We start from the raw sequence: 288,358 nt of genomic DNA, 5'->3' as shown, positions 1-288,358 counted from the left end.
CACACATGACTGTTGGGAGTTTATAATTTATTCAACAGATGAGACATTGAAGGATTGCATGCCTAAATATAAGTAGCAGTCAACAATGCCGCAAGACTGCATGGTGGTGATAGTGGTGATATAGGCTACTGTTGTATCCCTTAACTGTGGTAGGCATTGCAATCAAACTGTCCTTCTTGTAATAACATTTCTTGACGACACTGCAATCACATATTTGCAATGAGATGTCAATCGTTAGCATCGCAGAGAGACAGTAAGCAGTGTGGATAGGGCATGTTAGTCAAATCTGAAAATATACCAGATTAGAAACTATTTAAGGACACTGGCGCTGAATTACAATATAGGCTACTGTAAGGTTAGTGTTTTTTCCAGATTCACTAAAACTACATTGTACGCTTCATGCCACCAATTTTGAAGTTGCAAACATTGTGAAACGCTGCGGTATCATTTATGATCAAGGGTTTCCCTTCAAATCACCACATATACCCTGGCTTCCGTTATTTGATTTCCTTTATTTCTGAAATTTACTAACTAGCTTCTTCGAGAACAAGTTTCTTGAGACTCTCGCGGGCCGCACAAAACGGTGTTGCGGGCCGCAACCGTAGTTTGCCCACCCCTGGTCTAACTGGTCATTGAATTTTCGAATCGCCTTTCTCAAAAGTAAAATCAGCCATATATTCTAAAATATCACTCTCCCTTTCAGAAATAATGGCAGACACTAATGACTCTGGCTGAGGCGGCTTTATTCCAGTATAGGCCTTATAAATTATCCTTTCCACGAGCTCAAGTAAAAATTTGGCAGAGAGAAGCCTGTCGTTTGATTTTGTGAATAATATCGTATCATTCTTAAACATCGCCACTAACGTGCGAGGCCATAATTTCAATAGACATAGGCTCACTGTGTAAATGAGTAAGCCGTGTACCTCATGAAATTAAAATAATAATGATGAAAACACAGATCCCAATTACTATTTTCCCAACAGTATTATAACCAGGGACGGCACAACTGTTTGCAGGCATTTCCAATATTCGATAGCTGTAAATAAGCACCAATATAGATCTCCGAAACATACAGATATAAAGTCAAATGCTACAACCGATCGGCAAAGACAACAGAAACTTTCTCAATGCCGACTTTGCCAAGGTCTTGTAACTAGCGCGACCTTGCATCATGCTCACTATCATCCGACCGTAAATGATTGACAGGCCATGCAGTTACCGTTCTATCCCATTCAGTTTTCCATGGCGAGAGTGTGAATGCTAAATCGGTTGCGCAACAATGGCCAATACGCTTGCGGTTTACGCTGCTTCTCACCTGCTCCAAGACGGCATGGTTGCATCACGATACCAAACTCCGTTACAATTAGGCTTACCATATTTCGGAAATGAAAAAAGAGGACACTTTTTCAGAAATTTCAGAGATGCAAAACTGGAAATCACGTTTTTCACTCCACATTGCCAGGTGGATGACTAAAAAAAAAAAAAAAAAAAAAGGTCTTCTTCTCGCTCAGAGCTGAAATCACCACTTTTCCCTCCGAAATACCCGCCGGAGCTTCACTTCTGCGCTAATTTGCGGCATATCACTCGCAATTTCCTCTAAATCTGACCTAAATTTTCAAAAAAGAGGACAAAATCTCAAAAAAGAGGACAAAAGGGCGTCCTCCGAGGACACTTTCAAAAAAGTCAAAAAAGAGGACAAATCCTCTTAAAAGAGGACGTATGGTAAGCCTAGTTACAATGCAACATTTGAAGCTGGTTTTGGGGGGATCCAGGACTACGAGCAGAATATAATCGATATTTTCGCAATCAGTAGCCTACCACGGTATAGCTTTCGATTGATACCAATTTTATCAAATTTAATACTCGGCAAGTCGGTCAATAATTACCGTCAAATTGCATTTGACCAAATGGAAAGTGTGACGTAGACAATTTCACAGAGCTGTGAGATTTGCTTGTATCCACACCATATAGGACGCTATGATTGCACCGTGTGTTGATTGATCAGAGAGAAGTAGACATGGCGGCGCCTGTGCGACATTGCTGTTCTCAAATCCACATTGGCGAGAAATGGATTTGAGGTGACATTGCTGTCGTTGAAATACATTCACTAAATACGAATTATTCATTGTACAGTATATGAGGATAAATGGGCGAATAATGTATCGATTCGTCAATACGGCCCGCCAATTACTTAATTTTCCTATATATCCGGCCCGCCGGCTGGAGAAGTTGCCCGCCCCTGGCTTACACCATGTTCGGATGAAAATCGTTCGAAAATCGTGAGCTAAAAAGTTGTGCACTGGATTTGTTTTTCCTGAGTACTTTTCCCAGGGACATCCCTGACTTTTCAATGTAATCGTTATCGCAATTGACTACTTCGAGTTTCGATTTGATCGTAATCGTAATCGCGTGATTCAAAAGCGATCATGCTCGCAAGTCGCAATTGATCACATGGGTCCTGTAATCACACCATCTCGGCCGGTGATCACCTTCTTCTTAGTCATGAGCTTCCCAAATGCTACGCAGAATTTGGATGTCCTAAATTTTTGCTATATGTCGACAGCAAACCTCTTCACCTCATTTTCTCGCGGCACTCCTGTTCAGTGAAAGAGGTATCCCGGTTGAGAACCACTTTCGCAAGAAATAAAATCAGGCTTCATACCGTTTTAGTGATGTTTATTCAAATATGTACATAAAATATCAAATTTTTCATAAAGGAAATCTTCCCCCATCATCGGGTCATCTCGTCTCAGCCGTTGCCGATGTCAGATTTGTATACGCGGTCGTAGTAGACGTCGTCGTCCCACCATCGTTACTGGCATATTGCGCAACGATAGTACAAAACGTGCTGTGACCAGGATTCGAACCTAGGTTATCACGGCCACAACGTGAAGTACTAACCACTATACGATCACAGCGCAACTCGATGGGCTATCCCACCGACGACCAGACACCCGATTCAAATTACGATTCAAACTATGAAGTTCCGAAATTTACATTTCGGTCGAGAATGTAGCAATGGTCAATATATGATGCGAAATCAATTCTAACTATTTGTGAGGGCGAGAGATTCGAATTAGCCGTTTTGAACCGGATCAGGTCTGTCGAACGACGAAGAAGCATGAATTATGACCACGGTGCTGTTAGGAACAACGAGTTATTCAACCCCTGGATGTGTATGATATTCCGAAGTTCGAGATTGAATTGTTATATATAGGCTACACCAGCGTTCGATAACACACTCGAATTTTACTGTATACTCATTAGTGCATAAGTACAAGTACACTTGATTCCTCATCGTCCAATTATGATCAGTAGGAATTACCAGTGAACGCCACGCTCTTTCGAGTATGATCGACCACAACTATAAATCCCTATTTCACGGGCAATGCGACAGCCGTACAGCATTTTCAACTATTCATTGTTCACATTCAAGACAAAATATAAGCAGATTCTACTGAATGAATACTGCTATGCGGCTGATATCACCGGACAGAAATCTGACATATCGACTTCACCTATACCGACACATTCCCACTCCCTTATTATACTGCGTGTACTTTTTGTGATATCTTATGGCACTTTTCATTGAGTGTGCACTGTGCGATGTACATGCCTCTAATTAGCATGTTCTTTTGCAAATATATGTAGGTTTGTTTGAAAGACTATTCAAGTATATTCAACTCCTCGCTGTCTTTTCAGTTTACCCTGTGTCGCTATCTTGTGGTATCTCTGGCTACTAAATTGTGATTAAATATGTTATTGATCTTATGTCGGTGAACCTCATAACGGCATACATAGAAGCAACACTGACACATTTTTCTCCTTGACACATTTCTCTCTATTGTTGGTAGTCATAAACAAATAAACTATACGGCAAGGATCAACAACCTTTTTAAAACCAAGCGCTACTTCTTGGTTACTGATTAATGCGAAGGTCCCGTTTCTCCTGCCGTATACCCGCGCTTGAAATAATTCATTCATTTCGAAATTCAGAGTACTGAAGAGGGATTCCGCTCCTTACCAAGAAAAAGATAACGCCACATCTCCGAGTTCAGTTGTGTTGCTGCACTGGCCGTCGAAGCACAAATCTCGGCATCGAGGCTCGCGAAAATTAACCACATTTATTTTCGGACTCCGCTGGAGCGAAGACGAGCAACACACCGATCGAAAACTGCGTTCTCATATTCCGCAGGTTCGACTGACCCATGTTCAACTGCGTTCACATGTAACCCTTCTCCACTTCGACCTTCAAAGCTCCCATTTGAATATTTTCTGCTGCTACCAAGGTTGATTCATCTGGTCCTTACAGGCGACCAAATAGTATATACAGCGAGGCGGTATTGGGCAGGGCATTTATGGGCCATGATTAGGGAACGCCTTTCATTTTTCTGATCATTGCTAAATTTAGCTTATTGCGCCGAACGCTTGAAGTCGAGATATCAGACATATTTTTCGTTCCTAATTGTCTTATTGTAACTGCACGGGCAAAATCGGGCACTGCAGTAACGCTATATCGATTCGAAGTCTACCATTCGTGATATCATGTGCGAAAAATTATCAGCGAAGTGTCGAACCTGGGTTATCACGGCCACAACGTGAGGTATACTAACCACTATACGATCACAGCGCAACGCGAAGTGCTATGCCATCGACGGAACCCACTGCGGAATTAATTTCTCTTCACCACAATCGAACAACCCATTCGATAACAATTACGGCTGCATTTAAATCAAATGGTGTTGTTTTAAACTGTGTTTTAAACAAAGGCCCTTTTTAAAAAATTCTGTTTTTTCTACGTTGCATAATTATGCCATAATTTTGTAAACACTTTCAAAAACATGCTTTATGAGCCTACGGGAGACGATTACCACCTATATAACCGACGTACACGATATGGGAAGGTTGGAACCCTCGAAATAGTCAGTTCAACAGCTAAATTACGTAGATAGATCATTGGTACGGAATGAATGTTCTGATGATGATGACCGCCGAAAGTAAAAATACTGCATGAAGATGCAGTCCTGGTGAAAGATATTTTTGGTCCGTATATGAGCGGGATTGGGAGCCTATTTTCTCAAAGGAGCTATATTTACCCTACATTATCATTGTGAATATCAATCCACTATGACGTCACAATTTAATATGCGTGACGATATGGCTTAGGAGAAAGACAATAAAAAACAATAAAAAACATGTTTTAAACAAGGGCCTTGTTCTAAACATGTTTGTTTTAAATTGCTTCTTGTTTTAAACACAACCCTACATGTTACCCTTCTCCACTTCGACCTTCAAATCGGCTTACCATATTTTGGGAATCTGAAAAGAGAACACTTTTTAAAAATTCCAAAACTTACAATACTGGAGTAAAATTCGGAAAATTGGTAAATTTATTTTGAGTTTGTAGTTGGTTGCCAAAAAAAGGTCATATTTCCTACTCGACCACAGAAAACAGACTTTCATTGAATTTTCCGTTGGTAGACTAAAAAAGGTTAACTGTCCCAAAGACCCGGCGGACCGTTACGCGATTACTGATTCCATATATCTTCAGTTCAATTTTAACGTACATTTAACCAAAATTTTCACAAAAGAGGACAAACTCTCAAAAAAGAGGACATTCGGGGCGTCCTCCGAGGACGATAAGAGGACAAATCCTCTGAAAGAGGACGTATGGTAATCCTTACTTCAAAGCTCTAATTTGATTTTATGAAGCTACCAAGGGCGACCAAACAGTGTACAAAGCGATATCATGTGCGGAAAATTATTAGCAAAGCGTAGATGAATTCATATCAAAACCACAAGAAAAAAAGTTGTCAATGCCAATATTTTATAGGAAATGTTATGATTAGTTTGCTTGTAAGTATTCGTGAGTTGTGCAAAAGGTGCTGTGACCAGGATTCGAACCTGGGTTATCACGGCCACAACGTGAGGTACTAACCACTATACGATCACAGCGCAGCGCGATTGGCTATATGCCATCGGCGGTATCCATAGGGAAATTGATTACTCTTTAGTACAATCAAACAACCCAATCAATAACAATCATTCTAACGTAGGGTCACTTCAGGGAGTGCTGATCTAAGTCGATCATACGCTCGTTCAGAAGTGTGTCATACACTGAATCCTATAGATTCCAATCACGAGGGAGATTGTGATTGAAATGCCAGTCAGTTGGTCACAATTAGGCTGGGAAACTCATCAGTCGAAGGTTTTGTTCCAGGTAGTCATTTACATCTTTTCACTTTGTTATTGATATTTGTTATTATAATTCGAGGGCATTTGAACATGGTAAACTTCCAGGTTTCTGACCATTACTTACTACGGCCGCACTGCCGTATAAAAGCAGGAGCTCGTTGGATATAGAGTTCGGTGATGTCGCTCAGTCTACATTGGCATATAGCTAATGTGTTACGACAGAAACTGTAATAACGATTCCAATTATGTTTAACTCTGGCCTGTTACGCAACAAGTTGCGCAGACTATGGTATTCTCATCGTGATTACTGACATCTTATTCGATCATATAGTAAAAACTGTTCTGTGACCGGGATTCGAACCTGGGTTATGACGGCCACAACGTGAGGTACTAGCCACTATTGCCACGATCTCATCGCGACTCGAGAGCGCCACATGAGAGAACTACTCATCAAACTATCAAGTTTCCAAATTATATGTCACTGTCAGTAAGAATATATCAGCGGTTAATTGGTATCATTGATTCGAAGTATTTTAATACGAGCGACTCGACTGAACCCTTTCGAATCGGATGATATTACACGGGCGCATATGCATGTGCAGTTCGGGCATACATAGAGCACTGTAATAAAATGACTTTCATTTTTCAGGTCGTTGCAAAGCAAAATGTTTGGCCGAACAGATGCGGATATTTCTCGTTTGTAGTTGTCAGTTTGCAATCTGTAGCAGGGGTGTTAAACTCAAATTGCGTAGCGGGCCTGATAAAGGCATTCAGATCGCTCGCGGGCCAGACCAGTCAAATGATTCCAGAATGTTAGCTCATGCTCTTGCTTTTCACTTGAATACCTTAAAAGCATATATCGACAATACATGGATCATAGTGTTTTTAAAGTAGCAAGTTTCAACACTTTTATTCACGATCAATGGCAATGGCGTTTGAAAGTTGCGTTAACGATGATATAAGTTGGCATCTTTTATCCGCCCTTGGGTTTGGTCGTAATCTGACGTTAGCCCTGCATATGCATTGTGAGGAATACAAGATATTTAATTGGAAACGCAGGCGTTGGATTTTGGTTTATTATAACCGTGAGACTGGTTTATCTATCATGTCTGGGGATCTATTGGATCGAAAGTGACACACAGCAGTGCGACCATAGATATTTCAATTATATATTTGTGCAACTAATATATTTCCATGTTAATTGCATATTACTGTTCCGCATTGGCGATATCGGTTCTGTGAATAACTACTTTTGGTCCATATTTTTATAAAACTCTTAGCTAAGTGTGCACTTTTTGCTTTCTTGAAATTGGATGGCAATTTCACCGACTTGTTACTAGTGGTAGAGTGAAACCACAGCGCCGTAGTCGAGTGGTTATAATGGGGACTATGAACATGGAAGCATTTCCTACTAAAAAAATCTTGAAATTTGTTACATATGGGCTGGGAAATACAAGAATTATTCGATCTACTCAGAATTGCCTCGAATTGCCTCCTGTTTGACGCCCCTGATCTGTAACTTTATAATTCCGTGTCGAGTCAAGTGCGTCCGTTCATGATGTCATGCGCAAAACACAAACATAAAAGTATGACTATATGTTCATATTGTGACCAGAAAAACCGTTGTCAAAGTAAACAGTTACAAAAACAGATATTTTAGGACTCTAGCACGATTTTCGTTTAAAAGGCAAGGCAATAATATAGTGCGTCGTAGTGGTAGCAAAAATGTGCTGTGACACACTCACTGTGACACACTCACAAGGCCGATAACCGATATCATAGGCCGATAATAATACGGAAGGAGCAGAGAATTCTCCAAAAATATTATATATTAGGCAAAATGGCACTCGTACATGCCCCAGAAAGCTGAACAACAAACGAGAAAACTGAAATTAAAAAGAATTATTGCCTAATTGTTTACATTCATGGAAATTTGAGATATCCTAAAAAGCAAAACGTGCTACAGAATTGTAGATCATTCCAGTAGATGTATATTGTATTGCAGGAAGCATAGTTTTTCTGTATGCTCACCCAGTTAAACTCGTCCTGTAAGGGTAAATCTGTCACGTATCGCCCTTTGTGTCGTCGATTTATTGAGATTGAGAACACGGAGCATTGAATTTCGAATATTTTTGAATTTTGTTTATATATAAAATATCACTATCCCACTATCAGCCTCGATAATAGAAGCCAGTCACTCCAAGTTACCGATCCAGTTTTACAGTATTTGCTATATCTGATAGAAAATTGGCCCAAGACTACCACAACGCATGACTGTGTTCTTCTAACTGTTGAAGAAGTTGCAAAAGTATGAAATATGACAAGAATTTCTATAAGGCAAGCGCAGAATATTGTGGTAATGCATTGTTTCAGATATTCTTCTTCAACTAAACTGCAGCCTACCATAAAACAACATATTAACTCTTGCACGACGAAACTGATCTTTCACTGAGCCTTCGAAATCAATGGACTATTGCTCCCAGGGTTTCGAAGCCTTTACCAATGGAACTCGATATCTTTTGAAAACCTTGACTCCAGTTTTACACAGACCCACCAGTTTTTACATATAGCCTTGAAGTCCTCAGTATTGCTAAGGAAGGTTTCTATTCCGAACAAAATGACTTTATCGAGCTATGCCATGATGACCTAGAGCAGTTTCACTATCATAAAGGGGGGCGTGTCTAAAAAAGGTTGAGAACCACTGATCTGGAGCAATGGTTCCCCATCTGGGCTTCAGCGTATCCCTGGGTGCGTTCGCGAGCGTGAAGGGGCCGGCGGCCATAAAATGGGTGTTTTGGGTGCGTTACCTATAAAATTTAGCGTTAGGTGGGCGCTGAGAGCAAATTAGGGCGGTGTAGGTTTAGAAGACAACTGCTGCGTAGTGTTGAAACGATTGATAAATGAAGCAGTAAAAATGTAGAATCGATTCAGTCAGGCAATTTCGGGCCATCTGTCTATTTATTCAGCTGTACCGGAAAAGTTCATTGTTGCTTGACAGTGTTGATCCTGCCCATCAGTGACTAATTTAGCAGTCGGCAGTATCACTGAAAACCGTGGTTAATCGTGTGCTGTGAGAACCACGAAGCATGATATTGTTCTTATCAAAACTCAAACCCAATATGAGGAAGCTGGGGATTATAATATTGATACGCCAGATTCATCCAGTCTCAATATTAGCTGCAATAAATGCAGAACAGCTTTCGTTTTATGATTTAGGGATGATGAGGGGGTTTGGCGTGCTGGCAATCTATTCGTTGTCTAGGGGGTGGCAGCTCAAAAAAGTTTGGAAAACACTGACCTAAAGCAATCTCAAATATCGAAATCTGTTGCCAAGCCCCGCACGCGATATATACCGAGGATGTCTCCGTCATGTTTTCGTGGAAGCAGTGATTCATTCTTATTGATGTAAAATGAATTGCACGTACCGTAGAATTCATCAGTCTCTATTTCTCTATATATTTGAAGGGATATAATACTTCCACTTGGCAACTGAACATAGCGAAAAGAAAGAAAATAAATCAAAAAGTATGGCAACATTAAATTAGTTAAAAATTGGATTTACTTGAGTAAGTACTGCAAGTAGTGGGAAATGTTGAAGTTCTTCGTTACTGACTGCCTCTGGTTCTAACACCATATGTCCAATTTTTCTAATGCTTGACTATTTCCCACAAACCTCGATTCCAAAGAAGACCAATAGCAGTATAACTCATATGTATGATTGCTAGACTGCAATTTGTTATTTAAAAATCGTACTCTGTATTTAATATGTAGCTTTGTACACTGTGTGTCTGCAGTGAAGGAAATTAATAGTACAGCTGATTTATACGATCATATCATTTGGACATCTCAAAAAATATATTGGGTAATATAAAGCTTATTATACTAAATATCTAAAGAATAGCACCATAATTGATACCCCTTTGTCCTGATATAATATTCATGATATCAAACAACGGGCATGGGCTAGAAGAAGGTACACTGGCCCAATTACAGTCCACCACTCCAAGTAGTGTTTATATGCTGAGAATTGGTTGAACATAAAATCTCGAATTACACGGTCTGAGTTTGTTTAAATTTCCAAATATCACACTTCTATGTTTGTTTTCAAAAGCTGCCCAAAACTACTTTCAGAAAAGGTGGAAAATATATATCAGAAGGTGCCCATCAAACTTGATCCGACATGTAAAAATCCTTATAAATATGTACCAAAATCCTAAATAAGAGATTATGTGCAAGGTTTTGCTACCATGTATAATATTGATATTTACATATATTAGTAAGGTTCGGCCAATTAGTCAGTAATAGATCGTTACCCAGAATTAGTTTTAAGAGGATGTAAACTTCCTTTCCGCATTTTCATTTGTCCTGCGAGAGACATACACTAATCCAGTAGTGGTCATGTTGCACCCGTCATTATGCAGTCGTCTGAACATAATTAAATTAACGTGTGTTGACCGCCGTCAATATGCAATTTGAATTAAAGAATGTGCAAATGTTCAGTTGGTCGTATTGAAAAGTCGGGAAGGCACCATTCAACGCAGAATGAATGTTTATGTGATGTTATTGAAGTGTAACAGGGCTCCAAAAGGTTGCTTGCAAATTTCCCTACGTATAAGTCATTTTATTCGACGAACCTGACTCACTCAAATAAATTGCTATGACCTAATACGCGACAGCCTGTCTTGTAGACACACAGAGACTACAACCAGTGGTGGTCAAAGTAGTCAATAAACCTACTCAAGTAGAAGTAGAAGTAGCTACCAAAAATCTACTCAAGTACGAGTAGAAGTACTTTTTTCCTGAGCAACCCAAAACTACTTGAAGTAGAAGTAGAATTGACTGACTTTAAATCTACTCAAGTAAGTAAGTAGTTTTGAAAACAGTTTTAATTTGTTCGCATGGACTGCCAAAAGCTGCAAATGGAGCTATGCGGAAAGTGCAGATAACTTAATTCCTGTTGATGCATCCCAGGAGGTATCAATTCTCGACAGAATAAGCATTCTTTCGCATCATGGGATGCAAATTATAATATTGATATGAAAATATGAATCTAACCGTTCGTTCACTAGAAGACTCCATTTTAGAGAATATCATGGGATGGCGCCCTACCCACTATTATGAGGCCCCAAGTTTAGGCGAAAAGAAATACGGAGAAGTTGTATCGGATACCGTTTCAACGCTTTGCGCGATTAGTATATATTAATAACAAATATTGTGGATCGTAAAAGTTATATTTAATGTAGCTTTATTTTCAGAAAATAGAGCCAATACTACGCTTGTTTTTATGCTTCAACACGTATGTTCTGCAGACAAAAGAACTGCTAGCAATCAAAACTCAATTTATGATACTCGGAATTGAAAGTGAAATACAAATACCACTTATAAAAAGCGGAAAATATATCTCCTGTCCTTTGTCCATAAAGCTTCGAAGGTGATCTGCTAAAACAGGTGTAATGTTGACAAAAACCAGATTTTCCAGATTCGCAGGACACGCCAAGGGCTGCTAGATTACAAAATGATAGGAAATTGCTAGATTGTGAAACGGTAGTTTCAAACGCCATATTTACTGTGATAAAGTATTTGATATGGGCAACAAAGCGGTGTGAGCGGAACCTAGCAATCCAGTACCTAAATTATATTCACTGATACTTTCGTGAAAACAAATTTGTCATCCCATAACTACTGTGCGCGAAGCGCAACAAAATTTCTGGGCTTTACTCGACTTTTATGAATATTGAATGTTGGTACTCCGTGAAAACAGCCCAGAATTTCCTCAGGCTATCTTTGGTATTGGGGGATTAGACTACTTCTACTTGACAAGCTGAAAATAGCGAAAAGTAAGTAAGTAGATCACACAATATTACGAAGTAGAAGTAGAGAAAATCAGATCTACTTGAGTAAGTACCAGAAGTAGAGAAAAATTACTTGAGTACTTCCAAAAAGTAGAAGTACTTCGTTACAGACCATCTCTGACTACAACACAACGAGGATTCTGTGTAACCGCTGAAACAGGGAGTCTCTATTGAACCAGATATAATTTCGAATGTCAATCAAATTTCACATCACGCACAAATGTATTCATATCAATTCTAGATTATTTGATGGTTTGCATTTCTTATCAAGATTTCATATGAAGCACGAAGTCTTATCGGGTTTTTCTTGGGAAGGTTGATATCTTGAAATAATATATGACGATTTCTCTGCAATCATTGTATCCGACTTACAAGATGATGTATGGATCCCAAATTGTTGAGAGATTTTAATTCAACTTAAAAAAAACTTTTTCCGATCTACTCGCGACTCAGAAAGACTTCATTTTTCGTCGTGAATATAGTAGTGTTCTTGCCAGCTGGACCTCACTGTACAAATGCGGCCTTGGAGGAAAATTATGCACCCCATTTGAAAATACCAATTTGGAATCGTGTGGGTTCCACGAATGAAGGTTTTTCTGGTACATTTGGGCAATTCGAATATGTATTTTGGTTATTCCGATAATCCTGATAGGAGGTCAACATATAATGATATACGACAAAGTGATTAATTACCACACTAAGATGCACCATCATCAGTGTAGTGTGCATCTCTTCCAGTAAATCTGATCACTTGGGCTGAGAATAGGTAAATATTTGATAGTGATATTTGTGCAACTACCATCATTATCGAAGGAATTCATTAATGCTGTTGAAAATGAAGGGTTGTTCTCGATACGAAGATCCCAGTAGCCAGTTTAACATGGATATCTGCAGTCTAGCCGGGCCATATTGAATTTCCGCAGGAATGCAACACTCCACTATGAGGGTTAATCGAATTGCGTCCGAGAATTGCAAAAAGGTTGAACATCCCTGAACTCGTCCAACGATACACATCGAAGATAGTGTTTTTCCACAGTCCATATGAAACGATGGTAGCACGTCAATGGCTACCTCGCATATAAGGTAGACATTTAACTAATATCCGTTCTTGTGTTGTTGTTAGTCTGGTTACATGTTGCTTGATCTTGATTAACAATGTCCGCTGTGATGCGTCTGCCGTTGTCGATATTGAATGTCATACCTCCGCCAGTTTGGCCGACTGTGCGGCGTCCGTCTCGGTTGTCCTTGAATGCTTAAAAGTAATGAAAGAAGCGAGACAATTACGTCATACAAATATGTCTGGCGGTTTTTTGAGTAGTTGTAGCTCTAGTTGTAATTGCGGATTTTGAAAATTGACTAGTTCTAATTCTAGTTCTAGTTGCGGATTTTGAAAATTAGGTAGTTCTAATTTTAGTTGCGGATTTTGAAAATCCAGTAGTTTGTACAAGTATGCTGCCAACAGCACGCCATCGTGGTAGAATCACCCGATATCAACGGGCATATTGCCTTGAAGACACTTGAGAAGACGGCTTAGGGCTTTCCTATAAGATCGAGCTTTATAAGGAGTCAGTCTTCCAGCTACAGTAACATGTCTCGTCAGCCCCAATATTGATTCCTTGGTGGTTATTATTCGACGAAAAGCGATGCAGGGTATCGTGCCCATCTCATAGTTCAAAATAAAACGAAAGTGATTATCATTATATTTATTGTTGTATTTGTACTACTTTTGTAAAGTGTTGCTTCTTTAAAAAAATGTATGTACTTTCAGACTCTTACTGACTTTAATACTTTCCAGATCTTCCATTTTCGTGTGCGACTTGAAGTAGTTTTGAAAAGCATTAGTTTAATGGCAACTTATACTTTCATACACCTCAAAGTTCGTTTGGAGCGATCAATAAACAGTTTTCATAGATATTTTGGATATAAAAGATGACCTTCAATGCTATGGCAATAAATCAAATATCTTTCAGCAGAATATTAGTTCAGAAACAAATTCGCCAGTTCCGATGAAATATGATATTATACATCCCGACTGGAGCAGAATGAGCATGATAAGCACACGCGTTCAAGTTTGCATGATACGCATTTTCAATATTTGGATCAGCAGACACCCCGTGTTTTATTGTCTCAAAGCAAACATATTGGCCTCATATTTGTGCCATGTGCCAGAGTGCACAATTGCCTTCTACCTCACATATGAAGAATGAGATGTCTATCGTCTACAAACTTCAAACTTAACGAAATAACAATATGCAATCACTAATCACATTGGCCGATGAAGTCGACATAGAAGATATATAAAGAAAAACGGTACCTAAGTACGGAGCTACTGATATCAATGATTGACTGTTGGTCTTATTCAATCTTATTCGTGATTTCTCTAATTTGAAACAAACTAAAAATCAGGTTATGAAACATTTTGCAAATTTGGAGGTTTCGCAGAGCCCTTGAAAATGCTTTGCTTACCCCCGGTTGAGAACCACTGCTCTAAATAGTTTTGCCGTATGGTATGAATATAGTTCAAGTGTGCCCCCTTAATGATCGATGAGACCACTTCTACCAGCCGTACCGGTAAATATGATGATTAAATATACACGCACGAAGGCACTGTATTTCTGAAATATACGTAGAACTGCTAAACTAGGTAAGTAATTGCATAGCCTCAGTCTATAGGTACCAGCTGAAATACAGAAAAGCGAAATGAATTGATTAGATCCAATACATAACCCATTTACAAATTGTACCGATGGTTGCGGACTATATAAACTATTCTAGAATTCAATTTCAATAAAGCAAGAGGTTTGGGGTAAGTACAGAGAAAGATATTTTCCTATTGAATTACTTCATCATACTAGTTTACGACAGCGTAAGGTGTAAGCTTCGAACAATTCGTTGGCAGTCAATTTGTTTGTGAGAGAACACTGTAGGCTCAGTAAAGCGCACGATCGTTGAATGATTGGTCGCTCCCACGGGCTACACATGGGTTTCGCGCATAATCAAAGCAACTGAAAGATACAGTGATTTTTTGCGGCATCGATTGCTTGATGACTTGCAATTGACTCATGAATTTTGTCACGAGACGATCCCCATTTCCGATACGCCGAATCAAGTCAAGTCAAGTCATTTTAGCAAAGTGACTCGAGTCAAGTCGAGTCATACTAAAAATGTGACTAGAGTCATCCCAACAATGCACTGCATCAGGGTCAATGTATGTGTGATTCGAATGTGTGGGTGCTTGTAGTTGGTTTTTTGTTTATTTGAGGTATTCATGGTGTTTGTTGACTACCATGATCATTTACATCAGTCACGGCCCACGCCTTGGCTTTTATATGACACCGCTTACATGGATGATATGGCGAGGAGGAGCCTAGACAAACCTTCCACAATTAAACAATTCTAGAGTCGACATCGGTCGGACTCGATGCCACAGCCCATTGGTGTTCTAGCTGGGAATTGTACCACTATGCTATCTCGCTTGCAGTTGGTGTTGACGTGCATAAATCAGGACATTCCCTCGAAAACTTACCTTGATTCGGACATTTAAATGACCCGTTGAGTAGATTTTCCATTATTTCCACTGTATATGTTATTGTAATCTTTTCCTTCGGTATGGATTCAGTAACTTGTAGGGTCAATGTTTTATATATTGGCCTCGACCGCCTCGTTATTTCCTCGACCGTGTCACATAATTTTATATCCCGGGGCTCGAAGCTGAGACCAGTTTCGTTGCTTTTTATATCCATTTGGATAAAGCTATGTTTAGCAACTTTCATGGCTTCAGGTTTGAAGCATCCCACTTCCCCCCCCCAAGGTCTTTCTTCATAATCTTTTTGAGTAGTCTGTCCATGAGCTCGTTGTCACGAATTACCGCCAGCGCAAAGCGGTTGCCTTTGTAGTAAAAGACTGGTTGCAACCGATAGCGCAGTGGAGAATGAATCGAACTTCGCAATTTATCACGTACACGTTGAAATGCTCCAAATTTGGAAAATTTCGAAGTGCGGAATTCAATATATCCTGAATATTCCAAATATTTGCTTTCAATTTTTTTCCATCGGTCGGATGATTGGTCACATTGCATGATGTAAATTTTGTGCTTGCCACTTCCGGGGACACACCAAGTAGGAAGTTTGACTGTTGCAGGTGATCTTGATTTTGGTGCGTCGATTGTCAATGTTGGTGTAATTGCTTCAATATCAGAAGGGTATATCTCGTGAATCTCAGGATTGACTTCTGCCCGAATGGTGATTTTTTCCCTTTTATTGAAACTATAATCGGAAAAGGACACACTACATTGGCCAATTTCCACTTCTATTTTGGTATTCTCGACATAAACAGTTTTTTCTTCGAATGGGTATTCGCTTTCTGCAACATATTAGATTTCCATTTAAAAGTTATTCTATAAGAATATATCAGTCACTGATATTATAAGACTATCACTGCTACAAATAAAATTTTATATAATTTGAGTGGCAGACGATTTCTCACGCAACATACGTATCACAAACACTGTTGCGTATAATATGGGTACAAGGAAGTCGAAACGAAACACCGAGTAGCGTTGATTGACGTCCACGTCCACAACCACACCTCTTTTGTAAAAACGCTGTTCAATGTACAGCGTGCCTACTCTGCATGACAAATATTGTTATCTCGGTTACATTGCACCAAATCTTCCGTGCATGCATATATATAACTATATATATTTGCTTCGACCAATCATGACGACGTGAAGCAATCACAGGTCATGAATAAACGCTGGTCGCGCAAACTCGTCCTTGCGCATGCCGCATATACGCATGATTAGAAGCAATACTGGGGAAATACCGAAGCAATTCTCACTTTCGCGGGGGATATAGGGGATGGACGGAGATATCTGTTAAAAGACTGATAATTATATGAAATATTTCATCACATTACCAAAGAAAGGCATATATAGGTTTTATGGTATTTTTTCTTTGATATTGCAGTTTCGATGCGATCTGTCTGGCGTGAGCAAATTCGATGCATCAATGATTCAAATGAGCAAATAGCAGGGTTGTTATGATTGGACTCGAGTCGCTATTTTATGGTTATTTGACTTGATTCGAGTCATTTTTTCAAATGAGTAAAATGACTCGAACAAAGTCATATGACTCGAGAAGGCGGCCAGGACAGACATTACATTGTAACGGCGAAGAATGGTAAAGTTACCACATTGTTACAATTTCGTCTATCAGTCCTAATACTTGGAAAATAAAGCCGTAAGCCGAAAGACGGAGAAAATTACTATATGAGAACTGCGAGCCTTTCCATATCACTCGTGTAAAGTGGAATTAAGTGGATTCAACAGGATTGAACGGTGAACACAATGACTTGATTTCAGTTTCGAGTCTGTAAACCCTGACTTGGCTTAGACTCGGACTTAAATTTGTGGTGCAGTGAAAATAGCTTGACTCGAGTGTGAACTATAAAAGTAGAATTCATTTGTGAGTCGGAGCCTTGACTTGGTTAGAATCCTGGTAATTTTCTTTGTCCATGCACAATTGTAATTTATTCTATAATGCGTCTTCACGGGCAGGCGGGTCGCAGGTTCTAAACCACCTGTATAGATAACATCGTCCATTTCCACAACACAATACTATTTTTATTGGCCGAGAACGGGGTTATTCAAGACGAAATTCATAGTGATTTAGACGCTGACAAGCTTACAACTGTTGCTTAAGTGACGAGATAGCGAAGTGGTATAATCAACAGCTACAACACCAATGGGTTGGGGGTTCGAGTCCGACACAGGTCGACTCCAGAATTCCAACCTAAGTGTTGGAGGTTTGTCTATGTTCCTTCTCGACAACTAATCCGTGTATGTGGTGTCTTACGAAAAGCCTAGCTAGAGGTGGGTCATGCTAGAAGTCGGCAGATACGGAATTGAATATAAGAAACTCTTGGTTCTGGTGTAAATGACCATAGTAGTCGACACATCCATGAGAGACTGGTGCTTAAAGAAATCACGTCAAATTTGAATTTTCTGTTGTATCGATTCGACACATACCCGATTAAAATGCGAGGACATGATATATGAATAAATCCGTCATCCTCTTTGCTCATCCCTAAATATTACACAACCCAATGAGACTCACCTCGTGCATTCTGAATGGAGTCGTTTGGAGTGTCTGTTCCATGTACTTCTGCTTCTGAACGTTCCGCAGGTACATTTTCGGTCTCTGGTATCGGCCTACCAGTGTCAGTAGCTGAAATGCCGTAATTATCAACACCATAACAAATTCCAGACATTCAACAATGTCTGAGAGGCCATACATTTTACAGTAAATGCACTGAGGAAAATGGGCTTTCAACGCCAACAATCAATCATTGATTTTCGTTCCGAAACCTACGATATCTACAAGTTCAATATGTACATATATCAGTCCCTATCAGTCCAATCTGTCGGCTACTCAGCCGTGTATAAAGATATGGATAGACCTTGCGTGCCCGAATAGCATCGCAGTGCGCAGACAGAAAATTATTTTGCAAACGATGAATATTTGAAAGTTTTGAAAATACGTCATAAGGAAATTGGACATTACAGGTATATCAAAAACAATTCTAGTATGAAAAATTCGATCAATGGAGTATTTACTCGCAGCACAGGCAACATACCTCTGCGTATAGACTTTCGTTATATCCAGGGTTGCCATACCGTCCTTATTCCTAAGATTTGTCCTTATTTTGAAGGGCCACGTCTTAGAAAACTAAACTGTCCTTATTTCTAAGAAATGTCCTTATTTTCGACTTGCGTCCTTATTTTGTCTTATTTTCCACCACATACAGAACTTCGATCGTTTTCCTCGGGTATCTGTGTTGCATAACATTCTAAAATTATGCTTTTACGTCCAGGTTTTATGACATCATAAATGAAAGGAACTCTCGTGACGTATACACCATAAGATTTGACTTCTAAGTGGCGAATCTAGGGCAGTGAGTGGTGGTTTAGCAGTTTCGTCTGTACCAAGCTACAGCAGCGGACGTCATTTTAGCAGTAAACAGTAGTACCAGGTTTCTGCTGTTTGGTCTACAGCAGAATAAGCTCAAGTGTGGGGAAGCCAGCATTTATTGCGCAGTAAAGAAAAAGCAGTGCAGTCGACACATTGGTTAAGTAGTAAAGCTATCAATCATTGTTAAATTTTTCTAAATTATATTGCACTTGCGCAAATAGTTTTAGCTACTAATAAGGCTAAATCTGATTAGTTAAAGTGAGCAGAGACGTAAAAACGTTTTTCGTGACGATTATGAGAGAGAATTCAAAGGTATCTAACTATAGATAACTAACCTACGGATAGATACGCAGCACCCGTCGTCGTGCTTGCTTGCCCGGAGGAAATTAGTGCTCAGCAATCTGAACGCAACATAATTGCTAACCCCATAGCTGACGACCCGCGTGCTTAAATTCAATAATGTTCATTTCATTTGAAAGCTACTAACTCACTAATTCGAAAAAATATACACCAAAATCTAATCAGGGCAATGGAACCTCCTTGAAATACACATGAAAGTCTGAGAATCGGCAATATTCCCCGATTTCAACATCGTAAATAAGTTACTGGAGTTCTTGCTACGTACGCTCAAAAATTATTTTGTATGAACTTTTTTCATCTTAGTTGACGCCTCCGATCTCAACGAGGTGAAGAAGTTTGGTTTACTGACGAAGTGCTGTTTCGGCCTTGAGTAAAGGTGAACCTAGACCTGAGATGTCGTAAGGTCCATGAAGCACTTTCTAATAACAAGGAGTTGCTGACGTAGATTATTTCTGGCGAAAAGTATGGCATGTGATATGCCACGCCTCATATAGATACAAAGTATGTACAAAAACGCTTTTTCATGCTAATCTAATTTTTTAACTGTCCTTATTTTTTGGTCCCAGGCGATGGCAACCCTGGATATCACTGGTCAACGAAATGAGAAAATTGTCAGAACATCTAATTGTGTTTTCTGGTGTTTGTAACGACGAATACGACATTAGTTCGGCCCGATTGATTCTAGTTTAAAAGTTACTTATACCCTTCAATGGGCCTAGATTACCACAATTACTAGGAATGGTGCGAACTGCGAGCCCTTGAATGGCTCTATATGGACGCGATCCTGAACACGAACCTGTGACGTCACAGAATGCCATAATGCTAATTCCAACCCTACTTTTACGTAATAAAATATAATATTATGCGCGATACCTAGCGACGACTAATGCCACATTTAGCATCAATACTGAGCTAAAAGCTGACTTTTTAAGCATTACCAACATAATCAGATGGAAAAACCCAGTGCTTTATCAATTCCATAAAATCAATATTCTACGTCGCTTTGTAAATAATTGACACGAGCCCCTGCTATGCCTATGAAACATAAGCTTACACCCTAAAGGTCTAGGGCAGGCTAGACCGGACAATGTATTCTCAAGACCAGTGGTTCCCAACCTTTTTCGATGTCGGGGCCAAATTTAGAATTCCAGAGTACGGTCGGGGCCGCACGAATACCAGGGCAATGAAACGGACCCAAAATAGTCATCAAAATATGGAAATTGGCATTGTTCCGATCAATCGCTCGAAGCCCTTGGCCATTGTTATGGTCTTTGTGTTGCTTCGCTCCCATAGTTCAGAACAATCGACCTTTGGTGGCTATTTGGAGCAGTTTTATTGCCCTGGCGAGATTTCAATTCGTATTTTTAGAATCAGTACGACTGTAGCTTTCAAATTATTCGGACACTCCGATCGTGAGCTATAGGACTACCAATTATGCTGCTTTCGGGGCCGTTTAGTGAGTCAGCTTTTATTGCCTAAACGCGCGAAGCGCGAAAATTTTCTGTGATTCATAATTGAATCGGTCAACATGATCGGGAATCGCATGTATATTGCAATCAAGTTTTATCCTCTCTCTGCTCACGTAATCAGTTTTACAGGTAGAGCCGAGGGAGGTGTGTTTGAAAAGGTAGGACCCCTCAATAATAATTAAACATCTCCGGGCGTATATCCGTTGGCAGGAACAAAAAGGCACTTCGTGAGCCTCCCTCCCCCCAAAAAACTTTGGTCTCGGGCTCCCATAGGGTAAAAAACCTACCCCTACCACCTTGTTCGCTTTTACCACAAAATTAGCGGTACCGTTAAGTGAGCAAGCGCGAGGCGCGAAATTTTCGATAATTTATGATAAAATCGATCAATATTATTGGGAATTGCATATTGCTATAAATTCCTTGTCCTCGCTGCTCACTTAATCATATTTACCGGTAGAGCTAAGTGAGGTGTCTTGGACACTGCAGAACCCGTTGGTATGACCCCGTAACATGATGTTAATTCGTAACCTGCTGTCTGCTATATCAAAAAATATAGAATAGCCCAAACGTATGCTACTAAACTAAGAGGCGCACACTATTTCAAATTGGTATTTCTTCACTGGAATATAATTTTTCCCTGCGGCATGATATGTGTCTTGTGTGGCTCAGATTTCCAAGACAGTATTTTGTATATATAACGAAGCTTCGGTCAGCATAAGGGCACTCCTTTTTGGCCAAGGTTTACTCGCTGCCAATCGTTCTGACACACTTCTTGGAGTCGCATGTTACATGGCGTAAAACTTAATATGTCTTGGTGCGTCGTGGCGCGGTAATGACAAACGCCGATACGACCATTTCGATAATGATATTTTTTGGGGGGATGAGTACCCAAAAGTCAAGATATTTGGCAGCATGAAATCACGCCTAGAGTAAAAAGATGCACAAATTTTCAAAAAATACTCTATAATTTATACTTATTCACGAAATAATTTTGAGCCCCCTTCGAGCTCGCCCCCCCCCCAATTGGAGGGTGTGTCGTGCCGCAGTTATGGTCCTGTCTATACCTATATCTATAGCGACTGCTCGTTCAACTGGAAAGTTAGGGCACATTGCAGTGAAACAGCAGCGACGTAACGTTAGTAGTCTACTTACGACTATCCTGCAATCCTAATTAAAAACTTCGGACTCCAAGCCAAGTACGTGCATTTCATAAATGTAAAATTTTATTTTTGGTCAATACTCGATTTCTTAATATTTTGTGCGGGGGCCGCAAGAAGGCTATCTGCGGGCCGCGGTTGGGAATCACTGAGCATGAGGGTCTCAGTTATTCTATCAATTCAAACTGCATGCTCTGCTGCGACATCTGGGTTTGGCAAAGAGGCATTCTGTCAGACTTAAAGATTACACTCTTGTAAATTGTCTTCATTGTTTGCGCATTGAGAATAAATTAAATTTCTGAGACTTCTTGCAATGGTGGCCTGTTTTTTCCAGATCATAAGGCTGAGATATGAAGGGCACAGCTCAAAAACTAGAGGCAAATTGAAAAAAGGCGTTATTTGGAATCGTGCCTGCCATAATCCCAGAAAGCATCACTTTCACACGGTTTGCCTAAAACTGGCTGACTAGCGTATTTAGCCAGAAAAAAATCCACTTAGAAATAGTTTGATAAATCATAAAATCAAATGAAAGTAAAAAAAAATGTTCACCATTTTTCGACAAATTTATGTCACCAAATTTAGGATGTCCAGCGAATCACCTGGTGTCAAAACTTCGAAAAAGATTGCTTCATTGGTCTCAGGTCATGGGTGTGTGATTGTTTTCTAATTAGTGGCATAGCCTAGCTCTTTAACGACGGCAAGATCTAGGCAATCTATGACTCGAACGGGAACTACCACACACGGCTTCGACTGCGGTGACGAGTGGAATATTTATATGGCCCGTAGTTGAAATGCAATCAATTTCAACCAAAGATGTGATAATGAATTGAAAATATATGAAAATATATGAAAAAGGTTCACAGTGCAAAATCTACCACGGTTTGTTTGTGAACGTTAACTTCCGAATCTCTGAGGTTCACACAAGGAAGGCGAACATGAACCTCACGTTTAAACCATCTCGAATTATAAGACTATCACTATTATAAATAATATTTTTTATAATTTGAGAGGCAGACGATCTCTCACGCCGCATACGTATCAAAAACACTGCTGCGAGTAATACGGCACAAGGCAGTCGAAACACCGAGCAGCGTGGAGTGACGTCTACATCCACATTCACACCTCTTTTGTAAATACGTTATTCAATGTACAGCGTGCCTACTTAGTTACGCAAACATTGGTTTTATATCTCGGTTATATCGCTCCAAATCTCCCGCCCATGCATATAATCATGGAACTATTTATTAGGGATGGTGTGAACCTCTGAAAGGTTCAGGTTCGTGTGAACGCGAACCTTTTTGAAAGGTTCTGTGTGAACGCGAACGTGAACCTCATGACGTCACGTGACGTCATATTGCTAATTACCACCCTACATCTCAGTGACGTGATATATATTAATGTACACGATACCTAGCGACGACTCGGGCCACATAATGCCACAATGCTGAAGTATATTGACTTTTTAAACGTCGCCAAATGTATAAACTGGTGCAATCAAATGATAGAATAATCCCATAAAATCAATATCTTCCGTCGCTTTGCCAACAATTTGGACGAGGACTTGCACGTGAACATAAGCTTACGCCTCCGCGGTCAATGCAAGACCGGACGATGTATTCGGCGTCTGAGTGTTTCTATGTTAATATTGAGCATAGTGTGAAACGGATTTTACCCCATTAACAAGTTTTACACACGTAGCCAACGCCCCGATCGCACGGATTTGGTTTTTATGATTCGGCAAACATATGACATCGAGCTGGACCTCGTACGCCTGTTAGATTTTTTTACATCAGACAGCGCGATATCAATTTCATTGGTTGTTTGAATAAGCATCATTCGCTGACTACCTACATGTAGTGTATTTCGCTCATTTGCCGGTCACACAGCAGAGAGTCTCTAAAGTCTAAATATTCACAAACAGAAAGTTGGATATTTCGAGCAAACTTTCAAACAAAGCAGGGATAAATTTTGTGATTGTCAAGGTGCATGCTCGTTTTAGTGTTGATTTTTTAAGCTGCCATCGTCATGCATGGAGTGATCCGCAGTTGAAATGCAGTAAATTTCAACCAAAGACGATATAATGACGAATAAAGTGTCGTTTATGAAAAAGGTTCACAGTGCAGAACCTACCAAGGCTCGTTTGTGAACGTGAACCTCTAAATTACCGAGGTTCCACGCCATCCCTACTATTTATTCCTGCTTCTGCTAATCATGACGGCGTGAAGCAAACACGGGCCATGTATAAACGCTGGTCGCGCAACCTCGTCCCTGTGCAGACCGCATGCAGATAGTTACAAGCAATACTTGGGCAATACCCTAGCAATTCTCACTTTTGCGGGGATTTTGGGGATTATTATATGCCCTGACCAGATTCTAACTCATATTGTATGTTTTTGCAATCTGAGAGAAAGCGGCTCTGTTCTGAGACCAGTTTCTCAATTTCATTCGGTCGCAAGCTAGTGTATTTCCAGGGCATACAGATACACATATGAAAGATACAGTGATTTTTATCAGCACGATTTACTTGAGGAATTGAAATTGACTCGTGAATTTTGCACCGAGTCACGAGTCAATTCACATTTCTGATACGCCGAATCAAATCGAGTCAAGTCATTATAGCAAAATGAATCGAGTCAAGTTAAGTCAGACGAGAAAGAAAACTCGCGTCATCCCAACACTGCACTGCATCAGGTTCAATGTATGTGGTGTTCTTATGTGTGTGTGCGCTTGCAGTTTTTTTTGTTTGTTTCAGGTATTCATGGTGTTTGTCGGCTATCACTGTCATTTGCAGCAGGCCTATTTACTAGTTTTTATTCCGTGACTGCCGACTTGTAGCACGGCCCACGTGTCGACTTCTCTAATACACCGCTTACACGGGTGATATGGCAAGGAGGAACCTAGACCAGTGAATCCCAAGCGCGGCCCCAAAAATATATTAAGAAATCGATTTATGACAAAAAATAAAATTTATATTTATAAAATACTCTTGTCGGGCTTGGCCTCTGTAGTTTTTTTTTATTATAGAATTGCAGGAGAGTTATGAGTATAGACTGCTAACGTTACGTCACTGCTGTTTCAATGCAATGTGCCCTAACTTTCCAATTGAACGAGCAGTTGCTATAGATATGAATAGGTATTGATAACTTTCAAAACCAGGGGGAAATCATGAAAAATGGTAAATTTTTCCCGCTTCGTGGTCGCTTGACTAAAAAAGAAAAAGAGGCTCAACTCCCGGAAAACACAGTTTTTCTTTCACATTAACAGGTGGTTGACTGAAAAAAAGGTCAACTTCCGGTCCAGCTCCCGAAATAGTCGCCGTAGCGTTCCTACAGTGCTGACTTGATGTATATCAGTCGAAGTTGGCCCTATATTTAACCAAAATCTCCCAAAAATAAGACAAAATCTCAAGAAAGAAGACATTTGGGCGTCCTTCGAGAACACTTTAAAAAAATTTTAAAAAAATAGGACAAATCATCTTAAAAGAGGATGTATGGTAACCCTATGCTAACTAGATGTGCAACACGTGACTCACGGTTGAATACGCCGAGAGGCATACTGCTTATCCAAGCAGCATAATTGGTAGTCCCCGCTAGGCCTGTAGTCAGGGCCGCAACTGCCGCACCCCAAACCTCCCAATTAAGGGTGGCCGAGCTCTAAGGGGACAAAAAATTATTTCGTGAATTAGCATAAATTAGGGAGTATTTTTTGAAAGTTTATGCAACTTTTTCAAAAAAATTTGTCGTTTGCCGCGATTTCGATTCGCCACATATATTGATTATTGGGTACTCTTCCCCATGAAAAAATACGCAAGATTTATAGGAATGGGCATATCAGCGTTGGCCATGACCGCACCACAACGCACCAAGACATATAAAGTTAAAGGCCATGTAACTTGTGACTCCAAGAAGTGTGTCAGAACAATTGGCAGCGATAAAGGCCTGGCCGTAAAGGACGGCTTTTATGCTGACCAAAAACTTCGAAATACCAAAAACTTCGTTATACATACAAAATACATATAGGTTTAATTGTCCATATAGGCGCCTAAATGACAGGCCCCGGTTGTTCTTGTCTTGACAATCTAAACCTCACAAGACAAATACCAAACCGCAGGAAACAAAATTATATGCCAGTGAAGAAATTCCAATCTGAAATCGTGTGATCTTTCAGTTTAGTAGGTTTAGGCAACTCAACATTTTTTGATATAGCAGAAAGGAGGTCACGAAATAACATCATGCAAAGAAGTCATACCTAGGGGTCCGCCCGCCCGAAGATGTTTAATTTACGGGGTTTGCAGTTCCACTCAGTTCTACCTGTAAATCTGATTACTTGGGCAAAGAGGACAACCATGCAATTCCCGATCTAATTCACCGATTTTGTCATGAATTATCGAAATATTCGCGCATCGCGCTGTCTCACTAAACAGTACAACTTTAATTTCGTAGCAAAAGCGAACAACGTGATGCGGGGTCAGCTTATCACCCTATGGGAGCCCGGAGTCCTTACGAAGTGCTGTTACGTTCCTGATAATGGGTATACCCCCGGATATGTTTAATTACTATTGAGGGGGCCCACACCTATTCAAACACACTTTACTCAGCTCTACCGGTAAATCAGAATACGTGAACAGAGACAGGATGAAAATTGATAGCAATACATGCAATTCCAGATCATATTGATCGATTCAGTCATGAAACTAAAGAGATTTCTCGTGATTCGCGCGTTTAGGCGAGAAAAGCTGATTCACTCAACGGACAACCAATGCAGCAGATAAGTAGCGGTAAATTGTGTACAGTTTTGAAATCTCGCCAGGGCAATAAAACTACTCCGAAATAGCCATGATGACTGTTTGGGTCCGTTTCATACCCGTATTATTCGTGCGGCCCCGACCGTACTATGAAATTCTAAATTTGGCCCTCACACCGAAAAAGATTTGGAACCACTGACCTAAACAAACCTTCAACAATTAAACAATTCCGGACTCGAGATCGGTCGGACTAGGAACCACAGCCCATTGGTTTTGTAACTGTGAATTATTTCACTATGCTATCTCGCTTGTAGTTGGTGTTCACGTGTATAGATGAGGACATTCTCCAAAAAACTTACCTGGATTCGGACAAGGAAATGACCCGTTGATTAGCTTTGCATTTATTACCACTCTAAATGTCATGGGTATCCATTCGCTCGATATCGATTCAGTACCTTGTATGATCAATAATTCATATATTGGTGTCGGGCTTCGCGTTATGTCCTTGACCTTTTTACTTAATGTCTTATCCTGGGGCTTAACGTTGATACCAGTTTCGTAGCTTTTTATATCCATTTTGATAGTGCTATGTTTATCAGCTTCAATGACCCTAGGTCTCTTAAGCTCAACGTCCGGCCCATAGTTCTTCTCCATGATTTTTTGAAGGTTTGTTTCCATTAGCTTGTTGTCAGGAATTACCGCCAGCGCGAAGGAGTCGCCTTTGTAGTAAAAGAATGGTTGCAAGCAATAGCGTGGTGGTAGAGGATGAATCAAACTTAGCAATTTCTCTTTTAAACTTCGGAATACTGCATATCCGGAAAATTGGGGAATGCGGAATTCGATATATCTTGAATATTCCAAATATTTGCATTCAATTTTTCTCCATCGATTGGATGATTCGTCACATCGCATGATGTAAATTTCCTGCTTGTCGCTTCCGGAGACACACCAAGTATGTAATTTGACTGTTGCGGGCAATCTTAATTTTGGTGCGTTGATCGTCAATGTTGGTGTAATTGCTTCATACTCAGAAGGGTATATCGAAGGATTGATTTCTGCCCGGATGGTGATTTTTTCCATTTTATTGAAACATCCATCGGGAAAGAAAACACTACATTCGCCTATTTCCACTTCTTTGCTGGTATGATCGACGTTAACACTTTTTTCTTCGAATGGGTATTCGATTTCTGCAACATATTAGATTTCCATTTAAAAGTTACTCTACAAAGTATAAAACGGAAATTTTTCTAGCCAATTGAATTGGCGTCGCAGCGTCCCAGTCAACAAAAAGGGATGCGATCACACGCCGTATCATGCGCATTAGATGTCAAATGATGTTTATATTTCCATTTAAAAGTTACTCTACAAGGTATATAACGTGTTCCAGGTATGCCCCAGTCAACAAAATGGGATGCGATCACCCGCATTTCATGTCGAAATGATGCTTCACAAGATACAATTCTCGCGCTTCTGCCGCAGACTCATTAACCGGTTGTTGCCGTCGATTAACCCGCTCGCTACTGCAGCTTACAACCGCTATTAGCCATATCGCTAACTGAATCATTGTTGCTTTCTGGCATACATACTGACCCTTATGTTGTAAGACAGGGCCGGCCAACCCGTGGCCCGCGGGCCACATGTGGCCCGCGAGAAGGTTTTGAGTGGCCCGCGAGGTAATTTCCGAAATTTCTAATATCATCAAAAATGGATTGCACAGGTTTTGAGCTTGCAAGGCCAACCAAAAATTTGAATAGTCCGGCCGCAATACTTGAGATGTGATGACTAAAATATCAGTTCCGACGCATTGACAGGTCCATCAGCCATTCACATATTGGTACATCTTCGTACACTACAACAAAGCAGAATAATTTACGATAGATTTATCAAAGGTAAAAAGTTTCTACAAGCTTAGCGCAATATGTTGTCACTCGATGTCTTGTTTTTAATATTGTTGCCCTTTTGTGAAAATGGAAGAACACCTAATGTATCAAAGTCTATAACTATGTTCGCGATTACGAGACAAAGTGTCGTTCAACATATGCGACCTTGCGTTTGCTCTCGCAGTAAGACCGTCCATGCACCGTGAAACCTAGGCAAGAAATGATTGACGCGTGTCGGTCACAGCTTTCCATATCGATATGTCCATGCGCCGAATAGCCCAGTCCTCGCAAACATAGCCTAGTGATATACAGCAGGCCCGCAATATAGTCAAGTGACAATATTATTGACCTATGAACTTCAAAAAATTTTCGCGCTTCGCGCGGATAGTGGCCCGCGCAAAAGTTCATCGATCGAATGTGGCCCTTTGGCCGAAAAGGTTGGCCAGCCCTGTTGTAAGACATCACAACGATATGTTTTCATTATAGTCTTAGTTGTAATAAAATCCACCACGAGCAATCGAGCATACATACAAAATACCGGCCATATACAAGCAGACAGTTATGTGAAATGCACAAAACGACACATTGATTTCAGTTGAGATACAGAGAGATCTACTTTCCGGGACAAGTTTGATACAACGATTCCTGCTCTTGAATTGAAATACAGACAAATCTGTTTTATCAAACAAGTCCGTGCCTGGGCCTGGGAAGATGATGGGGCTAAGATACCAGGGTAGCTTGGAGCTACAAGTGTTAGATGACTATTGCTCGAGTATCAAACTAGACAAGAAATAGAATTATAGGTTATTAGCGTTAGTTTGGACCCTGAAACTCGCACTATATTTGTCATGTAAAAGCAATATCAGTTTAAATCAGCCAAATAAAGCACTGCAAATGTTTATTTGAAGACTATTGATTTTCTCTTGACTGATTGTGGTTTTTGAAACGCTTTATACAAGAAACACAAAATATTAAAAATAGTGCTATTATGTCGGTTATGAGAAAATGTGGTGGGTGCAAACCCCAAAAATTGACGTGATGGAGAAAAACGGGAGTCGTTTTTTATTTCATCGCCCAAAAGTTAGTCTCAATCAATTGTCTGATCAAAGTCAACAAAACAGTGCTGGCTAGTGTTATCGGTTCGTCGATGATAACACTTTGAAAGAATTATCGGTATCGGGCATTGGAGCGGAAAAATTATCAGCAATTTGCGCGCGACGTCACAAAATGACGGTAGGAAGTCAGGAAATTTTAATCTTTGACCGCTAGACTGAGAATATTGATATATTTCATATGCCTTACACTTTACAGGTGTCCAGATGCAGCCTTTCTAGTCTATTTCGTGTTCAAGTATAACAATGGCTGTAAAGACGTTCAAATAAATGCCCTGAAGCTTCGAAAATGTGCTTATGGATACATCCAACTTTTTTTGAATATCGGCAGAATGTATTGGGGTTTTCGGTCAAGCTGTGAGATACCGATTTCATCGGTATCGACCCAAAAATCCAATATAGGTCGGGCTCTCACACCGAAGATTATTTGCTGCCACCTTTGCGGTCAAATTTTAATAATTTATACCAATAATGTTCATCAATTCCTGCCACAGAGAGAGAGAGAGTCTTTATTTTCATCGAACCAAAATACATAACAAACGGCAGTGATGGTGGTACAGAAAATATGCGTGCACAGTATTCGGTATTAGATAGGAATGATCGATAAGACCGTGAAGGTCATCTAGTCTGATCACACCAGCATCAAACAGGTACACTTGACTCAGAACAGTCTGGCTGTAAAAAAATGTTTAGTTACGAAAGGAAAATAGAAAAAAAATTAAACAATGGTAGCAAATGATCAATGAAGCAATGTCTGGACGAGGTAGGGCAACAGTGTTAGTGTAACGACAAGAGGTGATCAAGTAGGGCTTTTTTGAATCTATTATAAGGCAATTCACGGATATGTGATGGTAATGCATTCCAGATGATAGGTCCCGAGTAGTCGATAGATCTCTTAGTTAGGTTGCTATTGGGTTGGGGTAAGTAGACGTTTCCTTTAGACGAAGATCTCGTGTAATGGGAATGGACATGTTTAGCAGGTATGAAAAAGTCATCAAACACAGGAGGGAGACTATTGGAAAAATATTTGTGAACAACTTTTGATACTTCGAAGCGATACAGTTCATCAACTCGCAAAATTCGATGCTTACGGTAGTAAGGCGATAAATTGGTACGTAAAGGTACAGATGAGATCAGCCGTATCGCACGGTTTTGCAGGGTTCGAATTCTGCACAAAAATGTTGTACATGCATTTCCCCATACTACGATTCCATATTGCAGATGCGAGTGGAAAAGGGAGAAGTAGATGGTTCGTAGTACTGATCTGGAAACCAAAGATTGGAGACGGGTCATTATTCCCACACACCGAGCTAGTTTTGATATTGTGCATTCAATATGCTGCTTCCAAGACAATTTATAATCAATGGTGACGCCGAGATATTTTGCTGAGTCACATATTGAGATTTGTTTATGATTGATGTTCACAGTGAAATTATGACTGGCATTATTTAAAACGAGCATCTCGGTCTTATCTGCATTCAAACTTAATTTGTTTGCTTGCAGCCATCTCGACACTTTTGGGAGTTCCCTATTCACAGATGCATGCAAATCATCGACAGTGTTGGAGGTTATGAAGAGGTGAGTATCATCAGCAAATAGCGTTGTGCGGAATAAAGATGCATTAACAATGTCGTTAATATAAATGAGGAAAAAAGTCGGTCCAAGGACTGAGCCTTGTGGCACTCCACAAGTTATATCTCTGGTAGTCGTTCTTAATGTCCCCAGTTTAACAAATTGTTTGCGGTTTGCCAGGTAGCTTCCAAGTAGAGTTGCTGCAATACCCCTGATTCCATAGTGTTCTAGCTTGTATCTTAAGATTCTGTGGTTAACTGTGTCGAAAGCTTTGCGGAGATCGATAAAAATGCTGCAGCCACTTTCTTTTTGCTTGATGGTTTTGTAATAGTCCGTTACAATTGATAGTATTGCATGGTTGGTGTTGTGGTTGGATCTGAATCCATGCTGGGTCGGAGACAGTACTGCATTCAATTCAAAAAAGTTCTTAAGTCGGCAGTCAATCAGTTTCTCAAAAACCGTGGCAAGATTTGGCAAAACAGATATTGGTCGGTAGTTAGAAATTAGCTTTTTACAGCCTTTCTTAAACACTGGCATTACTCTGGCAGTTTTCAGTGCATCTGGGAAAATGCCTAGACGTATCGACTCATTGAAGAAAATGCATATAACATCACCAATAATATTAAAGACTAGCTTCAGAAAGTGAGTTGGGATGAGATCGGGTCCTACTGCTTTGTTACTTTTCATTTCAGATAATACGATCGCAACTTCTCCTTCACTTGTCGGCTCAAGAAAAATGGATTTCTGAGGGCCAGGACTCAAATACGTGAGAAAGTCATCGGAGGAGTTTGGTATTGAAGCTGCAAGATCCGGACCAATGTTGCAAAAATACTGATTGAACTTTTCTGCTACTGCAAGCTGGTCTTTGATGATGCTGCCATTCTCGAGTAGCTCGATGTCATCAGTACTCTTGGGAGCATTACCTTTAGTTAGGTTGATAATTTCTCCAATGGTTTTCCATGTGTTCTTGGGATCTTTGGAGCACTCTTCGAATCTTTTTTGGAAGTATGCTTTTTTGGCATTTTCTTTCATATGCGTCACTTGGTTTGCATATTTTTTGTACACTTTTTTGCCTTCGATGGTGCCTTGCAGATAGTAGTGCTTATGCATCCAATCCCTTGTTTTCATCGCAACTAGTATGTCATGACCAATCCAGGGTTTCGATTTCAAGCGCCTTGCATTGCGGTTGACTTTCCTAATTGGGAAAGATGTGTCGAGGGCTGCCCGCAGTTCCTCAATAAATTTTTCAAAATGGCAGTTGTAGTTGTCAGTTGTGAGTGGAGGAATTTTGTAGTTGTTGAAGGTATTGCTGACAATTTCAATATACTCCTCTATACCGCGTGGGTTTAAGGGCGTTCGAGATTCAAATTCTTTAGCACAATGTGGCAGGGCCAATTTCATGTGGCAGATGATGGGATAGTGATCAGTCATACTGTGTTGGAGCACAAAAGGGGACAGGTGATATTGATGAGTGTTGCAGTAGAAGTGATCTAGTAGAGTTTTGGATTGATCAGTTATTCTTGTGGGTTCAGTAATTATCTGAGCTATTCCATAAGAATCAAGCATTTCACGGTACCTTGTGTTAAAGTTGGTGGTCTTCAGCAAATCAATATTTATGTCTCCCATAATAAATATTTGTTCGTTAGCTGCCGTTAGCGTTTCCAGAATATTTGAGAATTCGTCAAGAAAAGTCTCTTGCTTTGTTCCTGGGTGTTTGTAGATGACTGCCACTGTGAGAGCTTTTTGTACATGTACTCTGACAAATATATATTCTACGCCTTCGGTTTCAAATTTTACGTCGGGCATCATGTCAAATCTCAGACCTTCGTTGATGTATAGTCCAACACCTCCAGCGTTCGTTTTAGATGGCGAGTGTAAAAAGTTGAAACCTGTCAGGTTAACATTAGTCGTTGGATGTTCTTTCAACTTGGTCTCAGAAATTCCGATGATGGTTGGTGAGCAATTGAACATTTCAAACAGGGGGGGAATTTCATCTAGATGAGCTTGGAGGGATCTTGTGTTTAAGTGTGCAAGTAAAATTCCTTGAGATGATGGGATATCACTACTATTCGTTGAATTGATAGATCTGCAGTTGCTCACGTTGAAAAAGTTTTGAGCCATTTTTTAGTGTGGGTTGCGTTTGCAGTGAGAGAGCAGTATAGCAGTTTCTATTTGAGTTTATCGAGGTCATCCTTTGACTCAATGTGGATTCTGGGTGCACCATCATTCTTTTTCATGTAGATATTTCCATTTGCAGTCCAGAGGTATTTGAAGCTTTTTTTTTGTTTCGCAGCTCGCGCTTCAAAGAAAACATCTCTTCTGTAATTTGTTAAATTTTCGTTTAGGAAGAGTTGTTTCATTCCTTCTACACCAAAGTCCTTGATATCCCTTTTGGCCTTTTTCACTTTGAGGAATTCTTTTTTTGGTTGCTCTGAAGAGAATTTGGCTATAACAGGTCCTGTTTTGTCCTTATTTCTGAAGCGCACTCTATAACACTGCACAATCTGTGGCGCAGTAATCTCAGCTTTCAAGGCGTTAGCTATTTTCATGATAGTTTCAGGCAGATTTTCTTTTTCGGAGTGGGGAACACCATGAAATTCCAGGTTGTTGTTTCGAGATTGCTGCTCCAGGCAAATTTCTATTTTTTAGTCATAACCCTGAAGCCCCATGATAATCAAGCGCATTTAATTTGGTTAATAACGCTGACACCAATCTCTCTGTCCGACCGATGGAAAGAAGGACAATCGATCTTCTGAATTCGAGAGAGATCAGTTTTTGTTCATCAGAGGTGCCGCCTCGCTGTAGTGTCAAAACGGCTGAGTTCCCTTCTTTCCTGCAATTTCTTCGCCTGGTTCGGCATCGAATGTACTTGTATACACTTTTTTTGACTGAGGTTGGACGCGACTATACGTAATCGCGTCGAGTTGTTACGGGTACCTTCAGTACAGAGGTGACCAACCTGCGTCCGTAAAGGAAATATGTGCGGCCGTAAACACGTAATGCAATTGGTATATGTGTTGGCGGCCGTCTACATGCAAATGGTATTTTCGCATCGACTCTCGAATTATTTTTTTGCGTGCTATGGGCGAGTCAATTCGATTTCATTTTCGTTGTGATAGTAGCGCCTACTGCAATCTGATCCCCACAGTACAGATGCGAACATCGGATGAAAGTGATGCGCCCCATGTAGACAAAGGCCTACTGTCATCGCATCTTGTGTGCCCCACAAAGGAGATTTGTTTCGGGTACATTTGAACCATTCCAATATATTTCAACTATACCGACAATCCTTATGGAGGGTCAATAAATAACGGCATGCGACAAAGTGACTAATGACAATTGACCTTTACCCAAAGATGTATCTTCTTTTATAACTTTTATAACCGGCCCGCGGGTCGTATGTTGCCCACCCCTGGTCTACTCCAACACAGTGATTTTGGATATGTGGAAACCATCGTAGGATTTTTGCAATAAATTCATCAAATATTACGTATATATTAACAGATAGCTCTGGCACCGTGTCGACCGAAAATGATACTCTTTGCGGTCCATACTTTAATAAACCTTAAAGGGGTAAAAATTTGCGTTACAGTAACTTGCAAATGTGTGTCTGTGATGATGGTATTTACTACTATCCTCATGCCTCGCGCTAATCAAACAGTTATTACGAAAACATGTTGATTGTTTAGTGAAAGAAGGCAGAAAGTCAATTTCACGTTGTTTTTCTAGTTTGTCGCAGACTCAGTCGGGCTGATATACTGTGTGTCTGCCACTACATAATCTTCCAAACCAGGCTTTTGGTTACGTATTAATCATAGTGCGAAAATAATAATTCACTGCGGCTTGTGAGAGCTACGATTAGTGGTGCGTCGTAAGTTAAGCAAGTTTCTACTACTGCGTCTTAATTACAACTGCCCTTGAATTTCCTAATAGGTTTATTGGAATTATTCCACTTCAGACAAATTACCAATTATTCACTATTTTCATTCGTACTCATCCGTTTTTTCATTTTCATTGCTCAAGTGAAAGCACATATTGAAGAGCACTGGGCTATACATGATTGATCGAAACGCGGCCGTGAATAGCAAAAAGGTTGGCCAGCCCTGCTCTAGTGCTATCGTTATAGATATAGGAGAGCTCTGGCATATATATATATATGTATATAAACTTAGTGCAGTAATTTCGATTTCAAAGATGCCGACAGCTATAATGAACCGTTGGGAGCTATGATTAAAATGTATGAAATTGTCAACGATTGGCATGTTTTCTGCAAACTGTGCAAACTTACACAGGGTTTTGCGCAAGTGCGAAAACCGTGGAATAATAGACTTTTGTGCCTTCCATTGCGGTTTGACATTCACACATATCGTGGAATAAAACTTATGTACGCATTACACTGGATACAATGCCTTGTTTAAATTTTTTCAGAGAATCACCTTTGTTTGAAAAAAAAAGTTTCATCCGGAATTTTGTGGTAATTAGAATCTATATAGCACCCAGAAAAAAAAATACACTCGAAAATTTGCCAGGAATAAATTCAGTTAACAAATAGTCCGATAAATCATAAAATCTAATGAAAGTAAAAAAACCTTCATCATTTCCCAACGAGTTTTCACCAAATTTATGATGTCCAGCGAATCAACTGATGTCAAAACTTCAGAATGATTGCTTCATTAGTCTCAAAGTTATGGGTGTATAATTGTTTCCTAATTAATGGGATTGCCTAGTGCCTTAACGACGGCAAGATCTAGGCAATCTATGACTCGGACTGGAGTTTCCACACATGGCTTCGTCTACGGCAACATTTGTAATGTTTATTTACCAAGAATTGGACTTGGCTCGTCTCGATGACGAACGGAAAATATTTCAACTTCCGTCGATTCCAAAGTCAAAATTCAGAAGTTACTCCTCACTCGAAACACAGTGAATTGGGTACAATCCTGGTCAAGATCCCTCAAAACGTCGGACAAAGACGTCCAGACAAATGGACGAGAAAAGATTTGTGGGTCTCAAAATACTTTACTGCTAACAAATGAGTTTAATATCAAAATACATCAGAGAAAGAGGACTTTACTTGCCATGACCAAGTACGTAACCAATCAAGTTTTTTATGATAATGACAAAGTAAAGTACCTTGTTTCGTTCAATATAGACGACATTTTCATTTAATATGATTTGATGACTGTACATAGAGATCAAGTAATTCATAACCGGTTACGGGAAGGGTGTTTAGATATCGTTATTGTAATAGTGAGGATCGTTATAATCAAGCCTCTAAATTGCATCGTAAATGGCTCACTATTAATAAATAATTTCAGGCAAAAACCTGTGAATCGTAATACCGGGCAAGATGTGCTTTGATAGCATTTTGCAACTGTCAATTGACACATTGACGTCACTTTTCATAACATATAATTCCGAACGCATTTCCCTGAAACACCATACGCAGATGTTTTACATTTTGATTACCAAAACGTTTAGTAGCATCTATAGGAAGATATCAGCCACTGATATTATGAGACTATCTTATGAATAACATTTTATATAATTTGAGTGGCAGACGGAAACAATGACGTCGAAAAACGGAATAGCGTTGAGTGACTTTCACGTCCACATCCACACCTCTTTTGTAAATACCCTGTTCAGTGTTCAGTGTACAGCGTGCCTACTTAGCTATGCAAACATCAGTTTTATATCTCGGTTATTATTTATTCCTGCTTCTGCCAATCACGACGACGTGAAGCAATGAACGCTGGTCGCGCAACCTCGTCACTGCGATAGAAGCAATACTGAGCCAATACCGTAGCAATACTAACTTTGGTGGGGGATTCAGGAGATTGACGAAAATATTTTTCAAACGATCGATAGCTATATCAAATATTTCATCATATTATCAAAAATGCATATAAAGGTTCTATTTTTTTTCTTGGATATTGCAGTTTCTATGCGATAGGACTGGCATGAGCAAAATCTAATCCTAAATGACTCAAATCAGCAAATAGCAGGGTTGTAATGATTGGACTCGAGTCGCTATTTTATGGTTACTTGACTCCAGTCATTTTTTCAAATGAGTAATATCACTCGAACCAAGTAAGGCCAAGCCAGAACAGACATTACATTGTAATGTCGAAAATAGTAAAGTTACCACACTTTTACTATTTCGTATATCAGTCCTAATACTTGGAAAATAGGGCTTTAAACTGATAGACGGAAAAATTACTATATGATTATTGCGAGCCTTTCCATATCACTCGTGCAGGGTGGTTTTAACGGGATTCGGGATTCAACGGGATGGAACGTTTAACACAATGACTTGAACTCAGACACGAGTCTAGAAACCTTGACCTGGCTTAGACTTGGACTTGAATTGATGGTGAAGTGAAAATAGCTTGACTCGAGTCGAAAATATATGAAAGTAGAATTCATTCGTGAGTCGGAACCTTGACTTGGTTACAATCCTGGTAATTTCCTTTGTCCATGCACAATTGCAAATAATGCTATGATGCGCCTTAGCAGGCAGGCGGGTCGCGGGTTCTAAACCACCCGTATAGATTAGGTCGTCCATTTTTAAGACAAAATACCATTTTTCTTGACCGAAAACGGGGCTATTCAAACGAAATTCATAGTGATTCAACGTTTACAAGCTTACAACTGTTGCTTACGTGCCGAGATAGCGAAGTGGTATAATCAACAGCTGCATCACCAATGGGTTGCGGGTTCGGGTCCGATAGAGGACGACTCCAGAATTCCAACCTAAGTGTTGGATGTTTATCTAGGCTCCTTCTCGACAACTGATCCGCGTGAGCGGTGTCTTACGAAAAGCTTATGACTGGGCCGTGCTACAAGTCGGCAGATACGAAAGCGAACAGAAGAAACTCTCGATCTGGTGTAAATCACCATGGTATTCGACGCACAGCACGTCAAACAAACAGACAGAGCCGAGACTCGAACCAGTAACCATTGGTGTCGTGACGCTTAGGACACTGCGCCACTCGCTTGCCCACCGTTTTCACTAGGTAAGGTGCGAACTGTGAACCCCTGAATGTTTTTATATGAAGGCGATCCTGAACACGAACCTGTTGCATCACAGAATTTCATATCGCTAATTCCAACCCTACATTTACTTAATGAAATATAATAATATGCATGATACCTATAGCGACGACTCATGCCACATGTAGCCGCAATGCTGAGCTAAAAACTGACATTTTAAGCATTGCCAACTTCATCAGCAGGAAAAATCAAATGTTTTATTAATTCTATGAAATCAATATTTTACGTCGCTTTGTAAATAATTGCCACGAGCCCCTGCTATGCCTATGAAATACAAGCTTACGCCCTAAGCAGGGCAGGCTAGAGCAGACAATGTATTCTCAAGACTATTGCTACATTGGTATTGATCAGAGCGAAATACTGGTTTCTATACTAGCTGCAGATACTACCTCCAAATCAAATTTCACAGTAGCCAACACCCCAATCGCGTGTATTTGGTTTATATGATCCAATAAACATATCAGATCAAGATCGATCCCTGCTATGCATTTTATATTAGCACACAATGCATTCTATGTATCACTTTAGTTGATATTATCCATTGACGATTCTCGGTATCGCGACCAAGTTCAGAGCAGAGAGTTAATAAATATTCACAAATGAAAATCTAAATATTTTGAGTAAACGTTTCTACAAGGCCAATAGCATTTTGGAAAATGGCAGTGTGTGTGCTCGTTTAGTGCTGAATATCTTTTCTTGCTTCCAGCACCATCCAGAGAGTAGCATAAAGTTTAAATCAAAAGAAATGCAGCCAAAGAGGTTGTAATGACGGCAAGCATTGGGGTATGCATAAGAGTTTTAAAGCTCGTTTGCTAACGCGAACAGCAAAATCACTGCAGTTCACACCACCCCCAGAATTCATACCAAAAACAAATTCCCGGAATAGGAGTAAATCCTATTTTTTTAAATTATATACTGCACATACACAGATATATAATAATTGATTTTGAAGAGCCCGCATGTGGTCCTCAGTAATTTAATCAATTTAATCTGCATGGCCTGGTGCGAGATCTTGGTTTGGAAAAGAAGCTTTCTGTCGTACTTGAAAATTATACTCTTGTAAATAGTCTTCATTGTTTACGCATTGTGAATGAATTGAATTCGTGAGGCTTATTGCAAGGATGGCCTATTTTTTGACCCAGATCGTAAGACCGATTTCTAAGGTTTTAGTCAAAAAGGCACAGCTCAAAAACTAGGGTCAGTTTGAAAAAATAAGGCTTTATTTGGAATCAGTGCTTATCATAATCACAGGAAACATCACTTTTACACGGTTTGCCCAACATTTGTTGACTAGCGTATTTTGCCAGAAAAAAATTCACAAAGAATTAGTTTTATAAATCATAAAATCGAATGAAAGTTAAAAATGGGACATTGTGGCGCTTATCACCTTATCTGTCTAGTGTGCCACGTCAGAATTTTGGTCTTACAAGTCGCAAATCGAGTACCTGAAAATAATATTCCCTAAAGAAGCACATTGCTGGCCAAGACGTACTGAACGAGAGGGGAGGGGTTCTGGCCGCCCGAGAAAGTTATCTGTAGTGAACTCAACTTTCAAGCCCAAGAATAAATCAATCATATATGATCGGTGCCAATCGTATTTTGGGCATGTGAGGACGAAGGGATCTACATTCTCGGGTACGAGGCATAAGTCACACAAAAGCGTGTCGATGTAGCCTATTTTAAATAAATGACCTGTTGCGAGTGATATGGCAACAAGGAAGACGAAACTCCAAGTGAGGCGTTGACTGAGGTCAGCGTCCACATGCACACCTCTTTCGTAAATACGCAGTATAATGTACATGTACAGCGTGCCTAATTAGCTATGCAAACATTGGTTTTATACCTCGTTCATATTGGTGCAAATCTTCCGTCCATGCATACATAGAACTATATATTCCTGTTTCTGCCAATCACGACGTCGTAAAGCACTCACGGGCCTTGTATAAACGCTGGTCGCGCAACCTCGTCCATACCCATGCCGCATACGCGTAGTTAGAGCAATACCATGGCAATTCTAACTTTTGCTGAGATTAATGGCGATTACAATGCCTGGACCACATTTTAAGTCATCTTATATATATTCGTAATCAAGGAGAAAGCAGCTTTAGCCTAAGACCAGTGTTTATGATATCATTCGGTTGCCAGCTAGTATCTTTCAGGGGATTCACTCTTAGCGCGAAGAATGTATGTGCATGTTTACATCCAAAGGCCGAAAATAGTGGTAAACCGTAGAGCAGTGGTTCTCGACTTTTTATTCTTCGAGAACCCGTTCAAGACCGTCACGACTGCCCGCGGACTTTCCTGACCGTAAATTGATAGACGGAGAAAATTACTATATGAGTATTGCGAACCTTTTCATATTACTCGTGCAGGGGGGATTTAGGTGGATTCAACGGGATGTAACGGTGAACACAATGACTTGAACTCAAACTCGAGTCTATAAACCCTGACGTGGCTTAGACTAGGACTTGAATTGATGGTGAAGTGGAAATAGCTTGACTCGAGTCAAAACTATATGAAAGTAGAATTCATTCGGGAATCGGAACCTTGACTTGGTTTCGACCCTGTTAATTTCCTTTGTCCATGCACAATTGCCATTTATGCTATGATCCGCCTTAGCAGGCAGGCGGGTCACAGGTTCTAAACCACCCGTATAGATTAGGTCGTCCATTTTCAGGACAAAATACTTTTTTTCGTGACGGAGAACGGGGTTATTCAAACGAAATTCATAGTGATTAAACGTTGGCAATCATACAACTGCTGCTTAAGTGGCGATATAGCGAAGTGGTATAATCCACAGCTGCAACACCGATGGGTTGCGGGTTCGAGTCCGACAGAGGTCGACTCCAGAATTCCAACCTAAGTGTGGGAGGTTTATCTAGGCTCCTTCGCGACAACTGATCCGCATGAGCGGTGTCTTACGAAAAGCCTAGAAGTGGGCCATGCTTCAAGTCAGCAGATACGGAAGCGAATAGAAGAAACTCTCGGCCGGGTGTAAATCACCATGGTAGTCGATGCACATCAAACAAACAGACTGCGATGCTCAAGGAAATCACGTTAAATTTCAATTTTCTGTTGTAGCGATTCGACACATACCCGATTAAAATGTGAGGACATGATATGTGAATAAAATCCGTCATTCTCTTTGCTCATCAGTAAATATTACACAACACAATGAGACGCACCTCGTGCATTCTGAATGGAGTCGTTTTGAGTGTCTGTTTCATGTTCTTCTGGTAATGAACTTTTTGCATGTATATTGTCGATATCTGGTATCAGCTTCATATTGTCAGTAGCTGAAACACCGTATTTATCAACATCACAAGAAAATTTAAGTCATTCGACTATGTATGAAGAGGCCACGCATTTCACAGTAGATGCACTGAGATAAATTGGCTCTCAAGGCCAACAATCAATCATTGATTTTTTTCCAACACCTACGATATCTACAAGGTCAATATCTACATACATCGGTCTTTCTATCAGTTCAATCTGTCGGCTCCTCAACCGTGTTTAAATATATGGATAGACGATTCTCGGTATCGGAACCAAGTTCAAAGCAGAGAGTTGATAAATATTCACAAACGAAAATCGGAATATTTTGAGTAAACGTTTCTACAAAGTTAATAGCATTTTGGAAAATGGCAGTGTGTGTGCTCGTTTAGTGCTGAATTTCTTTTCCCGCTTCCAGTACCATCCAGAGAGTAGTACAAAGTTTAAATCAAAGGACATGCAGCCAAAGAGGTTGCAATGACGGCAAACATTGGGGTGTGCGTAAGAGTTTTAAAGCTCGTTTGCGAATGTGAACAGCATAATTTCTGCAGCTCACATGACCCCCAGGTAATCTCGAGTTCCCACCACCCCCCGTATTCATCCCAAAAACAATTTCGCATAATAGGTGTAAATCCTATTTTTTTTTGAATTCTGTACTGCACATACATAGATATATAATAATTGATTATGAAGAACCCGCATGTGGTTATCAGTTATTCAATCAATTTATTCTGCATGGCCTGGTGCGAGATCTTTGTTTGGAAAAGAATCATTCTGTCGGACTTGAAAATTATACTCTTGTAATTTGTCTTCATTGTTTACACAGTGAGAATGAATTGAATTCGTGAGGCTTCTTGCAAAGATGGCCTCCCTTTTACCCAGATCGTAAGACCGATATATAAGGTTTTAGTCAAAAAAGCACAGCTCGAAAACTAGGGTCAATATGAAAAAATAAGGCTTTATTTGGGTTCAGTGCTTGTCATAATATCGGAAAAAATCACTTTTACACGGTTTGCTCAACATTTGTTGACTAGCGTATTTTGCCAGAAAAAAATTCACAAAGAAATAGTTTGATATATAATAAAATCTAATGAAAGGTAAAATATGGGACATTGTGGCGCCTATCACCTTATCGGTCTGGTGCGCCACGACAAAAATTTGGTCTTCCAAGTCGCAAATCGTGTACCTAAAAGTAACATTCCCTAAACATACGCATTGCTGGCCAAGACGTACTGAAGGAAAGACGATATGAGTTCTGGCCGCCCGAGAACGTTATCTGCAGTGAACTCAACTTTCAAGCCTAAGAAGAAATCAATCAAATATGATCGGTGCCAATCGTATTTTGGGCATGTGAGGACGAAGTGATCCACATTCTCGGGTATGAGGCATAAGTCACACAAAAGCGTGTCGATGCAACCTACTTTAAATAAATGCCCTGCTGGGAGTGATATGGAAACGAGGACGTCGAAACACCAAGTGAGGCGTTGACTGAGGTCAACGTCCACATGCACACCTCTTTCGTAAATACGCTGTATAATGTACATGTACAGCGTGCCTACTTAGCTATGCAAACATTGGTTTTATATCTCGTTAATATTGGTGCAAATCTTCCGCCAATGCATACATAGAACTATATATTCCTGTTTCTGCCAATCATGACGACGTGAAGCAATCACGGGCCTTGTATAAACGCTGGTCGTGCATACCCATGCTGCATACCCGTAGTTAGAGCAATACCGTGGCAATTCTAACTTTGGCTGCGGGTAATGGCGATTACAATGCCTGGACCACATTTTAATTCATCTTATATATATCCAAAATCAAGAAGAAAGCAGCTTTAAATTAAGACCAGTGTTTACAATCTCATTCGGTCGCCAGCTAGTATATTTCAGGGCATTCACTCTTAGCGCGAAGAATGTATATCTTCTCATATAAAGGCCGAAAAGAGTGGTAAGCCCTGGAGCAGTGGTTCTCGACTTTTTATTCTTCGCGAACCCCTTCAAGACCGTCACGACTGCCCGCGGACCTCCCTGACCGTAAACTGATGGACTGAGAAAATTACTATATGAGTATTGCGAAATTTTTCATATTACTCGTGCAGGGGGGATTTAAGTGGATTCCACGGGATGGAACGGTGAACACAATGACTTGAACTCAGACTCGAGTCTATAAACCGTGACTTGGCTTAGACTCGGACTTGAATTTGATGGTGGAGTGAAAATAACTTGACTCGAGTCAAAACTATATGAAAGTAGAATTCATTCGTGAGTCGGAACCTTGACTTGGTTACAATCCTGGTAATTTCCTTTGTCCACGCACAATTGCAATTTATGCTATGATGCGCCTTAGCAGGCAGGCGGGTCGCAGGTTCTAAACCACCCGTATAGATTAGATCGTCCATTTCCACGACAAAATACTATTTTTCTTGACCGAGAACGGGGTTATTCAAATGATATTCATCGTGATTTAGACGTTGGCAAGCTTACTGTTGCTTAAGTGGCATGATAGTGAAGTGGTATAATCAACAGCTGCAATACCAATAGGTTGCGGGTTCGAGTCCGACCGATGTCAACTCCAGAATTCCAACCTAAGTATTGGAGGTTTATCTCGGCTCCTTCTCGACAACTAATCCGCGTGAGCGGTGTCTTACGAAAAGCCTAGAAGTGGCCAATGCTACAAGCCGGCAGATACGGAAGTGAATAGAAGAAACTCTCGGTCTGGTGTAAATCATCATAGTTATAGTCGACGCACTCTATGAATACATCAAACGAACAGACTGCGATGCTCAAGGAAATCACGTAAAATTTGAATTTTCTGTTGTAGCAATTCGACACATACCTGATTAAAACGTGACGACATGATATATGAATAAAATCCGTCATTCTCTTTGCTCATCGCTAAATATTACACAACGAAATGAGACTCACCTCGTGCATTCTGAATGGAGTCGGTCGGAGTGTCTGTTCCATGTTCTTCTGCTAACGAACTTTTCGCATGTATATTGTCGATATCTTGTATCAGCTTAATAGTGTCAGTAGCTGAAACACCGTAATTATCAATATCACAAGAAAATTTTAGTCATTCGACTGTGTATGAAGAGGCCACACATTTCACAGTAGATGAACTGAGAAAAATGGGCTCTCAAGGCCAACAATCAATCATTGATTTTCGTTCCAACACCTACGATATTTACAAGCTCCTTATCTACATACATCGGTCCTTCCATCATTCCAATCTGACGGCTCCTCACCCGTGTTAAAATATATGGATAGACCTTGCGTACCCGAATAGCACCGCAATGCGCAGATTGAAAATAATTTTGCAAATGATGATGATTTTTAAGATTTTAAAATACTTAATAAGGACTGTAATATCATAGTTATAAAAATATATTGTAATCAGTAACATAGAAAGTGAACAATACAGCTATATGAAAAACAATTCTAGTATGAAAAAATCGATTAAGATCGTAGGAGTTATTTGGTCGTCGCGCAGCCAACATAACGCTGCATATTGACTTTTGTTGTATCACTGGTCAACGAAATGAGAAAAAATTGCTAAAATAATTATCAATGAACTGACTCCCGAAAAAAAGAAAAATAAATTTTAAACGAATGTTTACGAAAACCTCTACAAGCGAATTCACGCCGCACATGATATATCGCAACAACTGGGACTATGAAGAAGGGGAACAGCAATATTGTTACGGCTTCAGACTGGGCAATGGGAATTGCAAATTGAACGGGCACTTACATAGAATTGGATGTCACGACGATGGCCTTTGTGCAACATGTGGCGTTATAGAGACGGCTGAGCATTTCTTCTTACAATATTTTTAATATAGCTCACATCGAAACTATTTTAAGGACATAGCAATACGAACCATGTGCTTACAGAGAGAGAGAGAGAGAGAGAGAGAATCTTTATTCGTATACATTACATATCAACATAACACTACAAAAATGTAACAGTGAAATGCGGCATGCAAGGTAGACGGGAGGCTCGATATGACATAGTCTTCAGAGCCGAGCCACCCGAGACAGGAGCAATTTTCACAGTCGATAATTAATATATAGACATTGTGTCACTTCTCGGCAACCCTCACACAATTTTGCTTGTGATTGATTATGTTTTCCTCACCGAGAGGCAGCTACAATGTAGTAGGAGAATCGAGTACACATGCCTACAACACTTTGGTCTGGTGCACAAGGCCGTAGTTCGTAAGCACCATTACCCCAATATACATACATACATACATACATTACATTGTAACGTCGAAGAATAGTAAAGTTACCACATCACTATTTCGTCTATCATTCCTAATACTTGAAAATGGGGCCGTAAACTGATAAACGGAGAGAAATTACTATATTAGCACTGCGAGCCTTTCTATATCACTCGTGCAAAGTGGAATTAGGAGGATTCAACAGGATTGAAATCGAAAATGAAACGTGAACACGATGACTTGAACGGAGACCCGAGTCTATAAACACTGACTTGGCTTAGACTCGGATATTAAGTCGTTGGTGAAGTGAAAATAGCTTGACTCGAATGTAAAACATCGATATAGAATTCATTTGTGATTCGGAACCTTGACTTGGTTACAATCCTGGAAATTTCCGTTGCCCATGCACAATTACGATTTATGCTATGCTATATATACGCCTTCACAGGCAGGCGGGTCGCAAGTTCTAAACTACCCGTTTAAATTAGGTCGTCCATTTTATTGGCCGAGAGCGGGGTTATTCAAAACGAAATTCATAGTGATTTAGACGCTGGCAAGCTTACTACTCTTGCTTAAGTGGTGAGTTAGCATAGTGGTATAATATAGTGCTTCAACACAGATGGGCTACGGGTTCGAGTCCGACCAAGGTCGACTCCGCAGGATTCCAACCCAAGTGTTGTAGGTTTATCCCGGTCCCTTCCCAAAAAGTAATCCGCGTGAGCTTCGTCTTACGAGAAGTCTAGACGTGGGTCATGCTACGAGTCGGAAGATACAGAATCAAAAACGAGAAACTCCCGGAACGCGTAAATGACCACAGTAGTAGACAAACACCATGAATACATCAAACAGACAGACTGATGCTCAAGGAAATCACGTCAAATTTGAATTTTCTGTTGTAGCAATTCGTTACATACCCAATTCGAATGTGAAGATATGATATATGCATAAAATCTGTCATTCTCTTTGATCCTCCCTAAATCATCCCAGAACACAATGGGACTCACCTCGTACATCCTTTTTAAGAGTGGATGCGTTTGAAGGAACTGTCCCATGTTCTTCTACTTTTGAACTTTCCGCATGTATATTGACCATGTCTGGTGTCAGCCTAACAGTTTCAGCAGCTGAAACACCGTAATTATCAACATCAGAAAATATATCAGTCAATAAACTATGTCTGAAGAGGCTGCGCATTTTGCAGAAAAATAGGCTCGCAAGGAAAACAATCAATCATTGAATTTCGTTCCGACACCTACGATATCTACCAGTTTATTATCAACATATATCGGTCCTTCTATCCGTCCAATCTAGCGGCTGGTCAACCGCCTACAAAGATATGGACAGACTTGGCGTACCCGAATAGCACCGCAATGCGTTGATAGAAAATAATTTGGCAAATGATGATGAATTGTAAGTTTTGAAAATACTTCATCAGGACTGTAATATCATTGTGATATAAATATATCGGTGCCGGTAGAATATAAAGTGACCAATATAGGTATATTAAATATAAATTCTAGAATGAAAAATTCGATTAAGGTCATAGTACTTTTTTGCTCGCAACGCAGCAAACATAACATTGCCTATTCTCTTTAGTTATATCACTGGTCAACGAATTGAGGATAAATTTTCGGAACATTTAACGGTGTTTTGTGGTGTTTTTGACGATGAATACGACGTTAGTTTTGCCCGATTGGTCCTAGTTTAGAAATTACCTATGCCCGTCAATGAGCTGAAATCACCGTATTTACTATTATTATTATTATTACACATCACAACAATGGTATTTATCGCCTGTGTAGGCCTTGTGCGCTACGACAATGCACTTAGTACAGTTCAGTCTCTTTGCTTTCGGTCTTTGGACATTTTCATCCTCGCGCACTCATACATTTTCATACATTCATTCTTGCTTTCCTTGCGTTCACATTGGGTCTCAGCTGCCGACTTCGGAGCTCGGCTCACTCTTTCTCTGGGCTTTTATCAATATGCTGAGTTAACAGCGGGATCGGCGATCGCGATCCTGAACACCAACCTGTGGCGTCACAGAATTTCATATCGCTAATTCCAAGCCTACATTTACGCAATGAAATATAATAATATGCATGATACCTATAGCGACGACTCATGCCACATTTAGCCGCAATGCTGAAGTAAAAGCTGACATTTTAAGCATTGCCAACTTCATCAGCAGGAAAAATCAAATGTGCTATTAATTCCATGAAATCAATATTTTACGTCGCTTTGTAAATAATTGCCACGAGCCCCTGCTATGCTTAGGGAATATAAGCTTACGCCCTAAAGGTCCAGGGCAGGCTAGAGCAGACAACGTATTTTCAAGACTATTGCTACCTTGGTATTGATCAGAGCGAAATACTGGTTCCTATACTATAGCTGCAGATATTACCTCCAAATCAAGTTTCACAGTAGCCAACACCTCAATCGCGCGTATTTAGTTTATATGATCCAATAAACACTTCAAATCAAGATCGATCCCTGCTATGCATTTTTTATTAGCACACAATGCATTCAATATATCACTTTATAGTTGATATTATCTATTGACGATTCTCGGTATCGGGACCAAGTTCAAAGCAGAGAATCAATAAATATTCACGGACAAAAATCTGAATATTGGGAGTAAATGTTTCTACAAAGCCAGTGTGTGTGCTCGTTTAGTGCTGAATTTCTTTTCTCGCTTCCAGTACCATCCAGAGAGTAGTACAAAGTTTAAATGAAAGGAAATGCAGCCAAAGAGGTTGTAATGACGGCAAACATTGGGGCATGCGTAAGAGTTTTAAAGCTCGTTTGCGAACGCGAACAGCAACATTTCTGCAGTTCACACCACCCCGAGTATTCATACCAAAAAAAAAATTCGCTTAATATGTGTAAATCCTAATTTTTTTTAAATTCTATACTGCACATACATTGATATATAATAGTTGATTATGAAAAACCCGCATGTGGTCCTCAGTTATTCAATCAGTTTATTCTGCATGGCCTGGTGCGAGATCTTACTTTGGAAAAGAAGCATTCTGTCGGACTTGAAAAGTATACTCTTGTAAATTGTCTTCATTGTTTACACATTAAGAATGAATTGAATTCGTGAGGCTTCTTGCAAGGATGGCCTCTTTTTTACCTAGATCAAAGGACCGATATATAAGGTTTTAGCCAAAAAGGTACCGCTCAAAAACTAGGGTCGATATTCCAAATAATGCTTTATTTGGAATCAGTGCTTGTCAAAATCCCAGAAAACATCAGTTTTACACGGTTTGCCTAATATTTGTTGACTAGCGTATTTTGCCAGAAAAAAAATTCACAAAGAAATAGTTTGATAAATCAAAAAATCTAATGAAAGTTTAAAAAAATGGGATATTGTGGCGCTTATCAACTTATCGGTTTGGTGCGCCACAACAAAAATTTGGTCTTACATGTCGCAAATCGTGAACCTAAAAATATAATTCCCTAAATCAACACATTGCTGGCCAAGATGTACTGAACGAGAGGCGATAGGAGTTCTGTCCGCACGAGAACGTTATCTGCAGTGAACTCAACTTTCAAGCCTAAAAAGAAACCAGTCAAATATGATCGGTGCCAATCGTATTTTAGGCATGTGAGGACGAAGTGATCCACGTTCTCGGGTACGAGGCATAAGTCACACAAAGCGTGTCGATACAACCTATTTTATAAAAATGCCTTGCTGCGAGTAATATGGCAACAAGGAAGTCGAAACACCAAGTGAGGCGTTGACTGAGGTCAACGTCCACATCCACACCTCTTTCGTAAATACGCTGTATAATGTACATGTACAGCGTGCCTATTTAGCTAAGCAAACATTGGTTTTATACCTCGGTTATATTGCTGCAAATCTTCCGCCCATGCATACATAGAACTATACAATCCTGTTTCTGCCAATCACGACGACTTGAAGCACTCACGGGCCTTGTATAAACGCTGGTCGCGCAACCTCGTGCATACCCATGCCGCAAACGCGTAGTTAAAATATTGGAGCAATACCGTTGCAATTCTAACTTTGGCTGGGGATATTGGCGATTACAATGCCCGGACCACATTTTAATTCGTCTTATATATTTTCGTATTCAAGGAGAAAGCAGCTTTGGCCTAAGTTCAGTTTTTACCATTTCATTCGGTCGCAAGCTAGTATATTTTCAGGGCATACACTCTTAGCGGAAAGAATGTATGTTCACATCCAAAGGTCGAAAAGCGTGGTAAACCCTAGAGCAGTGGTTCTTAACCTTTTATTCTTCGCTGCTGCAGCAGACTCGATGATCAACAGATCACTTCGCTGCAGCTTCATCTTGCAATCGTAAAACATATTGGCCAATCCTATGAACTGTAAATCGTATTCGTACACATCTCATTTACTTTGAAATTGACACTGTAACCATTTTTTTGTATGTGTCCAGTTTATGCTATTTTGTTGCCTGTTTTGTTATTTTGCGATGATGAATAAAAAATTCTCTCTCTCTCTCTCTCTCTCGCGGACCACTTTTAGACCGTCACGGCCGCCCGCGTACCCCCTCAGCTTTTAGTTCAAATTTAGCTCAACCATCGTGAAGTCGTCGTCTGTCTTGTGCAAATATTAACTGTAGGCTAGTGATGAGAAGCAACAAAATGACATTTCTTGAAAATAGCAGCACACTATTTATGTACAAATTGCGTGGACTATTAATAGTTCAAAATGAATCCCGAAACTGCATACATGGTTGTGTCTTGAAAATTCGCGCTTTCGACTTGATATGAATGGGTGCATCAAATCGATTTACACGACGATAGGTGCTGGTGAATGTGATATTAGCGCGTAACGCTTCCGACGACACATTTGGGTATGATAGCAACAAATATGGCACCAATATTGAAAAAAGAAGTTTTAATTAACACATGATGTCCAGCCTGGTCATTTTATCTAACAGCTCATTTCGAATTTATTATGAAATAGTGGTTATATGAAGCCTATATTACAGAAGAAAATGGATTTCCGCAAGTGTTTCGAAGTTGTCGACCTTACTACTCCACAACTTTCTATTCTTCCATAACCCTCAACAAAACACATCTAAACAGCACTTTGTTTGTATTAGTATATAGGCTGGCACTTTAGCTATTAAAATGAGTTTGCATAGACAGTAGGATATTTCACCCCAGACGGCCATTCTGTTAATGTGAGTCCTGGAGTTTTACTACTAATTAAGCAAAACTGTCTCTTGATTTCTCAAATTAACAACAATTCGAATTAGAGGTTATCAAACATTTTGTAAATTTAGAGGCTTCGCGGACCCCGCAAATGCTTCGCACACCCCGTCCGCGGACCCCCTGTTGAGAACCATTGACTTGGAGTCAATAGTTAAAGTGATACTATCATGGAAATATACCACATATTAAGTTTAAGTTGGCATAATTACTTCAGATACGGGTTGAGTTAGAACTTTGAGTATTCAATTTCCTTTTTGCATTGTTTCAACCAATATTCAATACCATCCTGTGAGTAAATAATTATTATCGAAGTTTTTGGGACCAGAGTACAGTGATCATTTCCAGGATCCGGCCTAGTAGTCAGACCGGAGTCGGACCGGAGCTTTAGAAAATAGGATCGGAGTAGGATCAGAGAATTTGTTGACGCGCTACGCATTAACACATCCGTATATCAGGGGTTGCACAAGGGTGGAAACACACATTCTTTTTGCTAAGAGTGAATGATTTGGCTGCGACTGCAAAATAATAAATTATGCTTGTCTTATTACCATAAAGCAATATCATTGAAGCTCAGCAAAAGTTCATCATCGCATACAACATTGTTATCATCCTCGCTCTCCTCATATGAAGGCAAAATGGAAACGTACATTATTGTACCCCTTTTCATTTCAATCATTTCGATGAAATGAACTAATAAGCTAATATTTTATCGAATAGGCGCAGCATTTAAGGAGATAAACATTATCGATCAACACATTTCTGTGATAAGCTCTCTAATGGACGAAAATATTTGTCAAACGATCGATAACTATAATAAATATTGCATCATATTACCAAAAAAATGCATATATAAGTTTATTTTATTTTCATCCTGGATATTGCAGTTTCTATGCAATATGACTGGCATGAGCAAAATCGAACCACAGATGATTCAAATAAACAAATAGCAGGATTGTAATGATTCAGTTTTTCAAATGAGTAAAATGACTCGAACCAAGTCATATGACGGACAGGACACATTGTAACTTCGAATAGTAAAATTACACATTATTGCTGTTTCTATCAGTCCTAATACTTGGAAAATAGGGCCGTGAACTGATAAACGGAGAAAAATAACTTTGGCAGTATTGCGAGCCTTTCTATTCAGTGGCTTCAACAGGATTGAACTCGGTAATGAACCGTGAACACAAGTGAATACAGTGAACCTTGACTTGGGTTAGACTAGGACTTAAATCAGTGGTAATGTGAAAATGATTTGACTCGAGTGAAAACTATGAAAGTAGAATTCATTTGTGAGTCGGAACCTTGACTTGGTTACAATCCTGATAATCCGCTTTGTCATTGCAGTTGTCCATACACAATTGCAATTTAAGCTATGTTGTGCGCCTTCACACGCAGGAGGGTCGCAGGTTCTAAAACACCCGTAAAAATTAGGTCGTCAATTTCCACAACAAAATAATATTTTTATTGACCGAGAACGGGGTTATTCAAGACGAAATTCATAGCGATTTAGACGTCGACAAGCTTACAACTGTTGCTTAAGTGGCGAAATATCGTAGTGGTATAATCCACAGCTGCAACACCAATGGGTTGCAGGTTCGAGTCCGACCAAGGTCGATGCTGGAATTCCAACCTAAGTGTTGGAGGTTTATCTAGGTTCTTTCTCGACAACTAATCCGCGTGAGCGGTGTCTTACGAAAAGCCTAGAAGTGGGCCGTGCTACAAATCGGCAGTTACGGAATCATACATAAAATAAACTCTGGGCCTGGTGTAAATGACCATAGTATAGTCGACACACACCATAAATACATCAAACAAACAAACTGGTGCTCAAGAAAATCACATCAAATTTGAATTTTCTGTTGTAGCGATTCGACGCATACCCGATTCAAATGTGAGGACATGATATATGAATAAAATCTGTCATTCTCTAAGCTCATCCCTAAATATCACACAACAAAACGGGACTCACCTGGTGCATCCTTTTCGAGAGTGGATGCGTTTGGAGTATCTGTTCCATGTTCTTCTGCTCTTGAACTTTTCGCATGTATATTGCCCAACTCTGGGCTCAGCTTAAAAGTGTCAGTAGCTGAAACACGGTAATTATTAACATCACATAAAACATTCAGTCATTCAGCTTTGCCGCACAATTTACAGTAAATGCACAGAAAAAAAATATACTCCCTAATTCAACAATTAACCATTGATATTCGTTCTGAAACCTACGATATCTATAAGTTCAATTTCTTCATATATCGGTCCTTCTATCAGTCCAATATGTCGGCTCCTCAGCCGTGTATAAAGATATGGATGGACCTTGCGTACCCGAATAGCACAGCAATGCGCAGACAGAAAATAACTTGGCAAATGATGATGATTTGTAACTTTTGAAAATACTTCATCAGGACTGTAATATCATTGTTTTATTAATAGATTGTTATCGTTAACATAGAAAGTGAACAATACAGGTATATCAAAAACAATTTTAGTGTGAGAAATTCGATTGTGGTCGTGGGACTTATTTGCGCGCAGCGCAGCCAACATAACACTGCATATCGAATTTCGTCATATCACTGGTCAACAAAATGAGAAAAAAATTGTCCGTACATCTGACTGTGTTTTCTGTTGTTTCTAACGACGAATGCGACATTAGTTTTGCCCGATTGATTCTAGTTTAGAAGTTACCAATATCCTTCAATGAACCGAATTTACCGTATTTACTAGGAATGGTGCGAACATCGAACCCGTGAATGGTTCTATATGAACGCAATCTTGGACACAAACCTGTGACGTCACAGGATGTCATATTGCTAATTCCAACCCTACATTTACGTAATGAAATATAATATTATCCACAATACCTAGCGACGACTATTGCCACATTTAGCCACAATGCTGAACTAAAAGCTCACATTTTATGCATTACTAACTTCATCACCTGGAAAAATCAATTTTTTTATAAATTCCATGGCATCCATATTTTACGTCGCTTTGTAAATAATTGTCACAAGCCCCTGCTATGCCTATGAAATATAAGCTTACGCCCTAAAGGTCTAGGGCAGGCTAGACCGTACAATGTATTCTCAAGACTATTGCTACATTGATATTGATCAGGGTTAAGTACCGGTGTCTATACTTGCTGCAGATATGACCTCGAAATCAAGTTTCATAGTAGCCAACACCTTAATCGGACGTATTTGGTTTATATGAGCCAATAAACATATCATATCAAGATCGATATCTGCTATGCATTTTATATTAGCACACAATGCATTCTTTATATCACTTTAGTTGATATGATCCATTTATCGGTATCGGGACCAAGATCAGAACATAGAGTTAATAAATATTCACGAACGGAAAGTTGAATATTTTGAGCAAACGTTTCTAACAAAGCTAATAGCATTTTGGAAAAGGGCAGGGTGTCAGCTCGTTTAGTGCTGAATTTATTTTCTCGCTTCCATCACCATCAAAAGAGTAGTACAAAGTTTTAATGGAAGGAATAGCAACCAAAGAGGTTGTAATAGCGGCAAACGTTGTAATATGCGTAAAAGTTTTGAAGCTCATTTGCGAACGATATCCTACAAATTTCTGCAGTTCACACACAGTACGCGAACGAGAATTTCAAGCTCACACCATCCCCAGCATTTATCCCTAAACAATTACGCTTAGTGGGTAAATCCTATTTTTCTTTTACTTTTAACGGCCCATACATAGACATATAATAATTGATTATGAAGAATCCGCATGTGGTCCAGTTATTCAATCAATTTAGACTTCTCATGACCTGGTGCGAGATCTTTGTTTGGCAATAAATTGTATTCCTGAGATTTATTGTACGGATGGGATTTTTTATCCAGAGCATAAGGCTGATATATGAGATTTTAGTCAAAAAGCCGCATCTCTAAAACTTGAACCAATTTGAAAAAATATAATGCTTTATTTGGTATCAGTGTCTGTCATAACCCAGGAAAACATCACTTTTACTTTGTTTGCTTAACATATGTTGACCAACGTATTTTATCATTTGCAGACTTACTGATGAATCTACATCGTCGATATACAAATATTGCTTCATATTAGATCAATCTATTTGAAATATGAAATTGACATTCCCCTGTTTTACCACCATATGTATAGCGGTGAAATGTTTACATACGTACGTGTTTTACCATGGATACTTTGTGCGTCGAACCAGGAGGCGTCGGGATTTTTGAAGATAGAAGCCATATTATAAATATCACTATTTTCGATCGTCCGATGATCCTTGTTGCCTTGAGCCAATACCACTGATTCTGTTGAAATGCCGTAATAGATGAATACGATGTATGATAGACACTCTAATAACGTTTTCGTGTACAAATATCAGAACAGTGCCATGGTTTCTCAGTATCCAATTTGAAACTTCGAGAAAGCATACACGAGATCGGGGTGTAAGGTGGGTGGTACTGATTGCCGAAATGTCATTGTTCGTACGTCAGAGATTTCGAATTGTAAATTATATTCATTCTGTGACATGTGACTCACGCAATTGACCGAGTTAGGAATGTATAGATTAGAGTTTTTGATGCATTAACGAGCAATTACACAATAATTTGTTTCAGAAAAACTAAAGATAATTGCATTATTATTAGGGGCACGTCAAGCACACATATTGCAAATTCCTGCATAACTGCGTACACTATAATATTGCATATCAAACAGCTTACAATGCGCAATAGGGGTGTTAAATTTTTTTTTTCAATTTCATCGGCTTGGTTGTCAAATCGTCAGGTTACCTAAAAAAAAGATGTACTGAATTTGACTCAATTCCAACCAGTGAAAGCCGAGGTCAGTCGAATTGAAATTTCCGTCATTTCTCAAATAGTAGTATTTACGGTGACCAATTTCGTCACACCGACGTGGCCAAAAATTGTGTTCCAGGTATGCCTGAAGAGGCAGGGATGTCTTTTCCACTTGTTTTGATCTTGACAAGGGCCTATGGCGGAGTTTGGATGAAGACATTGCCAGTAAAAGAAAAAGAAAATATATGAAACGGATTAGCTGGAAATTAGTGCACTTCGTTGAAATAGCAACGTTAAAAGGATGGTGAAATAATTTTCAAATAGAGTACTTTGCGCACTGAAATTAACGACCACGAAAAGGAAATGAGCTGAAAAGATGGTAAAATACGAGTAAATATATTTCTTAAGTGATAGTAATATATAGAAGTTTGTTTGTCGGACCAATTTAGATTTCACAAAATCTATCCCAGTTACGCAGGTCGTACCGATGTCTCTCTGCCTTGATTCGAAGGTTGTACTGATTGAAAAGTTGCCATCCCCGCAATCTCATCCACAGAGACATCAGTTGCAGTCCTCAGCAGCTCAGGGTTAGTTTTAATGACTCTCTACTACTTGACATTGACTGATCCAGGGCGTGAAAAATGGTGGTGATTGCTATTTAGAATGGGCTATGTCAGATGGTTCCCAAACTTTCTTGAGCTACCGCCCCTGGACAACGAAAAAACTACCAGCGCCACCGACCCCCCCCCCCCTTCCACCTCACCTCGCCTAAATCATGAAACCAAAGTAGTTCTGCATTCATTGCAGCTAATAATGAGACGGACGAAGCTGGTGTATTATCCTCGTCACCCTCGTCTTATTGAGTTTGAGTTTTCATAAGAACAATCTCATTCTGAAATCCCCAGTCTCCCCGTCCGTACTGTCAAGTCAGTTTCTGCTGTGAGTCAGAAACTCTGTCATGACACTGAAAACACGTTCTATCAAATATGACCGAGGAAGGGTAACGAGGAAGATGTCCCCAGGAAGGGTAAGGACGAAGAGGTCCTTAAAAAGCCATCACACCTTGCAGTGAGCAATAACTGCTCAAATACTTCGTAGTTATCACAGCACACAATGAACCATGCGTTCCAGGGATTCTGTCAACTAATAAATTAGTCCATCTATGGGCAGGATTAGCATTGTCAAGTAACTGTGGACATTTCCGGTTCAACTGATTAAGTAAACGGACGACCCCGACTGAATCGATTTTGCATTTTTACTGCGTATTCAGCTGTCTTATTTATCAATCATTTCAACGCTACGAAGCAGTTGCCTGCTAAACCTACACCGCACCCATTGGCTCTCAGCGCCCTCCTACCGCCCGAAGTTATAGACAGCGTCCCCTAATCGCCCAATTCACGGCTAGCGCCCTCCTCAAGCTCACGAACGCCCCCAGGGGGCGCTGGCGCCCACTTTGAGAACCACTGGGCTATGTCACTGAATAGTATTCATGAGTTGAAAAAGCATTTCTGGTACTTCATATAAGCGTTGATGCTAGAGCTTTTGGTCTGCTCGAAACTTTGCGATCTTCAGAGAAACCAAACGGTAACCATCTGAGCTTATAAAGCACGTTTGCCATTATCTGGTCTCTTAATATCACCTGAACCATCTTGTCATAGAGTAATAAACATCATTGGTGTTTTACCACGATATATGGACACAATTAGACGGTAATAACCGAATATGGAGGATGACACAGGACGATAACTTTTGATAGGATGAAGATCTGTCGCGATGCCCATTAGTCTTATAAATCGCCCGTGAGAGGTCAATAGGAATGCTGCAGAGCAAATGATATAATATCATATAATATGAAATTGTATCATGAAGACATAGGCTACCGACAAAGAATATATAGATATTGATTATCACTAGAGAAATATATTTACCCGTATCTTACTAGCTTGTCAGTTCATTTCCTTTTCGTGGACGTTAATTTCAGTGCGTAAAGTACTCTATTTGAAAATTTTCTCACCATTGTTTTAACGTAGCTATACCAATGAAGCGGACAAATTTCCAGCTAATCCGTGTCATATCTTTTATTTCTTTTACTGACGATGTATTTCTCTAAACTCCCCCATAGGCGTTTGTCAAGATCAAAAGACGTGAGAAAGACATCCCCGCATCTTCAAGCGTACCCGGAACACGATTTTTGGTCATGACGGTGTGACTAAATTGGTCACAGTAAATTCTAGTATTTGAGAAATGACCCACATTTCAATTTGACTGATCTGCGCTTCTACCGTCTACTGTACTTGAGTCAAATTTGGTGTGCGCCAATGAAATTTGAAAAAACAAATTTTTTAACACCCACAATGCGCAATCATCATAGCTGATAGCGGTGATCGGTAGGTATATCGCGTGATTTCACTCGTATAGGAGAATTCTCATTTGTTCATATAATGATGATGACTTTGCAATAATATTTTAGGGATAACTAGACAATAGACTATTTGCGGAACTTCTCCGACATGATTCGTTGCGTTTGGACTTTGGACAGATGGACACCAATGACTGTTCAGCAATCCATGCGCTTCGGCGCCAGCTGTTATGACTAGTGCCGGGTATAATCAGCTTAATATTCGATGATCGATTAAGAACACCTCAATCCGTACTTCAGCCATCGCAAACTTCAATGCGTAAGCAATCGGTATGATTTCCGGTTTCCTCATTTATATCACGCGAAGTAACCCGAAAATTTGACTTAACTTGATTTGACTTGACATGACTTGAGCTAATTCTAAAAGAGAGTAACTTGACTTGACTCTATTCCGCGAATACCGGATAGCAGTTGTGACCCGACAATAGTGACATTTTCCAAGCACCAAGTCCTATTACAGGGAATAACGAGCAGGTCAATTTTATAACGCGAATTTGGTGCCAATTCAGTGTTAGGTACTACGATAACATGAAGAAAAAAAACAAGTATTTCCTAGTCTTTAAAGAAATTATGGAACGGGCACATTTGACATAGCCTATATACCCTATAACAGGGGTCTCAAACACGAGGCCTGTGGGCCTTTTTGTTAACACAGCCTTGGCTGGTGTATTTTGATAAAGTCGACTCCAAGGCACACAAATGAAAGTGTGAGCGACCCTTTTCGAGTATGCGCTCACACTTTCATTTGTGTGCCTTGGAATCGACTTTTATCAAAATACACCATCCAAGGCTGTGTCAACAAAAAGAGTTCGTGTATCATCTAAATCAGTGGTTCCCAACGTGGGCGATATCGCCCCCCAGGGGGCGATTTGTTGGTCTAGGGGGGCGAAAATAACGAAGGGGGCGATAGGGGGGCGAAAACGGTCGAAGGGGGCGATAGGGGCGAAAACAACGAAGGGGGCGATAGGGGGGCGATGGTGCGTTAAAACACCTACATTGGAGTCGGGACCGTAACTACCGCACCCCAAACCCCCCAATTGGGGGTGGGGGCCCAAAATCGAAGGAAGCTCAAAATTATTTCGTGAATTAACATGAATGATAGAGTAATTATATAGAAATTCACGCGACTTTTTCAAAAAATTTTCGCGCTCTGCGCGATTTAATATTTTCATGTATCTTGCTGTTGGGGTCCCCGTCACCCAACAAAAATACGCATGATTTATGGAAATGTGAGACTTGGGCGCCGGCCATTAATGCGCCACGACGCATTAAGACATATGAAGTTAGAGGCCATGTAACATGCGACTCCGAGAAGTGTGCCAGAACGATCAGCAGCGAGAAGACCTTGGCCGAAAAGGAATGTCCTTGTGTTGACCGAAAACTTCGATATATATGCATATATTTTTAATTGTCCATAGGCGCCTCAATTGCTGGCGTCAAATGTTCCTGTCCTGGCGACCTAAACCCTACAGGACAAATGACATCCCGCAAGGAAAAAATTATTTTCCAGTAAAGAAATACCAATATGAAATCATGTGCGTCTTTTAGTTTGGTACATTTGACCATTTCCATATCTTCTGACATAACAGATATAGGAGGTCACGAAATAGCATCATGTAAAGAAGTCAATATAACAACGATTCCGCCCGAATATGTTTAATTATTATTTAGGGGTCCTACCTTTTCCAACATGCCACATCGACCATATTGACCGATTCAAACATGAATTATATAAATTTGTCGCGCTTCGCGCGTATAGGCGAAATACGGTCACCCACCAAACAGTACATGAAATAGGGTATAGCTGATATGTACCGACAAAAAGCCCACTGGCTGAGGGGGGTCTGGGGTTTGGTTTATCACTCCATGGGGCCAAATACCAACGTTTTTTCGGGGGGGGAGGGGTGACGAAGTGCTGTTTTTCGGTTCCCAATATTTGGGGGGCGATGATCGGTGTGGAGCTTCAAAAGGGGGCGATGAGTCGAAAAAGGTTGGGAACCACTGATCTAAATATTGTACATTGAACGATTGTTGATATACGATGTTCTTTTGAATTCTCTACTAGTTGCTGACGATACATCTGACGAGTGGCAGCCGAAAATATTCGGGTTTATTTCAATATGAATATACTATTCAATTGTATATTGAAGTTATGTACCTCCAAGAAGCTCTTCAAAAGTATAGAACGGAAGCCAAGACAAATCAGGAATCATAATAATAAATATCGGCCTGACGAAAATAATTATGGTAGTTAAAATACCACGAACACCAAAAACAACAACAACAAACAACAGGAAACGCTTATAAGTAGGACGTTTTTTTTTTTTGACATGTCAAAATTTGTCAAAATGTTGTCAAAATTGTATATAAAGTCCAAAAAAAATTGGCGTCTTTATTTCGTTAGTATCGTAGATATTGCACTGCCGATGAGCGTATCATTTCAAATTTTACGGCTTGCAGCCTACTTAATAAGCCTACTATTGTAAACAGCTAATTTTCTGCTCATTTTAAATCATAAATGGTCAAATAAAACAAATCGGCAGACATGGTATTATCATTAACGTACCGCAATATCCTAACTGAAGAAAAACTTCTTGGGTATTGCATCATTCTTATATTGAGAAGCGCATGATGAAAAATTGTGATGTAGACAACATTGTCAGAATGAAGCAACATGGTGTGTCACCAGCAGTGTACGCACAACTTGACTGTTGTGAGCAAAGAACTGCTGCTGTTGAACGTCCTTGGCGAGTTTCTTAGTAAGGACAACCACTTTCTACCCAAGAATGTAGGAAGGTATCTCTCGTACTACAAAACGTTTTAATTATTTCCACCATAATACGTCTTGCAACTACTGGAATTCTTCATAGGGCCAGATTTCGTTAAAAATGTTGTGTTGTTTTTATGTACAAAGTTTCCTGTTTATATGCCAAAAACGTTTTTTCAGGCCAAACTACTTCGTTAGGACAGCCAGTTCCAACCACAAATGTAGATAAGTGGTACAATTTTGACACAATGTGGGAAAACACCTAATTTGCATACGTTAAGTCAAAATTTGGTCAACATTCAGTTTGTTTAGGTCACAAAAAGTCAAAATTTTGATTTTTTAGGTCAAAATTTTCCCTTTTTCAGGTAAAAAAACGCCGTACCTATAAGATTAATTCGAGTGTTAATTTGCGGCGACTTTAGAAATAAATCTGAAAAATGAGCTATTTTGTTATTTTTCGTACATGCCAAAAATGCTCAAGTGTGATTATAACCATATAGTTTATCACAAAGGACATCATAACAATTTATACTACATGCACAGTTTTAGAATGTAAAATTAGAGGCTTCAACCCAGAAATATCCCCAATCTTCTGCAATTAATATATATCGATCATCGTATACTCACTTTGATCACCGCGGTTTGATGTATTCGAGAGGTAGCCATTGCTTGGAGATCGATCTTCTTCGTACATAACTATGTTTATTTACAATTCCACATTGATCCTAACATTCAAAATACTGTCCAGTTGTTGTTAAACCGTGTTCCATTGAACACTAGAACTTTCGTGAGCCAGTTTCAGGGGTTGACTGGACTAAAGATGTACGGAATCATAGTTTTTCGAAATCCGGTTCCAATCATTTGCCTTTTACATACAATGCGTGAAAATGATCAAAACGCAATAGCGCATGAAATGGATTCGATAATATCCGGGGGTGAAGGGGATTCTGTTTAGTTGAAATACTTTTTGAGGTTGTAGTACAGTTTTTTTTCTCAAACACAGTGGCCCGCCGGCCAAATGTAGCCGCGAGAAGGTTTTGAGTGACCCGTGAAGTAATTCTAGAAATCAGTTATAATATCAAAAAATACGTTATCCAGGAAATTTATTGTGAACTTGAGAGACTAACCTAAAATTTAATTAGCCTGACCACGAACTTTAGGTTGTTGATGACTAACATATCAGTTCCGACGCACTGGCGTAGCAATGGGCCATCAATAATTTTCGTAGATCTTCGTACATAACCATAAAGTAGTATATTTCATGGTAGATATATTTAACATGATATTTTTTCATAGCATTTCGCGCGATTTATTGCTACTTTTTTTCTCGCTTTTAGTATTGGTGCCTCCTCCACTGGAAATTTTAATCAATAATGCGTCTATGGGAGAACTATGGGAGAACGTGCGTCGTGCATGTGCAGTGCACTTAAATCCTCGATATTGATATGTCAAAGCGCCGATTAATTATGTCCTGGCCAAATGAGCCCCGTGGTATACAGAGGCGTCCCACCAGATATGTAACTAAATTATTTTTGACAGCATTTATACCTTAACTTTCAAAAAACTTCGCGCTTCGCACGACTTGCGCGTGTACACACAGTTTTCGTGACATAGTCCTTCTCGATTTTGGTGTGTAGTAATATAAGTGCTATTTTACTGTTACTTAATCCGGTTCGCTCCTATCGGACGACTAAAATAGGACATCAACATTCAAGTGTCCCGCGCAATGGTTCGTAAATCTCATGCGGCCCATTGGCCGAAAAAGTTGGCCACCCCCGGAGTAGAATATTCGAAAATTACCCATGTGGGGTAATCAGCCCACAGGTTGATAACCGCTGGATTCTAGTCAAAGTTTCTGTCACCGGATGAGAGATTATGCTATGTTCTGTATCATGGATAGCATATTTGAGACAGAAACCAGGCCAGCTTGTTTTAGGCTTACCGCCAAGTGCTAATTTTTGTATTTCAATCTGATGGGGCAACGAACCAACTAATCGCTTAAGCAATTCTGTTGATGACTATAGTTAAAATCATTCGTTCAAGGTATCCGATCTTGCGTCGGAACTGAATAAACTTTATATCCTTCTTACCCTCTTCCTTCCACCTTCTTACAACTGCTCAATCATATATTTCCGATCTTCAACTGAATTTTCACATCGAGGTGCAATGGACATTACGTCTGCTTAACATTCAAAACACTGCCACTGATTAGAGTAGGTATCTGTCAAATAATGGGACATGGAACGCTGCTCACTAGACGCCAACAAGACGCCAGCTATAGGTGTGGCTAGCAACAGATACAGATGTAAATATTTGTATTCGCTTGATGACGCGAGTGGATTTACATGTATGCGTACTTATAATTAGCGTTTTGTTGACTGTGACTCAAAAACTAATACGATTTCTCAACGCGATCCTGTCTGGTAGGCAACTTCAGTGTCCTGCGTAAGGTATTTTATGAATTGCTCATTTCACACGTACAGCAGTGATCCTTATCGACTATTAAGGTCACGTGCACCACGACAATGATTTTGTAATGTTCAGGTAGAAAATAAAATTACGATGTTAAAATTAACATCAAGTGACGCACGATAAATCAAGCAGACTGCCCCGTGTCTTTGAGGAAACAGTGCACTTCCTCTCTTGTTATTTGTTACTTGTTGCTGGCTCGGCTCACCATCATTCTGGACTAGCAGTTAGATTAACGATGAGAAAACAAATACACATATCTAGGATGTAAGTGGGAAATATATCATTAATATTACCCTGTGCTGCGTTAATTTTAAGGTTCCTAAAGTATTGACGGTTCCTAGTGTACATTTTGATCCTGAATCTAAAAATGTTATCCTTCTTCTTCGATCACGTCCAGTTTAGTTCGCAAATAGCACTTGAATTTTCTAAAAATTCAGATTTCAGCGTTATGCGATTGGGATTTGTGACCTCATAATAAGGATTTAGCAATGACGTTTTGATGAAAAGTTTAGAACAGTGGCTCCCAACGTGAGAGATATCGCCCCCGAGGGGCGGCTTGGCGGTTTAGGGGAGAAAATAACGACGGTTCGGTAGGGGCGACAGCGGACAAAGGGGGCGACGGGGGCTAAAATTGCCAACGAGGCGATGGGGGGGGGGCGATGGCGCAATGGCAGTATTGGAGTCAAGTCGGACAAATCACCTTTTTTTCGCCAAATTATAGCTGCAAAACTGTTTAAGTTCGAATTCGAGCCGAAAAGTTGACCTTTTTTCAGTCAACCCGCCGGTGATTAGAGAGTGTATGCCCATTTTTCGGTTCACAAAATTTGGGGCACGATGATCGGTGTAGAGCGTGAAAAGGGGGCGATGAGTCGAAAAAGGTTGGGAACCACTGGTTTAGAAAATATTTCAATTATTACGAAGACCATTCCCTATAGTATACTGTGAAGATGTTTAAGGAATAATATCAGCTTTGGGCATATTCTACAATTCGGTTTTAAAACTGTCCTATCTGATTACTTAGTTGATCCGCAAGATATTCTTTTGTCACCTCTCCACATTAAACTTGGTCTCATAAAACACTATACCTGAGCACTTGATAAAGATGGCCCAACCTTCAAGTTCCAGCTAATTTAATTCCCCTGTAGATTACCGTTGGTGCTTAAAGGGAGATCCACATAACTTCACACATGGCGGAAAATCTTTGAAGCGACATTTTTGTCAGCATAAATAATTTCCTTCTTATAATGCTGTTGTATTTATGGTCTTAATATCATCATATTCAACGCGACGCTATCTTTTTTAAGCTTTTTTGAACACTTCGTTTTCATTTCACACTTCACACATTCATGCTGACAAGAAAAAATAACTGGTTTCATTTCTGAGTTCAGCGGAAAAAATGATTCAGAAACAGTTAAAACATCTTAGACCTTTGAAAAGTAATTTTCAAACACAGCGCAGTTTTATCAAAGAGTGAGGGACTTGATTTGGCGATACGAAGATAATAATGCACCATCAGTTGATTTTATGATACCCCCGGCCTAGGTCAAGAAGTTCTCGAACTTTTTTGTGCGATGACCCTGAATATTTGTTTGGTTTGCGTACACCCTTTGTTTTGTCATCCCTCGTAACTTTCAGTTGAATTCAGATAGAATCTGTTTATGTAGTGGGGGAGAACTCAGCAACCTTATTGCATCTATCCCCGCAGAATACAGCAACGCTCGCATGGGGGAGGTTCGATTTTGATGCGAAGGCGGAAGCTACTGCATTCGAGTGAAAAATTCGCCACTTCTATAGCTAACAACATCGCATACCAAAATTAACCGCGCCGATAACGCATTCAGCGTCTTCAGATCGAGAACCTGCATGTACTGGCGTGTAGATGAGGGTGGGTATAACGATGAACATATCAGGGTTGGGTTCCCTGCTGCTAACTAGTGCGGTACGACAAAACCTGTGGTTACGATTTACATTATGCTGATTCAAATCAGTGCGAGTCAAGTCTCGCTTTCACCCCCTAAATTTTGACTTTCATTCCATCTTGCAGATTTTATTGATTTTTTGTTGTCATGTTGTATTCTGGAGAGATGCGTGAATGTGAAGTATTATGGGAAAACCATGTATCCCGGCATAGTTTTTAGCTTCCATTCGTCACTCCAGAAATCACCATGAATACTCACGATACACCAATGAAGAAGCTAGTGTTATGGTTGATTGCGATTTAACTGGACATCAGGGTTGGTGGAAATCTAGTACCTGAATGATTCGATTCTGAACCTAGCATCATGTGTCGAGTCGAGTATTCGAGTATCGCAAGTGATGACATCACAATTACAGTATAGCTGGGGTGAAAAGTTCAACTGTGCACAGTACACTTTATGCGACCATAAATATACATGCATAAATACGCTACTATACATACATAAATATAAAGTCAATGCTACTTAAAAATAGATACGTGGGTATTTTTTTCGACCGTGCATATTCCGGTATCGTATTTTCTGGCAATGCTGTGAGTTAATTATTGGCGATTCTAGCGGCTCCTTATTGCTAGAGATGTTGAGCATTTTCACCTATATTGCAAGCATAGCGATTCCGAGCCGCGCATTATTGAGTTGATGCAACATGCTGCAGAACCTTGATAACATGGTCGTTATTTATAACATATTCTTTGGTTGTTGCTGTTATTGTTGTTATTGTGAGGTAAAACAATCCCATCATCGGTGTAATATGTGGGAATAATTACTCTTGTGTTATGGTATCGTCATTGCGTAAGTAATTACAAGGGCAACTTTGCCCTAGAATCGCGAGAAAGTTGCACGTAATTACATTTTTTTTCTGGCACATAGCAAGGAAATTATGCAATTCGAGAAAAATTTTCCCCGAATTTTATGTTCACTTTGTCTTATTTTCCTACAGTCGCACTTGACACCGGCAACAATCTTAATTTCGCTATTCTTTACTCAATATTTAAATTTTAAATGTATATACTAACCGCTCACACCATGTTTGGATGAAAATCGTTAAAAGTCGGCAGCTTAAAAGCTGTGCACTGGAAGTTTTAGTTCTAATTTAGCTGAAGTATCGTGCAATCGTCATATGTCTTGTGCTAATGATAACTATAGCCTTAGTGATAAACAGCAACAAAATGACTTTTCTTGAAAATAAGATCATACTAATCATGTAGAAACTGGGTTGACTTCTATCATTTCAAAGCGAATTCTCCAACTGTATTTCTTGAAAAAAAGTGGCTGTGTCTTGAAATCTGCGGCTTCGATTTGACATGAATGAGTGCCGAAAATCCATTTCCACAAATATAGATGGTGGCGAATGTAATAAAAACGCGGGGCGCGTCCGACAACACATTTGGGTATGAATGCAACAAATATGGTACCAAAATTGACAAAGAATATTTTATTGAATATATAACGTCAAGCATGGTGAATTTTATCTAGCAGCTTATCTTGAAGTTATAATGAAAAGAATGGTTATGTATCACAGGACAAAATTGATTTTTGTTAACATTTCTAAGTCACCGCAATTGACCTTACTCATGCAACTTTTCTTTCCCACAATCCCCAACAAAAAATCTCTAACCAGCAAAATGTATGTACCAATAGGCTATTGGCAATTTAGCTAATAAAATGAGTCTGCGCATTAAGATATTTCATCTCAGACGGCCATCCTGCTGATGTGAGCATGGGAGATTTACAACTAATGAAGCGAAGCTGCCTCGCGATTTTGCGAATAAATAAAAATACAAATTAGGTTATCAAATAATTTGAATCTTCGCGGACCTCCTTAAAATCCTTCGCGGACCCCCGGTTGAGAACCGGTGGTTAAGAGTATATTCAATAGTGCGGAGCATAGACTGAAGCCGAATTGAATATCCGGACGGATTTTTAAAATTTTGGCCCGATCGGATTGGAGCCGGATCGGTATTTTTAGTTAAGGCCTGAGCCGGATAGCAGCCGGATCACAACCCTTTTGATGTGGCCAGAATCTTTATGGATAAGCATGACTTTTATAACTAAATAACTACCAACCAACCACACACAAGTAACCGCCAAGCCAGTGCGAAAATAAACGAGGCATATTTACAAATTCACGGAACCCCCGTACCGTGTAGTACCGGATTTCTGGCCGGACTTTAACATTTTTGGCCGGAGCCGGAACACTACTTTTTCCTGGTACAGCCGGAGCCGAATCGAAGCCGGACCAGATAATTGAACAACCGGGTCGGAGCCGGACCTGAAAATTTGTCGATCCGCTCCGCACTAATATTCAAGTCCTTGCCGTCTTTTCAGTTTACCCTGCATTGCTATCTTGTGGTATCTCTGGCTAAAAAAATGTAATCAAATATGTTATTAATCTAATGATGTCGGTAAAACTCATAACGGCATACATAGAAGCAACAAGAGACATTTCTCTCTACTGATATTCTTATACATATTAACTATACAGCAGGGATCACCAACCTTTTTTAAAGCAAGAGTTGGGTCTAATTGTTACTGATTGATGCGAAGAACTATCCGTTACTTCTGCCGCATACCCGCGTTTAAAATGATTCATTCATGTCGATATTCAGAGTACTGAATGGGATCTCCGTTTCTTAACAAAAAAGATAACGCTTCCCATACCTAACGCCAGCATCTCCTAGTTCAGTTGTGTTGCTGCACTGTGGCCGAAGCACCAATCTAGGCTCGGGAATATTAACTAGATTATTTGTCGGACTCCGCTGGAGCGATGACGAGCAACGCCCAGGACGGAAACCACGTTCTCATATTCCACAGGTTCGACTGAGCCACGTTCAAGTGCGTTCACATGGAACCCTTCTCCACTTCGACCTTCTAAGCTCTCATTTCAATATTTTCTGCTACTGCCAAAGGGCGGCGCATCTGGTCCTAATGGGCGACCAAACAGCAGTATACACAGCTAGGCGGTATGGGGCATGGCATACGTGTGGCGTCATCATGGAACGCCCTTTTTCTGATCATTACGAAATTTACCTGGGTTATCACGGCCACAACGTGAGGTACTAACCACTATACGATCAGAGCGCAGCGCGATGGGCCATGTGCCATCGACGGAACTCACTGCTGAGTTAAGTTCTCTTCAACACAATCAAACAAACTAAAAACTATAAGCACAGAAAAATGTTTCAAGCGACTGTTAAGAGCCAAAGGTCTGAGCGAATAACAGCGAATAGGCTGCAGGACAGTCAATGAAATGTAACCAAACGATTAGGCTATACTCAGAGCTGAGTCTGGATCATGAAATGTAATTGGTAAGGCGTCAGCGATAAGGATGATACCGATAAGGTGCGTAAAATTAAAATAAATGCAAAAGGAAAGAACCTCCTGATAACTAAGAATTACAATATTTTGGTTCGCATTTACATTTTCACTTGCTCGGAAACTGTTGGATTGCATTTGATGAACATTAGGGTGCGAAAAGTTTCTGGCCCCAGTAAATTTGGCCAAGATTGGAGGTAAGATTGGGATAACATTTCTACAAATGCGTGATCAAGTTTGATGAAGCCCTGGTTGGAAAATTGAATTTTTTATGCTATTGTCTCGGTACTGGTCAGAGATTTAAAAATATCTTTGACCGTGGTGTAGGAAATGGTTCAGCACAGGTTTTAGAAGAGTTTATTCGCAAAATTCACGAGTCAATTTCAAGTCATCAAGCAATCGGTGTCGATAAAAATCAATGTATCTTACATATGTTCGGATTGTTCGCGCAATGCTGGTGTAACTCGTGAGAGCGACCAATCATTCAATGATCGTGCGTTTTACTGAGCCTCCATTGTTCTCGCACAAATATATTGATCGCAAACGAAGTGATCGAAGCTGACAGCATACGTTGTCGTAAACTAACGTAAACTATAGTGTAGTTAAGTAATTTAATAGCAAAATGTCTATTTTTGTTCTGTGTTCTTAACTTAACCAAGCCTCTTGTTTTATTGAAATTGAATTCGCAAATAGTTTATATCAGTGATTCCCAACCGCGGCCCCGAGGGCCGCATGCGGCCCGCAGATAGCCTTCTTGCGGCCCCCACAAAATATTAAGAAATCGCATATTGACGAAAAATAAAAAAATTTATTTATAAAATGCACGTACTTGGCCTGGAGTCTGAAGTTTTTAATTAGGATTGCAGGAAAGTCGTGAGTAGACGTCACGTCGCTGCTATTTCAATGCAACGTGCCCTAACTTTCAAGTGTAACGGGCAGTAGCTACAGATATAGGTATAGACAGGACCATAACTGCGGCACGCCACACCCTACAATTGGGGTGGGGGGTAGTTTGAAGGGGGCTCAAAATTATTTCGTGAATAAGCATAAATTATAGAGTATTTTTTGAAAATTTGTGAATCTTTTCACTCTAGGCGTGATTTCATGCGGCCAAATATCTTGACTTTTGAGTACTCATCCCCCCCAAAAAATATATTTATCGAAATGGGCATATCGGCGTTTGCCATTACCGCGCCACGACGCACCAAGACATATTAAGTTTTACGCCATGTAGCATGCAACTCCAAGAAGTGTTTCAGAACGATTGGCAACGAGGAACCTTGGGTGTAAAGGACTGCCCTTATGCTGACCGAAGCTTCGTTATATATACAAAATACTTTCTCGGCAATCTGAGCCTCACAAGACACATATCATCCCGCAGGAACAAATTATATTCCGGTGAAGAAATACCAATTTGAAATAGTGTGCGTCTCTTAGTTTAGTAGCCTATACGGTTTCGCTATTCTATATTTTTTGATATGGCAGACAGGAGGTTACGAACTAACATCATGTTACGGGGTCATATCAACGGGTTCTACAGTGTCCAAGACACCTCACTTAGCTCTACCGGTAAATATGATTACGTGAGCAGCTAGGACAAGAAATTGATAGCAATATATATGCAATTTCCAATAATATTGACCGATTTTATCATAAATTATCGAAAATTTCGCGCTTGGCGCTGGCTCACTTAACGGTATAGCTAATTCCGTGGTAAAAGCGAACAAGGTGTTAGGGGTAGGCTTTTCACTCTAGTTTTTTAAATGGGAGGGGGCTCACGAAGTGCTCTTTCGTTCCTGCCAATGGATATACGCCCGGATATGTTTAATTATTATTTAGGGGTCCTACCTTTTCAAACACACCTCCCTCGACTCTGCCTGTAAAACTGATTACGTAAGCGGAGAGAGGATAAAAATTTATAGCATTATATATGCGATTTCCGATCATATTGACCAATTCAATTATGAATTACAGAAAATTTTCGCGCTTAGCGCGTTTAGGCGATAAAATCTGACTCACTAAATGTCCCCGAAAGCAACATAATTGGTAGTCCTACAGCTCACGACTCAAGCACCCGAATAATATGAAAGCTACTGTCGTACTGATTCCAAAAATAAGAATTGAAATCTCGCCAGAGCAATAAAACTGCTTCGAAATAGCCACCAAAGGTCGATTGCTCTGACCAATGGAGCGCAGCAACACAATGACCATAACAATGGCCAATGACTTCGAGCGATTGATCGGAACAATGCCAATTTTTATATTTTGATGACTATTATGGGTCCGTTTCATTGCCCTGGTATTCGTGCGGCCCCGACCGTACTCTGAAATTCTAAATTTGGCCCCGACACCGAAAAAGGTTGGGAACCACTGGTTTATGTAGTCCTAAACCATTGGCGGAGGCTCGAATTGCATCATATCAATTTGCAAAAGGGTAATGTATTGCAGGTTATCAATTCGTTTCTCCATTCTCTATTTTTGCTGGTAACTATAAACTGAGGCTGTGCAATTCCTTATACGTAGTTTATTAGTTCTACTTATACGTGAGCGATACATCGCCATACTTGCGTGCATATTTACCTCTAGATTCGTTCATTGGTTCAAAATCAATGACCACTCAATCTATATTTCAGACAGCTAGCAAAATACAATGACGTAATCACGCCTCATACCTCGAAAAGGCAATTTGACTCGACTCGACTCGAGACGAGTCACCTCCGAAAATCGACTGACTTGACTTGACTTGAGTCAAAATGTGGAACGACTCGCATTGACTCGTGACTCGAAGATAGTGACTTGATCCCCACACCGGTTTACTAAGGCCTTAAGGCCCCTCGTCGTCATCCTGATTCGTAACGGATTTTCACTGGTGCGACGAATAAATGATTAATTAATAGATTATTTTATGTTGTGATTGTCAGGTTTCCATGAAAATTTAATTGAGAATGTAATTGAGCAAAATTTTGATCAAATCACAATTACAATTACACAAAATAGAAATGCTTCAATTACAATTACGATTACAATTCATTACATTCAGCTCAATTACAAATTACAATTGATCCAACTCTGGTGCGTAGTACCGGCGATGAAATGCAGGCGTGTAGCGCAACGTTATGTTACCGCCGAATGCTTTTAGAAGTCGATAAGTATTTAGATTTTCGTAATCAGTTTGACAGTCACATTCGATTACTATCAGTTATAATAAATTCCAAGCTTGTTTTTCTGGACACGCAAACTCCACAGAAGAACTGAAGTACCAAGTCTCCCACGAGCTGAAAAAAATTCACTCGTGGATGACGAGAAACCGCCTCACAACAAACCCTGATAAAACTCAAATCATCCTTTTCCTTCCTCCGCGAATCCGCACCCAGCCAACCTTTTCCATTCCTTTCGGGAACTGCACTATCCTTCCTACTGAATCAGTCCGTTATCTTGGCATTCAAATAGACAACAAGTTGTCATGGAAACATCACATCTATCTCGTCACCTCTAAATTATCTCGGGCCACCGGTATTTTGCATAGGCTAAAAAATTTGTTATCGCGTAATGGTCTGCGGTCGATATATTTTTCAATCTTTCATTCACAATTACAATACTGTGTCAGTGTGTGGGGTCACACCCATTCTACATATCTTAAGCCCATTATCACTCTCCAAAATAGTGCTATACGGGCACTAAGTGGTGTAGGTCTTCGTCGTAGATTGCTGCCAGAATACAAAAAACTTGGTATTCTGAGAATGACAGACGTCATAAAATACGAAACGGCAAAAATGATGCACAATATCTTCCATCATAATAGATCCTTCTTCGACAAACATTTCACTACTTTTGCCTCAGTACACTCGCACTTCACTCGTTCTGCCTCATCTAATGGTTTGTTACTTCCGCGTGTAGATAAATCGTCCTCCCAGAAAAGTTTCTATTATATTGGTGCCGCTACCTGGAACTCTCTACCAGAAGACCTCAGAGATTTGCCCGATCATCTATTTAAAAAACGTTATCGGAAATATATATTAGATAGGTATAATTGATAATATGCCGATTTTGCAATCTACTGTCTTATTGTTGAAAAGTACCGTATAATCTACTCTATTGACCCTTTTCTGCACTGCTGTCTTGAAACTGTATTATTTATAGCTCATGTATCCTTGTTGAATTTTTTTTCTCTGCTTTTCTTGTAGTTTTGTATATTTATTGTCATTTGTTTTGTACCATTGAATATAATGTGTATACTCCTTCAGGTGGCGACTGTGTACTAAGGCCTTGCGGCCCCTCGTCGTCATCCTGGTCCGTACCGGATTTTCACTGGTGTGACAAATAAATGATTGATTGATTGATTGATTGATTGATTGAATTGCGTTATCAAGGGTGAGGCTTGGCCCGTCTGTTCTTTACCTTTCGTTTCGATCTTTATTTCCGAACAATAAATGCCAGATTTTAAAGAGAAATTATGGCGCATACGGGGAATCCCATGTAGTGAGTTCGAATTAGTGCTACGATGACGTCATGAATTCTCAATTGTGACGTAGCAGTTGATTGACATGTATGGCTCTTTGGGAGTTGAGATGGAAAAAATAGGGCTCTTCGGACAAAAAAGGTTCCCGACCACTGCACTATACGATCACAGCGCGACTCAATGTGATACCTCACCGACGTCTTCGAGAGATGAGAGGATTACTAATCAAACTATCAAGCAACAAAATTATATATCACTGTCCGTAATCATGTCGCAGTGGGTAATTCATACCATTGATTAGAAATATTTTGGATGGCAAAGGATTCGGCTATGCACAAGTTGCACACTGCTCAGCGAGTCGAGTTTTGGCTTACATGGAGAACTGTAATAGAATGAGTTTTATTTTAGATCGTTGCAAAACGGTTGGAAGTCGGGTCGAAGAGATAGGAATATTCTAGTTGTCAGTTTGTAATCAGCTCCGTGATTCCGTGTCGACTCAAGGGTAGGGTTACCATATTTTGGAATTGGGAAAGGAGGACACTTTTACCAAATCATAAAAGTTAGTTGATCGAAACTGAAATCATTCGACTTCGCTATTCCTGCTGGAGAATTTGATCGGTTGACTCTCGATTCACACACTTTATCCTTAAAATTAGGAGTGTTAACTGAAAAAAGGTCGTCGCTTTCGATAGAACCACGAATTTCCTATTTAGCGTCATTTATGCCCATTTTCACTAGGATCTATACATCATCTTAGCTGTAAAAGCTGTAGATAAGGACGAATTGCCAAAAGGAGGGCATTTTCAAAATCCTGAAAGTGGAGGAGGAATATGGTAACCGTAGTCAGGTGGTACAGTTCATGATATCTCGCGCTAAAAACTACCACCAAAGTATGGATATACATTCATATTGCGACCAGAAAAACTGTTCAAAGTAAACAGTTACAAAAACTAGTATTTTGGACACTGGTAAGATCTTCGTAGAAAATGCAATAACACAGTACGTCGCAGTAGTAGCACAAAAGGCGCTGTGACCAGGATTCGAACCTGGTTTATCACGGCCGCAACGTGAGGTACTGACCACTATACGTCCACAGCGCAGCGCGATGGGCTAATCCATCGACGGGGCATAACTCGGAATTAATTATAGTTAAACGCAATCAAATGACGCCATCGGCAACATTCATTTTAAAGTAAGATGGCAGAAGTGAGCACCAATTTTATCCTCGTGAATTGTAAATTCTGTGAATCTTATATCTTCCCATAGCAAAGCAGCACAGGCTAATCAGCCGATTACAATAAAACTGTGTCTGCTTAAATTAATTTTTTATCTCCCATTATTGTTTGTATTTATTTTCAGTACAGTTGGAACCTGTTAAATTGACTAGTTGTGGTCACCACAAAACCACTAATTGTCTGCGCTGTGATAATAAAGGAACCTTCTTGGATATACGAGTGCGGTCAAGATACAGTCTTGGACAACTGGGAAATTTTCAGCGTTTCCGAATTGGATTAGAGTTAGAATAAAAGCTACACAGTTTTTTCCACTCACGCCAGCATTTCCGAGTTCAGTTGAGTTGCTGCACTTTGCACCGAAGCACCAATCTCTGCATTGAGGCTCGGGAATATTAACCATATTCTTTTTCGGATGTCGTTGAGGCGAAGATGAGCTACTCTCCGATAGAAAGCTGCGTTCTCTTCTAATATTCCGCAGGTTCGACTGTCCCATGTTCAACCACAAGAAAAAGCTGTGTCGAAGCAAATAGTTGATAAGAAATGTTATAGTCAGTTTGTGGTAAGTAATTCGTGCGGAACGGTGTCGTACAAAAAGTGCTGAGACCAGGATTCGAACCTGGGTTATCACGGCCACACGTGAGGTACTAACCACTGTACGATCGAAGCGCAGTGCGATGGGCTATATGCCATCGGCGATACCCGCATCGGAATTATTGAGTCTTGAGCACAATCAAAGAACTCGATCATTAACAATCATTGTAAAGTTGACTGATAGCATGGAGCATGTCTGATGCTTATCTAAGTCAATCATATAGGCGCGTTGTGTTACGACGGAAACTGTAACAACGACTCCAATCGAGTTGAAAACATGGGCGTCTCCCAACAAATTGCGCAGACCATGGTATTCTCATCGTCATTACTGACTTCTTGTGCTTGTGCGCTCGAAACGAGATTGTCAGCGATGAAACATTTGCACAAAATGACTGAGGCGTGTTCACCGAAACCGTCGATATTGCTATGTCTAAAACGCCAAATAATCCCGTCCTTGCCAAATGAGCCCATTGCTAAACAGAGGCGACCCGCAAGGCCCCAATATATGCGAATTCATTCATTACCTTTGAAAAAATTTAATGCTTCGGGGGACATGGACACATCTACACACTGCACTGTTGCACACGGAGCTTTCATGACATATTTGTTATCAATTTTAAAGCGTAGTAGTCCTATGAGTCTTGTTTTCAATGTTACCTAATTCAGTTCGTTCCTATAGGGCGACTAAAAAAAGGTTATCAACATTCAAGTTGCCCACGCAAGTGGTTCGTAAATATCATGTGGCCCTTTGGCCGAAACGATTGGCCACCCCTGACATAGATAGAACTGCTTCGCAAATTGCATTCCAGTTGTATAGAGAAAGAAAAAAGCAATATGCATCGTCGCGATGCAGTCACCAATTGATGCAATTTTTGTAATTGTGACGGAGCAAATATATCTTCTGGTTATAAAATTGATGTAAATATAACCAAACGCTCCTTACCACTTGACAAAACTGAAAATATTTGCAGTGTAGCATAGCTGCTTGGGTCGAACAAATGATTAAGAAAGACTGCAAGTCCTGGTCCTTGAATACTTGACTAAGTACATGTAGACTAGACATGCTATTTGACTACTTCCTAAATTTCGTTTATGACCAATGTCTATTAGTAGTGATAGTGTGTGTGCTTGTAATCAGTACAGTGGGTAATGAGAAAATTAGTAGGATGCATCTCTGTTTCAGTTGCGGACTCATACAAAAGAGCAACACTTCGATTGTTTTATTCACAGTTTAAATATACAGGATGGGATATATGTCATGTTTGAATGATTCATAGATATAAGGTTATTATGGAGAGTACATGTTGTCAAAACTGATAAGATATAAAAAAAAAGGATGGAAATTTAGAAAGGCTATCTTTGATGCATAGTGACTAATTCGAGCTGTGCCACAATGAAACAATTTTTCATGCCATCGTTAATCATATGTTTGCATATGTTTAATGGTTATATGATAGTCATTTAACCGTCACTGTGGCATATATAGTTTTCGAAGTGAATTGGAAATACTATTGGAGTCGTGGTGAGACATGCGGTATTCGTGATTAGTAATCGTAATCGATTGCGACGATTACAGCATTTTCAAGTAATCGTAATCGCAATCGATTACATTCGAAAAAATTACGAAGTAATCGTAATCGTAATCGACTACTTCCCATATCTAATCGATTTCTTTGTGAAAGAACGATTACTTTTTATTTGTACAAGCAGTATGACATAAACTGAACATTCGTGAACAATGAAGAGATATTATACCAGGCTGGTGATAGCACACACGTCTGATTTTCAAATGCCATTGCTCATTATTACGTCAGAAGTAGCCTATTAGATTTGCTAGTCATTGAGTAGGAAGTATCCACAGTAAATAGATATATTCGATGTACGTACATTAGACTGATTGTAAGAACACCCGCCGTGCTGTATATCAGGTTATCAAAACGTTCCACACGCCAGTACCTCGCAGCAGGATAATTAATCACCACTCTGCCTAGTTTAAAATAGTAACTTGTGTATTGATGTTTGGTTATGCTTATTGTTAAACGTAGTTTGACCGATGCTGCTTGGCGAGCAGTAGGCCAGTAGTACGTACGTAAACCGGACAAAGATTTGAAATATTGTACTCGTCAAATAAAACATTCCAGTTTCCACAACGAAGTATTGAAAATCAACAGCTGCATCATAACCGAGCCGTTTTGCCGTTTCTCGCAACGGCAGCTTGCAGTACATTAAATGTATTAAGATGAATGCAGAATTTCATGTTCTCTGCATCTTATTCTCATATGACTCTACTTGAAACGGGTGCCTATCCTCATTTCACAATTCTTTACTCAACATTTGGGACCTGCCGTCATAGCCATGGGCTTATACATCATGTTGGCGTGGGTTGCAGCTACAATCAGGACCAAAACAGCAACACTTCCCCCAGTCCAAACGTTGGTCTCTGGCCCTCATAGGGTGATATTTTCAAGATGAAGACTGAATTTCGTCAATAATATTGATAATCGCATTTTATTATTATTAATTTTTAATCCTCTCTCCCCCCCCCCCCCCCCCCCCCCGATGTTCAGATTTACCTATAGAGCTGGGGGCACGTAATTCATAATTATAACGTCTAGTATCCTGTTTTACTTTGGTGTATGTTGTTAATTCGTGACCTCCGGTTTGTGATATAATCAAAAGATATTGTTACATCCCAAACGTAGCAGACTAAAGGCGGAGCGGGGCCTACGTAGGCCCCGGGCGGAGATAATAAAGTTATTAGCAATGAAGTCGATTATCGCGTTCGTCAGGATTTATCAACCCAGGATTAAAGAAACTGGTTGATCGCGTCGCATAAAGTTAGTGTTAATCTGACACAAACCATAACTAGTCATCTATAAAAACTGCGTACACTACGTATCATTCCTACGTGCAAATATTTCCGATAATGGCCGTGCCGATTGTCTGTCTCCTGGGCAGACTTGGACAACTAGAAAATTTTCAGCTTTTCTGAATTAGATTAGAATTAGAATTGGAGCTCCACAGATTTTTTCAAACTAGATTAGAATTAGAATTAGAGCTGCACAGTTTTTTCCAAATTAGATTAGAATTACAATTAGAACTACACCGCTTTTTCAAATTAGATTAGAATTAGAATTAGAGCTACTAAGCCTTTTCCAGATTAGATTAGAATTAGAATTAGAGCTATACTTAGTTCGCAAAAACTTGGAAATGGAATGAAATTGTATATGGGAAATGAATACAGCAAAATGCAGTTCACATCAAATCACAGTGCGTGGTGCAAAAGGCCGTGAGGCGATAGGCGCCACATATTTTTGTTTAATAAACAACAACAATAGTGCATTCCTATAAACATGAGAATGGTGAACTTCTGTACACCAAGCTTGGCTCGATTTTTACTATACTTTAATAAAATATTACTTCTTTTATGGTAACCATGGGCATCGGCCATGTTAGTCAGAATGGCAATGTACTAACGTAAAGTTTTAGAAACTAGAATGCTGATCGCAGACTACAAGCTACTCTAGCAGGCTATATTCGTCATAATATCTACCATGACTACACGGTGTAAGTAATGCGATGGCGGCTTGGCACTGGATTTCCCTGCGCAAGCGGGATATTCTTTTTAACTCACTGCAATAGTGCAATATGCCTCGGACAAAGAGGCATTTTCAGGAAAACAATAATTAGATTAGAACTAGAATTAGAGAATACGAACATTTCACAAATTAGATTAGAATCAGAATTAGAGCATACGAACATTTCACAAATTAGATTAGAATTAGAATTAGAGCATGGAAGCATTTCACAAATTAGATTAGAATTAGAATACTGGCATTTCGCTCTAATTTAGTGAAATTAGACAACTAGAATTATCTAGTTGTCCAAGTCTGTTCCTGGGTAATGGTTTGACGAAACAATCAACGAATTATGTGCCCTCCATAGCAGGGCGCTATATCAATATTCTCTAATCCGTTTCCTAGCTGTACCGTACGAATTGTACACGATTTTCATTTCGCGGTGATGATAATTCTATATATTGCAGTGGCAGATCGTTATCAGCAGGCTGCTGCTGTTTCATTCAACAAATCGACAACTAGCAGCAACCAATAGCACGTTTTCGCATTATGATTCAACAGATAACGCCACTTGATTGAGAACTCGGGACACCTCTACTGCGCTCTACTCGCGCGTAACCTTTTCCAGCTTTACGCGTCGCGATTAGCAGTATTTAGTCACACGATCAGCATTCTTCCGGATCAGCTAAATTTATCATCTCCAACTAAAATGCGTTCCATTTAGCAGTTTTTTATCACATGATTAGCATTCTCCCGGATCAGCTAACTTTATCATCTCCGCCCTAAAATAAAAACATTCGTGAGACGCAGACACAAATTGTTATTTCTTTAATGCTCTGTGGATGCCCGGGTGGCATTTTCATTGTGGGCCCAGATTGGAAGGACCTTGGACTATTAGTCACGCCCACCCAGCGCGGCTATTGCCAATGGACACATACCCTAAGTTTCGGCCAAGGTCTTTCTATAGTAGCACACTTCGTGAAGTCGCGTACTGGTCGATACTGCATATGTCATTTTGACGTGTCGTGGAACGGTATTAACTGGAACCTAAATTGCTATTACTAAAAACTAGGGTTGCATTTTTTGTAAATCAATTTAAAGTAAACATGTTTGAATCATGTGTTTTTTTTGAGCCATGACGTCACGAATGTGTATTGACAGTGACAATAAAAAATATAGGGTAAATATAGCTCCTTTGACGAAATATCTGTCGTAAAACTGTTGAACCGACTATTTTGCGGGTTCCAACCATGCCAGATCGATTTACGTCAGCTAAATCAGGTGGTTACTGTCCGTATAGGCTCATTCAACATGTTTTTTGAGAAGTATTTATACAAATATGGAAAAATTTTACAACATAAAAAAACATATTTTTTTAAAGTCTTTATTCAAAACATGTTTTAAACAAAGTGTTTTAAACAAACATTTGTTTTAAATGCAGCTCCACTATAAATAATGTGGGTTATGCTTTTTTTGTTGAGGGGAAGACGTATGCATTTCAAAATCAACCTTATCTAGAGAGAATTTTCAAGCCAATTTAATCTCTCGAAAATACTCAATAATTTATGTTGGTCTACGGAATACTTTGAGTCATCTTCGATCTCGCTCCTCACCCTATTGGTAAATTTGGGGTGCGGCAGTCATGGACCTGGCAAGAATGCAAATCATTTGGTGCGATAAATCGTCCTCTCTAAAAATGGGCAATAGGTAGGCTCCATTATGAAGCAACAAGCAAATGACGCATCTTTTTTAAATGAAGTTTGATACCTCATTAGGCCTTTTCAGCGCAATCCATATATTGTCTTCCAATATAACTTCTTGGATGCAAAATAAATGTAATCGTGAGTAATCGTGATTACTTTTCCAATGTAATCGTAATCGTAATCGACTACTTCCTGATTTTGCTGTAATCATAATCATAGACGTAATCGCGTCATTCGGAAGTAATCGCAATCGCAATCGATTGCATTCATGAAGTAATCACCCCATGTCTACTCGTGGTTGCAGTCGGAGTCGGAGTCGGAGTCGGTGGGTTGAAAGACTCATGAGTCGGAGTCGGAGTCGGTCCATTGAAAATGAGTGGAGTCGGACTCGGAGTTGGATTCGGTACTAAAATTCACCAACTCCACAGCCCAGGTGGCAACAAATGCATAGTAATGAACCATATAGGTCATAACAATAAATGTACGAACAAAATCTGCTACAAACAACTTCAGTGATGGTGACGAATCGAAAAAAGAGAGTATGCAGTAGTTCAATGCTATTAGGCTACGAAATGTCGCTGAAGTTCTTACAGGTAGGTTTACCATACGCCCTCTTTTAAGAGGATTTGGCCTCTTTTTTCAGTAAATTTAAAGTGTCCTCGGAGGACGCCTAAATGTCTTCTCGTTTTTGTAATTTGTCCTCTTTTTCTACAAAAAAGATTAGATCGCAACCAAAAAGCGACCTCGATGCAGCGAACATCAGAGTGTCATAAAATATCGGATAGATCGGGAGTCGAGTCAAAGTGATGACCTTTTTTAATTTTCAAAATCACCAGTTTTCTTTTCCGGTGCTGGAGCTTTCAGAATTTTTGAAAAGTGTCCGCTTTTAGGATCTCAAAATATGGTATGAACCCGAATATTTTCGGCTGACACTCGTCAGGGGTATCGTCAGCAACTAGTAGAGAATAAGAAAGAACATTGTATATCAACAATCGTAGAAATATGCAAATTTATCGCCGCCAGCGCTACTGTTTTAGAGGTTTGTAACAATACTCAACCGGTCAATCATCCTATACTTTCGTAAAGTACATTGTCCGCGAATAAAGCTGTTGCTAAAATGAGTCCAGTGACAGTAGTATAAAGCAATGTAATATCACGTGGATAGGGTTAGTATTAAGTATTCAATTGAAAACAAGGACATGGTTTTGAGATAACATTTTAGAATCATTGGACTATAGTCCATCCCGCGACCGATCTCAAGATTTGAATACGGCCCGCGACAACGTGGCGAGATAGCACAGTGGTATAATCCGCGGCTGCAACACCAATGGGTGGGGGTTCGGGTCCGACCGAGGTCGACTTCCGAAATTTCGATATCTAAGTGTTGGAGGCTCCTCCCCGCCACCTCATCCGCGTCAGCGGTGTCTTACAAAGCCTAGAGGTGGACCGTGCTATAAGTCGGTAGTTACGGAAAATACGAATAATATCGGCCTGGTGTAAATGACCATAGTAGTCGACAAACACCATGAATACCCCAAAACAAACAAACGGCCCACAACGCTATTTCAGTTTGACACCCCTGATGTATGCTGTATGTACAATGTACAATACATTGTACATGATAAGCCCTGTACCGACTGATGACACGATGTCAGAATATTCAATCCAGTTATACAATCAATCCATGGGACTCTTACAGATAGGCCTATTAATGTACTGCGCTAAATCCTCAATCCATTATACTATTCATTGCGATGGTGCCGTGTAATTCCACGGGCAGTTGATAATATAATTTATAATGAATTGCAACAGTGGCTATTTTTATGTTGCAATAATACGACCAGCCGAAGTACCGTAAATCTACATGAATTACACTTAAGTCAGAGTTTAATGCACATTTCACACCCCTTTCAACGGCATACGACATATGACCTTGCCGGAATACCTATGGTTACTTCAGAATTAGCTTCCAGTTATAAAACAATCGAAATTAGTTGCTTTTAGCCGTAGGTTGTCATCATAGGCGGAGCCGAGGGGACAAAAGCAGCCGTTTTCTTCTCGCCTTTCCGACTTTGTACATTGTGACTCCATACGTGTCAGTACGTCTCATCAGAGTCGGAATATAAGCTTGATGTACCCTACGTAAAAACATATTCATGTTATCATAACAAATATAGCTGGACTTTCAAAATTGTTACAATTTTCCAAATATCTCTGTGGGAAGCGTGGGGCGCGGTGTGCCAAGCGACACCGTCGCGACATCAATGAATATTGGTGCCTGTTTCTATGTCTTGGTGGTTTGTCTGGGCGTCTCATCGCTGATCCCGTTGTAAATACATTGTTTTCAAAAGACCAGAAGGAGGAGAGAGCCGAACTTCGTAGAAAGATGGCAGCAGAGACCAGGAAAAATACGAAAGAACACGGAAACGACCTCAAAAGACACTAAATTACGAAGTTACTGTGCGGGCGCAAATGACATAAGTGCTGATAAGAGCCAATTGTGTTGATAAAACAAACAAACAGCTCGGTGGCCCACCTTAAAATTCTCCAGTGCATGCAAAGTAGCATTCCTCAGGATACCGAACAATCACAGTCAAATTACAGAACTTTGCGGGCTCCACGTTGTATAAACGTCAATATACCCACTATATTCATCTAATATAAAAAGGCAGCATTAAATGAAGTTTTTGTTTCCAATATTAGATTTATGTTGCATACATTTGTCGTAAATAAATTTTTATGTTTGAAGGTTCACCTGTTGGCAACACTTGTTTCGGAATTTTACAGATCCGCGAGGCCAAACCCGTCGAGAAACACTTATGCATATCACCAGTCAGAATTAAAGCCCTGTCCAAAACCCCAAAAAATTACAATGTAATGTCATTTCTCAAACACATAACCGGTATCAATAGCAAAATAATTAAAAAAAAACTATTTTCTGTTTATAGCTTATGCGGTGAGACTTAATTAAATTCGTGACTAATCAAAAATCTTTATATTCAATTTCTGATTTTTATATTCGTCAATTTCAACGGTATCACTCGAAACCTGCTACTGCAATGATTTTAGCATCCAAACTCTATTCGCAATTAGGCACCTTAATTGAACTAATGTACATTCGTATTCCCATTCTTACTTCATCTTATAAATATTAATATTCCCCTTAACCACGTTCATCTTTGCCAGGCACATGCCCCAATATAGTGAACATACATTTGATTGAGTCATCATCTAGTATATTACTACGGTATAAATCAGTTGGAATATTTACATTTGTTCATGACACACGTTGTATGATGCGATATAGAAATCAGATGGGTGATTGTTGAAATGATTAATTGTAGTTTAGCAATTAAATATCGACCTTAGCTTACTGATGTTGCGCTGAAATAATGACGAGGTTTGCGACATGTAATGTTGCAACGGAATACATACGAATATGAAAGCAACAGAGTATCAAACTAGATGCGACATATAGCAGTGCATAAAATTATAATTATATCCCAGATAATAACTGATCAGTATCGTTGCCTTATTTAATATAAGAATGATAACTGGTTAGATTAGTAACACTGGGCCAATTAGTAAGTAGAAGGATACGCAAATTTAGTCGAATGAACAAGAATATTTTCCACTCCACATAGTAATATGTCTTGCGAGAGTTATATCTAGTACAATAGTTCATATACGCGACAGTTATCATCTGAAAAATTGTCCACGGCGTAAATGAGTAGCCGACGAATGCTTAACTACTGACACAAGCATATTTAGTTGCGGTGTTTAGGAAATGTGTCTTTTCATGCCAGTTGAACTTTCATGATACTGTCCTCCGATTTCAACTTGAGTTCCCATCGTATTTCGTTGGTTCATTACAGTAAGAACTGATATCCTCGATCTGCTTGTTTCCCCTTGCTGTGCATTGAATGCTGAGAATATATAAAGGAAACGACGGAATAACTACATGCGATTTCGGAAAAGTTGAACTTGCGAGTTTATGTCGCAAATTCAGCAATTCGCTCGGCATGGCAAACAGGAATGTGTGTATTGCGAGTATTATGTGTAAATAGGACATGTCGTAGATTGGTTTCCAGGGAACTCAATGGCATATCAAAACATTACGCAGAAATGAACATATTTTGTGTGATTTTGATGACGATAACGCGCATGATTCGAAGGCATTTGTCTTGACATCATTCTATACCACCTACACATTCTACTGCGACATGCAAGTTAAAATGATGCTTCGACTTGCTAATAAAACCTGTGCACGTATAGACGAAATACGCCTGGATATCAAGATATCGATGAAAATGTATAAATATCTACATGCGATGTGATATTCAATTATAAATTCGTTCTCTCTCAATTCACCTTTCATTGGATCATCGTCATAATTTAACATGATAGGGATTTCCCGAATGGCTTAGTTTTATTTGGAAATATGGCGACAGGTGAAGGTTCCGGGTGTATAAAGTGCGAATCCCTGGGGTTCAATGTAAGCCCTATACTTGAAGGAAATAAAACATAGCCGAATTGTACGGCCATAGTGATTATCCGTGTGCAGATTATTTGAAAGGGGAAAATTATGGTTTTAGAGAGTCATGATTCGTATGTGTGCTTGCAGTTGGTGTTGGCGTGTATTAATAGGGACATTCCCACAAGAACTTACATGGATTCGGATAAGTAAATGACCCGTAGATTATCCTTTCTGCATTCACTTTCACTTCATATGTTATGGTGATCTCTTTTGTCGGTATGGATTCAGTACCTTTTAGGGTTGATGTTACAAATATTGGTCTCGGTGTTCTCCTTATTGCCCTGAGTGTCTGACTTAATTTCATTAGCGGGGGCTCAAAGTGGAGCGGCTCTTTGACTTTTATCTCCATTTCGATAATGCTATTCTTATCAGCTTGAATGGCTCTAGGTTTGAAGAGTCTCACTTCCGTCCCATAAATGCCCTCAATAACCTTTTCGAGCAGTTTCTCCATGAGCCGGTTGTCAACAATTACGGCCAACGCATAGTTGGCGCCATTGTAGTAAACCATTGGTTGCAACCAATAGCGTGATGGAGGATGAACCAATCTTTGCAATCCACCACATACACGTCGGAATGCTGAATGAATATAATAGTATTTACGGTGAGCACAACTACAATAAATAAACAAAGAATAGGTCAGCGTAAATACTATTTTAATAAAATCCAAATTTTTCGACGGCAAAAACCCCCCTTCCACAGGTTGGAATTGAACCAAATTTGGTGAGGACAGCCTAACACTTTCATAGGGTGAACAGAAAATTTTCAAATTTTTCAATATTCATTTTTATATAATAAATAGAAACTTTCTTCTCCTGTAGCAAAGCGGTTACTGGCTGGAATTGAACCAAACTTTGTGTGTAGGCTTAAAATAGGTAACCTAACAATTTTATCAAGTAGCCAGTACGATTTGAGAAAAAAAAATCATTTTTGAAGAGCCCTAGTGAAAATGGGACATTGTAGCGCATATCGCCTTATCGGTCTGGTGCGCCACGACAAAAATTTGTTATATGTCGCAAATCGTGAACCTAAAAATATAATTGCCTAAATCAACACATTGCTGGACATTCTCAACGAGAGGTGATAGAAGTTCTGGCCGTGCGAGAAGGTTATCTGTGGTGAACTCAACTTTCAAGCTCAAGCAGAAATCAATCAAATATGCTCGGTGCCAATCGTATTTTGGGCATGTGAGGAGATGGGCATTGTCGGGTACGAGGCATAAGTCACTCAAAGGCGTGTCCATGCAACCCATTTTAAATAGATGTCCTGCTGCGAGTAATATGGCAACAAGGAAGTCGAAACACCAAGTGAAGCGTTGGGTGACGTCAACGTCCATATCCACACCTCTTTCGTGAATACGCTGTATAATGTACAGCGTGTCTACTAAGCTAAGCAAACATTGGTTTTATACCTCGGTTATTGCTGCAAATTTTCCGTCCATGCATACATAGAACTATATATTCCTGTTTCTGCCAATCACGACGACGTGAAGCACTCACGGGCTTTGTATAAACGCTGGTTGCGAAACCTCGTACATGCGCATGCCGCATACACGTAGACAGAATATCGGAGCAATACCGCAGTAACTCTAAATTTAGCTGGGGATATTGGCGATTACAATGCCCGGACCATATTTTAATTCGCCTTACATATTTTCGTAATCAAGGAGAAAGCAGCTTTGGCCTAAGACCAGCTTTTACAATTTCATTCTGTCGCAAGCTAGTACATTTTCAGGGCATACACTTTTAGCGCAAAGAATGTATGTTCACATCCAAAAGCCCAAAAAAGTGATAAACCCTAGAGCAGTGGCTCTCAACCTTTTATTCTTCGCGGACCCCTTTTAGACCATCACGGGCGCCCGTGGACCCCCCTCACCTTTTAGGTCCAATTTAGCTCAACCATCGTGAAATCGTCGTCTGTGTTGCGCAAGTGACGCTAGTGACGAACAGCAACAAAATGACATTTTTTGGAAATAGCAGCACACTATTTATGTACAAATTGCATCGATTTTTATTATTTCAAAATGATTCCTGTGACTGCATACATGGTTGTGTATTGAAAATTCGGTGTCCGGTCAATACCGAGAAAACATTACCGAGAATGCCATTACCGAGAATTGACACCACCGAGAATGGGCATTACCGAGAATTGACACCACAGAGAATGGACATTAGCGAGAATGGACACCACAGAGAATGAACACTATGGAGAATTGTCACCACAGAGAATGGACATTACCGAGAATTGACACCACCGAGAATGGACATTACCGAGAATTGACACCACAGAGAATGGACATTAGCGAGAATGGACACTATCGAGAATTGACATCACAGAGGATGGACATTAGCGAGAATGGACCCCACAGATAATGGACACTATGGAGAATTGACACCACAGAGAATGGACATTAGCGAGAATGGACCCCACAGAGAATGGACACTATGGAGAATTGACACCACAGAGAATGGACATTACCGAGAATTGACACCACCGAGAATGGGCATTACCGAGAATTGACACCACAGAGAATGGACATTAGCGAGAATGGACACCACAGAGAATGAACACTATGGAGAATTGTCACCACAGAGAATGGACATTACCGAGAATTGACACCACCGAGAATAGACATTACCGAGAATTGACACCACAGAGAATGGACATTAGCGAGAATGGACACTATCGAGAATTGACACCACAGAGGATGGACATTAGCGAGAATGGACCCCACAGAGAATGGACACTATGGAGAATTGACACCACAGAGAATGGACATTAGCGAGAATGGACCCCACAGAGAATGGACACTATGGAGAATTGACACCACAGAGAATGGACATTACCGAGAATTGACACCACCGAGAATGGACATTACCGAGAATTGACACCACAGAGAATGGACATTAGCGAGAATGGACACCACCGAGAATGGACACTATCGAGAATTGACACCACAGAGAATGGACATTAGCGAGAATGGACCCCACAGAGAATGGACACTATGGAGAATTGACACCACAGAGAATGGACATTAGGGCTGTTCAAAAATAACATTTTTCTTCGGATTCCAGCCATTCACTGATTAAATTGTCAGGTTACCCTAAAAAACGCTGCACACCAAATTTGGTTCGATTCTAACAAGTATAGGACTCCGCAGATCCAATTAAAATTTTTAATTTATTATGGAAAATTTAAAAAAAAAAAATTCGTATTTTCCTGCCAACCCCATGAAATTGTTGAGCTGTCTTCAAAGACGTTGCAACACAAATTTGAGTCAATTCCGGCCAGTAGAAGCGGAGTTATGCGAGTTTTTCGTTGACAAATCGCGGATTATCCACCAATCAAGGATAATCCGAGAAATTTCAACGAAAAACTCCAATAACTCCGCTTCTACTGGTCGGAATTGACTCAAATTTGTTTTGCAACGTCTTTGAAGACAGCTCAACAATTTCATGGGGTTGGCAGAAAAATTTGGAATTTTTTTTTTTAATTTTCCATTATAAATTAAAAATTTTAATTCGATCTGCGGAGGTCTTTACTGGTTGGAATCGAGTGAAATTTGGTGAGCAAGATTTTCTACTGCAACCTGACGATTTAAGAGGTGACCGGCTTGAATCGGGAAAAAAAAGTTATTTTTGAACAGCCCTAATGGACATTACCGAGAATTGACACCACAGAGAATGGACACCACCGAGAATGGACATTACCGAGAATGGACACCACAGAGAATGGACACCACCGAGAATGGACATTACCGAGAATGGACACCACAGAGAATGGACATTACCGAGAATTGACACCACAGAGAATGGACACCACCGAGAATTGACATTACCGAGAATGGCCACCACCGAGAATTGACATTACCGAGAATTGACACCACAGAGAATGGACATTACCGAGAATGGACACTACCGGGAATGGTCATTACCGAGAATTGACACCACAGAGAATGGACATTACCGAGAATTGACACCACAGAGAATGGACACCACCGAGAATGGACATTACCGAGAATGGACACCACAGAGAATGGACACCACCGAGAATGGACATTACCGAGAATGGACACCACAGAGAATGGACATTACCGAGAATTGACACCACAGAGAATGGACACCACCGAGAATTGACATTACCGAGAATGGCCACCACCGAGAATTGACATTACCGAGAATTGACACCACAGAGAATGGACATTACCGAGAATGGACACTACCGGGAATGGTCATTACCGAGAATTGACACCACAGAGAATGGACATTACCGAGAATTGACACCATCAAGAATGGACATTACCGAGAATGTATATCATCGAGACACCATTCGCGCTTTGGACTTGATTTGAAGAGGTGCATCAAATAAATTTACACGACGATAGGTGTTGATGAATGTGATATTAGCGCGTAGCGTAGTGCGACGACACATTTGGGTATGACAACAACTAATATGGCACCAATATTGAGAAAAAAAGTTTTAAATAGGACATGATGTCCAGCCTGCAGGTCATGGTCATTTTTATCTAACAGCTCATTTCGAATTTATTATAGAATAGTGGTTATATATAGCCTATATTACAGAATAAAATTTATTTCAGTGGGATATTTCATCCCAGACGGCCATTCTATTAATGTGAGTCATGGAGTTTTACTACTAATTAAGCAAAACTGTCTCTTGCTATCTCAAATTAACAACAATACGAATTAGAGGTTATCACACACTTTGTAAATTTAGAGGCTTCGCGGACACCCCGAAAATGCTACGCACACCCCGTCCGCGGATTCCCAGTTGAGAACCACTGGCCTAGAGTCAATGTAGTTAAAGGGATACTGTCATGGAAATAAACGACATATTTAGTTTAAGTTGGCATAATTACTTCAGATACGGATTGAGTTTGAACTTTGAGTATTCAATTTCCTTTTGGCATTGTTTCAATCAATATTCGATACCATCCTGTAAGTAAATAATTTTAATCGGAGTTTTTGGGACCGGATCACAGTGGTCATTTCCAGGATCCGGCCTCGTAGTCAGACCGGAGCCGAACCGGAGCTTAAGGAAATAGGATCGGAGTAGTACCAGAGAATTTTTCGATCCGCTACGCACTAACAAACCCGTTTATCAGGGGGTGCACAAGGGCGGAAATACACATTCTTTTCCCTAAGGGTGAATGGTTTGGCTGCGACTGCAAAATAATAAATTATGCTTGTCTTAGTATCATAAAGCAGCATCATTGAAGCTCAACAAAAATTCATCATCGCATACAACATTTTTTTTCATCCTTGCTCTCCTCACGTGAAGGCCAGAAGGAAACGTATATTATTGTACCCCTTTTCATTTCAATCATTTCGATGGAATGAACTAATAAGCTAATATTTTATCGAATAGGCGAAGCATTTTAAGAGATAAACATTATAGATCAGTGGTTCTCAACCTTGCCCCAAGCTCCCCGCATGGGGCGCTGGCGATTTTGAAGGGGGCGGAAACTCTCAGGGGGCGATATAGGGGCGCTGGGCTCAGGGGGGCGGTATGGGGGGCACTGGAGAAAAATCGCTTCGCAGTAGATGATGTGGTGATAGAACATATCCTTAATGAGTATTCAGAGCAAATTAACACCGAAAACTTCGTTACATATAGCCTTCAAAATACATATAGGTTTAATTGTCCATGGGCGCCAAAATGACTGACACCGAATGTTCCTGTCTTGGCAATCTGAACCCCAGAAGACGAATTCCATCTGGCAGGGAAAAATTATATGTCAGTGAAGAAATACCAATCTGAAATCGTGTGCGTCTTTTAGTTTAGTACGATTGGGAGACAGGGATATTCCTGTTGGGCGATATCCCCGTTGAGCGATTCTATATTTTTTGATTTTGCAGACAGGGGGTCACGAAATAACATCATGGAACGAAGTCATACCAACGGGTTTGCCCGCCCGTATATGTTTAATTATTAGTGACGGGCCCTACAGTTTCCAAGAAACCTCACAATGTTCGCTTTAAGTTTTGATGAGTCTGCGCACACTCAACAACTCACTGCGCTGACCCCTGGACAACAATGCGTATCGACAAAAAAAAAGGTAATAACTTCGAATTTGTTGTGCGCAACGTAGATTTTCTGTGCACAGAGACCGTGTCAGCACTGCGCCCGTGCGCAGCTTAGAGGGAACATTGCACCTCACTCAGCTCTACCGGTAAATGTGTTTACGTGAGCAGAGAGAGGATAAAAATTAATCTCAATTTACATGCAATTCTCGATGATATTGACCGAATCAATCATTAATAACTGAATTTTTCGCGCTTCGCGCGACTAGGCGAAAATAGCTGCCTCAGTATATGGACACCCAATGTAGATACCTAACAGGCTTTCTGCAAATAGAGGACAGCCTAATGGGGGTCTGGGAGTGAAGTCCCACGGAAGCTTGGTTTATCACCCGATGGGACCAACGTTTTTTGTTTTTTTTTGGGGGGGGACTGATGAAGTGCTGTTACGGCCCTGGTAACGAATAATTGCACCTGCGGGGACCCCCGAATATGTTTAATTAATAATTACGTGCCCTTTATCTTCCTATACAACAGCTCACTCAGTTTATCGCGACTTATATATGTAATTCCAACCTATTCATTCATGCATTATAGAAAATTTTGTTACCTAGGGCGACCAGGCCACACAAACTTTGCTGACCATGGAAATCACGATAGGGAGTTCGTGGGGGCGAAGCCCTCAGAAGTTCGGTTTATCACGCTATGGGTGCGCAAAGCAATCGTTTTTAGGGGGTTGACGAAGTGCTGTTACGCCCCTCCCTCTTACTCATTGTCTTTATTACATTCCTTACATTATGAAGTTGTGGGGGGGGGCGCTGGAGCACGATAATTTTTGAAAGGGAGCACTGGGGGAAAAAGGTTAAGAACCACTGTTATAGATCAATACATTTCTGTGATAAGCTCTCTGATGGACGAAAATATTTGTCAAACGATCGATAACTATAATAAATATTGCATCATATTACCAAAAAATGCATATATAAGTTTTATTTTATTTTTTATTCTTGATATTGCAGTTTCGATGCGATATGACTGGCATGAGGAAATTCGAATCATAGATAATTCGAATCAGCAAATAGCGGGGTTGTAATGATTCAGTTTTTCAAATGCGTAAAATGACTCGAACCAAGTCATATGACGGCCAGGACAGACATTACATTGTAACTTCGAATAGTAAAGTTACACATTATTACTATTTCGTCTATCAGTCCTAATACTTGGATAATAGGGCCGTAAACTGATAAACGGAGAAAAATTAATTTTGCAGTACTGCTAGCCTTTCTATTAAGTGGATTCAATAGGATTGAACACGGTACTGAACTAATGAACAGTGAACACAAGTGGACAAAGTGAACCCTGACTTGGATTAGACTCGGACTTAAATCGATGGTGATGGGAAAATGACTTGACTCGAGTCAAAACTATGAAAATAGAATTCATTTGTGAGTCGGAACCTTGACTTGGTTACAATCCTGATAATCTGCTTTGTCATTGCAGTTGTCCATGCACAATTGCAATTTAAGCTATGCTGTGCGCCTTCACACGCAGGAGGGTCGCAGGTTCTAAAACATCTGGGTAAATTAGGTCGTCAATTTCCTCGACAAAATAATATTTTTATTGACCGAGAACAGGGTTATTCAAGACGAAATTCAAGCGATTTAGACGTTGACAAGCTGACAACTGTTGCTTAAGTGGCGAGATATCGTAGTGGTATAATCTGCAGCTATAACAGCAATGGGTTGAAGGTTCGAGTCCGACCGAGGTCGATGCTGGAATTACAACCTAAGTGTTGGAGGTTTATCTAGGCTCCTTTCAACAACTAATATGCGTGAGCGGTGTCTTACGAAAAGCCTAGAAGTGAGCCGTGCTACAAGTCGGCAGTTACGGAATCATATATAAAAAAAACTCTCGGCCTGGTGTAAATGACCATAGTAGTCGACACACACCATAAATACATCAAACAAACAAACTGGTGCTTAAGGAAATCACGTCACAATTGAATTTTCTGTTGTAGTGATTCGAAGCATACCCGATTTAAATGTGAGGACATGATATATGAATAAAATCCGTCATTCTCTTAGCTCATCCCAAAATATTACACAACAAAACGGTATTCACCCCGTGCATCCTTTTTAAGAGTGGATTCGTCTGTTCCATTTTCTTCTGCTCTTGAACTTTTCGCATGTATATTGTCCAACTCTGGGATCATCTCAAAAGTGTCAGTAGCTGAAACACCTTAATTATCAACATCACAAAAAACATTCAGTCATTCAGCTATGCCGCACAATGTACAGTAAATACACTGAAAAAATAGACTCCCAAATTCAACAATTAACCATTGATTTTCGGTCTGAAACCTACGATATCTATTAGTTCAATTTCTTCATATATCGGTCCTTCTATTAGCCCAATATGTCGGCTCCTCAGCCGTGCATAAAGATATGGATGGACTTTGCGTACCCGAATAGCACCCCAATGCGCAGAGAGAAAATAATTTGGCAAATGATGATGATTTGTAACTTTTGAAAATACTTCATCAGGACTGTAATATCATTGTTCCATAAATAGATTGTTATCGTTAACATAGAAAGTGAACAATAAAGGTATATCAAAAACAATTTTAGTGTGAGAAATTCGATTGTGGTCGTGGGACTTATTTGATCGCAGTGCAGCCAACATAACACTGCATATTGACTTTCGTTATATCACTGGTCAACAAAATGAGGAAAAATTGTCCGTACATCTGACTGTGTTTTGTACCTCCAAGAACCTGCATGTTCAAAAGTGTAGAACGAAAGCCAAGGCAGATCAGGAAACATAATAATAAATATCGGCCTGACGAAACTAATGATGGTAGTTAAAATACCACGAACAGCAAAAACAACAACAACAAACAACAGGAAACGCTTATAAGTAGGGCGTTTTTTTTTTGACACGTCAAAATTTGTCCAAATTTTGTCAAAATTGTAGCGTTAGGTCAAAATTTGTCAAAATTGTATATAAAGTAAAAAAAAATGACGTCTTTATTTCGTTAGAATCGTAGATTTTGCACTGCCGGTGAACGTATCATTTGATATTTTGCGGCTTACAGCCCTACTTAATGGGTCTACTATTGTAAACAGCTAATTTTCTGCTTGTTATAAATCATAAATGGTCAAATAAAACAAATTTTCACACATGGTATTATGATCAACGTACCGCAATATCCTAACTGAAGAAAGACTTTTTGGGCATTGCATCATTCTTATATTGAGAAGCGCATGATGAAAAATTGTGATGATGACAACATTGTCAGAATGAAGCAACATGGTGTACCACCAGCGGTGTACGCATAACTTGAGTGTTGTGAGCCAAGAAACGCTGCTGTTGAACGTACTTGGCAAGTTTCTTAATAAGGACATGCACTTTCTACCCAAGAATGTAGGAAAATATCCGCGCTGTACTAAAAAATGTTTTAATTATTCCACCGTAATACGTATTGTAACTACTGGAATTCTTCATAGGGCCAGATTTCGTTATAATATTGTTTTTTTTTTATATACATAGTTTCCCGTTTATATGCCAAAAACGGTTTTTCAGGCCAAACTCCTTCGTTAGGACAGCCAGTTCCAACCACAAATGTAGATAAGTGGAACGATTTTGACATTATGTGGCAAAACCCCTAATTTGCATACGTTAGGTCAAAATTTGGTCACAATTCAGTTTGTTTAGATCACAAAAAGTCAAAATTTTGATTTTTGAGGTCAAAATTTTACTTTTTTCAGGTAAAGAAACGTCGTACTTATAAGATTAATTCGAGTGTTAATTTGCGGCGACCTTAGAAATAAAATCTGAAAAATGTCGAAAATGAGCTATTTTGTCATTTTTCGTACTTGCCAAAAATGCTCAAGTCTGATTATAACCATAGTTTGTTACAAAGGACATCATTACAATTTATACCACATGCACAGTTTTAGAATGTAAAACTTAGAGGCTTCAACCCAGAAATATCCCCAATCTTCTGCAATTAATATACATCGATCATCGTATACTCACTTTGATCACCGCGGTGTGATGCATTCGAGAGGTAGTCATTGCTTGGAGATCTGTCTTCTTCGTACATAACTATGTTTATTTACAATTCCACATTGATCCTAACATTCAAAATACTGTCCAGTTGTTGTTAAATTGTGTTCCATTGAACACTAGAACTTTCGTGAGGGGTTGCCTGGACTAAAGATTCACGGAATCATAGTTTTTTCTAATTACGGTTCCAATCATTTGCCTTTCACATACAATAGGTGAAAATGATCAAAACGCAATAGCACATGAAATGGATTCGATAATATCCGGGGGTGAAGTGTATTCTGTTTAGGTGAAATACTTTTTGAGGTTGTAGTACACATTTTTTCTCTCAAACATAGTAGAACAGGGGCGGCAAACCCGTGGCCCGCTGGCCGAATGTACCCGCCAGAAGGTTTTGAGTGACCCGTGAAGTAATTCTCAAAATCAGTTATAATATCAAAAAATACGTTATCCAGGGAATTTATTGTAAACTTGAGAGACTAACCTAAAATTTGATTAGCCTGACCTCGAACTTTAGGGTGTTGATGACTAACATATCAGTGCCGACGCACTTTCGTAGCCAGGGGCCATCCATAATTTTCGTAGATTTTCGTACATAACCATAAGTAGTCAATTTCATAGTAGATTTATTTGACATTATATTTTTTCTTAGCATTTCGCGTGATTTATTGCGACTCTATTTCTTGCTTTTGGTATTGGTGCCTCCTCCACTGGAAATTTTAATCAATAAGGCGCCCAATTTACCGAATTGAGTCTAACTATATGTTCGCAACTATGAGAGAACGTGCATGTGCAGTTAAATCCTCGATATTGATATGTGAAAGCGCCGATTAATTATGTCCTGGCCAAATGAGCCCATTGGTATACAGAGGCGCTCCACCATATATGTAACTAAATTATTTTTTACAGCATTTATACCATAACTTTAAAAAAAATCGTTATGATTTGCAGTGTTCACACAGTTTACATGATATAGTCCTTCTCGATTTTGGTGCGTAGTAATATAATTGCTATTTTTACCATGAACTAGTCAATTTCGCTCCTATCGCACGACTAATAAAGGACATCATCATTCAAGTGTCCCATTGGCCGAAAAAGTTGGCCACCCCCGGAGTAGAATATTCAAAAATTACCCAGGTGGGGTAATCAGTACACAGGTTGATCCCCGCTGGATTCTAGTCAAAGATTATAACACCGGATGAGAGATCATGCTGCTGTTCTGTATCATGGATAGCTTTAGACAGAAACCAGGCGAGCTTGTTTTAGGCTTACCACCAAGTCCTCCTTTTTGTATTTCAATCTGATGGGGCAACGAGCCAACTAATCACTCGGGCAGTTCCGTTGATGACTATAGTTATAATCATTCGTTCAAGTCATCCGATCTTGCGTCGGAACTGAATAAACTTTATATCCTTCTTACCCTTTTCCTTCTACCTTCTTACACCTGCTCAATCATATATTTCCGATCTTCAACTGAATTTTCACATCGAGGTGCATTGGGCATTACGTATGTTTACCATTCGAACATATTGCCACTGATTAGAGTAGGTATTTGTCAAATAACTGGACATGGAACGCTGCTCACTAGACGCCAGCTAGACGCCAGCTATAGGTGGGGCTAGCAACAGATACAGATGTAAATATTTGTATTCGTTCGATGACGCGAGTGGATTTACATGTGTGCGTACTTATAATAAACGTTTTGTTGACGGTGACTCAAAAACAAATACGATTTCTCAACGCGATCCTGTCTGATAGGTAACTTCAGTGGGCTGTGTAAGGCGATATTTTATGAATTGCTCATTTCACACATACAACAGTGATCCTTATCGACTTTTAAGGTCACGTGCACCACGACAATTGTTTTGTATTGTTCAGGTAGAAAATAAAAGTAATGTAGTAACTAGGGATGGTGTGAACCTTTGAAAATTCAGGTTGGTGTGAACGCGAACCTTTTTGAAAGGTTCTGTGTGAACGCGAACATGAACTTCATGACGTCACGTGACGTCATATTGTTAATTACAACCCCATCTTCAATGAAGTGATCCCCTATATTAATGTACACGATACCTAGCGACGACTCGGACCACATAATGCCACAATGCATAAGTACAAATTGGCGTTTTAAACGTCGCTAACTGTATCAACTGAGGCAATTAAAGGATAAAATACTCCCACAAAATCAATATCTTACGCCGCTTTGGTAACCATTTCGACGAGGACCTAACAGTGAATATAAGCTTCCGCCTTAACGATCTAGGCCAGACGGAACAATTTAATCGGCGTATGATTATTGCTATTGATACTGAGCAAAGTGTAAAACGGGTTTCTAGACTTGCTACCGATATTACCCCATTAACAAGTTATACAGCAGTAGCCAACACCTCAATCACACGGATGTGGTTTTAATGATACAGTAAAGATATGAAGCCAAGATTCACCCCGTGCGCCTGCTAGATTTTTTACATCAGAAAACGATATCAATCTCATTATTTGGTTGAATAAGCATCATTCCTTGACCACGTATTTCGCTCGTGATGTTGTGTGATTGCGAGTCAAGCTCACAGCAGAGACTCACTAAATACTCACAAACATAAAGCTGGATATTTCGAGCAAACTTTTGTAACAAAGCAAGTAAAACATTTGATATTGTCAAGGTCCATGCTCGTTTAGTGTAGATTTTTAATGCTGCCAACCAATGTTCCCTCTAATATTTGAGGAGTCTGCGCACACTCACCAACTCAATGCGCAGACCCTTGGACAACAGTGCGTAACGACTAAAAAAAAGGTCATCACTTCGGATTTTTTGTGCGCAGCTTAGATTTTCTGTGCGCAGAGACCGTGTCAGCACTGCGCATTTGCGCAGGTGCGCAGCTTAGAGGAAACATTGCTGCCAACGCCATGCATAGAGTGGCCCGCAGTTGAAATACAATATATTTGAACCAAAGGTATTTTATAATGAAGTGAAAATTGTAATATATATATGAAAAAGGTTCACAGTGCAGAACCTACCAAGGTTCTGTTGTGAACGCGAACCTCTAAATTTCCGAGGCTCACACACAGAACGCGAACGTGAACCTCACGTTCACACACTATCCCTAGTAGTAACATCAAGTAACGAACAACGATGAATCAAACAAACTGTCCCGTGTCTTTGAGGAAACAGCGTACTTCCTCTCTTGTTACTTGTTACGTGTTGCTGGCTCGGCTCATCTTCATTCTGGACTAGCAGTTAGATTAACGATGAGAAAACAATTGCACATGCGTAGGATGTAAGTGTGGAATATATCATTAATATTACCCTGTGCTGCGTTAATTTTTAGGTTCCTAAAGTATTGACGGTTCCTAGTGTACATTTTGATCCTGAATCCAAAACTGTTATCCGTCTTCTTCAATCACGTCCAGTTTTGTTGGCAAATAGCTTTTGAATTTTCTAAAAATTCAGTTTTCAGTGTTATACGAATGAGATTTGTGACCTCATAATAAGGATTTAGCAATGACGTTTTGATGCAAAGGTTAGAACAGTGGCTTCCAACGTGAGGGATATCGCCCCGAGGGGCGACTTGGCGGTTTAGGTGGAGAAAATAACGACGGGTCGATAGTGGCGAAAGCGGACAAAGGGGGCGACTGGGGCTAAAATTGCCAACGAGACGATGGGGGGCGATGGCGCAATGGCAATATTGGAGTCAAGTCGGACAAATCACCTTTTTTTCCCATGAAATTTTAGCTGCTGTTGTATGTTTGTTGTTAAATTGGTTCCGACTTCAGTTTTGCTGTGATTACCTTTTTGTGTTAATGATCATTCGTCGTAATGTACTGGCGTGCACTATAATGATTGCAGACTGTTTACTTGTTTCGCGCACTGGGAACTGTTCTTTATTTATATTGCTGTTGTCTTAACTGTTGGTATTGCGAACATCGTAGTCAAGGAATTAGTTCATTTAAGCCGAAGTAATAAACTGCTTACGAATATTGTTTGTGCTCACAACAATTAAATGAACTAATACCTTGACTACGATGCCTGCATCTCCGAGTTCAGTTCATGCGTGTTGCTGCAATGGGCGCCGAAGCATCAATCTCCGCATCGAGGCTCGGTAATATTAGCCAGATTCTTTCTTTGTCGGACTCCACTGGAGCGAAGACGAGCGACGTCGCGATCAAAAACTGCGCTCTCATATTCCGCAGGTTCGAACCTCCCATGTTCAACTGCGTTCACAGGTAACCCTTCTCCACTTCCAACTTCGAAGCTCTCATTTGGATATTTTCTGCTGCTGCCATGGGCGACTCATCTGGTCCTTACGGGCGACCAAACAAATGGTATACACAACGAGGCTCTATGGGGCATGGCATACGTGCGGCATCATCATGGAACGCCTTTTGTCTGATCATTACGAAATTTATCTCATTGCGAGGAATGCTTAAAGTCAAGATATCACGTATATTTTTCGTTCTAATTGTCTTATTTCAACTGTGCGGACAAAATCGGCCACCGCAGTAATTCTATGCACTGGTGTAGCAGCATGTGCTGCCGCCCCTGGCTCTCTTGAAAATGCCGCCCCCTGGGTAGACCGCATCAAATTTCGACATAGATTGATGTTCAAGTAATCTTGTCAATAGGAATAATTACAAATAATATGCCGCTTCTCAGATTCACCGTCTCGACGTTAATGACGCCAAAAATAATAAAAAACAATAAATAGCGAACGAATGTATTTTAAAAATAGAAAATCAATAGCCGCCTCAAAGCAAAAGCAGCGATAATATCCTCAAATTCAAGTTTTTGAACGTAGTCTTTTTCTATAGACAGAATGGATGGAGCTGATAGCCGATCATTATTCATGAATCATGATAGAAATAAATATATAAGACTTGATCAGTTTGAGCTTTGAGAAGTTCCTCACACAGCTCGCAGTTGAAACACCAATGTTCAGATATAGTTTCAGACACGAGCATAAATACGGTGTCGAATCAAGTAGCTTTGCATTAAACAACCACTGTAAAACATCAAATGTTGTTGCACTACGATCAAACGTGGTTTCACTGCTCCGCACCAGCCTCTTAACCCTTTTAAAATCTCAAGTTGAACAACTTCATATGATTATAACTTAATTTGTGTTCGTCCTAGAGCAGTGGTTCGCCCCCCAGGTTGAGAACCCCTGTCCTAGAGGCCTCATATTGGTTTGTACGAAAAGCTAGCAATCTTCTGCTTTATATGATCCCTAATTCGAGGTATAAGGCATGACAATTTTCGCAGCTAACTCCAAAAAGTCCACCTCGTCGTCATTAGTGCCTCTAAAAGCGCTGGTGAATAGATTGTGACTTTCGCTTTGCAGCAGCACGTGGGTATTCAAAAATCGAAATATATCATTTAAGTGGTGAATGCCGGTAAACCTAGTTTCAGCTTCAAGTTTAAATCTGTCCTACGCTTGAAACATGCATCGTCTAAATTCTTCAACAACACTGAGGCCAGCATCTTCTGTTTGTTCGCCAGGCATTCTCCTTTTTCTGCGAACTCTTCGAACAATCGGCCGTGACGGCTATTTCGGAGTGATTCCATCGCCATGTTAACATATTAATTCGTGTTTTCGGAATCAGCGCGACACTAGCTTTCGATTGAGACCTGTTTGATTAAATTTTAGCTGACGGGACGCCAGCTATAGGACTACCAAGCACTCTTCTTTTAGCCGCCTGTCTACACGCCGTGCGAGATAGTGTAATGGTGATGCGTCCGGTTTCTTGATCGGTAGGTTGTGGGCCCGATCCCCGGCCGGGCCAGACCGAAGACTCGAAAACTGGTATCCGCGGTTATCCCGCTAGACGCCCAGCAATCACGGAGGAGAAAAAAAACGGGGTGCAGACTAGATGACCTTACTATAAAGTCCTTATCGCATCTCCGTCTTCAAACCATTACGATGATGCAGGCATCTCTCTCACTGTGCAGCCTCATTTTGCCGCCCCCTTGGAGCCTGCCGCCCCTGGCGCAGAGCCAGAACCGCCAGGTGGCTGCTACGCCACTGATTCTATGCCGATTCGAAGGGTACCGTTCGTGATATAATGTGCGAAACACTATCAGCAAAGTGTGGATAAAGTCATATCAAGTCTACAAGAAAAAAGTTGTCGATGCAAATAGTTGATAAGAAATGTTATGGCTAGATCGTGGTAAATTATTCGTGCGAAAAGAAGTTGTACAAAAAGTGCTGTGACCAGGATTCGAACCTGGGTTATCACGGCCACAACGTGAGGTACTAACCACTATACGATCACAGCGCAGCGCGATGGGCTATGCCATCGACGGGAATCACTGCTGAATTAATTTCTCTTTATCACAATCAAACAACACATTCGATAACAATTATGGTTGCATTTAAATCAAATGGTGTTGTCTTAAACAGTGTCTCAAACAAAGGCCTTCTTTAAAAAATTTGTTTTTCCAAGTTGCATAATTATGCCATAATGGTGTGAATACTTTCAAAAACATGTTGTATGAGCTTACGGACGACGATTACCACCGATACAACCGAAATATATACGATATGGAAAGGTTGGAACCCTCGAAATAGTCGATTCAACGGCTAAATTACGTAGATATAGGCGATATAGTCTGATGATGAAAATCGCCGACCGTAAAAATGCTGCAAGTCGATGTAGTCCAGGTTGAAGATATTTTTGGTCCGTATATGACAGGGGTTGAAAGCCGATTTCGTCAAAGGAGTTATATTTACCCTATATTTTCAATTGTGAATATCAATTCACTATGACGTCACAATTCAATATGTGTGACGTCATGTCTTAAGAAAAAACGATGGAAACAATAAAAAATACATGTTTTAAACATAGGCCTTGTTTTAAATATGTTTGTTTCTTTTTGTTTTAAACACAGCCCTACATGTTACCCTTCTCCACTTCGACCTTCAAATCGACTTACCATATTTTGGGAATCTGAAAAGAGGACACTCTTTTTAAATTCCCAGACTTACAATACTGGAGTAAAATTCGAAAAATTGTTAAATTTATTGCGAGTTTGTGGTTGGTTGACTAGAAAAAGATCATATACCTCCGACTAGACAACTGAAATACAGACTTTCATTGAATTTTCCGTTGGTTGACTAAAAAAGGTCAACCTTCCCAATGACCCGCCGAACCGTTACGTGAGTACTGATTTCCTATATATCTTAGTTCAATTTTAACGTACATTTAATCAACATTTTTAAAAGAGGACAAACCCTAAAAAGAGAGGACATTTGGGCGTCCTCCGAAGACACTTAAAAAAAAAGAGGACTAATCCTCTTAAAAGAGGGCGTATGGTAACCCTTACTTCAAAGCTCTAATTTGAATATTTCCTGATGCTACCATGGGCGACCAAACAGTATACAGAGCGTGGCGGTAATGGGCATGGCACACGTACGGCATCATTATGGAACGCATTTGATTTTCCTGATCATTATGAAATTTAGGTTATTGCGTCGAGCGCTTGAAGTCGAAATATCAGGCATATTTTTCGTTCTATTTTGTGTTATGGTAACTGTCCGGTCTGCCGTTCGTGATATCATGTGCGAAAAACTATCTGCAACGCGCCAATGAAGTCATATCAAGACCACAAAAAAAAGTTGTCGATGCAAATAGTTGATAGGAAATGCTATATGGCTAGTTTGCTTGGAAGTTATTCGTGCGAAACGAAGTTGTACAAAATGTGCTGTGACGAGGATTCGAACCTGGGTTATCACGGCCACAACGTGAGGTACTAACCACTATACGATCACAGCGCAGCGCGATAGGCTACATGCTATCGGCGTTTGCAGTAGGGAAATTAATTGCTCTTCAGCACAATCAAACAACTCAATCAATAACAATCATTGTGAATTAGGGTGATTTCAGGGAGTGCTAATCTAAGTCGATCATACACTCGTTGTGGAGTGTGTCATGCACTGAATCCTAGATTGCAATCACGAAGGAGACTGTGATTGAATTGCCAGTCAGTTGGTTACAATCAGGCTGTGAAACTCATTGGTCGAAGGTTCTTCTCATAATAGTCCTTCGCATCGTTTCAGTCTGTTATTGATATTTGTTATTATAATAGGGTAGCATGTGAACATGGTAAATTTACAGCTTTCTGACCATTACTTACTACGGCCACACTGTTATATAATAAAATGAGCTACTTGGATATGAGAGTTCGGTGCAGTCGTGTAAGTCTACAAAGGCATATGCCTGATGTGTTGCGACAGAAACTGAAATAACGACTCAAATCATGTTTAACAATGGCGTGTCTCGCAACAAGCTGCACAGACCATGGTATTCTCATCCTGATTACTGGCTTCGTATTCGCCCATTATACTAAAAATCGTGCTGTTACCAGGACTCGAATCTGCATGGGTTATCACGGCAACAACGTGAGGTACTATAACCACTATGCTATTACAGCGTGACTCGATGTGATATCTCACCGACGACCTCGAGACATGAGAGAGACAAAACTAGATATCACTGTCGGTAAGAATGTAACAGTGGTTAATTCATATCATTGATCAGAAATATTTTTGATGACAAACGATTCGGCTATGCACAAGTTGCACATTGCACAGCGAGTCGAGGTTTCGCATACATGGAGCACTGTAATAAAATAACTTTAATTTTTGCTGTACGGTTGGGTATCGGGTCAAAGAGATGGGGATATTTTTCGTAATTCCGTGTCGAGTAAAGTGTTGCGTTACCATATTTTGAAATAAAGATAGGAGTGCACTTTTGCCAAATCATAAAAGTTAGTTTTATCAAAAATGAAATCAGCCTGTTTCTCCATTTCTGCTGAAACATTTGGTGGGGTGACTCTCGAATTACACACTTTATACTTAAAATCAGTAGTGTTGACTCAAGAAAAAGGTCGTCGCTTCCTATAGAACCATTAATTTCCTATTTAACGTCATTTATGCCCATTGTCACTCGAATCTATGCACTATCTTAGCTGTAAAAGCATTAAAGAGGACGAATTGCCAAAAAATAGGACAATTTCAAAAACCTGAAAAGCGAGGAGGTATGGTAACCGTAGTCAGGTGGAACAGTTCATGATATCACGCGCAAAAAAACTACCACCAAGGTATGGATATACATTCATATTGCGACCAGAAAAACTGTTCAAAGTAAACAGTTACAAAAACTAGTATTTGTACACTGGTAAGATTTTCGTTAAAAAAAATCAAGTGCGCCGTAGTGGCAGCACAAAAGGTGCCGTGACCAGGATTCGAACCTGGGTTATCACGGCCACAACGTGAGGTACTAACCACTATACGATCACAGCGCAGCGCGATGGGCTAACCCACCGACGGTACGCCTTTGGAATTAATTACATTTGAACGCAATCAAATAACGCGATAGATAACATTGATTGTAAAGTAGAATGGCAGATTAGGGCAATGGTTTACGCCTATTTTACCCAGGCTGTGAATTGTCAATACTCTGAACCCTATGTATTTCCATAGAGATGCATGGCAGTTCGTGATTCACTTACTAATCAGCGGATCACAATAAGGCTTTGAAACGCGGTAGTCGCTGCGTCTGCTAAATGTCACATTCTCTATTTCTCATTATTGTTTGTATTTATTATTATATTCCAGTATGGTTTGAACCTGTTAAATTGACAAGTTGTGGTCACCATCAAACCACTAATTGTCTGTGCTGTGATAATAAAGTAACCTTCTTGGATATACGAATGCGGTCAAGATACAGTCTTGGACAACTATAAAATTTTCAGCGTTTCCGAATTAGATTTATATTAGAATTAAAGCTACACAGTTTTTTTTCGCTCACGCCAGCATCTCCGAGTTCAGTTTTGTTGTTGCACTTCGCACCGAAGCACTAATCTCTGCATTGAGGCTCGGGAATATCAACCATAAATTTTTGTTTTCGGATGTCGCTGAGGCGAAGACGAGCTACGCTCCGATCGAAAACTGCGTTCTTTTCTCATATTCCGCAGGTTCGACTGTCGCATGCTCAACCACAAGAACAAGTTGTGTCCAAGCAAATAGTTGTTAAGAAATTTTATAGCCAGTTTGTGGTAAGTTATTCGTGCGGAACGGTTTCGTACAAAAGGTGCTGTGACCAGGATTCGATAAAGTCATATCAAGACCACGAGAAAAAAGTTGTCGATGCAAATAGTTAATAGGAAATGCTTGTAAGTTATTCGTGAGAAACGGAGCTGTACAAAACGTGCTGTGACCAGGATTCGAACCTGGGTTATCACGGCCACAACGCGAGGTACTAACCACTATACGATCACAGCGCAGCGCGATAGGCCGTATGCCATCGGCGACACCCTCATCGGAACTAATTACTCTTCAACACCATCAATCGATAGCAATCATTGTAAAGTTGACTGATAGCATGGAGTGCTGATGCTGATATAAGTCACTCAATAGGCGCATTGTGTTACGACGGAAACTGTAATAACGACTCCAATCAGGTGTAAAACTGAGGAGTCTCCCAACAACTTGCGCAGACCATGGTATTATCATCCATCGTGACCACTGACTTCTTATTATTGCTGTGACCATGATTCGAACCTGGGTTATGCTTGCCGCCACAACGTGAGGTACCAACGAAGCACTATTGATACGATCTCAGCGCGACTTGAGAGACTTACGAATCAAACTATCAAGTTCCGAAATTATATATCACTGTCGGTAAGAATATATCAGCGGTCAAGTGATATCATTGATTCGACTGAGCCAGTTCGAATCGAATGAGGTTACACCGTCGTATATGCGGATATTTTTCGTTCGTAGTTGTCAGTTTGCAATCGCGTAACTATGTAAATCCGCGTCGAGTCAAGTGCTAACGCTCATGATATCATGCGCAAAAACTACTAACAACGTATGGCTATTCATATTGCTAACAGAAAAACCGTTGTCAAAGTCAACAGTTACAAAAACTATTATTTTGAACACTGGTAAGATTGTCATTTAAAAATGAATAATGCAGTGAGTCCTCGTGGTAGAAAAAAATGTGCCGAGACCGGGATGTGCATCCTGGGTTATCACGACCACAGCGTGAGGTGCGAACCACTACATGATTACAGAGCAGCACGATGGGTTAAACCACCGACGGGCAATCGTCGTAATAAATTAATCTTCAACGCAGTCAAATAACGCGATCGATATCAATGAATGTAAAGCAGGATGACAGAAGAGAGCATCTGGTATACACCAATTCTACCTTCGCTGTGAATTGTTAATGCTATGAATCATATTCCTATCCTATTCCCACAGAGTAGAAGCAGTACGTGATTCACGCGCTAATCAGCGGATCACTATCAGGCTGGGAAACCCGGTAGTCGCTGAGTATGAGTATTGAGTATACTAAAAGTTACATTCTCTATTACCCATTATTGGTTGTATTTATTATTATATTCCAGCACAGTTTGAACCTGTTAAATTGACTGGTTGTGGTAAACATCAAACCACTAATGGTCTGCGCTGTGATAATAAAGGAACCATCTTGCATATATACAAGTGCGATCAAGATCCACACGATCGTTCGGGGCTGTGAGTCAGTACAGCTAGTGTATCGTTCGCAGCGGCAACCGCTACATTCATGATCCATTATAGCGAGGTTAACATCGCTTTAAGTTACCACCGAAACATCGGTCTGGTATTGTATTTTTATAGAGTGGAACGGAACGACATGGTTGGTTATGGTTATACAATAGCCATATTCCGGATTCTAACAAATATAAGCTATAAAATCGATTTTGAAACCGAGTTTCTAACTTGGAAATCGACGGGAAATAAGCGGGATCACCAGGGATATCTAGAAGTTTTTATAACTTTCATTGAGGTTTATAGTTATTCCGACACTATATTTTGGTGGAAATGTGTTGCCAAATCGCGCTAGCCTATGTTATTCGTCTCGACTGTCTCTTCGCTAGGATACTTTATCAAAGAGTCTGCTGTGACCAGGATTCTAAACTGGTTTATCATGGCCACAACGTAAGGTACTAACCATTATACCAGTGGTCAGGAACCTATGGCACGCGAGCCATATATGGCTCTTTATGGTATAAGATATGGCTATTTGAGAAATTTTTAATTTTGTACCTAATTTATCAATACTGCAGCAACTTGATAATAAATTGCCATGGTGGCGAGAATAATTATTCTCGTGGCAGCACAAACATGTCTTTGAGATGTCAAGACCGTCAGGTATGCAGAGTTAGGGGCCCGCACGGCCCTCTCTTCCAAACCCCCAAATTTAAGTTGCTGTCGCACCGGCGACTAACACCACTCGCGAATTCGATCTACCAACCATCGCGCACCTAGCAATCTTGGATTGCACGATACCTTGATTGACAAAGGAGAATAGCAGACATGGCGACACTTGTAGGACAATGCAGTTTTCAAATACACAATGTCACCCTGATCTACACCGAGAAACAAAATGTCTTTGAAGTGACATTCACAATTACAAATTCAAAATAAAAACAACGCATCCTTTTTCTTGACTCGCTTGTTATTAGCTTATTAGCATCGCGGTAAAAATATGAGTGTGTAACGTAACGTTAGGTAAGGTCGAATATTTCAGTAGTCGATAAATACTGAGATTTTCAGAATCAGCGCGACAATTACGGTTGAATAATATCAATGATTATAAATTCTAAGGTATTTACGATGAGTTGCGCTGTCACAGGTGAGGCTTGGCCCGCCGGTGCCTCATCTGAGTCTTACCACTCCTTTCGCGCTTTATTTTCGAACAATAAATATGAAAATTCCGTGATTTCGGGAATAAAATTGTTCAGAATCTAGTCATTCATAAACATCGATAGAACGTACCATTGAATGGTTCACAATTTTCCTTCACTCATCCCTGAAGACATCTGAGGCACTGCCTCACTTATAGCCCCACGACCCTGACGTATCACATGGTGGGTATGTATACTGCTGTAGTGACCATGTTTGGCTCCACCTACGCATGCGGGCAGAAAAATATGGCAAACACTACGAATCCTATATATTTGTGCTACAAATACGTGACGGCTGTTCAATTGTGACGTAACAGTTGATTGACATGTATGGCTCTTTGGGAGTTACAAGTAAAAATATTGGGCAAATATTAGGCTTACCATATTTTGGAAGTCTAAAAAGATGACACTTTTTCAAAAATTTGCAACTTGCAAAACCGGAGTAGAATTTTCAAAAAACGGTGAATTTTTCCCACTTTGGGATCGGTTGACTAAAAAAAAGGTCATCTTTTCTGCTCAGAACTCAAAATACCGTTTTTCTCTCCACATTACCAGGTGGATGACTAAAAAAAGGTCAGCTTTTCGCTCAGAGCTAAAATCACCGTTTTTCACTCCGAAATACCCGCCGGAGCGTCACTTCTGTGCTAATTTGCGGCATATCGCTCGCAATTTGCTCTGAATCTGACCTAAATTTTCAAAAAAGAGGATAAAATCTCAAAAAAGAGGACAAAAGGGCGTCCTCCGAGGACACTTTCAAAAATGTCAAAAAAGAGGACAAATCCTCTGAAAAGAGGACGTATGGTAAGCCTAGCAAATATGGGTCTTCAGTCGTAAAGGCTCCCGACCACTGCACTATACGATCACAGCACATCGCGGTGAGGTAACCCATCGACGCTAAATAAAATCGAGGTATAATAGGTTACAAATTCCTTACCGGATAATCAATCCATTATGTGAATTTTCCGATCATGAAATGATTGAAGAGCCGATTACTGATTATATTGTAGTGTAGAACAATTTCGAGTTTTGCCATAAGTTCAATATCTCCAATCAATCGTTCTGGATAGGCAATTAAATCAAATAGAAATACTCTCACTAAAGTCGGGTGGACTTTTTCGTAGTTGCCCTTCCCCGCTCATATTTGACGTGTTCTCAGTGCCGTGATCAAGTTTCTGACCCACAGCAAACACCGACTTGAGATTTTAGAATGGTTCTTATATCAAAACTCACACCCAATATGACGATGATGATGATAATAATACACCAGCTTCATCTGTCTCGTTATTAGCTGTAATAAATGCAGAACAACTTTAGTTAGGTTTTGATTTAGAGGGAGGGGGACGCTGGAACTTTATTCGTTGTCCAGGGGGGCGGTAGCTCAAAAAAGTTTGGGAACCACTGACCTAAAGCTACACTGTCTTCTACGCCGAAATTTTCCTTCAACTGACCCAGGCTTCAAAATCGTACTTTAGAACCGCAAAACAAATCCAAACCTCGAAAATACTGACCCGTTGCTGTCTTCGCCACCCCTGCACCGAACACAGACCCCACACTTTTCGGGCCACGTTTATTTACAGGAACGCTTGACATAAAATCGTAAATATCTCACGTATTCTCGCATAAAACAAAAGTAACGGTATTAGTATCTCGAACAGACTGAACGATAGAGCAAATAAAGCGCCTTCCGCAGTTTTCGAACGGTAAAAGGAGGCTAATACTTACAGTCTTTACAGAAAGCACCGGGGGGAAATCTCAGTCTGATCTGGAAACGCGTACCGTGTCACGTTACAGAGTTGATACACGCGGAGTTGTATTAGCACATAATTCGCGAAACGCCAAAGTATATGAAATCAATGGAGCTAGGCATCGCAAGCACGGAATGACCCGGACTTGGGAATAGTCAGCAATGGCGACGCCTTGAATCTACTCGACTCACAACAAAGCCCTTGAACTATTAAGTGTAGGAAATACAGTCAAAGATTGAAAGCCATAGTATCTAACAGATTTCAAATAGATATCCCAGCGTAACACACCTCGTCCCTTTGGATTTCTCTTAGCTATCCCAGAACCAATACGAATTATCCATTGGGTGTTCAATAGATATTTCGTCACTGATACTAAGTATCAAGTGGATTTACAATAGCTTTCCCAGTGCAAAATACAATTTAAGCAATGGACATTTAATAGATATAGGCCTGCCAGCACCAATACAAAGTACCAAACGGTTTTGCAATAGCTCTCCTAGAACCAATACGAATTATCCAGTTAATGTTCAATAGATATACCAGTATAACACACACTATCCAGTAGATTTCAAAGAGATGTCTCAGCCCATATACCATTTATCCAGTGTATATAATAGATACACCAGCACCAATGCGATTTCTAATAGTGGATTTCCAATAGCTGTGCCAGAATTCATACGAATTATCCAATATATGCTCAATAGGTATATCAGCATAACACAAAGTGTCCCGTTGATATGTAACAGATGTCTCAGCACCAATACGATTTATCAAGTGTAAGTTCAATATATATGCCAGCACCAATAAATAGTATTTAACGGATTTCCAATAGCATTCTCAGGGCCTATACGAAGAATCCTTTTGATGTTTATTGAACATCCCATCATAATAGAAAGCATCCCGTGTACATCCAATAGATATCCCGGCTCGACACGAAACACAGCGCGCAACACATCAGATTAAACATCAAAACAACGCTAAACGCGATAAAAATCATCGATATCTTTGAACATGATTATTATAATCGGAAAGAAACGTTAACAGAATAAGTTACGCGAGACGACGCCTCACTCCGACCCGAGTCGGACGGGCAACGTTGGCAGTAGACAAGAGCTGGTTAGTCGCGGGATACACGGGCGAGGCGTCGGCGGTGCGGACCTCGGCGGGCCTCCAGTCCGGTCGCCTCCCCGGGGTGCGCGTTTCGACCAGCGAACGCCGTGATTAGATGACGTCATCGAGTAGTAACGTCATGTAAAAGGCTGCGAGCAGAATCAGGTACTGCTGTTCTGGCGGGAGAACCCGATCAGCACCTTCATGACGAAGTTAACCACGGCCCTGGCGGGCTGAGCAGGGTCTAGTTCGGCGAAGACTAGGCATGTGTTTCCGGTGGCACCGGCCTGTTTACGTGCAACGAAGCCAAACAGCCTAGAAAATGAGATGATGTAATTAGGCACGCGAATATTGAAGCTCAAAAAGTGATTGTAAGTCCAATATAACTAATTCCAAGTTCACGAATACTAACTGAGTAATAATTCAAATGATTCGTGTCGAGCAGCGAGATATGATATTTTTTGTGTACTGAAAACTAGTTCGACAGTTTCGATACTATTTTCCATGGCGGAAGGTAGTGAACCTCGTTCGGTCGTATCAACATGTAGTACAAAGCTTTGTACGTTAGAGGCAATGTCATGTTTATTGGTATATAGAAAAGGCAATATTTGCTTCGTGGTCGCGCGGAAGGTAGCTATTGTGAGCTTTACGCATCATTCGTGCTACAAAAATGTCCCATGAGTGACACCCATTATAATCAATTGAGATCAGATCGCTTAGGTATTAGTGATTTAGCCGCCAAAAAGCAAAATTCACACGTACCAAGCGTCCGCGGAGCCTTTCACGCCCGTCGCGTCCCACCGCCTGAACTTTTGCGACTTGTTAGCGCCGCCGAGCGGGTCCAGACCGCAGTACGTGACTGTCTCGGTCGGGTAGTGCTTTCGGAAGAATAGCCTGCGGAAAGAGTTGAAATTAAAGTTAACGTGAATGTTTCAACTTCCCATTTGAAGCGTCCGCGACGGCAAAGTCGATTGCAAGGGGAATTTTCGGAACAATCGAGCATTGTATCCTTTCATTTTCTACTTGTACTATAGGTTTCCTCTTTTTTTACGGGAAATTTGCGACACCGATTACTTACTTTCGCGCGTTGTCTGTCAGCGTGATTCCCTGCGGCGTGACTTTGAAATGCACGATCGAAGTGGAGTTGGGGTTGGACCTGGCCACCTGGTACGTCTCGCGTATCGCTCTTTCGATAGCCTGCGAAACAAAGGCGCTGATTTAAAACCTCAGATAGAGAGATAGCGTAGCGTTATAATCCACAGCGGCAACATCAATGGCTTGCGGGTTCGAGTCCGACCGAGGTCGACTCCAGAATTCCAACCTAAGGGTTGGAGGTTTACCTAGGCTCCTCCTCGTTATCTCATACGTGTAAGAGGTGTCTTATAAATACCTAGAAGTGGGCCGTGCTACAAGTCGGCAGAGCTACGGAATAAAAACGAAGCATTTTGGCCTGGTAGCCGACAAACACCATGAATACCACCAACAACAACCGCAGAAAACAGACTTGTACGCCGCGAAAGACCATCGCGCGCTATGCGGATGTCAACCACAGCCTCGACTTTCATTGTAGCATAGGGTGCAAACCAAATAAACGTTTCCAGCATACCTTTCGCTTTCGCACCTATTCAATAGGTGAAAATGAGTCAAATACACTAATTCACACGGAAACAAAACCCATTACACTCCTGGGATACATATCTCGATGTTTAGGTGTATTTGACTCATTTACACCCGTTGAAATGAGTGTGAAACCAGGATTTCGTACCCGAAAGGGCGGTGTACCGGATATACAGACCGCGCTATGGTGAAAATACGATTCCTTCAAGTTTTTGCGGATTTAGCAATTTTAAATCTAATTCAACAAAAGCTGTCTAGCTATAATTTGAATTCATTCTAATTCGGAAAAACACAAAATTTGTTTTATAACAGGGCGTAATAGCCCTACCCGGAAAAAAACATACCTCACACTAGTAGAAATCGATAACGAAAAAAGTAACGTAAATGCAATAAGAAGTGACGTAACTACGAATCTGCCCTAAACTTGACCAGACGCATGCAGAGAAAATTCTGCCTCACCAGCGGTCCGGTCAGAGACTCCGTGTCCACTGATCCAAGGTAGATCACGTTGCAGGCGGCGCCCTGTTTCAGCAGTTCGGCCGCTGTCGCTTGTGGCGAGGGCGTCGGTTCGGGTTGCCTTGCCTGCGGGCTGGGGGGTTTCGGGATCTCTTGATCTGAACAAGGCGAAAGTGTTAATTGTTGAATGTTACCTGTTACCCAGAGACGGGCATAAACTGACGGAAGGCTTCGAATTTACGTGATTTCTATGTTTCAGGATTCCATTTGGATGCAGGATGTAGCTATGGCGGTAAAATCTATTATTGTATAGCTTCGGATTTAGTAGCGAGTGACTTCACTACATAGACACTATCATGAATAAAAAAAAAGGAAGCCTCTAATATCAGAAGCATTCATGTCCGGCTAGATCCGGAGATCCGGTCAATAGCGCCAAGGAGAATGAATGCTAGACGCCTCCGACGAATGCAATTATGACAAGGGGACTTGCGAGTCGACAGCGCTATCTTGCGGACGGCTGTACCCATCACCACGTAATTTTCACAGCTGCTAGGTGTCGCTATGCTCTACACGAAATATTGAAAACTGTAGTTCTGCTTCGCATAGTTTGGATTTGACCGTCAAAAAATGGACCGATACGCTTAATATCAAATCTCATAATTGTGGCGCGCCTTTTCCGATCTTACACCTTTATTAGGACGTACTAAGACAGCCTTGTGCTATGCTTAAGTTTGAAAGAACATGAGCAACCCATGTTGGAGAAATTTCACTTTGAAATTTCAGAATTTCAGGTGATTTTTTTTAAAAAGTTTGCTGTAAAGTTCTGTAATTCAGAGCAGGGTAGACCTAGGCCGAACTACTATTAGCATAGCATAGGTAAGGATATTAGATTTTCGAAAAAACATGAGTGAATACTAGGGATGGTGTAAACCTCTGAAAGGTTCAGGTTCGTGTGAACGCGAACCATTTTGAAAGGTTCTGTGTGAACGCGAACGTGAACCTCGTGACGTCATATTGCTAATCCCAACCCTACATTTCAGTGACGTGATAGCCTATAATAATGTACGTACACGATACCTAGTGACGAATCCGGCCAGATAATGCCACAATGCAGGAGTACTTATTGACGTTTTAAACGTCGCCAAATGTATCAACTGGGACAACCAAACGACATGATAGTCCCACAAAACTAATATCTCCCGTCGCTTGCAACGGAATATAAGCCTTAACGGTCTAGGCCAGACAGACAATGTATTTGGCGTCTGTGTATTGCTACGTTGATATTGAGCAGAGTGTATAACGGATGTCTATACATGCTACCGATATTACCCCATCAATACCCCAATTGCACGGATTTGGTTTTTATGACACAATAAACATACGAAATTAAGATTGACTCCGTACGCCTGCTAGATTTTGTTACATCAGACAACGATATCAATTTCATTGATAGGTTGAATAAGCATCAGCATTCTCTGACCACCTACATGTAGGGTATTTCACTCTTGATATTGTGTGGTTGCCGGTCAAGCTCGTAGCAGAGACTCACTAAATATTCACAAACGGAAAACTGGATATTTCGAGCGTACTTTTGTAATAAACCTAGTAAAATTTTTGAGATTGTCAAGGTGCATGCTCGCTTGTTGCGCCATTGATAGAGTAGCCCGCAGTTGAAATGCAATAAATTTCAACCAATGATGTTATAATAAAGTGAAAAAGGTAATATATGAAAAAGGTTCACAATGCAGAACCTACATAGGTTCGTTTGTGAACGTGAACCTTTACATTTCTGAGGTTCACACACAGAACGCGAACGCGAATGTTCACACCATCCCTAGTGAATACCTCACAGCATATACGTCATACAAATATTGGATTTATGATCTAACTTTATCTTACCCGCCGTCGGTATGATAAGCTTGCACGGCAGGGCCAACGGGGTAATCGAGTGCTGGTACACGAGAGCCGAGAGACTGCCGAACACAGGCTCGTTGGGGCAACCCTTTAACTTCACACCTCTCGAACTGGGTTCGATCAGAAAATGGCGGACGTATTCGTTGGCGATATCGGCTGAAATAAAAAGGAATGTTTCCGCATGTGCCGCAATGTGTAAATAGGAAACGAAGCGGAGGCGAGTTTGTCAATGATAACGCAAGTTCTCGTTCAAGCCCGTAAAGTATGCCGCTTACCTCCCGGCTTCAGCTGCACGTTGGTGGGCAACTTGTCGACTTTGAGGGCCAGTCCGAAAGCTCCCGGGAAGCATCTGCTGTCGCGCACGATGAAGCTGCCGGCAGGTTTAGGACGCAGAATAGCCAAAGCCTGTACGCATAAAACACTGGCGTTAGTACAAGACTCTTGGGGTATACTATGACTAGACAAAACAGTAGATGGCACTGTGTTCTCGCCTATACTAACAAACTAACGAATTAAATCTACTCGCAACGCAAGCATTACCTCATCTCTTACGATGTTGGGCTTGTACCAGTAGGCCGTCGTGTCTCTGATGAATTTCGGCGCCGTCGACACCGTAGCGTTCGACGTGTCGTACTGGTTCATTTTTTCGGCATCTACGCAAAGAGAGAACGTCGATAAGAATCAATGACACCCGTTCAAACGGGCCTAATACATTGCTAGATAGCATTACACACCGAAAATAAAGGAACCAGGCTTATGTAAACTACTAATCTAGTTGATAGTTGACATTCCGCATCTACTGTTTTGAGGTAGTTCTAGTTATAGTTGTGTATTGTGAAAGAGACCGCAGATGGGAGACCACATACATCTATAAACGTTCCTACGCAACGAAACATACTATAATCGAAGATAACATTGAGCAAACGCTGCAGAAGCGTTGGCTTTCACCGCAAAATCGGAGCATTAAAACCATATGGTAAAAACGTTGTCTCACGCCGGAACATACCGAAAGGCTATCGGGCAAAACGTAACCTCGCTACATAATATTTACACCAAACAAATTCCAAACTGTTCATTTACTGCAATATTATACGCGTAGCGAAAGCCACACTATCCCAAGCGAACGTAGCCTTAGGTCTACCGCGGCGTGTCAGCTTACAATGCAACGTAAACAAAACAGCTCAATCATGATAATGTCCTGGTACGCGGCGGTACTACAGAGAAAGCGAATTCTACATTTGCCCCAGATGTGAAATTTTCAAGTTGAAACCACAAGCACAGATATATATCGCAGTAGAAACTACCCTGACAACTCACACAATGTGAGCACGGGCTTATAATGTTCAGGCCCGCATTCTAAGTCGATTCGGAATTGATACAACGGCCATGAACGAGCAAGAGCGAAGTACCGGTATTGCAAATGTATGTTAATCTGTGAAATGTTTCCACGCTAATGTAATTCTAATCTATTTTCATGAAAACCGTATATTGCGAAACGAGTCATGCGTTGTGCACGAATATTTACCATTCTCGTGCTGACGGGAATGAACTCGTATTGGATATCAGCTGAACTTGGTTTTCGTTGAATTTATTCATTATTTAACCGGCTAACCGCTAGCATACAAATCAAAGCCTTAAACAACAAATCAAAGAACGTTGAAAGGCATAAGCTAATTTTATAGTCTACTCTCAGATGTAAGGACTCTGACGAAGTCGGCGTTCAAGCGTTTTACAGCAAAACCTCCAATTTCAACCCGAAAAACTGCTCGCTACGCATAGCCCCTCGCCGATAACAGCTAATTTCCCAAGTCTCTGCTCACAGTTTTCAAGTTCCAGCGAATCGGCGATGATACATTCTTAACCCATCCGTTACTGTCACATAACAGCATAAAACCACCCGGAACAGCGCTCCGCTAAGGTGTAAGGCACTCGCCTGATATCGAAGATGAGCTTGTCCTTCCCGAGCGCGGGCTTTCGAGGCTTTCGTCGCCGGATCTGGTGCCCGAGGCTGTAACGTGGAGATAGCTTTGTTTACACGTGGTCGCACAGCCAAAACCGCAGCGTAAAAACTATTGACTATCCCTGGATTTGGGTGGATTTTCACTGTCGCGTACACAGCTACGCGAACGGATCACAGACAAGTTGTGAAATCTCTGTGAAGCGCTTACGATGGCTATCCAGAGCTAGTGGATGAGTTAATTAGCGCAGAAAAACGATTTAAAATGATTATTACATATTCGTTACGAAACCTAAAGCTAAACAAACTGATTGAATTATGGAAATTGTGAAACGTATATCTGCCTAAAAACAGCCGTTCACGGACGATGCAGTCAGAAAATTACAACTTGCTTGGCACTCACGAATGAATTGAATTCATCCTATGTTATCAAAATTTGATTTTGGCAGAGTTGTACATTTCGTTTCAAGTACATCGCTACTGATACTTTGCAGATATCATACACCGTTGCCAGACATTTTAGCATGCGGCAGAATGAAAAACGACATTTCAGCGTGTAACCCTTCAAGATGCGACACTTAAGCAATGAGCATGTGACTTTATAATCCAAACTCCAGTCCCAACCCCAACCCTGGAATTAAGCCATGCTATAACATGAGCCTAACCCGACCCTAAAACACTAACTTTGCCCCACATTCTCAAGTAAATCGTACTCATGGGCCATTATACATGCGATCGGACGGCGTGACCTATTACGAGCAACAGATGAAGTTGCGAATTCGCGCCACAAATAACTTAAACCCGCACCGCGATCGCCAGCGCGATAGTTCCCGATCAGCGGCGTAATTTTGCTAACACGACAGCGTAACGAGCCCAGCAACGTTTCGCGGACAACTACATGATGCGGCACGATGTTAAGAAAATATAACACCGGCATCGTTACACTGAAATTGGGAGATGTGAACAAAATAATGGCTTTGTCTCGAGTAATACTGAAAGCGTTGACTGATCGATGTCCCGTAAGCGTTATTAGTATTACAGTATTTCCAATACTAATGCAGTAGTTCACAACCGCGGGTCCGCGAAGCATTTTCAGGATGTCCACGAAACCTTCGAATTTGCAAAATGGTTGATAGCCAAATTTGTATTCCTTTTAGATCAAGAAGCGGTCTCATTTCACAACTGCTAAAACTTCAGGAATCGCACAAACAGTATGGCCGTCTGAGATGAAATATTCAACTGCGCTAACTCACTCTAATCGACAAATTGTCAATAGCCTACTGACACAAACGTATTGCTGTTTAGAGGTGTTTTGTTGGGGTTTTGGAATTAGTTTGTTTGCAAAAATCCATTTTCTCCTCTGATATACATAACAACTACTCCAGAATAACTTCAACATGACCTGCTAGATAGAAATGACTAGCCTGTACGTTGTGTTGGTGACATATATGTTGCGATCATACCCGAATGCGTCGTCGGAATTCGGAATCGTTACGCGTTATCATTACATTCGCCACCATTTATCCTTGTTGAAATTAATGGATTTTTAAGATACGGCCGCGTATATCAAGAAATGCAGCCACAGAATTCGCCCTGAAATAATAAAATCCTTCCCAGTTTCCACATAAATAGCATGTCTTTTTTTCAAGAAAGGTCAATTTGTTGCTGTTTATCACTAGCCTACACTTGATATTTCACAAGACAGATGGCGATTGCACGATAAGAGACCTAAATTTGAACTAAAACTTTGGAGTTCCTCGGTGGTCCGCGAAGCCAAAAAGGTTGAGAACCGCTGTTCTAGTGCGTGTAGTTTTGACCCGTCTCTGAAATCGCCACCTGTTCTCGCAATTGAGCTGGAATTCGCAGCAATACGTTCTCTTCCACTCGAATATAAATGACCACTACCACACTCACCCATCAAATGATGTCTGTCGTAGTTCGACAGCTGACTACCAGGTCGAAGAGCGCGAGCCCCGTGAAGACCGTGCGTTGCATTGTGGGTAGCCGAACTCGAGCTCGCTGTAGCGAAAAGAGGTCGTCAGAAAATGGCTGCGCGGAAACTTAACGCGAGCCGCTACTCACAGGATGACAAGACGCTGCTGTTCGAATGTCTCGTGCTGGGCCCGTCTAAGGAGTCTGAGCTTTCTCTCCGGGAGTTCGACGACGTGGCGGCCGGCGAGTGCGAGCTGTGCGATCCGCTGCTGCAGATGAATTAGAGCGTTACACGGGAAATATCATGTTAAACCCGAGTTTTCACGACCAAAGTTTCTTCGTCGGAAATTGCCGACAAGAGTGGACGTTTAGTTGGGCTTTGCGGACAAAACAAATAAAGTTGGAGTAGTAAGATCAATCAGGGTGACATCGAGATGTTTGCCAACACCAATTTTATCCTGCGATATACAGAACATACGTAACCACTATTGCGAAGTAACTTCAAGACGAGCTGATTGATATAAATTACTAGGCCGGACGTCATGTGTTGTTTATTAAAAAGTCTGTTGCTCAATTTCGGAGCGATATATGTTGCGATCACACCCGAATGTCTCGTCGGAAGCGTTACGAGTAACGCACTAGCACAGACATAGAAAGCATGGATAAATTTCACAAATAACTGGAATTAGAACTAGTTATTTTTTCAAATTAGATTAGAATTAGAATTGGTGAATCCACGAAAACTTGAAAATTGAACCGAATTCAGTTCCTGTCAAATCTTTGAATTCATTCTTACGGGCACGAGGATGGCAAATGTCTATACACCAACTTGTCTCGTTTCGCACTATACGTACACGGCTCTCTTGCAGTATTTTTCAGGAAAAGCCGAATTAGATTCGACAGCATACGCAGTGCATGCCTTTCACAAATTAGGTTATAATTAGAGTTACAACTAGTTAGATTAGAATTAGAATCACCAAATTTGCGAATACTTGGAAATCGAATCCAATTCAGATAATATCGTATCATAGTTCGTTCCCGTAAGTATGGGAATGGCAAATTTCTGCGCACCAAGCTGGACTCGTTTCGCAGCATACAGTTTTTCTGTAGCATTATCATGGGGACTAGAAATTTCGACATGCATATTTAACCGCGAAGATATTTAACGCAAACAGCATGACATTGCAAAGGCGGACATACAAACGCATTCTCTATATTATTCAACGGTCTGTATAGTCTGTATAAATTATTGAAATGTATTATGAGCAGGGTGATTTTTTTTACATGTCAAAATAAGTCAAAATTGTTTACAAAGTCAAAATTGTTCCGACCTCTGTATTTCGTTCGTATCGTAGATTTTGCACATTCGGTGAACTTATCATTTGACATTTTACAGCATGATTAAAAATTGTGATGTAGACAAAGACAACGTTGTCAGAATGAGGCAGTACGGCGTGCAGCAGTGTACGCATAACTTCAGTGTTGTCAGCAAACAACTGCTACTGCTGTTAAACGGTCTTTCTTCGTTCTTGACAAGCTACTTAGTAAGGACAGGCACTGCCTACCCTAGAATGTAGGAAAGTATCTTTCGTTGTACTACAACAGATTTTAATTATTTTTACCATAATGCGTGATGTAACTATTGGAATTCTTCATAGGGCCAGAGTTCGTTAAAATATTGATTTTTCCATGAAAAAATTTGTCAGTTTTTAAGTCAAAAACGTTTTTTCAGGCCAAACTACTTCGCAAGACCAGGCAGTTCCAACCAGAAGTGGGGACAAGTAGTACAATTTCAACATTATGTGCAAAAAACATCTAATTTGCATACGCGAGGTCAAGATTTGGTCAAAATTTTGATTTTTTAGGTCAAAATCATCCGTTTTTAGGTCAAAAATTAATCGCACTAATTATGAGGTTCTGTACTCAAAAGCATCTCTTTGTGTGCCTCCAGAAAATGTACAGCGACCAGCAATCAAACGCAGTCCGGTAGCGCGCGATGACGTCACAAAATCGACAATTTGCTTCCGTACCTGTTGTGAAGCAAGTATTGCTGCAGCGGCGACGGCGATCCCTGGTCCGGGGTTCGGTTGATTTGAGCCTTGACTATGGTGCCGTTGGGGTGGTTGGCGTGGGCCAAGTCCAGACTGGTGGGAGGCGTCGGTTGCGCTTCCGGCGTGTTCAGCACCGGGACTTGAACTTCCGGTATGATTACTTGTCGCTCGACTCCGTTGGGAACCTGCGGAATGAGAATATGGTGTAATTGAATGAGTGAGAAAATAGGTGCATTTGTCAAAGTTGATCCATAGGATGGACAATAGGCCTCTTGATCAAATTTCTGCCATATACCGTGGAAAACACCATATTTGCCATATTTTCACAATAGTATAAGGTGCTAATCCGGCCATTGGAAATTTCTGGTGCCAAATTAAGCTCTTAAACCCATTACAAAGGGTGAAAACGAGATAAATACACAAATTCTTATGGAGATATATCCCAGGGGCGTAGTAATTTCAGTCTATGCGTACTAGGGTCACCATTTATTTGGAATCCGAAGAATAGGACGCTTTTGATAAATCATAAAAGGCAATTTATAGGACCAGGAGACTGCTGAATCTAAACTCTGCAATGGAAATCTTGTTTAAAATTAGGGTCATTTTTCCTGACCCAAATCCCGAACTACCTACTTTTTGAACAATACTGCTGTGGCGTTGACTAAAAATTAACAGGCTTTTCGAAGTACAGAACTTCAATATTGCAGCAAACAATACGTTCATGTTGCCAAATTTATTCCACTGGACGCTTTTCGACTGGCTCTCTTCAGCAGTGAACGCCGGTAAATGAGGTTAACCAAGTTCGACATATAGAAAGAATTTTGTCGTTGTGACGTAATAATGACAAGTACACAGAGTCGCGAACGGCAGTAAAAAAAAGCTAACAGTGGAATAAATTTGGCGATATGAACGTATTGTTTGCTGCAATAAAAATTAATAAAAAAAGGTCATTTTCCGGTCCTACTCCCAAATGACGCACTCGCACGTACGCATTACAGATTTCGACAAAACAATGGCGGAGAAAGAATCTCCTGAAATTAGGACATTCAGGCGTCCTAGGAGTACATTTTAGATCGCATGATAAGGAAGGACATATCCTCCTGAAGGAGTACACGTGGTAACCCTAATGTGTTCCCTCTTTTTGCGCCTTCGTGGATGGAAAAGGAAAGTAGAACCCAATCCACCCTTGGATATATCCCGTAGGCTGTCAGTAACGAAGTACTATAACTTATTCGAAGTACGGGAATGGTCACCGTATATTTGCACCCTTCTTTCAGTTATTATGACTTTAGTTAGACTGTTTTTATTTCTAAGCAACGACAGCAACTCTGGATATATATATAGGAGTTTTCACCCATTGGAATGCTTTCGTTTTACTGATATGCCCCCTGCGCTATGTTGGAGATCTGCGAAATGGACGATTCGCCATTACAGCGAAAACGATTTTAAATTGCTCTGCGTAATTGATCTTAAATCTGGCTTCGGCTGCTTCAAGGGTTATGATTTCAAAACATCAAGTTACCTGTCCGTTGCCGACAAAGCTTTCGGGCTTCGACTCAATTTTCGGCTCCGCGTCGTCCGTGATAAGGTCGGTCTCCTTGGCCAGGCCGTTTTGCAGCGCCACCGCCGGCGAGAATTGAGGCTCTGAAATTCATCACGCGATTAGCAGACGACGACGGATCACGGTATAGTGACGTCATAGACAAATCAATCCGTTGCGTCGACGACATATGTTTTTTGACTGTCCAGTGTCCACTCATGCCCGACAGTTTTCCAGGCAAAACTACTACAGTGTACATCGTACAGTCTACCGGAGTACAAACAACGGGTGCCTAGAACTATACAACAGACATCATAAACATACCTGGTGTCACCTCCTGAACTTCCTTCATTATGCCATCGACAGTGTCCTCCCGGGCAGGGCTGTCTCGGGGCGAGGTCTGGCTTATTGGTGCCGCGGCCGGCTCGTGCGGGCTCAGACTGTCTTGCGGCGTATCGGTGGGCCTCAGATGCAGCATGGAGAGCGGGGTTTTCACCAGGCCTGGCGGTGATTTGGAACGCACTGAAATAGCGATGGCGCACGCGGGTGACTTTAGAAACTCGTGGATAGTTCAAAAATGTTCCTTGCACGCTACCACAGAGATTAAAATCCCGGTTCCACACAACATTAAGAGTAATTCGGTATTTTTTCCGACCGGGTATATTTCGTATCCCTCGGTTACAATGCTGCGGGTTTGATCACGACTCCACTAACGTGCGTAGGTTTGCACTACACATCTCGTATGCTGCGACAAGCCAACATAAGTTTCAAGGCTTCCATAGGTGGAAATAGTTCAACGTTCAACTCCTAGTGCGCAGGCCTAGTAAACACTATGTATTTTCGTTGATAACATCACTCTGCGTGGAGAAGGGGTACTCTACAAATCGCCGCGTACTACTCGACAGGAGTCATGACAGTAAACAGTCGATCCGGACTAGAGTACTCGAATCATATTACTTATCCCTACTCTCGAAACTGGTAAAAGTGGCGCTTACCTGGAGAATCGCTGTTCACGTAGGGAGTCGACGGCGTCGTCGGGAACGTCGGTGTCGCCGGCACGGCTTCTGGAGCCAGGTCCTCTCTGTAGCTGTGAATGTCCTGCGATACAATAAGCCTAATATAAAATTTAGGTCACCGAATAGAATGCAGTTTAAGGTGTAACATCACTTCAAGATGCTACACTTGCTGTCGATCGCGTCTCCCCCGTCTTAAATTCATTCGCCAACACCAAATATCCCTAAGAGCGCTAAAACAGTGGTGCCCAACCTTTTTGGATGTCGGAGCCGCTAATTTTATTGAAAATTTAAAGGTAGCTAGTCTACCTCTGGATCTCACCATCCAGCTAATTCAACAGCATGCACACAGACTTCTGTAGATTCAATATCGGTAATTTTAGCATTGATAGACGCAGATCGGCGAGCACTATACATTGAATAAACTGAAAATTCATATCATTACTGCAACATACTACTGTGTCGTTTTGTGATAGCTCTCTATACATTTCACCTAATGCGGAAGTCTGCGGGGAATTATACGCCGAGTAATATTGGACTTATTGCAATTTATACTTGGCTGTGAGCCGTCATTTTGACGTTACTGAAATTGTGTCGAAATGTACTATTCACAGAGTCGATATATAAAGGTTTATGTCCGACAGAACTCATGATACATCCTCGTCTGACGGGTATTCCTATTCCTGCATGCGTTTGACGCTCGGCTGCAAGATTTCTCTCCCGGTTTTCGCGGCCTCGGACGGCTTTAGACATACCTGATATCCCTCATTTTAGCATCCATATACAGACATTGGCTGTAACTATTCATAGAAACGAACGACAACTGTCGTCTATTATATTTTTGTGGCATATTTAGAGAACCATGGTTGGGAATCACTGCACTAAAAGCTACCATTTACATCACTAGTCCATAATCTTATACGAGGATATTATTAGAATACAAAAACGATGCATCAGTCAATATTAGCGGTCAACGCCGCATTAAAAGCTTTCGTTGGTAACTCAGCCCTAAACAAAAATGCTTACATGTGAACATTTTAAGTGAAATACTACAGCGTGACGTCGATTTAGCCGAAGTAACAAAGGCATGTCGAAAGAGACATGATCATGGATTTGAGTCTGGTTTGAATTTCAAAAAGGTGGGTTTGAATGTATCGAGCAGATTCGTACACACACACACACACACACACAATTGGTTAAGGTGGCGAAAAAGCGTAGTGGTATAATCTACAGCTGCAACACCAATGGGTTGCGCGTTCGGGTCCGCCCGAGGTCCAGAATTCCTTAAGTGTTGGAGGTTAATCTAAACTCCTAGCCATCTCATCCGTGTAAGCGGTGTCTTATAAAAGCCTAGACCTGCGCCGTGCTACAAGTGGGCCGCTACGGAATAAATATGAAGAAAATTGGCCTGGTGTAAATGACCATAGTAGTCGACAAACACCATCAATTCCACAAACAACAACAACACAACTGGCTAATTCAAAGCGGGCTGGATACAGCCGGAAATTCACCTCTTTCGGCTTGGCGCCGGGGTTTGAAGCTAGTGCCTGCACTAGAATCGGCGACAGCCTTTCTTCCAGGGACATCCGGCGCTTCGGAGGGGGAGGAGGCGCCGTTTGCTGCCTTCTGGTAACGTTCGTCTGAGGAGGAAACGGGTTTTGCTTCTTCGACGACCTGAACCAAAAATTACATATTAAATCATCGTTTTCGGGTGTAAAAAAGCATAATTTGATGCAAAAGAGAAATGCATATTGAAATAAATAGTATGTCAAGCTTGTGATGTTGCAAGCATGAGCAACATCGAAATTACGGTAGTCAACGGGTGTCTGTAAACAAGCGAGTATATGCAGGGAATGATTCCACATGGAAAATGATGTCAGTTATACAAGTGATTCAAAAGAATTTCTTATTTTGTAACCAAAACCGTATTGTAGTGCTGTGTGACCAACGCGAAGGGTCAATCAAGGCTCCACCAGTTGAGACACAGAATCAGAAACCATATAATTAGTGCTATATTGCCGTATACATCCCTTGGTGTGATCGAATCGCTGCGCTACGAATGGGCAGAGCATTTGCACTTTGGATGGATATGGATATATGTGAGTATATAGTTTGCTACTCTGTGCTTCGCGAGTTGCAATATTCTCAGCCAACGAGATCGATTACACAACAAAACGTAGAAATTTTACCTTGGCGTCTGTGGTGCCGGGCTGAACACATCGTCTGGACTGCCTGAAAATAAGAAAAATAAAACATTACCACACAATTTACATACGCAGATTACAAATATCTGCAACCAGCACATATCACACTCGTACACTACCAAGTCATATTCATAAATCAATTATTCTCAGAAGGCTAGTGTCGGCGATTTTATAAACATCCTTAGTAATCAATGAAGACTATTTACATCTTGACAAATTTTCATATCCTAGCCCCGAGGAACGTATTGTACATCCTATGTATGTAGGAGCTGATACCCAGGTACCAGACCTTTCTTTTCAATCCTTTTCGTGAGGGCAATCTTGACTCGCTGCAAGATCCCGTACTGGTCCAGGAAAAAGCGCGGGCTAATGTAATTCGCTAGAACGAGTTCGTTGGGGCCTACGTCATCGTCAACGTTTTTCTTGGTCGCGGTCGAAATGTTATCGTATTCGCCCGCGGACTCTTCGGAAGAGTCGCGGATCGTTCTGATTGAGAGGTAGGGCGGAGACGAGTCTACCCTCCAGCCCGCGTCGATATTTTTCATGGCCACTAGTCTATCGCTTATCTGTAGTCGAAATACAGCTTATGAGATCGCAAAATAAATGAAGTGGAACGGTACAGATACGTCCGGACATGATGCGTCGATTGGCATCAATAAATTTTTCTGGCTGTAAATATTAACTTGAATAGCCGAGTGGGAACACCAAATTTTTCCGGTTGGAATTCTACACTCTAAATACACCACGATTCACGAATCGTCGCAAACATATTATAAAAACAGGTCAAGGACCGGTGGGGTTAAGAATATGCTCTAGCGATGACGAACTATTTTAATCGGTAAAAATCCTATTTGGCGTAATGGTTATAAATACACATTCGAAGCGGCTGTCAATAACCACTCCGGTTATAACTTAACGCTCCAGTTACATAACAAATGTTTGCAAACCGAGGAGAGCCTGTGAGGTTCAGAATATGTTTGAGCGGTAACGAAATATTCTAATCGGTAAAAATCAAAATCGTTTCTGCCACTTCTGCGGTTATATATATAATATATTCACTCGAAAGCGCCGATTTAGCTAAATGAATGTTTCCGGTTGAAACGCTACACTCCAAAGGTTTGTAAAGCAATTAAAACCGGCAAGTTGGGGGCCGGATTGTGCTGAATCGATAACGAAATAGTATATAATCATCTGCGCTTGCCATGGACATGCTGCCTGATCTCGCCACTTGACTCACGTTCATTTTACTTTGGATTTTCTTATACCTGACAACGTCACAATATCAAACGCAAGTCATCAATTTAAATTCCTATACATCTCAAACTATGGATATCGGCTTCATGTCCCTGGAAAGACTGTTGGTTGCGAACTTGTGCGTATAAAGTAACCTTACTGAAACATCTTCTGAAAACAAACTGGAAGCACTAAATCAGGGGCAATCACTAGCCTTGTTATCGAAGCCTAAACGAATTAATCCCAGCATGCCTCGGGAATTCCCACATCTTCAAAGGCAACACAAACCTCTACAAACGGCGCCGAATTTCGCAAATTACCAACTATTTGACGAACCTTATACAAACTCGACCGCTATTATAATCTCAATGATCACAATTACGAATTCGCTAATTACTCTGCTAAGCAAAACGCGGAATGCCTTTGGCAAGAGAGATGGATTTCTGGCACTCGGTAAAAAAACGGCATGCCTGCATAGCGCACGCAGTAATTAGGTCACAAAACCAACATACCCGGCATACTGGGTTAGCACCAAGGTGTCAACAAACGGCGAAATAACCCGAACCGAGAATGATTGATTGCAGTTGCGTGAAACGGCAGGATCGTTCGCGTGTGCAGAAAATGCTTGCGAATTACTGTAAAGTGCTTTTGAATATAACGACTTTTCTATTGAATCACTCTTGCAATTTGCAATATCGATCAATACTAAATAGCACGCTATTAACTGAGGGCCGGGTGAAGTTCAATTTTATGGGACCACAAAATAAAGCAATGCCAATGCCAGTTGTTAGCTACGTTAAATATACCATAATGTAGTTTTCGGTCACGCCTACTTAGGCAGTCGTTGTAACAATGCAGGGACTTTACATATATGACATTACCACAAATGTACGTAGCTTCTACAATCTACAGATTCGTTTTCCGTATTACGGCCAATGGAGGTTACAAGGATTTCACTTGGAAAACAGTATCGCAACTATATAATTCTTGTTGATGAATAATTCTGTGTACACAGCACTGATAAGAGTATCATTATAGTGCTCGAAAACGTAATATCTCACTACGATTTACATCCTCCGTATTCGGACATAAATCAAGGAGAAAGCTACAAAAATGGGCGAATTTCACGAAAAATTATAGTTATTCGTAACGCACACCTGCTTTGACCAACAAACCTAGCGCCCGGCCTAGTCGGTGACGTAAACCCAGCTCATAGAAAAGGCCTAAAAACGAATCAGCTACACTACTACACTACTATTTTGATCTAAGCACTGTCTATCTGTATCTGTATCTATACATACTATAGTGTATTGTACACTAGCTATCTATAGTGCACCGTCTATCTGTATATCTATACTTACTACAGTGTACTGTACACTAGCTATCTATAGCGTACTGTCTATCTGTGTAGATATACCTACTATAGTGTACTGTACACTAGCAATTTGTAGTGAACACGCCTGTGCTATCCTCACACATCAAACCGCACACTGTCGCCTTGGTATTGCTAGGCAGAACGCACAGCACGCACACCTAGCTAAGTAGCTAATCCCAAACCGTGACGTCACCGATTAAGTAATCAAAGCGAGATTACATCCAATTCAGAGCGCCCGCAAGTCCTATGCACCGCACAGGACAGAAATCATACAGAACCGTATCTTTATTCTCAGATTCTAAACTTGGATACATGTTGATATATCAAACACAGGCCGCATTCTTAGCGCCGCATCAGTACGCACGTTAGATACTGCGGCCGAGATCTGGGGTGTACTGCCGTACAAGCGCTGGTTTTCCCATGGACCGCGCGGCGTGATTCACTGTTTTAACGTAAATATGGCACTGTTATCACGTTATGCGTTTTCTTTGCTAATCCCGGTTTTGAAAATATACAATGTTTCCGCGTCGGTAAGCCCGTGATCGATTAAAACTCGACAAGGTGAATTGTCTTTGAAAAGATAAAAACCCAGGTTTGCAAAATATCAGCAGAAACAAGACGCTATCTAAAACAAGGCAGGGTCAAGGCCGATAGCTTCAACGTGTCACCTTTAACACACCGTGGAATGCAGCGAATACATGAGCCGTGTATTTGAAATTCAAAGATTCAGTCGGTCCTGTTGAATCGCGACTGGCGGTGCCAATTGGTTGCCTATCGCGACATCTTACTCAATAAGCAATACACACATTTGTTCTGTAGTATCGGACCACCCAGCTACTGTTTACGCGGTTAATAATAGGATTTGTATGGAAACGCTAATCTTTGCTGACAACAGATTTGAATTTCGTGACAAATATTTGGTAGAGTAATAATTTCATTCGCATGAATTGACCTCTTTATATTACATAGGTGCTCATACTCGATGACCAAATACTTCTACTTCTCACGTATACAAAGAGGTTTCGTCCAGGGTTGCAACCGAGTCACAAGTCAATCTCACTTCTAAGAGTTATGACTCGAGTCAAGTCGAGTCATGTTCAATTCACCACCGAGTCAAGTCCTAGTCCGAGTCATTATGTTAACTATTACGTTTCGAGTTCGATTCTGTTCAACCCATTTTCAACTCTTCTCGAGGGATATAGAATGGCTCGCATTCATAATATCGTAGAGATACCAATAACGTGGTGGACTTTACTATTCTTCGAAATTACAATGAATTGTCTATCCTGGCCGTTCCAGTCTCGAGTTATGTGACTTGGATCGAGTCACGCACAATGACTCGAGTACAAGTCGAGTCAATACACAGATCGACTCGAGACACCAAAAAATCGCGACTCGAGTCATTACAACCCTGATTATTACCTTATGAGCAGCTATTTTCAGACTTATAAACAACGACTAACACTTTTACTACATCCAATGCTGATTTTATGCCTGAAACTTTAACACCTGTCACGCTACCTTCAATCAGCCGAACACAGCTCTGACATTAACTCACGTATCGTCGGTTCGATTCTATACACGTTAAACGGGCCAGAACCACAGTCGGCCGTCTAATGCTAAGTCCTACTAAGTATGAGCAACGTAGCTACAATCCGCCGAATATCCTCATAATCCAATTAACGAAGCGTGCTAAGAGCTATAATTTTGGCGCGCTAGGAATACAGGGGGAAAAGTAGGATAATTAGTATCTACGAACTTCTATCAACGCCGCAAAACGCTGTGCGTACAGGCTTCAAGGATGCCTCGTATGTGTACATCTACATATTTCTAGTCAGTTCTGGAATTATTCGCAATAACTATTGGAATATGGCTAGGTCGTAACTATATGGACTTTAGCACCAATTTTGGTGATTCGAGTCGGTACCGAAATAAACACTCCTTGTTAGTCTATGAACGAAAATTGTGGTCGCGATACTTTCTTGTCAATGCTGGAGCTTTGAAACCAAGATACTAGGTATATGTAGGGTTACCATACGTCCTCCTTTAGGGGGATTCGTCTTCCTTTATCGGGTTTTTGACAATCTCCTCCGAGGACGCCTAAATGTCCTCTTTTTTTGAGATTTTGTACTCTTTTTTGAGAATTTTGGTTAAACATAGGGCAAATTCCAACCGAGATACCGTAAAATAGCACTGAACTAATGCTCAGGCGGGTATTTCGGGAGCTGAACGGGAAAGTTGACCTTTTTTCCTCATAATGTGACAGAACATACGGTAATGTATTTACCTTTTCTTTTTTTAGTCTAAAAATTTTGAAAAGGTGTCCTGCTTTCCCGATTTCAAAATTTGGTAACCCAAGGTGTATGATGTTCATGATCATAAAAACGATGTTTCAGTTCAGTAGCGACCGGCTCGCAATATTGCCTCAAACCGCAACGACAGGTTTATATACACGAGTCGACTGTGGCCATTATTTAATGCGCGGTCTCTTAAGGCGGACTTATTTGGATAATTCAAGTCGGAGTGAAGTCGCAACCAGTGGCACCCGAATACTTGCATCGGCTCGGAATCGAATCGAGTAATAGTCGTGATGATTCGCGAATTAACCGTACGAATCGTGTGAGTGTGTATGAGAATCCTTCTTAAGAGCAAAATTATCGACGGGAATTCTAGTTTTCATATTATTTTCCTCAGTGGAGGCCTCGAAACCTAGATTGGTGGTGTCGCAACATACGAAACGGAAATGGCATCTGTGTAAGCGTGATTCAACCGCGGCATTGTTACAAAGTGCATCATTGAAAGAAATATGGTCAAAAATATCCACATTCCCTTACGTCGATGCACAGAGGATCTGCAGTAATCCACGGAAAGCTAAAAGCCACCGTTAAAACCGACGCGTATCGCCCGGATAACCAGAATCACGGCTCACGGAAGAGGTCAAGTCTGGGCGTCTGGCTACCACTTACGCAATACGAATGCCCGTAATTACGAGATAACCGCATTACGGCATCTTCACTATATACCGCGTTGGCTGTGTACCGCGATACAGTGACTTAAACATCCACGCTGTGGAAAAGCTAATTAGATAAAAGGCAAAAAGCAACATACAATACCACAGCGCAGATTGGATACCGCGTCTCGCGTATCTTAAAATTCTATATCGCACTATAACGTAAGAGATCATCTCATGACGTCAAGACTACAGGCAGGACTTCGCCTTCAAAGGATACTGGATTACGAATACAGCCACGCAGGAAACACGATTTGAATTTGAGATTTTGCACTTGCATTATTTTTTTCTTTTTCGAAAAACAGCTTAGATAAGAAACACCTACGAGGTGCTCTCATAACTGACACTGTGGTATGGACTGCATTAGGGCTAGTGTAGTATCCAAACGGTGTTCTCGAATTGAAAACAGTGACGAAACAGTAATGATTTGACCCGAAATGGTATCCCTTTGAACTTAAATATTTCGTGAATATCGTTTCTATAGACAACCTAACAGTTTCATGGGGTGAACAGAAAATTTTTAAATTTTTTGTTATTTATTTTTATATAGTAAGTAGAAACTTTCTTCTCCTGGTTGGAATTGAACCAAATTTGGTGTGTAGGCTTAAATTAGGTAACCTAACAATCATATCAAGTAACCAGTACGATTTGAGAGAAAAAAAAGTCATTTTTGAAGAGCCCTAGCGTACAGACATTTTTGGCCTTCTCATGTTTGCGAGAATGGCCTCTGACTTGATATTGGAATGAGTTGAAATTTCTGTAGTTGTCCAGCTTTGCCTTCAAGTACAAATGATAAAACAGATGGTCCGTACTTGGGTCCGTGGAACTTTTCCGTGGCGAGGTAGGGTCGAAATCGTGCGACAGGCGCTTGTAAGAGTCGAAGCTGCTCTTGGACCGGCGCGGCGGGCTGGGGATCGGGGGCGAAAGGCTGAAACGGACGAAACGGTGGTAATGCAATATAAGGATCCTGGTCGACTGCGTCGCCAACACACAACGTATCAGAGTAACAGAGTATCCGACCCACGAAGAGATTTTGAGCGACCCGCAGACAGTTTCCCGGCTTTTATGATTATGTGGCACGCGGTCAGAGAAAGGTGGCCTTGAAACTACATGCTATGTTCGTTCAGGTCTACAGACAGGTGTGCACACATTTTCGACCATGAAAATTAACAATCTAACTAGGGGTGGGCGATTATTTCTCTCCGTTAGTCAAATGAGAAGCAGAGAATACATTTGGGAGCCGAGTCAAAAAACTTTTAGCTGTATTCTACCGCGTAATAATTCTATTTCTAAATTGAAAGCAGTGAATTGTACTGTTAATATGTGCTGCTTTTGTTGATGTTAGGGAATGAGAAATAAGGGACGGTTTCGAACAATGTTCACCAAGACACCTTTTTGAATTCTCTGTAAAACCCTATCTGCATTTTTCTATCAAGAAATTAAAACGTATTTGAGATACTAGAAGCAGTAAATCCATTAAATACGGTTTAGGCCTCAATGCTTTCAACTTAAAATCCACATTATACACGATTTATTCCTTGTATATGTGGATAAATACGGTTACTGTATCGATTTAGGAATCGGGACCGTTAAGTACTTCATTTTCGTATATCCGGCCCGCCGACTGGAGAAGTCGCCCGCCTACGGGGTAGGGGTATTTAAGATAAGTATCAAGGTCAGCCAAGTGCCACAATCACAAATTGCCGAATTCACTGATAACAATTCCAAAGGCGATTTAAGCAACTGCGCACAATTTTGTGTCATAATGGGGCGAGAACATAGAAGGCGGCGGATTGGGTTGACGGAAACATGCCGAGAGGCATTGGTGGGCGAAAATGCAGGTCTCTTTCAAGTAGAATATAACTCACTTTGTATTGGACGGAGGTGATTGGGAATTATGAAGCTGCTGCTTTGGCGGCGTAGGTTCCGTGTCTACAGACTCCCTCGGACCTGAATCAATAGCAGCAAACTCAGAATCGAAACGCTTGTAGTCGACAGAAAAAGACGACCCTGATAACTAAAACCGGTTTGGAATGGGGAGGTTTCCATGGCTTTCCAATCACGTGAACAACTATCTTTAGGCTCCAGTTTAAGCCTTCAAAAACTCTACATTCTCGCTGCTTCAGCCAATGCGACGATCACGCTGATAGATCATTGGTGATCCATGAGCATGATTATTATTATTTCGTTACATGCAATAGTCCTCGCTTTTCACAGCGCGAATCGCTTCGAGTTGCGATTGCGGAGGTACAGAACTTCAATATAAAATTGAATAATATATTCATATTGAAATGAACCCGAATATTTTCGGATGACACTCGTCAGGGGCAATCGTTATCCAACAAACATCCAGCTCGTGCGACAAATTATCGAGACGACAGATTTCGCGTCGTTGGGAGGGGCCGTTCACAGTCTCATTTGTGTGCCTTGGAGTCGACATTTATCACAATACACCAGCCAAGGCTGTGCCAACAAAAGCAGTTCGTGTACCATCTGAAAATAGTACACTGAACGCTCTCGTATTCGAAATCTCCTGCTGGTGACGCCATATTTTGTGAAACGATTGTTGATATACAATGTTCTTTCCAATTCTCTATTAGTTGCTGACGATTACACCTGACGAATGCCAGCCGAAAATATTCGGGTTCGTTTCGATATGAATATGCTGCTCAAGTGTAAAATACTGTTCAACGCGGCGATTCGATTCGAGCCAAATTTTCAGTATGTGAATCCAGTTGGCAGTGTTCGATTTGGGCCATCTTTAACGGCAGCCTGTGTCTTTATAGGAAAAAGCCACCTAGCTCCATAGCCACTATACCAGCACAGTAACCAATCCTACTTGGGATATCCATGTTTGTCGTCAGCTCCGCTATGCACTTGTCCAATTCGGCCAGCTGCTCTTGCAGGTCCGAAGACATGATGATGTCATCCTTGTCCTGATGCCTTCTGAAAACCGGTTTTTTGTCGGATTTCTTCGGAATCTCCTGTCTGGAAATTGAGTCAAATCGTCGGAACCGCGAGACATGACAATAAGGCGTATGTTTCAAAAACAATTGGATGTTTTCGACAACAATGCTCGCCAATGAATAATACTATCCAGTGTTGCGAATGTTGACTCATCAAAACACGCCGGTGCCGTGAAGACAAGACAACGTGATTCGGAAATGAAATTTTAAACACCAAACATTGCGATCATGTATTTCACGGACTGTGAACAAACTTCGTTCGAAGTCATACCGTGTAGGTGAGACATAGTGAATCTACCTATGAACTTGGGACAACATTTCGGTCGTAAGGCGCAGGCAGACTCTGATAGCTGGATAATACGGGGCAATCAGCCATTTCCAGGTGACATGAATATTTTCCAGACCAGCAGAAATTTGATGAAAATTAAGTTTCAAATTTATCATCTTTATAGCCACTCCACTTTACTGGTATACGCAAGTTTTTCATTTAGAGTGATGTTTTTCAAATATCTTAGACGGTTTGAAGGTATATTCAAAATTTTCAAAGGGGACCAACGGTGTCAAAATGGTTGGGAGCCTTTGAACTACAGCGAAATGCTTCTTTGCTGTGATTTTTATCTAATTAGTGAGATCACGGCCTACTTTAGAGATATTTTTTGCTCTAATTTTAATACTACTCCCAATTAGTATTCTGGTTTTCCTGAAAATGCTACAGGAGAGATGCATAGTGCGAAGTATGCCGAGATTGATGTGAATTTATCGACACTTTTTCACATTACCGACCCGACCACCTCTGACATTAAAACCTAATCCTATACTATTACTGCCCGCAAAATATGAAGTGCGAATGTCGCGATGATTTATTCATCGCGGACGATAGCGGCATACATAAATAATGGGGACCTCGTGAAATTTATACGACGCATCCACCCCGAATTGAAGTGACCTCGGACAGTGAAACTCCGTTGCGAGGTTATCACGGTTCATGTATTGGTCAAGTGGCTAGATTTTTATGCTACTGAATAGGCCCTGGGAGTCAAGAAGAAAGTCAAGAAAAGATATTGAACTTTTTTCAAATTTTATTGGCTAACCCATTAAATTGTCAAGTTGTTTACAAACACGATGCAAAACAACTTTGGCACAATTCCAACCCGTAGAAATGAGCTTACTTGAGTTTTGCATCACTAATTCTGAGATTACCCACCGTAAATACAATATTCCTTTAAATCCAAAATTTTCAACTCCAATAACGTCGCGTCTACCAGTCGGAAACATGCCAAATTTGCTCTGCATCGTTTCTTTCGACAATTTTTACAATTTCATAGGGTAGACAGTGAAATTTGAAAAAATACAATGTCTTTAAAATCTCGACTCCTATAACTTCACTTCTACTGGTTGGTGCTAAGACAAATTTGGTGTGCAATTCTTTCATAACAAACCTAGCAACTTCATTAAATAGCCGCAAAAATTTGTAAAATAAAAATTCATTTTGAACATCTGTGATTTGCAGTATCATCTGTCATTACGAAGTACACCACCTCCGACCAAATCGACTTTTAAAACCACTTACCCTTTTCAAAACATTCATTCTCCGTTTTTAATTCAAACAGTTATGGCACGTCGCGATTCTTACCTAGCCGTTTCGACTTCCGTGTAAGACGGGTTCCTCCGGTGATTGGCGTCGTGCCCGCCGTTCCACGGGCTTTGTGACGTCACATGCTGAGCCGACAAAGGTCGTCCGAATCCCGGGTTCACGTTCGCGATCGCTGGCATCTGAAACAGAATTACACTGTTTGACGGACTTTGCCACATAGGCCAATTGACTCAATTCTTCAATCCACACATAATGCGCACGCTACAAGCTACGAAATCTGATAAATACATCTATTTTCCACACATGTTTACAGTGAAAGACTAATTGGTTATGTTTTAAAGCCAGAGGCGGACAATTTTGAAATACGGTCACATTTGCAAGCTACTTCCGAGCGATTGAATAGTATATTCATATTGAAATGAGCAGGAATATTTTCGGCTGACGCTCTTCAGGGGTAATCGTCAGCAACTAGTCGAGAATTGTAAAGAACATTGCATATCAACAATCGTATCACCAATTCTTAACTATAGTTGCTGACGAGTGTCGGCTTAAAACATTCGGCTACGATTCAATACGAATATACTATTTAATTGTATGTTGAAGTTCTGCATCTCCAAGAATATCTTCGAATACTTCCGAGTTCGAGTTCGTATTGCACTTATTTATATGGATTACACCTCGATGGTTACAGTACTTACAAAACCTTATATAGTAATCTCATGAACGCGTTTACCTGGTGATACAACATTGCGAGCTTGTACTCCCGATAATATCAAACAACTAAAACTGTAAAAGCTACGGATATCGTAACGATTCCTGTCGAAAATAATACGGAACTATCAAAATAACGAGTATCGCATTCGCGTTAGACCTCGCAGGAAACCCAACAAAGGAGTCGTCTTATCATTAGCTAGCGGGAAACCTTTTAAGTAACACAGAGTCGCTCAACTTTTGCATAAACGCCACACAGAACAATGCTGCTAGCGATAAAAACCAGACTTTTCAGTCACATTACGAGCTCAAATGGCCGTTTATCTGAGACATAATCGGCCGACATCGGGACACAGCGGGAACTGTGAAAATGCGATTAGACTCCGGGCACCGGGTGAAATCCGAAAATCAGTAATCGAATTAAAGTCGTCGCATCGCGTATGCTGGAAGAACTGGTGGATTTCGCAAAGAAAGGCACAGATTTCGATGTGAAAACATTGCTTTACCGTAATGCAAGCGGTAAAGACTTGAATAATCTCTCGCCTACGGAAATCGGATATCTAACTAACGCATTCACATCAGAATGCCAATGAGTGTTTTCAATGATTCACGGATCCAGTATTCGGTGTTTAGCGCCGAGATGTGCAACAGTGATTAACATTTATTATTGCCCACAAGACAACCAAATAGCAGGTGAATTTTCGCCTACGTGTCGAACAAAAAGATAATTCGTCTACAATCCTTCCGTGACTTCACAACGTGTCTCTACAGCGATATAGACGAACCTTACACGTTTATGCATTGCAAGGCTAACCCAATATGCCAAGAGCTTGTAAATATCGAAAGAATAATTAATATAATATTTTATTATACTGTATAGAAACTATTGGGTATTTGTAACAGGCCCGATACATTTTGGAACACAACGGATATCAGCTTTAGGGTCAGTATCGCATCTGTACTGTTGAGTTTATCAATTCAACTACAGATATAACTCAAAAATAATCGCCACGGCGGGAATGGCAATGACATATCACCCACACACATATTTTACTGCATATCAGTTATATGCGATGGTACGGATCCCCGAAAATCACAGACCAATGAAATACCATGATAAGGGGTGGTAATTGGTTCCATATCCATACATTTTATCAAAGATTACGTTACTCACTGATATACGCCTAGCATTGAATTATAAGAGGTGGAAACAGAGTTCACACCCTCATGTTTCGTGCGAAAAGATACCAAGAGCTACTGTGCCTATTCAACGCAGCAAAATTCGAATAGAAGTGAAATATTCCTGCCAATGGTCGAAACAAAACTTACACCCCATACATCGTACGAATAATACCAGAAGCTAATGGACTTTTCAACTCGGAATAACGCACCTAAAACTGAAATATCGCTGCCAATGGTGTAAACAGAAACTGCACCACTATACACGACAGAATACCACAAGCTACCGTGCTTATTCAGCAGGGTAAAACGCACTAAGCACTCAAATACCCCCGCATAATTAAACACCGCATTTCCGCTGCATCAACAGCATCGGTAAAAGGCTCAGAAAGACGATACGCAACCCGAACCTGCGCACGTCATTCAGCCCTTCTAATGCTCTCAATTCCGTACGGCTCTCATCCACCACTTCTCGCTATCAAATATTCACAGCGTCTGCGCGTAAATGCACCATCATTCCGGGATCTAGGCATCTGTCGAAAAAAACGCAACGCAATGCCCGTAAAACCCGAATTACTTCGACTGATTTCGCTGGATTTAATTACAGATACCTGCGATTTAAATAACAACTCCTTCTCAAATTGAAAAATAGCCGTGAAATCGAGTTGTCGTCGAAACATCGCTTTTAAAATGTTGCGATTTTCGGCACGCCGCATAACGCTCGGATCACTATTACATTCGCGCCACGATATCACGCGCGGAGGCACTTACGCACGATTTTCTCACCTAATCGAGATAACGTTACTGAACATCTACATTACGCATTATTATCGACATTGCCACATCCGACGTGTCTACACGAAACCCGTGAGAATAATGACACCGAAAATTCGATTCGCACTGTACCATAGTAGATTCCATGTAATCATTATTCAGGATCATCAATTCGGGTTCATAATGCTACTAGTATAAACCGCAATGCAAAACGGTACAACATATGTCCGCAACAATGCAAAGATTGTCTATGTCGACTTAAAATTACGTAAGCGTTTGTTCTTTCGTGATCATGATTTTGAATTTGTGAAGTTACCGTACTTGTTTCATCTAGTGCAGTAGTTCTCAACCTTATTTTTGAGACACGCCCCCCTTTGTGATAGTGAAAATTGTCGCGCCCCCCTTATCGTCATATCACAAAATCCAACCGGGATGCTAGCAACCCCAACAGATTGTTTGATGGCATGGAAGGTTATGACTGTTGATGAGAGAATTCAAAAATATGAAATTCGATCTAGATATAGAGAAACACGCGTGAATTGGAGGTAAATCACGCAAAGCGCGAAAAAAAATCAGCTCACCGCTTCTTCGCGCCCCCCAGGTTGAGAACCACTGATCTGGGCAGTCTTACAACCGTAAATACGTCATAATATGTATAGAATCATTGAATGTTATATTCATATTGAAATAAACACAAACATTTTCGGCTAACACTCATCAGGGGTCATCGTCAGCAACCATGCACTAGATTAGTGGTTCCCAACCTTTTTCGACCAATCGCCCCCTTTTCAAGCTCAACACCGATCATCGCCCTCCAAATTTTGTGTACCGAAAAATGGGCATACAAACTGTAATCACCGGCGGGTTGACTAAAAAAAAAGATAAACTTTTCGGCTCGATGTGGAATTTGACACTTTTGCAACTGAATTTCCGTGTGGGTTGACCAAAAAAAAAGGTCAGCCGTTTTGACTTTTGACGCGTCATCGCCCCCTTCGCTATTTTCGCCCCCTGTCGCCCTCTGTCCATTTTCGCCCCCTATCGCTCCCTTCGTCATTTTCGCTCCCCTAGGCCGCCAAATCGCGGCGATATCGCCCACGTTGGGAACCACTGCACTAGAAAAATTGAATAGACCTTTGCATATATCAACATTGAACAGTCGTATCATGCAAATTTCTTTCAATTGTCCACTAGTTGCTGAAGATTACGGAAGAGTGCCATACGGAAATATTCAATTATATTTCAATGTGAATTCAAGATTCAATTGTACATTAAAGTGCTATACCTCTGAAAATCTTTTCAGATATAATATCATACTCATCACATGAGCGTATCTATAGCGTTATTAATATTACTCATTACATTACTCCATTACACTTTTCCAATTCTCTACTACTTGCTGGCGATTACCCCTGACGACTGTCAGCCGAAAATATTCGGGTCTATTTCAACGTGAATACATTATTCAACTGTATATTGAAGTTCCAAACCTCCAAGAAGCTCTCATTAATTTGTAATGTGAATTAAGGTCTATGTATTATCATGATTATATGTGATCGACTGACTTTACTACCTAAAGGTCGTCTCTCCGATAGTTAGTTCACAGAAATACTTTATCATCGTAAATATGCTTCTTATCTATCTCTCTGTCTGTCCATCAGTTAAAACGGACATAGTAAATTCGCCATAAATGTCATTCGTAAAAGCATGATAATCCTCAGATTTTAAAGGCGTAAGGCGGTAGTAAAATTTCCACTCCTAGCCAAACACTGCGAAAAATATTCCCTGTCACAAACGCAAAGCATAACCGATAAATCACGCCTGTATTAGCATCAGACCCCGACACGCGACACTCACACAACCGCATTACAGCAGCGAGCAACGTTACATCATTATCACCTACCCACACGCTACCACCTATCCTATTTCACGTTAACATCCATCCGTCGCCTACCTCAACCCTAACGACACGCAGCCCACCGCCAAGAAAGCGCAGCACACAAACCAGTCTCCTAATAAAAGGTGCCATTGACACTTTCGACACCGCTCAGCCGTGCGTGCGAGACACGGCGTCTCGCGGCAGGAATGCGCTACATCGGCCTGCGTGAGAGAGTTGATAAGGTGCCTGGCTTTGCGGATAAAACCCGCGCTAAGCGCGGCGTAGGACAAAGGCGCAGCGAGAGTGATACATGTCGCAGAAGAGCAGTACAGCTAAATACCCTACGAACCTGTGCGAACCACTCTTTCATTCGATGAAACGAATGCGGTTCATTAATGGTGCAGCAATATCACTGAAAAGTAATTGTCAGCCGAAAATATTCGGGTTCATTTCAATTTTATATTAAAGTTCTCTACCTCCAAGGAACTCTTGAAAAGTAACTGCGGTCACTCTGCCACTATTAAACCATCTGTACTGTAAATGTACACGTGATAGGACTGGTTTTCACCCTACGCCATGGTGAAAATCCTGTAAATACTCCCAAAGATTTTCACTCATCTAATTACACTTCACAATGCGCTAAATCTACACCACTACATCCCTGACGATTGTAGGCCGTAAATATTCGGGTACATTTCAGTATCAATGTATTCTTCAATTGCATAACAACACTGTACACAAAAATCGTGTTTTTGAATATTTCCACAATAGCGTAGAGCGCATATGAGGTATATCGCGCAATTCATGTGGGGCTATAAGCCAGGAGTATAATAGATTCTGTAATCGTGTTCTACCCAAGGAGATGGCGAAAAGGTGACACACAAAGGTAGAACCCAACCCACATATAGGATATATCTGCATAACGATTGGTGTATTCGAGTCGTTTTCACACATTGAAATGAGTGTGAAAGCAAGATTTAGTACCACAAAATCGCGATGGCCTGGTTTGCAACCTACGCTATGCTGTTGAGCTGGTAAATAGTATACGGACAGTCGGACACCTATATCAACTCATGTATTTACAACACACGCAGCGAATAAAGAATCGTATTGAAGACGGTAGGCTATTGAACCGAATTGCTGCCAACGCGAAATGACTATTTTATACTTACAAATGCGAGGACTTTTAGCAATACCAGCCAGAGTTCATAGAAATTGACACTACCAAAATTCGTGGTATTTATGACGCAATACATATATAGATAGACATGAATTGCTTTTCGCGAGACGTCATAATCGCCCATCAGACACAGGCCCTCCGACGCAGGGGGTCCTCGCCTGAGTAAACTCCACTGAAAGCACCCGCGTCGGCATAATCCGACTCTAAGCTCCCAAATATACTTTCCTATGCCCGGTCCGATTAGGGCATGATATCCTCGAAAAAGCCCAACATCAGACGCGGGCAAAGTATTGGAATTGGCGGATTGGCCCGCGGTATACGGTCGGTAAAGTCTACGCAATCGCTAATGTCCTGATTTGAACTCAGAGCGCCCACTAATTCTGATGTTATGTAGACTAAAAAGTAATTCGTAGACAACACTATGAATGTAACATGCGGTGACATAGCCTTACAGCTGTAGATTCACTCCTAGTATGCGAGTACTGCAGGGTCACGCATAGATATGGAATGCAGTTTCAAAGAGAATATATTGCAACGCGCATAAATATTACATCGCATTTACTACGACAGGCTCACATGAAGATGAAACATGTGCTTGGAATTTGCGTTTTAATGCGTCTTTGAGAATAGTGTCAACCGAATGGCGAGCACTGCACTGCAACGCATTCATATGGAAAGCAGTTTTAAACTGGCGATTTTGCAACGCCCATAAATTACATCGTATTTACCAAGATATACTAACATCGAGTTGACATGGAATATATTGCATTTGATGAGTATTTGAAATAGTATCAGGGCGCGTGCCGCACTGCCGCGCATACATGTGGAATGCATTTGCAAACTGAAGATTTTGCAGCTCCTATAAATCACATGGTTTTTACTAAGCTATGCTCACATGAAGACGACAGATGTGCGTGCAACTGAGATTCTGCTAGCGGTGTATCGGTAGTCGGGTTGAATTGAAGTTTACATTTTCGTATCCCATATAGCCCGCAAGTAACGCAGTGGCATGTTTGCGACAACCGCTGTTGGTATCCGAGCCACAAAACTCGTAACGAGCAATAAATATAGTTCGCCCAATACCGTAAATCAAAATCGTTTCAAGGTGCCGCACAGCCATAAACATCAGACCGGTCAAGTATTAGTCGGCGCAAAATTTATCACAACGATAAACAAACTTTAAAACGAAAAACAAGTATGCGATTTAGACTTGAAAGTTCGTGAGCTCTGACGTTTTACGTATCATTTGTACACAGTCATAATATATTTTAAATACAGACAAATAAAAGCGGCATGATAATAGCGACTAGCGAGGCTGCATTGCCAATATTTCAAGGTCCGATGGGTTGATCCGGTTCCGAAATTTGGCACAAATCACCAAATTAACTGATATCACGTCAGAGGCGAACACGAAATTGGCAGAGGAATGCAATATTATTCAAAATTACACGCTGAAATCGTGATACGGGCTATGCTATGCGAAATTCCATAACATAATGCCGGATATTGTGTATATATTCTTCACAAGTCCAAATCTCTCTTCTCTACATAGGGTGCAGCGGACACCAGCCAAAGAGTTGGATCAAATTGATAAAAATAACCAAGTCAACATATTTTACTTTATGATAAAAGGCTACATTGTATTACATTCGAGTCTGGGCATCAATATTAAGCTAATTTGGGCTCAACTTCAGAGAACCAAAGTATGAAGTGTACCAACATCATCATGAGGTGGTGAGTAACCAACCAACCACTTTTGACAAACTCCCAATACTATGTGCGGAAAATGCAAATGCATACAGTTTTATACATTGCATACAACTCATTATTAGGCTGCGGTTGATGGCCATCACACTCATTCTATTACGCTCAAGACATTGTTTATCCGTTCTCCCGTCATTCGTCACAATGGACCACATTGTTATTTGCCTAGCTGCGATTCAGAGGCTGCTGATTACAGCACCAGGCTTGGCCTGCTACTACGGGGCTACTGTAAAGACGAATCGAGTCATCCGTCACAATAGAGCGCAGTGTTATTTGCTGATCTGCCATTCAGAGGCTGCGAATTAGAGCAGGCTTAGCTTAACGGGATCTGGGCTTGAACTAAGCTTATCCAACTAAGAACTAGAGAGTAGAGACCTGGCGTTATGAAACAGCGAGGCATGCGACTGGACGAGTGCTTCGTTCGCACCAGTGTATTAATTTACGGGGACTTCTCGAAACTATGTGCGTTCATTATAACTGCCCTGCGCTTCAAGTTTTTATTTCCTGCCCGCGCATCTAAAGACACAATATACAAGATAACAGCTAGTAGATACTCCGCGTTATCTGTGTGCGCAGGTGCGAAGGCAATGTCTCCCAAGCTATGTAACATGGAGGGCGATATCTGTCTTCGATACACAACTTGGCCGATATCATCGGCGTCTCTCCTCCAAATCCATACCCACGAAAGATCTCTACCCATACTGTAACGTACAATCGCCGGTGTGACTCATTTAGACTCAAGTCTCTGCACAATGATTCCTGTACCGTACTCGAAACCCGGTCTAGTATCAATTGTAATGATTCAAGTAGTGAGAGTCGACTTTTTCGAGTAGGCCCAACGAAAATATTCGCATTTCGATCAGCAGTAATATTTCATGAACCAAACTATAGTATACTATAGCGCCCTGTTTCAACCGCTGGAGCCTCGGACAACCCAAAATCATGTCGCACAAGGCTACGGATATTCCGACACGACATTTCTGTCCATAAGTGATTGATCATCAAAATCGTCGCAAAGCGCTACAAAATTTTCATGGTCCAAATGGGAAATTATTTTGTTAGAGGTCTAACCGGCGGCATTCTCCTTCTGATCGTTAAAAGATGCCTATCTCAACCTTTCAAGTCATGATTACCGTTATGACGTAATACTCAAGTAGGTGCTCGAAAACTTGACTCTACCGGAGCTTAATGTTCGACTCGGAATCGAATACTCCGAACACTCGATTTTGCCAAGCCTTAACTATAACGAACATCAGCAGTTGTGTAATTAATACCCTGTCTAACCATATTCCAAGCAAGCTTCGCGTGATAAGAGCACACCAGTGCGTCTACCAGCTATCTAGTAATATAAGATGCTTATGTCCGGCTTGACACCAACAAGAACCGCGACTGATATCCCCGAAATATCACGTTTTTATCAAGTATACACTGCGTTTGACGTAAAGAACCGACATCGAAATAGCTTGTGGAAGAGGCAAGTCGCTAAAAACGGGCGCTCACAGAAATATCCGGCTGACGGGAGAGTTTGCTTACATTATCTCAAGCGCGTTAATTGACGGGATTACGCAAAACCGCTAAAATACATTCGAGATGCCATTCAATTGAGTGAATCATTCCAGTTCAACGCAATTACCACAAGTAATTCACACCAGTTTCATCACCCTTCTGCAACTGTTACCTACCTGTACATTATACAGTATACACCCTATACTGCACTCAGCCACCTGTAGACAGTCACCGAGCTACCACAGCCGTACCCCGCATCACATCGAAAAACTATTGCGTGAGACAATTTCACGGATAAAGGCAAATCGCGTGTGTTATCGGAGGCGTGTAATCGCCCGTACCCCACGAATTCCACCCGCGCACAACGCAACGCCGTATCCATGACGTAACTTCATCAGCCCGAAAAAAGCCAGCACAATCATCACATTAACGCCGTTGCTGCATACTAAATTTACCCTAAGCTCCACGCCTTACAACTGCGAATGAATGTCCCGAGAATATTAAATCAACATTTCAAACCGCACGCTGTGATCTAAGCAAGCTAACACCCCTGCGAATCAACGCGTAAATCGTAATGAAAACACGCAGAAAAAACAAACACCAAACATCTTCCACCATAACACACCCGTAATAGAGACGGCCCGAATCTGGGATCTATATAAACCAACACCGGGCCTTTAGAACGTGTGACAAGCGGTAAGAAAACACAAAAGGCAGCCACGCGATCGCGAACACCCGCGAATTATCACGCAAGCGAGAAGCCAGCAAATAAACATGGCCTTCTCACGAGATGTGGCGCCCGTAGCAAAACTTACTGACATATGGATGCACTGACGCGTATCATACATCTACTTTCGTTGGAAGTTTATATGCAACCGCATGAAAGCGACATGAAGTATGTTACAATAAGTCAAACAAAACGAATCACGGAAAATAATGTCTCCCTAACATTGTAAACTCCAAAGTACAAGCAGAATTAGCGACTTTCACGTAACTATAAAGCTACGTTTTCTGGGTCTAATCTGGCCTAAAAGTCGTCTGATTAGCTCGGATGACTGCGCGGTTTCTGGCAATGTTGTGGCCGTCGGCTTAGGTCCTATGATTCGGATTTAGAAAAAAGAAAGTCAAGATAGAAAGAAGTACGAAAAGTACTAGCGATCTCCAAGTCAGCAAAAAGGCAAGTTGCCCGGGTTCAGTTTTTCCAACCCTTTGTGGACGAGCGTAACAAATTCGGTACATACCGAATTACATCATTTTGTACTGACTTCACTCATACTTGACACGGCCACGACGGCCGTCGCAGAAAGTATACATTCCGAACTTCCCTTTGGCGCCTTTTAAAATAGAGTGTTTGGAGTGAAAGGTGGGTGTCCCGGACGTTGTTTATTGCATTGGCATGTCTGAGTGAAGTCAGTGGACCCACGTTCTTTGTTGCTCCGCGGTCGAATGATTTGGTGAGTATATTCGTTCAGAAAAATATGTATAGGATTCTTTACACCATAAATCACATAGCCAGAAGTGTTTTGGATCAATAATGTGTAAGTCTTCTTGGCAAAGTTGAAAATGGGGAGTGATGCGAATTTGCATCATTAGCCCTTTGTTGGTAAATTCTGACAACATTCCTACTACTGAAATATTTCCAAATGGAATAGGTATTTACGTGAGAAAAGAGGGGAATAGATTCACCAACTTCACGAGACAAGAAAGTGCCTTGATACATCACATAATGACAACGAATATGTAAACTAACTTCTAGAATAGTGCTAAAAAGGTAACAAATATTCTCAATAATTTCAATCAGAAATTGCTGTTGCAAAAATGGATACCAGATGTTGTTATGGGGAAAAATCACTCATCAAGTGACGGTAAACTGGAAAGGCAGTAAAGATGGTGGCAGTGATTCTGACGATGAAGAACGTTCTACTGCAGCAACTTATGCTGCTATGTGATAAATGAGTTCGGGTGAATCCTCTTCTCCCGATGAATCTGATGAAGATTCCTCAATCGTGTTTTCAAAAGTAGAGAAAGGGAAAACACCGGGTCAATTGCATGTACACCGCAAGAACCGAAACGAAAACCTATATGGAAAACAATTCAAGGCGGAAAGATCCCTGGCTACTATTTTCCTATATGGAAGGCAGAATTGCTCGACAGTGACTGTACTCTATTTCTTCTCCGCACACATCTTTCGAATATTTTGTTGGAGTGGAATTGCTGGACTGGATTGTTTATGAGAGCAATTTATTTGCCGTTCAAATCCAACGAAGGCAATACAGATGACTGGAGATGATATTGAAAAAGACTTAGGATGTTGCATGCATATGTCTATCGTGAAAATGCCTAGATCCTATATGTAATGGGCCAATGATACTAGATATAATAAAGTTTCTGATATCATGTCCCGAGATCGATGGAAGCAGATCAAATCTTTCTTGCTCATATAGTTCATCTCACATGTGATTTTTTGCAGTAGGAACTGTGCGATCAAACATACTGTGTGGCTGTCAATTCAGTAATGGCACAGACTTCAGGACAAGGAGAGTGAGATTTGAAGTAAAGGAGGTTTCTCTGGACGGCGTTAGTATTTGGGCAGTAAAGTGGTATGACAATCGCAGTGTTATACTGGCCAGTACCTTTGTCAAAGCAAATTCTGTTAGTAAAATTGAAAGATGGGACCGGAAACGAAGTAACGCTCACAGGTCGACTACCCATTTATTGCCGAACAGTACAATTCATTTATGGGGGAGGTTGATCTTCTGGATGCCTATTTGTCTTATTACATAACATGTATCCGCTCAAAAACATACTATACATGTAATTGTACGTCATTTGGTTGATCTTGCTGTCGCCAATAGTTGATTGCTGTACAGATGGGACTGTGTTTTTGTGCAATTTCCGAAACAGATGCAAAAATGTCTGCTTGCTCCAAATTATATGCAGAATACCTGGTAAAGTATGGAAAATTAGTGACAGGGGAAAAAGTCGGAGGGCATCTCTCTGTATCCAGCAGGAGTATGATAAGAAAAAGAAAAGAGGACCAACAAAGCCCACCCCAACGTGACCAAGTGGGTCACACCCCTTCCATGGACACCAGACAGAGATGCAAGAGACATAACTATGAAGAACAACCTGTTATAAAATGTGTCAAATGTCATGTACAGCTGTGCCTGAACAAAAACTATAACTTTTTTGCTAATTTTGACCAGTAATTTCAATTGTCAAAATTGACGTGTTTTGTTTCGATTTTTTGTCGCGAAAGCCTGATGTCGCAAATTTGCGACAAACATTCAAAATAATAAATAATAAAGGAAAAATTTAAATTTTGTTGACCAATGTTTAAGTTGAGTTAAAACAATTTAAGTTACGCATAGAAATAATTTTTCCAACCATAGAGAATATATTCAGTCCACAAAGGGTTAACAGACGGAAAATTGAGAAGTAGAAGTTGGCGATTTCGACTAAGTAAAAAATGAAATATTCCAAACCGACATTTGTCAAAAAAACTGATAATCGTTAAGTAGAATTACAAACCGAAAAATGAATACAAAGTTGAAGGGGAGATCGAAGTAGTCCAAAATCCCCAGCAGACTTGAAGTAGCAATAGTAGCCTAGTAAAGAAGTAAGTAGCCAATGACATAGTTTTGCCTAAACAAATGGAAATTTTCAATTAACCGTAGAAGTAGTTCAGCATCATACCCTTGAGCTTAAGATATGTAGGACGCGTTTAGGTCCAACCTATTTGAGTACTCCCACAAAGTGCAAGTACTTCGTTTCTGATCGCCTGTGCTGGATCGTAGCAGCAGATCTACCAGTACGCTCAACCTACCCTAGACGCTACTTCGCGCGCGTCGCAACGCCGCCATCAACGCCACGGACGCGGCTCAAGTGCGCGATCGATATTGGCGCGAAAATCGCGACAGGTGGCACCCGACAACGTGCCGGTCTGTCAACACGAAGCGTCTTTCATCTAAAACTCTCACCGTACCATACCGCGCAGATCAGAGAAGAGATAGATCGCCCGTGAACGGTGTCGAATTCGTTACAAAATACAGCTGGACACATAATTCGCGTGGAAATGCCATGTTAGCAACAGTACACTAACTTATCTTTAAATTCCGCGTAAAAGAAAAATTATCACTGCGACCACAACCCTACTAGCTTGGCGATGTCAATACCGGTGTCTGTCGAGCGCATCTGTGGCGCGCTGGCCGTAATTTTCCAGCGATTACTCTAATTACAGAATCGATGTGACAATCTTGCAGCCGTTTGTTAGTGGCTAGTGGCCTTGGAGGGTTTGGTGCGAGCTGTGAGGCTTGGAGGCCACGAAATGGGGAAATGAAACGCCGACTTTCGAACGTAATTCAAACCTAATTGGGAACGCTTTCTAACGTGATGTACAGTTCACGAACTAATTCCACTTTAATCTGCGTCTCAATTATGAAAGTTTTTGCCAAACTGCATAAAATTAGCTTACAGGGCATATATGAAACATAAGAAGGCTTTTAATCATCATGCGTTACCTTTGGACAACACAACTTGTCCACATTTGGGGTATTACGGAGGCTAACAAACAGCATAATCACGGTTCTTTCAAAAGACACCGAACAATCATGATCAAATTGATAGTTAGTAACAGGACTTCACCTTGCAGTACCTTCAATGGAACCAGGTATAACACGCGTAATATCAAAAAGGCAGCATCAAATATCTCGTTCAAACTAAGTTTCTAATATAGGCTTCATAGAGCTGTATACTTTGTCATAATTAGTTCATGCTTCAAGTTGATTAAGAAGGTTCACCGGTGAACAAGATTTGTTTCGAAATTCTACCTGTCCGTAAGCTAAAAAGGTTGCGACCAACTGCTCCAACCAACATACACTATTCGAAGTCGCTAATTGCCAGCGGCAAAATTCGAAACACAAAACCAACAAATACCTTCGAAGACATCGCTAAACATCATCATGTCACAAATTCCTCACCTCCATAAAGAAAATAAGACTCCACAACAGTATAACGTAACCAGCATGGCGAAATCGAAGGAGATAAACCAGCGTCTGGTAAGTTCCGCCGGAAAACATTACGGGATTATCGCGAACGACTCTTGAAACGCAATACTTTAAAGTTTAAACGCACCCAGAACGTGTCGAGCATACCATCGCTAATGTAACGTATAAGCTGGGCGGTCCATTAGGGCTTTCGTGCAGAAATTACCGCTTACGTAATAACCAGAGGAGGTTGGTAATGAAGTTTGCCTAGTTTCATGATTTGCTGAAGTATAGTTATGTTTTCACGGTATCTCCACTTTAACCGAAACAGTTTTTGTGCAAATCGATATGATTTTTACAATTCGCATTTCGAAAGGTAGTAAGTAGTTTAGGGATACGTTTGGTTTGCCTTTATACGAGTGAATTAGATCACGTTAATAGATATATAGATATATGAAGATTCTTGCTTTGAAATTCACGATGCGAGTTCTACATCTACGCATGGAATGAATTCATTGAATAGTCAATCACGAGCGCGTCACCGGTGCTTCATAATAAATAACGGTACTTCGAGTTGTGACCGGATATGGAATCGCGAGTCCTATAGTCATAAATGCGCGCGCTGCGGTGCAGCAACGCCTAGAACATGCCCTGAATCCGCCCGCAAAAATTAACTGCTGGTAAATTTTAGTAAGGAGGGTAATATAACGGTTCACCAGCGCCACCTTGCGAATTGTACAAATACTATCGAGGTCAAAAGAACACTGTACCAGACCTATTGTCAACTTCGGTAAAGTAGGCGGACTATTTCTACGCTATTTATACTAAGTAAGTAAAAGAGTTCTTATAAGTAACTTACCGCGCCAGAATTATCAACCGCAGTGGATCCGTTCGTCTTGTGCGCGACGTGTCCGTTTTGCGACACCTCCCGCTTCAGGTCCTGCGCGGAGTGGTAAGCGTGCAAGCCGCCGGTCACGACTGGCGGATTGTTGTATCCTGTAGAAAAAAGTATATATATCGAACTATATAGTAGGATGTTACCTATAAGAATAAACCCGAAACCCTTTGATGTATCCGCTGATCGTTTAATGTTTATCCACCCGAACGCGTGCGAGCACCGGTACAGTTACGAAGCGTTACGGACACTACAACGAGAGCGTGGCGCTACGGAAATTCCGTCACGATCTGAGATACTACAGGCTGTAATTCCTGCTTAAAATGCGCGCCTTTAAAAGGCACGGTTTCGGATATCGTGATTTTCGAGACGATTTAACGCGCAGGTGCTGTAGCGTGTAATTAAATCGGTATGATTACGGTCGTAAACAGGTAAAGAGTCATCGGTTCCGAGGAATTAACGTACACACATTAGATTGGAGGCCAAGTTGCGGATGGCCCAGTAGTAATAAATGTACCAATACTTATGCGTTAGTGCAGGGGCGGGCAACAGACCCGGACCCGGCCCGCAGACACTTTCCGGCCTTCCATGATAATGTGGCCCGCGTACATCAGTTTGCCAACCTGAGAAACATGACCATGAAACTACTACTTCTGTTCGGGTCTACATATATTCGCGAGGAAACATTCTCGACCATGAACAGGTTTCTGCATCTGACATGCATCCAGAGTTCAAAGAACTTGTCGACAACTTTAATCGACGACGGAGGTCTCATTGTCTTCAACAGCTATTGAAGTACACTGCGGTAATAAATTCTTTAAATACTGTTTTGGACCTATGCTTTAAACTTCAAGTTTGCATTGAATACCATTTATTCGTTGTATAAATGGATAAATACGTGATTAATGTATCATCGATTTAGGAATCCGTCCTACCAAGTACTTCCTTTTCGCGAGTCAGGCCAGCCGACTGAAGATTGGAGAAGTTACTCTTGCGTTAGTGGAAATGGCATGACTGTTCAACAGTGTTTTGACCCGCAGCATTCTGGTAAAAGCGTTATGAAATAGATGCAGTCGACGAAGAGTGGCAAATTATTATGTTTAATTTAGCGTAGTGGCATTATTTCATATATGGTCGCATTGAAGTTGGATACTTGAGCTTTTCGAGTCATCCGCACAATGACGACATTGCAATGGGAGGTACTGCCATACTGTGGCTTGATTCGGAATCAAATTCCTAAGTAGTCGACTGCTATTTTTTCGTTCATTATCACGTCACACAAGCGCCACGTCGTGAACATAGACATTCTACACTTCTACCGCTGAATACCGAGGTAGGGGCGTTTCAAAACGAATTCGCGCCCTTGTTGCGATAGCTGTGATTGAACCCAGTATCGCGTAAAACTGCGTTACCTTGCGAATAGCGTTCGAAGTTGGTCGAGTTTCTCTTGAGAGTTTCTCTGTATTTCGTGCGGTCTTGCTTCCGTTTTTTCAGCTTTTCCTGATAAAAAATGCGAAAAATGTAAAATAACAAGCCTGAAGTGTTAAATTTCTCACATTTCACTGAACTCGACTAGACAGAAAACGTGGATTTCGACGTATATCTACCGTAGCGTAGGGTGTGAATCAGATAAATGACTATATCTGGATTTCACGGGCATTCCAATAGGTGAAAACCAGTCATATACACCATTAGTTTAGATGTATAACCCAGTGGTGGTGTAGGTTGTGTTTTCGTGCACAGACCCAAGAAAGCGCAAAAGGTGATAAAACCCTTGAATATATCTCAGTAAGAATTACTGTATTTAACTCGTTTGCACCCATTGGAATGGATTTGAAAGCAGAATTTGCCATCAGGAAGTGTCGTTTACGGTACCTTATTTTCACCGCAGCGAAACTGTAAAACGCGGAATACACTAATTTGCCCACGTATTTACAGTGAATGAGCCAGTTTTAAGAAAGTTTCGATATTGTCCCTTATCATTGATGACTTGCGTCCTTATTTTGCGCATATGTGCGGCAATTTTGCCCGTATTTCCAGCAATTAAGCAAGGATGATCTTCGTCTTCAGTCATCAGCTCACCAAAAAGAATCTGGTGAAACTAGGATCTGGTGCAACTAGGATCGGACAAATGTACTTTACCTTTTTCCGTTTTTTTAGTCGCCAGTCTACTAATTTCACGGATTGTTGGGCTAGTCTTACCCTTTCATCCATGGTAATAGCGGCCCTGACTATATGTTGTTGTACAGTACACGCAACGGCGGAAACCAACCTGCTGCTCCCGCAAAAACTCAAGATGTCTCTGCGTGTGTTTGATTTGCTCCTCCATCGAACGAATGTTCTCAACGTCAAGCTCGTCTTCCAAGTCTTCCTCGTCGTCGTCCGACATCGCCGCCACGGGCGGCCGTCTCATCGTGACCGGTTCCGTGTTTGTCGGAGGCAGAGGCGGTTTTTCGACAGTCTTTGCCGGCTGTTGCTGGTACGCGGTGGTACTGGGCTGGGTTTTCAAAGTGGTTGGCGTTTTTGGGGTGCCGCCCGGCGATTTTGCTGGTGCGCTTTGGCTTTGGTGTGCCATACTCTGTTCAGAAAGGATACAGAGTTAGCGAGGGCGACAGGCAGAGTAGTTGTCAAGGGAGGTATTCGCAACACTCTCACGAATAAACATGTCATAACAACTGGTCTATCTGTATATTATCGCGCCCGCACATCAAGGACAGAATTTCTATACAACACGGGACAACAGCAATCTACATCGCGTAATCGACAGTATCTATATATCAAGGGGCGCGGTTTCTAAGCTGAAGGAGTTATTAGACAAAAAACCAGGCCGTTTCCTAGAAGCACGCTACAGGGACCATGTCAGACGCCTATCACCCGACATCATCAACGGCAGTGTTATGATCGTGATCAGCCGTTGCTACGGCGATATCGATTGCTGGGCATAATCCGGAAAGGCTCTCTTTCATCAGGCCGCGATGTGATTACAATCATTATCGACCGGGCCGTGATAATGAATTTACCCGCTAATAGCGAGATTCCAACGTGACCGACTACTGCAAATATAAGGCCCTGACTGTTTACTTATGGCGCGCGTAATCGCGTGCGTTTTCACAGAACACAAACCGCATCCTGATTACACTTCCGACTTCGGATCACGTAAATGTGTAGCCAGGGTTGTAATGACTCATGACTTAGTCGCGATTTTGTGATGACTCGAACCAAGTCACGTGACTCGTGACTAGAACTGCCTAGACCAGGGGTGGGCAAACTACGGCCCGCGGGCCGCATGCGGCCCGCAACACTGTTTTGTGCGGCCCGCGAGAGCCAAAAGAAACTTATTAAAAATATTAATAAAATGCGTACTAAATATCGAATTAATGCAGGGATTAATTAAATTTTCTCTTAGTATATTTCTTAACTTATTAAAAATATTAATAAAATGCGTACTAAATATCGAATTAATGCAGGGATTAATTAAACTTTCTCTAAGTATAATTCTAAGGCAGTGGTTCTCAAACTGGGGAGCGTGCTCTACTTGAGGGCGTGAAAGCATCTGAATGGGGGCGAAGCTGAGCTCAACTGAAAAAATTTTTCGCGCTATGCGCGATTTACCCCCAATTAATATTTAGTGCTCTGTAATTAGTCTGCATTTCATATCTAAAAATCTCTCATCCACAGTCGTAACCTTCCATACCATCAAATTATCCGTTGGGTTTTCTAGCATCCTGGTTGATTTTTGTGATATTGCGATAAGGGGGCGCGAAATCTTTCACCATAACAAGAGGAACGTGTCTTAAAAATTTCGAGAACCACTGTTCTAAGTAAATATTTCCTCTATTAATTTTATGTTTAATTTCTGGCTCGACCATCTCAAGGCCCACAGAGTTTGAAAGGTTTCAACTTCTAAAAATCACAGAAATCCTAAACGAGATTGACATAATTCTGATCACGAGTGTGATTTCAGATTGGCCACTCCAGTTTTAACTATTTTAGTGATGCGCTTATAGATTCGTTCTATGCGTAGACTTAGGGTATTTATATTTTATCTGCAAATAGTAGAAGCGTGTTTAATCTAACATGGTTATGATGCTGTCAGCATTGTGTGTCCTGGAACTGAACCAAAAAGTGGAATTAGTAAATCTATAAACAGATCGCTGCTAACAGATTTAAATTTCAATCCTGTTCTAAGAATCGGGACAACCGACTTTCATCTCTATAGTTTTGGCAAATTGGTCATTGAGGTCGACCTGCCTATGAAATCACGTCACTGCTTCTGACGCGTGTATGATATCACCAAAGCAATGTTTTGTTTGTTTTAAATAAGCATATATATTATATCCACGTCCTCACTGTAATCAAATACCAATATTGCATTTTGGTTTATAATCCCAATTATATATAGTGCGGCCCGCGAATGGATTAAGATGTTGAATGCGGCCCGCGAGCTGAAAAGTTTGCCCACCCCTGGCCTAGACGGACATTTCATTGTAACTTCGAAGGATAGTAAAGTTAACACATCATTGGTATTTCGTCTATCAGTTCTGATACATGGAAATAGGGCCAGAAACTGTTATACTGAGGTAATTACTATTTTATGAATGCGAGCCATTCTATAACCCTCGAGCATAGTTGGAAATAGTGTGTTGAACCGGATGGAACTGAAAACTGAGCAGGGAGCATAATGACTTGGACTCGAGCCTCTACTAGCTGACTTGGACTCGGACTTGACTCGGTAGTGAATTGAAAATGACCCGACTTGACTCGAGTCGAAACTATAAAACTGAGATTGACTTGCGACTCGGAACCTTGCAACTTGGTTACAACCCTGTGTGTATAGCTACCGCCGGATATTACACGATCTTTTAATCTCAAAACCCGAAAATCGGGTTATAATAGGCCGAGTACGAATAGTGTTGTGGTATCTGGAACCATAGTTTCGCGAACCCAGATCTCTTAGCAACAATACAAGATGTCGTCTCAATGCAGCCACTTTCGGTTAACTGTACTTGTGTATGCGACACATTAACCAAACCTACCATATAAAATTACTAGGGCAAGTTTTTGCAACTTTTGCAACTTTTCTTTACAGGTTCCGGCAGCTTCCTAAATACTCGGAAGCTGTGTAGTATGGTGTTTCAAGCTGTTTGGAGGAATCTTATATTGCAACTTTTTGCAACTTTTTTGATATTACATGAATACAGGCCAGACCGCCAAAAATTATATTGTCACTGGGTCAATTTTTTCAGGCTATTGATTTTGTTGAAATCGCCAACATTGGGTTTTGCTACAGTGCCTTGAAAACGGATCGATTCTAGTATCTCACACCCTAATAATTTCAAGGAACTTGTCCATAAAATGCAACTCTTTGATGCAACTTTTGTGAAAAATAGGTGCTACTCGCCACGGATTTGACTGCGACAAATAATTGCCCTAATAAATACCTTTAAAATTACATATTTGAGCACTCACAGACCATTCATTTTCCACTCCCACTTCAAATAACTGTAAAACGTCTCGAAGCCTATACTTGGTATTGAGTAGAAATTTGTTGCGTTAGTTCCACTTCTACTTGATGAGCAACGATGATTAGTTTCACCACATCTGGACAACACCTAAAATCGACTCTCTCTACACACCAACTAAGGTAGCTTATTTCCCACAAAACCTTGATTGCCTAATAATTACTTCCGCGCGGTAGATTCCACAAAACAAGACTTTCTGTTTACAAATATGGTCTGATCTTCGACAGCGAGCTGTTTGTTTGTATCGCCACAATAAAAAGCAATCGATGTAGCTTATCGCTAAGCGACGAGATAGCGCGATAGAGCAGCAGATGTGGCGGAACGCAGCGCAACAAATGACGACGTGCTAGGATAGCTTGTGTCACGTCACGAGATTACAATCACAGATACACGATAGAATATTGAGGGGCCGAAATTAGTCGAATCTCGAAATCTGGATGTGCTCATAACTGTAACAGCCAGACATAGGTTGATTGTGGCAGCGGACCTGGCACTTCGTTCGGAACTGGGGAATTATATACGGCCAAGCTGGTAACTCTGGTGCTGACTGCTCGTACATGTCAAAATATAATATAGAACCCGAAATATAACCCAGAGATGATATGGAAAGGTAAACAATGTACCTTTTACGATGCCATTATTAAAATAAAGCCAGCCCTACATCACATGACGTATACATAGTTACTAGTTATTGTTCATACCATAAATATTTTATTGCACTTTGTGATAATGCAGAGAAATTAATGCTCGATTAATTCATTCATCGTTGGCATTCAAGTAAAGGTAAATGTATCGCCATAAATTTCTACACCCTTCACGCAGAAGCGGCGATTTCCAAGTAATCTAGACCTAGTTTTGCTTGATAACATAAAACTATTCAGTAAAGTAGAAGTAGTTCGAAATTATATCCACAAGAGTTAAGTAGAGCAACAGTGCATAAGTGCGGGTAGGCAAAATATAACCGAGTACTCCGTAAAGGTAGAAGTACGTCGTTACTGGTCACCTGTCTAGTTCTCGAATCATATTACCAAGGCCTAATTCTATTTGGATCTCCAGTCGCTACAGTCAAAATCGTTACGTAACCGCCATACCAAACCTAGGAGCCTCTAATTTCCCACGCGTGCATCTAATGCCGCGACTGATGGCGAGACACGGATCCTGCCGCCTACTAGATAAGAATTAAACCGCGCCACTTGAGAACTCTTTCAAGTCGATTGCCGGCGCGTATATTAGCTTTGAAGTCAAGCTCGCATTATCGCGGGTTGGTCGGGTTCGATATTGCAAGTTGCGGTGGCAACGCGAACGCGAATAAGCTCCCACGGATTAATGAGGGTGGAGTATTACAAGATGACGCTTTGGCCGGAGTCGGGTTTCAACCGGTTATTTGCTATCGGCATATTAGTATATGTGGTCGTAGAACTTGTAATAATTCCAGGTTTAGATGAGAATAAAACCTCTAAAACCTCATTTGGCAAGGATGGGCACCGTACCCGAATAGCGAATTCCCGCAGTTCAGAATAAACCCGGTTACTACCAGCGCCAAATCCTCCAGGGGTTGATATATTTCATTTATTTAATACAGTTTCTTGAAGGTGGAAAACTACAATATACAATTGAATAGTATATTCATATTGAAATGAGCCCGAATATTTTCGGCTGACACTCGTCAGGGGTAATCGTCAGCAACTAATAGAGAATTCAAAACAACATTGTATATCGGCAATCGTATCACAAAATATGACGTCACCAGCATGAAATGTCAAATACGAGAGCGCTCAATGTACTATTTTTTGATCGCACGAGCACTCTTTTTGTTGACACAGCCTTGGCTGCCACACTTCGCAAACGCGCATCCTTCAGTCTTGCACAAAAGTCAAAAAGATAAACAAGGACAAAGCAGTTTTTATAAGATATCACACGTGAATAGAACGACAAATCTTACAGATACGGACGGTATGGCAACACTGCGGCCTACAAGTAACATTTATCCGACCCCTGGCACGTCATCCATACTGTTATGACACCATGACCTCTCGATTGCCAGACGATTTCGATTCAAAATCGAATCACCCAGCTACTAGTTTCGCCCAGCCCTAGACCTGGCAGAGCCGGATCCCGATATTGAGTTCACAGATTTTGAAAAAGAAAACATGCTTCTACAATCTACATGCGCTATAACATCCGGATATTATACTATAGTTAGTACTATGCGCAATCGCGCACCCTCGTTTTTTTTAAAACAACACCGCCATTCACAAACTCAGATCATGAAATCTATTGAATCAGCGCGATCGCATGTGCAACACAGCCTAATCACCTTATCTAATCAACACCGTCCACATCCATAACAAGCTCGTCCAGAATCTATATGGCTAATAGGGCTGGGCAAAATCGAGTACCTGAGTGATTCGATTCTGAATCACGTAAAATGCTTCGAGTCGAGTCGAGTAATCGAGTATCACTCATTATGACGTCATAGCAGAATATTATTTGTCAAAGTTCAAATATGTACCTTTTAAGCGACCACAAAGAATATAATGACTGTTATCCATCATATTAAGGATACTTTGTTATTTTTTTCGACCATACCGATTTCATTACACTTGGTGACAATATTGTGGGGTGATCATGACTTCGGAAATGTGCTATTTCCAGTAACGTTCGTAGCTTTGTACTTCATGTTTCGCATGCTGCGATACGGCCAATCAAGGTTTCAAGGCTTCAACAGTGAAATTAGCATAAACTCGTTGATCGTTGATAAACTCCTCGTTGATAAATCAACTTTCAGTGGTGAGGAGCGTATAATTTCAGTACTCGAAAAAATCGTCTTTTACTACTCGACTCGAATCATTAAAATTAATACTCGATTCAGATTCGAGTACTCGAATCATTGTGCCCAGCCCTAATGGCTAACAATACACTCATCACAACAACCACGACCCTTGTACTAAGCAAATGCGGCACAGCATTTTTTTCATACGCAGACTGTAAAATGCTATCTTTAGCGCATTACGACTCTTTTTTGGGGCGACACTGGCTGTTTCCATAAGTCCGTTTACGAAGAAAAGCTGCTATACGCCGGCAAAATTACAGACGAGACATTGCACTTGGCATAACAAGCGTCCACCCACTCAACACTTGCTCGGAGAAAAGCATTTTCGCCGCGCTGCCAACCAAAACAAACCGCGCAACCAGGGATTTCCCAGTAAACAGCAGCATTTGGCGATAAACCCAGGTTAAGTTAACACCTCGTGACAGGGAACCAGCCGGTTCCGCTCGATAAGCAAAAACTGGCCAACGCAAATACCGCTGGTCTATGAATAGACATGTGTATTTCGCCGAACGTCGAAAAGGTTGAATAGGAATTGACCTCTACAAACAGCTTTCAGTTGGAAAATATATTCGTATTGAAATGAACACGGCCATTCTCGGCTGAAACTGGTCAGGGGTAATCGTCAGAGAATTGAAAAAAACATTGTATATCAACAATCGTATCACAAAATATGACGTCATCGGCATGCAATGTCGGATAATCGGAGAGATCGCTTCAGTCCAATGTACTATTTTTAGATCACGAGTGTCTGTTGAAAATATTAGGCTGTATTCCTATACGAATATATTATCCAATTGCATATTGAACTTCTAGCTAAGTAAGACTGGGGACTGCTTTGCATGCCTGTGTTACTAGGATGTGGCCTGTGGGTATTTTAATCAGCGTGGGTCTAACGAAACTTTCGTGCAACTACTCCTACAGCAATTAGCAAGCGCATTAGATTAGGAGCGGTAAGACGTAACGTAACCTATAGAATTACCAACAAACACAGTACCGTGCCGAATCGCACGTAGACCAGGAGGGTTGCGTAATCTCTACAAATTACAGAGATGTTTGCCCCGTACTGTCACGGTTGGAATATTCGGCGGAATAGGTCAAATTCAAATACAGATAGACGCCACGCCATATGGTTTGGATTTCGCTGCAACAAGGGTACCCGATATATCGAATATTTCAAATGGGGATTTCGAATTCACCTTGGTCAGTCAGGAGCATTTGAGCTAAGCTCAATTGGGCTTTGTGCAGACACAGAATAATGCTATCAATAATCACTCAAATATGCGCATGCTGACTTGGCAATTGATGTTTTGTCAAAAGTATTCGCATCGTGCGATTTCCCTTATAAATAATCCGATGCTGAGTTGTATTGATAGATGTCGCCGTCAACGTTATCAATTCCTAACGAAATAGAGGCGTTATGATTGATAGAAAGTCTATCCGGGGCCAGCGGTTTCACGGTGTTATCTACGTTTTTGTCGCTTGTCAAAAAGGTTGCACATCCCCTAGTTAAATCCTAATCGCGTACCCATTAATAATAATAATCGATTTCATTCAGCGCGAGCGTGTGTATGTGTACTGCACGCTTAAGCGAGATATATTTTTGGATACTCGGCATATTCCAAAGCAAGCAATATTCGTGGGATCTTAGTAATGTGATAACACTTTTTCAATTTTTCGCACTTTGAGGCTTCCACATAGAGCCGTGGGGGTTATTTATCCTCTGTTACTTCGAGATGCGTGGTTTCATTGATATAACCACAGTTGAATAATAATGTTCGGTTCAGTACAATTCATTGAAGATTACATTAATTCAAAACACCAAATCTTCTGATGGAGGGTAAGGATAGGAAGGGATAGAAACGACTTGAGTAGATTTCAATTAAAGGGTCCAGTGACTGAAGCTTAAAACGAGCTTAGGTCCGTCATAATTCGCACTATCGCTATTTGTGTTCCCCACGACCACGAATAGACTATTAGCCCAATTTCACGAAACACGCCGATGTCTGTGGGTAGGAAATTTTATTACAAAGGGAGAACAGCCTAAAACATATTTAAATCTCGATAAAGAGCCAATCTTTGCAGAAAAAACGCCGTATCTCCTCATTTATCTTCCTATAGCACGGCACCGCAAACTTTCCACGTTACATTAACGAGGGTTGATGATAGTAAACACGCCTTGAAATCCACCCAAACACCCATCGGAGTAGTTCATTAGTCGCTGAACTATTCACTTTTACGAGTGCTATTTACATCAACAACAGCGCCCAGCGCCAGCGATTATGGATGCTTTAATGGCACGGCAGCGCTTTTGCGAATTGAGATTACAGAATCTTTTAAAATATCCAGATTTCAGACAGTCGGAAAAAAAACCAATTGGCCATGACCGTAAAGCCAAATTCTAACTGGAAAACACGCACGCCGACCGCTAACCCATTACGGGCCACCGCATGTTTTGACGGCCGGTAGAAAATTCATGTTTCAGAGAAATGTTGACTGTCTGGGTGCTGGGAGATTGCATTGCGGCTTGGCCACGGGTTCAGTTCAAGCGACTAGTGCACTTACTTTACACTTCTACAGCGACAGCATTAGATAACAACTACCAGGTTTGGGGTAAACCAAACCACATTCGGCTAGAATCTGACTTTAATATCCACGTACGGCTAGGATCTAATCGAATCTACATTTGTAAATATTTTGAATAAATAAAATGCAATAACTACAGAGTGGTAATTCGATCGAATCGAATCACAACCGTTTCGAATCGAACTCCGACATCGACGCCCGAATAGAATCTAATCGAACCGATATGTTTCGATAATTTTCATAAATAGAATACGGGTGGATCGAACTGCATCCGATTCGAGTCGAACTCCTATAGTCACGACCAAATAGAATCTGATCGACTCTCAATTTTGAATATTTAGAATGTTTTTAATATAAGAAGCATATTAGAATGTAATTGAACCATTATCTTGTATTTTTTTAACGAATGAAATATGATAACTGAGATGGGGTAAATCGAACCACATCTGATTCGAATCGAACTCCGACATTCACGCTCGAATATAATCGAACCTAATCGCCATATTTCATTATTTTTAATAATTGAAGTATAAAAACTGGGGTGCGGTAAATTAAAAATTATCCCATACCGGTACTAATCGTACTCCAACAGTCCAACATTCATGTTCGAATAGAATCTAATCGAACCGCTATTTTCGAATTTTGTTAATAAATGAAGCACAATACCCAATTCCACCTCAAATTGCCTCCGCGTTCATCCACGAACAAGATCCTAATCGAACTCGAATATACACGCCCGAATCGAACCAATTCAATATATTCTAATTACGGGCACACTCAATCAAGAGCCAATTCGAATCGGACTCCAAAATCAAGGCCAAAACAAGTATTTTTCAATATTTACCACACAATCGAAAGTAAATTCAACACACCGGGAGTTTGAAGATGAGCTGTATTTTATTGTCAACCAAATAGTGAATCGATTCGATTCGCGCTCGGATATTGAAGTTCGATTCGATTCCGCTGCGAATCAATTTTGCCCGAGCTTCGACCGGCCTGTCAAACGGTGGCTTCACGAAAATAGACATATTATCCACATCAGATGTACTCGCACGCACATTTATTGACAACATATCTATTCAGTTTCACCGCATATCCATCATACAACTGTAAAAACACAGCGACACCGGCACAATTCAAAGTTACCCGTGTTCAACAGAAATAGAATCAAAAGCCCGCCTAAAAAACAGCACCGTAAATGCATTCCACAACGCCATTGTGCTAACAACAGGTTACATTCCACACTCTATTGTCGCATAGTTATGCGGTGACTGGTTAGTATGTACGTTATCGGATACGCGCGACTACCGCACAGCTGCACAAACCCAAGGCCTGCTACACTTCCCACCAATGGCTGGACAACAGTGTTCATTTGTCAAACGGCTTTGGAAAGAGGCTGTATTCAGGCTAACCCGGCGGTAATGGCTTAGTCAATAAATCCTTGTGTACGGCGGTTCGAGAAAGTTAGCGGCGTCTCACCTGAGCAAACGTAACCGCTGCAACTGTATCGACGCGATGTCGGAATTTACTATAGGCGCCCGAAGATCTTTGCTCGCCACATTGTACTAGCGCGGAAACATATTGCTAGTGGCTCGACAGTAGGGGTGTTCGAAAACGACTTTCTCTCTCAAATTCAACTGGCTACTTGATAAAATTGTTAGGTTACCTTATTAAAGTCTACACACCAAATTTGGTTCAATTCCAACTAGTAGCCGCATTGCTACAGGAGAAGTAAGTTTTTGTTATTTATTATGAGGAAATGAATGAAAAAAATTCAAAATTTCCAGTTCACCCCATGAAATTTTTAGGTTGTCTATAGAAACGATGCTCACCCAATTTGGCTCAATTTCAATTTTCAACCACTGGAAGCGGAGTTAATGCCGTCGAAAAAATTTGGAATTGAATAAAATAGTATTTACATTGGCCAATTATTGAATTTTCTATTATGATTGTGCTCACCGTGAATACCGTACTATTTATTCAAATCAAAATTTTTCGACATCAATAACTCCGCTTCCGTTGGTTGGAATTGAGCCAAATTGGGTGAACATCGTTTCTATAGACAACTGAACAATTTCATGGGGCGAACAGAAAATTTTGAAATTCTTTTCATTCATTTTTTAATAATAAATAAATAACCGTCTTCTCCTGTAGCAATGCGGCTAATGGTTGGAATTGAACCGAATTCGGTGTGCAGGCTTCAATTAGGTAACCGAACGATCTTATTAAGTAGCCAGTAGAATTTGAGAGAAAAAGTCATTTTTGAACACCCCTACTCGACAGAGTCGAGTCGAATATCAAGGGTCACGATTTTTTGGCGACTCGACTTGACTCGAGTCATTTTTTCAAATTCGTAAAATGATTCGACTCGACTCGAGTCAAGTTGTGTATCAACTCGATTTTTACTAGAGTCATTGTACACGACTCGAATAAATAATACGACTCGAGATTAGGACGGCCAAGACAGACATTTCATTGTAACTTCGAAGAACAGTAAAGTTGGTATTTCGTCCATCAGTCCTAATACTTGGACAATTGGGCAGGAAACTGTTAAAACTGACGAAAAATACTATATTATGAATGCGAACCATTCTATATCACTCGAGCAGAGTCGGGAAAAGTGGGTTAAAGCGCATTAAACTCTAAACCAGCAGCGAACACAATGACTTGGACTCGAGTCACAATACTATGACTCGGCCCTCTACTCACTGACTTGGACTCGGACTGACTCGTGGCGCATTAAAAATGACTCGACTTGACTCGAGTCAAAACCATAAAAGTGTGATTGACTTGTGACTCGGAATCTTGTGACTTGGTTACAGGTTACAACCCTGACATAAACACTCGTATATTTTGCTGCAAGTTTTGTATGCTGAGCTAAAACGGCCAGGATTTAAAGTGGGATGCATATTGAAATTGCATTCGTCATTGATAAAAAAAGACTATGATTGCGGTGCACGATATAGCCCGTAATAAGTGACCCGTGTTAAATTCATCATAATTACGGGCTATCCGTATTAAAAAGCGCGCGCAAGGCACTCCACAGGATAGGCAAATCCATAAATAAACACGCCTATCAAAAAACGGATTACATACCTCATTTGTTATCTATTGTTAAACCCGTGCCCTTACAGAGACACCATATTATTAACCACGCTTAACATATCGGACAAGCCCTTTACATAAGGTCCTAAATTCCCGACATTCCATCACAGCACAACCAAATGCTATTTCGGCTACGGTACAAACAGCGATGGTCTATTCAACCCAACATCTGTCATCTTACGGAGCTGGTCCTGACGAATATTTTCATTAAATATATTCCGGTATTAGTCCGTCGAACGCTAAGTAAACAAACACGGCGAGAAGACTGGTAATAAAATTGCTTCATACGCATTCGTAACCCACGGGAATTCAAATTAACAAAGAGTAAAGACGGCTATTGTGCTAGAGATTGATTATACTTTATTATTAGAAATATGACTACATCGACGGACACAGCATGGAAATACAGATTTGGAGTATAAACAGATCAAGTCGAATGTAATATTCACGAATTTTCTCAGTTGGATTTGGGCGCGCCAAAAATCGTGAAAATATCAAATTTCCGTACGAATTTCGGGCAAATTTGAGTCGGCCTGCATCAAATTGAATCGGGGAGGATGTAAAATTGTAAAAAATTTGCAATATACAAGTATTGATTTTGAGAAAATCCTAGCCAGTATAGGTAGATATGTACTTGAGACTCGAACGGGGCACGGAGCGAATTATATTAGGGAGTTGGCTTTGAAAAATAGGACTTTCAATCGCAAACTTCTCTCAACCGAAGCCGGCCATTGATAATTTCGGGTAATCTCTAATTATCGCGCGATATTTGAACCATATAATTAAAGACAATCAGTATAAGCTTGAATTAATACCTGTCCGTCCGTGTAGACATTCCTCATGGTGATGACCTGAACTTGCGCTGGCTGGGGCTCAGGATAAGTCTGGGTCGGAATAGGCACCCCTGTTACATAGAATATCGAGAATTAAATTCAGATTATATCCAGGTATAATATTAACTCTATCCAGGGATTAGGGCTGAGCAAATTCGAGTACCTGGGCGTTCGAGTATCTCCATCCCCATCACATCATCATAACAGCCGAGAAACAACCGGGAAAGTTCAAAAAATACAGAGGTAAACGATTCAGCGATGGCTCAGAACCGGACCAGTGCTGGTTCGCGAGTGACGACATAATCGCCTCCAACTGGAGAATCTATGCTACGCTAATCCTTCCTTCGCGCGATGAAAAATGTATGACTCGAAGTCTTGGAAGCGAACGAAATAACGTTGTTATTTCGGGCCGCAGAACATTCCCGATAGCAGAGTAATAGGATGGCGTTACATTATTCATTTTAACACCTTGTTATTCGGTGTCGGCGTGGATTATCCACGGCGTTTTACACTGGAAAACACAGACGATACGGCGATACGGCGATAAAACGCATGTCGAAGTGTATATGGCGGACGAATTCACCGCAACGCAATATAGGCACAACGCGCATGTTCCACAGGGAAAGTAATCCACGATTACAACACGGCCCCAGATACTAACATAGATATTGATCGATAAATCGAGCTCGATGACGAAAAAAGTACGAAAATGAATGATCTACACCAGTGGTTCCCAACCTTTTTCGGTGTCAGGGCCAAATTTAGAATTTCAGAGTACGGTCGGGGCCGCACGAATACCAGGGCAATGAAACGGGGCCAAACTAGCCATCAAAATATGAAAATTGGCATTGTTCCGATCAATCGCTTGACGCCATTGGCCATTGTTATGGTTATTGTGTTGCTGCGCTCCCATTGTTCACGAAAATTGACCTTTATTGGCTATTTCGGAGTAGTTTTATTGCCCTGTCGAGATTTCAATTTGTATTTTTGGAATCAGTGCGACACTAGCTTTCGATAAAGACCGGACCTATCAAATTATGCGGACGCTTCGGTCGTGAGCTATAGGACTACCAATTATGCTGCTTTCGAGTCGATTTAGTGAGTCAGGTTATATAGGCGAGACGCGCCAAGCGCGAAAAATTTTTGTAATTCATGATTGAATCGGGAATTGCATATATATTGCCATCAATTTTTTATCCTCTCTCTGCTCACGTAATCAGTTTTACAGGTAGAGCCGAGCGAGGTGTGTTTGAAAAGGTAGGACCCCTCAATAATAATTAAACATCTTCGTGCGTATACCCGTTGGCAGGAACGAAACAGCACTGAACGTAACAAGCAAGTGTATTTTATAAATAAAAATTTTATTTTTTTGTCATAACTCGATTTTCTTAATATTTTGGGGGTCGGAAGAAGGGTAGCTGGGGGCCGCGGTTGGGAATCACTGATCTACACCCGACATTCCGGCGATACTAAGTATGATAAACCGCAGTACAGTATATCCATCGATATCAAGTCCGAAGCCGCGTACGGACCCCCGAGCATGACCTACAAAGCACATTTAGACAACTTTCATATTTTCAGCTTTCCGACATTGGATTACAATTAGAATTATATTAGAAGTAAAACTACTGAATTGACAAAAACTTGGAAATCAAATTTAATTACAAATTACAAAGAAACGCAACAAAAATCAAATACAATTCACATCTAATCAGAATTCGTCCTCATTGGCGTGAAAATGGAAGATTGCCTGTGTGCACCACGCTTGGCTCGTTTCGCACTATGCAGTTCTCTTGTAGCATTTTCAGGAAAGCCAGAAAGTAGATTAGAATCAAACTCGGAACGTAGAAACATTTCACGAATTAGACCAGAATTAGATTGATGACATTGCGCTCAAATTAATCTAATACTAATCAGAAAAGTGCAATTATGCAATCGCCAAGTCTGCGACAAACGCTAGGAAGCACATAACAATTTGACGACTTCACATATCTTACCGAAGGCTTTCGAGAAAACTGTATCACTCACCATTATAAAATTAATTTCAGAAACAATGTGTGACGTCACAAAAAGACACAACTCACCCGGATTCGTGTTCTTTTTCGGCGTAACCGACGCCACGTTGGTCACATTGCTAAACCCGTTCGCTTCTACAGACGGCTTCCGTACTTCGAAGGCAACGCCGCGCTTATCCTGAGTCGCCCGGGCGTCGAAAAACCCGACCCTGGCCGCGACTCCAGGAGTCGGGGCCTCCGGCGAGATCCGGTCCGGAGATCCGGATATTCCACGGTTTGGCGACGCGTCTGGGCTGTCTCCGGCTGGCGCCGGGCTAGCCGTGGAATCGCTGGCTTCACTGGAGCTTTGCGAAGTCATATTGTTCGACTCAAATAGCCCCCTCTGCGATGTGGACTGCAGGGCCATGGAACTGCCGTGGAATCCGCTGTCTATGTCGCTGATTGGCGTGTACTCTGTGAGGCCGTTTAGGAGTTCTTGCACGTCTTCTGGGATGTAGGAATGCTCATTCGATTCCGGGCTCTGAGAAACGAAAGCGACCGTTATCAAACATAGGAATAGCGATAGCACGCTGTTTATTCATGTCCTTGGTGTTTGTGCGGCAGATACACCAACTCATGATATGACATACACAGATATTACGCCGCTGGCAATCTCAGTCGAAAGTCCGCAAGATCCGCACATGTCCGTAAAACTGTATCCAACACATTTATTGCTGCTACGCTGGAGTTTTATGTAAATTACAATTAGGCACGACGTACCTGTCTACCTGATATCATCATTTTCATTCATTCAACATTTTTGAATTTTTGAACCATTATTTTAAAAATAAAACAAAGTTTTGACCGGTACCGTGGAGGTTTCGGCGAATTACAATTCGCCGTACCCGAATTCGGTCAATCTACGCGAGCTTTTTTAACTTCCGTTCCACGAGTATTTTAAAAGTTCTGTACCAGGTTATTTTATTCGCAGTTCTAGCGGGTAATGAGGAGTTTTGAGAAGAGATAACTGGAGCTGTAGAATGTGTAGATATATCTGGTTTCGAGCAAATCACAATTCGGTGTGCTATCTAAGACATTCGCGATTTCAAGCGTACTGAAAATGCCTTCTTTCGAACATACATTTCACTCATATTTCGGACATTTCCTGTAATTGGTTCCAAGCACAACATCACAACTTGACGAGCCACCTACAAGGTTTAGAACCGACATTTCTCTGCGAAATCTAGAGCAAACAGAAAGGATTCGAGACTGTAGTTTAGCAAATTGAGATGAACCCAAGCCAAATCACTTTTATACAATATACTGTACACGTGGAACAATAACTGGGTTAGTCCGGAGACGGAGTCGGTCTAGGGTTCGTAAACGGGTTTTGCGGATTTTTGGCCGGGCGGTATTCGTCGCGTTTGCTCAAACGAATTCATACAAGATCACCGAGTTTGAGACATCTTAAATCGAACATCATCATCATTTTACGGCTAATTTGAATTAATGCAGGATATCTCTAGCAAATATGATTTAATATTCGGATCAGCATCACTTACAAATCAGGAATACATATGGTGTATGAATACTGTAAGCCGACACCGCTGAACACACTTGGCACATCACAATCCGGACGACAGCTGCGTCGTCGCCAAGCATCTAATTGTTAAGTTGGTTCCGGACTGTCGATACCTCATTAAAACGATATGATTACAACAATCCGCGACTGGCAGACAGTAAGGCACGCGAAAGAGATGAAAATAGCGACTTAATGAATTGGTCGACTCTGTCACCTTTAACATTCACTTTCGCTTGTATCAGACGCTTACCATTCTGGAAAAAGACTAGGATTTGTGCGTGTGGCGTATAATCGGATATGCAGAAGACAAGGGCTTCCCAAATGTCAAACTTGAATGCTTTGCGACCCAAATCCGCAAGCAACCAACTAAAACACAACCAACCAGATTCAACACCACGTGAAGAATCCTTGGAGATAGATTCGGCATTTCAAGAGAACGGGGTTTCTAGTTTGAAATGGTAGGGGTTCCCACCAATGTTCCCTCTAAGCTGGGCGCGTGCGCAATTGCGCAGTGCTTACACGGTCTCTGCGCACGAAAAAGCCGAAGTGATGACCTTCATGTCTTTAGTCGTTACGGACTGTTGTCCAAGGGACCGCGCAGTGAGTTGGTGAGTGAATCCGCGCAGACTCGTGAAGAATTAAAGAGGGAGCATTGGTTCCGAGCCCCCGAAAAATAAATCTCATGAAATAATTTACCGCCATACAAATACAATACGGTATAACTATATGTACAAAATCATGCAAAGCGATATTACCAGAATCAATAACCTGAATAATTTTTTTCTGTTAGTGACAGCTACAGCTAGTCGGAGAGTTATCATTTTTCTTTCTTGCTAGTTCTTTAAATCTTGGTTCTACAGTGGCGGGAGCGAGTCGAAGACAGTGCTGACAGTTTTCACTGTTCATACAGATGCTAAATCTATTATTCTTCATGAAATCCACGTTCGAAAAGGCCTAATCGCAGCTAGTCAATCAACGATAATGGATTTGGTTTCGGTAAACAGTATGTGAATACGATGACAAATAAGGTTCGTATTTAGCACTAAAAATGTCCGCGGTAAGCCCGTTGAGTAGCCCTTATATAAAAAGTTGCGAAATTCAAACGCAAAACTAACCTTTATCGCCACGGAGTGTTGGTCCTCTTCGTACTCTTCGATGGTCGAGTATCCGGCGCCGTTGTAGGTGTTGCCCTCGTCGTAAACCGAGTCTCTGCGATCTAACACGGATAAGCGTAAACTTTCGTTATACGGAAGCAGAGCCGATCAGTAATAAAGTACTTCAAATTTTTCGAAGTACTTAAATGGGCAGGCAAACGCACCAGGCTGGATTCAAAATATTAGATGACATCATGATGACGCATTTAAAATCTAAAATTACCGCCCGCCAAACACCCATTCTTGCAGGTGCGGCGTCTTTGTTTTGATATTATTCGAGAGGTGGCCAGTAACGCAGTGGCCTAGCTCCAGTTTTTCGCGAAATATTCAAGTACGGTTTGCGTTCTTGCAAGGGTTACCATATTTTGAGATCAGAAAAGAAGGACAATTTTCACAGGCTGCAAATGTTACTGTAGCTGATGACGAAATGGGTGATTTTTATGTTTATACAGCCAATTTCATTGGGTTGACAAAAAAAAGAAAAAAAAGGTCATTTTAACCGATTCGACTCTCGAAATACCCGCTTTCACCTTATATTAGCCGAGTTGACAGCAAAAAAAGCATTTTCCAACTCGAATCCAAAAAGAACCGACATTTCGGTCAACATCTCCCGTATTTCGTGGTCTTTTGGCGCATTTTAAGCTAAAAACGAGGACATTTGGGCGAAGGGGGGACATTCCTTGAAAAAGGCAGGATAAATCCTTCCAAAGGAGGACGTGTGGTAACCCTACGACTTGCAATACATATTCAAGTGATTATATTCTATACTACTCCCACTCCTACTCTACATCTCTTTAGGAAAAACGACTCGCTTAATAGACTTTGGATAAAAAGTAGTTACGACATATCATGTTTCCATCATGTTTAGGTGTGATATTACCACAACGATTGGCTGAAACAGCCCCCCCCCCCCCCCCTACCACGGTAAGTGAATATATTTTCGAAAATTGCACCAATTTGTTGCGATTAATGTTGCGTTTTGCAAGACGCACTCTGTAATTTTAAAAGTAGCCCTTCGATCCGACACTAAAACTATTCGACACTTCGACCAAATATTTTTTGAAACTACTAAATTAGTGACTTCAGTGCATTCCAGACCCTCGCACTTTAAGCAGCTTTGAGATGTATTGGGAATCGCAACCTCTGCTTGCGATTTAGCAGGAATTCGCGGCGTTATACCAACTAGGACAGGATTGAAGATTAGAAATGTGTACGTTTTATGTATCCTAAGTAAAAATAGTAATCAAGAGGCCAGTGACTGAGTAGTCCCACTTTTTGGAGTCGTCAAGAAGGTTTTGGCTGGTTGCACTACGAACTAATCGGCTAGGATTTTAAACCCATAGTCCTACGCCACAGTTTTCAATTGTTGGGGATTTACGACGTCGTTTCCATTTCAACTCTTGGGTATCAACGATTAACACGTCACCACTAGGGGTGTTCAAAAATTACTTTTTCTTTCAAATTGTACTGGCCACTTGATAAAATTGTTTAGTTGCTTAAAAAAAGATGCACACCAGTTTTGGTTCAATTCCAACCAAAAGCAGCATTGCTGCGAGAGAGGAAATATATTTATTTATTATTTAAAAATTGAATAAAAACATTTTCAAAATTTTCCGCTCACCCCATGAAATTGTTAGGTTGTCTACAGAAACGATGCTCACCAAATTTCACTCAATTCGAACCAGTAGAAACGAAGGTATTGATGTTCAAAATTTGAGATTTCAAATCATAGTAATGGACGATAATAAATGATTAAAGAATTTGCCCCCGTAAATACTATTTTGTTCAAATTCAAATTTTTAAACTACAGTAACTCCGCTTCCACTGGTTTGAATTGAGTCAAAGTTGGTGAGCATAGTTTCTGTAGACAACCTAACAATTTCATGGGGTGAACAGAAAATTTTGAACAATATTTCACTGACCACCTCTGCTTACTTTCTATCTGTTTCTCGATATAGATCGCTAACGCGAGTATATTTCAGCTATTTTCACTACCTGCGAACAAAAACACGCCACCATACCTGCACTCGGTGAGGCCATGTCATGTTCACTCCCTGTACTAACGAGCACTGCGCGTTTGGAGGTGACGGTCGTTATTTTCATGTCACGCATAGGCACCGCGTATTCCGAGCTTTTGTTATAGTCCGCCGATGATAATATCCCGTGGCTATTTTGTGCTGCGTTATCCGGAGGCCGCGGCACTGCCGGAGCCGGTGTTGTAGGCGCTGTACGTGAGTTAGTAATATCCGTTGTTATATCCCGAGTGTCTTTGACCGGCGAGTAGGCGAATAACTCCGACGAAACGCTGCCTTGCACTGTGAGAGGCGATAAAGCGCCTTCTATACACTGGATTTGTACTTCGTGTATCGAGCACGAGTCCGAAGTGTCGTTATCCGATAGTTCCCTGGAAAAAAACGGGGTGAACTTTCAAAATATTGACGAGACAATGTCGCGGTGGGACAACAATGCGCGCGCGCACAATACGAACGGATGTGACCGACAATACCGGCACGATTTCGACACTGCTATTATGACAGTGTTGACGGTGCGCGCTCACTACAAAACCGTTTGTTAAACTACTACGAACAGTTTTCTGACTTGAATATCGGGGGGCGTTAAAAACTGTAGGCATTCAAAGATAAATACTGTCCTCTCTAACTAGCGGGGTGCAAAATTCGCTTTGATTTGAGCATATGTACGCGTCAACTAACACGTAGAAATTTCATACTAGAAACAGGTTCCTAACTTCAACCTTCATAGTGTGTGCTGAAGACTGTCGGTAAAGATAGCACTATCTTTTTACGGAGTGATGGAGAATGAAATTTGTGGCGTTTTGGGCCGATATCGAGGCATTAACTAACCAACTAAAACATACATACTACGAACAGGCTTCTGACTTCTACACACTGTTACAATTAAAGCTGTCAGCATAACATTACTATATACTCTTTTCGCATTGACGGAGTATGTAATTCGTGTAGTTACGCGCATATTATCGAGTCCTTGACTAAATGAGTAAAACCGCCATACTACGAATATGTTTCTTGATTTATACATAGCATTACACAGAAATTGTCGGTATAAAATGCCAATGTTATCTTGTCGGGACGATCGAGTATGAAATTCGTGTCATTTTGCGCATATGGAAGTCTTAACTACAGGATACCGAAATAAATCTTCGCTACTACGAACAGGTTTCCGACTTATATACACTTGTACAGTATAACACTGAAAACTGCTTATATAAAGGTAGTAATACTGTCTTTTGGAAGCGGTGGAGTTTAAAATTTGCGCTCTTTTTCTCGAATCGCGGTCTCGGCTTGCTAAATAAAGCCACAAGTACTGGCTACAGTCACGTTGCTATACTACGACCGACTTTGTTGTGGCTTCCGACATTTCTCTCGCTAGTTCAAGCGTGACGCAGCGTCACCAACATCGGACTGGCTGCTGACTCCGAGTACCAAGTCGGAGTTGAGTGAATACTCTGTACGGTCCCGCTTCTGACTGTATTTTTGTCGTTTTTTTTCGCGGTCGTCAATCATGATAAACATACCGGTTTTTGCGTGAAATTATGACGCATATTTTACGAGATAATGGACGTTGAATACATGTTCAAAGATTGGCAAAATCTTCATGTTACTCCTCGATTCCTCGATGATAGGATTCTCGGATGTATACAAATAGCGACAAAGCCTCATCGCACCTCTCTACTCCAAAATTCCAAGGACCACTGTGCAACATCCTTGTTATGTAAACTCCTTTAAAACTGACCTATCACACGCTCTCTAAAACAACCACAAGGCTCATCCAGACGCATATACAAGGCAATGAAGACGCACACGATTGCACTTGACCTGATATGAGCTGCCAACTTTGAAAATAAGCTCTCGAAAACCACACAAGTCCGCAGCCACTGGCTTGTTCTGTACTATTACAGCGCATAAAATTATTTCCCTAAAACGTCGCAGACAGGCAGACAGCTTGTCGAAAAGACGCTATGCAGTAACGACCAGCGACAATATAGGCCAATCTCATCAACGCCCTATTGATGCATAAGGCAGACTACGATAGCGATGGACTTAGCACTGTCTGCCAACATTACTATCACCGCTAACAGCAGAATAAATATGTCATTTGCAGTTCTACTGGGTTAACGATTAGCTTCATTCCGACGATATAGCTTGTTATGACTCTGGCGAGGCGCATTTACAACGCTGCATAGCGTAGGTCCGCACATATACTACCACCAACATGCTGTCATTTTATAGCAAAGATTATTCGACAATTTTTATCCTACATTATGCATAATGATGACGAAACAGCATCATGGTAGTGACGTAACAAAGTTAGCAGTTTATATACTGATCCTGGGTGGTAAAAGCGAGGATAATCCTCCGATTAAAACGTAAGTTGCATTACATACTACGTAAACCTGCTGCGTGGCAACATCACGCCAATACGCACTTGACTTTTTGTTTACCCTAAATCTGTCATTAACGCTTGTACGACTGTACGTACATGAACTGAATTGATGCGAACCGAATTTATTTATTGGACGCGTAATCGGATGTCCGTCAATTTATTGACCGGAATGTGTCAATCAAATAGTCGGGCGCATGACCGAGTTATGTACAAATATGCGTGTCTGATAACTAACGGATGATAAATTGGCTTTTTCGTCGGTAATCAACGGTACACCGAGAACGCAAGAGTTATTTACAGCAAACTGGGGGTGCTGTTTCCTTGCAATGTATCGCGGGTGCGTTTGCAGAAGCAACCAGCGGGGCCTACGATAACTTATCGTAGGCCCCGCAACCAGTACCAATGTATGTGAAATTGAGGGCTTTTAAATCTTGGTTATTTCTATGGAGGGCTTTTAAATCTTGGTTATTTCTATGAACTCAAAGTCAGAGGATTCGAAATTGGAAAAAATGTGTCGGAATCCCCAGTACCAGTTATCAGGATTAGGTTAGGGATTACAGATTCTAATTTTCAAGCCCGCATTTCTCGTAAAACGCGACCAAACCCTCGTTCATAATCAGCTGCGAACCGCAATTCATTCGAAGTTGCATTAACTTGAGACATAAATTTCCTGGAACTACATGTCCAGCAGATGCAATCCAGGTAGGCAAAATCGGAAATGAGCCATGGCAAATACAAATTAATGCGTACTTGCTCGTCTCTGCTGATCTGCCGCCTTCGCTAGGAGTCAAAACCTAACAACAGCCATTCGTAGATACGGAACCAATTCATTTTCAAAGTTAAATTGAGGAGCACTTTCACGAAAATTGCATTACGGACATGAAAATATGGAGTTACTATTCCCGGTATACTATAACAGATTGAAAATATATCAGAGGCAATAGATACCGTCTTCCGTCGCTGACAGTCAAGTGTCCATCGCCTGTCCAAGGTTTGTAAACGAAAATGTAGCATTTCGGGGATTTCAACCATAGCCGAATGTGCGCATAAAAGTTTGCTTTCGCGTCCATTCAAACGGGTGAAGAACGTTACAAAGACGCAATTTCTTATGGAGATCTATACCAGGGGTGGAAAGGCTTCCGTATTCGCGAAGGCGCAAAAATTTGTTACACGTGAACATAACCAACTACACTAACCCACTACACCCCTGGTATGCATCTCCATAAGAATTGTAGTTCGACTTGCTTACCCATTTAGAATTGGCTGGATTCGCCCCTTACACCAAGGTAGTTATCTGGTATATACAAGTAATAGCAACTCATATAGTTACATGGGAGTGACGAGTTATGTCTAGCCACAGATGCACGATTCAGTACTCGGCACTCCGGTCTTTGTGACGATTAATACAACCGCGCCACGGTCCGGCGATCGCGTATGAGCGCGCGGGATCGATTTGGGGTAACGTAATTTATAGCTGCTGATTAACGGGTCGGCGGATGTCGCCCGCTTTTGTGCAATGACCGCGTAATTACCGTGAAGGCCAATCACGCTTTCATCTGTTAACCGGTCGTTACCGATCGTAAATAAAGGATATTTAGGGCGATTTCGTGACGGCCGTAATCGAGCTAATAGAAATGCATAATGTGGTAATTCGGAAAACGTTTACGAGAGTTGACTAACGACTTGCTCACATTTCGAAAAATTCGCACTAATCAATCGGTAAAGTTTGGACAATATAAAATATTACCTAATTCTATGCTTGACGATAGGTTACTTCCTACCCATCCCTACCAAAGCATGCCCCCAAATCCCAATTACATCCAAAATACGCAACTATATGACGTCATAATTCCATTGTGCCTAATCCAATGGGTAATACTTGTCAATATAGAATTTTTACCTGATTCTATTTTAGGGCTAAATGACCCTTTCGAACCCTGAAAAAAAAACGATTACATCCAGAATATCCGACTGTATGACATCATCGACACTATGACGTATTTCCTTCAAATGTAACTAAAGCGCAACTCAACCGGTGATACTTTGATGATATACCACTTTTACCCAGTTCGCTGCTTCAAACTATCCCGAAATCCCAAATACATCCAGAGTATTCAGCTATATGATTGTGACTGTTACGTCATACTTCAATTTTGACGAACGGTCGCTTACGTACCTAATTTTATTCTGAGGATCGGTTACTGTTTGAAATCATGCCATAATCACAATTACATCCAGTATGTTCTACTGTATGACCGGGGCCTACGATAAGTTATCGTAGGCCCAGTATGACTTCATCTACACTGTGACGTCATGCTTCAATTTTCGCATACACTCGCTTTGGATCTCGAGAAAAATACTTGCGACTGTGTTAACCTCAATTAAAGATAAGCTAATATGGCATAAATCTCGTTTTTCGCGCGGCAAAACCATTTACTGTGAATCTAATTATGACGGACGTCTGCTATTCTGCCCTGACTAATTTCCCTGTCGCCTTTTTTGCCCCAACCCTTTCCAAGATATGCGTTTTGTTTTCAGCATTAGTACATTTGGGGCTATGCCACGGAAATTCCAGATACCCATTTTAAAAATAGATAGCGGGACTTCCTAATTACAACAGCACATAATATTGCGATGGGTATCAGTATCACTCAATTATTCCTCATCCTGTGCGAAGATAGTAAATTAGGCCTCTGCCTCACGAAAATCCCAGCTACATAATTTTACAATAGATAGCAAGACTTCCTGATTACTACTGCACATATTGCGATCGGTATTACTCAATTATTTCCATTTTAAGAGAAGATATATATTACTACAAGTTCTATAACTTATGTTACAACCAACTGCTATTGTTATTCGGTATTTCAACAGACACTGAAAACCTTCTCTCAGTACCATAGCAAACATTCTCTCAGTTCCACAGGTCAGCTCCAACAATCGGCATTATCTCGTCAAAATATTCCCACACAGTCTAAATAAGGAAGAACAAGCTAACTCGATTATTTGTAGACCATTTGTGCGACACAGTACAAACGTTTGCTGACGCGTGTTTTGTAACTTACGCGACAATATTGACATTGCTTCCACCTGCGGAACCTTGCTAGCGAGAAACGGTTTTCTAAAGCAGATTACGTTTCATGGTGAACTGTTCATGTTAGGGGTACATATCCGAGGTCAACTGTTTTACAATGGACAGAGCAAAGTACATCCCATTTTCAACAATCAGTGTCAGTTCGCTAGGACCTAGCACGACGCCATTGAACAACATACGAAGTACCCTTCACCTCGGAAGGCCAATTATGGTCGGGTAAAAGCAACTACTTGAATAATTCCGGTTTTTAGGCCTAACTAAACCTAAATTGCGTACTTTTTTACTATTCCGTTTACTTACTTGTAAATCGCTACTTTTTGTACTGGAGTTGATATTTACGAAGGTATTTCTACTTCTACTGGAAACGGAATACCAAGGGTGGATTCTCCAAACACCTATTTGAAAATTAGGTAGCTGGAATCAGAGCATAGTTATGCAAGTCATTGTTTTATCAATATCCGCTTTTGCTATATCATGGCGAAATCGCGAAGGGCCATTCAATTGTCAATCAATCAATCAAAGAGAGTCTTTGTAGTACGTTTGATGTTGAATGTTGTTACTTCAACAAAGGCAACACGAAGCCGTGACTCACGGCACGAATGTCAAGCGACGAAGTCCGTGATTAGGGGTGGCGTACTATGTTAAGTTATAGTATATACTTCTATTGTCAAGTACACATGGCCATAGCAATATAGCTAACACTGGAAGCATAAAAGTGCCTCCCGGACCAAGCACGGATATCCTACACACGGGTAAAAAAAAAGGCATCTGACAGTAAATTCGGAGACGGCGCGTACCTCTATGGTTCGGATTAACGAAACGACTTTTAATCGCACTAGAGTAAGTTTTCAGGTCTTGCACCAGTTATCAATCCTTCCTGATCTAGATAAAAGAAAACCCATTTCTGCATAACGGTGTTGCGCTTTTGACCAAAAGTATGCCTAGAGTAGTTGTCTTTACCTGCTTCGAAAGAAATACTGGAACTTATGCTTGTATTGCAGCATAAATTCACGTTACTTCTACTGGAGTTTACAAGTATTAGTTTATTGACCCCACTGGCTACAAATTCCAATGTTTATTGATAAAACCTCAACCACCACGTTACCGGCTCGTACCGGCGAGCGCACACGTCATAGTCGAGTCTAAAATCACGTTTGTTTCGTCACCAGCCTATTAACATTCCGCTGGTGTCAAGGTTCAAAACGCTCAAGACGGTACGTAAACAGGCCCGGCGCAACATCAATAAGGCGCCTACGCAAAGATACATAAGAATGGATCTAATCGGTGTGCTTTGCTAATACCCGCAGCCAAAAAGACCAACGAGCCATCACGGTCATTTCGGTTCGGCGGCCAGAAACACCGCGGAATATTTGACGAGCAAATTATCATCAAAGCGACTCCGTTAAGACATCGTCTGTTTCTCACGCGGGGCCCGTACGGTACTGTGGCGTTCGGATGATGTATTAATTGACTCGGGTGAAAAGGTGCGCTGGAAGGCAGCGATTTTGTGTGCTACGATATCAGGGAGGAACTAACTCGCCAGAAAGAATGATACAACAAAGTCGCATGGCCGCTTGAATTGGGGACGTGTCAAAGATGGCTAGCTGTTAGTTGAGGTGACATACGTAAGACGTATTGCTGCCACGGGTCGTCGAAAGAGAAGTAAATTTACCAAACTACTACAAACGGATGTCGAAAATAAAGGTTTGAGACATACCGAATAATTTGTAAAGTAGATTTATACGAGGGGTCGCATACATTTAGCAGTTAATCGAATTTGCAAGATGCATCTTCACGAATAATGCACAATTACTAGACAACACACACACATAGGCGTAATTGCCGAAACATATTCGGTTACGATGATACAGGAGCTGCTTCGTGGAGCTCTAATGACACTTTCACTCGTAACAGTGCCGAAAACATATTCAATGCAGGTGACACAGGAAAGTTACGAACTCACGGGATACAAGCTAGCTAGCCGTACATCCGTCACTATTATGATATATCGATACAAGGGAAGTTTATATAAGCAGTTTCGAACAGACAGTAGCGTTATTAACAAGAATGACGGATTCGACACAACTGGCGTTGCATCCATTCCATGATGTGACATATCACTTGAATTGTACCCGACGCTAGTAATGCAGAGAGAAGAGGGATTCAACCTCGGCGGAAATTAATTTCGTCAGTTTTTGACACCATGTAAAAAGATGTTGCTTCACTATTGACAACATGACAACAAACGACATTAAATCCTCGTACAATACCACAGAAACACAATAAACGAACGAACAACCAACAAAATAAAATCTACCCAGCGCAATTCAGGGATATATAAAGCTTCAAGAGTTCAAGATATCCCCCGGGCGCAATTACACAGCACCAAGTATGCTGTACGGCTGCATCATCAACCCGGGGAATTATGCGATCAACAAACATAAAAATACAAATATGAATCACCGAAGTTGATTGCGTACACGTTACGACAATAACTAACGCCTCCAGTTCTGTGCACTACCAGACTCCCTGTTATCAAACATAAGCTTTTCTCAAGACCGGGCTGGCACACGTAAAATATGCCGGGTGTACAAGTCACTATTTCGGCGAAACCGTCTGACAAAACCGAATAAACAATGAGACGACGGGGCGTAGGGAAAGTAAGCCGTTTTGACGCGCTGACGGCACATTTACGGATATTTCCCAGCGAAGTAAGTCACAACACTAAAAGCAATCGACTGATACCATCATAGAAATGAATCCCTCGCTTCGTAAACTAAAATGTACACTACACGCGCGGCATCATTCTCCGGTAAGAGCCCTCTGAAACATAACTCCACGAGACAATAGCACTTCATACAGTCCAACATCGCATAGTAAAGAAGACAACCGCGTATTTTCGTTATTACTAGAAGTCGACTAGGTCAATGACGGTTACCGACCTTAACGCGTTAATCGCATTTGAAAATACCGACTATATTCGGAAAAGTAATTGTGGTACGCTGATCCTAATAACTGCTTTCTGACTAAGGAACCACGAAGATGCCGCCAATAACAAGAGGTTACGACAAACAAGACAGTTGGGGTAATGATGCACACGAATACGGCATAATCACAAGCTAACAACCTAACATTGGTGTATTATCCTGGCTTTGACATATGTGCTACGCCCCGTTTCGTATTACGGTAAAACAGCCACTGCACTGTTCAAAGTGACCTTAATTTTCTCGAAATGTCAAACTCGCCATAATCAGGCATGAATATTTCATTTCTCATATACGTATATACCTGCCGTTATCGAAGGTACCTCGCCACGGCAAAAACGGCATGTGCACAGCGTAACTTTGGTTCAAGCGGGGTTGAATTGATGACTATATTGTTTACAGAATTTCCTATACCGGTGTCACGCAAGAGCTACGCGATTCTGTCGTCGACTGACGCGAGACCGGCGACAATGTGACATCACAGTCGCACCTAAACACACAGATATTGCCGTTGTGACATCAGAAAGTTAATCAATCAGCGTCGTCAGAATCATCAATTATCAAGCTTCGGCGTGATAAAGCAAATTCGCCGGCGTAAAAACACCCGAACAGCACTAGAGCTACTTCCAAATTCAGAATATCATCATCATATACACAGTATACGATATAAGACCGTCTAGCGACGCTAAATATGCTATCCACAGTACACTGCACTTCACAACAACACAAATATCTGTTAAAATGTACGGTACAGATGCCAGTACCTGATAATACTGTCTGCAACTACACTCTAATTAACCCGCCACCATTCTCAATACATCAAAGCTCACAACCTGGCACGTTGCTGTAACCGACTGAAAAAGCGAATCTCCTCTCTCCACAGCAAAAATGTCTTTCACTGCCGACTTGGAGAGCAAATAAAAACATTACGTCAGTAGTTTGCTTTTCTTTGCCAGTAATCCGAGAGAAATTTGTGCCGAATCTATACAGAAAAGAGGCCAACATTCTGCGGCGATGGATCGCACCTTTACAACATCGAAAAGGACATCAACAACTATAATCGAACACACCTGTACGCTCGCAGAGCCAATATAAAGCATTCGCCTGAGAACGAACCACCGAAGCGAGCGAACAAGAGGCTTGGAATCGGTCTGATCTGCTAATCTCTACTTACTAGAATTGCGAGCATCTGACAACACGCGCGCGCGCCTAATGATTAATATCGTCGGTTAGTCCCGGTATTTTGGATTTAATCTTCGATTCTATATTAGCTTCTGGAATACCTATCATCCACCTGAGACTACGACATACTGGACGGAGCCAGTGTTGCGAGACATTCCCGGGGATTAAATTAATCTTAGATTATAATCCTTCGAAGCCGAGATAAGGATCTAGCAGTTTTGATTTACGAGGATTTATTGCGGCTAAGGGATGAACGGGGCTTGGCCACATACTGACTCGCGCTAAAATATAAAATGTCACCCCAGAGACTATCCATTTTCCGAGAGAATACGCGTTTGGCCACAAATAGACACGGTTATTTTACTTTGTTTGCTCAAATTGCTAACGTTTGTTGCGATTTCAAATCTCGGTGCATCCCAGATGAAAGATCCCTGGAATTCTAATGGAAAAAATTTATACATACATCCCGATTGATATCGGTAGCAAGCTCTTTTTAATGAGTCGGTTGCCGGGGCGACGCGTTATCTGCCGAGCATTTGAAGGTGAGCATTGGACAGAGAGCTTGCGATTGCGTGATAAAACGCAAAATTGCTCGAAGCATTAATACTTAATATTAAGCACGAGATAGTGTTGCGCTTTCACATTGCGTGGCGAGGATACGTAAGTCTTCAGTGCGTGATAATACTGGTCAGTGTGACGTCATTTGAAAGAGATTCAAGCAAAATACTGATGTGCCCTTCTTTACTGAGGGAAGAATTCTGCTTTCACCGAAGTTTTCTCAAGGGTGGTATCGTTTGCTATTATTGCACTGGTGCAGAATACTAACGAAACAAGCCATCCGGGATAAGTGTGAAGGAATAATAGAAATAACATGCCTGAACGCTATTAATCAAAATGTCCAAAATTAGCGAACACTCGAGCCAACAACGCTAAATTTAGACCCGATGGGCACCCAAACAAAAGCGACGGTACGTCACAATCGCTCGAAATAGCGCGGTCGATGAGCCGGTTTCCATGAGACACCAAAATCGCTACCAGCGACTCCCTTCAAGTACACAAAAGCCAGTCACTTACAAGCGCACATACTGCTGCCGTAGATGAGCATGAGCAGATTTAGTGTTTTGAAGTCCTACCGGGGAAACATTCTGATTCACGTCTAAATGACGAATCTAATCCAAATCAGGTGTCATTGCTCAAATTCATTGTAAAGCTGCCTGGAAATTGTGGACGCACTTACTGGAAATCATCCTAATCGAGTTCCGTTTCATCCAGATCCGATCCAAATCAAGCCAAAATATCTAAACCCATGTCTGTTAGAACCAAAACCCATGCTCATGCGAGAACATGTAAGCTTACTCTATAAGAGCAGTGAGAAATCGAGCACGGCATTGCTAACAAAAAGCTTCATTTTATAGATTTGATTTTAAGACTTTGGCGTAGCTAGATTTGAATGTGAACGGGCGAATTCGTATCATTATCAAGTTCGAATGCGATTCAATTTTGGGTCATTACTTGGGCAAAGGCACATTTTTGTTGCAGTCAAATTCGTGGAAAGTTACATTTATTTCTCACTAAAGTTGCAGTAAAATGTTGCATTAATTTTTCACAAAAGTTGCCCTAGAGAGTTGCATTCATGAACAAGTTCCTTGAAATTATTACGGTATGAGTTACTCGATTCGGAACTGTAGCAAACTCAGTGTTGGCGACTTCAAAAAAATCAATAGCCTGAAAAATTGACCTGTTGAAAATAGAATTTTAGGCGGCCTAGCTTTGATGTCGTATACGTCAAATCAGAAAGGGCCTCAATTTTACAAGACAGTGAAATAATGAAGCGATCTATTTACACGTGGCGCCAAATGGTTCCAATGAAAAGTAAGTTACATGATAAATCGAGAAAAAACTTGCAAAAAGTTGCACAAAAAGTCGAAAAAGTTGCAAAAATGTGCAGTCTAAGATTCCCCCAAACAGCTTAAAACAACATACTACATAACTTCTGCGCATTTACGAAGCTGACGGAAGCTGTAAAAAAAAGTTGCAAAAGTTGAAGAAATTGCCCCATTACCGAATTTAGACGTGGATTCGCATATGCTCAGAAATGAATTAAAGATTTGGATTTGGACTTGGGTATGGAGGTAAAATCCAGAATAAGATTTGGACTGGAACATTAAATCCACACTCATCTCTTATTGCTTACATCCACATCGTCGCCGCAAGTGTATTAATAACAACCAATCGCGAATCCCAAAATGCAATACAGTCAACAATGTTTACGGTAACATCTCGCACACAAGGTAGCATGCGCAGTAGGACGCGGTTTGCTGCTTTTTTTAAGCTGCAACGCCTGAGGGGGTATGACGTTATCCGTGTATGATGGAATACTTCCATCAACGCGGGCTAAGAATGGAATGCGCGATCTGCGCAGGAAAAGATTACAAATATACCTCCCGCCTTCGACTGTGGCTCTATTTCTGTACAATATCGCCGCGCGGTTGCTCGCACTGCTAGCCGCAAATTGCGCATATGTTTAACGATTAGGACCACCTTCGCGAGCGATCAATATCGGCATATGATGCGCATGAAATAGTCCCCGCGTGCCATTCTAATTATGCTATAAAATCTGCCTGCATCTCGATTCCCTTATTGTAATGTGTGTGGTTATCGAACGGCTAATTCCCGCATTGCACGCACCAAATTCGTGACTCTGAATGGGATGTATCACATGCGCCCGATTGGCGTAATTGCGGGCGTTAGCAGATGTGCGGACGAACTTGAAGTGTAGCGTATGGCCTGTAGCGGTGTGGTGGTTTACAGGCTCGGAGGTCTGCGGTCCGCTTCATAAATCAAGTATGGCCCATACCGTACTAGCCTGGCATGATCTACGCGCTGAAATATATGCCAGAGGTGGGCGAAGTGGTCATGATTAGTATTCAGGAATGAAGATACGTCGTGAATTTCTAGTCACGTGCGAGTGACAGTACGTGATCAGCAAGACATCTCTAAACACACCCCAAAACCAAATTCTACATTATACAATCACATGTTCAAAAATTGGGCCAGTATTAGCAAAAAATGGTCAAGTAGAAGTGAATATGACATATCCGTGACGTCATGATCAACCAACAGCATTGTCACAAAATGCAATGAAATCGACATGGTATAAAAACACCAATTTATATTCAAGGTGATATAGAACTCGCTTCATATTCCCTGTGACGGCATAAAAGGTACATATTTCAACTTCCACATCTTTCATACGGCTATGACGTAGTACTGAGTGATAGTACTTAAGGCTCATACCTTCGATTCGCGATCGAATCACTTGTCCTGTACGACTCGCAACAAATTCGTGTTTATCAAATACAAATATACATCTGTGCTCATTTATGTCAACAACACGAAAAACCTACGCTCCTACGGCACCCACACTACAGTGACAGCCGGGAAAGCTCGTCAAAGTAATCTCATGTCATCTCCGATAACGCAGGCCAACAGCGACTGACAAGCGATAACGCAGGCCACAATCGCAGCTAGTTGAATGAGTTGACTGTTACCAACAAACCGCGATAAAATGCAGCCGTGGGAACCCCGGTTAGCATGCGCGATCCTTACGCACGCCGGTTCAAACCTTGCGTCACACGCGACACTGCGATACAGCGACGCTGGTGTCAGTGATTACACCAATACGGGAAGTAATCCAAAATTGATTGCATTCCCGTGGCATTGTTACATTTCCCATGATAGCAGACGGGATTATAGATCGCCGGGTCATGTTACAAATCGACGCGGTACGCCACAGTTGCCGCTTTGCGGTCATCGCATTCGAGCTTACAATAAGTATCAATGTCCGGGTATGATCGAAATAGCCATAAATATTGCTCAAGTACAAACACAGGAGTTCAAAAGAGTCCGTGTCGCTACTCAAGTAGCCGTGTAAGTAACGCAGTAATACCCAACGCAATTACAATAAAGAGTACCGAAGCCATTTCCGAGATATGCCAAGATCACTTGTAGTGGAACCAGAAACAGAAGGTGTGAAAAATACCAAGTGAATAGTTTCAAAAGTAGATCTGACCGAAGGATCGGTACATTTGAAATTCCCGGATGCGTATTCGTGATTAACGCTAAACGACGCTACAGATAGGTGCGATAAACGAACATATGTCAGTTTACTGTAATACAAGGGCTATGACGATTTCACTCATAAAATTGACGAAAAATTAAACCAAGACTACTATCTAGTTTTCGAAATACAATGTGTGGAAATCAAGTAATTCTGCCCATATAAACCGTCAAGTAGACGCGGGAATACCCTAGAAATATACCTTGGTATCCTGGTAAGTAACGCAAAGTAGACATAATATACTTGTGTACAAATAAAGAGTAGTAGTACTTGATTACTGACCGCCTTTCACACAAGTAGAGCTAACGCTACAATATTCTACTCACTTACCAACCAAGTAGAAATGTAGGACACTTCAAAGGTAGACATAGTACAAGTCGAAGCCAAAAACAAAAAACCTAAGTCAAAATGTAGGACACTTCAATGCTAGACATAGTACAAACAAAAGTTGAAAACGAAGTATACGAAAAGTACTTGAAAGTAAGTAGTTTCAGGAGCTATATTGATCTAAGCATCAAACACTTTTGTTACCAATCGCCGTTGATCATGAATAGTTCACTCGACAACGTGGCAATCATCAAGTTCATTGAAAACGTAGATATAAGTCTAAGTAGGCCAAAAATGTCGCCACTAGTGTAGGCAGTGTAAATAGGCAAAGCGTACACAGCTACGCGCGACTGGTTTGAAGACGAGTAGAAAGTCGACCAAATTCAGGAGAGTACACGACCGCTACGGTAATGAAAGTGGTGACATCACTACGAAACCGTGACGCCACAGAGATGAGAAGACGGAGAGTGTGTTTGAATCGCCTCAATAGAAACTGTTTCAAATCGGCACGAAATTGAGAAAACCAGTACGCCCACCAGACAAAATTACGTCACTAATTACCGAATCGAACAGCTGAACCCGAACGCGTCTCGTGCTGACTAGCGGCGTTGCCTGTGACCCTAAAACTGTGGTCTTGTATAACCCCTGTAATTCACGAATCGCTAACGACGGAGCACCCTGACATCTGTTATAGGTTAATACAGCGTGACCTCATTTCAGAAAGGCCATTTCTCTGCAAGCTCTCGGTCAGTATATCCTGGGAGCAATAGCTATTATCAATTACACATAGTTAATAAGCCCCAGTATATCTCTGCGATAATCATAACATTCACGGCGAACGATTGGCAACTTTGATAACATAGCCAGTAGATAAAAAGATTTCATGGTACACAGAATTTGACAACTTGAAGATGTTCATTAGGGCTGTTCAAAAATAACTTTTTTTCCCCGATTCAAGCCGGTCACCTCTTAAATCGTCAGGTTGCAGTAGAAAACCTTGCTCACCAAATTTCACTCGATTCCAACCAGTAAAGGCCTCCGCAGATCCAATTAAAAATTTTAATTTATTATGGAAAATTAAAAAAAAAAAATTCCAAATTTTTTTGCCAACCCCATGAAATTGTTGAGCTGTCTTCAAAGACGTTGCAAAACAAATTTGAGTCAATTCCGACCAGTAGAAGCGGAGTTATGTGAGTTTTTCGATGATATTTCTCGGATTATCCTTGATTGGTGGATAATCCGCGATTTAGCAACGAAAAACTCACATAACTCCGCTTCTACTGGTCGGAATTGACTCAAATTTGTTTTGCACCGTCTTTGAAGACAGCTCAACAATTTCATGGGGTTGGCAAAAAAAATTGGAATTTTTTTTTTTTAATTTTCCATAATAAATTAAAATTTTCAATTGGATCTGCGGAGGCCTTTACTGGTTGGAATCGAGTGAAATTTGGTGAGCAAGGTTTTCTACTGCAACCTGACGATTTAAGAGGTGACCGGCTTGAATCGGAGAAAAAAAGTTATTTTTGAACAGCCCTAATGTTCATCTTTTCCAAATTATAATGGAATTAGATTTATAGCGACATAGTTTATTCTAAATTAGACTGCAAATCGAATCATAGCTACATTATTTTTCAAATTACATCAGAATTAGGATTACACCTACACAATTGTTTCTAAATAATATTAGAATTTGAATTACTAAATCCGTTTGGATATCAGAAATTAGATCAAAATCACTTCAAATCACATCTGAGTTCATCCCTCTGAACACGTGAATGACACGAGTCTGTAATGCAAACGTGGATCGTCTGGCACTATGCAGGTACCGTGTAGCATTTTCAATAAATCCACAATTATATTAGAATTAAAATTATAGCATAGACACATATCACAACTTAGATTAGAATTAGATTACCGGCATAGACTGCTAGAATAATGTAGTTGTTGAAGTCTGTTAGTACGTAATAAGTACGTAATACAATTATTATTATTAAGACAATGACGTAACAATAACATTATTCCATGTTGAGCGAGCGCAATAAAAGCCCGCGTACACTTTTCCAACGGCAAACAATACTCATCAAATCAAAAGCCTAATAACTGGTACAGCTACATGGTACTACTGGCGCCGCCTGCTACGCTAAACAGGTCCGAAATTTTCCTGCCGTCCGTTTAAAGCCGAGTGCGCTCGTGTTTACCTACATAAGTTGGATTACAGCAGCCCATAGGCTATGTTCAAAGTCGAGTGCTGGATTTGGAATTAATTCGCGTGCTATGACTCGCGAACAAATGCCAATACAGCAAGTATAAGTGCGGATGCATAGATTTTCTCCCGTACTTCAGTTGCGAGCTTATGAGAAATGTACGGCCTACTAATTAAAAATGCGCAGGTGAATCAGGACTATTTTGCTACTGCCGTAAATGGAAGCATTTCGGACGAATATTCTCGACATTAAACGACTCCCAATATTTTGCTAAATACTATCTTAAAGGTCTTCCAAGATTTTCCATTTTAGAACACCGACGGAATGGAAATCTGGAAAGTATAATCCAGCTTTGCCGTATAATGCAACATCACTACTATGTGGCTTGACCCTGAGCCAGTGGTTCTTAAATGCCGGCACATAGATCAGTGCCGGACTGCGACAACTTTCCGGTCGGCTCGACAAATGTATTTCAATTTCATTCTTAATTGCACAGGAGACTGAAGGATTATCCTTCAATTTGAAAAATAAAGCACCAAATTCAAATTGAATATGAAATTCAGAAATTCAGAGCGTAAGTTAAAACGATTTATGGCCTAATATAGAGACACGCCCCCCTTTTTGAGAATGAAAAATTTCGGGCCCCCCTTATCGTCATATCACAAAACCCAACTGGGATGCTAGCAACCCCAACAGCTTGTTTGGTGGTATGGTCGGTTATGAATGTTGATGAGAGAATTAAAAAAATATGAAATTGGGTCTATATAGAGAGAAACACGCGTGTATTGGAGGTAACTCGCGCCGAGCAGGAATATTTTTTTCAAGTGACCGCTTCTTCGCGCCCCCCTTCAGATGTTTCACGCCCCTCAAGGGGGCGCGCCCCGCAGGTTGAGAATCCCTGGACTTATCTTTTGTCACAATGGCATAACTGATGTACGAAACTATTCAAAACTAGCCTACAACTCTGCTAAGACCAGTTATATGTAAGACATAGCAGTTTTTTTTAACAAAACTGACGAAATCGGACACCTGACAGTATAATATAGGTAAGCAAACAGCAACTCCGATTAGAATCAAGCTCCGGTCAACATTTGCTAAATCCGGTATCACGCACTGCACCACAGTATAAGGGCGTGTGTTGTGCGTATGACTTGGAAACAGTCGAGTCGTTCCGGGTCAAAATAATCCCATGTTTCCAACGAGTTTTACTACACCAATCGCGCGCTTATCGGATGAAAAGCATCGCCACTACGGACGGCGACATTTTCACATGATCTCAAGCCAATATAGTATACAATCGAACATTCTTTACACGACTGCCGTCATATTCAGAGTCCTTGAACCCGTGCAATCTATGTTCAATCAGCACTGGAAGATACGATCTCATAAAGGTCAATAGCGCACCATACTTGGGAAAAGGTTGTAATGCGCAGCCTGTTGACGCGCTTCCAATTGAATATGTATTGTGTTCGTGTAAGAAAATCGATGTTTCAAAACACATGTTGGCGCGCGCATCGATTCAAATCAGGTTACATGAGGATTCCCATATAAGCCTCTCGTAAAGATGAGGTAGGGTAATGGGAAATCACGCCAGTGTGTCTCGGTTGTATTCAAAACAAAAATCATTTTAAAACAAGCATGTTTAAAACAAGGCCCTTGTTTAAATAATGCTTTTTTAAGCGATGACGTCACCAAGTATTTAAGTGTGACGTAATAGTTGATTGACACTGACAATTGAAAATGTAGCGTAAATGTAGCTCATTTGACGAAATATCTACGTACTATAGCTGTTGAACCGACCATTTTGAAGGTGCCAACCATACGTGGGCTATATCAGATGATAACTGTCCGTAGGCTCATAGAACATGTTTTCTGGAAAGTATTTACACAATTACGGCATAATTTTGCAACTTGAAGAAACACAATTCTATTTTCAAAAGTCCTTTGTTTAAAACAATGTGTTTTAAACAACCATTTGTTTTAAATGCAATCCTATATATTACTATCAGCGGCGTGGGCAGTTGGGCACGTTGAGACGATTTGCAAGACATGAGAAAACTACTTTACGAATTTGAAAATGAAGGCCTTAGAAGTCAGTGCATCGTTGGGATTGATCCAAATTTGCCGTGCATCGTTTTTTTTTTCGGACAACCAAACAATTTCATGGGGCAATCAGCAAAATTTTTGAAAGATTTTATATTTATTTTGACACCATGAGCTGGAATTGCACCAAAATTTTCGTGCAGCCTTTATTTAGGTAACCCATCAATTTTATCAAGTAGCCAGTACAATTGGAAAAAGTCGTTTTGAGTACCCCCATCGTCCATCTCAACGCCTTAACAGAGGAGGTCAGTAAAAAAGTACTTCCAATTTTTAGTCAAGGGGACTAATCAAGCAGATTCTGCCTACTCGTATTACCTACTCAGGTGATTAAGATTTTAGACCAGGGGTGTCAAACTCAAATTGCGCCGCGGGCCGGATTCAAGGCTCCAAATCACCCGCGGGCCGGACCAGTCAACTGATTCCAAAATATTACCTCCTACCCTTGCTTTTCACTTAAATATTTTAGTATCAAGCATATGGATAATACACGGCTCATAGAACAATATATAGAATTGGCAAAAATATTATGATTGTTCGGCTGAATACAGTTGAAGAACCGATAAAACAGTGGCGCTAACGAATATATAAGTTGGCATATTTCTATGCTCCCTTTGCTGTATTAGTAATGGGGCGTCAGCCAAGCGTATGCGCTGTGTGGAATACAAGATATTCAACTGTAAACACGGACGTTCGAATTTAGGTTATTATTATGAAATCGCATGTCGGGTTTCTCTCAAAGTCCGGGGACCTATTGGGTGGAAAGTGACACAGCAGCGCGATCATTGATATTTGGATTATATATTTGTGTACCTGATATATATCTTCTACGTAAACTGCATATATCGGTGCCGTGTTGGCGTTTTCTATTATGGGAATAACTACTTTTTGTTCAGTTTTTCCACAAAACTCTGAAATCAGTGCGCACATTCAGCGTTTTCGAATTAGAGAGAGTGAAACCACAACGCCGTAGTCGGTGGTATCCGGGTGGACTCCAGAACGACAACAACCTAAATGTTGGAGAATTATCTATGCTCCTCCTCATCATCTCATCCGCGTAAGCGGTGTCTTACAGAAGTCTGGAAGTGAGCCGTGCTAACAGTCGGCAATTACGCAATCAAACATGGAATCTCGTCCTTGTGTAAATGGCCATTGTAGTCGACAAACACCATGAATACCGCAAACAACAACATAATGTCGCCTATGAACTGAACATGCTATATAGGCATTTGCTGTCTTGGGGGAATATTCAATAGAAGTATTTCCTGCAAAAATCTCAACATTTGTTACAAATGTGCTGGATAATATAAGCATTATTTTAATCCACTCAAAATTGCTTCGCGGGCCGGATGCGGCCCGCGGGCCGTATGTTTGACACCCCTGATTTAGACTAACTCCCCTTCTACTCAACGATTTTAAGTTTTCGAGGCACTATTATCGGAGATGGTATCACATATACAGAAAATACAAAAACAGGCGAGCAGTTACGAAGTCCCTCTACTTTCTCGGGCAATCAAGTAGGTATTGCGTATAGGGCTGGGCACAATGATTCGAGTAGACGAATCTGAAAGGAGTATTCATTTTAATAGTTCGAGTCGAGTAGTCAAAAATAGATTAGTTCGAGTGCTGGAATTATACCCACCTCAGCATTGAAAGTTAATTTAATTTTTCAACGAGAATTATAGTTTTCATACTATTTCCCACTGTGGAAGCCTTGAAACCTTGATTAGCCGTATCGCAGCATAGGCATACGAAACGTAGTACACAGCTACGAAGTACGAACTTTACTGGAAATAACACATTTCCGAAGTCATGATCGTCCCACAACTTTGTCACAAAGTACAATGACTTCGGTATGTTCGAAAAAATACCAAAGTTTCGGTAATGTGATGGATAAGAGACATTATATTGTTTGTGATGGCACACAAGGTACATATTTGAACTTTGACATATTACATTCTGCTGTGATGTCATAATGAGTAATACTCGAATACTCGACTCGATTTGAATTATAATACGTGATTCAGAATCGAATCACTCTGGTACTCGATTTTGCCCAGCCATAATTACGTACTGTCATACTTATCCAAGTGGTTATGATTCAGACTAATTACTCTACTAAATGATTATCATTTTTCATGCGAAACTAGATAGAAACCGGAATATTTACCTTTTCACTTACTTGAATACCACTAGTTCTACGTATATTTCAGTGGAGAATTACGAAGTTACTTCGACTCGAGTACTAACGACGACTGCTTCGGCCACCTCCACGCCTAAAGCGACCGACTCACAATTTCGTAAGCCCTGTAGCGCACACAGCCTTGCGGGGCTTACGTCAAATTACATGGATCGCTAATCCAGATTGATGCAGGCGATGAGCATGGAAATCATAATACGCTGGCTTGCTTTCGCTGGCTTCGGTCGGATGATCCGACGGCGCGCGCGGGATGCGAACCGGTGACGTAATCATTAGTAGGTAAGGTCACCGATAGGCTCGGGTGAGCCTACGTAAAATTGGAGTCTATCTTGCGAAGCTGCACTGACGGCGCCAGGGTGAGATGGTTAGAAGTGTATCAATAGTAATAATTCGAATATAGCAAGAGTCATTTTTTGCGCAAAACGACAATATATATACATACCTTCACATAAAATCAATTTTGATATGCGATAAATATAGTGTCACTAACAACACGAAGCGCGGGCCCTAAAATGTTTGTGGTTTGTTTCAACCTGAGTCCGGCTATAAATCTGAACGCATGAAAACAGAATAAAAATAAACTGGTTACAAATGCTCGTTTTACTGAATTCGAGGAATACCGAATGCCATTTTTTTCGCGAAAAAGTTTTTCAGTTGACTGCAGCTTCGCGCCCCCTCCAGATGATTTAACTCTCCCCAGTTTGAGACCCACTGATCTACAAGAACTCAATATCGTGACTTCGTTTTTGATCGAGCAACACTGACATTTTCATTGTCTGTACATGTTACCCTTATGTTACCCTTAAAACCAGTCCGCGGACTCTAGTTTGAAATAAACCTGTTCTAGTTCCAACGTTGGAGCGTCACAATCCCGACTATCCGTAGTTCACCATAGAAAAACATGTTACACCAGGTTACGAATATTCATGGTACGGCATTTCAGCCGAGTAATGATCGACCCTCACTGTTGTCACAAAGCGCTACGAGATAGCCATTGTCCATAAACACGATACCGGTGTTTGTTTGGATAACGGGTAACTGGTGTCACTTTCCTTGTGGGCGCTAGAAAATACGTTCTTGAACATTTCATTTCGTTATCACTGTTATAAAATCATACCTCTAAACCCGATGCTTAATACTCAAGTAGGAACCAAATCAGCTTGATATATATCCACCATGTTGATTGATTCGTATCTCAGTTCGGGCACGAATTTTTAAAGAACCTACACTACATGCGCCAGCGATCTCAAGCGATGCCTTCTGCATCAGTCATGCTAGCGATAGCATCTGCGCCTCGACCGTAAACACAGCCGTCGTCAGATGACCCGCGAGCCCAAAGAGCAATCTTGAACAGTTTGGAATTCCGCTGGACAACGCCCGGTTCATGAACTGAGCTATGTAAGCGCCGAAAGACAGTGGTCGGGCGCTATTCTTTTAGACTTCGAAGTCTCTTGGGTTAAAGCGCTAGTGGCTTCCTCACTTAATTCCGCTCGCGTAACTCTCGTCGATATTGCATCCTCTCGACTAACGACCATGACACTACAAATAGGTCACAATGAGCCTACATCTTGGCTTTGCACATTCCTCATGCTTGTCCTAAACGCGATTACTAGCTGGAACTGGACAGCTGTAGTAGATCTAACAAACCCAGTTTGTGAACACCCTGCGCGGTCAAAGATTAAGCAGAATTACGTAAAATTATTTTCAACTGAATTCTTATAGATTAGGCTTACCATATTTCGGAAATGAAAAAAGAGGACACTTTTTCAGAAATTTCAGACAAGCAAAACTGGAGAAGAATTCTCAAAAACAGGTAAATTTCACCCGCTTCATGATCGGTTGACTAAACAAGAAAAAAAAAAAAAAAAAAAAAGGTCATCACTTCCGCTCAGAGCTCAAAAACACGTTTTTCACTCCACATTGCTAGGTAGATGACTAAAAAAAAAAAAAAAAAAGGTCTTCTTTTCGCTCAGAGCTGAAATCACCACTTTTCCCTCCGAAATACCCGCCGGAGCTTCACTTCTGCGCTAATTTGCGGCATATCACTCGCAATTTCCTCTAAATCTGACCTAAATTTTCAAAAAAGAGGACAAAATCTCAAAAAAGAGGACAAAAGGGCGTCCTCCGAGGACACTTTCAAAAAAGTCAAAAAAGAGGACAAATCCTCTTAAAAGAGGACGTATGGTAAGCCTATTATAGATAAGCATTGACCAACTCACAAGCGCACGGCACCAGCTGCAATAATTTGCTACGCTGCTAGAGTTCAACATCACTGGCAACTATGCGCAAAAAAAGGTCTTCGTCACCGATTACACCACATCGCACATTAATACCACGGTAGCTATTTTACTTCCGGAATGATGAGTGGTTATCAAGTTGAATTTTAATTTCGCGGCAGACTGACAAGTCTCGAAATATCCGAAAATAATTTCATTACCGATTACCGAAACTGCGCGAGTTGGCCTGATAGTGATTATGCTAAGATGCAAGCTGAGCTCGAGTACCGGTACTGAGTACTTCGTAATACCGACCTATCCTGCGCCATTACGGGTAAGGTGTGTCCCTACCGCGCTGATCAGCATAAATTTGAACTTGAACGTAAAAGAAATCTTAATATTCTGGCTGGATTCGAAACGCTGGTCAGATACAGAACGTTTTAGTAAATGTAGTCCGGTTGGGCAGCGAAACTATAGTACCGATATTGATCGTTCGCACACTGTTTGAAAGTATAAATAATATTTCAATTTCAATCATAGCAGGGCCTGGATTTGCGCCATAATAAACTCCTGGTTGTCAATCTATAAAGATCGAAATTTGGAACCGGAACTGGAATTGAGCGTATTAATAACAGGACCACCAGTACCAAGAAAAAGGGTCTTCTGGCGTTCACATTGTGATGTTACCTGCATAATGACGTCACATGAGATTAAGACTCCCAACTTGATGCGTTACTATTTCCGCAGGTAGCAAAACAAACTCGAAAGCATTTTGCCTAAATTGCAAGCACCAAGCATTGTTACCGGTGAAAAATTACCTGATGGGAATGTACGCCAATACCAATTATTACCAGCCTGAAATTTGGCACTATAACTCGATCATATCCGAATGTATTGCTACCATTTTCGCGGCTGTATTTCCTGGTATATCAACAAGCGACGCGTACGAAGATCTTAACACCTCTACGTGAAATCATCGATAAAAATCGGATTCTAATAGACAAAATATCTTGGCGCTGCCTAACGCCGGCGTTTGAAACACTAACTCTCGAAAAGGCGCATCTGCCGAGATATCTAACATATCGTAAACGCGGGGCGGTGATCCAGTCAGGCGTACAGTACCAACAGATCAAAATCTGCAGCGCCTTTTTCAAACGCAGGTGCCACGGGTAACTGTGTGTACGACACAACCCTCGCAAATGAGAAGTCAACATTGAGTCCGTGTAAAAATGCGACAGTGCTAACCGTCAACAAGAGAGTGTGGTGTGACAGTGTGTGGTTGGACAATGATAAGTTTAACGTCGACTGCCTGCCCATCTACCTGAGGTCAGGACCCGTACTGGTCATTTCTTATTGCTCCAGGTCACAGGGCTATTACTAATCATTTGCGTTCTACGAACATTTATGATTAAGACATATGATTAAGCCTATGCACCTGATTTATGATTTACGATTCGCGTTTCAATTCGTGCAATAACGCGTACATATTTTGAAGATTATAGCATCCGATTATACACTACGGAATTCATCAACCGTTCATAGTGAGTTAACTTTTGTACCAGGAAAATTGTACATTTCGTCTATTTCCGCCCTAGCGTGGAGTGCATATCAGGTCAAGAACACTTTGCTCTAAAGAATATTGCTTTCACATCCATTCTAATGGGTAAACACGAGACAAGTATGCCAATTCGTATGGGGATATCACCCAGGGATGGACTATAGGTTCTGTTTTTATATACCACCCAACGAGGTCGCAAAACGGTAATATATCTCAACAGAACGAACCCATACGCCACTGCATGGAATATACATACATCTCCATACCAACGGGTTTCTTTGACTCGGTTTTCGTAAGTGGAATGGGTTTGAAAGCATAATTGTGTACCATAAATGGTCGTTTATCAGATTTGCACGATAAGCTACGATGAAAACAGTTGAAATACGCGATTTTCGTTTACAGTGTACAATACCAGCCGATCATCTATTTTCCAACTGGAGCAATCCCGATTTAAAGCATATCCTACTCAGCCACGCCACTCAGCACTAAGCTTGTGCTGATATCAACTGTTTTCAGCATAAGGTCGTACATCAACGCGTATCGCAAACGCTGCGAAACCAAATAGGCACATCCGTTCTGTTATGTCACCCGGTAATTTGTGGAAAAGCAAATTTTTCTGTGAGACAAAGACGACTTTGAATTGAATCGCGAATGCGGGAAACGTGTAATCGAATCTATGGATTCTACGAAAATGGTCTGGAATATAATACGATACCACGGTTAGCGAACTTGGCAGTAAGTGTGTTTGACTTTTGAATTGCGATGACATGATTCACATATTGTGTTGTGTGTTCACAATGGCTGGCGTTTTTCGCAAGAGCATAGCCAGATCGGATTTTAGACACATTTTTTATCAGGCTAGGTCGATGGGCAATCTCATAGCAGCTCGGCGAACCCCCCCCCCCCTTTCCTTTTGTGGGCGAAAATTGTCCTTACGATAATCTCATGCCATCGCAGTACTCTTGAGGTAGCGTATCATTCAATACACGCAATAGAGGCGGAGCTTCACAACTAAATAATTAGAGTTGTTTAATAAACTTACTTGGAGAGCTATATTTCTAATTCTAAACTAATTTGGAAAGAAACTGCGTATATCTGTAATACTACTTCAAATCTAATTTGTAAACGCTGAAAATTTCCCAACTGTCAAACTATGGGAAACGCGACACACGCTCGCAATGACAGATTATTGTCAGCAAACTTGAAATATTCCATATAACTACATGTATCCTGCGTTATTTACTTCCTGGTTGCCAAAAAGTAGGCATTACCACACTTCCAAGTCTCTCCTACTGTTATGACGCCAAGAAGAGCGGTACCCGTACACTCGATTCGACTCGAAGCTTCATACTAGACTTGGAACAGTATCGCTCTGTTATTCGATTTTACACAGCCTTAGTTATAGCTATAACCACTGCGATCTACCTTACCAGCGCGTTGCCAGACGAAAGCATTTTGATTGTGATATATTGCAAACGCGAGATCAAGAACAAGACAAGGCCGGAACGAGACGCTTGCGTAGTTCTATTCCTGTGCCGTCGGCTCGTTTGGAATATCTAGCCTGCATCGGACTGAATCGCGGATGACGTTATCTTGATAAAACCGGGGGCTTTGATCTGAGATGTGCTATGAGCAAAATTTTCTGCAAACGTGAGTGAGCAATGTGGGCGCTGAGCATGACACATGGATTTATGGGTTGCCAGCCTTTTTATAGCGTGCGGCACAATGGAAAACAACATGCATGCGATACCGAAGCATGCGCTTTTCTAAACCCCAATCTAAACGTAACCAAACCCCAAGCCTCAAATTTAGCCGAAGTGTATGTATAGTACTGAAGTATATCGCATCTAAATGCATCGTATGATCGTGCTCAGATATACTGACATATCTATTGTAAACGGGGAAGATTTATGTCGGGCAAGACGGGCAAAAGCCACAGCATCCATTGCAAGGATACATTCATTATAGCTCTTTTCTCGTGTCTGATATCAATAGCTATCGACAAACGAAAGGGATTCAAACAGAGTCAAACGCGAAACCAATATGGCAAGGTAATACTAGGGTTACCTTTAGGAGGATTCGTCCCTTTTTCGGGGTTTTGAAAATGTATTTCTTTTTGGCAATTCGTCCTTCTTTACAGCTTCTAGAGCTAAGTTATTCAAAATTCGAATGTTTTTTTAAAAAGTGTCCTCATTTCCCGATTCCAAAATATGGTAACCCTAGCTAATACGTATCAATCAAAGGTCACATCAGGCTTTGTAGTATATGTATCCCAAGCCCATAGTGGGCTATGCTACCGTGTATCCCACCAATAATGCGAAAAAACACGCCTTAGTATACTCAACTACGCATTCGCATCATCTGCAACGGGCGTAAATGCAGATTTCGTACCAGAACGGAACGAGGGAATAATATACGCCCTATTCAATGGTTTAAATATGGCAGATAAATCTTTTTGACACCCATTTAAGAAAAAACACTGCTATGCATATGAAAATCATGAATTTTGCGGATTTCCACCAGAGCATAGGGAGCAAGTCAGGATAACGACACGTTCCAGTAAATGAATTTACTTTCACGCCAATTCCAATGGGTGAAATGATGCAATTACATTAATTCTTATCGATATATATCCAAGGGGTGGTGGTTTGTGTGTTACTGTCTCATGCCAGGCCAAGAAGGACAAAAAACGTGGAACACGTTAACATAATCCACTACAGCTATGGGATATATATATCGTTAAGGATTGGTGCAGTTGACGCGCTACTAATCATTGAAATAGACGTAAAAGAAGTGTGGATGGCCCGAATTGCACCCTGCGCTTTGGTAGAAATTGATGGTAACTACACTTATTTTCCATCCATGTATAGTGTACTTAATCGATATAATGCGAAACGACACCTTCATTTGTAAAGCTTTTGATTAATCACTGGATAATGTCCGCTAAACTTAGCCCAAACAATACCGCGACACGGCACGATTACATATTCACAGCGCTTTGCACTTGACACCAATGCGATGCGCCGCACTTACATTGTTCCAACCATCTGAATGGCAAAGGTGCTGTGAACTCGTGACACGGGAGTAACGGTACGTAAACATAAAAATGATTATCCGATGTAAGCAAGCTCAGCGCCTGTATCAACCGCGATACGTAGTATTGATTCTACCAAAAGCCGGGTAAATCAGGTTTGCCGTGTCTGACTAATGGGACACGCATTTCCCATTTCCCTTACATGTGTTTTTGCCTGGGTCGGCGTGGCGATGATTAGCGCTCCGTGCGTCAGCGAGGCATTGCCTTAATTTGAAATAACGTATGCGTTTCGCTGATGCGGCTATAATGGCCGAGTTTTGCGCGATTTGACATCTGAAATAATCTCAGACAAGTGTATCTGTATGTGTGTGCTTCCGTACAGGAGCGCGATATCAAATCGAGTCACGTAGAACTGCTCAACGTAAAAGCCATTATACTGCAATACCCTGCAATGAACATTTCCACCATATCGCGAGATGAAAATCACGCCATCGACACTTTCTAATACAAAAATGTCTCCAATACAAAATTTGCCTGCGTTTCATGTCAAATTTTCTCATTTTAATGGATTTGTCCCCTTCATCCGAGGCGTGAGCAATTGGGCGATGAGCACAGTGTCAACCTTCTTGACTACTACTGTTAGCAATTACTTTTTTTCTTACTTTAAATTATTAATTCTATTTAAAAAGATATACCAATACGAGTTGAGGAGCATTTCCGACAATTGTCTAGCAATCGAGGACATTAACGGAAACCACGTTGCCAAATTAAGATGAAGCCATGATTATGACCCCGCAGCCAAAATTAAATTGAATTTTCAAGTATATTATGACAGGTGTCAACACCTTTACCCAATTCGAAAAGTCCTTAAACAGCAAATGTTGTGCTTTTTCAAGACCGCAATCACAACATAGCTTATCGCTACGCGTAATTAGAGTATGCCTTAGTGAGAAAACGGTGAACAATTGTATAATTTGAGGATTGCCAGTAATGATAAAATTAAAAGGGTATTTATTTCGATGCAACTAGTTCTCGGATTTTCGGGTACATGGGATTCAACAGAACTGTGATTTGCGTCACGGTTCTTTGTCAGCTTAAACACCTTCGGATGTCATTGCGGTAAACGGGCTGTGGCAGGGGTGCGATGAGAGAAGGTTTACTTTGCAAGTGTTCACATTTCTTTTAACCGTCTTATTTTATGTGATCCTCAACCGGCGCCATTATGGATGGTTTTCACGAATGAATATGACCAACATATGTACTATATAAGTAATATTTATAGTAAATAATATAGGTACGTCATAAATATAATTAATAAAGTATACTTCGGCCGGAGTAGCCTTACAGTAGGGTTATGAACGAAATGTGACATATGGCTCAAGTAATACGTGGTTACAGGACGGAAACAGGACTTTGTATGACGTCCCGCGCCAAGGAAAGGCTGACCTTGGGAGGCTCAGGGTGATTACCCCGAGTTATGGCGGTAGTGAACGAAGCCCCGTATCACACAATTCACGTACGAGCTAGACTAGGTAGGCTCAACGGCGAACGCAAGACTTATTTATTTGTTTTTATTGTTTAACTATACACACGGAATTCACAAGTACTGATATCATCAAAATTCAGTTCGCAATAGTTCTCCAGTCATTAAATTTAATGACTGAATCAATCAATGATATCGGTGCATGCGTGCATTACTGTGATATCTCCGCAAACAAATAAAACTAAGCTTTTCACAAGCTTCATAATTTTACAAATAACTCTGGACTGTGGCCCACCTCAAAATTTCCATGCGGTCCAGGTCGACAACCGCTGATTCAGATGAACAGTTGCACGCACAGGAAGCAACCAAAAGGTATGCGAGAGTGTTAAGAATCTATTTCTGTACAGCCGACTCGAATCAGTAACAAAACTGAGTTGATTCGATATTGAAGATAGCGCATATATCATAATACAGACTGTATACGCAGACCGCTACCACAAAATCTTGCAATGATGATAGATGGCCCGTCCGATAGGCATAACTGACGCTTAACGGCCAGCTTTTCCGAGAACCCGTTCGTGCGCGCAGTTAATGCGTTCGCCATTACATCACACTGAAAGCGTAGCCGAAATAGTGGAGTAAAAATACGCTAGTTCGGGCGAAGGCTACGTAAAATTCCTTGGGTTCGTCTGCGGAGTGTCAAAACGCGCTATCACAGTAAAGCGATTGTTTCGAATTGGTATGAATCGTAATGCTAATCGCTGCTAATCGCTGTAATATTCGGCGTGAAGCAAAGATGTCATCGTCATTTGCATGGCTTAAATGGGACTCTCCAACAAGATGGCATTTGAAGCAGGTACGTGTCGGACACCACCTCCACGAGCATGGTTTAGCGAGAGGTGATCAAAGCGGTAATAGTTGGTACACAAATAGAAGTGATTATTGTACGTACTGAACTTCAACATACAATTTAATAGTACATTCAAATTATTCATATAGAAATGAGCCCGGATATTTTCGGTTGACACTCGTCACGGGTAATCGTCAACGACTAGTAGAGAATTGGCCACCTCTGGGCTCATCCAGATTATTGAATATTTCAGCCCCTATGGGAGATAATCCATCAGATAGCGCCCAAAGTTGTAGGTATAGTTATATCCTTGGTAGATACCTAAGGATCAGATTCAGGATTTGGATCCAGTCGTATTTTATGCCATAAGACAAATTGCAGAAACGATACTGGTACGAAAAACAATCGCTTGGACGCCAATCGATACTCTCTTATCGATACATTCAAAGTAGTTTATTACGCAGTTAATGTGATTGTATGTGCTGGTACAATTTTACATCTCCAGTGCGTACACTTTATATTTATACCGTATCATTACTCGAACAACGGAATTTTAGCGTACTATATATGCAAAGTATAGTCATAGTCATAGTCCGCCGCGACATTTAAAGCGACCGAATGAATAACACCTTAAAATTTCAAAACAACCGCATCGACAGAACTTAAGGTCACGCGGGTCGCGATAATGCGGCATCGCGCTGACAAGGAACATTGTATCGCTTATTGCAATCTCAAAAAGGTGAAATGGTTGACCTGACGCGGCCCGAACGCGCCATTACTCAGCCCCAAGTCGCCGATGTCAGATAGCTATCGCGCATTGCAACGCGCGGACGTGTTCGAATGGAAAATATTACAATCGCGCCACGAAAAGCAGAAAGGCTGCGAGGAATAACTGACAGGCACTCGAAAATCTCTTAGACGTCTCGCCGCATATTTGGGATGTCAACAACACTAAAGGTGTGAAAGATCGTTAATAACAGGCCTGGCGTAGCGGATAAGGTGTAATAACAGCATTTCGGACAAGCGTATAGCGGAGTAATTTCAAAGCGAGCTCGAAAACAACAAACTTAGAGAATGTCTCTTTCTATAGAGCGGCTTCGCAGTAATTTTTTAATCATCGCTTACAGTTCTGACTCACTGTCGCTTTTCGGAGTAGAATGTTAGCGAAAACTTGGAAAAACTCGAGTGTGGTGGTGTAGTACCTGGCCGGTTGTGGGAATTAGATATACGCGTCCAAGCGGTCGGTTAGACTGACTATATTAATGACTAGGACTACGCAATATTGAGTGACCCGAGTGATTCGATTTCGAAACACATATAAAGCTTCGAATCAAGTCGACTATTAGAGTGCATTACTCCATAGAATGACGTAAACAATAATAATGGCATCAATATTTCGAATATGTATGTTTTTGCGGCCACAAGGAGACTTTCGTGGGTCTGGACCTTCACACTTCCTATCCAAGTGTTGGGGGTTAATCTAGGCCTGTATCGCCATCTGATCCGCATGAGCGGCGTCTTGCAAAGCCTAGAAGTAGGCCGTGTTACTAGTGGGCAACTGGGCATTGGGCAATGGGAATATACATGGAATGATGATAAAAATGTAGGCCTGGTGTAACTGACCATCGACGATGGTCCATCGTATATTCAAAGAACATCACGAATTCCACAAACAAACATCCATATTATGACGCCATGACCTTAATAAAGACCAGGCAAATTCGAACATATATCTTCTCTGCTATATGTGATAAAGGCCGGTAATGTACGAAATATGAAAGTATACTCGGAATTATTCGCAAATGTCAGTGTGAATGAGAATCTTATAGCAACATTGGGAAACTTCGCGATTCCGAATACGAATCCAGCCTAACATTTTAAACAAGTAATTTCACATCCAAGATCATGACTCCTCTGATAATATCACACAATTACGAAAAGTATCGATACTTATATTGGATTAACTAACGACCCATCGACCATCGTTTCTAAATTTATAATGTGCATGGGGTCGGCTGCTCCAAGCCGTCCACGAACACACGAAGTCGACACGTTCTGCACGACGTGACCAATACGATGACATAATATCTATATATATTTACAGGTAGAGAACGTATCGTGTTCCTAGCATCACGATCACTCTATGCAATAAAGTTTGTATCAGCCCACTAACAAAATAAAACGATATTATAGACGTAATTGCTGTTCAACAGCCCATAAACTTTGTGTGGGAATGGTAATACTATAGGCAATAGGCAGCATCCAGCCTCAAACCCTAATGTCACCGCAGAACCAATACTTTAAATCTATATATAACCGAACATGATAGCAATTGAATATACATACGAATGTCAGAGAATGGCGAAAAATACCGCTTTGCATACAAGGTGATGATCATTTTCGAAGTTATATGCAAGCCGTCTTATCGTATCTAGTTAGGGTTACCATATTTCAGCAACCCAAATTCCGGACGCTCTTTAGCGCCAACCAGTGGATTCCAAAATGGGTTATGACGTCACGCTAGCAAAGCTTTGCTCATAGACCAGAGGTACTTGCTATATGAATCTGGTTTCTATATGCATCTGGTCGTTAAATTATTTGAATGAATTCTGTCAATAATATTGGTCGTTCCATTTACTACTATAAAGCTACTATTCTCCGCCCACATGATCAGAATTAGCGGTAGAGCTCGTGGAGGATGATGGGTTCGAAAATACAAGGAGCGTGATTGCACAGCACATCGTCAAGTCATATTCATGTCCTACCGATAAGATTGTTTATCAGCCTTATGCCGATGCGCACCATGGAGCTTTATAAACACCCCCCATCCAGTGGCTTCCAAGTTCCAACTTTTAATGGTCGCGACTCCATCTCCAATTTGAAAATGTGATAGTAAATCGCGCGCAGCGCGTAGAAAAATATCATGCATCAACACAAATATTCCTAAAAAATATTGTTTTATGCTGATTTACGAAAAAATTATGAGCCTACGTCAAGTCTTCAAAATTCCGGACATTTGGCAGATTTTAGAAATTCCTCCCGGACGCTAGTTTGAACAGTGAAATTCCGGACATGTCCGGGAAATTCCGGACGTATGGCAACCCTAATCTAGGTACACGTTCAAACATATTGTAGTGATTTTAGTTTTGCATGGATCTTTCTATACATTTGAATCCAATATGCATCATACCGCAATTACAATAGTCAGTTTTTCAAGTCCGGGCCGCCCAGCTAGTACTGGATGCCGTGCCGGTAATACAGCTACCCCAGTGACTTTGTGAGCTTGTTGTAGCGAGACGGCAAAACACAACTAGGTTAGCAAGACCGCATTACGTTATTGTTATGGCTGAGCAGATTTGGGTACGACACGAGTTAACAAACATGACCCTGTCTGGCGATTACGAAATAGACTGATCCGGATAGGAATAGCCAACACAATATTACAAAATCGTTAATCACCTAAGAAAGTGCGATATCAGACAATCCGCAGTGATGAAAACCGTATCAATTATATATGCCTGGGCACTTCGATTTCGAGTTCAACTAAGCTGCAAGTCGAGTCGTAAAAAAAGCCATGATGACTTGAAAAGTCCAGCTATTATTGTTCTTGAGGACACAGGGAAATGATACCAGATACGGATCACCCAAAATAATTTTGCATTTCGGGACCTTGACTATTTCATATCGCTTTGTGACCATAGTGAGGGTCGATGATCACTAAGCTTGACAGCATGTAGTGTTATCAATATCAGTAGCCCTGTGCAACATCGTTGGCGTTGCTGGCTGAACAACAGCTGCCACAAATGTTACTAGAAGTGTCGTTGCAGTTACAGAAGTTATTAGGTCTTTCACCTTCGTGAACGCAATTTCTTTTCTCGAATATAAATATATTTAAATTGAAAAAATAGTCTGATTCGTTTTGTCGTAATAACAATCAAAATTATGATGATTGCTTTAACGTCTAACGGCTCCATGAGTATTAGTAGCCTTGTACAACATGTTTCTTGATGGTGAACTACGGTTAGCCAAGGTTTCGAAGTTACAACGATGGTCGGGTACGTGCAATATTCAAACTATATATTTGTTGATAAAATATTACTCTAGAAGTGAAGGTTTATACGTTCGTTACTCGTAAATCGACTCGCATCTCATCTCATTCAGGTAATCAACAAGGGCCAATAACCGCCAGAATGTAGGTTCCATTCCATTGACTAGCTTCATTGACCAGACAAGTTCGAAATCATCACAAATCCGCACTTAACCGCATTATTCGGACACTTCAAAACGGCCAAAGCGTAACGCAAACACGGCTCAGGAGAATAGCGACGCTTTGAACAGCGATTTGTCCGGACATACCACCCGCGCGTTAAGCGCGGGCGCATTGTACTTGCGAAATTCCTAGCCGGTAATTGAAAGGAAGTGGAAGGAAAGGTCTTCGACACATCGAATCATCGCGGATTTAACACACCTGAATAGCCCATTAGGTAACAAATGATAGATGTTTCGACCTGAGGTGGCCAATGCAGTCGGTGTTGCTATACTCAAGTAGAAATGAACGAACATCGTAATTTCGATCAATTGCAAGAAGATGCAATTTGAAGATCATGTAATTACCTCTACCAGAAAATTCAATAACTTTGAAAAAGTGGAAGATTTGGTCTGGAACACGTACTTTCAGTCTGGAACACATACTTTCAGTAGGTCAGCGGGAGTGGATAGACCTTCAAAATTGCAAGGCGTATGCTCGCGACTACAGCGAAACTACTATAATCGTACTACAATTAATGGAGATTTTGAAACTATATTCAGATATCGTGATACAGGGGGTCTCTTTTTGGGAACTCTGTGTAACAGTGAAAGTATACTTAGATACAGGATACCTCTCGTTGCAACATCGGTTAGCAATGGCGCGCTACACACCGCGGGATTGGCTTTGAAATGAATAAGTGATGGCAATAATCTCCCGTTTAGTCGGCGTTAGCGCGAACGGCGCAGCGGGGTAGGAAGGCCAAGAATGCAAAGTGTGTCCCCCGCCGAGAATGCTAGCGCGCGTGTGGCAGCGTCCGGTAATCGCGAAAGCAATTCGTCAAGGTTTCCCTCGACAAGTTTATGTTGCGTTGTCGACAGGTATACGTGCGGAGGAAATCTCACAATACATTGAGCGGCGTTATCGACTGCGGAGATCGATGGTCGCACCAGCTCGCGGTATTGAGACGGTTAAAAATCTGGAACGTTCAGTATCGCTTCGCGGGTCGGATGAAATCGTCTAGTGGACCGAATGCGGCCCGCGAGCCGTACGTTAAACACCCCTGTCATACAGTATATAGATTTTTAACCATCTAAATACCGCGAGCTGGTGCGAATATCGATTTCCATAGACGATAACGCCGCACAATGTATTGTGAGACTTCCTCCGCACGAATGGGTCCATACTAATACCGAGAATGCTATTACCGAGATGGACATTACCGAGAATGCTATTACCGAGAATGGACATTACCGAGAAAGGACATTACCGAGAATAGACATTACCGAGAACGGACATTACCGAGAATGGTCAATGCCAAGAATCTAGCTTAATGTAACGTAAGTTGTCGCAAAATTTATACCTGAGGATCGATACCGAATGTGGCAACGCCGTGATGCACACACACGACCTGTTCATATTCATAACATGCCTGCATTGCATATATCATTCTCGGTAATGTCCATTCTCGGTAATGTCTATTCTCGGTATTGTTCTTCTCGGTAATAGCATTCTCGGTATTCTCGGTAATAACATTCTCGGTATTGACCGGACACCATTCTGAACAATGGCTGTATTATCCAGCACATTTCTGACAAATGCTGAGATTACTTTCATTAAATAATCCCTCAAGACAGAAAATATTGATTATGTTCAATGGCCACATTATAACCATCCGATAGTGGTGTTACGGTTTCACTGTCATGACCAAGAGCAACAAGTCGCTGTAATTGACACGTAATTCTGAGAAGGGATAAAGTGCACAGCGCACACTGAGCTCAGAGTTTTGTGGACAAATGAAACTAAAGGTGGTTATTCACAGAAGTGAAACCAGTTAGAAACCGTGTATGCAGGCTACCTGGAGATCATAATTGTTACACAAAAATACATTTAAAATATCTGTGATCGCAACAGAAAGAAATTAATCGCGATATAATAATAATGAACCAAACGTCTGCGTTTACAGTCAAATCTCGTGTATTCCTCACAACGCATACACATGACTATTGCCAGATTTAGACTCAAACAAAGTCATCATAGCAATATGCCAACGTGTATCGTCGTTAAATAACTGTATTCAATCGACCAATAATCGTACTATTGTCAATTTCATTGTTTACGGATAAAGGTGTTGCTAGAATAGTATATTAATGAGTACAGTACGAGTATTTAAGTGAAGAACGCGGGCATGGATTTTGAGGTAACTATTTGGAATATATTGACTGGTCCGGCCCGCGAGCGATTTGCAGGTCTGCATCCGGACAGCGGAGCCACTTGAGTTTGACACCCCTGGTTTCTGACGTGATGTGTCCAGAACCTACTGCCCAGTCAAGATACACGTGCACTGCATAGTGATTGTTCCAACCAATATCTAACCATTTTTCTAATAATTTTGCCCATAGTCAACAAATATATTGTTACCAATTGATAGAAGCCAAGTCAAGATACACGTTGGCCGTATAGGGGTCTTTTAACCACGTTCTAACCAACTTTCAAGCAATTTCATCAATACCTGGCAAACATATTCATACCAATCGATATAACCCAATCAACGGTAACTATACACATTCAGTGCATTAGAGACTTCTTAACCCCTGTCTACTCATTTCTTAGAGGATTTGGCCCATATACTTGAAAAACAATATCCATTCCTAGTGATATAAACCAAAAGTAAACTGAACACTGAACAGGTGACAACTTCTTCTATTACGTCACAGGTACTTGACGACATATCCTTCGCGAGGTATTTTTGCTCAGCTCGAGATTTTGATTCGTGTTCGCCAAATGTAACTTACGCGATTACGTTCCACTTTTTAGGGTGATGTGACATTTTCCTTTCCGTTTCGCCCCATTGGCACCGACCCGAGTTGATCAAATTAAGCGAAAAGGCAACTTGCCTGATAGCGACTAAAATCTTATTCCGAGGGATTAGCGGCCTTTGTAATCTGGCGATTGGGATGGCCGGCATCCGTGCGGCGTTTATGAATCACGGCCGCCGGTAAGTGATACGCGATACGAGTGGGTAGGCGAAGATAAACATTGGCATTAGCGAGAACTGACAGTGCGCCACCCGCGATTTAAACAGAGGTGGTCAACGTAGTCATCGTAGGAACTCAAGTGGAAGTACAAGGAAAGTCCTAAATTTCTACTCAGGTTTGTATAGAAGTACCTAGTTCCAAGTAGAGAATTAAGTATTCTATGTCCAGTAAGGACTAAAACACTGAGATCTATCGCAAATTTTTACTCCGGTACAAGTGGAAGTAACGATTCCCAAGTAAATCAAATTAAAATGAAGTCCGTAGGCCTAGTGTTGCGTAAGAACTGAGAAATGTAAAGTAGAAGTTGAAATGACGGTCGTACAATCATATTCAAGTAACGTAGAAGTAGCGTTTTTAGAGTAAGTAAAAATGCAAGTTTGTATGATAGTGATATTCATGATGCTTGTCGACTACCCTGACCATTTACGCTAGGCCAATTTCCATCATTTTTAATCCGTAGCTGCCGACTTGTAGCACGGCCCACTTCTAGGCTTCTATAAGACATCGCTTACACGGATGAGATGGCGAGGAGGAGCCTAAATAAACCGCCAACACTTGAGTAGCAATTCTGGAGTCAACCACGGTCGGACTCGAACCCGCAACTCATTGGGGCTATGGCTGTGAAGTGTGAATTTACCACTACGCTATCTCACCACCACTTAAAATGCAACCCTTGTATAGATTCGCCTAAAGACCAGTGAAGTTCGGAGTAAAATTAGAAAAAGCGCCTTATCTTCCTATTAAGTACAAGTCGGAGGGATTTCCAAGCAAATATTAGCTATTTTCGAGTACCGTAAGTATATATGTAAATATAGTAGTCCTAGATATGCCAATTAGAAATAGCGTCGTAGATGTCCACTCATGTGAATTGCAAGTAGAAGCAGTAATTTCCAGTAAGTAAAAAGCAAGTAAGTACTCTTATGCCCACGTTTCAACCCACAAAAGACGAGACCTGTGAAATAGAGGTAGAATAAAAGCAGGACCTCGTGAGTAAGCATAGTCTAATTAGGCAAAATCTAGGAAATGTAGAAGTACGGCGTTACCGCATTGACCACATATGTGTTTGCATTGACACGCGAAAAAGCTAGGTGAATTCATGATTAGGGTTGGCCGTCACAGAGAAAGCCCGGAACATTCCAAGACAGCGGATAATCAGAATGGATAGGACAGCGGCAGGCCCGCGCGCTGATGGAGCGTACAGCGTCACATCCGCTTTATCATAACTTGTCTAGGGGAGCGGTTATTCGACAATATCGCGTCACGCCATTTGGACACCCAGTAACAGTGGTTCATAATTTCTTTTTCCAGAGTTGGTCAAAGTGTAACTAATGCTACACATATAGACATAACGCCAATGCTGCAAAATAATGTTTCACTGCAAGTACAAATCCACAAGTATGTTAAATGCAATTCAAGTAACAGTAAAATGCGATAGTTTAAAGAAAATCTCAACCAACAGCAATTACCTTGGGACGGCACGTAGCCAGATTTATTTGTCAACAACAAACGGCAGCTGTACGAATTTTTGAAAACACACCCGCGACAAACTCATAATGGACAAGGTCGTTACGAAAATACGGAGAAAACTTCAAACTGTATTCCGCGATCGTGACCCAGCAGCTATATTTACCCGCGGTTAACAATTTCGCTGATAAAATAGACATGATCGCAAAACCACTTCAATACACAGAGCTCGTAGAGCAAATCAAAGTATAAAAAAATTCATAATGATGTGTCCAAGTAAGTCCATGAAAACGAGGGCAGACAGAAGATCTAAAATACCTCGGTAACTGTCTTAACGCTATCAACTATGAAAACCAAAAATATCGCCGAAAAAACAATATTCTGCGTGACTTATGGCATATTCTCAACCATAGACTTGACTCGTGTAACATTACTTTCAAAGGCGTCTTTGCACCCGTGAGTTTCGGCGTTCTCGATGCAACAACAATTTCACTCAGGCTGATTTTCAATGGCGAGTTCACAGCGCGATCTTGCGGGCGTTCACCATACAGATCTTGCTGAAAAACCTGGACCTGCTTAAGACTGATTTCTAATGATGACAGGCTGCTACAATTGACTATATCGCTAGAAGAAGCCAGCTACTCCTTGCCACAAGAAATACGTAAGCGAACGATGGATAATACTCTGATAGCACAACATTTAAATAGCCGCATGTTCCGAACACAGCCGAATACAACAGTGATCGTCAGGGATGAGTAATTCGAATAGGCGGTTCGCAATCCCTCGGTATGCCTATAAGATTTAAATAGATCGAGATATTTCGAATAACGAATCAAGATTTCGCATAGTTCTGGCTCTGATATTGCGACAAATCAACACATTAACTATTTACGAAATAAATACACAAACAAATATTTGACTAGATTGGATTCGAATCAAAACGTGTAAATTGGAGTTCGATTTGATTCGACTGTGACTCTAGTATGACTATGATGGGCAATATGCGCAAATGCTATTATGCTCAATGGGCAATGGCCATAAAATAGTCATAATCGAGTATAGAAACGAACTCGATGGACATCACCCATGCCTGACGGAATAACCAATCGTTTGGATATACACGACTCTGATATTCCAACAAAATGTTACTGTAAATGATATTTCGAAAATATGCAATTGAATAAATAAATGAATGAATATGTTTCTGTGAGTTTGTTTCAATTATACTCAGAGGTAGGTCTTCCCAATGAGTAATATGCTCAACACCAGTAAACGCAATGGACAAATGGACATACAAGAGTCAGTAAAATCGAAACCAACACTAACACCGCATTGCATTGCTGGCGGTCACTCGCGAAATTAATGTCACTTACATTTGAGGTCCGTCTTCGCCGCTGGTGGTCGAGCCCAGAGTAGTCGCGCTGCAAGAGCTGACCTCCGAAAACCTCGCCTTGTCCCCAGCTTTTCTTTTCGATTTAGAAGATCTTCCCAAGACTTCGCCAGATACGGCCTGCGATGTAGGTCCGTCTGCCATTATCTCCTGGTATCCGGGAGGCGCGGGTAGCAGTTCCGCGCTGGATTGCGTGACGGAGTCGTATGACGTCACAGATAGCTTGGTGACGGTCGAGAAAGATGGGTAGGATTCCACGCAGGAGTCGAGGGAGAAGAGCGAGTTGAATTCGTTGAGGTTGGCAAGCGGCGCTTTCACAGTAGGGGAGCCTGGAATAGAGATGCGATTGTTGCAGATGTTGTCATAGTAGTCACCATAGGTAAGAAGTAGAAGTCAATTCGTGAATTATTGCTCGGGTACAAGTTGCGGTAGCGATTTCCATTCGCGTATAAAAGAGCTTAGTTTTGTATAAAAAAATGGAGATTTCACAGCAGGGAACCTTTAAAAGGTTGCGACCGTTGCAGAGGTTAAAGTAGCCAACGTCGGCACTCGAGTACAAGTAGAATTAAGCGCCTTAAATTTGGCCTCATTACTGATCGCGTTACACCTGTACGCCATCTGTTCAACACCGAAATACAGTGGTTCATAATCTTTTTACTGTGGAGGCCAAAGTACTCGTTGTTGGTACTCAGGTAATAGGTATAAGTAGAAGCTGAAGTAACACCGTAAATATACTAAATTACATTAAGTAGCGATTATAGAGTAAGTAAAGAAGTATGCGTTAAGGACCTGGTTCTGTCTATAAAACTGACAACAGTAAAAGTGGAAGTAGTCGAAAATCCTAACTAACTTGAGCAGACAGTTCAAGTAGGCAATGTCTACTCGTGTGCTCCGAAAAAGTAGAAGGGCGACGCTGCTAGTTTCGCCTTTACAAAACGGATAGTTGGCACTTGTGTTGAAGTCGAAGTAATTGAGTAATATATTAGTGTTGAAATATACCCGAGTATATTAGGTGAAACTCGTCAGGGGTTATGCTCAGAAGCTAGGTTAGAATTGATAAGAATACTGTGCATCATCGAAGCTATCATCATCACCGGCATCAAAATTCTAATGAATGAGGCACCCACAAATGACATTATACACGAAGTCCCTCTGTTGAAACATACTGGGTTGGCGTACTTTGACAATAGTCCGATACTTTGCTACGCTCTCCTTCAATTGATGTTGTGATGGCGTAATAATCAGTACGTCTACATGTAATTCAAGTGGAAGTACAAGACATTACGACTATAATCGATATGATGATTGCGATCAACTCTGCCTACACTTTGAGCTTCCAGTCATATCAATATCGTGAAAATCCTATCAACTTACCGGGATGTGATTGCGGCTTGAATACGATCTTATTTCCGTTCAAAACTACCACGTTAGGATTTTGCGGATTCGCGCATTCGCTAGACTGGTTCACCGCTGCGTTTTCTTCTTGATTGACAGACGCGCAAGGGTCTTTTTCTACACAGTGATTTTCTCCATTCTCACACTTTTTATTCTTATTTACTTTCGCGTAGAGACTGCCATCTAGCGGTCCGCGACAGTGTAAACGACCTGGAAACAAAACCTCAAGTTTGTTATGGGTGCAGGACATTCGCAAATTGAAACTAACACACTAGCACAGTCAATCTTAAAATAGCCTCTAAAGCACCTGAACATGAATTGTAATTCCCTGTCTACCAGTGATATCTAGACATCCCTGCTATCTACCATCGAACACACACATGCCACATCTTACCTTTCTGCGACATAAAATCGGGGAGCGCGTAACCTCAAGCTAGGTACAATCGGCGTAGTGGGCGCGTCTGTTATTCCCGTGTGCTGAGGAGACACGATTAAAAGTGCGGAACACAAGGCATAATGCGACCATGCTATCCGTAAAAAATTTTAATTCTGTAATTTACGAACTGACGCACATCGGTATAACTAGTCAATTTATTATATACAAGCAGAACAGCGTGCTATTTCAGGAAAATTTCCCTGGAATCAGTATAATTTTGGTGCGACAAAGTCCGAGTTTGTTGTTGATGCAGCGAGAGATTGGGAGTTGAAATTCCATGAATTTCGATCAAAAATGCCTCGCGAGCTCTGACAAATTCTCATATTCATCTAAAAGCTCAGTGTCCTACTTCTGATATATTGTTGCGAAAGCTGAGGTGTGAATCATGAAGCTTCGGATACCAGGCACGCATGTGAATGAATAGACCGTTCGCACCATTCCTACTTCAGGCCGTTCGAACCTGACTGGACAACAAATATGAACCATGAATGTACCACAACACCAATACGCCGCAAGCAAATATTACCGAATCAAGCTTGCGCTTAGGAGCATGGATTTCGACGCAGGCGTATCGATTACGAATAGAGCTCGCGCAAATACCTACATTTACATTTTAATCACATGTTCTAGGACAGTGACACTGCACTTCAAAGTCCCTGCACAATGAGTATGTATCATTGCAACAAGTTTGTAGTGACTATTTCCACCACGGCGTATAGTGTGAATATCGGGTAAATGACACTTTTTGGTACAAGAGTATGCTCTCACCCCGATCCAAATACATCTATCTCTGTGGATATATAACCAGGGGTGCGGTGGCTGTTGTTTTCGCGTACCACAGCAACAAACCACATAAAGTTAGTGCGTTAACCGAATCCCACTACACCTGTGGACGTGGGAATTATATATATACAAACCGATTGGTGTATTAGACTCGTTTTCACCCGTTGGAATGGGTGTCAACCAGGGCTGTAATGACTCGAGTCATGAATAAATCTGTATATTGACTCGACTTGGACTCGAGTCATCGCCCATGACTCGGACCAAGTCATATGACTCGAACCTCAGACGACCAAGACCGACATTTCAATGCAATTTCGAAGAATAGTAAAGTAATCACACTGTTGGTATCTCGCTTATTGGTACTGGTACTTGAAAATGCGATCAGAAACTGTTAAAAGTGAGGAAAATTAGTATATTTTAAATGCGAAGTATTCGATATCACCAAACCAAGTTATAAATTATAAAAAGTGGTTTTAACAAGACTTTAACTCGAAACCAAGCAGTCAACGCAATGACTTGGACTCGGACTCAAGTCATAATACCATGACTCTGACTCGACCCTCTGCTCGCTGACTTGGACTCGGATTTGAATCGGTGGCGAACTAAAAATGACTCGACTTTACTAGAGTCAAAACTATAAAAGTGAGATGGACTTGTGACTGGAAGCCTTGTGACTCGGTTACAACCGTGGTGTCGAACCAAAATTTGGTTCCCTACGCTATGGTGGAGATCTGGTAAACACTACAATTTTCCACTTTAATATTTGCAGTGTTGGTGACAGCTAACGACGAAAAGACCCGATGAAGACTATCTAAAACAAATCGCTATGAAAACATGTCGAAACGATGAATGCAACACTGAATCTGCACCGAGCAGCAATATTTGTATCGAACGAACAATTACGATTGAGAAACAAGTATTGGCATGAGGTATGGTAGGAAAAATCGACGTGCTGATTGCACCTATAAACGCTTTTGGCTGTTGACGGGGGAGTGTTCGTCTGTATCTATGTGTAGGGGTCAGTTACATATTTTTGTTTCAGACAATCGTCATTATTTCTCGTGAATGTGCGGAATTCGATCTCGTACGCCAGGAGTGGAGTTATGCTAGTGGAAACCGGGCTAGATCCTAATACCACGATCAAGATATTTTTCCAGGCAGTTCCGATCATTTACTAGGAGAGTAGTCGCTAATCTTCACAAACTAAGCAGGAATGCCTCAACCGAAGCCTTGATCCTCGAGATCGATAGAGTTTGCCGGGGTGCCTTTATTTTGTACATGCAAGCTAATGAAAAGCTAATGCAGCTAATTAAGCTAATAAAAAGCTAATTAAGCTAATGAAAAGCTAATTAAGCTAATGAAAAGCTAATGCAGCTAATTAAGCTAATAAAAAGCTAATTAAGCTAATGAAAAGCTAATTAAGCTAATGAAAAGCTAATGAAAAGCTTATTAGGCTAATGAAAAGCTAATTAAGCTAATGAAAAAGTAAGCTAGTGAAAAGTAAGCTAATGAAAAGCTAATGAAGCTAATGAAAAGCTAATGAAGCTAATGAAATGCTGATTTAGCTAATGAAAAAGTAAGCTAATGGAAAGAAAGCTAATGAAAAGCTAATGAAGCTAATGAAAAAGTAAGCTAATGAAAAGTACGCTAATGAAAAGCTAATGAAGCTAAAAGCTAATGACGCTAATAACTATGCTGTAGCACGGGGGCCTTTCGACCCGCCTGGCGGGAGCAGACCTTTTAACGTGGCCCATGCATTTCAACGGGGAGTTTGGACTTTGAAAATTTTCGAGCTCGCCTATACTTTAACGTGGGCGACATAACTGCCGCAACTTTGCCGCGCGTCGCCTACCTTAAAACACGCGGCCCTATGGCAAACCGGCTATACTTGCTCGAATCGGTCCCAGATTTCGTGTGAGCCTAGTCATGGGGGGTGTTTGGCCGAGAAAATTTTTTTAAATTTTCCGACAATTTTTTCGGACTTGAATTTTTTTTCAATTTCGTTGCCATGTTAAAGGATAGGGAAGTTGGAGTTAGTCGTTTTTTCGATAAAAAAAAATTTAAATTTTTCTCTCGATTCCCACTTTTCTGGTATCGTTCGACGCAGCGGACGCAGTACACGTAGAACACGCCGGTACCCTCGGCGTGGCTCTAGGAGGTCGCAGAAATATTTCAGATTTTTATCCTCGTTCTGTTATCAGGAGCTCGAATCGACTATTCGCTTAGCTCTACGACGCACAGGAGCCGAGATACGACGTTTCGTGTTATAGCTCAGCTCCTGCGAGGCCCAGCCCCAAGCTCGACCCCTCGTTGGAAGCACCGCAAAGAGACGAAGCCGAAAGTCCGAAAAAATATTAGGAAAATTTAAAAAAAAATTCTTGGCCGATGCAGACCGAAAATGATGACACCGACGACGAGGCTAGCGTAAGCAACGATTCTGCACCTGTCGAAAACAGCATCGTTTTTCATGGCTTTGCACAACTTCATAATAAAGTGTTTGAAGTTGAGGATCAGTTGTTGTGTCCTGCCTTACAAGATCAAGCAGGAGGTGCTTATGACAACCTCAAAAGCCCATTTAAATGCATTCAGCGAAAACTGAGACAGGTGACATTGGAAGTCAAGCAACAAAGAAGGCAGAATTTGCATTAAATGACTTTGCACGATATGTTCAAGCAGTGTTTTCCTGGCATTCATATGGTGCTTGCTGTTCGAAATAAATAAATTGTTGAAATAGTTGAACCCAGAAATTGTGAAGAATTTTTGCGTACTTATCTGGGATGCGAACTTAAACGGGTGCGTACTTAAGCGGTAGATTACTGTACTGCGTCCGCTGCGTCGAACGATACCAGAAAAGTGGGAATCGAGAAAAAAAATTAAAATTTTTTTTTTTGAAAAAAACTCCAACTTCCCTATCCTTTAACATGGCAACGAAATTGAAAAAAATTGAAGTCCGAAAAAATTTTCGGAAACTTATAAAAAAAATTCTCGGCCAAACACTCCCCCCCCCCCCCCCCGACTAGGCTCACACGAAATCTGGGACCGATCCGAGCAAGTATAGCCGGTTTGCCATAGGGCCGCGTGTTTTGGGGTAGGCGACACGCGGCAAAGTTGGGGCAGTTATGTCGCCCACGTTAAAGTATAGGCGAGCTCGAAAATTTTCAAAGTCCAAACTTCCCTTCGAAATGCATGGGCCACGTAAAAAGGTCTGCTCCCGCCAGGCGGGTCGAAAGGCCCCCGTGCTACAGCATAGTTATTAGAGTCATTAGCTTTTAGCTTCATTAGCTTTTCATTAGCGTACTTTTCATTAGCTTACTTTTTCATTAGCTTTCCATTAGCTTCATTAGCTTTTCATTAGCTTACTTTTCATTAGCTTACTTTTTCATTAGCTTAATTAGCTTTTCATTAGCTTAATTAGCTTTTCATTAGCTTAATTAGCTTTTCATTAGCTTACTTTTCAATAGCTTACTTTTTCATTAGCTTAATTAGCTTTTCATTAGCTTAATTAGCTTTTCATTCGCTTTTCATTAGCTCAATTAGCTTTTCATTAGCTTAATTAGCTTTTCATTAGCTTACTTTTCAATAGCTTACTTTTTCATTAGCTTAATTAGCTTTTCATTAGCTTAATTAGCTTTTCATTCGCTTTTCATTAGCTCAATTAGCTTTTCATTAGCTTAATTAGCTTTTCATTAGCTTAATTAGCTGCATTAGCTTTTCATTAGCTTGCATGTACAAAATAAAGGCACCCGTTTGCCGCAAGGCACACGACGCGCGATACGAAGGCTTTTATCGCGAAGAAAACAATAAACACTGTGATACCATCGTGATGTACATCGCACAAGACGCAATCATGCGCGATTTACTAACAATAGCGGCCTTAGCGGGTATTTCATACCTGTAGTCTTCGCCATTACTATTATATAGCTGGAGATGAGTGGAGCCATATCCGCAAATTAATTCAACAATGCACTATTAATAGCGGGTCAAACGCAACGTCATACAGCGCTATTATTTGTTTAACAACTTCACCCCAAAAGCAATATAAATTAGCCACGGCATCCTGGATCAATTCGATAGCATATATACAAACCGATACCATACGAATAGTACAAGCCTTTGTTTCATGTAGTCATTTGGATTTGGCACTCATTGATCAATTGTCATTAGACGTTGCACAGAATAACTGCCGACCCTATGACTATGGGACATAGACAGGACAGTGACCTGCTGGCATTGGAGGGGAAATCGAATACAAAAACTAATGTCCGCGACCGAATCATCGCTTTCTAACATTTATCAACCAACTGCAATAAAATACCAGTATTATCCCAAAACACCGGTGCATGGATGGATGTGTGCACTGCTGTTTTGTATACAACACTAAATTACAAGCTCTGCAGTCTGCATACGCCGTCGCTCCAAGCATCAATATCTAGTTGAAAACGTGACCGACTCTCGAAAGTCAGCTAACACCAGACTTGTACAAACCACCAATCTACTTAGTTGACGGTCAACTAACGACTGTTATTTTCTTAGTAGTTCTAGCTCTGGTTGCAGGTACATTGAAAGAATTTATAGTTGTGGGCCATGTTAAAAACACGAGCCGTCCTTTGTCCGTTATAGAGTTCTAGTGGTCGTTAAACGTGAATCGCAATGCTGGTCTTCTGTTGTTCAATTGTCTTGTCGCCAATTATCACAACGGACAGTGGCGTAGCCAGGGGTAGGTTTTGGGGGTCGAAACACCTCCCATTTCAAACTCGAAACCTCGTCCCAGGACCTAGTTAATTGTAATTCCGGCTTTTTGAAGGTAGTTAGTACTAGTCCTATTTGGTAGTATTTGGAATTCCTAGTTTTGAAAATGAGTAGTTCTACTTCTAGATCCAGTTGCGCTTTTTGAAAATCCATTAGTTTCTCGAAGCCCGGAAATCGATCATGTTCTATTCTTATGTATAAAACATTGTTTATGCATGAAACATTGTTAGACATGATCTATTTCTGTCCTAAAGAAATAGAATACACTAGGCTCGATTTTGACATAAATCTCCTGACTGGACATGGACATTGGACATCTCCCGTTGAACGTGGTATCTAAACCACCTTGGCGAGTACGACACATTTCCTTAGTAACATCGGCTGACAACTATATAAAGTTCGATCTCCGCGTGACTGCTGGAGGCTGGAACGTGAAACGCCTGTAAAAATTTCAACAAATTGCAGCTCCATTACGGTAGCGTTCTGAAGAAAACGGCTGCGGCAAAGTTCTTTTTCGTTTTGCCCTTCAATTTGAGACCACATTTTTAGAGTGCAGTGCCCCTTTAACATGACTTTTCGGACATGTCATTCGAAACCACCTTATTCAGTCAGAAAATAACAACCTTATTCAGTCAGAAAATAACAACACTTAGTCTTCGAACCAGTGATTCGTATTCTCCAATCCCATCCGCTCAACATTCAAAATACCAAGTGAGTTCTACATTTAGACCAGGAGTCGAACCTAAAACCAGAAACAGCATTTTAATCAGTAAACAATAGACCCACCCCTCGACAACTATAAAAACGCCCCCTTAAACAACAGTGACGCGACTCATTGATAACCTCCTTCAAGTGACGTCACACAGCATACCGAGCCGCAAAATAAACAACCGGGTGTGAGATTCCAGAATAAAACAATATAAATAGAACACTTGAAATACCGGCCCATCTCCACGCCACCAGAGAATGATGAAATTGTTAGCGATGTGATAGCTGTTATGCGATTTCAGATTATTCGACACATAAGTCGTGAGGTATAGCGTGGAAATTACCCGCGAATCAGCAGTATTTGTGAAGCAATTTCTAATTCGATCAGTAACGATTCCGTGACGGGAATGGATCCGGGACTCACCAGAAATTAGGTCATGGCTCACGGGTTTTGAGCGACCAAATATTTGGATCAGCGAGTAATCCCGACCGTTTTTGCTTCGGGGACCAGTGAAATGTCAAACAAATTTTACGGAACTGCGAACCGTCAAAACTCGAAATTTACGCAAATTAAATGCATGCAACTAGAAAGCATATATTGGTAACTTCAATTGTATGCCTTTTTGGAATACCTCGTTCTATTGAAGTTTCTTCTAAGCGAAGTCCTGTTAAAAACACTAGAGTGATTTCTTTATAAAGAACTGCAACTTTGCTGCTTGCTAGACACTATCACCCTGCCTAACATCGCCAAATTGTACTGCCGAAAATACTGGTCTTAGTATTGAGCTGGTTACTTTTAAACAGCTTGGTACAACATTTTATACTTCTCGGCGTGTGTTCAAGTATACAGTTGCTTGATAGCTTTATATTACGACCCGACGTTGGAAAATACGTTATCAATTTATAAATGAATATAAATCTTTTCGTTTCATTTCTCTGACCAGCGTCCAACATCCTGCATTTTACAATTAAGATAAAAAAAAATATAGTAATATAGTTGGCCGGCCGGCATTCAAGTTGACACCGACCAGCGGTTGAGAACCACTGCTCCATATCACGCCAGATACCATTATAATTTAGGTTTTATATTCGTAGCTTTATATATTTAATCAAGGAACAGGCGTTCCCATACTTACTTTTTGTAGAATATAATTGAAAAATATTTGGCAAACCAACCGGAAAGTTGACGAGGAGTGGCATTTGAGAACCACCGGTCTCTGACTTTTTTTCGGTTTATCGTGGTTCGACAACCACGGAGATTGGTCGTTTTGTACCAATCGTCCTGAATTCATATCTGATGAATTGTGACACGGTTTTAAACGCGGTAGGTTCAGTAATCTGATTCCAGGTAAAACATCAGTATTCGAGCGATTTTGGACAAGAGATTAGTTGGGCTAGAGTCCGCAACCAACGGTCGAATTGGTCTAATTAGTGACATTATTGTTAGAAACACAATCCATAGGCCATATCAACATTTCTTTAATCACAATAAAACTTTAGTAGAACAGTAAAATAATATATCATGGGTATAGAAAACACAAATTTCACATTTCCATCAATATGGAATTCCTATGGTCTTCATGGATCAGTAATATCGAACTTGATAGTTTCCATACCTTGCTATCAGCCGACATCACAAATCGAAATCACCAGCATTGCCATGAAACCTTCAAACAGCTGGGAAGCAAGTAGTGAGCACGATATTGTTTTGGCTTACCGGGAGATCCCCATTGGCGGTACCCTTGAATCAGACTGAATAATTACTCAGGCTTATACTCTGTACTGGTCCGACAGTACCAACGAATAATCGTTCGTAGCAATGGAGCACTAGAACCCAGATTTAGTAGTAGTGACAATTTGCGATACTCATAGCAACGAATAAAGACAGCCGCACGGCGCAATGACCAACGCGCGCGGTAGATGAAGCAATGACGCCATTGGCAGACCGATAAATATCGGTCTGGAGGTTACCGATAACGATTTTTCCACAGATGTAGATATCGGCAGGCTGGCTATGATTATCACCACGCCAATCTCTACCTACACGTAGATAATATATTTATGTATTACTAATTTAGTCCTTTCTATGCGGTGCTTATGACTTACACAACAGTATTTCACGATATCTATAAGTCACACTGTTACCTTTGCAGCATACAACAACTATTCGCAGTCTGACTAAACTCAACTCAGCAGTCTCAGCCGACCGCTAATCGACATATACAGGTCAATATATTTTCGCTGATATTGTTCGGGGAATCCGTAAATAACTCGGCCGTTTCGCCTATCGCCGCCACTCGAGTTGAAGTAGTTGAAACGTTGCTGATAACGGGGCAGATGCGAGGCAACATTCATAACGTAAGACGGTAAGTATTCTTGTAAACAAACTCGGCGCGCTTTATCAAAGTATCGGGCTGTACAAATACGCAGAGGTTGTTATTTCAGGTATGAAGGCATGTACCGTTGTAGGGACATTGTAATTTTGCGGCCGGCAACTGTAATCGCGCGATTCCCGCAAGCTGGAAATTACACACAAAACGCAAGAGCGCTAAATCTATGCGCATATCTACAGATAATAGCGCGTGTTTTTACAAGTAGTAATTTATGCGCATAAATTCTCACACAATTGAGTATGTTCTTCAAGTAGCATTGTGACGCATACTGAGGTATGTATACTGCATGTCAGCGACTAAGTGTTTCCAAAGGCTGGCAAGTAGCGAGAGTTCCTATAAAACAGGTAATTAATGCACATATCCATACACATCACACGATAACGCGTGTTCTTGCAAGGAGCGTATGTGGCACACACTACGGAGTTCTGTACTGTATGTACTGTATGCTTGCACTGGCAGGGCACTCACAATAAACTGGAACTTGAAATTCTTGCACAGATCCACACACAATGGCGTGTGATGTGCGTGCTTACACAAAATATTGCTGTGAATAATATTGTTGTGAAAGTCACTAAACTATATGGTACTTGTCTGATCATTGAAGGGAATCCGATGCTGTATTCATGGCACAGTGTAGCGTGCTGTAGGCTAGTTGTCGCGGGGTATCGGAAGTTATTAACAAATGGTTCATTTGTGATTAAAATCCGGAACTGAAACTATCCTGTGACTGACAGAATCCAAATTACTTACACGGCGAATGTCCGACTTACATCTAGTATCCATGCGTTTATAACTTACAACTCCCAATTTAACTGCCATCCGCCAATCATTGACTATTGTATTCGCAAATATGTTATGGTAATGAAGATTAGTCATCACAAATCACTTGTAACACGAGAAATCTTTTCATAATGTCTTATATTGCAATAAGTAAAGACATTGAACAGTATGTTCACCTGATGTCAGGAGTAGACCTTAAATGTCTCTATCACACACGACCGAATCTATTGGCACCACCACACATTTACACGATTTCGCGAATCAAGAAACAAGATACACACAAACGAAAATGTCGCGGATCGAAAAAGGGACATCATCCTTGATATCCCAAATAAGTTCAGGAAAAACGCCCCCTTGCGGGGTCGAAGGTTACGATATTAGAGTCTCCTTTTGATAGCCGACTCCCTGAACTATGCAGTTCATAACAAAAATCGGCCATCCCATCACCAGCACTACGCAAGCCCTCCTAACATTATATAACTTATTAAACTCACAAAACTCACAAGCCACTTTAATTAAGTACCTAAGCTCATTAAAACATAGCGGATTCCGCGTAAGCGTCATGAATTAACAGCGAGATACGCGGTCTAATCTGACACGCTCGCATATAGCCTTTCCTATTCCCAACAGAGCGCCAATCGCACTTCACACCCATCCATTTCAGCTGTCATATAATAGCAGTATACGCGCTAAAAACGCACGTCGAAATCGCTCGATTTTCGGCATTCCGCGCAGTAATTACAGCACTCGCAGCCGGCTACGCCTAAGACACAGGCAGCCCGCTTAAAAGGACAGGCCGAGCGTGACAAACGTTACCTACATAAGTAGAGGCCGCGCGTCTTATCTTTCATGACTGCATACCATCGTAAGCCATGCGCGACGCGTTAAGACTTCACGATTTTTGCGTTTAAGGACGACGCCTGCACGCTCCGGTGGCTTCGGAATTGTTACGTCATGCCGCGGAAGGTATGTGGATCAGATGTTATCAGTGGACGGATGTCATCGGAAAAGGTGGGTAGGCTTACTGAGTGCTTGTTAATTTCGAAAGTTCGTTGTGATAAAAGCCTATCGGCAGCTTGTCTATCCAGCCCCGAGGGGCGATGTATCGTGTAACAATGAATAACGGAATCTACTACAAATATACTCCATTCTACTCCATTCAATTGTTGTCACGATACCATAACATGATGTTTTAAGGAGAGGCGGTCAGTAAGGTAAGCTACTTCTTCGGATTACTCAAGTAGTTATTTGGTACTTGGAACTCCTTACTCAAGTGATAGTGGCTTAAGACTATACTTGGAATTCAACTGCTACAGTTATTGGGCGAAACTACTTGCTCGCATTTTACGATGTGAATTTTGAAAAGCAGAAAGTAGTTCGAATAAATTTGCACCACTTTTGCGAGAGGAAATGTCATAAGAAACCCACAAAATAGACCCTGTATTATAGTAACTTATTATGTACTTCAATTTGCCCATTTGTAAGGACCTATTTGTAAGGCCATTGGTAATTTTGCGTAAGTCGACTAGATACATCCCTAAGTCCTAACATCCGCATAAGAGTAACCGACCTCTACCGAATCTACTTTTCGAAACTACTTCTGAAACCCCTGCGTTTATGTGAGTAGAAACGTACGGCCTTACTTTTGCTTCTACTTGAGTAGCCATGTTGACTAATTGACCACCTCCGCTTGTAGAGGGCTTGGCTTGTTAATTTTGAAATTTCGTTTTGATAAAATGCTGTCAACAATTCATCTATCAGGCCCCGAGGGGCGATGAGTATCTAACGTAACAATGCGCAAAGAAATCGTCTATCTAATAAGAATTCATTGCAAGATTCCATGACATGCTGTCATAAGTGCCGTATCGCTGCGATTTTCAGATTGCATAGTCCCAATGACCTTCGTAGATGGTGACATGAATTGAATTAAACTCACGGCGATTACTAGAGCATGACGTGACGTAAATTTCGAGAAAAGCACGCAATCGCTGTGATGTTTCTGGTGGGCTCGCGTAGTTCATATTATATAGTTAGTATTTGGGATGTGGGATGAATGCAAGGAAACGCAATGATTTCATCTACTTCTCAAATATCTCTAAGCGGTGCTGTTTAGAATAGTTCGTTTCCACAGATGATGTGGTCAGATTACGTTACATTACACATCGCACCCGGGGCATGCAACTAAAATATATAGGTTTTCGTCAAGTCAATGTGTATGGCTGTGAGTTCAACACTAGAGGCCAATCTCAATCAAAATTTGTGCCAATCCCGTTAACGCGGATATAACTTATTTTGCCGCTAAAGCCGATCTTTTCTGTTGACATTAAAACGCGACATACTTCAATACACAGTTCGCACCTTACTCAGGGTTTGCATACCGATATAACATGTTTTCCGATACTAAAACGTGGCATACTTCAACTGCAACTTGTAATTAGCAGTAACATAAAAACTAGACGCATTTAATCTTCATTTATTTACAATAAAACTACAGCTCTTGGAGGTTTAGAACTTTAATATATAATTGAATAGTGTATTCAAATTGAAATGAACCCGAACATTTTCGGCTGACACTCGTAAGGGGTTATCGTCATGTATATCAACGATGTTCATTTCAATATGAATATACTATTCAATAAAACTGCAGTTGATCATGAAATACTACTTCCTAGCTTGTAGATAAGGAAATGCAACTCTCCAGCATTTTCACCAAGAAGTGAACTACTATGGTTCCCATAAATCGATCCAGCACTACTGTATTGTGAATACCCCTCCACGTGGGACAATTGTAGGAGTGATTACGTCATTGCTCAGGCAGATAAACATCGACTGCAGGCTGACGGTGCCAGTTATATGGAGACAGAGATCGGTCGGGTCGTAACCTAAAATATATTTCTTCAAGCTATTTACTTGAATACCCGATAGGTCCAGCTTATACGTTGGAACACAACGTTCCCATTCGTGCTTCAAGCAAAATGTTACATCATGACTAGAGTATCATCGATAGCTACTGACATTTACCATTTAAGGCAGCTATTCCAAACCGTTGTCGAGTCACGCACATCTTCTAAAATTATTAAGCTTACGAAGCCAAGGCTTCCATGACCCAACCAAATTAAGCGAAACCCTGCATTGTACGACTGTACGGTGTACTTGTAGGTACGTCGTACATACATTTCTAAATGCCAGTAGGCGTTGAGAAACGGCGCAGTCGAATTGCTACTATACTAACAACATACACGCATACAACCGCTAAGACTGCGAGACTGTGCATTGCGCATACATTTGTAAATATTACTAAATGTTAAGAAGTATCGAAGTCGAATTATACTATTATTCCACAAATTTACGGCCCCGTATTATTTCGGGTCCTGCAAATCTTGCTATGCATATACAAGTAAACCAGCAATAATTCTGCAACACCATGCATTGTGCAGATGCAGTGCATACATTTGTAAATGGCAATGAATGTCAAGAAATATCGGAGCTATACTATTAATCTGTTAATTGGCGGTATGAAGAAGATAATAATTGAAGAATGCTGCAAATTTTGTATAGTATCTGTGAATTCTCGGATTCTTCACGGTCCGATCTCGAACCCATGGGTTGGAACCCCTGGCCGGCTAAAGCAACATAAACATAACGTGTGAAGCGTAATTCAATATAAACGTGATAGTGATACAATCATGCCCTGCCCACGATTCCGCTTTAACCACGCCCTTTCATCGGTTCATAGCTGCCATACCCAATTAACCATACATACCTGGTGCGTTATCTGTTACGATTTCGGTGGCGGCGTGTTTCGACACAGCGTCCGTTGATATTGTAATCACCGGTAATGCCTCAGACATGATAATCCATAATAAATAGTGTGCCGTTAAATAGTTCCAGTAAACACAGTGCCGACTACGCTGTAGTAGAAACTGAGGAAGAACGCGGCAAAAGGTAAGACGAGTTGTCAGATTAACTTTGAACGCAGACAAAGTGACCATAGTAATCCAAATCAGGCGATATTAAACGGAACCCTACCTGTAGTTTAGCAATACTACAGGCTCGCGAATCATATCCCAAATACAGGCCTGTGACTTAAGGCTATAACTGTAAATAGTCGAGTAAATACTTATCGATCTTCCGATAAGAAAAATCAAAGGTCATGACAGAAAGAATGATTCTGCAGTGTAAATTGACGTGAGTATAGATGCTTATTCACAGTTTGGTGGGCATTTGGTAAAAACAAAAGAATCCTGGAATAAATCACCACTGAACACTGAACAGTGGACAGTCGGAGGACAAATTATGGAGAGAGCACAAAAGCCTGTGTACATTGCACGCAATAGAGAATCGCTCATCAATCAATATTAAATGCTAATTGACAACAGATCATACACATAATGCGATGTGATTTCAACGCTAGGATTCCCAACTAGATAAAATGCAATCAATTTTGAATCGGCAACAGCACGTTGCAGTTCAGCGGAGCATCCCCAATAAGAACAATTATTCGAGATCCTCGACTCCACGCAGGCACTGAACCGTGCGTGCATCGAACTGGCTACATCAGGAATTTTAATATCAATAATGGATGATATAGGCTTGCTCAGTATGTGAGCAGAGACAAAAAAATCGTTGGATTTGACTGGCAAATTTGTACTATTCTACACCTTACTATAATACTACCGCCACCGGTATAACATAATTTGCATATACAGTACACATAATTGCATATACATGAATTTTGATTCAAGGATATTTCAAATCTGGAGGGGATTCTAATGCTACTCCTTTTCTGAGCAAAACAAGGCCTAACCATTTTAATTACTTGGAAACCGCTGCTACTGCTGATACTTGAGTAGAAATTCATAACATGACTTCAACTTCTGAACCAATATACAATCGAATAACATATTCATACTGAAATATTTGCGGCTGACGGGCTGTTGATACACTAAGTTCTTTTGATGTCTATACAAGTTGCTGATGATTATCCCTGATCAGTGTTAGCCGAAAATATTCTGGGTTGATTTCAATGTGAATATATCCTATCATCCTATCATTTAATTGTATACTTCTGCGTTGAGTGCCAACAATAAATGCTTGCACCAGCTGTAAATACCACTGTGTGATGTGCACTGCACTTCGCGCGCGGTCAATGAAACAGTATTTTGCAATCACTCCCACCCTCCCCATCCATAGGTGGTCAAAAGAGTGATCTTTGGTGCTCAAGTAGAAGTATTAGTAAGGTCATACATTCTCACATACGTCCAAGTAAAAATATCGATTTCCAACTAGCTAAAACGCAAGTATGCTAGGTCTCGTTTAACCTAAACACGCGTTAACTGTCTGGTAGAAGTGAGTATATAATCTAAAACCGAACCACTGTGCAGCGCAGTGTACAATTGGACAAGTGTACATTGAACAAGAATGTAAACCGTTTCGCAATAACATAAAATATTAAATACAGCGTGCCCATATAAATTCAATGGCGTAACTTGTTTCGTCTTTATCATCCTACGGCAGCATCTACTTCACTCAGATCAATTTATAAAATCCACAGCCGACTTCACTACCAACTCTCAATGATCAGCGACTACACTTAATTTCAATGTCGTTAAACTTTTTCAACCGAAGTAACGCGCTTGAACGCGCAGTGTCTACGCTGCAGTCAAACAATCCACAATGACTTCCTATATCTTCCAATCGAAGTTTCGTGGCGAGTCACGCAAGCAGCTGCGCGCAATTGTCATGCAGGGCCATCGCGAAGTTCTGATTTCTGGAATATGGCGCCCTACATTTTCCGAATAAGTCTTTGGGGCATACCGCGACTGAGTATGTATGGGGTATTACATTCCGCGCTTCGGATATATTTACGGCCGACGTTATTAATCGGGGCGGTGACTCAGCTGTAATCACGCGGTATTCGCTGTGGTGCTTTTTGATACGCCGTGGCGGAATTTACCTAGACGATACCGCCAACTAGTGGGATGGCCGGTGTGTAGATTGCGTGGTTGTCGATATGTCTGGGAAAAACGAATACGCGAGTGATTCGATTCTTAATGGAGGATTAGGTTTCGAGTCAAGTCGATTATTCGGTATCGCTCATGACGTCATAAGAGTATAAGCGATATGTACCTTTTATTCGACAACAAAGAACACACTGCCAGTTCTACGACACATTGAAGATTATTTAGTATTTTTGACCATGAATATTTCATTGCACTCTATGACAAAGCTGTGGATTGATCAAGACTTCACGGATATGTAATTTCCACCTTGGAAATTTTCGTATGCTGCGATGCCGCCAGTCGAGGTTTACATCCTTCCACAATAATAAATAGCCCTGAAACTGTAATTCCCGTATAGATTAACTATGTGTGGCTAGAGGCGTCTAATGTAAGTTCTCGTCTACACGACTAGAATACTACAGATTGAGTAGCAGAGTTAATGATGTAGTGAACGCAACGCAATAAAACCGAAACTAATCAAATGCAATGCACTGCATGATAGTAGATCAAGATGATGGCCCTCGTTACAAAAATGTTTGCAGACACTACCATTATACCGAATACTGTAAATTACGATAGTTATCTGAGCAACTGTAAATCTATATTATTAAGAATCAGGGTTAGGCGTGACTGCTAACTATAGTATCAATTTTGACGATCCTATAGTCGCGTAGCGAAGACGATGTATTCGAGTGTCGGAATTAGACGCCAGTTACTAAATCTTGAACGACAATATCGTTAGGTTAATGTCTTCTGACAGCGGTAACCTATCCACCTCGATACGAAGTAACATATCATTCAAAACGTGTAGCACAACTGAACCATCGTCCATAGAAATAACATACCCGGGTGGTATTAATGCACTAACCGTATAGGGTTACCATACGTCCTCCTTTAGGGGGATTCTGTCTCCCTTTTTCGGGTTTTAGAAAATGTCCTCCGAGGACGCTTAAATGTCCTCTTATTGAGATTTTGTCCCTTTGAGAATTTTGGTTAAACATAGGGTAAAATGCGACCGAGATACCGTAAAATAGCACTGAAGTAACGCTCATAGACGGGGATTTCGGAAGCTGAGCAGGAAAGTTGACCTTTTTAAAAGAAGACATCGTGCCATGTAACGCGTTAAGCAGCCGCGGCAGCTGGTCTTGTAGAAATTTCAATAAATTGCAGCTCCATTACGGTGGCGTTCTGAAGGAAATGGCCGCGGCCAAAATTTTTTGTTCGTTTTTACCTTCAATTTGAGACCACATCATTTTTAGAGCGCAGTGCCCCTTTAATACTCGAGAATAGGGCTTAACGCAATGAATATAGTCTTCGAATCAGGATCGACTTTTAATTGTCACGGTTCGAATCGAATGGTGATAGACGAGCACCGAAATTTTACTCCTCTTTCTACTAAGAGCTATCATTATTAACGTGATTTACTGATTCTGTAACTTTTATCCCACCGTGGAATAATTGAAGTCGTATCACAGCATGCAAAACACGTACTGCAAAACTGCGCATATTAGCGGAAATGTCGTTTCAACCGAGAGAATTATCGCAAGTGCAATGATGAGCAAAACTACCGAATTATCATCCATGTGATGGGGAACTGCCACTATATTCTGTGCCCTCGCATATCCGAATTTTCATAACATCATACTATTTCCAAGTCACCACAATACGTGATACTACAATACTCGACTCGAAGCGAACCCTACTACCTGATTCGGAATTGAATCACCCAGGTGCTCGATTATTGTCAGCCCCACATTCACTCTGTCTATATGAACAACGAACATGTCATTTACTAGTACATAATATTCTCGGTTTACAGAAAGTTCCTCAAATCAAAGCTCTGAGCTAACCCTTACGTCTGATTCCAACTTACTCGAATAGTAATACAAACAGCAAGCCTGATTCGTCCTACTTACTCGAATAGTAATACAAACAGCAAGCCTGATTCGTCCTACTTACTCGAATAGTAATACAAACAGCAAGCCTGATTCGTCCTAGACGTTCGAACGTTACAATTAGAGTTTACCCAAAGTATCACAAAGTACGTTACATCCATGTCAATGAACGTATGGCACGCGCGTTGTTGCGAAGGGTTGTGTCATACCAACTTGCGGGCTCGGGTGAATTGATAACACAGCAATTCGATACTATTGGTGCCGTGAGCCGAAATACGATACGCCATAAAAGAATGGGAGAGCCAGTAGCCCGAGTGGATATAGAGAGCGCTGAGCTCAATTTGGCGGAATTAATACCGAAAGCCTATTAAGACACTTTTAACGGTGGCTATTTGTGTAATTCGCGAGCTTACACAATACCAGTATGTCCCTCAGCTTACGCAGGCTTTCAAAAAATCCATCAACATCAATGGCGTTTCAATTTTTATGACATTAATGGGCAATGGAGACCTTAATAAGATCATGATTGTATTCCTGTATCCTTTTGTTCGGACGTTGCAACACGTTATCTAGACGGAAATGCGGCATTGCCAGTTTCTTTCACTTATAAAGTAAAAGTATAGATGCGTATGGCACTGATACAGGCCGGTTAGGGATGTAAACTAAAACTGGTCTGTGTTATCAGTAGGGCTGGGCAAAATCGAGTACTTGAGTGATTCGATTCTGAATCACGTATTTTGCTTCGAGTCGAGTCGAGTATTCGAGTATCACTCATTATGACGCAATATCAGTATATAAGATGCCAAGGTTCAAATATGTACCTTTATGTCCCCACAAAAAATACAATGCCTGTTATCCATCACATTAAAGATACTTTGGTATTATTTTGACCCTACCGATTTCATTTCACTTTGTGACAATGTTGTGGGAGGATCATGACTTCGGAAATGTGTTATTTCCAGTAACGTTCGTAGCTTTGTATGATGTCTCGTATGCTGCGACTAGGGCTGGGCAAAATCGAGTACCTAAGTGATTCGATTCTGAATCACGTAAAATGCTTCGAGTCGAGTCGAGTAATCGAGTATCACTCATTATGACGTCATAGCAGAGTATTATTTGTCAAAGTTCAAATATGTACCTTTTAAGCGACCACAAATAATATAATGCCTGTTAGCCATCATATTAAAGATACTTTGTTATTTTTTTCGACCATACCGATTTCATTGCACTTGGTGACAATATTGTGGGATGATCATGACTTCGGAAATGTGCTATTTCCAGTAACGTTCGTAGCTTTGTACTTCATGTTTCGTATGCTACGATACGGCCAATCAAGGTTTCAAGGCTTCAACAGTAAAATTAGCACAAACTCGTTAATCGTCGATAAACTCCTCGTTGATAAATCAACTTTCAGTGGTGAGCAGCGTATAATTTCAGTACTCGAAAAAATCGTCTTTTACTACTCGACTCGAATCATTAAAATTAATACTCGATTCAGATTCGAGTACTCGAATCATTGTGCCCAGCCCTAGCTGCGACACGGCCAACCAAGGTTTCATGGCTTCCACAGTGGAAAATAGTATCAAAACCATAATTCTCGTCGATAAAATAACTTTCAGTGCCGAGGAGCGTATAATTTCAATACTCGAAAAATCGTCTTTTGCTACTCGACTCGAATCATTAGAATAATAACTCGATTCAGATTCGAGTACTCGAATCATTGTGCCCAGCCCTAGTTATCAGTAGGACTATAGGTAAGATTGAAAACCCGAATGATTTTATTCCAAACCGAATGTCAGACTTCGAACTGAGTCTACCAATCGGGTATCGCTCAAATATGTACCTTTTTAAGCGACAATAGAGAAACTAATTCCGCAAAGATGATTTGGTACTTTGCGACAATGCGTATTTCATTGCACTTTTTGTGACAATGCAGTCAGTTGCTCACGACTTCACACAGAAATGTCATTTTCACAACGCGCGCAGCTTGTATTTCCATACAATGGCTCCTTAGCTGTTCGTTCGGGTTGTACTTTGTCCGTAAGCTAGCTCATTCACTGTCCATTTCGGCTAGGCACAATGATCCTATTACTCGCAGGAGAAGCTATCTCCGTGCCAACGCTACGGTTCTCTCGTTTTTCTAACTTTGTAATTTTCTGTGTGACGTCATAATTAGCGATATGTATTGTTGTTAAGAATGGTTATTCGAATTCTCGCATTATTGCTGACGGTATCCCCTGATCAGTGTCAGCCGAAAAGCTTCGGGAGTAAATCAGTGATGAGCGGATCGTGCTGTTCGAGACTCCGAATCCCTCCGACAACTTTAGTGTCCGAAGGAAACTCCATCCGACTCCGAAGAGCTCAATCGCAAACTCCGAGATACTCCGAAGGATCTCGTCAAGTACCCGAAACATCGGACACTATACAGACACTGCTCAACGAAATGTCTTGCTCGATCACTAGATTAAGATAGCTCGTGACCAATCATACCATTTTAACCATATCATTAGAGTGGCAAGCATGGTACACTTGGTAATGTGTTTTACTAAATAAATGTGATAATATGGCTGGCCTTATAGTATTGTCTACTCTCCAGTCCTCAATTGCAGTGCAGATGGCTGATTTTATGCACTTGGCAATCAATTTTGCATATCACCTCTCATTACAACTTTACAAGGTGTCAACTGTCTGAGTTTTGGTTTGTAATCAATAGTGTCTTCTGGTCAGAGCTATCCAAGGATATCGGGGACAAAAGTCACAACACTCCGAAAATCTCCGAAAAAATATCTGTAGTAAACTCCGATGCTCATCACTGGACTAAATACGAATATATTATTCTAATGTGTTATAACGAAATATGAATGGTCGGAAATGCCACATAATCGTTAATGGGACACAGCCCTACTATGAATATCACCCCTCTTCGCTTATTTTGACCCCTAAGATTAGTATTCCCGCAATCTGCCATGAAGCTGTCTCGATCTAAGGGTAGATCCCTATAATAAACACCCCTGTCGTGACGGAACTGTGGATTTCGTATTTACAATTATCCTACTTTTATCGTTAAACCATCAACCCAAATCTTGATGCCACATCCAAAATTAGACACGAAATTAACGCACTTAACATAATCTTTCGTGCAAACATATATTCATCAAATCGTCAACAGTAGCTACTTACGGAAGATGCGCCTTTCAAAAACATACACACGCCAAATCACACACATCAAAGCCTAGAAATCAAATAGACATGCCACCAGTAGCACATAATTACGTATGTGTTTAGTAGGGCTAAGAGACACTTCTGAACAGATACTGTTTAGAAAGTGTCAAATTGCGAATTCCGCATACACTGGCGAACGACAGACAATCCCCAAACGCGACCGTAAACCACACATAGGTACTTTACAATGCCGACACACTGTTACGCACAAAAGTCGAATGGCAACACACAAAACAAAATGCATGAACGCCTCGCAATGCTGCGACGCGGGATGTCTCAAGAAATGCTCGCGCCGCAAAGAATGGCTGCAGCACGCCGATGTCGTGTATAACAGTGGCTGGTTCATAAACTTTCAAATCATGAACTAAATATTGAGTTTTATTGGCATCTCGCTACCCAAACCTTTCACATCGAAATTATGTATTTTTAATGTTTTGACGGTCATCTGTGAAATAGAACGCTGCAGTTGACCTGTTGCAGATCTTCTTGGAGGTACAGAACTTCACTATACAGTTGAACAGTATATTGGGGTTCATTTCAATATGAATATACTATTCAATAACCAGCTGTACGCGGCGCAAGTTTTCAGAAACATTTGAAACGCGCGCGATTTCAATTTGGCCAGCAATCGAGATTATTTGGTGCCGACCATCTCGACGACCATAGATATCAATATCGAAGGTTTTAACTAACCAGCGACGAGCATTTTGGGCCAAGGTTTTATCTACTCCCATTTTTGGCAACGCACTTTGCCCAGACGCGATTTGGTCAAAACTTTATGTTTGCAAGTGTCCTGGTACGGGAAGGGTCGGCCCTGAAATACCAGTGTCTAATAGGCCCGCACCTGCATGTTGCGCAACCCTAGACTAAAGCATCTCAACGGTCTCCGACGGCGTTAAGCGATACTTGGAATATACCGTTTTTTTGACAACTGTTAATACAGTTATAGATTCACTTTTGTAAATTATACGTACGGTATTAAAAATATGCGGTGCGGCATTTCCGGTCCCGCTGTTTCTTTCCGTGTACCCTGTCCGAGAATTCCCCGCGAAAGTAACAACCTTCCATGCAGTGAAGCCAATGTCACAGAATTCTTATCATAACATCAAACCAATTTGTGTAATAGAAAGATCGGTACATATTCTTGATCAAACTATGTTGTCGCAACTACTTTTCTGCGTATTTCGATTTGGAAATAGTACCCAACACAGTGACTTAGGACATGGAGGAAATGTCAATCGCCAACAGGAGATCGCGCCAAGCGCGAATAAATGTTTTTGTTGCCAGGCATTCAACAACTATATTATCTGCGATTCCAGTCAATTAGTGAAAGGTGACTACTAAAGGTATTAGTTATAAACGGGAGTTATAGTTTCGATAATTCCTTTCCGTCACGGAAGCTTTAAAACCATCCCAGCACGTTGGAGGAAGCGATATTTGATAGTTATTGACTCTCCGCATTGTCATAAAAGAAATACGGTCAAAATAGAACAACTTATCATCGAAGTAGCGTAACTGGTTTTATTTTATTTGTGGTTGCATCAAAATTATAGACTTGTACTTACCAAGTCTTCCATGAAGCTATGACATCATAAAGATAAATTTAGCTTAATCGAATCATTCAACTCAGATACCAGACTTAGCCCGGCCTCAAATCAAGATTCTGCTGCAGGAATGAGTCCAGAACTGGAATTATTTAGGTGTTTTATGAGGATCCAAATTCATATTCGGTCGTGACTGGGACGCGAATATTACCAAATTGAGATCCCGTTCCGGGTTTGAAATCCACATTCGGATCTGGAATCCTTTCGATGTCATTTCAGAATCCGAATTCATACCCGTTATACTATCACGGATGCATTCGAAATGTTGACAGTGTCGCAAGACTTTTCGTATCGATATCTGACTCTGGGTGAGACCTCAAGTAGTATTCGAATTCTGGATTCGTTCGCTTTCATTTTCGAATTTTCAAGTTATTGACTGGAATGCGTGTAAAAATAACATCAACATCGCCGATATGACTCATAATTCGAGATCGCAAATCGGTTTCGCAAAGATTGTAATTCCTAATTTAATTGGAATTCGGTAAAAGTATTCAGACTGCGTTTTCAAAAGACAAATTCAAATCTGCGCCAAATAAAACACTAAGAATACCCGCTATATTTTCCACTGGGATAGTGGTGCCACGGGTAAACGCCGGATTCCGATTACACGAAGAAAAGCATTGTAAATAGTCCATGATCCCATCGTCAGTCACGATCGCGTCATTTAAACCCCATTGCACATCAAACACCTAGCCACAGCAATTAACAATTGTCTGGTGTACGTATGCAAGTATTTCCTAATCTTAGTACGGTAGTAAAAAGCGGAAAGCAAAAAAAGGATTGGGACAACAAAATTCGCCACCTGAGCACATAAATGAAGCTTTTCACCTACGAATTACTGCTATTTATAAACACATATTTAAAAATACTAATAGATCGCGCAGAGTTTGTGTGGCATTTCTCGTATTCAATATATGGAAACTAATACATTAATGCAGCACTTTACCGTTAGCCAGTTATACCGTGGTTCTATAGTGAAGATAGACTTACAACATTTACCATTGGCGACATGAAATAAAACCTAGCCTGAAATTTAAAGGGTACGGTCTAACGAAAACATCGACATTTGCTGATAACTCTAAAACTAAAATGAAATTGCAAAAGCCAATCGGCAATTTTTTGTATGTGGACCAGTATAATCGGTGTTGACTGTTTACACTGTGTCACCATGTTCCCGCCTACATGATCAACCCATTGATTTACCCTTGTTTATTAGCTACATCAAACTCCCAACACGACTCCACACCATACCGCGGAATTTGATATCATGCCTCGGCGCGTATAGTTAACGAGAACGGGCATTGGGGCATGTTTAAGGAAGTGAATACATGTCCTCAGTGTCGGAAGAACATGTATCGTATATATGTAAACTTATTTAGTTTCCTATACCTGGCGGAATGAGGATAATATACTCTCTGTACGGTACCGCCTTTGATATCAATTCTAATACGCCAACGGTGTTCATTACACACACATATATCACACAGTCCCGGCTTCATTAAACGAGATCTGGTAAATATGAAGATATGTAAAGCACATTACCTTTAATTAGGTGGCTAATCAAACGTCCCGCCAGTATTGTGACGCAACAAAACACTATGACGTTACCATTCTCAGTGAGTAGAGTCGGACTTCTTTTTGAAATTAGATCAGAACTAAAAAATAGCTACACAACTTTTTCGAAGAAATACAATTACTGAATTTGCGAAATTTGGAACAGAGTCAAGATCAGTTCATATCATATAAGATTTCATTCTCACGAGCATGACAATGGCAAATGTCTGTACAGTACAGCAAGGTTTGCACGTTTCGCACTCGTTCTTCCGCAGTATGTTCAGGAAAAGAAGAAGTTAGAGTAGAACTAAAATTGGAGCATAGAACATTTCACAAATTAGATTATAATTGGAATTGGAATTAGCGAAAAGAAAGATTTCACAAGTTACTTGTCAGAATCTGGCTCAAAATAAAACAAGACGCTTGATTCCTATTAACTTAGCTAGCTAAGGAATCTCATCCGTGTAAGCGATGTCTTAAAAAAGCCTACAAGTGGGCCGCACTACAAGTCGGCAGTAGGGCTGGGCGAAATCGAGTACCTGAGTGATTCGATTCTGAATCCCGTATTATGCTTCGAGTCGAGTATTCGAGCATCACTCATTATGACGTCATAACATAATGTAAGATGTCAAAGTTCGAATATGCACCTTACATGCCACCCGAAAGAATATAATGCTTTTCATCCATCACATTAAGTATACTTTGGTATTTTTTCGACCACACCGAATTCATTGCACTATGTGACAATATTGTCGGATGGTCAGAACTTCGGAAATGTGTTATTTCCAGTAACCTTACTTAGCTTTCAAGGCTTGCACAGTGGAAAATAGTACCAATACTACAATTCTCGTTGATAAGTAACTTTCAGTGGCGAGGAGCGTATAATTTCAGTACTCAAAAAACTCGTCTTTTACTACTCGACTCGAATCATTAAAATTATTACTCGATTCAGATTCGAGTACTCGAATCATTGTGCCCAGCCCTAGTCGGCAGCAACGGAATAAAAACGAAGAAAATTGGCCTGGTGTAAATGACCATGATCGTAGTAGTCGACAAACACCATGAATACCGCAAACAACAACAAGATAAAAGTCTACACACAAAATTTATACCCACATTCAGTAGACATACAAATTCAACTCTTTGTGACAAGAATTGTCCATCCCATTGCATTGAGGCATGAAATAATTACATAAATGTTAGATTACAACCGAGTGTATGTACTCTACATAATTGTTAGCGCGTCTATACGGCGTAAAATCTGATTACACTGTAGTTCCGCAGTCACTGCTCAGTTCTGATACGGCAGGGGTTCTCAACTTCCGTTGTATAACGGGCCGCATTTCAACAGTAAATGACGCTGCGGGCCGCAGAACATTATAACCATGTATTTTGGGCTACTATTAGATTTGGGTTTCTGTAGCCTATCTACCAATCGTATACGGGCATTTAGGACATTTTTATGAATTCCAAAGCATTGATGGGCGGCGTTCGTAAGTTTGCAGTTGCTGTATTTTTGTGAGAATAAGTATCTTCCAGCGGCGCAAGTAACACCCTTCATGGAGCTTGCATTGCATTCGTTACCAAGTCGTTATATGCACCTTCGAACTCTTCCACCAGAGAACCGAACTCTATGTTTTAATGCGTGAGCGAGCAAGCATTAAATTACTGTCACTTTTTCGGTACTGAGGCAATTATCACCTTAAGCTCGCAAATATATAAGAAGTCTGGCGTTTGGGGTCATTTCTGGGCAAACCAATCAACCCTTCATCTCCTTTCATTCCATAGTTTCAAAAGTAAGCTTTAACAAGTTGATGTTTTTCGCTGGTCCCTCCCCCCTTTTTCCCCGTAGCATTTCGTCTGCAAATATGCCCACTCTCATAAATGTGCCCAGATAATTAGCTCTGCAATGTATGTGGAGCCAGTGGATTAGTCCAATGCGGGGCTAGAGTAGTCTTCGCGGCAACGTGCTTCAGAACACGCGGTAAAATATCGACTGACATTGCTGTTACTCATCTGGTCACGGTTGAATCAGACAACTGTAGCGTCGAAATTTGTCAGGAGATGTTGTCCTTGGTGCTAAGCGCCGGAAACAGCGAATATTCTCACAGTATGTTAAAGTTTAATTGAAATACACCTTCTCTGGCAGATTTCTTTGGTTTAGCGATATTCCAATCAATTTTGAACGATGCGTCTGTAACGTCGTCGGCAATTTTAACAATGTGAATTGAATTGAATTGCTTGGTTTGACACCTAGGTAGCAGCGTTTTTTCTAAGATCAGGTGATATGTACAACTCCAGAAGAAACTGTCGTGGTACCATTGTAAGCTTCAACCCTTCTTTACTACAAGTGTTCTTCGACAAATATGACACATTGGTTTTCCGTTAATATCCGAGAAAGCAAATTCATTGTTGCGCGCAGAGTTACAAACCCAGTTTTCGACGTTTATTGTACCGATCCTTGTTCTTGTTTCTGTTCAAATCATTCGCGGTGAGTGAAACACTCTTGTACTACGAAGTGGGGCCCCTTGAACAAGAGTCCAGCCGAATAGCGATTTAAAGCAATAACAATCTAAACTCGAGCATATATCAAGAATCCAGAACACATCAGAGAATGAGTAATCAATGAAACAGAGACGGTGAGATAAGAGAACCAAGTAGCTAAATTGATGTGTAACAATACCGTGCCACTAATAATTGCGTTCATGATGAAAGATGTCGCGGGCCGCAAAATGAACGTCTGCGGGCCGCATGCGGCCCGCGGGCCGCGGGTTGAGAACCCCTGTGATACGGTGTCAATAAACCAGTCATCTTCAATATCTACAAATCCGGCCGTGTTGTCAGATAACTGTCATCTTGCCACGACGATTATTCAAGCTTACTGCATTCGAGAACCACAGTAACCTACTAAACGCCACATAAAAGCATAACCTTTTTTAAACAACCGCAACGCATGGCGGATCTAGATATGATTTAGGCGAGGGATTAGCACGCATAAACACAAGATAATCCTACCATTTCATAGTTGCACTAGCTTCCAACCGAACGCTCCAAAAAGAATTTTAGATCGTGTTATATACGCGGAGTGTAGTGCATGACGGTCGAATTGTGCATGAAAATAAATTCACTGCGTAAAGCTTATAAATTTTGTATAACTTTTACACGCACGCTCGACTAAAATCGACCGTATCTTTAGATAAAATATCTACAGCAAGTACAGTAGTTGAAGCCCCACCGCTGCCAACGTACTTCGTGACACCATAATACGCATTGTGTACAGAAACACGATATGCGTAGTACCTATTTTAGGAATGCAAAGTCAGAGAATGGATGCTAAATAGTGCAACGTAATAGAGACGCACATCGTACAGGATTGGGATACTGGATCATAACCGAAAAATTATCCTGCAAGTTGTTCGGAACCGGATTATACCTGGACTTGGATTCCTCAATCTCGAGTGCCGAATACGGTGGACTTCTAAGACAGACATGGTTGAGTTCCCGTTGGTTTTTCTACTAGAGAAAGCCGACGTGATACGCACAAAATCTGGGTTTCTCTCATGGTGATATCGCCCGGAAGACAAGACACTAAACAGCTTCTAGATTTGAAATAGATAACTTTGCGCGTTGGGCACGATTAACCGCTAAACCATTGAATGTACAGTCCGGATCGCAAATAAAGGATTCCATAGTTTGAACAGTTCTGACCCAAGTTAACGACTGATATAAATGAAAATTCGTATATAACGTAGTGTAACCTACTTAAGTTAGTTACTGTAAAATGCACGCATTGGGGTCCTTGTGCGATCAGCGCAAAATAAAACACTGACCACGACCACGGCCTGCGCAATTAAGGCGGTATCAGACAGAGCATGGTTTCCATAACACATATATTTCAAATCTCAGAAAACCTATACTTACAAAAATGAACTCGTAAAACTAGCATACATCATAGAAATCTCCACTTTCAAATCGATGCCTTAAACTCTATCGTTACTATCAAATATCAAACATCGATTGACGCGATCGTATAAAAGGATACCATACTTTCGCAATACATTAAGCTAAACCTATTGCCCTCGTCTCGTTATGAATAGCTCGCACAAGAGGTATGTGCTCTGTGTAGTTCGAACAAATACACACGATGCGATGTCCTAACACGACTGTTATAAGGTTACATACCTGTCAGAAACACTACGTTTACTATAAAAGATTCTCGCGAGAGTAGAAAAGACATTCGAAGACCAACTCAGTCACATTCACTACCCTCGAAGCGTGATATCTCAAATACCGGCAAGTGAAATACTTTAAACGTGACACAATCACCCCCATGTATCACCCCCAAGTAAATTTTCTTAGTTGGTTTGCACAGTCGTAAGATCGGTGAATCATTGCCGAGAGCTGGACGCTAGCGCTTATTTGCGACACCTAACTATATCAACTGAGATAGAGAAATAAAACAGGATTGGCGTGATCCAAAGTCTGTTTTCACAGATTATTATATATTGCGAATTTCTACAAATAGCATTCTTATGCATATACACTTTGACATATACCTTGACATTGTTAACGAGTACAAATCATATCGCAACATTACTGAACAACAGCATGATACACCGCAAGCCGCCTTGCCTGCAGATCCTAAGCTGCCAGGCGATTCGGTGATTCATCAGAATGAGAACAGGTTATAGCCAAAAAGGATTGCCGTTTGCTGCAAGGCACTAATTGCAGAAACCTAGCACGGTGTAGTAGAATTGCGTAGCGTAACTTTGCCAGTAATTTGATGAAGTTTCATCGGAAGGCTTCGGCCGAGAGTGACATTTGTTATGAAGCGCGGTGAACCGTAGCCACCGGCAGGTGAAAGGAAAGAGATAATTTCTTCCCACGGAGAGAAGTCCGCGACACGCTACAGAAAATGGATGTTGACAATCAGCATTGGCTTGGTACTAGTCAAGTTGTAATACTAGTCTATAGTCCAGACCTGGGCAAAGTGCGGCCCGCGGGTCAAATGCGGCCCGCGATGCTATTCTGTGCGGCCCGCGAAAGGTTGCTTCGAATTCAAAACATAAAACTTGCTTTTTTAATGGATAACACCATAGGCTGTATCAAATGAACAGGAAATTCGTTTACTTTGAAGCCTGTTTATTAATATGCCACGATTACACTGCCTACGTACCTGACATGCGTAATCCAGATTCAAAATAAAGGCAATGTGGCAAAGTGTGAGTATAGCAACTGAAGTCACAAGAAATCACTCTTTCCATATAGTCTAGTTCAGTGGTTCTCAACCTTTTTGTGTTCGTGGACCCCTTTTGGACCGTCACAGACCCCGCGGACCTCCTCAAGTTTTCGTTCAAAATTAGCTCAATTATCGTGCAACCGTCATCTGTCTTGTGCAAATATTAATTGTAGGCTAGTGAGAAATAGCCACAAAATGACTTTTCTTGAAAATAACTCCATACTATATGTGAAAATTGGCCTGGCTTTTATTATTTCGAAATGAATTTTCCAGCTGTATTTATTGTATTGGAAATTCTCGTCTTCGATTCGATATGAATGAGTGGCCAAAATCCATTTCCAGTTCCACAAAGATATATTGGTGGCGAATGTAATATTACCGCGTAACGCCTCCGACGACGGCATTTGTTGTGAGTTTTTAATGAACATATCACGTCCAGCCTAGTCATTTCTATCTAGCATCTTATATTGAAGTTATTTAGTGGTTATATCACAGGAGAAAATGGATTTCGTGGCGAGGTTTCAATTCCTTCATTGGGGCAGATTAGGAAAAAAATTCAGGAATTTATATTTCAGACGACTGGTTACCAATTTGCTGAGACTGATAACTCCAAATCCAAAATGTTTTGCAAACTTTTAGAAGTCACCCTGCTTGACCTTGCTATCTCCAACATTTCATTTATTCACAAACCCTAACAAAAATCTCTAAACAGCAATAGGTTTGCATCAGCAGGCTATTGAAAAATTGACAATTAAAATGAATTTGCACATTCGGATATTTTATCTCAGACGACCATTTCGATGATGCGAGTCATAAATTCTGAGCAATTATGAAGCGAAACTGGCTCCTGCTTTTCCTAATTAAAATAAATAAAAAGTATGTTGACGATCATTTTAAAAATTCAGAGGCTTCGCGGACCCCCTGAAAATGCTTCACGGACCCCCAGGAGTCCGCGGACGCCCGGTTGAGAACCACTGGTCTAGTTCAAACCTTCCTTGTTGACATTGTCACATTACGCATTATACGGCGTCTGTTTCAATTTGTGACGTGATATGTTTCCAAATCCCTAATTCGTGATAAAGACAATCAACGCTCACGATTACTATATATGACTCATCATATCTATAACCCATAAAGGATCAACGAACATGCACACAAAAGAAAGTCGAAAAAATAAATTCAATGAAGGTTTAGGTTTAGAATTTAGAGTACTAAATATTCGCATACTGGAGTCAGGGGTGAACCCATCCTTTCAGTTTTAACCGATTATGTCGGCAAGTATAGCGATTTTAATTAAAGCTTCGCTCAACATAAAGGCTATTTGCCCTGCACACTGCTCGGAAGGCAGCGATAAAGAAAATAAGCTTTGTACTATTGCATATACATTTCAGTGCAGTGGCCCTCGAACTGAGTGACGTGAAAGCATCAGAAGGGTGACGCGAAGCCGAAGTGCGATATAACCCAGCTTCTAGTTGTTGCTCTGTGTATTGTCCGACTTTGATATTTCAAAATTCTCTCATCAACAGCCATAATCTTCCATGCCATCAAATTATCCGTTGGGATTGCTAGCATTCTGGTTGCACTTTTTAATATTTTGTGATATCATGATGAGTGTTCCCGAAATTGTTCACTATCATAAAGGGAGAAGTGCCTAAAAATGTTTTAAAACCACTGTTTTAGAGTGGATGGGGGTTAAAGAGAGCTAAAATGTATCATGTTTAACATTGTTTCGAATCATGACAGCTAATAGATACTTTTTTAATTAACCGTCACTTTCTTATTACCTAATATCAACACAATCATAGAGTATCATTTTTAACAATATTATTTAGAAATATACAAATAAATACGCTGAAGAACATAGCTGAATTTTTCACTCGGCGCGCCAACGTATTTATTTTTCTCATTTGGCCCGCGGAGGAAAATAATTGCCCACCCCTGCTATAGTCGATAGTCGTTAATTATACGGCTGGCAATAATACTGCGCCGAGGACTGCTAACTGCACAGTGCACATTGATCCACGATCTCCAGAAGAACACTGCTTCGTATATCTAATGCTAGGAAGGACGCATTCACACATGCGATCGAGGTTATTCTAATGCCTATGTTACACTGATCACTGGTGATACACGATCAAAGATATCGGTGGACAATATGTCATACTGAAATGAGAGACCGTCAAAAATTTCGGAGAAATGTCAAGATTCTTTCTTTTTACCGCGTCTACGATTCGTGACTCAACTTTCACGGTTGTAACTTAGTTGGCCTTGTTTTGTTTCGGGTGCTCAAGTGCCGATAACACTAACAGTGGAGAAGCGCTAAAGCACACTATTCCAAAAACAAAACCTGCTGTATCAATATCTTTCATTACAAGGTTTTGATCAAAAATAGCAATCACGTTAATGTCAGCAGTCAACTTTGGACAATGGAGTAACGTCACGTCATCATGATTACGCAACAAGGACAGTGGCGTCAAAACGGATGCGAGCAAAATACATTTGGAAACTATACGCCAAGTTTCAACCACACTAGTTTGTTCAGATTCGTGTTCGAGAAGTGTTCGTGGAAGGCCACAACAATTCCCGAAATTCCGCAGGCCTGACCCGGTGAAAACCGAGTAAAATGACAAGTAATTGCGTGCCAGCCCACCATTGTAAACATGTTTTACATTATAGTTAGCAATTGATTGAATGGTGTCATTACATCTCCCATATTATCGAATTTCAATTTCCAACAGTTACTCCCGCGTTACAAACTACTACGGTTTCGTGTTACTATATATCGCAAGACCATGAATAGATGATACCAGAATCATCTAATTAGCGCAAGACATCAATTGCGACCACTTGATTGATAAGCTGTGTAACGTGATTGAGACGTGACATCACCCCAGCTATGTAGAAATGTACTTTGCACACGAGGTGCGAATTACGCAGAATACGGTCTAGTGATGTTGGATATTTCCATAACAATATACTCTTTCTCACTCGACAAAATTCCGTCATTCCTTATTCACCAAACCACTGACCACGGAACCTTAATAATACATGCATATTTGTTAGCACACAAGTCCTAAAGCTGAAGAATCATGCATAGAGACTGATACGAAATCAAGCCCATTTCATTCAATATTAAAAGATGACGCCTTCTAGGCCTTTACTCGGATACTAGCTATTGAGCGTTGATTGGGGTTTGGAGTTGGACTGGACGATTTTTGCTGGACCATGTCTAGATTATCGAACTTGCACGACATGCATGTATTTTTCGACTTGTAATCGCTGTTGGAAATGGAGATTCGACACGACACGAAATGAAATCAAATCACAATTTGTATTTGACCTTGAATTACTAGCTTCATATCCGGAACGCGACTCTGATTTGTTCGTATCATATCTGCTTCTTCTCGGCCGCGGCAAGGATAAGTTGCCCTCCAAAAAATATTTCCCGACATTTTCGTAAAACAGAACTAACCAGGTCGTTTAGTGGTAAGTGTGACGATAATAATCGCATTGGCGATTAGAAATAACACAGGAAAAGGTAAACCGTGAGTAAGAGTAAGCTCAGATAACTGACTTGCAGAGCGCGTGGATAAGGGTCTTTACCGCCAAAGCTGTGTGACACTGACCAGCGTCGTACATTAGCCCGAAACTGAAGTGGGCTGCATATCACGTCAGTAAAGGAATCATCAGATATGTTTGTACGACTGGAACCATCATGGACATTGGAGCATTACTACAACATGATATATAGTACATAATAGGGAACATCCAGTCCAGTCGCTACAATATCATGATCGTACACGCTGGTGTTTCAAACTATGGCTAATCTAAAATCAATCGAATAGATCGACCGAGACCCGTAGCAGTAATTGGTGCGACTCGAGAAGTCGAGAAGGTAAATTGTGCTTCGTCGAAGTATATCAAGCGCGCTGCGGCAATTTACCATATCGAAAGCCCGCCGTTATCCTAGTAAATCTCAGACGCGGGTAAATGTTGTCCTTCAGACGCTGAGCCGGCGGCCTCCCGAGAAGCTGAGTTCTACGATTGAGAAACTCATCGGTAGGTTTACAATACCTCAGTTACACGACATGAAATATTGCATACAGTGGCATGCAAGCTAATACTAAGTTATGTGTTCTATAATTTGAAGTGTTTTATCGATGCAGAACTCACCATTAAATTGACATCATGGCTACGTAAATGATATCAATATTACCGATTGCCTTTCGTCACTGTATCAGAATTCTATTGCGCTTGACGGAAAGTAGGTAACGTCCTGTCCATCGTCCGATCGTTCGTAATACTACGTGATGTCATAGGCTCGTCTTTACCATACCCTTCAACATTGCCTCAGTCTCACACAAGTCCCGGAAACGATAGCTTTACTGCGAATTCGACTCGTCTATTCAATATAATTCCGGTAAAGAATATAGCCTATCATACTTTGAGGAGCGATCAAGCTCTGATTGTTTACTCAATCGCCGACTCGAGAGCCCTTAAAAGCCTGTCAGGCGATACCGGCATGCTTAATATCTGATGAGAGGCTATATTGGAGCCATACGAGACCGCTATATCACGTTTAAACCAATACTTTGTGAAACACATACCTTACTCCTTCGTACGTACACCAATACGGCATAATACACCAATACGGCATAATTTAACATCGCTGTTGGCTAGTTGAGCTATGAAAGTTACTTATATTATATGTTAACGAGGGGATTTGTATAAACTATAATTCTCTCAGATACATGAAGTGAGATTCATTTCTGTGACTTGTCTGTCAATTCCGGGCCGAACTCCTTGAAGGTGAACCATATGGCAGGGGTGGCCACACAGCGGTCTTCGATTGCGGCTTTAATGGTCACTTAATGCGAAATGTACATTGTGCCATGTATTTCCCCATATTGCCGAGAGGTTATCCGTTCAACCAAATTATAAACCAATGCATTCTAAGACTTCTTATTTCTTGCTTAGCGCAGTGGTTCTCAAACTGGGGTCATGAAAGCATCTGAAGGAGGGGGGCGCGAAACTGCGGTCTACTTCGCGCGATTTACTACCTCCAACACGTAGTTTTTGCTCATTGTAAAGCCCGAATTTCATATGAGAATTCTCGGGGGCGCGGCATTTTTCACTATCATAAAGGGGGAGTGTCAAAAAAAATTTAAGAACCACTGCTTAAGCGTATGAGTACCGATTGGAAAATTTATGGAAGTGCGTCTATATCGGGTTATAATGGAGCAATTAAACTCTCGAATCGAGTTGATATGAACATTTCAATGGGGCCTAGTAATCAGCAATGAACTTGATAATTAATTAATGGCAGTAGCACAGGTCACATTCAACTTCCAGTGAACAATGATGCGTATTATCCTTACTGTGTATCTATGTCAGGGGCGGGCAACATACGGCCCGCGCGCCGGATCCGGCCCACGACGGGATTTTGTCTGGCCCGCGGACAGTTCTCCGTCCTACATAATACTGTGGCAGTCTGCCGATATTCCCAGGCCCAGCTACTTACTTACTACGTCAACATTTAGTGATTCTATTTTGATTGGCAGAGTGTGGAGCTTACGCATAAGTTCGTCCAATCCAGAAGACTTGCATTTTCGGCATTTACGGTGTTGGCCTACTCAACCCTAATGAATTGATATCTTGGTAAATTTAGGATAAACCGGGCTTATCGAACGCCTTGAAATCAAGAATTGCACCAAGCGTTGAATAATCTGCAATGTGAATCTACCTGGAAACAGAAATTCCAATTTGAAAGCATTGACAAATTTTATGCGTCACTGAATGAATCCAAGTTTGCCAACCTGAGAAAGATGGCCATGAAACTACTTGTTTTGTACGGGTCTACATATATTTGCGAACCAACATTTTCGACCTTGTGCATTAACAACACAATGCCGCGTTCTAATCTGACTGACGTGCACGTGCAGTATTTACGAAGGCTTTAACCGGCGTTTAATTAACTTATTGACAGCTTTGATCGACCACAAATGTCCTAAAGAATTCAAGGGATATTTCGCCAATAAATTCATTGAATTCTGTGTTTGGTCTCAATGCTTAATGGACTTGAAGTTAACATTCATTGATACGATTATTCCTTGTATGTGTAGATAAATCGGCGAAACATGTATCGACTCATGAATTTGGTCCGCCAAGTACTTCATTTTCTCATATCCGGCCTGTAGACAGGAGAAGTTGCCCGCCCCTAATCGCAAAAACTTAAAGTTTAACGTTTCACTACGCTGGAGATCTGGAAAAAAAGTTCCTAACCCCATAACTCGTACCTGACAAAACAGGTATTCGACTGATTTTAATTTCACCAGAATAAACTACTGTTGTCGAGTCGATAAATTTCATGGCGGAATAAATTTATCAGGTTAAGGCATCACTCAATTTCGACAAACACAAACTTGGACAACGCTACGCACTGCCGCCATATCTTCACGTCAGCCCAATTTCATATGCATTGCGTTCGCGGTGCGGACTCACAGTTAAACCATAACCACACAATAATATTATCATTATTAGGTAGCCCACGCCTCATTGTGAATGAATAAATTGTCCCTTTGATGTTTTGTGTAAGGACTTTTTCAAAATTAAGTTTTTTTGATGTGCGGTTGAGCATGATAGTGGTCTGACCACCCCTGCTATGTGCAGATTCGATAATTAGTTTTCGCGAGAAGGAAATCTTAAAGCGGGGTTGTAACAAAGTCAAAAGGTCCAGAGTCCCAAGTAAATTGGACTTTTGTCGTTTTGACTCGAGTCAAGTTGAGTAATCTTCAATTTAACATCGAGTGAAGTCCTAATGTTGAGACTCGAGTCCGAGTTCAAGCCATAGTATTTAGTGTTCAGTATAGAGTTCCAGTCAGGTTTAACTCACATCTGTGAAACTATTGGGGTGATATCGATGGTCTGGGATTCATATTGTACTTATTTTCCCACTCGAAACATGTTTATTCAAACAGATTAAAGACAGATTCAAAACCTATTTTTCTATTGTCGAACTAGATATATGTGAGACAGGAACAAGTCATGTAGAATTTGTCGAGTCAGATGACTTGTTCGAGTACACAAATCGACTAGAGTCGAGTGGAGGTATTTTCTATTTTTAATGAAATTACACGAGTCAAGTCGAGTTTACGACTTGAGTCTGACTCGGGTGTCTTGTCCAAGAGCCACCACACTGTACACTGTACACTGTGTACAGTTATATCAGGTAATTGACTTGGTATGGGTCGATCTCTCACTCTGGGATCCTTGGAAACAATAATGCACAAAAGCACTTAAATTTTGTTATCGTTCAACGCACCCATGTATTATGCTCAATCATGCTAATGTTGTTGCCATCAACCTCGATCATAAATTATGAAGGTAAAGGTATCGATCGCGCATACGCTCATCCAATGGATAAGGAACTGATCATTAATCAAATAGAAATTCTCCCATATAATGAAAAATACGGTGACAAGGAATGATGAGGCATGGCGGTGTATTTGAATAGTGAAGAATTACACTTGAGCAAATCCATTCAACTGGTAAGTTTTTGTTGATTTTCAAATCAGGCGAATAAATATCTGCAATTCCCAGCTACCCTTACGTCTTCCAAAAGATTCGTTCCGCGTCTGGAAGCAATGCCACTGGTCATGTAGGGTCCATAAATATTTTATTATTTCGTTTGTTCTATGTGTTTCACTAAGCAAATCGCTTTGAATTTCAATTCGATGTAAATTTCGATCAATAAAATAGTATTTGAGAGCGGTGACTCGATTCGATTCGAGCCAAATTCTCAGCATGTGATTCGAATCAGCTTTGATGCAATTTCTACTATACCTACTCAGGGCTATGATAACCCCGCCTTCACCACACCTGCAGAAATATTTAGCTATATCCTCTCGCGACTCCATGCGGTTAGTTTAAATATTACCAAAAATCTTTACTCGGTACTCACCAGATTTTTTTCGCCTTTTCGATTGAGACGTGCCCATTCTTCGGTTCCAGCTCTCAAGAAATCTGAGAGTAGTGCTAGGATAGCTCAACACTCACATAAAACCACCTATAAAACAATGTAAAGGTACTTGAAGTGTAGGACATTGTGATACCTCTGTAATGCAGAGTCTCTACGGCTAAAAGTCACCATATTCGAGCGATTCGAAAGCATATACACAACAGCACAATGTTCTGGCCCCTAATTCCGCCGTAAATGTGATTAGACGCGACCCAGATTATTATATGAACTGCGCACTTATTCTGCATTGTAGTCAGATTTTACGACAATTTGTGGCATTAGTGAAACGATACTGAGCGCATGGCTGACTTTTATATAAGGACAATACCAATCTGAGGGTCGCATGCCAAATTCCCGGATCGCAGACGACGTGCCACTTTCGAAAGAAGTACCACTCGTCATACTATTAAAATATTCACCTATCGAACGTTTATTATCAGTCTTTTCGAACGCACTTATCATAAGCAATGTTATCGGGTGTAGGCTAAAGTCCTAGCATTGGGGAGGGAAATTGGTAGTGTTACTTTGCGTGTATTAATCGTCAAAGCACCGCGATTATGCGGACGAAAATAAACTGCCTTCCATCGCTAGCAGTTTGAAGTTGACTTTCGAAAGTGAGAGAGTGAGAGTCAGTTTCGTGTCTGTCATGAAGAAAGTACGATTCTTATAACAACTAGAGCAGTGCTTTTCAACCTTTTTGAGCTCCATTCGCACTTTTTTTGTAAAATAAATTTCATTCGCACAAACTAACCGAAAATTGTTATGCAAAAAGAAGATGAAGTTACTTAACAACATTTTGTTCAGATGCGCAACAAATTGGCTACTATGTAGCTTAAGCTATAAAGTGTCCTCATTAAAAAGGTAACTTTTTTCGCTCCTTTTGATATCATCTATTCCACTAAAACCAGGCCGTGTTATTTTTGGCACATGCCAAAACTGCCAAAAATAACTTATTTTTGGCATTTTTCGATTTTTATTTTTGGCAGTTTTGGCATCGACCTCTAAATAGATAGTATCAGCCTTGAATTAGTCACAAAAACGCTTTATTTGGGCTAGTTTGTCAAAAGACACCACAAAATGTGCAGCATCCTCGTATAATCAGTGCCAACAAACAATAAGAAGAAGAAAAAACCTAACGATTTCATAGGTTAATAATATCAAACGAAACCACAAAATGTGCAGTATCCATCGGAATCGGTGCCAATAAGCGAAAAAAAGCCTAACAAACACGCGAAACAGCTGATTGTTATAGCTGTTGAATAGACTTAAATCGTTTGCACTGTAACAGTGCTTCCAAACTCAGGTCAGCTAAGTTTCTCCTAAATTCATTTCTCGCCCAGCGAATCTGGGAAATATCGGCTTCAACAGTAGCCGTTTAGGGAAAGAATGTTGCCAGTTATCCACAAAAGGTTTTTAGAGCTTCAAAATCTTTGGAGGGCCGAACCGCCTTCCATGCATCATGAAAAGAGATCACTTCGCCAGTGTCATCGATCTCATCGCGGAAAGAATTTTCTTCCCGATCATTTTCTAGGAGATCCCTGTGTTGTCTCTCAACGCATTCTATTTAGTAGCCCGACTATCATTTCTCCTTCAGTCTACCGATGTATTTTCGGAGGACTTTTGTCACTTCAGGTGGCTTTAATATTACCAACTCGCATGGAAGAGTCCTAGGAAGGTTAGCTTGTTTAAGAACATTGACGCAACAAGACTGTCTGGCAAAACGAGACTATACAGCTCAGAAATAGCCAAACAGTTTGTTGCGTCACAATGTTCAACTCGATCACAAAGCAAAAATCGTGGTTGATTTTGGGGGTTCCAGTTCCATGAGCAGAATATAATTTATATTTTAATAATCAGTACTGCGACAGCTTCTCATTGATACCCGTTTTATCAAATTTACGCTCGACAAGCCGGTCAAAAATGGTCGTAAAATTGCCTTTGGACAAATGGAAAGTATGACGTTAACCAAATGAAGTCAGCCGTTCAATCTCGCTGTGCCCACACCATTTAGGACACCATGCTTTTACCCCTAATGGGTGGGTTGGACCCAGATTAAGAAACATGCCTTTCACAGACGCTCTTCTCGCTTGTAACGCGGTCCTGTTAACACAACACCATGAACGAAATACACTATTTGGCAGGCCGTGTTATTTTTGGCATATGCCAAAAATTGCTTATTTTTGGCATTTTCAAATTTTTATTTTTGGCAGTTTTGGCATCTGGCTCCTGAAATGCCAAAAATAACACGGCCTGACTAAAACCCTTCTTATTGAAATGAATCCGAATATTTTCGGCTGACACTCGTCAGGGGTAATCGTCAGTCCCTGACGAGTGTCAGCCGAAAATAATCAGGTTCATTTCAGTATGAATATACTATTCAATTGTATATTGAAGTTCTGTACCTCCAAGAAGCTCTTAAAACCCTTTTCGGCCAAACAAGTTGTTCGGTTTTGCACAAGAACGTCTACTAGTGCTTGAGTGGCCAGGTCTTAAAAACTGTTCGGCACTCCTATCCAAAATACACCCTATATGTCGCGAGTTTAAAATGCTTGCTTGCAGAAATAGTTTTTGAGAGCTGTGACAAAGATCCCGGAGACTCCAGTTTGTCGAGAGGGTGAGACATTTGCCTTATGTTTCGGAAAATAAGGTCCAAAACGATCAAGTAGACTAGGTACTTAGAGCTCACTACCTTATGATACGTTGCTCCAACTTGTGCCATGTTTTTTTTTTCGATTTCTCATTTTCTGTCTCGCTAGTATATGAGAAGAACAAATAAACTTACGATACTGTCAGTTTGGCTGGTTGGCTCAATCTAACTTGTGAATTCATAAGAATTTAATAACCTTAAAGCAGCATTTTACACTGCCACTAAAATCTGAGATTTTGTGGCATCTCGCGACCCGAGCCTCATCCATGAAAAGGAATTCATTTTTTAATATTACAGTAGTTTGCTACGATTTTACGGACATGTATGACCTACAGATCTCGCACACCACAATTCTACTCAACACAGCTCTCAAAATATGTCTGACGCACGCGATTTCAAATTAGGATGAATAAATTCCTCTGCGTGTCGCATTTGTACTACCGTCTAATCAAATTACAAGAACGGGACTATTCCGTACCGACAACGGAGCACATCCATGTCGAAAGGTTTGGCCATCTAGCATCGGTTATTTTTTTGACCAAGGTTTTTTCGCCGCTTATGCTTTTGGCACAGCATTATATCAGCAGTATGATAGCCAGAACTTTACGTCTCCATGTGCCCCGACGCAGAAGGGTTTGCCCTCGAAATGAATTAGTCTCATAGGCCTGAAATCGCTCGTTGCACACCCCTACATTCCAACGGTATTCGTCCATGTTTTCCAGAAAAAAGCCATTGGGATAAATCTTATCATGAATAGCTCTGGCACCGTGTCGACCCAAACTTATACCCTTTGCGGTCCATACTTTGATAATCCTTGAAGTAATAAAAATTTACATCACAGTAACTTGCAAATGTGAGTCTCTAATGATGGTATTTACTACTATCCTCGTGCCTCGCGCTAATCGAATAGTTATTACGAAAATATGATGATAAATTAGCGAAAGAAAGCAGAAAGTCAACTGGACATCATTTTACCCGCCTGTCACAGGCTCAGACGGGCTGATATATTGTATGTCAGCCACTACACCATGGTGAGTGTAGCTGCAGCTTCCAAACCAGGCTTTTGGTTACGCAATAATTATAGGGCGAAAGTATTAATTCACTCACGGCTTGTGAGAGCTACGATTAGTGGTGCGTCGTAAGTTAAACAAGTTACAATTGCGTCGCAACCACAAAAGTTACACTGCCCTTGAATTGCCTATTAGGTTTATTTGAATTATTCCACTTCAGAAAAATAAACAATTATTCACGATTTTCATTCGCACTCAACCCGGATTTTCATTCGCACCATTCGCACCACCTTCGTCATTCGCACTGCAATTTTTTTCGTTCGCACAAGTGCGAACCGTCACACAGGTTGAAAAGCACTGAACTAGAGTATTTTTATTCCGAGTTGTGGCGGGAAAAGTTATGTGAACAATAGGCGTCTCGGGTACAAAACTTTAGAAAGCCCTGTTGACGCCATGTTTTTAATTTCAAGCATTTAGAATTTCAACACTCGTTGTAAGATTCCAAATACAGAAAACAATATAGCTATGATTAATATTTCCTAACTGAAGACAAAATCTTGTGTTTCAACTGAAAGTGTGCTCTGGTAACGAACCGATACTACTGATTTTAGTCTGCTAAAAGCCTGAATTATGAATGTGTCTTCCGCCCCTACTACCTCTGCCTGCATGTCAAGGCACTCTGCATTTGAAAATCTGATACTGGTACATTCCACTAGCCACCACCCGGTTACTAACTATAATACGCACAAGGTTTTGGAGATGCAACGTAAATGATGGAATGCGCCACGGCGACAAAACTCTTAATCCCAACGTGACTAATTATACCCAACAAGGATCACTCAATCTAATTAAACATTCTTGTCGAACGTAACGGAATTCGGCCGCATAATAGCGTTGATTACCCAAGGGACCGAAAGGCGATAAAACCTCGGGGAACCATCAATCAAATCTGTATATTAGGAAGGATATTACGATTTCTCTGAGACGCACCGTCGTTACATAAACCGCAAAAATTCTGCCCCAAAGTAAAACTAAATGTTGTCAGTAGCCACATGGTCTTTCTTAAATCCATTATTGCGAGTGCGATAGTGCATGTGTCACTCCGACGGATGGCATCGACAGGGCATATGCTTTCAGATATGAGCCCCTGGTTATAGCTGTCCCAATCCCAGATCAATATAAATACCACAGAGATCCAGCATAATGTTGAAAAACATGGCTTATAGATACCAGAGATGAGCGGATTTGAAATTTCTATGTCCTAATCCAATTCAAATCCGAACCTTTAAACCCAAATCCAAATCCTAATCCATAACTTTTTCATAATCAAGTCCATGTCCAATCCTAATCCGATTCCAACTGGAAATTCAGAAAAAATACTAATTTATGCAATGGAGGGATTCGAAAATTTTCTTTCACAACCAACGATTCACTTGATTCAAGATAACTTAGTAACCATAAGTACATTAATAACTGATCTGAATAAATTTTGTCGCCATTCGCCACACGACATTTCAATCTGCCAGAAAATAGGTAAATCCAATCCAAATCCTAATCCGTTCGGAAAAAATGTCTAATCCAAATCCAATCCAAATCCGAGAAAATTTCACAAATCCTGTTTTTTCAAAACCTAATCCTATTCCATGCTCATCTCTGATAGATACACGCGAACGCATGCAGACAATTGCACAGTTCACACGCTGTCTAGAAGAGCAACACTAAATATCAAGGGTCACCGACTAAAATGCGAAAAGGGTTACTTTTTCAACGTGGTAAGCGTCGCGGGCCACAATATTGCAATATCGAATATAAACATGTTATACCATTTCGCAAAGGTTCTGCACGATACTGCGTCGTTCAACACACGGTTTTCCTCTCCAACTCAAACAATATAAGTATTAGTTACTATATGTTGAAGAATAACGGTCTAGAAATAAGATATCATGAGCACTTGATTTTCGTTATACATTATGGCGATTCTTAGCAGCGATAAAAAGTTGATATTGCATTAAAAGTGCTGTGAGTTATTCTCAGATCAATTGATCATGTTCGTCTGCCTGATGCCGGCGTCATGGATGTGCGTTTACATTGATTTCTGAACTTCGTTGACGTTAGCCAATAAGTTACATTGCCTAATCAAACACTTCCTGTAACACGACTTTTGTTCACGTTTTGTCCCCGAGGAGTATATTGTAATCCTCCCTCTGACCATGCTAACAATCAATGTATTTATTTCTGAAATCAATAGTTTCGTTGGGTTATCACGTGTCTTGTCCAAAATCTCAAACCAACCGCGGACCGCAAAATACGACCTACGGTTGGCCGCGTGCGTTCTACGAGTTCAGATTCTGTGAGCCGTGATTACCTCTTTCTGTATTCAAAAGTTCTACGCCATTCACACTTTTTGCCTTCGTTATAATTTAAATTAGACTACCCTCCAAAACAAGAATCGTTTTAACTTACTAGAACTCGACGAGGATTTGAGTATACTCGATTGCCCGCTTACGCCCACAATGACCAAGCCAACTCGAGCAACCACAACAATCGAGGCTAAAATACCGATATCATGGAATATATATTGTTATCGAATGTCTATTTCATGCACGTCTGCCTCATTTTCTGCGATACCGAAACATATATGCCTGTAATGTGCAGATATATGCACATCCTTTTGTTTTTATCCCTAAAGGCACAAGACAACGGAGCGTAGTGTATATTCACGAATGACAATATTATTTTTCAGGTTTTCCGAATGTCGTAGTGCTTAAATTATAATATCCGTAGTCTCGCACCCTCAACCTATAACATGACAGATTAGAACGATTCCAGTTGCTTACAGTAAAGCCATAATTCTATCTTTTCAATGCTCTGGGATAATAGTCGATAAAGTTGGGAACATTTTGAGTAAACCTCACTTGCCCATGCAGCCATACCAACACGTTGCGTTGGTCTAGTCTCCAATCCAATCGACCCTTACACTGGAACTCTCACGCTGCAATCAAAGCAAGTGATCGAGAATCAATTACATCTAATTTTATCACCGTAATGAGATCGTCTCCACTATTTACATCTCAAACTCTGCATCTCTGTTGCCGCTGATATTCAAAGGACTGCCCTGTTAAGTGGAGCGGAATAGATCAAACAAGAAACAGCATTCACAGTCGACAGCAAATACATCCTGTTCAGGCGCGAAATGTATCACGCTGAGAAGATTGCGAGGCGAACAAATGCTGCACGGACTCGATTAATTACCAGGTAGCAGGTGTTTCTATCGCCAAAAACTGCACTGCTCATTACATACTGCACCCCGAAGGATTTTGAACGCAGTCACGTTAACAAGTATTGCGATTGAGGACATTGAATCGGTTTACAAATTATTTGGTCGGAGCTGAGACTAGGTCAGTCTTATTCCTAAGCCTCCAGCATCAGCAAATGAGTTGTCACAACGTACCAATCTCCTCAATAAAGTTCTTGTGAAGCTGAACGTTTGATCGGATTGTTCAACATGAGTTTTGTTTCGGATATGACACTTATCTTGAGTTGCAACTTGCAAGCGGCGTTTTAAAAACTGAGAAAACACAATTTAAAAAGGAGTTTGTTTAAAACACTTTTTTAACACATGTCGTGCACTGGGACCTTTTCCCCATATATTTCAATTTTTCACGTCATTATCACATCTTTGGTTAAAATTCTTTTAATTTGAACTTCGGAACACCCTCTGCATGGCGCTGGCAGCATAAAAGGAATTCAACGCTAAACGAGCATGGACCTTGCAAAGATGTTTTAAACGAAGTGTTGTTAGATACCCCCGAAAAACATTTAGTGTGAGCGAGTGAGCCTACGGACGATTTGCACCCAATATAGTCGACGTATACCTCTGAACATGTGCCACGCCAAGTCTGTACTGCAATGATTTACAATAACAGACGGATTAAAGAGAATTAGATTTAATCCCAGGTCAGATACGTAACGATGCAAGGAATGTCCTGCAATTCATTCCAGAAACTGGCCAAACATTCATTGATCTGGGGCGGGAGGGGTCAAAGTAATTCCGTTGGTACTTAAGCAGAATTGAGGACAGGACAGGACAGGACGGGACAGAAAAGGACGCTGCTATTTTTGTCCTTTATGTTTTGCGGTATATACACCGACTCAAGATATGACCTATACACGATCTGCCTGTATGCATACCATGAGTGTACCTGTACATATGCCGCTGGACTGCGAAGGTGCAGAAATAGCCGTGTAAGGCTTTGTAAGTATTGCACCACCCCTCCATGCTATCCCGGTAATGCTAAGCGCCAAGCGGGAAAGACATGGATACCAATCTTACTAATCAGCTTTTTAGTCTGATTCGGTCGGGGGACGAACCCAAGAGCTACCGTTCAAGAAGCTGGAAGCTCCACCATTACGTAACTTCGTACTACCTTCGTTAATTTCAACTCAATTACAAGTAGAAGTAGAAGTGGAATCCCTATGGGGACTTCAAAGAAAGCAACACAATGAGTAAGTATTCCATGTCTAGTTTTATCTAGAAAACTGAGAACTGTTAAATAGAAGTGGTAGTAGTCTTATTCATAACCCTTAAGGAAGTACTACAAGTAAGCAACAGCTACTTGAGTGTTCTTAACAAGTAGAAGCATTTAATTACTGACTACCTCTGATCTACGGTATAAGGTACCAGAAAGGTCTGTGTCACCCCTAACATTATGACACTGGTTGACGCTGACGCTGTGTTGGTCTGAATCACAAATCAATTAAATTCATATCGTAGGAAATTGTTCGCAGAATCTGAGTTAACTCGGAGGCACAGTATACCGGTCACGCATCACTTATTAGCCTTCATAAATTTCGACAATGGACCTCTATTGTCGCTGTACAGTGTACATCTCGGATGGTGATAATGTGAGGTTGCCGGTCGCGTTCTGTGCGTGAACCTCGGAAATTTAGAGGTTCGCGTTCACAAACGAACCTTGATAGGTTCTGCACTTTGCACCATTTCTTCATATATTTCAATTTGTCACGTCATTATAACATCTTTGGTTGAAATTCCTTGCATTTCAACTTCGGATCAATCTCTGCATGGCGCTGGCACCATAAAAAAGAAGTAAACGCTAACCGAGCATCCACTCTGCAAATTAAAAATAATAATATTTGCTTTGTTACAGAAGTTTGCTCGAAATATTCAGCTTTCCGTTTGTGATTATTTGTTGACTCTCTGCCGTGAGCTCGGCCCGTAATCACCAAACATCAAAAACGAAATACATTACATGCAGTCAGCGCATTATGCTTATTCAACCGATCAATCAAATTGACATGAAGGATACATTGTGGTCTAAAGTAAAAAATCTAGATCTTGAGTTGATATATTTATTGTATCGCAAAAGCCAAATCCCTGTGGTTGGGTGTTGGCTACTGTATAACTTGTTTATGAGGTAATATCGGTAGCAAGTATAGAAACCCGTTTTACGCTCTGGTTGGACTGTAGGAATAGTCAGACAGCAAATACATTGCCCGGTCTAGCCTTAGCCTGTAACACGTAATCTTATATTCCCTTGCAAGTCCTTGTCGAAGATATTAATTTTGTGGAGTTATTATAGCATCTGATTATTCCAGTTGATACATTTGGTGGTGTTTACAAGTCAGCAATTACTTCAGCATAATGTATAGTCTGGGTCGACACTAGGTATCGTGCACTGTACTGGAATGTAGGGTTGAAATTATCAATATGACATCACATGACGTCATAGGTTCTTGTTCACGTTCGCGTTCACATAGAACCTTTGAAAGGTTCGCGTTCACACGAACTTGAGCCTTTTAGGGGTTCGCGCCGTCCAAAGCAATCAGCGGTAATCCAAGCTGGTCTGGCTAATTTAACCGCACATACAATCGAGTCCATTGCAGCGTCATTAATCAACCAGGAAGGTCTACGAGTCAGCAAATATACAGTACAGTGCAAGGGAACGACAACCTTTCAAGACTACCAACATAACAGGCTGGATATTCATTTACTAAATGGCACGCTACGGCATAAGTTCCCAAAGTCTCGGTAGCGAAGCACTTTTGGTCCCAAGTAATCACGTAGGCATTTCTACTGGCACTACTTATACTCAAGGTACAATGGTCTTAGGATTGTTGCACTGTGTAAGTGTGTAAATACAAGGTTGGGAGATATGTGCATTTACCAGATTCCCACCATACCAAGGTGCAAACCAAATAACCGACACTTTGTGTTACCACATTTTTCTTTCATACGCATTCCCGTGGGCGAAAACGATGCAAATATACCGATTCTTATGTAAATGCATCCCAGGGGTGCAGTAGGTTCTGTCTACTACTCTCCGTGTACTCGCATACCACCATTTTTACCTTATTGGGTAACATACCCGTAAACCTCCTACAATACATATATGGTGGAGATCGGGGAAATACACGATTTCGTCCTGTACCTCAGGTTTTGAAGCATCATTATAATTTCGTTTACTTAAATTTGCTGAAGAGTACAGCAATTTTGGGATATAATATCGTCTTCCTTGTCCATCGGCATATCACTGAGCAATATAATCTGTGCGACCCTGAATCCAAATTTATTTTTGACCACGCGATAGCAATGACGATCAACCCCGCCTCAATGATGGATGGATAATGGGTATGTGTCATATGGTTTCGAAAGTTGTCGATACCTATTGTTACTAATGAATATCGGGCAGCTTCTACAAAAAATCATTTTGTAAAGCTGCTCTCACCATCACCCGTAAAATCATATCTTTCGCTACTATAACAGAGTCTTTTCATGCTAGAGAATGCGGGGTTATCACGGCGGATTAGTGGTCAGTGGTTTGCACAATAATTTGACTGACATTATTACATCGGATGCCCTTTCCGTCGCCACGATCCGATATATCGACTTCGTCTGTACTGGCACATGTCTAGGGTTACGTTTAAAACAAATTGTTGTTTAAAACACTTTGTTTTAAATATGTTTTGAACAGTGTTTTAAACAAAGGCTTTAAAAAACCAAGCTGTGTTTTTTTAGAAGTTGTATAATTATGCCATAATTAGGGAAATACTTTCCGAAGAACATGTATGAGCCTACGGACGATTATCACCCGATATAGCCAATGTATACGATATTGGATGGTTGGAAACCTCAAAATAGTCGGTTCAACAGCTATAGCATACGAAGATATTTCATCAAAGGAGCTATATATTTACCCTATATTTCCTATGGTCAATGTGAATCCACTATGAGATCACAATAGAATATTCCTGACGTCAGAACTTAAAAAAAACGATAAAATACATGTTTTAAATAATGTCCTAGTTTTACAAATTTTTCTTTTAAAATGATTTTTGTTTAAACTGCAGCCCTACACATGCCACTCCATTTTCATTGCATCTCCGTTTCATGTTATCTTTTGTTACTTTCGAACTGGGCAGTGAGCATGCCTCTTATCTGCATGTTTGAGCGAGACCAAGGTAGGTGTCTGACCAGGGTTGTAATGACTCGAGTCATGACTCGACTCGAGTCAGACTCGAGTCACGATTTTCGGATGACTCGACTCGAGTCATTTTCTCAAAATACGGAAATGACTCGACTCGACTCGAGTCAATCTGTGTATTGACTCGACTTGGACTCGAGTCATTGCGCATGACTCGAAGCAAGTCATTGACTCGAGATTCAGACGGCGAAGACCGACATTTCATTGTAATTTCGAAGCCAACACATTATTGGGATTTCGTTTGTTGGTACTGGTGCTTGAAAATGCGACCAGAAACTGCTAAAAGTGAGGAAAATTGATATATTATAAATGCGAACCATTCAATATCACCAAACAGAGTTAAAAAAAAGTGGGTTTAGGAAGACTTTAACTGGAAACTGAGCAGTCAACACAATGACTTGGACTCGTACTCGAGTCATAATACCATGACTCGGACTCGATCCTCTGTTCGCTGACTTGGACTCGGACTTGACTCGGTGGGAATTGAAAATGACTCGACTTGACTCGAGTCAAAAATATAAAAGTGAGATTGACTTGTGACTCGGAGCCTTGTGCCTTGGTTACTACCCTGTGTCTGACTGAAGGACTACAAGCCGTTTTGACTCCATACTATCCTTTCACTGCTTCCAACTGATCAAAATATTAATAAACCAATGAATGAATGATTGGCTATGGTCACCAGCGGATGGGTTTGGTGGGGGGTGTAGCTAGCTAACTAGTAGGAATAGAACCCAAGATGTCTTGATATGCGAGGCCAGTGGTGCAACCACTGAGGTTTCCCGTCGCTTATAATTCGTTATTACCACGAGCGTGGAATATTTTCGCATCACTCTTGCTTTCACTTCGATGGCATCGATTACTGTATGCTTGGACTGGACTGCAATACTTCATCCGATCCATTGTACATTACCTTGCTTTATGTTATGTTGCAAAGGAACTGAACTATCTCAGATTCAGATATATGACGGAAGAAAGAACTTGTGAACTCACTATTACAAATAGCTAAAACAGGATGCTTCACTGATTTAGATAAGAATGTAGTTTTCTAGCACTTAAATTCAGCCATGATAGTGCTTCAAATTAGCTACATCAAGAAAATGTGCAAAGCTACGAAAACTGATCTCTCTCAGCTTCAGATATCTAACGAAAGATATAGCAAGTGAACTAACTATTACGAAAAGTTAAGATAAGATGCTTGGCTGCTTTTGATATGAGTGCAGTTGTCCAGCTCTTACCTTTCAGCACAGTTATGTTCCAAATTACCTACACCAAGAAAATGCGTGAATTTGCGATAACGCCTGAAACCTATGAAAACTGATGTATGTTTCCTGACAGTCAAGCGAATTCTGAACAAGCAGTAGCGCTGGTTTCGGCGTTTACAAGTTGTTTACAGTAAGCGTAAGGCCGTAGTAGCATCGTCGCTTGGGGATTACTTCAACAGGATTAATCCAACTCTGATATGATTTAAATGACTCAGTATACACAAAATCCGGCTGCGGTCTGAGAAATCAAACGTTGAGTCATTGAGCAAAGCCACCTGTAGAAAAGTCTCCATAGCGATTAAATCTAGAAAAATCGGATCATCCCGTACGTGCATCACCTGTAGGAAGCTGTTAACTTGGGAATCCAAATCGGAGGTGTATTATATAGGCTTAGTACGGAAATATATTATCTATAATAGCATGAACGTGGTAGCGCTCAGTTATATCGCTGGCTAAGACACCACTTGTCTGCTTATTAATGCAAAGCACCATTATACATTGCAAATGATAGACTGTACTAAATCTAAAACCACAGATTGTTCGGTAAACCTTAACGCTAGACCCACTGCACGCTTTGGTAGAGAGTCGTCTGAATAACGCGCGCCGGAGACGTAAAATCAATACTGCATCTACACATGAGCAGCGAGCATTTTCGTTATTCACATGGAGCTCATTTATTATTCCGAGTTTCGCGAAATGCGGGCAATGAAAATAGTGATGCGCATGACGACACGGTATATCAACGTAAATTTGCGCTATAAGCAATTTATCGCTACGCAGATGGCGTCGCCGGACATTTGTACTCAATCAAACCTAAGTTACTGAGACTAAACAGTACTTGCGCTGAAAGCGTTTAGCTGCGGTAATGTCGTGGACATTTAGAAAGTCACCATGGCGTTTGTAAGACGTTGTAGTATTGGTCAATGTTGCCTTGTCATTCAATATCTGTATGCCATTGATTGTCGATTGTCGAATAATGTCGAGAGAAGTATATGCGGAAGCATACAATTTGCAATTGTATATAGTACTGTTACTGTTATAAAGCAAACGGCCTGCTTAGATCATTCACGATCTGACATATCGATATCGCCTTATGACACATGACACCTTTTTTATCACCTTTCCTTTTATATTATCTTCCTTTACGTTTCATTCAGTGTGCATGCCTCCTTTCAGATATCGCCTAGGCCTGGTGGGTCTCTGATATCGATGACTACTCCAAGTCGTTTTGACAATTTCCTCTTTCATTGTATGGCTTTCTTGAAATAATGAAATCATTAGTCATAAATTGAATTGAATTGAGTATTTCAATTGATGTGCTGTATGAAGCGAACAGCTAAAACGTCATGAAGCCCATTAAATTATTCCCATGTCTTTCCATTTGTCGCGCTTTAATATCACAGCGTACCTGAGACACCATATTTACTTATCACTTCGGCGATTATTTTTTTACCTAACAACGGAGATTTTGCACTAAAAAATGAGATTACAAAACCTAATTTTGACAAAATTTCGCCCTCAAGTATTTAAATTAACCATTGTTGCATACAACGTTATACTTGTAGTACTTTTGTACATTTCTGGTTGGAATTGTTTGTCCGTACGAAGTAGCTTTGCAAGGATAGATAATAAAGATTTAATAGCAGCAATTGTCAGCTGGCAGTATTAAAGTTCAGTTTATAGTGATAGTAACACACCCGTTGCTTCATACCGACAGTGTTGCCTATAATATGACGCTTTTTAGTTAGATCCTAACCCAAATCCGAGTTTCATTAACATCTCGCGATCCACACATACTACGAGAACAACAGTAATACAAGAGCCAATGTATACCACGTAGTCAACTTTCAGATACGGCATGACCGTATAAAAATTTCAGACCTACTAAAAAATTCACCCGTTTTTAGGTACGCAATGGTGGCGAGATCGCGCAGTGGTATAATCCGCGGCTACAACACCAATGGGTGCGGGTTCGAGTCCGACCGAGGTCGACCTCCGAATTTCGATACCGAAGTGTTGGAGGTTTACCTAGGCTCCTCCTCGCCACCTCATCCGTCTCAGCGGTGTCTTACAAAAGCCTGGAGGTGGGCCGTGCTATAAGTCAGCAGTTACGCAAAATAAGAAGAGTATCGGCCTGGTATAAATGACCATAGTAGTCGACGAACACCATGAATACTAGGGATGGTGTGAACGTGAGGTTCACGTTCGTGTTCTGTGTGTGAACCTCGGAAAGTTTGAGGTTCGCGTTCACAACAGAACCTTGGTAGGTTCTGCACTGTGAACCTTTTTCATATATTGCAATTTTCACTTCATTATAACATCTTTGTTTCAAATTTATTGACTTTCAACTTTCTATGCATGGGGCTGGCAGCATAAACATTCAACACTAAACGAGCATGCCCTTGACAATCTCAAAAATTTACTTGTATTGTTACAAAAGTTTGGTCGAAATATCCAGCCTTCCGTTAGCTCGGTGTGTGGGAATAATGACCCGTCTCCAATCTTTGGTTTCCGGATCAGTACTACGAACCATCTACTTCTCTCTTTTCCACTCGCATCTGCAATATGGAATCGTAGTATGGGGAAATGCATGTACAACATTTTTGTGCAGAATTCGAACCCTGCAAAACCGTGCGATACGGCTGATCTCATCTGTACCTTTACGTACCAATTTATCGCCTTACTACCGTAAGCATCGAATTTTGCGAGTTGATGAACTGTATCGCTTCGAAGTATCAAAAGTTGTTCACAAATATTTTTCCAATATAGTCTCCCTCCTGTGTTTGATGACTTTTTCATACCTGCTAAACATGTCCATTCCCATTACACGAGATCTTCGTCTAAAGGAAACGTCTACTTACCCCAACCCAATAGCAACCTAACTAAGAGATCTATCGACTACTCGGGACCTATCATCTGGAATGCATTACCATCACATATCCGTGAATTGCCTTATAATAGATTCAAAAAAGCCCTACTTGATCACCTCTTGTCGTTACACTAACACTGTTGCCCTACCTCGCCCAGACATTGCTTCATTGATAATCTGCTACCATTGTTTAATTTTTTTCTATTTTCCTTTCCTAACTAAACATTTTTTTACAGCCAGACTGTTCTAAGTCAAGTGTACCTGTTTGATGCTGGTGTGATCAGACTAGATGACCTTCACGGTCTTATCGATCATTCCTATCTAATACCGAATACTGTGCACGCATATTTTCTGTACCACATTCACTGCCGTTTGTTATGTATTTTGGTTCGATGAAAATAAAGACTCTCTCTCTCTCTCTCTCTGTGCATATTTAGTGTCTCTGTGCTGTGAGCTTGACCCGCAATCACATGACATCAAGAGCGAAATATACACTGTATTTTGTCAGCAAATGATCCCCATTCAACCAATCAATGAGATTGACATCGTCTTCTGATGTAAAAATCTAGCAGGCGTACGGGGTCAATTGACTACATATGTATATACTGTATCATAAAAACCAAATCCGTGCGACTGGGGTGTTGGCTATACTGCTGTATAACTCGTTAATCGGTAGCAAGTATAGAAACACATTTTACACTCTGCTCAATATCCATGTGGCAATACTCAGACGCCGAATACATTGTCCGATCAGGTCGAAATTGTTGGCAAAGCGACGCAAGATACTGATTTCATGGGATTATTATATCATTTGATTGCCCCAGTTGATACATTTGGCGACGTTTCAAACGTCAATATGTACTGAAGTACTGAGCTATTATGTGGCCCCGAGTCGTCGCTCGGTATCGTGTACAGTAGATTAATATAGGCAATCACCTAATTGAAATATGGGGTATAAATTAGCAATATGACGTCACGTGACGTCATGAGGTTCACGTTCGTGTTCACACAGAACCTTTCAAAAAGGTTCACGTTCACACGAACCTGAACCTTTCAGAGGTTCACACCATCCCTAATGAATACCCCAAAACAAACAAAGGTACGCAATGTCAACCTATTTGTTTCATTCGATGATTTATGATTCGCAATGAGTAGTCAATCGACCATGCCTATAAAGTGGTCTACAAGGTTGAATTAAAATGTCAAATCATAAGTTTATTGACAATGCAACCTCTACGACACTAACGAAATGAAATGTGCAAAATAATTTTGAGTTCGTACACAATTTTGAAAATTTGTTGACCTAACACTACAACAGCACAAATTTGTCTTCTTTTGATATTTCAAAAAGTAATTGCCTCCACTGTTCATTCCACATCAAGTAGGATGCTTGTGCTACTACTGAGTAATGTAGATAGTACTTTTACGCGAGGATTAGATTCCTGTATTGCTGTAACCATAACCAGTTTAATACTATTGCAGGGAGGGTCAGAGTGATCCGAAAAAATACAAAGTGGAAAACCCACAGAAACAAGAACAGATGTAATACACGATACACATATATAAGGTATGAATAAATGAAGATATATATATGTCCGCCGTCGCGGTGTTCCCTTTTCCTTCCCTATTCTAATTGTATCCCTGCTTTTTGGATGGGACGTTTATGGTTCTCAGAGGGGTGGTCATTGCTCATTGGTCATAGCTGGGTCGCTATCGCAAGACAGTGCTACAACTTTTCCTTAATCCACACGTGATTTGCTACTAATTCTTCATGGACGCAAAGTTGCCCCGCTTGCTCGGTAATATTATGAATAGAGAATAAATCACCATTTCATGATTGTGAGCGGCTTCGAGTGAACAGACAGGTGAAGCTTGTTATGAGCACTACCGCGACATGCCCCGAATAGGCATTTACAAAGCGAAAACACAGAAGATAATACGATACGATTTCTGCAGAGACTTCGCCATAGATAGGCATTTACAAGCGAGAGTGCAACCAAAATTTGATTTTCGCAGTGATTTAGGTATATATTGATCGCTGTGCGTCTATAAATGGTCAACCATTGTAGCAGAACAGAATTTGAGGTGGGGCAGTGCTGCCCTAGTTGCCTTATAGGGCGAGACGCCACTCATATGAATGTATACTATTCAATTGGTATTTTAGCTTACTTCTCTTCATGTCCAGTCACCGTAAATGTTATTATTGGGTTGAGTATATAGCCCACGAATATGTAAAATATGGCATCACGAGGAAGATAATTCACTCGCCGTTCATAATTGATATTGATGAAGGAGTGTTCTGAGTGATTAACGTCATGGCTAATAATTGTTGGAATGCAAGGCGAAATGACGTTGCGGCGTCGCCACATTGTTATAAGATTCTATCTATATAGGCATTGTCGCCATTCACACACTTGTGGTTGAATAAGAGTATACAATTAAATAGTATATTCATATTGAAATGAACCCGAATATTTTCGGCTGACACTCGTCAGGGGTAATCGTCAGCAACTACTGTATATTACTGTATTACTGTATTACTGTATACTACTGTATATATACTGTATATACTACTGTTGCTGACGATTACCCCTGACGAGTGTCAGCCGAAAATATTCGGGTTCATTTCAATATGAATATACTATTTAATTGTATATTGAAGTTCTGTACCTCCAAGAAGCTCTTCAAATAAGAGTATAGATAACTAAGGTAAACCGTAGATGCGACACTCGCGAGCATTACGTAACGTCACGCTCCAATTATACTCTACGGCACTGTTGTTGTTTTGCTTGGCGCTTATGCAGCAGGAGGCAGATTTCAGCATTAAGATGGTAATATCTGTCCATGGGGTATGTTTAGCGAGTAGCTGCTCCGTATGGTTACTAACCAAGGTTGTTGGATCCATGCTACACAATCTGTGCTAGGAAAACGAGCAATCGAATACAACTTTGAAGCCATTAAATACGGCTGCCCGAAGCGTGTTTCTTGTTTCTCTATAGATAGAAGTTCCGAAGTTCCGAGGTGTCGTATTGAAAGTAATTATACTACTAATGACGTGTTGGTATAATATCAATCAGAATAAGAAACCGCATTTCACTTGACGCGGGCTCGGCCTCTTCAAATTCTGTAGATGCCGTTATGCCGCTTAGCATGGAATCGCGCCTTGTAGTAATAGGAATTATTGTTACTTGACAGAGGATAAATTCTTTGAATCTACTTGTAACCGTTGTGACTTGGCCGATGAAGGTGGATTTGATTGAAAGTCACTGCTCACTCACTCACTGACCATGTTATCTGCTGTATAATGTCCAATGACATAGAGGATAATGATGGCAAAGAAGCAAGTGGTTGCTGGATATGAAATTTATACAAGGGTCACTATCATACCACCTACCAGCTATCTTCATTCAAGAAGTCAGTAATGGAATCACGCTATCCGAATACGACAACCGAAAGATTGATGGATTTTGGTACGAATTTTAGTCAAAGCTGGTGATCCCACCAAGCATTTCATGCATGGGACTATTTCTATGAACATTTATCAAGGACCAAGTTTCTTCTCGACAAAATGAAACTAAATGACGATGCTGAGTCCAGTCGAAGAGGATGAAATTAAAGGTTGTGAAATTTGTGTGACATAAGACCTACGTAACATCATTGATGATCCATCTATTATTGCACAGCTTTGCCAAAGAGACTCTGTGAATGCCTGCATGATGGAGTGACTAGCGTAACTCCACAGTCAGATATCCAAATCACCGCTGGAATTTATCTCAAGCACAAATTCCATAAAATCAGCGCAATGTCCATTTCATCGTTTAAGCTGTCAGTGAAATGATTTTTCACATTTGACATAATTTAACTGGATGATTTGTTATCGTAAGGCGGCTTCTATTTGCCACATTTTTGACACCCAGTATTTTCAAAACATGCAGTTCAACCCGCGGGATTCGCAGCCCATCTGCTTTCAGATGTAGGAGCACCTCTACGTACCAGATTGTCACCTACCCTCATTAAGCATTGAATTGTACAAGGTAATAGTTACACACAAATATTTTCACTCTCATACTACAAGATCCTTGTCAACGGGCAAATCTATAGTTATCTGCATCTAATAGTAACCTGGCTCGAAATCTATTGTCCACTCAGGGTCTCTCATTTGTAATTCACTGTCACAACATATATCCGTGAACACTAGGACAGTCGTATGATGGATGTAGAAAATCTTCATCTTGTCGTCATATCATTACTGTCAACCTATTTAACCCTTACATTATTCTAATCATATATGTTTACGACTATTTATACAATCAGATGAGACAGTGTACAACATGTTTGATGTGGGTGTGATCCGACAAGTTGAATGCGAAGGTCTCATCACTCATTCCTATCCTAGTATTGCACATGTGTAGGCTATATCTTCCATGTCATTATTGATGCTACCTTATTTGTTATGTATTTCGGTTTGATGGAAATATAGACACTCCCTTACTCCTGTGACTTATGACCATTGATTCGGTTCTCTAATTCTTGTTAGGCTCTCCCAGGTGAGAAAAATTTGGTAAAATCGCATTTTATTGCTTCCTTCTTCATTTGAAATATAGAAAATAAATCATGAAATATGGCACATAAAAACAGAAACACATGAACTGTTGGTTATGTCACAGTCAGATATATTTTGGCAGATTCCAACAGGTGGATAGTGACGAAATACTTCTACTTTTTCAAAGTACTCAAGTAACCTACTTGTAAGACTTACTAGCATGGTTATGATATTTGACTACTTCTAAACTCAGCCTAGAATAACAACTTTTTGCCTTATTGGAAATCGCTACTTTTACTTGCGTTTGAGATGAAATTAACATCATTTCTACTTCAGTATTGGGTTTGTTTGCCTCTAAAATATGAATATTTGGCCAAGCCTTCCTCTTCATAAATGAAATGAAGGAGCCACGTGGTTGGAAATTGCAATGCAGATTTTACAATTTCCAAACCGCGGTGTTCTCCTCCGAGAGGGCCACGTGTGTTGTTGAAAGTGCCCTTGCAATGTACTGAGGACTTTTGCTCACAACGCACCAAATTTTCCTCCTTAAAGTTTCTTCTTCTTTGACTGGACTCATTAGCTTCATTGTGCCGAGCAAAACGTTTGATAAATTTGATCCTTGATAAACTTTCATAGAAATAGTCCCATGCGTGAAATGCTTCTGCGTTATCACCTGCTTCGACTGAAATTCACATCGACTTCCATCAATCTTTTGCTTGCCGCATTGGGACAGCCGTATTCCATTACAGACTTATTGAATGAAGATAGATGGTAGGCAGTAGTATTGTGGCTATTCTGAGCAATGCACTAGGTTCCAGAGTCTTATCACCAGTTGCCACTTGCTTCCTTGTCGTCACTCTCCTGTCCTCCATATCATTGTACATTATTCAGCAGATCTTGAATAAGATCAGCAGTGAGTAGTCTTAATCAAATCTGCCTGTCTAGGCCAAGTCGCAACAGTTGCAATTAGATTCAAACAAATAATCGTCTGTCAAGTAATAAAAATTCCTATTGTTATTAGATACGGCGTGATTCCATGTTAAGCAACATACCGGTATCTACAGAATTTGAAGGGATCGAGACCGCGTCAGCTGAAATGCGGATAGATTATTACACGTCCGAGTCATCACTTTCAATGCGACACCTTACACCAAGGAACTTAATCTTGAGATACTGGAAATCCGCTTTGGGCAGCCGTATTTATTGACTTTAAAATTGTATTCGATTGCTCGTTTTCCTAGCACAGATTGTGTAGCATGGATCCAATAAGCTTGGTTAGTAACCATACGGAGCAGCTACTCGCTAAACATACCCCATGGATAGATATTACCATCCTAATGCTGAAATCAGCCTCATGCTGCATAAGCGCCAAGCAAAACAACAACAGTGCCGTAGAGTATAATTGGAGCGTGACGTTACGTGATGCTCGCGAGTGTCGCATCTACGGTTTACCTTAGTTATCTATAATAAGAGTTTGATGGTTGAATTGCACTGTGGCTCGTCGCGATGAGATTGCTACAACATGCTGTTCTTGTTACTTTTGCTCCGTTATGATTTTATCTTGTCAATACGGGATAACCTTCATCATGGGCCAATGATCGGCGGTCCGTTCGTGGTCGTGAATTTCGCTTGAAGTAGCCAGCTATTTCAGTTTTAAATGAATTGGCTCGCTTTCGACGGTGCAGGGGATTTCTAGAACTATTAGAAGTTATATCTATGATCGCACTGCTTGGGGAGAGTAACCCGATGTGCGATCCAAATTCATACGCCCGCGTTTACAGTTAAATATATATTGTATTGCTCACAGCGCATACGCGTGGCTAAAGGCAGATTGCGACTATCGCCACTGTTGTATCGGCTCGTTGTAACCGGACAATCGTCGTATTTTTCCTAATACAATTCTTTACGAATGAAGGTGTTGCAACTTGCTGGAATATAATCCCTATGATACGTGTATTGCTTGATAATAAAGTATTCAATTGAAAAGCAAGGACACGAGTTTGCATTTTGGAATCAGTTGATTGATCCGGCCCGCGGGCGATTTGAAGGCTTGAATTCGGCCCGCGACGCAATTTGAGTTTGACACCCCTGCTTTAAAGGATTAGTGCTGATATGATCGGAGTGCAGATCTCTTTACATTTCAGTAAGATACCGCTGGCCGGCTCTGTATCAATTTATTTAACAATGGGTGCACTGTTGTAAATATATCAAATGAAAATTAGTCGTCACATTCAGTTGCGGATACATAGCGCTAAATGTGGCAATGGCTGTTCCGGGTGAAGTAGCTGTTCACTAGAAATATATCATCAAGTTCGGTTGTGATGACTTTGCGTCGAATTGATGAATCTGACATGTATTTATGGACTGAGATGGAGATTGGGCAGAGGTTGAATTGTTAAAAGGGTATAAACGCTTTCACTAGCCGCCTCGTTGTGAGGCATTCGGCATGACACTTCTCGCCGTTTAGAATAAATAAGGGTTACCAGATTTTGGAATCGCGAAAAGAGGACACTCTGACCAAATCTAAAAGTTGGTTGATCAAGCCTAAAAAAGGTAATCGTTTTCATCCGACTCCCATTTTCCTATTTTTTACTTAAATTTAGTGGTGTTGACTAAAAAAAGGTCGCCACTTCAATTGCTGAGTCCCGAATGACCCGCTCGAGAGTCATTGGCCCTTTTCATACCGGATTTACGAAACTACAGAAAGTACGGTAAAATTTACGTGAACAGGTCGTGTTCACACATTTAGAGTTACCGCGGACTTTTGTTCATACAAGTCGCTTTTCCGGTAAATTCCCGGGAAATCATGCCCAGTATGAACGCGATTCTCCGTAAGTGTCGATAGTTACGAAACCATGTCTGTGGGGTGCTCCAGTTGTAATATGCTTCTACCTGACTAGTATTTTGGTGTCGCGGACTTGTCGAAAACGATTTGGGAGAGGCTTATTCGTGAGATGCGGAGAAGTTGGCTTCAACTTTTAGCTATGGCGTGTTGCGGATATGCCTTCTCGATGTGGGGCTCCTCATGGCCGACCTCACTATACTACGGTAGTGCATTGAAAAGCCCAGACTGAAAGTGAGCCGTGCTATAAGTCGGCAGCAGAGACCACGATGGGGACGCATGGGAGTGAGAGACAATGAAGATGGCTGCGAGAGAGAATGATAAAGACGTTCCCAACAAGACAGAAAAAAGCAAAGGCCCATGAACTTTATGAAATTCATGTCGTGACTCGTGAGGTACAAGGCCTAGAAAGGCGATAAGCCCTACTGTGAGAGAGAATGGCTGCGAGAGAGAATGATAAAGACGTTCCCAACAAGACAGAAAAAAGCAAAGACCCATGAACTTTATGAAATTCATGTCGTGACTCGTGAGGTACAAGGCCTAGAAAGGCGATAAGCCCCACTGTGTTGTGCCTATCAATACAATACTTGTGGAAAACGATGTGGGCGAGGCTCATTCGTGAGATGCAGAGAAGTTGGCTTCAACTTTTAGCTACGGGGTGTTGCGGATATGCCTTCTCGATGTATATGGCGCTCTATACTCAATATATACCTGTATCAGTAATAGAGCCCGAACATGTTCTTGGATTGTATATTGTCATCAGAAGCTGAGAGCTGAAACTGAAAGCCAACAAAGAGGATATAGTCTTGGAATGAAAAGAACCACCGATCACATCTGCGTACGACAAAATCAGTTTATCTTTGTTATTGCTGTATAATGGTTTGAGTAGATATAATCGTATTTACACCTTACAGAGAAACCAGGGATTTCTAGAAATCCGTGAGAGAAACGTTTGGTATACTCTGCAACGAGCTTCGAGACCATAGCGAAAAGCAGCCAGCAAATTATACGAACTCAAATTCTCCTCATTGCTGTTGTCTCTTTGAAGGCTAGTCAATGGAGCCAATGATGTCAAGGTAAACTTTAGATGTATTTTTAAGAAGGCAACTGTCACAAGTTGATTTTAATAGAAATTATTGCTGGTGCCTAGTAATATTTCTATAATTGTCCTGGCGGAATGTCAGTATGAAGCCAGTTTTTGCATAGCATAGCATACCACTACAGAAAAAGTCACACTAATTTGGTCTTGAATCATTATGTTAGAAAAAGAAGTGTGAAAGACCAATTGGTCTTATCAAGTAGACTACTTTTTTGTCTCAAAGGTAAGACCCAAATTGGTGGAAAACAGTTGGCCTAGAAGTGCTGTGGTGGCAATCTGTTCAGCATTAAGTTATTAGTGAAAGGAAGGCGTGAGGGACCTGACTTTGCAGTGTCGGGATATTACTGTGACAATGAGTTTACAAATCATTCACTATCATCAAGGTACATGCCACTTACCACTCATTACGCAAAACTCAGAATAATATATACGCGTATCCGAGTCAATACTAGCATTTGTGGTGTTCAAGTCGGTAGCGGATAACACATCAATGTATATGCGTATCAGTCGAAGTAATAAGGTACTTTTAATTCTGGTTGTGGAGCCATACATACCCCATACATTTGATCAAGTTGTAGAGTGGTATGCAACCAACAACCTGGTGCCACCTAATGTCCATGTCCTGGCTTTGTCAGTAGTACGTCCGATTGTGGCAGATTTAATCCATGGACCTGGAGGGCTCATGCACTTTCAGACCTCAAGCCATTACTAACATTCAGGGAAAATAGTTTTTTCGACCGAAAGTGTATGAGCCTGGTCCAGGTCCGTGAAAAGAAAAAATGTAAATATGTCTCAACAAGTTAGTTATCTCTTGTGCTCCTAGCTCATGACGACTTACCCGCCTGATTTTTTAAGACGAGGCTAAATTCGTCTATAAAATGAGAGTTACAAAACGTAAGCATCAAAAATTGTCTCAATCAGCTGGTTGTGTCTTGTGTTCATGTCTCATAAGAAATATTCGGTCTCATTTTGAAGACCACCGATTATATTGTTTCTTTGTTAGCGAAATTCGCCTTGAAATCAAGACCAAAAAATTTATGCACTAAAATACTGTCTTGATAAGCACAATCTGTCTGCGCTTCTTGGTCTTATTTATAGACCAAAAAAGTGTGAGAATTTTATATGGACTTGAAGAGCTGAATCAGTCTCAATTTTAAGACCTCACTTCCGGGGTTGTAATGACTCGAGTCACGATTTTCGGATGACTCGAGTCATTTTCTCAAAATACGGTAATGACTCGAAGGTTCCGATGAACATGCCTCTATTATTCTTATTCTTTATTCACAGTAGAACTGATAAATACACACATAATCCGGGAAGCAACCTGCCCCCAAAGGAAAATGGCGAGATTTGAGTGAATTTTTAAAATTTCAGTAACAGTCAAATTGTTATTCTTATGCAATACATAGAGAAGTCAGATTACAGAATTGCAGTAGATGAAGAATTGACAAGGGTTACCGCAGAGCAGAGGTAGAGATGATTGAAAATGAAGAATCGAAATTGCAGAAATTATGCTGTGATTCACTAGTATTATTTTAGTCCAGGAGTGTATTGACTTGACTTGGACTCGAGTCATTGCGTATGACTCAAACCAAGTCATTGCGTATGACTCAAACCAAGTCATATAACTCTAGACTCAAACGACCAGGACTTTACTATAATTTCGAAGAATAGTACAGTAACCAAACTATTGGGATTTCGTCTATTGGTAGGCTTCTGGTACTTGAAAATGCGACCAAAAACTGCTAAAAGTGAGAAAAATCAGTATATTATAAATGCGATATGCGAACCATTCGATATCACCAAACTGAGTTACGAAAAGTGGGTTTAACAAGACTCTAACTGGAAACTAAGGAGGACTCGATGGTGAATTGAAAATGACTCGACTTGACTCGAGTCAAAACTATAAAAGTGGGATCGACTTGGTGACTTGGTTACAACCCTGCTCACTTCATCATTAAGACTGAAATCCTGATTGTAGGTTTTGAAAAGTTGGTAGTTCTAGTTGCTAGTTTTAAAAATCGAGTAGTTCTAGTTGACGTTGCGCTTTGTAGAATTCCAGTACTTTGTACGAGTCCGAGTGTAGTGGGTGGATAAAAAATTGCCACATCAACATTTGTACCAAACATGCATTTGCTACATTAAGGTTTTTCAGAATGACTTCATGGTTAGGAGCCAGAGCGTTCCGTACTAGCATAGATAGCTGATGACGCAGCCTATCGGTTTCAGCCCTGGCCCATGAAGCCTTTTCTGAGACATAAACAGAGCATAAGCTAAAGCTAATTTTCAATATGTAATATAAATTTCCTCACTGCTGCCCTTCAAATTCACAATTGATTTTTCAGAAACTTAGCAAAGAACACATGAAGGTTGAAAGATTTTGGTCGACTGAAGGTGCGGTGGTCGGCGTTGCTCAGAAACTGCAACCCGGTAAGGCCAGAATGATACAGAGGATGGTATGCGCAATGACGACCTGGTGGTGATCCAAGTATCGCAGGCCCAGATGTCGGAAATGCCCTGTGTGACTTCCTCAATAAATAATGCTCTTGCTTAACCAGATGTGTTTGTGCTGTTTCATTTTATTCATGAGAAAAATTATAACTTAATGCACAGTTCCATCTTTTTCATCAGTATCCCCCATCTAGACCTGCAAAAAGATTAGATATAAGTAACACCAGATAAGTTACACTTGCCTAACATCGCATAGCAAAGTAATGACTTGGTTGTAACTATATTAAAACAAGAGAATGAAGGCAAGGGTTAAGATCAGCAACGAAATTAGTGTTGAAGTCATAAAGTTTTTAGGCAACTAACCCAATTGGTAACTGCATCATTTGGAGATTGTGTTCCACCTTTTAAGCCATACCATGTTTACAAAACCACAGAAAAAAAGAAGCTGACTACGTCTTGTGAGCATACATAATATAAATCCAATAATAATGCAGCCCCAACACCATTACCCAAAGTAAGGGAAACTTATGAAAATCTTTGAACTATATTGTTACCAATATATTTCTTTATCAATATGTTTGTTCAGGTGTGTAATAACATTTGTTAAAATGTTGAAGTTCAACTCTTGTGGGAAACCCCCCAAAAAAGCTGTTAAGTTTGACGATTTAAAAAAAAAATTAAACATAATTTTTTTTTATCGCCAATAAGTAACTTAGGACGGGTTTAATAATGGTTTTTCATGATTCACACTTAATTGTTAACGTCTATATTTCACTACACTCTCTGCTTTGTGAAAAAATCACACCCACTTTGTTATTGGTTCGCGAAATAGCCTTTATTTCACGTAGCTATGTTTACTGAAGAGTTATTTCGCATGTACAATATCAGACTCAACATCATCATTACTGTAATTTTTGCATGTAAGGTCTTTACATACTCCACAGGCCGAAATGCACGTGACCTCATTCTTCTTGCAGCTGCATATCCGGTTGTCGCAATCTTTTTGACAATAATCTACACTCTACAGCAGGGGTCGGCAACCTTTTGCTAGTCGCGGGCCAAATTTCGGGTGTACAACTTTCTGGCGGGCCGGAATTTTTCTTGTACTATATTTTACGCTCACTTCGGTATATTATACTACATTGCTGCAATCTCAATCATACCTATCAGAAGACACATGTATTTACGCTTCAACAACACCGAATAAATGTGACGTGACAATTGACGCTGCTTGCGTTGTGAAAGGTTTTCAACTTCTGGTAACAAGTCAGATGAAACAAATATCAGACCCTTTAAAATGGACGTCCGAAATACGTGATCTTAGCTTGCTCTTCGCGAATTTCATTGTTCAAAACTATTTTTCACATGCGTATACGTGCTTCCAAAAATCGATGCAATTTCTTTTGCATTGTTGGTCAAGCTGGGATGAAGACCAATTTTAAGAACGTACTCTTTGTCAAAGTCATGCAGCGATATGCTCTTTGTATGAAATTTGTCATTCAATTCAACTGCATCGCATTTCAGAAAGGCCCATTTGAAATTTTCAGGCAATGGTATTGGCGTCCACATTAAACAGAGTACTGAATAGTCAGAATTCATTTTGTAGAGAAGGAATGTCGGAAAAGCGGGTGAATATTCAGTAGTTAAATTTCGTATCACAGTTACAAATGTAGTGTCGGTACTAGGTTTTCTCTCCTCCAGTATAGGAAAGTGAGCATAATTTTCTTTGTACTGTTGACATTTCCAGAGTCACAGATTTGTTTTAAATACGCCTCAACATCTCATGTATTTAGTTGTTTTCCCCCTGAAGTTGCAAATTCAATTTGTTCAGATGTGACGTTAAATGTACCAGGAAAGCAAGATGAGATACCCATTATCGATTACAAGATTATGAGTCGGCGATATTTGTGTTTTCGAGGAAAGTTGCTATTTCATTTCTCAGTTCATCACTCGTGTAAGCATAGCTGCTCGACCTAATGCGCGAACATGACAGATACAGGCCGACATGACATCGCCATATTGATTCTCTGCTTCTAGTAATATCTGGCGTAACTGATTCAGTTAATGAGACAAAAATCATATTAACAGTTTTCACCATTGTGGCCCAAACACTATTCAGGTTTTTTGTCTTGGCACACAATGCCTTCTGGAAAATTGAACTATAGATAGGCTAACTAACATACGGAGGCTAGTTATCTATAATTGAACAGTTTGAGTCATTGCGTCTGAGATGTTCCAAGCGTTTTTGAAGCAAAGGAAGAACACGTTCATTGTCACACCCCATTAGAGTGGTGAACCCTTTAAAAAAGTATGGAACACCTTCAATTGCGAGATACACCCGATTGATAAGCACTGATCCAGTCTAGTCTATCTCCATCTCCTACTTCAACCACCTTTCGTTTTATGGCGTAATAATTGACTAATACGATGTAGGCTACTATTACATCGTACCACAGTTTTTTCATGCAGCGCTGCACCGCAGATTGCAACTCATTATGAAACGGCGGGCCGTATTCCTGTGAGAACTAATTATTATGTCGCGGGCCGGACGATTTCGCTTGGCGGGCCGGATCCGGCCCGCGGGCCGTATGTTGCCGACCCTTGCTCTACAGCCTGTGAACTGCAATAGCTCATCAGGAGCCATGGGTTCCAGTGTTCGAACTGGTCCATATCCATGCACGCCTATTGTTCATCCGTAATCGCTGGGGTTCGGAGACATGTTCTGTAAAAGAATCCAATCCCGGGTCTGCAGGTACGCGCGGAGTGAGCGTTGTACAGCTGCACCCTCTGTTAGATGTACAGTGTCTCTGGTTCCATCACTCCTGCCGCTGTCTTCCTTGAGAACAGGGTGTATCTTTTGGTGAACTGCTTCAACCATCAAGGAACACAATGACATTCCGAAAGCAACGGCTCAGATACGGCACGTAGTTCAGGAAATCGTTGGCAATTCCCTGTCATGTTAGACGTTGTTCCCACGTTACCATGTGCAGAAGTCATCCACCATCACTTACGAGGGTACAGCATTGGTGGTTAGTCAAGTCTAGTGGGCTGCAATTGAAAATTCTCCAATGTTAGCGTTGTTCATCTTCTGTTTTTTTTTTCTGAAGGGAGGCGCGAAGCCACCTGATAGAAACGCTTTTTCTTGAATTAGGAATGAGTTTAATTTGTGCTGAAACTTCCAAGCTTCGACAATGGCAATAATCCTAATTAGGCCTACATTTCGATTTGAAATTCCGCCGTAAGCCTACCATTCGCACACTGATATGCTAGATTTTGGGTGATACCGAACCTTGCACGAATAAGAAGACATCATTGAATGAAGTGTAGCTGGTAAATGCGTGTAGCTGTCATTGGGTTTTGATTTAGGTTATGGTCAGGTCTGTTTGAGCTAAGCTCAAATGTTGTAATAGAAGAGGTTAGGCACCAAAATCACTAAAATGTATAATTGTATATGTGCTACATGCTGTCATTGCACAAGGTTATGTTTAATAAAGTATTCAACTGGAATTCCATATTTGAGAAGTGTGTCAATAAACATAATACCTCCCGTGCCACCAAACAATACATCCGAATTGCAAACAATCAGCTTGCTCTTTTCAATATTTTTAGATATAGCGACAAGGGGGGAGCGAAATACTTCACTGTCATCAAGGGGTGTGTCGAAACAAGTTTGAGAACCACTGGTGAATGATGATGGCCTGCATGTGTGAAGCATCTCGATAACAATTCAGGCCAGATTTCCATTGTCGTCTACGAGTCACCATGTTCCGATAAAGACCTTGGGCATGTCTAGCATGTTGTGGTACTCCACCCAAGGTGCAGGTGTTCGCCCTCTTTTTGCTAATCGATTGAACGTTTCTTCAAACCTTCTCTCTCACTCCTGGTCTGGCTCCCATTTCCCCATCAGCCACCTTTTCCATGAAGAACTTCATGTCACCACGCTCATCCTCAGTTGAGGCAATTTTCATGTTATGTTGATAGATCGATGAGGAGGTGATCGCGGATTGTCTTGTCAGAACATCCACCATCCATGATGTGACCGGCTGTTGTGCTTCCGTCATATATCAACTGGATCACATCTCAGTAGCCCAGAATCCTCCATGTTGTTACCAATTGATCCAAGATAAGATTTCATTATAGGTGAAAACCACCCAACCTTGGAATGACTGGTAAATTGGTCTGCTTCAGAGTTGTAATGACTCGAGTTATGACTCGTCTGTTATGCTCAACGTCTGTTAGGGTCAGTGACCGAATGCTTAACCCTCAGATACTAAATATGTTCGATTTTCAACTATCACGACAGTTCGCGGCCGTTTGTGAGGTTAAATCTGCGTTGTACTCGAAAATTAGGGTGTCCCGCAGTTTCCGCGTTTTCAAGGTATGTTCCGCGAGGCCATTTGTGATCAGACTAGATGACCTTCATGGCCTTATCGATCATTCCTATCTAATACCGAGTACTGTGCTGCACAGTATTCGGTATTAGATAGGAATGATCGATAAGGCCATGAAGGTCATCTAGTCTGATCACAAAATACATAAGAAACGGCAGTGATGGTGGTACAGCAAATATGCGTGCACACTGCACACTGTGCACGCATATTTTCTGTACCACCATCACTGCCGTTTCTTATGTATTTTGTGAAAATAAAGACTCTCTCTTGTATAATCATTAGTGAACGACTGTCTGTCTAAGATAGTTAATAATTTCAATTTTCAATTATTACGACAGTTCTCTGTCATTTATGACGCCTAATTCGCATCACTCGAAAATTGGTGTCCCGCAGTTTCAGGTTTAGACTTTAGAGTTCCTTCTATGAGATCTACAAATGTCAATGACCGACTGTCCCGCGTTCCGCCTTTTCCGCTGTTTCCTCGTTTTAGTGATCTATAGAGGTCAATGACCGACTGTTCCGGGTTCCCGCGTTTTCCTCTGTTTCAGCACGGAATCAAGGTTTCTCGCTTCCCGCAGTTTCCGCGTTTTAGGGGCCATTTGCGCGAGTTCCGCGTTATCCGCAGTTTCCGCGTTCCCTCCTTTTCAGGTCACCCGTTTTCGAGCATCGGCGGGCTTTTTGGTGTGTTAATTTTTACGTTCCAAAATTAATTTCCAAATCAGTCAGATCGTAATATCGTTATGTGCTGGCGCTTCGGTTCGTTATTGTTGATGTATATCACAGCACAGTCATAGCATCTAGCTTCATAACGTGTCCGTAGCTAGCGTAAATAGTTGCGATGAAATCAAAGCAGCTTGTGTCCATTTTACAAATTTTGAGATCCATATTTCAATTTGATAAGGAAATCAAGTTTTGGTATCATTTTCAAATTTTTTTGGCAATAGCCTGTCTTGGCCATGTTTATGTTTGCCTCGTTTCAAAATTAATCAAGGCCAATATATTGCTGCAGCAACAAATAAGGCAGGTTTACCCTACAAAAAAATTAGACAAATTTGGTCTCAAATGTAAGACATGAGGATGATTTGGTCTGATTTTCAGCAATTTAAGTCTTGCTGATGAAGTGAGGTCTTCAAATTAAGACTGATTCAGCTTTCGAAGACCATATAAAATTGTCACAATCATTCGGTCTTAAAAATCAGACCAATAAAGCGCATCTTATAAGACATATTGTGCTTATTGAGACAGTTTTTGATTCATCCGTTTTTTTGGTCTTGTTTTCAAGACGAATTTCGTTAATCAAGAAATAACATGGTTTGTGGTCTTGAAAATGAGACGGGAAAGTTGACATGGGCCAAGAGCATAAGACGTAAGTAGCTCTTTGAGACAGTTTTTGATGTGTCAGTATTTTTGGTCTTGTTTTTAAGACGGATTTTGCATTTTTTTTTGGTCTCGTTTTACCCACTCACCACAAATGCTAGTTTTGACTCAGACAACCGTATATATATTGTTCTGAATATTACATGTCAGTAGTAAGTGGCATGTACCTTGATAAAGTTATCTAGTGATGAAGCTCCTTAGTACAGAATTATGCCAACACTCCAAATTCAGGTCTCTTTCATGTTTCCCAGAGTGGAATCGGTGGCAACGGCGTCACACGAGCATTTATATCTGATCACGCCAATTAGTGAATTATGATGACGTCACAAAGCGAGTCCAGATCCAGAATAAGGCACTTGCGCTTTACAATGAACGCAAGCAAGCGAGGCATATGCGCAACTGCGAATATTCGGCGTAACCCTAGTCCGGCATATACCAGGTCTATTTTAGCACATTGTGTCATTTAATAAGTAATTCAGTATCGAATCAGAACAAAAAATATTTCTGTCACGCGGATGCAATTTTCCAATCACGCGAGAAATCCGTCTGTCACCCACAACATGTTGTCGAAAACAACCACCGATTCCAGTCTGGCATGCTTCCCCTTCGCTCAGACCCCAACATTGAAAAGGATGCCCCCAAATCGCTGCTACTAATTTCGATCAATTTGTGTCTTACTTTTGACACAGAATTTACTTGGTAAGACTAATTGGTCTTCAAGACTTTTTCTGCTAAAAAATCGATTTGAGACATTAAGACTAAATTTTTTTGATTTTTTTTGTAGTGTACTGCTTTACTTGAAGGTAAGTTTCCTAAAATCTGTGAAATGGACATTTAATTTGATTTCACAGTGACGAAATTACGATCCCCGGCCGGGTCAGAACAAAGACCTGATTACTAACACTGGTATCCAATCCATGGCTTCCCTGCTTGGCGCTCATGCATTACTGGGATAGCATGGAGGGGTCGGGGTGGTGCATGACTTAGAAAGCCGTAAAGGCTGTATCTGCACTTCCTTGTCCAGCGGCATATGCAGATCGTGTGTATGTGTATCATGAGTTGGTGTATATGCTGCAAAAAAACATCCAAGGACAAAAATCAACTACGTCCTTTTCTTTATGCTAACGGCAGTGTCTTGAGAGACTCTTCCACTGCTAAAATTGTGAGATGGAGCTGCATTGATGAATATTGAATATCATACCTCATACGGCCCAAGTCCTATTCATAGGAATATTAAGGAAATTGTCTAAAATGCTAGTATCATTCCAATAATTTAGTTACGTTGCAATAAACAACATAGTACTGTACATTATATGTACAATTCACATGTTTAGATCAGGTATTGCCCCAACAAATCAAATATATTGTAATGTAATAAGCGTACTAAAGCGAATTTTTGCAACTTTGTTTTTGCGGCTTCCGGCAGCTTTTTAGTACTCAAAATCTATGTAGGCTACTATGATGTTTTAAGCTGTTTGTAGGAATTTTATATCACAACTTTTTGCAACTCTTTTTTCATTTTACATGCAAATATTTAGGCTACTGCAGCTTTTATCAAATATTGTGCAAAATGTCAAGGAGTGATTTAAAAATCATGCTATAAACTATTTCTAGTATAGTTCTATTCTCTTTGATTTTTATAGGCTGACAAAGAGCTGTATGATGGATTTCAACTACCCCTGCCTAGGCCTACCATGCTTGAACAATATTTTTATGTAAATAGATCGCTTTATCAATTCCTATTTCACGGACGCACAGGTGAGTTTGCAGAAAATTACGTTTTCACTGGGTCACTTTTTCAGGCTTTTGATTTCGTTGAAGTGGTAAAAATTGAGTTTGCAATGCCTTCGGTCAAGTTTGCAGACCTAAAGGTTTGGAGTGTGTTATTTGACTTGTTCTAGGGGGAGGGGGGAGGGGTTGTAATCTATGCTGTTTGTTTAAAATTATTTCCGTAATGCGTTATTTTCTTGCTGCGAACCGGCAAAAAAGGTAATATCCGTGATTTAAGAAAGTTACAAATTTGACAGCTCTGCAGGAACTGAAAACGAATTGCTGTCAGGTAGGGTTCAAACCTACAGATCATAAAAGTGCATGCATGATTGTGATCGATTGAATAGCGAGGAAAGCAGCGAAGTAAGCATACGCCTCGCAATTCTTAAACTGTTAGGTTACACAACGGGAACCTTCGAGTGTCTCGTACCCTAATAATGATGATAAAATTATAAATGCAAGTTTTATGGAAAAGAAGTGCAATTTCTCGCTAATTTAGTGCAACAATAACTTGCCCTAGTAATTCCTGTCGATTCGACTTCATTTGGAGTTAGTTCCGCTTATTTTGGCCGAACTGAGCGGAGAAACGGCTTTGTCTGAATAATGCTTAAAATCAATTGTTTGTTGTATGGTCATGCATAAAGACGGACAGCGCATTGAAATGACTGTTTTATACGTACATACAATACGTACGAGAGTTATACCTGAAGTCAGGTTACCCTAAATTTCCATGTATAATCCGCCAAATTGCTGTTGAATGTATAATTGTATAAAGATAAAGTGTAGCATGATTAGCGATCGTTATGTCATGATTGTTCAACAGTGAGATGGCAAAACAGAATTACATGTGACATCGAATACTAAACCATAACTATTCATGTACTGCGAATGCAGGGTGCATACTATACATCAAGCACAAGTTTTTCCCCAGAATTTACACGCCATTTTAGGGGTGCGTATGTACATGGGGGCGTACTATATTTGGAAAATTACGGTACCGTAGTTTTATTGTACAGTAGACCTACTGCATTTGAATACCAACTGTTTCAAGAATTACTATTTACTATTTGCTATGTTACTGTGTAGAACATGCATACATAGTTAAAATAGTGTTACCGTACTTTTCGATCCGGAAAGGAGGACACTTTTTATCAATCGCAAAAGTCAGTCAGGTTACAGGAGGAGGGCATCCGGTGGCCCGACTGTATACTAGGCATATTTACTATATTACTGTGCAGAATATGCATATAGGGTTATAATAGAAGGCTACAGTAAATATTGGAGGAAAGGGTATTTTAACCTGGTAAAAATAGCCTACTCCACAAGACGGTAGGAAACTGAAGCAAAATGCTTTTAGCTCAGGTTGAAAACTTTTCTGTATCAACCTGTTCTACAAGACTGAAGCAATTGTAACAAAGTAAAAGCAACTATTATGCTGGCATGGCCTTGAATGAGTTCATTGTCGCGTGTTAATGGATGAATCGACTTTGTTTCACTATAATCACTCATCTTGTGTTAAAAAAAACGAAGTACCGTGCTGTTGATTGTGTTATAACCTAACGATAAGAATTACGACGGTATGTCTGAAGCAGAGGATTGTAGTCTACTAATTAACCGGTGTTTTTATGTGCAATTTTCACTTTGTGTTCCGTTTTCAAGCATTTTGGCCTGTTGTCCTTGTTATGCGGTGTCTGAGAGTGACAGTTTGGGTACCCGGGCAATTTAGTCAGAGGGTTCCGTTCATCTGTGCATTCGAGCATCGCCTGAATTTAATGATCTTGTAGTCTGTCTGCTTACTAAACATGCCTCTTTCGTTGTCCAACAATCTTCGATTTGTTTGTTTCCGGATAATTCTATTGAAAGTAACTTTCAATCTGGTTAGACCCGGAATTCCCATTCAACGATGGCAGTTGACATTGTTAGCTGCTTAATATAATAACATTGATGTCGCACAGTGATTGTTTCAAAACAAAATTTTGGGAGAAAAACACGTTTCTGTAGGATTTGATGTGAACTGTCCAAAATGAAAAGTATGAATTATTGGAATTGTATAAATTGGTTAAAACTCACTTTGCGTCAACATGACTGTAATGACTGCCAGTTTCCAGTTTGACAGATATCTCATTGGAAGTTTTTGTGAAATATAAAGATCTTTTTTTTTTCGCCCAAAGATGGATTTTATCGAAATATCCCAGTAGGTTCCCTGGATTGAAGTAGGCCTGCTTCATGTGATGCTTGGAACCACATATCATGACCGCTTTCTAAAATTCGACTGTTAGATTTTTCACTCCACCCTATTCATGAGTTCTGTTTCTTCGAACACTTCAGCTATCTGTCTTGTTTCTAATGATATTTTGAGTATCTTTTGTATGTGTTATTAGTGTAACGCTGCTGTACTCTGGATTTGGTTCACCACGTTACCGGTAATCAATATTTCTGACATCTGGGCAACTTCAGTGGAACAGTTTAGTTGAGTATATCAATTTCGTCATTTGAAAGAAGCACACCATTGCTTCTTCAGAAGTATTCCCCATTGCCATCATAAATCAGCGATCCACACAAATGTGTCAAAAGGGGCTGTGTTTCACGTGATCATCAAATGTGTTCTCCATGAAACTTCAATACCGGTGGGAACTGGGCAGTTATATTGGTGATGGTGATGATCACTAATAATATCATGTCCAAATCAAGAGGTGCTGCCCATGACCATTGCCGATCAGTGCTCTCTGCAAACATGTCAAAACTTGGATTGGTAAATAATGTGACAAGATATTAACCTACTAGTGAGTCAGAACTATAATCTGTCACTGCTAGAGTGGATATATTGATACATTTCATACAGATTACTGGTGTCCATGAAGCAGCCTTACTAGTTTATTTTGTTTCCAAGTTGTCCAAGAATAGCAATAGCTGTAAATCTGTTCAAATATGTGCGCTGTAGTTTTGGAAATGCATGTCAGGCTACGTGCTTGTAGTGAGAGAGAGAGAGAGAGAGAGAATATTTTATTAGTGATGTTCAATTGTTCGTGTGGCAAGTTTTTTCAGTTTCATTATTTCAAAATAGCACAACATTTCTAATCTGCTTTCGGGAAATCTTCTCATGACCATAACACATCAGTGATTCCTATATAAATGTCAAAATGTGTGGTGTTTCAAATGATCATTAACTGTTTCCCATGAAACTTTAATATTGATGGCCATTAGGGTTGTCCAAAATTTGGAAAATCTTTAAAAGTCTCCGTGATTGTGTCTCATTCTATAGATTATTGATTAAAAACAACAATTGGCCGGAAAGAAGCTTGCAGAAATGCCGTTAAGATTTCGGTCAAAGCGTTTGAAAGTAGCTGCTCAAGAATGGGCGTGCCACCGACCATAGAACGGCGAGAAGACTAGTAATCAAACAACAACAGCTCTTGATTGGCTAATCGTCTATGCTTCAATGATCACGGCAGCAGCACCTTGCTGATTAGGTGTTCAAGAAGTCTGCTACCGGGGGGGGGGGGATTCTGAGTGCGCATTGTTAGTATTTTGGCAGGTGGTGATTTAAAATTAATTCAGGACATGTTGAGTTACGGAATACATGATGAACAAACAACACCTGCTTCACAGAAGCTTTTAGGGCATGACTGCTTTATTGTGAAGGAAACGGCTGAAGCCTACATGGCGTATTTTCATCGAGATAAAGCAAAATCGCTTATGCAAGTGTTGAGCGAATTCACCGTTTCAGTACGCATCCATCATCAGTGAATATAAATATATATAGCTTAACAATGACACTATACTTTGTATGATCTTATTGGCCTGAAGCTGTAGTATATAGGTGAGGTTTTGAATGCTCTAGGGATTGGCGGAATCAGCCGGTTATGCTTGGCACTTATCAGATGCTTACAGCAAATTGAATGCACTTGTAGGCGTTGTTCAAGTCATTAATGAAAAAACAGAAAAGAGGGGTGGTAATGTACGCACACTCGTACAG

The 288,358-nt window shown here is 40.8% G+C and overlaps 2 protein-coding genes, 3 long non-coding RNA genes and 3 other non-coding genes across 11 annotated transcripts in view; 2 read left to right on the top strand and 6 right to left on the bottom strand.

The window, feature by feature from the left end:
- The window catches only part of LOC145445148 (uncharacterized), a 2,231-nt gene extending 2,225 nt beyond the window's left edge, over positions 1-6 (top strand). The window contains exon 3 of the long non-coding RNA XR_013916901.1: positions 1-6. This exon is cut by the window's left edge and continues 270 nt beyond it. This is a non-coding gene — a long non-coding RNA (uncharacterized LOC145445148).
- Positions 7-2,846: 2,840 nt separating this feature from the next.
- Trnah-gug (transfer RNA histidin (anticodon GUG)) lies at positions 2,847-2,918 on the bottom strand. Its single transcript has one exon. It is a non-coding gene; the product is annotated as a tRNA-His (tRNA).
- Positions 2,919-5,883: 2,965 nt separating this feature from the next.
- On the bottom strand, positions 5,884-5,955 carry Trnah-gug (transfer RNA histidin (anticodon GUG)). Its single transcript has one exon. It is a non-coding gene; the product is annotated as a tRNA-His (tRNA).
- A 77,626-nt stretch (positions 5,956-83,581) lies between these two features.
- On the bottom strand, positions 83,582-96,492 carry LOC145445130 (uncharacterized). Of its 2 annotated transcripts, none has more exons than XM_080323276.1 (4): positions 94,981-96,492; positions 93,064-93,171; positions 85,037-85,480; positions 83,582-84,293 (listed from the first exon to the last, which is right to left on the bottom strand). In XM_080323276.1, exons 1-4 carry the CDS (start codon positions 95,045-95,047, stop codon positions 84,148-84,150), a joined length of 765 nt encoding a protein of 254 aa, XP_080179402.1. In that variant the 5' UTR covers positions 95,048-96,492; the 3' UTR covers positions 83,582-84,147. The 2 variants fall into 2 exon arrangements, with proteins under 2 accessions (XP_080179402.1, XP_080179396.1); XM_080323270.1 differs by having other exon boundaries at positions 93,064-93,180; positions 94,981-96,487.
- Positions 96,493-101,205: 4,713 nt separating this feature from the next.
- Positions 101,206-101,277, bottom strand: Trnah-gug (transfer RNA histidin (anticodon GUG)). The gene has a single exon. It is a non-coding gene; the product is annotated as a tRNA-His (tRNA).
- Positions 101,278-109,290: 8,013 nt separating this feature from the next.
- Positions 109,291-250,678, bottom strand: LOC145445108 (uncharacterized). Of its 3 annotated transcripts, none has more exons than XM_080323260.1 (30): positions 250,563-250,678; positions 213,217-213,447; positions 211,826-212,171; positions 171,952-172,334; positions 169,892-169,992; positions 167,285-167,735; positions 165,183-165,271; positions 152,597-152,902; positions 151,737-151,824; positions 150,289-150,425; positions 135,494-135,633; positions 133,734-133,882; positions 132,763-132,844; positions 131,707-131,822; positions 125,262-125,304; positions 124,584-124,746; positions 123,055-123,157; positions 122,384-122,581; positions 122,042-122,163; positions 120,499-120,704; positions 118,619-118,737; positions 118,451-118,555; positions 116,513-116,587; positions 115,120-115,232; positions 114,855-114,984; positions 114,565-114,735; positions 112,669-112,823; positions 111,671-111,789; positions 111,355-111,486; positions 109,291-110,907 (listed from the first exon to the last, which is right to left on the bottom strand). In XM_080323260.1, the coding sequence occupies exons 1-30, from the start codon at positions 250,597-250,599 to the stop codon at positions 110,754-110,756; spliced, it is 4,764 nt and encodes a 1,587-aa protein (XP_080179386.1). In that variant the 5' UTR covers positions 250,600-250,678; the 3' UTR covers positions 109,291-110,753. The 3 variants fall into 3 exon arrangements, with proteins under 3 accessions (XP_080179386.1, XP_080179383.1, XP_080179374.1); XM_080323257.1 differs by lacking the exon at positions 250,563-250,678 and adding an exon at positions 226,850-227,037 and having other exon boundaries at positions 118,619-118,734; XM_080323248.1 differs by lacking the exon at positions 250,563-250,678 and adding an exon at positions 226,850-227,036.
- Positions 250,679-268,597: 17,919 nt separating this feature from the next.
- On the top strand, positions 268,598-270,400 carry LOC145445098 (uncharacterized). Its single transcript, XR_013916884.1, has 2 exons — positions 268,598-269,527; positions 269,593-270,400. It is a non-coding gene; the product is annotated as an uncharacterized LOC145445098 (long non-coding RNA).
- Positions 270,401-270,559: 159 nt separating this feature from the next.
- Positions 270,560-271,911, bottom strand: LOC145445101 (uncharacterized). The gene is made up of 2 exons (XR_013916885.1): positions 271,505-271,911; positions 270,560-271,440 (listed from the first exon to the last, which is right to left on the bottom strand). It is a non-coding gene; the product is annotated as an uncharacterized LOC145445101 (long non-coding RNA).
- Between the last annotated feature and the right edge of the window lie 16,447 nt (positions 271,912-288,358).

Source organism: Botryllus schlosseri, chromosome 1 (assembly GCF_051294905.1).
Source record: "Botryllus schlosseri isolate E-star chromosome 1, Bs_hap1, whole genome shotgun sequence".
Lineage (NCBI taxonomy): Eukaryota > Metazoa > Chordata > Ascidiacea > Stolidobranchia > Styelidae > Botryllus > Botryllus schlosseri.
This window is presented reverse-complemented; position numbering and strand designations above follow the sequence as displayed.

Excerpts from the sequence above, each read along its gene's own strand:
- LOC145445130 (XM_080323270.1), bottom strand. The coding sequence starts at position 95,047 with ATGTACGAAGAAGACAGATCTCCAAGCAATGACTACCTCTCGAATGCA. Across the intron at positions 93,181-94,980 it reads ATCACACCGCGGTGATCAAA|GTGTTTCAGCTACTGACACT; the intron begins GTGAGTATACGA and ends TTGATAATTAAG. Across the intron at positions 85,481-93,063 it reads TCTTAAAAAGGATGCACGGG|CATTCCGACGTGTATGTGGT; the intron begins GTGAATACCGTT and ends ATATTCATTCAG.
- LOC145445108 (XM_080323248.1), bottom strand. The coding sequence starts at position 226,937 with ATGTCTGAGGCATTACCGGTGATTACAATATCAACGGACGCTGTGTCG. Across the intron at positions 213,448-226,849 it reads CGTAACAGATAACGCACCAG|GTCGTTTACACTGTCGCGGA; the intron begins GTATGTATGGTT and ends TTTTGTTTCCAG. Across the intron at positions 131,823-132,762 it reads TCACCTCCGTCCAATACAAA|CCTTTCGCCCCCGATCCCCA; the intron begins GTGAGTTATATT and ends CGTCCGTTTCAG.